The following is a 279,052-nucleotide window of genomic DNA, read 5'->3' on the forward strand; positions in this document are numbered from 1 at the left end:
CACCCTGCAATCTTCTCCTATTTGTTATAATGTAACAACACCAAACTAAGTGCTTTACATTGATTAACTCACTTATTCTTAACAATAAGCCTTTAAGGTGTGCAATATTTTTATCCCTTTATAGATGAAAACACTGAAGCACAGAGAGGCTAAGGGAGTTACCCAAATTTTTACACCTAGCCCAGGAAGACTTGCTCCTGAGTCTATGTTCCTTTTCCTCCCAGCCTTGTTGGGATATAACTGACATATAACAGTGTAATAATTTGATATACTTATATACCACTACAGTGTTGACTAACATCTCCATCATGTCACATAATTACCATTTTTGGGGGTGGAAGTAAGAACATTTAAGATCTACTCTCCTTAGCAACTTTTGAGTATATAATGCAGTATTAACTACAGTCACCATGCTGTACATTAGATCCCCAGAATTTATTCATCTTGTAACTGGAAGTTGGCATTCTTTGACCGGAATCTCTCCATTTCCACCACCCCCTAATCTATTCTACTCTCTGTTTCTATGATTTCTGCTTTTTTCAGATTTGACATATGAGTGATATCATGTAGTATTTGTCTGACTTATTTCACCTAGCATAATGCCCTCAAGGTTCATCCAAATTGTCACAAATGGCAGGATTTTCTTTTTCCTCATAGCTGAATAATATTTCATTGCATATGGTTTTTTTTTTTCCAAGATTTTATTTAAATTCAAGTCAGTTAATGTATAGTATAGTACTGGTTTCAGGAGTAGAATTTAGTGATCCATCACTTACATGAAACACCCAGTGCTTACCCCAACGAGTGCCCTCCTTAATACTCATCACCCATTTAGCACATTCCCCTACCCACCTCCCCTCAAGCAACCCTCAGTTTGTTCTCTGTCCTTACGAGTCTCTTATGGTTTGCCTCCCTCTGTTTTTATCTTAATTTTCCTCCCCTTCCCCCATGTTAATCTTCTTTGCTTCTTAAATTCCACATAGAAGTTAAATTATATATTTGTCTTTCTCTGACTTATTTTGCTTAGCATAATACTCTCTAGTTCCATCCATGTCATTGCAGTTGGCAAGATTTCATTCATTTTGATGGCTGAATAATTTTTCATCGTATATACTGTACAAACACACACAACATTCATCTTTATCCATTTATCAGTTGACCGACATTTGGGTTCTTTCTGTAATTTGGCTATTGTTGATAGTGCTGCTATAAACATTGGGGTGCATTTGCCTCTTTGAATCAGCATTTTTGTATCCTTTGGATAAATACCTAGTTGGACAATTGCTGGGCTATAGGTTAGTTCTATCCTTAAGTTTCTGAGGAAACTCCACACTGTTTTCCAAAGTGGCTGGACCAGTTTGCATTCCCACCAACAGTGTAAGAGGGTTTTGCTTTTTCTGCATCCTCATCAATGTCTGTTGTTTTCTGACTTGTTCATTTTTTTTTAATTAAAAATTTTTTTGTTTGTTTTTGAGAGAGAGAGAGAACGTGAGTGGGGGAAGAGCAGAGAGCTAGGGAGACACAGAAATGGAAACAGGCTCCAGGCTCTAAGCTGTCCGCACAGAGCCTAATGCAGGGCTTGAACTCACCAACTGAGAGATGATGACCTGAGCCAAAGTTGGATGCTTAACCAACTGAGCCACCCAGGTACCCCTACTGAGTTGTTCATTTTAGATATTATGACAGGTATGCAGTGGTGTCTCATTGTGGTCTTGATTTGTATTTCTCTGACGATGAGTGATGTTGAGGATTATTTCATGTGTCTGTTAGCCCTTTGTATGTCTTCTTTGGAGAAGTGTCTCTTCATGTCTTCTACCTATTTCTTAACTGGATTATTTATTTTCTGGGTGTTAAGTTTGATAAGTTCTTTATAGATTTTGGATAAGAGCCCTATATCTAATATGTTATTTGCAAATACCTTCTCCCATTATGTAGGTTGCTTTTACTTTTGTTATTTCCTTCACTGTGCAAAAAGCTTTTTATCTTGATGAAGTCCCAATAGTTCATGTTTGCTTTTGTTTCCCTTGCCTCCGGAGACATGTCTAGTAAGAAGTTGCTGAGGCTGAGGTCAAAGAGGTTTCTGCCTGTGTTCTCTAGGATTTTATGGTTTCTTATCTTACATTTAGGTCTTTCATCCATTTTGAGTTTATTTTTGTGAATGATGTAAGAAAGTGGTCCAATTTCATTCTTCTGCATGTCACTGTCCAGTTTTCCCAACACCATTTGTTGAAGAGACTTTTTTCTTTTTTTATTTTATTTTATTTTATTTTATTTTATTTATTTTAACATGAAATTTATTGTCAAATTGGTTTCCATACAACACCCAGTGCTCATCCCAACAGGTGCCCTCCTCAGTACCCCTCACCCACCCTCCCCGCCCTCCCACCCCCCATCAACCCTCAGTTCTCAGTATTTAAGAGTCTCTTATGGTTTGCCTCCCTTCCTCTCTGTAACTCTTTTCCCCCCTTCCCCTCCCCCATGGTCTTCTGTTCAGTTTCTCAGGATCCACATAGGAGTGAAAACATATGGTATCTGTCTTTCTCTGTATGACTTATTTCACTTAACATAACACTCTCCAGTTTCTATTGGATATTGTTTCCTGCTTTGTTGAAGATGAGTTAACCATATAGTTGTGGGTCCATTTCTGGGTTCTCAGTTCTGTTCCATTCATCTATGTGTCTGTTTTTGTGCCACCACCATACTGTCTTGATGATTACAGAAGAGCAATGTGTAATACAGCTTGAAGTCTGGAATTGTGATGCTTCTTGCTTTGCTTTGCTTTTTCAATATTACTTTGGTTATTCGGGGTCTTTTCTGGTTCCATACAAATTTTAGAATTGTTTGTTTTAGCACTGTGAAAAATACTGGTGTTATATTAATAGGGGCTGTATTGAATGTGTAGATTGCTTTGGGTATTACAGAAATTTTAACAATATTTTTTCTTCCCATCCACGAGCACAGAATGTTTCTCCACTTCTTTGTGTCTTCTTCAGCTTCTTTCGTAAATGTTCTATAGTTTCAAGAGTATAGATCTTTTACCTTTTTGGCCAGGTTTATTCCTCTGGGTACCTTATGGGTTTTGGTGCAATTGTAAATGGGATTGATTACTTGATTTCTCTTTGTGTTTGCTTCATTATTGGTGTATAGAAATGCAACAGATTTCTGTACGTTGATTTCATGTCCTGTGACTTTGCTGAATTCATGTATTAGTTCCAGCAAAATTTTGGTGATCTTTTGGGTTTTCCATGTAGAGTATCATGTCATCTGCAAAGAGGAAAGTTTGACTTCATCCGTGGCAATTTGGATGCCTTTTATTTCTTTTTGTTGTCTGATTGCTGAGGCTAAGACTTCTAGTACTATGTTGAATAACAGTGGTGAAAGCGGACATCCCTGTCGTGTTCTTGACCTTGGAGGAAAAGCCTCAGTTTTTTCTCATTGAGGATGAGATTAGCTGTGAGTCTTTTGAATATGGCCCTTGTGATGTTGAGGTATGTTCCTCCTATTCCCTACTTTCTTGCAGGTTTTTATCAAGAAATGGTGCTGTATTTTGCCAAATGCTTTTCCTGTGCCTATTGAGAGAATCATGTGATTCTTATCCTCTCTTTTATTAATGTGGTGTATCACTTTGGTTGATTTGTGGATATTGAACCACCCCTGCAGCCCAGGAATAAATCCCACTTGATTGTGGTGAATAATTCTTTAGTGTACTGTTGGATTTGATTTGCTAGCATCTGGTTGAGAATTTTTGCATCCATGCTTATCAAGGATATCTATAATTCTTTTTAGCGGGGTCTTTGTCCGGTTTTGGAATCAAAGTAATCCGGGCCTCATAGAAGGAGTTTGGAAGTTTCCCTTCCATTTCTATTTTTTGGGATAATTTCAAAAGAATAGGTATTAATTTTTTTTTTTTTTTAATTTTTGGTAGAACTCCCCTGGGAAGCCATCTGGCCTTGAACTTTTGTTTGGGATTTTTGATTTTTTATTACTGATTCAATTTTTTTTTTAATTTTTTTTTCAACGTTTTTTATTTATTTTTGGGACAGAGAGAGACAGAGCATGAACGGGGGAGGGGCAGAGAGAGAGGGAGACACAGAATCGGAAACAGGCTCCGAGCCATCAGCCCAGAGCCTGACGTGGGGCTCGAACTCACGGACCACGAGATCGTGACCTGGCTGAAGTCCGACGCTTAACCGACTGCGCCACCCAGGCGCCCCTCAATTTCTTTACTGGTTATGGGTCTGTGCAAATTTTCTATTTCTTCTTGTTTCAGTTTTGGTAATTTGTATGTTTCTAGGAATTTATCCATTTCTTCCAGATTGCCCAATTTGTTGGCATGTAATTATTCATAATATTCTCTTAAAGTTGTTTGTATTTTTGTAGTGTTAGTTGTGATCTCTCCTCTTTCATCTGTGATTTTATTTATTTGGGTCCCCTCTCTCTTATTTTTGGTAAGTCCAGCTAAGAGTTTATCAATTTTGTTAATTCTTTCATAGAATCAGCTCTTAGCTTATTGATCTTTTCTACTGTTTTTTTTTTTAAATTTCTATATCACTTATTTCTGCTGTAATCTTTATTGTTTCCCTTCTTCTGCTGCTTTGGGCTTTGTTTGCTGTTCTCTTTCCAGCTCCTTCAGGTGTAAGGTGAGGTTGTGTATTTGAGACTTTTCTTCCTTGAGGAGTGCCTGAACTGCTATACACTTCCCTCTTAGGTCCACCTTTGCTGCATCCCAAAGGTTTCAAACTGTTGTGTTTTCATTTTCATTGGCTTCCACGTATTTTTTAATTTCTTCTTTAATTTCCTGGTTAACCCATTTATTATTTAATATGATGTTCTTTAGCCTCCATGTAATGGTGGCCTTTCCAATTTTTTTTTCTTGTGGTTGCCTTCAAGTTTCACAGCGTTGTGATCTGAAAATGCACATAGTATGATCTCAATCTTTTTGTACTTGTTGAGGCCTGCCTGGTTTGTGACCCAGTATGTGATCTATTCTGGAGAATGTTCCATGTGCACTCGAAAAGAATGTGTATTCTGCTTTAGGGTGAAATGTTCTGAATATATCTGTTAAGTCCATGTGGTCCAGTGTATCATTCAAAGTCATCGTTTCCTTGTTGACCTTCTGCTTAGATGATCTGTGCATTGTTACAAGTGGGGTGTTAAATTCTCCTACTATTGCTGTACTATTATCAATGAGTTTTTTTAAAGCTTTTTATTAGCAGATTTATATATTTGGGTACTTCAAGTTGGGGTCATAAATATTCACAATTGTTAGATCTTGTTGGATAAACCCCTTCATTATGATATAGTGTTCTTCTTCTTATTACAGTCTTGGGTTTAAAATCTAGTTTGTCTGATATAAGAATTGCTACTCTGGCTTTCTTTTGAGGTCCATTAATGTGATAAATTGTTCTTCATTCCCTTGCTTTCAATCTAGAGGTGTCTGTGGTTCTAAAATGAGTTTCTTGTGAGCACCGTATTGTGGGGTTAGTTTTTTTTAATCCATTCTGACACCCTATAACTTTTGAGTGGAGCATTTAGTTCATTTACATCAGAGTAATTTTTTTAACTTTATTTATTTATTTTGAGAGAGAGAAAGAGAGAGCATGTGCAAACAGTGGAGGGGCAGAGAGAGGAAGAGAGAGAATCCCAAGTGGCTCCACACCGTCAGCATAGAGCCTGATGTGGGGCTTGAACTCACAAACTGTGAGATCATGACGTGAGCCAAAACCAAGAATCCAATACTTAACCAACTGAGCCACCCAGGTGCCCCCAGAATAATTATTGATAGATATGAAGTTGGTGTCATTGTATTACCTGTAAAGTTACTGTTCCTGTAGATTGTTCTTTTCTGGTCTTTGTTGCTTTTAGTCCATTACACATATATACCACGTCTTCTTTACCCATTCATCCATTGACTAGCACTTAGATTGTTTCCATATCTTGATTATTGTGAATAATGTGCTGCAATAAATATAAGAATACAGTATCTCTTTAAGATTTTTACAGCATTTCCTTTTGGATATATATTGATAAAGTTGTGTTTGTGGATAATAAGGTGGTTCTGTTTTTAATTTTTTTGAAGAAGAGTCATACTGTTTTCAATAATTGCTGTACCAGTTTACATTGCCCCCAACAGTTAGCAAGGCTTCCTTCTTTTTCTCATCCTTGCCAGCACTTATCTCTTGAATTTTTGATGACAGCCATCTAACAAGTGATTTTGATTTGTATTTCCTTGAAAACTTGTGATTTCTATTTGTATTTCCTTAATTATTGGTTGTGTTAAGCACCTTTTCATGTACCTATTGGCCATCTGTATGTCTTTGTTGGAAAAATTATTAGGTCCATTGCTCATTTAAAAACTAGATGATTTGGTTTTTGATCATTGAGCTGTTATGAGTTCTTTATAAATTTTGGATATTAATCTCTTATCAGATATATAATTTGCAAATATATTTCTCCCATTCTATAGGTTGCTTTTTCATTTTGTTGATTTTTTCTTTTGATATATTTCCACTTATTAATATTTGCTTCTGTTGTTTATGCTTTTTTTATTAAAAAAATTTTTAATATGAAATTTGTTGTCAAATTGGTTTCCATACAACACCCAGTGCTCATCCCAAAAGGTGCCCTCCTCAATGCCCATCTCTTTAAAATTTTTTAATGTTTATTTTTGAGAGAGAGAGAGAGAGAATAAATCTGAAGCAGGCTCCAGGCTCTGAGCTGTCAGTACAGAGCGTGATGTGGGGCTTGAACCCATGAACCATGGAGATCATGACCTGAGTGGAAGTTGGACACTCAACTGACAGCCACCCAGGCATTCCTGTTGCTTATGCTTTTGATGTCATATCCAAAAAAATCATTGCCAATACCAAAGTTAAGGAGTTTTACCCTATGTTTTCTTCTAGGAGTTTTATGGTTTCAGATATTATGTTTAAATCTTTAATTCATTTTGAGTTAATTTTTGTAAGTGGGTTAAGATGGGGGTCCAATTTCTTCCTTCTGCATATGTTTATCCAGTTTCCCAACACTAGTTATTCAAGAGACTGTATTTCCCCATTGAGTGTTCTTGGCTCCCCTGTCAAATGTTAGTTGATCATTTTGGTTGTGTGTGTGGTGGGGGGGGGGACTTATTTCTGTTTTCTTGATTCTGTTCTAATTCTTCATGTGTCTCTTTTTATGCCAGTGCAACACTATTTTGATAATTAAAGATTTGTATTATAATTTGAATATAGTATGATACCTCCAGCTTTTTGTATTTTTCTCAGGATTGCTTTGGCTATTAACGGTCTTTTGTGATTTCATATAAATTTATGACTTTTTTTCTATTTCTATGAAAAGTGACATTAGAATTTTGGTAGGGATTATACTGAATCAGTGGCTGGTTTTGTTTGGTATGGAACCAGAGTCTATGCTTTTAATGATTAAGTTCTCATACTTCTTCATAATAAATATCAGAGCTGAAAGGGAACTTAGAAACTACTTCAAACCCCTCATTTTATGGGTTCAACAAAAGGATGCTTAAATTATTGCTGTTCAGTATATATCCTATCCTGCACAAAATTTAGACATCCTAACTTTCATCCTGTTTACTTTATATCATCACTGAAAAACTGCAGAATATAAATGAGATTCCCAACTCTACTGGGTATCTGCCAGTTTCTCCAGATTCACAATTCACCCTGCTTTCTGCTCCAGGAAGATGACTTATGTATCTTGCATCACTGGGCTCCTTTGCTCTTGGATTCCAGATGGGTTGGATCAGTGGGGGCACCAACAGAAAATTGAGGAAGAAGAGTGGGCTAGGATAGTATTCTAACAAGGTGTATAGTTATTTATTGCTGCCTAACTAACTATCCCAAATTTAGTTGTATAAAATAACCAGTTTATTAGGCTCACAAATTTTGTGGGTCAGGAATTTAAACAAAGAATGTTTGGATGGCTTGCCTCTGCTCTGCTACATTTAGTGTTTTATCTTGGACTTAAAGACTAAAGGTGGCATCACAGCTGGAGTCTATTACCTTAAGACCAGTTCTTTTGTGTCTAGCAACTGATGCTAATTATTGACTATGACCTCAACTGAATATTTGGGCAAATATCTCCATATAGCCTCTATACCTGGGTGAGTTTGGGCTTCTTCACAGTATAAAATTTGGGTTCCAATAGTGATTGTCCCCTGAAAAGCAGATGGTAGTGCATGTCTTTTTTATTTTTTAGTGTTGGGAGTTGTATAGTGTCACTTCCATCATCCTTTATTGGTCAAGACAGTCACAAAGCTCTGCCCAGATCCCAGGGAAGTAATCTTCAGAAAGCATTTAAGAAAAGCATGTAGAATGGGAAAGATTTTGAAGTCATCTTTGGAAAATATAATAGGTCACGAGGTTTGAGGACTAAGTTTATAGGAGTATAGCTCAATTGGAAAGGGATGTCTAAAAAGGAAAGAAATGTATTGCAGAATTTATGAAAATGTGGGGAAAAAAGGAGTATGTCATACAACTGACATTCAGAGTACCCCCAGGGCTTAAAAAATAATTAATTGGATCCAGAACAGAGTCCCTAAAACACCTCCACTTCCTCTTATGTAAATGTATGTTCTTGACCACAGTTGTGTGTGTGTGTGTCCTCTGAAAGTACTTTTTTCCTCCTTGTTGTTCTCTTTCTCTCAAAGGGGATATTGTGAGGCCAATATGGGTGGGGAGATCTTTTTAGGCAGGAAAGAAAATGCTCAGCATTTCTCCTTTTGTACTTAAGTAATGTTGCTGCAGTATGCAAAGCAGTTTCTAGAAAGGTAGAAAGGCAGGATCTACTTCTTCTGGAGTAAAGCTAGAAAGGCAGTTAGTGCTATTTCCATAAACATTTTCACAGGGACATTGATAAATATGATAATGCTGAAATCATGGTTCTACAAAATGTGTACAGCTCACTCTAGTCATGGAATTAGAATCATTAGAAGCATAGAACCAAAAAGAAACCTTAGAACCTATATTTAGCCCAACCCCATTATTTTGCAGGCATGAGAACTTTTGTAGGAGATGACAAGTGGCACACCTGAGGTTTATACTACTTGGACTTTTGTCATTTATGAAAAATTTAAAATAGACCCAAACTCAAACTCTCCACTATTCTCAGATATATATTTTTTAAATTGATTTTTTTGAGATAATTATAGACTCACATGGAGCTGTATGGGTAATAGAGACATGTTTTCAGTTTCCCTCAATGATAAATCTTGCAAAACTATAGCGCAATACTATAACCAGGATACTGACATAGATACAGTCAATATACAGAACATTTTCATCAGTACAAGGATCCCTTACACTTCCCTTTTATAGCCACACGCACTTTATCCTATGCCACTCCTTCCTCAGGCCCTGGTAACCACTAATTTGCTCTCCTTTTTTTAAATCTTGTCATTCAAGAATGTTACATAAGTGGAATCATAAAGCATGTAAGCTTTAGATTGGCTTTTTTCACATATTATTCTCTGGAGACTTATTAGGTTGTTGGGTGTTTAGTGTATCAATAATTTGTTTGTTTGTTTGTCTGTTTTGGAGAGAGAGTGTACAGCATGAGCAGGGGAGAGGCAGAGGGAGAAGGTGAGAGAGAATTCCAAGCAGGTGGCTCTATGCCCAGTGTGGAGCCCGACACAGGGTTCCATCTCACGACCGTGAGATCATGACCTGAGCTGAAATCAAGAGTTGGAAGTTTAACTGACTGAGCAACCCAGGTGCCCCCAAAATTTGTTCTTCATATCACTGGCTCGTACTCCATGGTATGGATATATCTCTATTTAACCATTCACCTGTTGCAGAACAGCTGGGTTGTTTCCACTTTTGTGCTATTATAAATAAAGCTTTTATAAACACCATATTCAGGTTTTGCATGTAAATATTTGTCTGGGATAAACGCCTAGGAGTGTAACTTCTGGGTTGTATGTAGATATATATATTTAGTTTTTAAAAAACCTACCAAACTGTTTCACATTGGCTGTATCATTTTATATTCCTACCATTAATGTATGAGTCATCCAGTCTTTCCATATCTTCACTAGCACTTGGAGTCATTGCTATTTTTTTTATTTTAGCTGAACTAATAGGTGTGCAGTGCTAAATCTTTGTGGTTTTGTATTTCCCCGTTGATTAATGATGTTGGGCATCTTTTTATATGCTTGCTATCTGTATATCTTCTTTGGCAAAACATGTTAGAGGTATATTTCCAAGTGTTTAATATGAACAAAGTCTATCTACCCACTCTCCCGTTCACTCTTAGTGGACTTTTTTGGCAAAATTCCAGTCCCTGATGTTCACAAAAGGAAACCAACTTGCCCACCATGCTCCAGCTACCCTGGCCTTCTATCAGCATGAGAGACTTTTCTTGTTTGGCTAGCAAACTCAATGCCTCTGTGACCAATCTGCTTTATTTTTTATGTGGCTGGCCCTTCTCAACTTTGAATTTCTGCTTAAAGGTAACTTCTTTGGGAAAGTCTCTGATGAATTCCATAGTTGGTTCTTTCTGTTAATCTCTCTTGTAGCTCTGGTTCTCCCCTCTTATGTTTACCCCAGTTTGCAATTTTACTTATCTGTTTGCTTGTCAATGTCTTCACTTACATGTCACGTAAACTCAATTTGGCCAGGGATCTTATATCTTTTCTCACTTGAAGTCTTGGCACCTGGGCTAAATGCCAAGTATGTAATAAATCCTGATTTGGTGAATGAATACAAACATTTCCATGTCATTTTACCCAGGTTTCAAGTTACCACAGACTTTTATGCCTTGGATGTATTTTTGTATTCTTTCCTTTTTAAATTTATTATCATCATTATTACCATCCTTAGGATTAAGTTAAGACAGGCATCATAATTTAGCATGTAAAGTGCTTAATAGTATGAACCTCCATTTTAGACTGAGTTGGCATTCAGCCACTAAACATATTAGGTATAAATTTAATACAGAAAAAAATATTTAGTGTATTACTGTATATTATCAGATGCACAATCCAATTTCATATAGTAAAAATGTTTATGATTAAGGCATGTAGGAACATACATTAAAGTAGTGTTATGGGTTGAATTGTGTCTCCCCTCCCACCATTTATATGTTGAAGTCCCAACCCCAAGGACCTCAGAATGTGACTATATTTGAAGATAAGTTCTTTAGAGAGGTATTTAAGGTTAAATGAAGTCATTAGGATGAGCCCTAATCTGACTGATGTCCTTATAAGACGAGAAAATTGGGACACAGATACACATAGAGGGAAGAGCATGCAAAAACTCAGGAACAAGATGATCATTTACAAACCAAAGAGAGAGGCTCAGAAGAAACCAACCCTGCCAACACCTTGATCTTGGACTTCTTGCCTCCAGAACTGTGAGAAAATAAATTTCTGTTTTTTCAGCCCTAGCGAATTAATAAAAATAGTAGCAGCAGCAATATGTGATGGTAGAATTATAGGAATTAACTGTTTGATTCTATGCATTTTCTAATTTCTATAAATGGTCTACAAATTTTGTCACTAAAATTACTTTAATGCTACCCTGCCCTGAGCTGCAGATGAAACTGGTTTGAGATAAAACTAATGAGAAAATAATAAATGAAGAAAGAACAAGCTGGCTAATTATTCCCCTTCTTGACATTGAAGAATCTGAAAAAAAATATTCACAGATGAAGTTGATTGAACTTTTAAAGTCTTGGTCTAAGAAAAGTATACTGAATGTTTGGTCCTCTGAATATATTGTGATCAGCCAGTCAAGAAAGACTACATCTCTTACCTGGAAGAGGATCTTCAATGTGCTCTATGACACAATGCTCCAGGGACTATACATGGGGCTTCCAAACCCTTAATTTGAGGCTCACAGAGCAAATAAACCACATACATTCCTTAGTAGTTACTTGAAAACAAATTCTAGACCAGGACTGCCCCATGCCAAGAATGATGAACAACAGTTCTGGATGTTAACCAGGTAATAGGTTGACACAATCAACCTCTCACATCATTAGCACAATCAATTTGGTCAAACGTCTTCTTTCACTCCCTTGAATAAGTGTAATAGACCAAGAATAGCCAGAGATGATTAGATAAAATCTGTTGGACCTGAGAACCTTAATAGACTGGGCCAATCCTCAGAAGGGAGACAACTGGGATCCCCAAAATGCTTAGAGTAGTGTATATGCACATATGTACATATGGAATATTTATAGCACTCTACCTCAGTCTGAAGTTAGAGATAAAAAATCCTTAGAGATATACCGAGCCTAAAATTTCTCATGCTACAAGCAGCACTTTGGATTCCCTTGATAGGCCTTGTCTTATATCTCAGAGGGAAATACATTTAAGGGATGTTCCAAAATTAATTGCTTATCTTACAATGTTGGGCTAGAAGTTAAAATCCTATCAGCGCTACATCTGGAAAATATAAAGAGATTGATTAACAGTTGGAAAAAGTGGTACTATAAATGAAAAGTAACTCAATCTCACCAGTGAATATTGTTTAATAATTACCCTTTTGATAAATTATTTCCTCTATTCATCATGAACACAGGTACTTGTTTTATAGTGCTTTGGAGTTGATAAAATAGGGAACTGATTTATTTAAGATCCAGATGTAAAGGATTAGATATATACTAAAGTATAATATATTTCTATGATATATATTTTAACTCTCAGACCTTAATCATATGTCTGTATGCTAAGAACTTTTTAAGAAACAAAATTGGATAAGACAGTCCTTGGCCTTAAGGAGAGCTCAGTATGAGAGAAGAATGAGTCACATGTGACACTGAGTTGAATAAGGGGTCTCAAGGCTGTGATAAGAGAATATTATTATGCTCTCCCCACTACCTGTTCTGACTTTCTCTGTAGAACAATTCTTCCTATCCTCTTGGAAGAAATCTGGGACATCTCTCATGACTTCTCTAATGACTGTATTATCCCCAAATAAAGTCCTCAGGTCACTTCTAGAGAAATAAAAGCTTGTTTCAGTATTTTTACCCTATCAAAACTCCAAATTTCCTTTAAATTTAAAGATTCCCCTTCCTCCAGCATGAGCCTATTCCAGGGTCATGGGAAACTTCTGCATCTCCCTCTCTAGGTCCCTGCCCCTTCTCTCCCACTCACTATCCTGCCTCAGGCTCCCATAAGGCTAGAGCCTAAGGTGAAGATGGGGCCTGGCATGTGCTTAGACTCAAGAATGGACTTCAGGTAATTTCACTTGTGTTTCCTCAGACCAGGGCAGATGTTTTGACAGTGTCTTCTGTGGGTTGTTTGGAGACCACCCCTGGGAATTGCAAAAGAATCTCCTCTGACATAGGTGATGTGTTTTCTTCTGGGTGTCTGCTTGTATCTCTTCACTCAAACCTCGGGAATTGGATGTTCCATTTCTCAGTTGGAGAAACCACCCTTCCAGGGCAGTCCTTTTGGGAGGAATTTGAAATAGCCCTTAAACTATTTTTCCCAGTCATGGACCACAAAGGGACACTGACCTGTGAAGAGAAGTGCAGGTGGATCCCAATACTTGGTTGACTCTTTTTGCCTCAGGATAATTACCACAGATTCTTGCCTCTGGATCCTTCAGAAATGTTTCATTCTGTCGCCCAAACCATAGGGAATATATATCAAATGTTGATTAAAACCTGATCACTAAGTTTGAGGAAAGGGAAGAAAGCTTTGATGCCACTTCCATGAGGTAGGGAAGATAAGTAACACACTAATAACCATTTCCAAAGAAATCCTTTTTTAGGTTCCATTTTTTTTTACTGAATTTTTAACTCTCACTTATATGACCTGGATATTGCCATGGGATAAAACTTGTCTCTAACCAACTCCTTTGCAAGTTCTGCATAGGCATACAGCACCTCAATGTGGATTTCAGGGTTTGTTGTTTTTTTGTCTCTCAGCAAAAAGTAAGTAACAATCTCATTATGTAATATTAGCAAATATATCATTAGCATAAGTGAATGCTATGATAGAAACATGCAAAAGTTTTATAGCATACAATACCAGTCCATACAAATAAAGTGGGGGATGGTGTAGTAAGTTGCAAGAGAGGAGATTCTAGCAAAGGGAAAGGGGACATACCAGTTTTTCAACCACAGGGTCTATTGGGATCAATTGGGAGGTATTTGCTACAATACTGGGATTACTCTAATACTTTACATTTTTAATGTAAAGCCACTTAATGCTATAAAGTATTCTTTCCAGGAAAAGTTGAGCCTGAATATAGAGTCTCTACTTCAAGTTTTTATTTATAGGAAGTATAGGAATAGAGGAACAAGTTAAGTGACACCAACACAAAGAAGCAAACAGGTGAATCTGGAATGGGGAAAATTTGGTGGGACTGACTGATTTTCTGCAACAAGACAATGAGAAAAGGTGGGAGAAGGGACAACTGTATAGGCAAGAGACACAACAATCAAGTGTAACATGTGGACCTTGTAGACAATGCCAAACAATTATTTATTATGTATAACCTAGTAGTGTGGTTAAGCAAGAACACATTCTTTTTCAATTTTTACTTATTTTTTTAAGTTTATTTATTTTGAGAGGGTGAGTGCATGCACCTGTGAGCAGGGGAGGGGCAGAGAGAGAGGGAGAGGGAGAATCCCAAACAGGCTCCGTGCTGTCAGCATGGAACCCAACACAGGGCTCAATCCCATGAACTGTGAGATCATGACCTGAGCCAAAATCAAGAGTCAGTCATTAACCAACTAAGCCACCCAGGCACCCCAATAACATACTCTTTTTATAAAGAATGAAGACTGAAGTACACAAGGGTAACAACACAATGGCTTAGTTTCATTTTGAGATATTTTAGCAAAGAAAGATATAAAGGATGGCTGAGCTAATATGGAAAATCTTGATTATTGATATTGAATGTGGCTTATGGGTAAATGTGATTCATTATTTTCTCTAATGTTTACAGTGTGTTTTAAAAATGTATTTAAGGGGCGCCTGGGTGGCGCAGTCGGTTGGGTGTCCGACTTCAGCCAGGTCACGATCTCGCGGTCCGGGAGTTCGAGCCCCGCGTCAGGCTCTGGGCTGATGGCTCAGAGCCTGGAGCCTGTTTCCGATTCTGTGTCTCCCTCTCTCTCTGCCCCTCCCCCGTTCATGCTCTGTCTCTCTCTGTCCCAAAAATAAATAAACGTTGAAAAAAAATTAAAAAAAAATTTATTTAAGAAGTTTTTTTAATGTTTATTTCTGAGAGAGGGAGAGAGCATGAGTGGCAGAGGGGCAGAGAGAGAAGGAGACACAGAATCTGAAGCAGGCTCCAGGCTGTGAGCTGCCAGCACAGAACCCAACATGGGGCTCAAACTCATGAACAGTGAGATCATGACCTGAGCCGAAGCTGGATGCTTAACTGACTGAGCCACTAGATGCCCATAAAATTTATTTTTTAAATTCAAGTATAACTTACAATGTTACATTAGTTTTACGCGTACAATATCATGATTCAACAATTCTATATATTACTCAGTGTTCATCATGTTAAGTGTGCTCTTAATCCCCTTCACCTATTTCACCCATCCTCTCTCTCACCTCCCCTTTGGTAACCACCAGTTCTCTATATTTGAATCTTTCTGTTTGTCTCTTTTATTCCTTGCTCATTTGTTTTGTTTCTTACATTCAACATGGCATACTCCATTCTAATATGTATATATATACCACTTCTGCTTTATCTATTCATCTGTCAATGGATCCTTCAGTTTCTTCCCTATTTTGGCTATTTTTGCATAAATGCTGCAACAGAAATAGGAGTGCATAGATCTTTTGGAATTAGTGTTTTTTGTATTCTTTGGTCAAATACCCCATGGTGGGATTACTACAACATATGGTAATTCTATTTTTACTTTTTTGAAGAACCTCCTACTGTTTTTCACAGTGGCTGCACCAATTTGCACTCCCAGCAACAGTGCATGAAGTGTTCCTTTTTATTCACATCTTCTCCAATACTTGTGTCTTGTGTTTTGATTTCAGCCATTCTGACAGGTGTAAGCTGATATTTCATTGTGGTTTTGATTTACATTTCCCTGATGATGAGTGATGTTGAGCATCTTTGTGTCTGTTAGCCACCTATATGTCTTCTTTGGAGAAATGTCTGTTCATTTTTCTGCCCATTTTAAAATTGGATTGTTTATTTTTTTCATATTGAGTTGTAGATGTTGTTTATATATTTTGGGTATTAACCCCTTGTTGGATATATCATTTGCAAATATCTTCTACCATTCAGTAGGCCATCTTTCATTTTTGTTGATGGTTTTCTTTGAACTGAATTTATTTATCAGTTCTAGTATTGTGTGTGGGGGGGCTTCTTTAGAGTGTTCTGTATATACTATCGTGTCATCTGGAAATAGTGAAATCTTTACTTCTTTCTTACCAATTTGGATGCCTTTTATTTCTTTTTGTTGTCTGGTTGCTTTGGCTAGTACTTCCAGTACTATGTTGATGTGAGAGTGGAATCCTTGTCTTGTTCTTGATCTTAGAAGAAAAACTCTCAGTTTTTCTCCATTGAGTATGGGATGTTAGCTGTTGGTTTGTCAAATGGCTTTTATTATGTTGAAGTATGTTCCCTCTACACTTACTTTGTTGAGGGTTTTTTATCAAGAATGGATTTTATTCTTTGTCATATGCTTTTTTGGCATCTTTTGAAATAATTATGTGGTTTTTATCCTTTCTCTTGTTGACATGATGTATCATGTTGATTTATTTGTGAATATTGAATCACCCTTGCATCCAGGAATAAATCTCACTTGATGTGGTGAATGATTTTTTTAAATGTGTTATTGAATTTGGTTTGCTAGCATTTTGTTGAGGGTTTTGACATCAATGTTCATCAGAGATATTGCCCTGTAGATCTCTTTTTTTTAGTGGTATCTTTATCTGGTTTGGTGTCAGGGTAATGCTGGATTCATAGGATGAATTTAGAAGTTTTCCTTTTCTATTTTTCAGAATAGTTGGAGAAGAATAGGGTATTAAATCTTCTTTACATGTTAGGTAGAATTCACCTGTGAAGCCATGTGGTCCTGGACTTTGGTTTGTTGGGAGTTTTTTGATTACTGGTTCAATTTCATTGCTGGTAATCAGTCTGTTCAAGATTTCTATTTCTTTCTGTTTCTGTTTTGGTAGATTATATGGTAGATTCTAGGAATTTATCTATTTCTTCTAGGTTGTCTAATTCATTGGTATATAATTTTTCATAATAGTATTTAATAATCCTTTTTATTTTTGTGGTGTTGGTTGTCATATCTCACTAGCATATCTGATTTTGGTTTCTTCCCCCACCCCACCCCTTTTTTTTTTGATGAGTCTGGCTAAAGTTTTATCAATTTTGTTGATCTTTCAAAGTACCACTTACTCATTTCGTTGATCTGTCTATTGGGTTTTTTTTAAAGTTTTTATTTCATTTATTTCTGTTCTAATCTTTATTATTTCCTTCCTTCTACTGCTTTTGGGTTTGTTCTTTTTCTAGCTCCTTTATGTTTAAGGTTAGGTTGTTTGAGATTTTTCTCGCTTCTTGATATAGCACACATCTATGTGTGTTGCTATAGACTTAACTCCCAGAACAGCCTTTGCTGCCTCCCAAAGATTTTGGACCATTGTGTTTTCATTTTCTTTTGTCTCTGTGTACTTTTTTATTTCCTCTTTGATTGATTCGTTGACCCATTCATTGTTAAGTAGCATGTATCTGTATTATTTCCAAAATTTTTCTTGTGATTGATTTCTAGTTTTATGGCACTGAGGTCAGAAAAGATACATGGTATGACTTCAATCTTTTTGGAATTGTTGAGATTTCTTTTATGGCCTAACATGTGAGCTATACTGGAGAATGTTCCATGTGCACTTGAAAGGAATGTGTATTCTGCTGTTTAAGATATATTGAGTGTTCTCAAAAATCTGTTAAACCCATCTGGTCCATTCAAAGCCACTGTTTTGTTGTTGATTTTCTGTCTGGATGATGTATCCACTGATGTAAGTGGGGTGTTAAAGTTCCCTACTGTTTTTTTATTACTATTGATTAATTCCTTTATGTTTATTAATAGGTGCTTTATGTATTTGAGTCCTTCCATTGTGGGTGCATAAATATTTACAATTGTTATATCTTCTAATTAGAGTATTTCCTTTATGATTGTATAGTGTCCTTCGTCTCTTGTTTCAGCCTTTACTTTAAAGTCTATTTTGTGTGATATACATTTATTGCTACCTAAGCTTTTTTTTTTACTTCCATGTGCATGATATTTTTCCATCCCTTCACTTTGATTTTGCATGTGTCTTTAGGTCTGAAATGAATTACTTGTAGTCAGCATTTAGATGGGTCTTGCTTTTTTATCCATTTCATCACTATGTTTTTTGATTGGAGTGTATAGTCAGTCCATTTACATTCAAAGTAATTACTGATAGGTATGTAGTTATTGCCATTTTGTCACTTATTTAATGGTTGTTTTCTGTAATTCTTCTCGGTTCCTTTCTTCTCTTTCTCTCTTCTCTCATAGTTTTCTGGATTTCTTAATGATAGCCAGGATTCCTCTCTCTCTCTTTTTTTTTCATATCTCTTACTGGTTTCTGATTTGTGGTTACCATTAGGTTTATTTATATATAACATTTTATATACATAGCAATCTATATTAACTTCATGGTGGCTTAAATTTGCACCCATTCAAAACACACTAAATTTTTACTTCTTCCCCTCCACCCTCTCATTTTAGGTGTATAGTGTCATACTTTACAGCCTTTTATTTGGTGAATCCCATAACTGATTTTTATAGATATACTTAATTTTAGTGCTTTGTGCTTCCTGTTTTTCTTACTCCTGTTATAGTCCATCTTTCCACTCATAGAATCCACTTTAATATTTCTTGTAAGCCCAGTTTAGTGGTAAGGAATTCCTTTAACTTTTTTTTTTTTTTTTTGGTCTGGGAAACTCTTTATCTCTCCTTCTATTCTGAATGATAGCCTTCCTGGATAGAGTATTCTTGGTTGCAGGTTTTTTTCCTTGCAGCACACTGAACATATCATGCCACTCCCTTCTGGTCTGCCAAGTTTCTGCTGAAAAATCAGCTGATAGCCTTGTGGGGTTTCCTTTGAATGTAACTGTTTCCTCTTGCTTCTTATAAAATTCTCTCTTTACCACCACTTTTTGCCATTTTTATTATGTGTCTTGTGTAGACCTCTTTGGATTAATTTTTGTGGGGGACTCTCTGTGCCTCCTGGATCTAGATATCTGTTTCTTTTCCCAGATTAGGGAGTTTTCAACTATTATATCTTGATTTTCTGCCCTCTATTCTCTCTCTCCTTCTGAGATCCCTGTAATGTGATGGTTATTACACTTGATAGTGTCACAGAGTTCCCCTTAATCTAGTCTCATTTTTAATTATTATCTTTTCTTTCTTCTGTTCACCTTGATTGCTTTCCATTACTCTCTCCTCCAGGTCATTGATCCATTCTTGTGTTTCTTCTAGTCTATTATTTATTGCCTCTAGTATATTTTTCACTTTAGTAATTGAGTTCTTCATCTCTAATTCACTCTTTTTCTATGTTCTCTTTCTTTGTTGAAGTCCTTAGTGAGATCTTCCATTCTTTTCTCAAGTCCAGTGAGTATTTTATGACCATTACTTTAGATTCTCTATCAGGCATATTGCTTATCTCCATTTCCTTTATCATCTTGCTGTGATTTTTGTCCTGTTCTTTCATTTGGGGCATATTTCTCTGTCTCCTCATTTTTTTCTAATTCTCTGTGTCTGTTTCTCTATTAGGAAAGCCAGCTACAGCTATATCTTCTCTTGAAAGTAGTGGTCTTATAAAGAAGTCTTGTAGTGCCTTGCAGTGCAATGTCCCCTGTTCATTAGAACCTGGTGCTTCAGGGGTATCCCTTATGCGTTTTGCATATACCCTATTGTGATTGGGCCATGTTTGCCTTCAGGTAGTTGTCTGCAATCATTCTCTTTACCTGTTGTCAGCAGGAGTTGCTCCTTGTGTTAATGGGCCCATCTGGGGCCATCTTGGGCTTGAGTTGGATCAGACCAGGTGTTTGTCAGAGCTGTGGTCTCACTAAAATGCAGGTTGTTATCCCTGTTTTGTCCCCTGACAGGCTTTTGTTGGTGGGTAGGGCCTGCAGTCAGACTAGATGCCTGCCCCTAGCCCAGTGCTGGGGCCTCAATGGAAGTGATTTTCTGTCGTTTCTTACCCTCTCCCCAGGGCAAGAGTCACTGTGAAGTGGTTATGGCCACTGTTGGGGCTTCTTGCACATGCCATGCTTGTGACACAGCTTTGGATGTTCTCCTGGTAAGGGTGGGTTGGATTGGGTGGATCTACAGAAGGGCATGGGTGTGGGGTACACTGTTAGCAAGCTAGGTGGAGAGTTTGTACTTTGGTTCCCAAAGGTGTCCATGTATCTAGGCTGTGGGGTGGGAGAGAAATGGTGCCTGCTAGCTCTTTTGTTCCTGGAGCAGTCTCCTAAAGATCCCTGCCACTCCTGCAGACATTCTGAGATCAGAAAATAAATCTCTTTTCCGTTTACTCCAGGCATTTTTCAAAATGTTGCTTCTGTGCTCTATCTCCATAGAGCTGTTTGTTATGCACTCTCTTGAAGGGAGGGGATGCAGTTTCTTATTGCTCTCCAGTTCTTCCAGTGCCGAGTCACTTAATTTTAAATTTCCAGGTGTTAAGCCCCACTAATTATAAAAACTCATAATGTTAAGCCCCTTTAGTTTTCAAAGCCAAATGTTATGGAGATTTGTTTTCTCAGTACAAGTCCTTTATGCTTCAGGTGCCTAGTGTGCAATCTGCTCCTCTTCCTTCTCTATGTTTGTGGTGTCCCTCACCCCTGTGGACAGTCTCATGGATCATTTTGGTTCTCCACTGTGTCTCTGCCCTTTCTACATGTTTGATGTGGACTCTTCTTTATAATTAACTGGAGAGTCTGTTCTGCCAGTCTTCAGGTTGTTTTCTGGGCTATTTACATTGATGTAGCTGTTATCTCGGTGTATCCATGAAATGAGTTGAGCTTAGAATCCACCTACTCTGTCATCTTCCCCAGAAGTCCTCTAAAATGTTTTATAACTTTTTTCAAAGTTTATTTCCTGTGATTCTCTACTCAGTAGGGTGATTTCCTCCTCATGATACTCCAGGAACCCTGACTCTTCATTTTGTGGTTCTGTGCTATCAGGCTTCTGAGTTCTCTGGGTAAAGGTGGGCGGGGGAAAGAGACAGTGAAATTTACATATTTCCACTAATATCCCCATAGCAAAAACTTGTCATATGGCTTCATTAGGATACTAAGTAGTCCCCAGATGAACAGCTACTTCCAACCTCTACTCTATACTATGAAAATGGAGCAAAGATTCTCAGTGGATGCCTTATTATCTCTGATTCATGCTGATTCCTGGTCTCCAATAACAAAGCTTCTGATTTAGCATGTGCAGTAAGCCTCAATAATCTGCTTCAAGTCCTACAGGTGCTTCTGATACAAGGTACATGGTATCTTCCATTTATTCTCCCAACACATGCTCTGCCCTTCCCCACCCTGTGCCATGCATGGCTGGCCAACATAAATGGCATCAAGAGGCTCCCTTGCCCTATGGCTTCCAGTGGGGTTCAGCCAAAGGTGAGCACTCATGGAGACTGAAAGGAAGGAGAGAAGGAGACTTAGGAGAAGAAATTTTGTTTCTAACCCCCTCTGTGGAATTGCCATCCTGTGGTTATTGCTTCCCTCATCCAAGAGTCATAGCTCATTCAGCCTGCTCTCTCTATAGCCTTCTGTCTTCAGGTCCTAAGAGTTCCCTCCCCTCACACCTTCCAGCCTAGGGACAATACCAGTGGCCCACCAGAATACTACTCTATGTGTGTGGCTTCTCTACAACTTCCCACACCCTAAGAAGTAGTACTTTTACTGAATTCTCCTCAAATTCCCATATGCTTCCCCTGGAATCGTGGCTAATACATGGAGGGCCCATGGACAACATTGAGAAACATCAGGTTAATGCAGGACATGTCACAACCCCTGGGGAACCTAAATGAAACATTTGAACTACAAGATGTTTAATGCAGCTAAAGCAAATGTGAGGACTGAAAGTTGAGAATAATGGAGTGGGTAGGATCCACACTATGAAGGGCATTTCTTCCATGCTAGAACTTCTGATAATAGCAGTAAAGTTAATCAGGAGGTTTTGTAGTAACTGAGGTAAGAAATTAGTTTCAACTAAAAGACAGTACATAATAAGAACAGAGAAGATAATCAAGTTTGTTATTAGAACATATCCACAGTGTTACTAAAGCTGTACTTGTGGACAAATTAATCCATAAACATAGAAAAAAAATGCCTCTGGAGAGAAAAACAGAAGAGGTAGATAAAGGAAGATTCTGGTTTTAGGGAAAGGATAAGAATAAATGAACTGCCAGGACCATAATGTCCCTTTTACCATATATCTAACCTCTACATTAATTCACTTACCACCAACAAGTTTTGCTCAAACTTTGAAGGTCCTTTTCGTCCCTCATGGGAAGAAGATTGTCCATTATAGGGCTATTTGTTATAGCAAAGAAAATGGAATTTTCTGTACAGTCAGCTTTGCCAGCCACATTTGTTATGTGAAATGAGAAATATCCAAAACTAAAAAGACTAAATAAAAATTATAATGAGAAGAAGTATGAACTAAGCAGTATTAATGATTTAATATTGCAGAGGCCCAATGCTATAGAGACCTCTTATAGTGTATTCCTAAAGATAATATATATGCAAAACTGGAAAAGATTCAAGGCAGAAATTTTATGTCTCTCCTTTCTCTCATTCTCAGCCTAGGAGCTGATATTACTGCCTCAAAGTAAAAAAACTTTTTTTTTACACATTTGCATATTATTTTTAACCATTTGCTTTAGGTTATTTTTTGCTCTTTCCTACTTTCTGCCTGGAGTATCTTATAATTTTTTAAACAGAATTCAAGGAGCTGATATATGAATTTTAGGTAATATTTTACCATCAATTTTGACCCTACTTATAGAGTACTAGGGAATATTCTAACTTCTTTCATTAATGTACTTTGGGTTGTTTTGTGGTAGGGGAAGCAAAAGCCTGTTCACCTTCTTCTCTTTGTGTTATGAGTATTATGAGTTCAGTAACCTTTCCTAGTTTCTTTGACTCTAAACATTAAAGAAGTTCTTGTCTCCTTCCCCTAAGTTATTTCAGCTTGAACTGGGGAGAGAGATCATGTTACCAGCATCATTTTTCATTGGAACAATGCTTAGTATAGTTAAAAATATGTTGCACTTTTTATTTGAACAGATCTTCCAAATCTTTAATTTGGCCATGGTATGTGGCCAAATGAAAGTATGCTTTCAAAATTCAGCCCATGTTCCAAGATGAAACTTAATTGGAGTTAGAATAAAAATTCAAATCATGTACCAGGTATGTCCCCTGCTATTGGACATGTCAGTCAGTGCCTGCTCTACTTACAGCCCACACTGGATAGGCAGCTCTTGGTGATCATGCTTGGTATCACATGACCAGCTGACTACAAAAAAGATGAACATCCAATGGAAGGGTCATTAACACAAAACCTGGTTATTGATACAGCTCATCTTTTCATTCCAGGCCATGTTATAGGCCAAGTTCTCTCTTGGGAATTTGAGCTAGGAATTATTACCAAAATAAGGGGATAAACTGAAGTTACAGCAGCTGAAAGACCATGAGGTAGAATTTACTCTTATCTATCTTACAAACCTATCACCTGAGATAATTATAGCAGCCAGAAAAGCCAAAGGAAAACACCATTCTTAAAAGCAAAAGTTTTTAGAAGATGCCTTCTACTCCAGCCTTGCCCACTAACAAAAATCACAAAGTGAAATTAGCTTCAGTTAATTACTTTATATCGCCTCATCCGACCACCTGCCACCCAAAAGTGCCCTGTAATTTAAGGATTCCTTCTATTGTATACTCATCCTGCATTTCGAGTGCAGATTTGGAAATATGTGTATAAAACCACATTTAAATGGAAAATTAATGAGAAAATATATAATTACTAAACATGGCTTCTGGTCAACTCAAGAGAATCACTGTTCTCAAAGCATTCCCATCATTCCAGACAAAAGCAAATAAATATTTGAGATCACTTAGGAAAAAAACTGCAAATGCTAATAAATTCACATACTCTTTTTTTCAAAGCCTAGATCACGTATCACTGTGCAGTTTGAGTTCCCTGGGATGCAGACTCTAAAGTGAGTTAACATCCAGGATGTTAGGAAGCACCTTTGTGATCTAGAAGTATGGAAGGGGGTAGGGAGCAAAATTGAGAGGAAGAAGAAGTCTAACTGTGATACAGGCTCAGCAACAGCTTCAGCTGGACCCACAGGGAAGTTCTGGAGCAATAATATACTTTAGTGATGTTCTGAGTTGGTCTCAGATAGTTAGGCCTGTATACTCCCTCACAGATCAATCATTGGATGTGAGCCATGCTGGGAAAGGACATGACCTTATGCTAGATGGCTCTCTGCAGCTGAGATAATCGCTGAAGTTCCCAGTAGCTAAAGACTGCCTCATAAGGTAACCAATTATATCCCTGAGTTCCTAGAACTGTCCTGATTTTAGCACTGAAAAGTCCCAAGCAAGCCATGATAGTTGGTCACCCTTTTGTCTTCCAACAACACTTCAGCCCCTGAGACAACAAATTTTTTATTGAACAGGTGTGTGTCCACCTCAACACCTTCACCAATTCCCTAGGATTCTAGGGACCTCAAGCTGGAGTCCAGTACCTGTAAAAGTTCTTAAAAGATGGAAAAGTAACTGCTGTGTTTGGATGATTATACCAACTGGACTTGCTTAGAACCAGGGAATGACCATAATATCTTCTCTTCTACCTCCCAAAGAATGGTGGACACATAAATCCAGATAATTTTGGAAAGGACTCACTGAACCAAGGAAATGACACAATGCCAAAGTCTGTCAAGTTACTCTGCATGTACCTTCCCCATGATGAAGTCTCCTCTACAGTATAATTCTTGTTCTTTGCTGAGCACAGCATATCCCTTTAAAACCAGGCAGCCTGACAAATAGCAAATATGCCTGGAAACAATTAATCTATGTCAAAATCTAGAATAAACAGAGAGGACAAGCTTTCTAGTTAAAACTTGCCACATGCCACAGGATGGTGATATTTCAGTGACTAGTGACGTCCCTCACCAAATTTAAGTTTACACTATTTTTTTTAGTTTATTTACTTATTTTGAGAGAGAGAGAAAGAGAGAGCATGAGCAGGGGAGGGGTAGAAAGAGAGGGAGAGAGAATCCCAAGCAGGCTCTGTGCTGCCAGTGAGAAGCCTGATGCAGGGCTTGATCCTAGGAACAGTGAGATCATGACCTGAGCTGAAATCAAAAGTCAAACACTTTGGGTGCCTGGGTGGCTCAGTTGGTTAAGTGTCTGACTTTGGCCCAGGTCAAGATCTTGTGGTTCACGAATTCAAGCCCAGCATAGGGCTCTGTTCAGACAGCTCAGAGCCTGGAGCCTTATTTGGATTCTGTGTCTCCCTCTCTCTCTGCCCCTCCCCCACTGTTCTCGTTCTCTCTCTCTCTCTCTTTCTCTCTCTTTCTCTCTCTCTCAAAAATAAATAAAACACTTTTTTAAAAGTCAAACACTCAACTGACTGAGCCACACAGGCACCCCAAGTTTACACTATTAATGTTGAAGTTGTAACAGTGACCAGTAGAAAAGAACATGAAACAAAAACTAAAGGAACCATTTGATTGAGTGAAATGTCAGGATAACAGCCTTGGCCATGGAGTTGGAAATAAAGGACAGTGTCACTTCCCTTCCCATTTGAGCTTCCTGGTCTGACCCTTGCACTTCAGCCTCCATCCAGATCTTCATACCTCAACCAAAAAAAAAAAAAAAACAAAAAAAAAAACCCTCTGCTTTATTCAGTGTATCCTTCTAGTAGATTGTCTACAAGACCAGATCTTAGAAACTGAAGGAAGCAATGTTCATTTACTGGTAAATAGCTAAGTGGCATCTGTGGCAGAGTTTAAAATAAAAGTAATGCACCTCCAGGTAAACTAGCAAACCCAGTTGCTCAAAGTAAACACTTCATTGATGGTACTTTAGGTTCAAACTAAGGTACCAGTAAAAGAAATCTTGTATAACCATGAGAGGAAGCCATTTTCAATAAGCTTTTGGGAAATGAACACTTAAAGAACATTTATGTTATCTATTTTGGGAACTAAGTGCAAAAACTGAGCACATTTGCCACATTTGTCTTCTCAATTTTAAGATGATACATATCCAAATAAAATCCTGTTGATATACTGTGAGTACAACTCAAAAGCATACTTACACCTGCAAGGATGAATTTGCAACTTTCATTAGGTTGGCATGTTTTCATTGTTATTTTTATTTTTGTCCATAGCCTTTCTTTTTCAAATATGTGGCTTAAATGTCTACTTTAATTCTAGGACATAAATCCTTTTTAATGAATGTTACCCTACTGCTCATTCTAACTATATAAATAACTTATTAAAATCACTGCAGTGAAAAATGAGGCTTCCCATAACTTGAATCATTTTTCCATTTCCAGGTGGAAAATGTGTCATAATTCAATGAATTTGTGTAGCAATCATTGCTTTTAAAAAAGAAAACTAAGCTTTGACATTACAGTTACACAGAAAAAAATAGAATTGAAAATCTTTCAAATTTGCATTTGGTCATATTATGAGAAAAACTGAAAGACTATTGAAAACCTATTTTCTGACAAGGAAAGTAGAGAACAATCTTGTCTGATGGCAGAACTTTTATTCATTGAGTTTAAGAGTGGGTAAAAATTGAATTTTCTAAAAAGTGAATTTTACTGATTGATATCAGATGATTATATATTAGAATTTTTTTTCTTTTTTATATGGTAAAATACACATAACATAAAATTTGCCATCGTAACCATTTATAAGCATGCAGTTCAGTGGTATTAAATATGTTCACATTGTTTGTCAGTGATCACCACCATCTATCCCATAACTCTTTTGATTTTGTAAAACTGAAACTCTACCTATTAAATAACCCCTCATTATCCCCTGCCAAGCCCTGGCAACCACTATTTTACTATCTGCCTTTATGATTTTGATTGTTCTAAGTACCTCATATAAATGGATATAAGTGGAATGTATAGTATTTGGTTTCTTGTGATGAGCAAACTTCACTTAACATAAAGTCCTCAAGGTTCATCAGTGTTGTAGCATATTGCAAAATTTCCTTGACTTTTTTTTGTGGCAGTGTATTTAATTTACATATATTATATATAATACACAAATACTGTTTATCACAGAACTGATGACTACTAGTATTACATGTCTTTTTCACTTCAGTCTTTAGTTTTCCTGAAGTTTCCAGTTTCCCTATTTTCTTCTTTTTTGTAACTTATTTTATTTTTTTAAATTTATATCCATATTAGCATATAGTGCAACAATGATTTTAGGAGTAGATTCCTTAGCGCCCCTTACCCATTTAGCCCATCCCCCCTCCTACAACCCCTCCAGTAACCCTCAGTTTGTTCTCCATATTTATGAGAATCTTATGTTTCGTCCCCCTCCCTGTTTTGATATTATTTTTGTTTCCCTTCCTTTATGTTCATCTGTTTTGTCTCTTAAGTCCTCATATGAGTGAAGTCATGTGATATTTGTCTTTCTCTGACTAATTTCACTTAGCATAATACCCTCCAGTTCCATCCACGTAGTTGCAAATGGCAAGATTTCATTCTTTTTGGTTGCCTAGCAATACTCCATTGTATATGTATACCACATCTTCTTTATTCATTCATCCATCAATGAACATTTGGGCTCTTTCCATACTTTGGCAATTGTTGATAATGCTGCTATAAACATGGGGTTGCACGTGCCCCTTGAAAACAGCACAACTGTATCCCTTGGGTAAATACCTAGTAGTGCAATTGCTGGGTTGTAGGGTAGTTCTATTTTTAGTTTTTAAGGAACCTCCATGCTGTTTTCCAGAGTGGCTGCACCAGCTTGCATTCCCACCAACAATGCAAAAGAGATCCTCTTTCTCTGCATCCTTGCCAGCATCTGTTGTTGCCTGAGTTGTTAATGTTAGCCATTCTGATAGGTGTGAGGTGATCTCATTGTGCTTTTGATTTGTATTTCCCTGATGATGAGTGATGTTGGGCTTTTTTTCATGTGTCGGTTGGCTATCTGGATGTCTTCTTTGGAGAAGTGTCTATTCATATCCTTTTCCCATTTATTCACTGGATTATTTGTTTTTTGGGTGTTGAGTTTAATAAGTTCTTTATAGATTTTTGGTACTAACCCTTTATCTGATATGTCACTTGCAAATATCTTCTCCCATTCTGTTGGTTGCCTTTTAGTTTTGCTGATTGTTTCCTTCACTGTGCAGAAGTTTTTTAAGGCTTAATAATATTTCATTTAATGTATATACCACATTTTGCTTATCTATTTACCTATCAATGAACACTTGGGTTATTTCATGCTTTAGCTGTGGTGAATAATGCTGCTATGAACATGGGAATACAAATATCTCTGTGAGATACTGCTTTTTTTTGTTTGTTTATTTATTTAGTTTTGAGAAAGGAGAGAGAGAGAGCACACAGAGGGGCAGAGAGAGAGAAAGAATCCCAAGCAGGGTTCATGCTGTCGGTACAGAGCCCAATGTGGGGCTCAATCCCACAAACTGTGAGATAATGACCTGAGCTGAAATCAAGAGTCAGATGCTCAACTGACAGAGCCACCCAGGAGCCCCTGAGATGCTACTTTCAATTGTTTGCAGTATATATGCCCAGAAGCAGAATTACTAAATTATATGACAATTCTACTTTTAATGTTTTGAGGAACTGCCATATGATTTTCTATAGTGACAGTGCCATTTTATATTCTTAGCAGAGTGTACAAGTGTTCCAATTTCTCCACATCCTCAGCAGTATTGTTTATTTTTAAACTTTTATTATTATTTTGAAAGATGTTACTTTTAAGTAATCTCTACTCCTAACATGGGGCTTGAACTCATGACCTCAAGATCAAGAGTCACACGCTGTACTAATTGAGCCAACAATGCTCTTCAGTACTATTTCTATCTTAAATAGTAGCCATACTAATGAATGAATATAATTCTTAAATGTAGGGATTCATTTAAAAGAAAACATAGAAAACAAAAATAATGAAAAAAAAATCAATACCACGTTTGGACAATATAGATGAGAAAATGTAATCATAAAAATTATTCAGTCAAAAATCCTCAGATCAGTATTATTGCACAGTTGTCAAAGTGATTTGTGAAATCAATGAAGAAATATTTATAGCATACAGACAGTTGTTTCTGTTTCTTTAAAACAAAACAAAACAAAAAAAGCTGGAGGCATCACAATTCTGGACTTCAAGCTATATTAGAAAGCTGATGGATGATTGATGATTACATCAATACAGTATGGTATTGGCACAAAAACAGACACATAGATCAATAGAATAGAAGAGAACCAAGAAATGAACTCACAACTATATGGTTAACTCATCTTCAACAAAGTAGGAAAAAATATCCAATGGAAAAAAAACCATCTCTTCAGCAAATGGTGTTAGGAAACCTAGGCAGTGACATGCAGAAGAATAACCCAGGACCACTTTTTTTTTACACCGTACTCAAAATAGATGAAAGACCTACAGGTAAGACAGGAAACCATTAAAATCCTAGAGGACAACACAGGCAGCAACCTCTTTGACCTCAGCGTTAGCAACTTCTTACTAGATGTGTCTCCAGAGGCAAGGGAGACAAAAACAAAAATGAACTACTGAGACCTCATCAAGATAAAAAAAACTTCTGCACAACAAAAGAAACCATCAACAAAGCTAAAAGGAAAATGACAGAATGGGAGAAGGTATTTGCAAGTGACATATCAGATAAAGGGCTAGTATCCAAAATCTATAAAGAACTATTCAAACTCAACACCCAAAAAACAAATAATCCAGTGAAGAAATGGGCAAAAGACATGAATAGACACTTTTCCAAAGAAAATATCCAGATAGCTAACAGACACATGAAAAGATGCGCAACATCGCTCATCATGAGGCAAATACAAATAAAAACCACAATGAGATATCACCTCACACTTCTCAGAATGGCTAAAATGAACAACTCAGAGAACAACTGATGTTGATGAGGATGCGGAGAAAGGGAAATGCTTTTACACTGTTGGTGGGATGCAAACTGGTGTAGCCACTCTGTAAAAACAGTTTGGAGGTTCCTCAAAAAACTAAAAACAGAGCTACCTATGAGTCTGCAATTGCACTACTAGGTCTTTATCCAAAGGATACAAAAATGCTGATTTGAAGGGGCACATGCACCCCAATGTTTATAGCAACACTATCAATAATAGCTAAATTATGGAAAGAGCCCAAATGTCTATCAATATTTTAATAATACTCAGCGATCAAAAAGAATGAAATCTTGCCATTTGCAACAACGTGGATGGAACTACAATGTATCATGCTAAGCAAAACCAGTCAGTTGGAGAAAGATAAATATCATATGATTTCACAAAAAAACAAATAATCTAGTTAAAAGAAGGGGACAAGACATGAATAGACATTTTTTCAAAGAAAATATACAGATGGCTAACAGACACATGGAAAGATGCTCGAGTCATGTGTTTTGTTTTTTAAATTGTCATCCAAGTTAGTTGGCGTATAGTGCAACAATGATTTCAGGAGTAGATTCCTTAATGTCCCTTACCCATTTAACCCATTCCACCTCCCACAACCCCTCCAGTAACCCTCTGTTTGTTCTCCATATTTAAGAGTCTCTTATGTTTTGTCCCCTTCCCTGTTTTATGTTATTTTTGCTTCCCTTCCCTTGTGTTCATCTGTTCTGTGTTTTAAAGTCCTCATATGAATGAAGTTATATGATATTTATCTTTCTCTGATTAATTTCACTTAGCATAATACCCTCTAGTTCCATCCACGTAGTTGCAAATGGCAAGATTTCATTCTTTTTGATTGTCAAGTAATACCCCATTGTGTGTGTGTGTGTGTGTGTGTGTGTGTGTGTGTGTGTGTACCTCACATCTTCTTTATCAATTCATCCATTGATGGACATTTGGGCTCTTTCCATACTTTTGCTATTGTTGATAGTGTCAAGTCATATGTTTTTATCCATTCACCATTCCCTGTCTTCTGATTAGAAAGTTTAATCCATTTACATTTAAAGTGATTATATAGAAGGAGTAATTTTATCTGCACCTCTGTGATCAGAAGCAGCAATCAGAAGTCAGAGCACAGCTTCCTAATATTTGAAAGACAAGATCCCCTTTGCTTATCCTAGCTCCTACAAGCTGTGTACTAGACAAAATCTCCTTTGCTTATCTTGGCTCCTACATAGCTGTCTACCATGTGGCTGACGGTGGGGGGTGGGCAGCTGCTACTGTACTAAGAGCTGAAATTGAACATAATTAATCACAATTTACTTTTCAAGTCTTCCCCTGGAAGTTGCAAACTTTCAACAGACTCCAGAGTTCCAAAAATAGTTACATCAAACAGATTCTGTCAGTGCATTTGTTGTCTAGGTAGGGAGACAGATTCCTGATGCTTCCTACTCTGCTATGTTCTTAGAATCCTTTCTCCTGGGTAAAGTTATTTTTAATTAAAATATTTTCCCTTTCCGTTCATATAGAAGTAATTCTTCACTTGGCACTAAGCGAAAATAATGTAAAACTTGTCAGACATGCAACAGAGTCTAAGCAAGTTGAGCAGCCCAATGGATACACACGAAGTAAACATAGCTCACTATAATCGTATCAAGTCACAATCCATTTCTTGTTACCAATAAGATTGCTGTTAAGTTACAAAGCACAGAGAAAGCTGAGTGGACCTCTGATTTAAAGCAGCATGGACAGCCAAACAACTCACTTGGCTGGAATCAATTACCTAGATTGTCATTCCAAGAAAAGACAATGGAGAAAATAAAAGTGGGAGTAATCTGAGCATGCAATTGTTTTCTCTCTGCCATTTAAATTTTGTTGCTTAATAGGTATTTGATAATGAAATCTGAACAACTTATAGAAACAAATGTTTATGCAATGTAAGTTGTTTATATCTCCTTAATTAGCAAATAAGAACATCTATCTGTGTGGTAGACATTGGGGATACAGAAAAAAATAAGACCGTTTCAGACCTCAAAGAACTAATAGGGGAAGTAAACATATGAGCAGAACCCAAAAGAAGGGGTATCTAGAAGTGAGGTTGGGGTTATAGAGACGATCTTATCAGGAAAGTATTGTTTTCTAAAACCAATAACACTTTATTAGTGTAAAAATACGTCAAATATTCCTAAATTAAGGGACTGGAAAAGGAGTAGGTTTTTAGTCAGAGGAAATGCATATTAGGGAAAAGAGAAGGTCCTTTGGTGTAGCAGGAGCAAATAATACGAATGGAGGTATGACTAGAAGTGATGTTGGAGAAATTGCTGAGCTCAGACCCCAAAGGCCTTGTAGGGATACTATTGAGCTTGGACAAGATCCTATAGACATGGATGAGATAGGCTGTGGTTCATGGGCAACTAAAGGCAGGCTAGGTATTTTTTACCGTCTCTCTCCTATCTAAGAATGATCCTCAAATAGAGGAGGGCGGAATCTTGTTCAAAATTATTGTTAAAGTTATTAAGCAAGAATAAATGGCTGGAGGTTTTAATTATTTATCTTATTACTTATAACATCATATAGTTGCTTACTATAAACTGTGTGTGTATTTGAAGTGAGACTTTTGTAGTTGGTGGAAAGCATTAAAGGGATTTCGTGGGGGGAAAGAAGTGGTAAAATTGGAGTAGTTCTGTATTACCTTCCATGCTCGGTCTTATAAATCATCCCAGGATAATTCTGAGCAAGGTGGTCAGGCGTCTCTCCTTCTAACTCCAAACAGGGGTGACAACTCTGAGCAACCTTATCCTACTTCCCACTCTAGCAGGGCTGACTTTCCTTGCTCTCAATTTTCTCTTTCCCTGTCTCTCCCAGGAGCATTTAGGTTTTTCATCTACTTGCACTTTGACAAGAGAATGAAAGATTCCATTCTTAATAAACCCACTAGGCAATCGTAGTAGCCTCCACTTTGAAAAGGACAACCCCTTACCTCAAACAACACATCTCTGATTTTAGGAATCAGTCACCAAGGCTACCTACTCAGGGAATAGTATGCTGTAGAAGTGGGGTTGGCATAGTGGGGACAGGGTGTCTTTCCTTGGGACCTCAAAAATCATCAGAGATAATCCTTGCTAGTGTAAGCCTCCAGACTTGGAGCTGTTGAATGTTCATGTGTTTGGATAGTTTCTCTTCCTCTTGTAGATTCAGGGCCTGTTGGCCATCTCTGTGCATGAGTAGCAGGCTTTGTGCCAATAAAATGCTGAAGAGTGCTATTTAGGCATTTACACATGCCAGATGATGTGCTTTTATGCATGGTGAACAATTGATCTGATAAAATGTCTTCTTGAAGCATGGGGGGGGGCATGATTGGATTAAGCAGTGCGTGGACAGGAAATGTGGAGGCAGTGGCTGTATAGAATGAGATAAATGACACACACTAAAAGCTCTGATAAAAATATCCTCATGGGAATGGGCATTTGATCATACATTTCTCTTCTTTGCTATTCAAAACTGTAGGGTGACAGATGGTGGGGCTAAACTATATTTAGAATCCAGATCTTTAAAGATGATATGCACTAAAGTGAAATGGAATGGCAGATGATTGACATTTTTTAAAAACTTCTAATTTTCATGTCACTGAATTTTAAAGAACAAACTTTTCCCCCCAAGTTTTATCTATTTACAGTGAGGATAACACACAGCTACCTGGGATCCCAGATCCATAAAAAGTTCACTGCTTTATGTGCCATATTTTGGACTCTAGATGGAAAAAGCCTTGAAATTCTGATGTGTTATGACATTTGGGGATTTTTGAACTCCATTTCTAAGTTACACAATGTAACACTATTAAGAATCATCTATCAAACTAAAGGTACCCTAGGGACCACCAACTAAGGAGTGAATTATCTCTTAACCACTTTTTTTTTAACCGAACATTTTAATTTTTTTAACCCAACAATGTTCCAAATAGTACCAGTTATCACAGGACTCAAAAAAAATAAACTAGAGGAAACTGATGACAAGCTTTTCTCTTATTTGGCAACAAACAGGCTTCAGATCATTTATAAGCAAGGTTGTCTTCTAATGGATTAAGTACAGCAGTTTTGAAGAGAGATGCAAAGATGATTATATTGGCTAGGTTACCACTTCATCCTGGTCTGCCTGTTCCTGTGTGATTCTAATTCCTCTGGAATTCTAATTCCAGATATGTACATGAAATCTCCTTTGTGTGTGTGCCAGACTCAGTTTATGCATCTTTCCAGATTTGCTCAGCTTCACTCTCAACCTTGTTCAATGGCCACTGCCATGATAGCCTCAACTCCAAATACCACCACTTGTCTCATCCTCTCCTGGACACATCCTCTTCCATGGAGCTATCATAGCCACAGCTATAGCAGCTCCACTGCAAGGTTTGATTTAAGCAGGCCCCATGGAATATCTGGGTTATGCAGCAAGTTCCTGGTGTGGCCAAGTAACATAACCCACATGTGGATGTGGGTGTTATTGTTCCATAGGAAAATTTTTACTGGAGAGAGAGAGAGAGAGAGAGAGAGAGAGAGAGAGAGAGAGAGGAAAACCAAGAAACAAGACTCTTAACTATAGAGCAAACTGATGCTTACCAGAGGGGAAGTGAGTGGGGAGATGTGTTAAATAGGTGATGGGAATTAAGGAGGGCACTTGTGGTGAGCACCGGGTGTTACATGTAAGTGTTGAATCACTAAATTCTACACCTGAAATTAATATTACACTGTTAACTAACTTGTTTTTGAATAAAAATTTAATTTAAAAAATATAGAAGGTGAAAGGGAGCTAACAAATTCAACATCCTTTCTCCTGATCACCTACCAGAGGTTTCCAAGACCCATTAGCACCCTTCATATGGACTTTTCAGAGATGTCCCTTGTGTCCAGGCAAAACCCTGTGTGTTTTTATGAAGTTATAGTTTGCTTGGTAATGTACCGCCTTGTGTTTCTTTTACTATTTCCCTGCTTCACTTCCCTTTCTTTCTTACTGCCCTAGGATTGCACACTCTAACCACATGTTTGTATGTAAGCTTTGCCTCAGATTCTGTTTTCTAGGGCATTTATACTTTCTGTTTAAGTTTGAACTAAATACAAGTTATTTATTAATTTATTTTGGCCATCAACTTTTTAACACTGGATTTCTTCAAGATGGGAATGGAGAGAATACCCAGTGCATGGTATTAGGGAAGGGATAGTTCAAGTCCTTTGGGTACTTAGACCTTGGTTAAAGCCATTGCACCACCAAAAGTACTACTTTTCAAATCCTAATTGTGGTAGCTTGAGAGAAAACAATCATAGTGTTCTTTTTCAGTATGTAATAGGGTCCTTCTCTTTGAGATATAGTCGCTATTGGTTTCCTCCTGCAAACTAAGAATAGAAGCCTCAATTAGGGAAGCCCTTTGGGAGTTTGATAAATTTGAATGGAAGAAAGTATAACCTTCTCTGCCCTTCTTTCACAAATGTTTGCACTTAATCAACAGATACAGTTTCAATTTCAATACAGGAAATACCAGTAGATACAATCCACATAAAAAAAAAGTTATTTGGAGTCCTCAATAATTTGTATGAATGTAAGGGAATCCTGAGACCAACAAGGTAATAGATATCTTCAGAGCCCAGCATAAACCGGAACAACAAAAAAAAATCCAGTAGCAGAGACTTATGGTGCCTGTGTCATAAACCCTTAGTGCATCCTAGTTAACCACTGTTTTATGGTGCTTTGCAATTTGCAAATAGTTGGTAAAGAGGCATATATGTAGAGTTGCTATACATCGCTATACTTGCATATAATTGTTTTTCTTATAAAATTAAAGAAATTGTTACATTGGGAGCTTAGCACTTTGACATTTGTATTTCTAACCTCCTCTACTGTAAGACTTTAGTGTTTTTGATGCTGTTTTCTTTTCATAAATATGCCACACTTGAGCTCCATGGCACACTGAGCTGAAAGAGCATATGTCCTATATGTATCTATAGTGAAAATTTTGGCGTTTAGAGAGCAACGAGGAGAATGATTACTCAGACTGGAATTTGAGACTCCAGTTCCACTTATGGCTATAATTTTTTTTAAGATTTTATTTTTTGGGGCACCTGGGTGGCGCAGTCGGTTGAGCATCCGACTTCAGCCAGGTGACGATCTCGTGGTCCGTGAGTTCGAGCCCGCGTCAGGCTCTGGGCTGATGGCTCGGAGCCTGGAGCCTGTTTCCGATTCTGTGTCTCCCTCTCTCTGCCCCTCCCCCATTCATGCTCTGTCTCTCTCTGTCCCAAAAATAAATAAACGTTGAAAAAAAAATTTAAAAAAAAAAAAAGATTTTATTTTTTAGCGAGGGAGCATGTGTGAGCAGGGAAAAGGGGGCAGAGAGAGAGAGAGAATCTTCAGCAGACTCCAGACTCGGCATGGAGCCTGACACAGGGCTCAGTCCCATGACCTTGGGATCATGACCTGAGCTGAAATCAAGAGTTAGATACCCAACCCACTCAGCCACCCAGGTGCCCCTGGCTATAATATAATTTTAAACAGTTAGATATTATCCCTACACAAATATTTTCCCCATACAATTAGGCAAAAAGAATGGTGCGTCAATATTTTATATGAATAATAACTAATTCTTATTTTCTCCTTTTTTAAACTTTTTATCCAACACATTAGTATAAGTGAAGTCAAATAGCACTAAAAGTATACAACAATAAAGTATATCAAATGCTGAAATCATTGCTATATAAATCTGCCTAAGATGTGGGACTCTAAGAATATGTGGTATTAATTTTATTTAGCTTAATATTTTATAGAAATTGTCACTAAAATGTGATACTTTCATTCAATTCAAACTTTTATATTAGAAACATTCATGTTTGTTAACATTTAAAATTGTAATGAGTTTATGATAAAGCCTAATTACCAACTGGAAAATTGTATCACACCTGAAAAACCAGTTTCATTCAGGAGAAAATAGTCAGAGGGTTGGTCTGTCCCTCCCTCTGTCCCCTCTCTCCCTTTCTTTCTCTTTCTCTTTCTGCCTCTCTGCCTCTCTCCCTCTCTTTCTCTTCCATACACATACACACACTCAATCACTCATACACATACCTTCCTTAAAGAGGTTTAATCTAGAATATTGATTTTCTTATTTCAACACAATTGTATATCTTCCCTTACCCAAAATAAGTTATAAAGTTGAAGGTCCTTCTAAAGTTCTTGCATGCTTATACACACAGGCACACCGAGTTGACTTTTCATTTTCTTCCAACTTTTCTTCAGTTTTATTAAGCATCTGCCATATTCTTGGTGCCACAGTAAGCTTTATGGATAAAACAACAACAACAACAACAAAACAGACACACACTCTGTCCTTTTAGAATTGAACAGTCTAGTTCACCACTAGTCTATCAAATACAATGTACTTTTACTTTGCATGACTACCTCCTCACTAAAGTAAACTTCTCAAGGACAAGGACTCTTACTTTTCCTTTATTTCCTAATAAGCTTCTTGGTGTCCTAGTAGTGTGTCAAGTTGCTTTCAGCCACAAGTATCAGAGACACTGATCTAAAAGTGACAAATATTTGCAGCGTACTTTTCCCAAGTAACACAAAATCCTGAAGTAGCTGGTTGCAGACTTTGTTTGGTAGCTTAAGAATGTCATTGAAGGGCACCTTGGTAGATCAGTTGGTTAAGCATTCAACTTCAGCTCAGGTCATGATCTTGCAGTTCATGGGTTCAAGCCCAGCATGGGACTCAGTGCTGACAGCTCAGAGTCTGGAGAACTGATTCAGATTCTGTGTCTCCCTCTCTCTCTGCCTCTCCCCACCCCCTGACTCTGTTTCTCTCTCAAAAATAAATAATAAACATTAAAACAAACAAACCAAATGTCATTGAGAACTACAGGGTTTTTGGTATTTTCTACCATCCTCCAGTGTCAGTCAGAGCTATTTGTCAGAGCTATGAGATGACTTCAGTCATCTTCACATGACAAAGTCCAAAAGCAGAAAAGTATGTTCAAGGTCCCTCCACTGGTGTTTCTTCTTTTATCAGTTAAGAAAGCATTTACCAAAATTTTTCTTATGTCTCCTTGGTCGTAACTAGGTCCCTTAGCCACCAATAGCTAGTTGCCAAGGATACTGCATAACTGAGTATCTGATATATTCACTTAATTGAGAAAAGAAGCAATAAGGGAACTGAGTGCCCACTGGGCACACAACCAACAATATTTTCCACAAAGTGGTATTAAAGGCCTTGGGAATGGTCAAAAACAGACTAAAATAGAGGATGGAACATTGACATGGATGACGAATATACTTAAGATTATAGGAGTCAATGGGGCGCCTGGGTGGCTCAGTCGGTTAAGCGTCCGACTTCGGCTCAGGTCACGATCTCGCGGTCTGTGAGTTCGAGCCCCACGTCGGGCTCTGGACTGATGGCTCAGAGCCTGGAGCCTGTTTCCAATTCTGTGTCTCCCTCTCTCCCTGCCTCTCCCCCGTTCATGCTCTGTCTGTCTCTCTGTCTCAAAAATAAATAAATGTTAAAAAAAAAGTTAAAAAAAAAAAAAGATTATAGGAGTCAAGTCAAAGAGTATGACCATATCCAGGTTCCCAAATCCTCAATGAATATGTATACATTTGAAAATTTGGAGGAGGTTTCATAAGATCATAGCAATAATTACAGACATAACAAGAACCTGAATAAGTCTATCAGAATGGCTGAAGATCCTGTCTGTGGATGGGGTAGAACCAGGACATTGCCAGTGAGTTCCATGACAAATTTGAAGGTCTTCTAGGATAATGGGCAGATTCTTCTCAAGTGAGTGACCAAGAAATTAGTTATTTCCAGATTTCAGTTAGAGGAAGAAACTATAGAGGTAGTCTATTTTGCTGTGAAATATATAGGAAAGTTTATACCAAAAAATGGGAGTTACAGTTGGCACTGGAGGTGGTTGAAAAAATAATGTCAAAAAGAAGATGTGGCTTGCAGGGTAAAAGAAGAGGCAGGAAGGAAACTGGGATAAACACATGGGCAAAAATCAATTTCCTGTAAGGTTTCTACTCCAGATCCTGGCAGAAATTCAAGAGAATGAGAAATCAAGATAAAGAGGAAGCCAATGGTTAAATGTAACCAGCTTTGTAAGTTATGACTTTCTAATGTAAGTAAACCAATTTTGACTACTTTTTTTGAAAGGTGGGGGATATTGAACAGACTCTAAGGGTAAAAAGTCAGCTGGGCCTCAGAAAATGACAAGAATCTAAGTCTGGTAAACTGCCAGAACTGTCCCATCTCTGTTTCTATGTATTCAGATAATTTTTCTCTGCTCTCCAAGGCTATTGATGGAATACAGCCATTCCACACTTCTTAGGCTTACAAGTTACATTTCCATCCACTCACTAACATGCTGACTTAATTCCATGTCCTTGGAGAGCATCTGATTGATGCTTTTTGGATCAAATGGGGTTCACACAGCCTCAACTAATGCTGCGGAGATACAATTATCTAACATAAGTATGGCTTCCAGGAGCTCACCCCTAAAATGGAAAAAGAGACAGTTTCAGGAAAAAAAGGGATTATTATGTGCTATGAAGATATCCCAGGTATCTATTATAGTGTGAAGCCAGAGATATTTGGTCTGGTATGACTTACTTGGTATGGTTCTGGTCTCCAGGTGCAACTTTAGTCCTATCCTCACATTAGATTTCATGTTTCATTCAACTTGTATAAGTGAGTGAACCTAGAAGGAGAAATAGAAGGGGCACCTGGGTGGCTCAGTTGGTTAAGCGTCCAACTTTGGCTCAGGTCATGATCTCACGGTTCGTGGGTTCAGGCCCCGCATCGGGCTCTGTGCAGACGCGCTCAATGTTTGGAGCCTGCTTCCGATTCTGTGTCTTCCTCTCTCTCTGCCCTCCCCCGTTCACACTCTGTCTCTGTCTCTCTAAAAAAATAAAATAAAACATTTTTTTTAAAAAAAGAAGGAGAAATAGAACATAGAAAGCCAAATCCAACTCCCAAGAGTTTGCCATCTATGTTATATAGAAGAGATGTTTGGGTGAAAGAGGCAAAGGAGAGGTTGGAAAGAAGGAAAGAACAACACAAACATCAAGAGCAGAGATGATACGGTTTCCACCACCAACAAAGATCTATAACTGGGAAGTCCTGTTACCACAGAAAAAGAATATGTATATCTTACCTCAAGGATCACAAAATATGCTAAAGGCAGAAAATGGTGTTTTGGAAGTGGTCACAAGCTGACTCCATAATTTTGAAGGTATTTTTTTTAATTTTTTTAATATGAAATCTATTGTCAAATTGGTTTCCATACAACACCCAGTGCTCATCCTAACAGGTGCCCTCCTCAATACCCATCACCCACCCTCCCCTCCCTCCCACCCCCCATCAACCCTCAGTTTGTTCTCAGTTTTTAAGAGTCTCTTATGCTTTGGCTCTCTCCCTCTCTAACCTGTTTTTCTTTTCTTCCCTTCCCCCATGGACTTCTGTTAAGTTTCTCAGGATCCACATAAGAGTGAAAACATATTTCTGTCTTTCTCTGTATGACTTATTTCACTTAGCATAACACTCTCCAATTCCATTCACGTTGCTACAAAAGGCCATATTTCATTCTTTCTCATTGCCACGTAGTATTCCATCGTGTATATAAACCACAATTTCTTTATCCATTCGTCAGTTGATGGACATTTAGGCTCTTTCCATAATTTGGCTATTGTTGAGAGTGCTGCTATAAACATTGGGGTACAAGTGCCCCTATGCATCAGCACTCTTGTATCTTGAAGGTATTTTTAATAAATACCATAGGGAAAAAATCTTTTAATTTTAAATTAAAAACAAAAAAAATAAACACCTTGGAAGCGGTCCTCTAGATCTGGTAAGATAGCATAAAACAGTTGAAAGAACCCTGAATTTGAAATGTAATATGCCAGACTTGGAATTCTAGCTACACAATTTGTTATGTTGAACAAGCACTTTTTTTCTTTGCAAAAATTTTATTTTATTTTTAATTTTATTTAAGTCCAAGGTAGTTAACATATAGTGTAGTAATGGTTTCAGGAGTAGAATTTAGTGATTCATCACTTACATATAACACCCAGTGCTCATCCCAAGTGCCCTCCTTAATGTCCATCACCCATTTAGCCCATCCCCCAACACTTATGTTTTTTAATAAAGAAACTAATGGCAGAGATATTAAGATCTTTTTGACTTATAATTTCACATGGTTGTGAGGATCAATTTAATTAGCATAATAGTTGGTGGGAAACAGATGAACTCAATGCAAATTGTCAGTATTGACCCAGAGATTGGAGGAGAAATGTTCATATAATGGATGAGAGGGGAAGTCTTTTCCCTTAGCTAATAGTCACTCCTATAGCAACTAAATGCCTTGGGTGCTGGGAAAATGTAAATGGATGGTGAGTACTAAAAGTTCAGGGCCAGTCTCATTCAGGATAGATATCAGCTCTGAAACTTTCCTGTATAAGAAGCATATTCCTTAATCATCAGGCAGACCTCTTTGCAGGATTTATGGAAGCACAAAACCTTGGTCAAAAGTCTAAAGACCTCACAGAGCAGCCTGTTACTTTGGGTATAGAGAATTCTGCCCCAAAGACTGGACTTTGGGGGTGGAGAAAAGGAGTAGAAAAGCCCTTACTCAATGTGCCTGAACCCACTATGCTCGGAAGGCTGTTTTGGGAGGGTGATGTCCTAGAAATAAGTACTCAGGGACTTTTTGTTTGGGTGTACATCTGTTTGATCTAGAGGTCAGCAGGGCCACTACAGGAACATCCAAACACAAACAGGCTTGCAATCTGCAAGAAAGAACCTTGCAGGAAATCTGCTTGCAAGTTTGAGCTCTGCTAGGAGATAATTGGGTTTCATCAAGCAAGCCCCTTGAGCCCCCTCAGGATAAAGCCACCCCCATTTCTTACGTTAAATTTATAGTCAAGAATACAGGGTCTTTGCTTAAATGATGCGACAGTTTGGGAAGACAGAGCTTGAACTATTGAACAGTCCAGGCCAACAGAACATTCTGCAATTCTCTGACTAGTCTACTAGCCAGAAATATGGTCCTCTCTGAGAGTATTCAGTTCAAACAAGTGCTATAGGGCCACGTAGAAAAACTGCTCAGGATGCTCTTATCTTATCCCCTGCCATCTTAGCTCCCTTGTAGCACCTGAAGCAGTGGGGACATGGATGATAGACACTGTACACACCAAGATGGTTAGTGAATGATCTAATCACTGGACAGGGATGGGCCCATGCAATCATGCCTTATTTTAAAAGAGGAAAGAGGCAGGAAGGATTAAAGCAGCAGAATTGGAGAAGAATGAATATTATGTTTAGAATAAAGGTCTTAAAATCCACTGTGAGCCAAAAGGGGAATCCCACTCTTTTTGCATGAACCTAGTTCCTCTTTTACATATTTGGGAGGACGGTATAATTAGCTGAGGACACTGAGCAACTTCAAGGAAGGCATTTGGAAGTCCCCTCTGGCCCCCATTTCAAAAGGAGACTCTTAATTTGGTTCAAAGTTCTTACAAATGTGCTGAATCAGGCCCTGGATGCCTTCTGTCTGCCAGCAGGAATGGGACTCTTGGAGGTACCCGTTAGCAGGAAGCCTAATTCACTTTCTGGTAAGAAAAATAAAGGAAATGACCTTAAATTTTGGATTATACAAGCATGCCCAATTGATGGTCCGTGAAATGCAAGTTGTACAGTTGAACTTCTGCCTCAATCATTGCCACCTCTTTGACAACCAAGGGGGTATATCCTCATCAAAAAAAAAATGTGATAAGCATCAAAAAGGAGATGCAATGAGTCAGATCAAATATTTCTAAAAGAAATCTTGTTTAAATCACTAAACATTGAAAATTACATTAACAGAACCTTTGTTTCTACTGCATATCACTCTGAGTATTGTCTATCTGCCCCAAAACTTATGGGAGAACAGCAAGGAAATAAATATGCTTCCAAACTAGTGGGAGATTAGAATTAGTTTCACAGATTTGGAAAGTCTGTGAAGAAAAGTTGATTGGTAATACCCAGGCAACCAGAAAAAGACTTTAGTGGATTTATGTAAATATGGTGGTAGGTATGTGGACACATCCAAAGATGAAAGCATTCTTCTGGGAGCAAGTGTATATCCCTGACATAAGGGATGAAACCACTGTCCTACTTGGAAGAAAAAGTATTATTTGGGGTAACAAACTTAACTACTAAACCAGGGTATAAGTGGTCCCAGAATATTAAATCATGAAAATGATAGCAAGAGATCAAAATTTCCCACTGGGGCAACTGATATCATACTTTTTGCTCATGTTTTTCATTCTTGATCACTTTATGTTATCTGTATTATGAATTATACTCGTAGGCTGTTCTAGGAATGACATTTTATATGAACCACTTCCGTAAATGACTGTGGGTCAGGCCTCCCTGGTGATCATCCAACCTTTTTGCCCATTATCATCATTATGCCCACCTTGTTCAGAGAGTTAAATGCAACCCTTTAGCTTCTGCTCTTCTGGGATACCATCATCCCCATTGCTTCCAGGGAGCCCAGTTCCACAACAGCTTCCCTTACTAGCAGTTCCAGCTCAAAGAGGATAGCTTTTCAACAATGCTAGTGCCCTCTCACCAGAACTTTCTTTAACACCTTGTTAAACAGTGTCCGAGGACCATGATTAGCTCTCATAAAGTAGACAGTGGTCAAGTCTTAACACAGTACATCCATTTTAGCACGATTCCCTCCTCAATAGTCTGTCTGGGCAGTTCTGACATCTCTGCTTCATTTTATGTGGACCATCACTATTACTAAGCTTCTAAAAGCCACCCCAGAACTGTCACTCAGGGTCCTTCCCAGGGACTTAACTCCTGTCTCAAAGGAATGTGCCCTCTTTATGACAAACTCCCTCTTATCTGGATTCATATTTCTCCCCCAGCAGGCCCAGCACCCTCAGGGTCCATTCCCAGGCATGCTTTCCTGGTTCCTGACTGCTTGTTAGCCAGGTCCTGCAACCCCTTTGACATATCTCACCTACCCTAGCAGATGTAGCACTTAGGAAGTTTCTGCTAAGTTTTGACACTAATTACAGGCTACTGGATAGGAGACTGAGGTACAGATGCTGAGGAAGGCACATGTCTTAACAGGCATGAGTCTCATTTGAAGCTTCTGCATAGTCTTCAAGGAAGAGAAGGAGCTCTTCCAACAAAAAGTGCAAACAACTTCTGCAAACTCAGAGAACTCAGAAGATCAGGAGATTTCAAGTTTCTTAAGTCCATCTCCCCAGATATCACTATTCCAAATCTCAAGGGATTACTCCTTCCAATAGGGCCAGAACTTTGGTGTGGGATTTTTGACCAGACTGGAAATCCAGTCTTCTCTGAAGTTATGCCTCTGTTAAAGTTAACTCCTTTACCTGGTCTTCAGGTGTAGGTTCAACACTAGAGTGAGGCAAATGAAACAGCTAGGGCACAAAATTTAAGGAGGTGCTTGTTCTCAGGATCTTACAAGCATTGACCTTGTACTAACAGAACCACAAGTTAAAGTGTCTCCTAAAATTTGGTGCCCTAGCTGCTTCATTTGCTTCACCCTAGCCCTGACCCTGTTCCGCTGTTTCTGCCTTTCATGTGCAGAAGATATAGGTCTTTTATTTTCACTTTTTAAAATTGAAGTGTAATTGACCTACAATATTATATTAGTTTCAGGTGTTCAACATAGTGATTTGACATGACAAAATGCTTACCATGGTAAGGGTAACCGCCATCTGTCACCATGAAAAATGGTATTATTGACTAAACTCCCTATGCAATGTATTACATTCCTGTGATATTTTTTATTTTGTAACTGGAAATTTGTACCTCTTAATTCCCTTCACCTATTTGGCCCCTCTTTCTTACCCCCTCCTCTCTGGAAACCACCGGGTTGTTCTCTGCATTTATGAGTCTCCTTATGTTTTATATCGTTTGTTTTTTTTTTTTTAGATACTACCTAGAAGTGGAATCATACAGTATTTCTCTTACTCTGACTTATTTCATTCAGAATAATATCTTCTATGTCCATATATGTTGTTGCAATTGGCAAGATTTCATACTTTTTTATGGTTGAATAATATTCTATTGTACATATATATGCTGTGATTCTTTTTTATAATTTTTAATATTTATTTATATTTGAGAAAGAGAGAGAGAGAGTGCAGGGAGGGGAGGGGCAGAGAGAGATGGAGACAGAATCTGAAGCAGGCTCTAGCCTCTGAGCTCCCAGCACAGAGTCAGACACAGAGCTTAAACTCAAGAGCCACAAGATCATGACCTGAGCCAAAGTCAGACACTCAACCAACTGAGCCACCCAGGTGCCCCTACATACCGCAATTCTTTATTCATTCATATACCAATGGACACTTAGGTTGCTTCCATATTTTAGCTATTGTAAATAATGCTTCAATAAACATAAAGGTGAATCTATTTTTTCAAGTTAGTTTTTTTTTTATTTTCTTTAGGTAAATACCCAGAAGTGGAATTGCTGGATTGTTGGTAGTTCTATTAATTTTTTGAGGAACTCCACACTGTTTTCCACAGTGGCTTCACCAATTTAAATTCCCACCAATAGTGTACAAGGGTTTCCTTTATACCAGATCCTTGACAACAGTTGTTAATTCTTGTCTTCTTTTTCTTGTCTTTTTATTTTATTTTATTTTTAAATGTTTTTAACGTTTATTTATTTTTGAGACAGAGAGAAACAGAGCATGAACGGGGGAGGGGCAGAGAGAGAGGGAGACACAGAATTGGAAGCAGGCTCCAGGCTCTGAGCCATCAGCCCAGAGCCCAACGCGGGGCTCAAACTCACGGACCGCGAGATCGTGACCTGAGTTGAAGTCGGACGCTTAACCGACTGAGCCACCCAGGCGCCCCTCTTGTCTTTTTAATACTAGCCATTCTGACATATGTGAGATGATATCTCACTGTAGTTGTGGATTGCATTTACCTGGTGATTAGTGAAGTTGAGTATCTTTTCATGTGTCCGATTGCCATCTGTATGTCTTCTTTGGAAAAATGTCTATTCAGGTTCTCTGCTCATTTTTTTAATTTTAATTTTTAATTTTTATTATTTATTTATTTATTCATTCATTCATTAATTTAAATCCAAGTTAGTTAACATATAGTGTAATAATGATTGCAGGAATAGAATTTAGTGATTTATCACTTATATAAAACACCTAGTGCTCATCCCAACAAGTGCGCTTCTTAATGCTCATTACCCACTTAGCCCATCCCCCTATCCAACACCCCACCAGCAACCCTCAGTTTGTTCTCTGTAGTTAAGAGTCTCTTATGGTTTGTTTCCCTCTCTTTTTTTATCTTATTTTTATTTCCCTTCCCGTTTATATGTTTTGTTTCTTAAATTCCACATGAGTAAAATCATATGATATTTGCCTTTCTCTGACTTATATTGCTTAGCATAATACACTCTAGTTCCATCCACATTGTTGCAAATGTCAAGATTTTATTCTTTTTGATCACTGAGTAATAGTCCATTGTGTATATGTGTGTATGTGTGTGTGTGTGTATATATATATATATATATATGTATATACACACACATATGTGTATATGTATATATATACGTATATATATACACAAATATATATGTATATATACACACACGTATATATACGTATATATACACACACGTATATATACGTATATATACGTATATATGTGTACGTATATATAATACATATATACATATACATATACACATATATATAATACATATATATATACATATATACACATATATATGCGTATATATATATACACACACATATATATACGTATATATACGTATATATATACACACACACACAAATATATATGTATATATACACACACATATATACACACACACACACACACACACATATATATACACACATATATGTACACACACACACACACCACATCTTCTTTATCCATTCATCAGTCAATGGACATTTGGGCTCTTTCCATACTTTGGCTATTGTCTATAGTGGTGCTATAAACATTGGGGTGCATGTGCCCTTTCAAATCAGCATTTTTGTATCCTTTGGCTGATACCTAAAAGTGCAATTGCTTGGTCATAGGGTAGTTCTATTTTAATTTTTTGGGGAACCTCCATACTGTTTTCCAGAGTGGCTACAGCAGTTTGCATTCCCAACAGCAGTGCAAAAGTGTTCCTCTTTCTCCGCATCCTCACCAACATCTGTTGTTGCCTGAGTTGTTCATTTTAGCCATTCTGACAGGTATGATGTGGAATTTCATTGTGGTTTTGATTTGTATTTTCCTGATGATGAGTGATGTTGAGCAATTTTTTCATGTGTCCGCCATCTGGATGTTTTCTTTGGAAATGTGTCTATTCATGTCTTTTGCCCATTTCTTCACTGGATTATTTGTTTCTTGAGTGTTGAGTTTGATAAGTTCTTCATAGATTTTGGATACTACCCTTTATCTGATATGTCATTTGCAAATATTTTCTCCCATTCCATCATTTGCCTTTTAGCTTTGTTGATTGTTTCCTTTGTTGTGCAGAAGATTTGTAGCTTGAAAAAGTCCTAATAGTTTATTTTTGCTTTTGTTTTCCTCACTTCCAGAGACATGTCAAGTAAGAAGTTGCTGAGGCTGAGGTCAAAGAAGTCCTTGCCTGTTTTCTCCTCTACGAATTTGATGACTTCCTGTCTTACATGTAGGTCTTATCCATTTTGAGTTTGTTTTTATGTATAGTATAAGAAAGTGGTCCAGTTTTTTCCAACACCATTTGCTGAAGAGATTATCTTTTTTCCATTGGATATTCTTTCCTGCTTTGTCAAGGATTAGTTGGCCATATGTCTGTGGGTCCATTTCTGGGTTCTCTCTTCTGTTCCATTGATCTATGTGTTTGTTTTTGTGCCAGTACTATACTGTCTTGATGATTATAGCTTTGTAATACAGCCTAAAGTCCAGAATTATAATGCCTCCAGTTTTGGTTTTCTTTTTCAACATTACTTTGGCTATTCAGAGTCTTTTCTGGTTCCATACAAATTTTAGAATTGTTTGTTTTAGCTTTGTGAAAAATGCTGACGTTATTTTTACAGGAATTGCTCTGTTCATTTATTTTAATGTTTATTTATTTTGAAAGAGATAGAAAGCGCAAGTGGTTGAGGGGCAGAGATAGAAAGAGTGAGAGAATCGCAAGCAGGCTCCATGCCACAGGGCTCAATCCTACAATTGGAAGATCATGAACTAAACTGATATCAAGAGTCAGACGTTCAACTGACTGAGACACCCAGGTGTCCCAGGTTCTCTGCTCACTTTAAATCATATTGTTGTGGGGCACCTGGGTGGCTCAGTCAGTTAAGCATCCAACTTCAGCTCAGGTCATGATCTCACAGTTTGAGTTCAAGTCCTGCATTGGGCTCTGTGCTGACAGCTCAGAGCCTGGAGCTTGCTTCAGATTCTGTGTCTCCCTCTCTCTCTTCCCCTTCCCTTGCTCACACTTTGTCTCTCGCTCTCTCAGAAATAAATAAATGTTGAAAATATCAATCTATCAATCATATTGTTGAGGGTTTTTTGGTGTTAAGTGGTATGAGTTCTTATATGCCTTGGTCCTATCATTTGCAAATATCTTCTCTCATTCAGTAGGTTGCCTTTCATTTTGTAAATGGTTTCCTTCAATGTGCAAAAGCTATGATGTGGTCTTAATTGTTCATTTTTCTTTTGTTGCCCTTGCCTGAAAAGAGATATCCAAAAATTATTGCCAAGACTCATGTCCAGGATTATATTTTCTTTTAGGAGTTTTATGGTTTCAGGTCTTATGTTCAGGTATTTAATCCATATTGAGTTTATTTTTGTATGTGGTATAAAAAAGCTGTCTAGTTTCATTCTATTTCAGGTAACTGTCCAGTTTTCCCAACACCATTTGTTGAAGAGACTCTTTTCTCCATTATATATTCTTACCTCCTTTTTCATAGATTAGTTGATAATATAAGTGTGAGTTTAATTCTGGGCTCTCTATTCTGTTTGATTGATCTGTGTCTATTTTTGTTCTAATATCAGACTGTTTTGATTACTATAGCTTTGTAGTAAAGTTTGAAACCTGGAATCGTGATACCTCCAGCTTGGTTCTTCTTTCTCGAGATTGCTTTGGCTATTCAAGGTCTTTTGTGATTCCATACAAATTTTAGGATTATTTGTTCTAGCTCTGTGAAAAATGCCATTGGTATTTTGGTAGAGACTGGATTGAATATGTAAATTGCCTTGGGTAGGATGGTAATTTTAACAATATTAATTTTTCCAATCCATGAGGGTGATATATCATTCCATTCATTTGTATCATCTTCAATTTCTTTCATTAATGTCTTGTAGTTTTCAGAGTACTGGTCTTTCACCTCTTTGGTTAAATTTATTCTTAGGTGTTTTCTTCTTTTTGATGCAATTGTAGATGGGATTGTTTTCTTAGTTTCTCTTTGTGGTACTTTGTTATTCTATAGAAATGCAACATATTTCTGTATATTTTGTATCCTGCAACTTTACTGAATTCATTTATCATTTCTAATAGTTTTTTGCTGGAATCTTTAGGGTTTCCTATATAGTATCATTTAATCTGCAAATCATGACAGTTTTACAATTTCCTTAAAAATTTGGCTACTTTATATCTATTTCTTGTCTGATTGATGTGACTAGAACTTCCAGTATGTTGTTGAATAAGAGTGTTGAGAATGGGTATCCTTTTCTTGTTTCTGATCTTAGAGGTAAAGCTTTTAGCTTTTTACCATTGAGTATGATGTTAGTTGTGAGTTTGTCATATATGGCCTTTATTATGTTAAGGTATGTTCCATCTATACCCACTTTGCTGAGAGTTTCTATTATGAATGAGGGTTGTATTGTGTCAAATGCTTTTTCTGCACCTGATGAGATGATTATATAATGATTATTTTTGTTAATATAGTATAATCACACTGATAGATTTGTACATACTGAACTATTACTGCATCCCTGGAATAAATCCCATTTGATCATGGTAAATAATCCATTTTATACATTGTTGAATTCAATATGCTAATATTTTGCTGAGGAGTTTTGCATCTCTGTTCATCAGTGACATTGGCTTGCATTATTTTCTTTTGCAGTGTCTTTATCTGGTTTTGATATCAAGGTCATGCTGACCTTGTAAAATGAATTTGGAAGCTTTCCTTACTCTTCAATTTTTTGGTACAGTTGAGAATGATAGGTATTAACTTTTCTTTAAATGTTTGGTAGGATTCATCTGTGAAGCTATCCAGTCCTGAAATTTGGTTTATTGGGAGTATTTTAAATTATTTATTCAATTTTATTACTACTAATCAGTCTTTTCACATTTTACATTTCTTCCTGATTTAGTCTTAGAAGCTGTATATTCTTTTTTTTAATTTTAGTTTTCATGGTTATCATTTTAATACCTGCATAATATTTCATCAATATAACATAACACTTTGTTCAATCATGTCTCTCTGTCTGACATTTTGGCCTTTCCCAACCCTCCAATTATTCTGTGCACAAAATTCAGGAGTTTCTTTTTTTCTCTCTTTTTTTAAAAACATTTTATTTTTTTTAATTTATTCTTTAATTTACATCCAAGTTAGTTGGCATAATGCAACAATGATTTCAGGAGTAGATTCCTTAATGCCCCTTACCCATTTAGCCCATCCCCACTCCCACATCCCCTCCAGTAATCCTCTGTTTGTTCTCCATATTTAAGAGTCTCATGTTTTGTCCCCCTCCTTGTTTTTATATATATTTTTTGCTTTCCTTCCCTTGTGTTCATCTGTTCTGTGTCTTAGAGTCCTCATGTGAGTGAAGTCACATGATATTTGTCTTTCTCTGACTAATTTCACTTGGCATAATACCCTCTATTGGGTAATTACAAATGGCAAGATTTCATTCTTTTTGATTGCCAATACTCCATTGTATATATATACTACATCTTCTTTATTCATCCATCGATGGACATTTGGGCTCTTTCCATATTTTGGCTATTGTTGATAGTGCTACCATATATATTGGGGTGCATTGCCCAGAAGCTGTATATTCTTAGGAATTTATTATTTTTTCTAGGTTGTCCAATTTGTTGCCATATATATATATATATATATATATATATATATATTTGTAGTTGTCTCTTGTAAACCTTTGTATTTCTGTGGTGTTGGTTGTAACTTCCCTTCTTTAATTGCTGATTTTATTCTTTTAAATCCTCACTCTTTTTTTTTTTCAATGAGTCTGGTTAAAAGTTTATCAATTTTATTTATCTTTTCAAAGAACAGCTCTTAGTGTATAGATTTTTTTTTTCTTTCTTCTGTCTTTCTGTCTGTCTCTATTTCACTTATTTCCACTCTGATCTTTATTGTTTCCTTACTTCATTCTTTGGGCTTTGTTTGTTCTTCTTTTTATAGTTCCTTTGGTTGTAAGGTTAGACTGAGATTTACCTACTTCTTGAGGTAAGCCTGTATCATTATAAACTTTCCTCTTAGAAAGAGGGGCACCTAGAGTCAGAGTCTGTCTGACTCTGGATTTTGGTTCAGGTCATGATCTCCTGGCTTGTGAGTTCAAGCCCCATGTCTGGCTCTGTGCTAACAGCATGGAGCCTGCCTGAGATTCTGTCTCCCTCTCTGTCCCTCTCTTGCTTGTGCTGTCTCTCTCATTCATAAATAATAATAATAATAATAATAATAATAATAATAATAATAATAATAATAAAAGTTTTTGCTGCATCCCCCAAATTTTGGATCATTGTGTTTCCATTTTCATTTGTCTCAAGGTATTTTTAAATTTCCTCTTTGATTTCTTCATTGACCCGTTGTTTAGTAGCATGTTATTTATCTTCCATTTGTTTGTGTTTTTTCCACTTTTCTTGTTGTGATTGATTTCTGGTTTTATACTGTTGTGGTCAAAAGAGTTTCTTGATATGATTTCAATCTTCTTAAGTTTATTATGAAATGTGATATAACCTGGAGAATGTTCAATTTGTACTTGAATATTTTGTTATTTTTGGATATAATGTTCTATACATATCTGTTAAGACCACCTAGTCTAGTGTGTTCAAAGTCACTGTTTCTTTATTGATCTATTCATTGATGTAAATAGGGTGTTAAAGTCCCAACTATTGTATTACTGCAAATTTCTTCCTTTATATTTATTAATATATGCTTTATATATTTAGGTCCTCCTATGTTTGGTGCATATATATTTTCAATTGTTATATCTCCTTGTGGAATTGGCCCCTTTATCATTATATATGCCCTTCTTTGTCTCTCATTACAGTCTTTTCTAAGTCTATTTTGTCTGATATAAGTATTGCTACTCCAGCTTTATGTTTGTTTCCATTTGCATAGGATATCTTTTTCCATCCTTTCACTTTCAGTCTGTCTTTAAATCTGAAGTGTTTTGTAGGCATCATATAAATGGGTCTTATTTTTTTATCCATTCAATCACCTATGCCTTTTTATTGGAATGTAGTCTTTTTACATTTACAGTAATTATTGGTAGTTATGTACTTATTGCCATTTTGTTTGTTTTCTAGCTGTTTCTTGCACTTCTCTGTGCCCTCCTTCTTTTGCTTTCTTTCCTTGAGATTTGACAGTTTTCTTTATTGTTATGTTTGGATTCCTTTGTCATTTTTTGTGCAGCTGTAACAGGTTTTTGGTTTGTGGTTACCGTGAGGTTTATATATATCCCCTAAGTATACACCAATCTACTTTAAGTTAAGGGTTTCTTAAGTTCAAACACATTTTAAAAGCACTACATTTTACTCCCCTGCACCCACATTTTATGTATTTAATGTCATATTTTACATCTTTTTATTTTTTTGTCCCTAAATATTTATTGTTGATATAGTTGATTTTACTACTTGTTTTTTTAACCTTTATACTAGGCATAAGTGATTAATTTACTACCTTTAGGTTTGCTTTACCTGTAGTTATGACCTTTTCTGCTTGAAGAAGTCCCTTAAACATTTCTTGTAATGCCAGTTTAGTGGTGATGAATTCCTTTAATTTTTGCTTGTCGAGGGAATTAATCTCTCCTTCATTCAGAATAACATTTCTGGGTACAGTATTCTCAGCTGTAGGTTTGTTTTTTTTCCTTTCGGCACTTTAAATATATTATGCCACTCTCTTTTGATCTGACGTGAAAAATTCTGAAAAATCAGCTGATAGTTTTATGGGTGTATCTTGTAGGTAACTAGTGTCTTTTCTCTTGCTGCTTTTAAGATTATCTTTAATTTTTGACATTTTAATTATGTGTCTTTGTGTAGATCCCTTTGGGTTCATCTTGTTTGTGGATCTCTCACTTTCTGGACTAGGATGTATGTTTCCTTCCCCAAGTTTGGAAAGTTTTCAGCTATTTGTTCAAATAAGTTTTCTGCTCTTTCTCTCTTCATCTTCTGGGGCCCTTATAATGCAAATGTTAGTATCACTTATGTCTTAGAGGCCCTTAACGTCTCCTCATTTTTTTCTTTTTGCTTATCAGTGGATGCTTTCCAGTGCCCTTCTTTCAGATCATTGATCCATCTTTTTACATCCTCTAATCTTCTGTTGATTCCCTCTCGTGTATTTTTCATGGTAGTCCTTGTATTCTTTAACTCTTTTGGGTTCTTTTTGTATTTTCTATCTCATTGTTGAAGTTCTCACTTCATTTACTCTTTCCAAAATTTGATGAACATCTTTATGACCATTACTTTGAACTCTTTAGCAGGTAGATTGCTTATCTCTGTTTCATTTCATTCTTTTTTTGAGTTTTTCTCATATTCTTTTGTTTGGAATTCCTCTGTCTCCTTATGTTGTCTGACTGCCTGTTTTTTTCTAAATATTAGGTAGGTCAGCTCCATCTCTTGGTCTTAGAGGTTATGATCTTATGTAGATGGCATTCTGTGGGCCCAGAAATGCAATATTCCTTATTACCAGAACTAGGTGCCCTAGGGGTTTGCCTTGTGTGAGCTGTTTGTGGCCTCCTGTTGTGATTGAGCTGCAACTGCTGTGGGTGTGATGGTGGGTGGGACAGGCCTTTGGGCTGGCTGGATGAATGGTCAGCTGCAACTACTACAGGTGCACTGGTGGGTAAGTATGAGCCCCAGAATGGCAAGCTGAGAGGCCCAGTTGCAACTGCTGCTGGTATAATGGTCAGTGGGGTTAGCCCCAGGTGTGGCTGGCTGTGAAGCCCAGTAGCTGCTGTGGGTGTGCTGGTAGGCTAGGCTGGCCTACCCTTTCCAGGACAAGAGTCACTTGAGGGGCACCAGTCCCAGCTGAGGTTGCCCACCAGATGTGGCAGGTGGTAGCCTCTTTGGAGGGGTGCCTATAGGGGTCAGCAGATTGGGTGGAACAAATCTACATGGGAATACTGGGTCAGGGCAAGCAGTGTTAGCAAGGTAGATAATGTCAGAACTGAATGACCTAGGCTGAAAGAAGGCAAGCCCACCTGTGCTTACATTCCCAGAGAAAGTTCCTCCAGATCCCTGCCCCTCTGGCACACACCCTAAAATTAATCAATAAATCTCTTTCATCTATGGCCCAGGTGCATTTTTTTTTTAAAGACACATTTATCCACCATCATGATCAGACTATTACATTTAGCAATCAACAGCATGGGTGCAAAAAAAAAAAAACTACATTAAAACCCTTTGTTGGAATGCTTTACAGTTTCCACAGAACAGACATGAAAATAACCTGTTATACAATTAGTCACAAATACAGTCCTCAAGGTTTTTGCCCATACACATGAGTATTGTCTAAAACATGTCTTCTTTGTAGCAGCTAGGCCCTGCCACCACTGTGCTTGGCTGAGTTCACAAACCTGTTGTAACCTATAGGTTTCCTGTCACTTCTCTGGCTCTCCTTTCCTGCTAGGCTTTGTTTCCTGGCAGTAATTAAAACCTTCTGCCACTGCCATAGCTACTGCTGCTGTTGGAACTGCCATAGCCACCTTAGTTTCGTGGTTTGGCAAAATATTGGTGTCTGCCACCATAGGGGCCAGAGCTTCTGCCTCCAAAATTTCCTCTTTTCATGGGTCCAAAATTTGAAGATTGATTTTTGTAATTGCCAAAATCATTATAGCTTCCACCACCTCCAAAGTTGCTTCCATTGTTACCAAATCCATCATAGCCATCCCCACTGCCACCATATCCACCACCACCTTGACTGCCACCAACAGTGGCACTGAAGTTTCCTCCACAGCCAAAGTTGTCATTCCCACCAAAACCACCTCCACGGCCACTACCGAAGTTTGACCTCTTTGGCTGGAGGAAGTACTAGCCATCTCTTGCTTAGATAAAGCTTTCCTTACTTCACAGTTGTGGCCATTCACAGTATGGTATTTTTGAATGACAATCTTGTCTACAGAGTCATGGTTGTCAAATGTTACAAAAGCAAAGCCTCTCTTTTTGCCACTACCTCAGTCAGTCATGATTTCAATCACTTCAATTTTCCCATACTATTCAAAAAATTCTCTTAGATGGCATTCTTCAGTGTCTTCTTTAATGCCACCGACAAAAATCTTTTTCACGGTTAAGTGGGCACCAGGTCTTTGAGAATCTTCTCTTGAGACAGCACTCTTTGGTTCTACAACTCTTCCATCCACCTTGTGTGGCCTGGCATTCATGGCTACATCCACCTCTTCCACAGTGGCATAGGTGACAAATCCAAAGCCTCTGGAGCGCTTGGTGTTCAAATCTCTCATTACCACACAGTCCTTAAGCATTCCCCATTGTTCAAAATGGCTCCTCAGACTCTCATCAGTTGTTTCAAAGCTCAAACCTCCGATGAAAAGCTTCCACAACTGTTCAGGCTCTTTGGGAGACTCCGACTTAGACGTGGTGGGAGGGGAGGCTTTAATGACGCTTACTCAGTGGTGTCCACAGGCAGAAAGCCCCAGGTCCTTTTTTAAATTGCTGCCTCTTCTAAATTTCAGAGAGTGTGAGATTATGGGTAGGCCCTTTAAGAGTGGAGTCTTTATTTCCTATAGGCCTCAGGCCCTCCCAGAATTAAGCTCTGTTAATTTTGAAAAACAGACAATATGGAGGCTTGTCTTCCCAGAGCATGGATTATCTCATATCGGGTTTGAAACCTTCCTTTTTCAGGGAAGACCTTTGTAAATGTGATATCCCTCCCACTTGTGGGTTTTCACACTGAGGGTTTGCTTCCTGATGAGAGGACATTCTGCCCTTCCTACACTTCTCAGTGTGTATTTTTCTTTAAATCTTTAGCTATGGAAATCTGCTAGCCTTCACGTCATTATCTAGGGACAGTTGTTCTACATGGAGTTACAGCCTTGGTACATTCATGGGAGGAGGTGAACTCAGGATCTTCCTACTTCACCATATTTCCCACCACTATACCAGATGTGGGTCTTTAAAAATATTGTCAAAGAAGACATCTGTCTCTTAAACCTTGATTTAAATCATTGGTTAATATACCTAAGTGTAATTTTCTCTCTTTAATACATCACCAGCATGTTAGTAACTATAAGAATTGTGGAATGGATATTTCTTGTTCCCTCTACCATACTTCTCAAGTGTCCAAGGCACTGTACCAATGAGACCTTTATCTTCTACCTGTACTTCATTTCAGTTAGTTTTAGCAATCACATAGTTCCAGCATGCCAGGGGCTATCATTACTTTACATAATCATGGCCACACAGCTGGTGAGAAATCTAACTTCAGAATCCATCCTTAGAGACTTCTTTTACCAGCTGTCTTATTTGGAGTTCCCTAGAAATCTAAGATGGATATTCTTAAGTGATTAATTGGGTGAATATTCTTAGGAAAAAGAGAATGAGGGAGGCAGGATAGAACAGATGAAAAGGCTAAACAAAAATGTACTCACTTTAGTCTGATTACATGATAATTCTGAAACATAAATTGTACAATAAAAGTTGTACCTCAAAGTAAGGGGCCTGGCCCCTTATGCCTTGAGCCACTTATTGGCCAAGGTCTGGCCCAGGTGAGCAGGTGAGAGGAAAGAGGTGAGGTGTAGTGCATCCTCCCACAGGTTGTTTCCTTCTTCCTCCTCCTCCTCCTCCTCCTCCTCCTCCTCCTCCTCCTCCTCCTCCTCCTCCTCCTCCTCTTCCTTTGGCCAAGAGTTACCTCTCTGGAGAAGGAGCAGCATGAGTTGTTACTGGATAACATTCAGAACATCTGGGGCATGAGTGCACCAGCTGGTAGAAGAGATCTGAGTGGAGCACCACGAGCAACAAGAATACCACTTAGAAATACTTTCAAGAAATGATCTGTATGACAAAAATGGGAAATTTTATATTCTACTTGGACTGCCAGAAGGACTGCTAGAGTAAGTCAAAGGACTTACTTTAGGCTAAGCTCTGCTACTAACTACCTGGAGGATTACTTTGATCACTTTGTGCCTCAGGTTCTAAACCTATAAAATTAAAAGTAAAGTACAGATTTAGATAGTTTTGCCTTTGATTTTTAACCTCATTCCTTATCTTAAATGGGATGAGTGTGCTTAGCATTACTAAGGCTCTTATCTGTGGTGAGTTGGGCTGGGATAGAAGTAGAAGGGAATGCACCAGCTTATGCAATTTACAGAGATATAAGGACAATTATAAGTTTAGGAACCATGGAGCTGGTTGGTTACTAAGCGCCAATGATGCTCTTAAGGAAGAAAATGACAGGTTCAGGTCAGCTAACTACCAATTCAGTCACAATATAAAAGCTTGAGAGCCTCCCAGCAGCATTGAAATAGCTAATTTCCTGCAGCTTAAGGGCAGACTATGCTGAAAATCAATCTCAGTACTTGGTTTTATAATAGCAGAATTATAAATAAGGCTGAATTCTCATTCTCAGTAAATCTATGTTAAAGTTTGGCCCTATGAATAAAGGCCTGTGTTAGAAACACATAAAGGAACACACTTAAGAAGTCTAAATGCCCACATTCCCTTGAACACTCTGGAGATTACAGAAATGCCCCATAACTCCTTGCTAATGCCACCTCCTACTACTTGGAAACATGCAAAGGTCTCACCTGAGGCCAATGCCTTGAAAGATGTTGTTTTCCCTTCTAAGTATATGACCTCATCTTTCCTCATGGCTTCTAGACCAATAGTGAGGATCAAGAGCCACCATGACCCAATTAAGGAAGTACCATCCATGCTTTCATAGAAAAAAAAAAAATCACCAAAAAAGTTTTGGAACCTGGTTAATATGTACTGACAGGAATGGAGAGAATATGGCTGGGAGTGAACCTGGGGGATGCTGGAATTGGACTCTCCAGGGAAAAGACAGGAAGACTGAAGTATGAGTGGATAAGAGAAAACTTGTTGATAGTAATATGTGGAGGATACTCCCCAATGACTCAGGACCAGTTCTACATATCCTTTCCTAAACTCTAAATTTGAATTCACTGCTTCAATGGCTTATGGAAGCTTGAAAATAGTGATGGCCAAAGTAATTGAAGTAGAGACAACAGACTACCTCTAGGAAGGAGTCAAAAGTCTTAGATGAGCATGCTAGTAAAGAACTATCATAGAAGATCAGAAAACCCATCAGATTGATGACCATGTTCCATGAGGGGGAAAATAAGGCATCTTACAAAAATAAGGCATCTCAGTGAGGGGTCCTCTGGCATCATAGAGACACAAACAGTGGTAAACATCCTCTGTAGGTGACAGCTAGGTGACAGCTGATGGTAGGGAAAGTTACTCTAGAATTGGGCTCCATAGGGTCAATAAAGATAAATGGCTTCTGGAAATATCAGAGGCCAAATGATGTTATTTAGTCATGAGATGCAAGGTGGAAGTAATTGCTATAAAGAACAGAATGGCTCAAAAATGGCAACTTGAAGCTCTTACCTGCAAGGACAAATGGCAATAATGTTCTTTTGGAAAAATAGATAGGCAGCCAACATGAATATTACTTGACGTATATAAACACTACCTGTCTCAAAGAAAATACCAAGAGCAGGCAAAAAGAAATCTGGTGTCAGTTGTCACAGTGAAAAATCACAATTCCTTATCAGTGTTCCAGACCCCAGTCATTTCTCAGACACAAGTTCAATCACTGAAGAAAAGGCCAAGTATCCTGGAGCAAAGAACTTGAAACACCACAGCAAGTAGATATAGTAATGATTCTTCCAGTTCTTCCCCAAAGTTTCCTATGGCTATTTATCAAAGTAACTATACACTGGTCAAAAAGGAATACCCAGATACTTTGAAAGTCACTGAATGCAGGGTTTTAGTACAGTGACATCAGGGGACTCAAAATGTCACATCTATTTCATGGTTGGTCCAGTTAGTCCATAAAACTATCTTGTGGTCAGTTCCCTGGCCCCTGAGTGCATAATTGAGATGGATATATTTAACAGTTGGCAGAAAATTCATATTAGTCTATAAACTAAAACATAGAAATCCTTGTCTTAGAGTCTGCTTTCAGGAGAATCCCATTTAAGTCTAAGTTCATTGTGGCTACAATTCAGTGAAGGAGGGGAAATAAAATGAGACAAAGTGGAGAAGTAGGTAGGAGCTGGATGGCGTGGGGTTTTGTAATACCTAAAAAGCTTGCATTTAATTCTAAGGGCAATGGGAAGTCAAGATATGTTTTAAATAGAGGGATAGCATAAATAAATCTAAATGTCTAAAAAAATTATGCTGGCTGCTTTGAATAAAATTATATGAAAGGAACAATAATGGATGCACGGAGCCCATTTACAAAGAGATGAAAATAAAAAAGGTGGTAATGAAGAGGTAGGAATGGGTTGATTCCAGAGTTTAGAGTTAAATTCCACAGGGCTTGCTGATGGATCCAGGTACTTTTGGACAGGTTGAGGTAGGTGGGATGTTAGAGCTCACTGGACATCGGCAGAATTCTGTTCACAAGTTGGGGAGGTAAATAAGCTGGGGAGTCATGTACTGATGTTTTTATTTGTCATACTCCTAGGCATAGTGACAAGACACTACTGTCTTCACTAGATTCATTTTGTTATGTAATTACAATCTCTTAAGGACAAAAATAGTGGCAAATTGTAATTATCTTGACTCCTAGCCAAATTACATCACACAGACTACTGGAAGTGTATAGTCCAAAAAGGAAGAAGTAATTACAAATTGAGCCATGTTCTTTTCATGAAGGAGGAGGAAGAGTCAGCTTCCTACACAGCACAGGCTATCTGAGGGAGAGAACAGATGGTTTGTACATTAACCCTTCAGGACAGAGGAACACTGGAGAATAGTCCAGACGCCATTGCTTTCTGGACAAAACACAGAAGTACTTCTAGCAATCTGCTTTCTCCCAGCCAACTCTTTAAGTCTCCCTCTTCACTGGACCCATGGCATCCTGATTGCACCCAAGAGGGGAATAGCTCCCTTGTAAACACTAGGGAAAACAACAGTCTTTCTGGCATCAGCTTTAGGACAGCAATTACTAGATTCATATTAAATGAGGGTAGAAATTCTAGAGTCTTAGACTTAGGAGTGGCAGACCATACAAGTAGCTCACTTCTAGAAATCTGTTTTTAGGGATTCATTTGTGTAGATTTCTGTAGATCATACCAGACGTGGGGAGGTTGGAGGTGGGCTTCAGCAGGACAACCCCCAGTAAACTAGGGCACTGCAAGTGCCCTTGTACTTTTCAAGATTTCCCCACTGTGTGTGGTGCAGAATGGTTAATATTGAAATACTGGATGACTAGAAAGAGGCTCAAACACCTCCCACTGCCAAACATTGCCAGCCTATTTACAAAGTAGGCTCTATATCCCTACTGAGAGTCAAAGATTATTCTAAATGCAACCTGAATTACACCAGTTCCTGCCTCGATGGGTTAATGTCTCACATTGCTTATAGCCCTACAGTCATCATCCATACTCTATTCTTTCTCTGTTCCCAGAGAGAAGACTGAAGCTCACATTTTCTAGAACTAGACCAATCACAGAATTATTTACCTGCTGGTCACAATCTAAAAGTGCAGCAGAAACTCAGAATTGCTACTTACTTTACCTTTAAACAGATGACATTCCTAGGCAAATTCAGGGGTGTGGCAGATGCTATTGATCCCACTCTACACATCCCTGGTCATTTCTGAACTGGTCTGCAGCTGCAATGGACAACCTTCCACCTCAAGCATCTATCTGAGCTTCTCTGCCTAAGGATTTTCTTTGGTGCTAAAGGCATTTGCCTGGTGGTGCTTGGCATTAAATGCTGCTAGGAGTACCCCCCAACCAATGGCAGGTAGAGATTACTGGATAAATACTTCAGCCTCCCCATCCCTTAATAGGACAGTCTTGAGGCATATTCTCAGTGGATTCTCAGAGATTCCCCAAGAAAACTGAGACTTACTTTCCCACAGAAGTATCCTGCTCAACATTCTGTATTGGCTTTCTTCCTGTAGTAGACAGAAGATGTACTATCCCCACTCAGAGAATGTGCCCAGAAGCTCCAGATGTCAGCTCCTTCAGGGTCTACCTTAATTTTAGAGTGATCTCACCTGAGGTCAGGTTTTTGGACAGCCCACATATGGTGACTATGTAAGATTAAGATTCAATGGTTTGGCTATCTGTGTCCCTTGTAGGATGATGCTGATGAGCAATATTTGCTCCAGAGGCCCCTGCCAGCCTGGTTGAGGATTTTCCAGTCTGCATCATAGTACAGGATACCCAATCCCGATTCCTCCTTCCTCCTTTCACAGGTGTTGATTCCTAAAAAACATCTGTACCCCAAACTCTGCCTAGAATCTGTTTCTAGAAAGAGTAATCTTCTTTCCCATGTTGCTCTCCCAGCTCCTTCAGTTTTTCCTACTGAGACCACAAATGAACCTCTTGCACTCAAGTCTTCAACTGTATGGAGAGGACTCAAGCTAGAACCAGAAGGAAAGAGGAAAAGGGTGTTGTATGCAATGAATCATGGGAATCTACACCCAAAACTAAGAGCACACTGTATACACTGTATGTTAGCCAACTTGACAATAAATTATATTTAAAAAATTTAGTTAAAAAAAAGAAAAATGATTCTTCCTCATTTCTAGTGTTTCCTTTTAGATAACTCTTGGCTTTCCTCTCATCAATCCTTTCCTCCTCCCTGAAAGGGTAAACTGGGTATGTGTAGTGCAGCTCGTTCCTCTTTCCTTTTGGGAGTGAGGCTTCACAAAGGAAACATGCTTTCTCCCCATTCCTACATGCTGTAAGTTTTCCAGAGACAGATAATGATGTAGAGTCCTCTAGAGGTCAGTGTGGAGGGACTGGCTAAGTGTTTAATCCTGGGGCTTGGTTTTGAGAAGGCCACTGGCCTGCAGATATTTATCAGTAGGAAACACAGTATTTTATCTACCATTTACTGATTTTCATCTTGTGTCTATATTGTTTAAGAACTCAGGCAGGAAAGAAAAGAATCCGTTAGTTTCTACCAAAACCCTTCACTCACCTAGAGTAAGCTCTAGCTCTGTTGTGAGGTCTCCTGTGTTGTATCTAAGCAAGGAGAGGGTGGTGGATATGGAGATGTCCCGCTCAGATGTTCCACTAAGAAACCAGCTGCAGGGAGCATAGTTGACTGGCAACCCCAGCTTCTGCCTTCTGGCCCCACTGTGGCATTCAGTCAGAGGCTGGTGGGACTGGGGCTCTCCCAGCCGATGATTGACCACATTAGTTCTAGCTAAAGCAGTCCTGCCAGATGCAGGTTTCATCTAACAGGCAACTTTGTCTCACGGATTCCCAGATGCCTAGTCACATCTTTCTCAGAATTGCACTGCATGAAGGGTGAGTCTCTTCCTAATCAGCCCTTCCTTCCCATTCTCCTTTCACAAATGTCAGATCTGCACTGTGGTCAGAAGTCTTCCTCTGCCTTCTCCTGCTCCTTTCTCCCTTACATAGGCATCTCCCCACATCTTGAATATCTAATCCATCCTGGTATCTGATTCTTGGAGGACCTGAACTGACACAGGGAGTAACTGCCCAAAGCAGAAAAATTAAGGATGGTTCTTACTCTCATGTTCGAATCCTGCTTTGGGTGGCCCATTTGTAAACCAGTACCAGAATCTGGCCACCTTTGTCTTAATGCAGGATTTATTCAATTATTGCACATTTAGTGAAAACAATTTTTAAAAATGTTTAATGTTTAAAATGTTTTAAATCCCCCACCACATCCCTAAGAACCTCCTTTTCCTAGAAATTCTCCACTCCCTCCACATGGAAGCCCTTAAAGCTTCTCTTCACTAGTATTTCTTTAAGCCATTTCTAACTGGAGTAGCACTGACTGCTCCTAAAAAAACAGGTCTTTTGTAAAATCATTGTCAAAATTTCAGTATATTATTTTTAGCTCAAGTACTTCATACTCCCATTAGAAGGGAAGAAGGGTGGGTGCCTGAGTGGCTCAGTCAGTTGAACATCAACTCTTAATGTCAGCTCAGGTCATGATCTCACAGTTCATGAGTTGGAGCCCCACATTGGGCCCCGCACTGATGGTGCAAAGCCTCCTTGGGCATCTATCTCCCTTCCTCTCTCTCTGCCCTTGTCTCTCTCTCTCTCTCTCTCTCTTAAAATAAATAAATAAACTTTAAAAAATGGGGGGGAAGAAGAACATTGTGTGATTGAAAGTACAAGGACTCATTTACAGAGGAAAGCAGGTCTGAGATTTAGCTGTATCATCCACAACTGAGTGATGATGATGAGACCACGCTTCAGAGTCATTTCCTCCTCTGGAAAATGAAAAGACCTCCAGGGCTTTTGGGGAAAATTGGAGAAGAATGTGAATGTACTTTATAGACAACAGAACAGAGGTCCACAATAATGGTCAGTGGGACAGGTCTGGTCTACAGATGTGCTGGTTTATCCCATGCAGGATTATTATTATTTTATCTGAAGTTTTTACAGAAACTCTGACTTCTTTTGAGAAGTCCCACCTGGCAACAATGCAATAAAAGGGAATAGCAGTTGCTTCCTTACACAGGATATGTTTTCACCATGTCATTCCTGCCCCCCAAACTCCTCAGTCTTACTGAGACATCACTCATTTATGTTAACTCCTAGGCCCCCAGGGAGGTCTGAGTTTGGGACCCCTAAAGTAGAACATGAAAAAGGTGTTCATCATATATGAGGGGGTTGTCAAGCACTAATAGGGAAGGTCCATGAGAGAAGAGAGTTTGTCAACACTCAGGATGTGGCCTGGAAGATTGGCTTCCCACCATACCCAAAATCATTTCAATGGACAACTTCCCAGACATCCTATGACTTCCCACTTGGTGCTATTATACTCACAGAGTATTATACTCACAGATTTTTGTGTCCATAAAGCTTCTGCTAGTGGAAACAACTAGTTCCTTCTGCTCCTCTCTTTTCCCTCACACAGCCTACAGAGTTCTGGTTGGAACTTCCATGCTAACACCAGGGCCTGCTCCAGGCAGTGAGTTTCAACTGCCTCCTTCTTCATTCATCAGGGAAGAAATTTCAGGGTCAAAGCCAAAGGCATTTGTGTTGTTTCATGGGACAAAGGAGTTGAAGGCCTGCACCATGTAGGTACAGTCTCTGTGGATTCTCACTCCCCATGACTTGTAAGCAGGTGATCCTGCCCCAACCTGAGATCTGGGATCGTTGGCCTAGACTCCAGCTGGGCCCTAAGCCTTGGACATATGTGGCTTCTTCTCAGTGGAGGGGCAGTTTTTCTTTAAATGGGCTTTTCTTTGACATTAAGACAGTAAAATCATGAGTCATTTTTATAATCTTAGAATAGTGCCTTTTATATAGAGAGGGCTAAGCACAGGCATTAGCTCATTGAATCTTTACAATGTCACACAGAAATAGAAAGTTATTATTATTTCTACTTACAGGCAAATAAATTAATGAGAATTTAAGTCATTTGCATAAGGTCACACAATAGGAAAGGTTGATGCTAGGATTTGAATTCCTGCGATCTAAATGCAGAGCTCTTGCTTTTACCCGCCTCTATACAATACTGTCTTTCAAGAGATTTAAGCATGTATTTAAAGATAAAGGAAGTTGCTTAGATCTAGCCACAGGCAAAACTTATTCTGCATAGTTTAAAGCACATTGGATGCAGAAAATGTTAATTTGCCTCCATCCACAAGAATAAATTACGGTGGGCAGTCAGTTTTGAGAGTGATATGCAAACCATAAAATCCTCCAACAACATTCTTTACCAGCTGCATTAATATGATCCTGCATCTCCTATTCCTGAAAGTTTAAGTATCCTGAACCAGTTAGATACAGGGCACCAGAAAGTAACTAGGTGGCTTGAGGTTCTCCTTATATACACCCATATCCTGACTGGAAAGAGAGCAACTTGGTCTACCATGGAGTTCTCTTAATTCCTCCTTTGTGCAAGGTACCAGAGAGCTCAGAATTCATTTTTTGGATTTAGTAAAGGGAGGCACCACTACACAGCAGAGGAGAATTGAGCACTAGCTTCCCTATTCCCCCAAATATCCCCCAGACACAGGCCTGCAGCTCTGGGCAAGAATGGTCTTGGACAGTGATCTCCATGACCTCTGTCCTACAGGAGAATGACAGAATATCATTCCGGGCAAAGGTAATCATCCCTGAAGACATGGTTCAAATCCTGCTTTTGCTGTTTTTCAACTTCCTCAGGGGAGACTTATCCCTTCTGTAATACAAAGATAGATTTAAGAGATGCTGGTGCGGCAGAGTATAAGCTCATTTACTGAAATGGGAAACTGGAGAGTAGTGGTCCATAAAATGAATAACTAACCCATTCCTGTAACAAACTTGGTTACAGCAGCATCCTGTGAGTATGACTGCTTCCTTGCTGTCTTCCATTCTAACACTGTCAACCTTATTCCTGTCTGAATGGTGTCCCAGAGCCTCAATATTTTCACAGTATTTCCCTTAATTTATCTGGCTTCATTAAAATTTTATCACCACTCAGTCCCTGCTTCAGAGGGTTGCAGAGGAGCTTGTCTCTCCCCACCTTGGCCATGCAGTGCACAAAAAGTGATAAAGAATAAACCTTGCTCCAAGCTAGCTACTACTTTCCCCATCTTATGGGCAGAAAGATTCTTGGCTATGGATCCCTTCTTGTTAATGGCCTCTGTCAACTTCAATTGCCTTGAGTTTGAATCTCCTATGTTCCTCTGTACCATCAGTGGAATGATCTATGGGCAGGTAAGATCATCAAGCATCACTTGAATGACATCTTATTTTGACTATTGCACATTAATATTCCAAAGAAGAACCATTTGTAAATAACAGTGACTAGGGGATTCTTGTTTCAGGGTTCATATAGTATAGATTTATTAGATTTGTTTAGGTTTAAAATGATTTTAGTCAAACAGAATATTAGGAGCAAGAATTAGTATATCTTATGTTCCCTAGACCTGTGCCTTAGTTTGGGTTCCCTCAAAAGCAGACCAAGAGGTATGAATGCAAATAGTTGATTTGAGAGTTAGAAGGAACCCTGATAGAAGAGTGGGGAAACAAAGTAGCCACTAATGTGCATATTATCAAGCCAGCTACTGCCGTGGGTAACTGGAGAGTAATTCCAAGGAGAAATTTCATCCCCTGGTGGCGACCATAGTTAATAGTTTATAGTTCATTGGGATCCTTTGTGTCACCAGGCAAGAATGTTTCTTCTTTGAAGACCAGGACTTCTAATACTATAGAGCCCATCTTTGTGGGAATGTTCCCCTAGTGAGATATTGGGAATGATGGTGAGCAAAGCCATTCCAGCTTCTCAACCTGGTTCCTGGTCCAAAGGTGCTCCCTACTGGAGTCACTCTGCCATCTAGAAATTTCTCAATAGTACACACAATGCATTCTGTAAGTTTGTACCCTGTCTGAATGCAAGCTTCAGCTTTGCCTTCAGCAAGCCTTTCCAAAACCATCTGAGACCAGATGATTCTGGGTAGTGCAGTATGTGATATCACCAGGAAATCCTATGGTCATGGCTTACTTTCATAACTCCTTGACCACAATGAGAGGCTTTGGTCAGATGCTGTGTTGTGTGGATTAGAAGCTTTGTAATCCTCTAGATAGTGATACTGAATAAGGTTCTGAGGGCATCTTATAAAGAAGGTAAATCCATACCAGAAGTTCCTAATCCTGTGAGTTTGATTCACTAGTCTTTCTGGGATGGAAGGGTCTCAATGTAACTAATGTCCACATAGCTGGTTGGTCTCCTTGAAAAGGGCACAGAGTCAAGGGCTCAGTGTTGGTCTCTGTTATGCGCATGTTGGACATTCAGAAGCAGCAATAGCTAGATTGGCCTTGTTGAATGCGAATCCACGTTGTTGGGCCCAAACCTAGCCTCCATCTCTGCCACTGTGGACCCTCTGCCTGTGTGTCCATCATGCCATTCCTGGGCAAGATGATAAAGGCTGACAAATAACAACTGGCAGAGTAATTTTGGCTCAGTCTGGTGACAGAGCAAGAAATGATGACTTTTTATTAAAATAACTACTCCTAGGCTTCTCAGCCATTTGTTCATTCTTCTCATCATAAGTATTAATCAGTACCCTTAACTGATTTTCTCATGTAGTTTGCTTCTTCAGATGTGTGTTCTATTACACATCTTTATAACCTCTGGAGGTCATTCCCTGCTGGCTACCATTCTAGCCTGGCCTGGCATTATAATAATCATAACATGCTGGCTTTTAGTAGTTGAAGTCTACCACTTGGACTCTTTTGCTTCAGGAACCCTATCATCCCATCGTTAGAAAAAAGCTAACACCCTTAACTGCACCTCCTACTGTCTACTTCTTATGATGACTACTTCTTACTAATGCTGGTGCCCTCTTGCCAGTGCATTCCTAATGGATTTGGTGAATGGGTGCGTTTTGGGCTGCCCTATGGAACATAATTCATAAGATACATTTAATCCAGCATGTCTATATCCTTAGACTTTTATTTCCTTCCTCTTTTATCATTGAAATGAAATTATTTCAACTTGGCTCAGCATGCGCCCTTGCAATTTCTGGATTTCTGGGAGTCTCCCTAGCAGTAAATTTGCCCCAACCCCTGAAGCCTTTGCCAGGATGTTAAATCTAATATCCAAAGGTAATGACTCAAGTCAATAATCTGTCCATTATCTAGTCTAATGGTCTGGTCCCCTTGATCAAGTACACTCAAAATCCAAATCCAGAGATGCTATCCTGGCCTCTGCCAACTCATGATGGCTAATCTTTACAGGTCCTTGGAGGTAAGGTTCCTTTCTCTTATCAGGCCCAGTAATCTCCATGACTGGTTATGCTTACCCCCAGCTAGCAGACTAGATGCCAGAGAAAATCAGGGTCAGATGTTATGTGGAACCCCTGTTGCCTTGTAGGGAAGGGGCTACTATAGTGAGGTGTTGGAGGTGGGACAAGAGGTGACCATCTCTTCATAGGAAAAGAAGGGTGTGCTTGCCCTGTCTGCAGTCTAACAATTCAGAGGAGTATGGGAAGTAACATAATTACATACCATACTAAGAATCCCAGGTTTGTCCAACCAGGCCCTGACCTTGGTGTAAGAGACTTGTCTCGGTTGTGCATTCAATCAATTTTGCATCACAGCAACTATTAATCTGGAGTTTGGTCTTCTATTTCTTTTGCTCTTCAGGGAACAAGAGCTTTTTGGAAGCTTCTTAAAGAAGCTTTCTGGAATTCACACTTACTCTTCAAAGGTTTGTTAACTGCCTCAGCTTTTCATTATCTCTCTGTAATGGATCAATGCAATTTAATACCAGCTAGCCAATTCTATTGTCCTTGTCTACATGTTCTTCCACATTCACTCATACTTCTGAAGAGATTGAATGATTGCTTTGGCCGAGGAGTTCTCCTTCACTGGAATATTCTCTCAATTGGAGAAAATTTTGGTGATTGGGCTGCCACCTTGTTCCATAGACCAGGGCTCAACAAATTTCCTGTAAATGGCCAGATAATAAATATTTTTTGGTTTTGTGGACCAAACAGTCTTTGTAGCAACTACTCAACCCCTTTGTTGTAGTGCAAATTAGGAGAAATAGACAATATTTTGTCTATTATTAGGTAGTAGTAGCAACTACTCAACTCCCATACTCCAAAAATACACAATATATAAATGAATGCATATGGCTGTGATCCAATAAAACTTTTAAAAAAGCAGGTGCTTGTATGATTCCAACTATATGACTCTGGAAATGCAAAACTATGGAGACAGTAAAAGTATCAGTGGTTTCAAGGGACTCAGGAATGAATAGGTGGAGCTTGAATTTTTAGGGCAGTGAATTGATTTTGTATGACACTATAATATAGATACATGTCATTGTACATTTGTCAAAAGCCATTTGTGTACAGAAGCCATTGTGTATAAAAGCCATTTGTATACAACACAAAAGGTGATCCATAATGTAAACTACTGCCTTTAGTTAAAAATATTGTACTCATCAATTGTAACAAATGTACTACACTAATGCAAGGTGTTAATAATAGGGAACCTTGGAGGAAGGTGGACAAGAGTTTTTCTGCTTATTTTTTCTGTAAATCAATGACTTCTTTAAAAAGTCTAATATTTTTTAATATTCTTAAAAACTGAAGGTAAAATAAACACTTTTCCATACAAATTAAAACAACAGCAACAAAATCAGGTGGCAGGTAGTACTTGGACCTTGGGCTTTGTTGGTCCCTCCACTCTCCCCACATACACACAAATCCATAGGTTATTCATGCCTCATATAATATCCTGGATGGGGTCTTCTTTGCCACCTGTAAATGAATGGCCCAGTCCCCAAACCCTATCTTGCTGTCCCAGACCACTCTTGCAACCAATTGTATTAGTTTGAGTCCTCCAGGAAACAGATGCTGACATCAAATTAGGAGTGTAAGAGACTTAAGGGGAGAGAAGCACCTATAAAAAATAAAAGGGAAAGATGCAGGATTGGGCAGGAAAAGGTTTTGGCCCCAGTTACATAACTGACAATATCTTGAATAACTCAAAGAGGCTCTGGAGCAAAGATTACCCACCAGAGAGGTTTCTGGTTGGTCAGCAATGGCCAGACAGGCCCTAGTACCGTCATTGTGTTAACTCATTGGCTGGGAGCTACTCTGATACTGGATTGGATCCCAAAGGCACTGCAGAGAGAGGGTGTCAGCAACTGCTCTCCTCAGAGGTCCATAGTAAATTCTTTCTCAAAAGGAGATCTGAATGGAGTATCTCCATGGCAGCCCAGGGTGCCAGTTTCTTTTTTTTCTTTTTTTTTTTTTCCAGTTCTGTTGAGAGATATAGTTGACTTATAGCCTTATATTTGTTTAAGGTGTACAACAATAATTTGGTGTATATATATGTAGTGCAAAATGACTACCACAATAAGTTTAACACCCACCATCTCATAGTTACAAGTTTTTTCTTGTGATGAGAACTTTTAAGATCTACTTTCTTGGCAAGTTTCAAACATGCAGTACAGTACTGTTAATTGTAGTCACCATATTATATGTTACATCCCTAGGGCAAATTTGTCTTATAACTGAAAGTTTGTACTTTGGACCAACTTTCACCCATTTTTTTACCCTATCCATGCCCACCCCCCCAACTCTGGTAACCACCAATCTGTTCTCTGTTCCTATATGTGTTTTGGGATTCCACGTATAAATGAGATCATATAGTATTTGTCTTTATCTGACTTATTTCACCTAGAATAATGCCTTCAGGTCCATCCATGTTTTTACAAAAGGCAGAATTTCCGTCTTGTATGGCTTAATAATATTCCTCGGGGGGTGTGTGTGTTCCACATCACCTTTATCCATTCATCCTTTCATGGACACTTAGATTGTTTCCATGTCTTGGTTATTGTGAATAATGCTGCAATGAATATGAGAGTGAAGATGTCTCTTTGATACAGTGATATCATTTTCTTTACATATATACCTAGAAGTGGAATTGATGAATCATATTGTAATTCTATTTATAAATTTTAGCAGTCTCCATTCAGTTTTCCTGACTCTATCAATTTACATTCTCACCTAAACTGCACAAGGGTTCCCTTTTTTTTTTTTTTACATATTTGCCAACACTTATTTCTCTTGTCTTTTTGATGATAGGCATTCTAATAGATGTAAGGTGATACCTGCATTTCCCTGATAGTAACATTGACCACTTTTCCACATACCCATTGGTTATTTTGAAGTCTTCTTTGGACAATGTCTATCCAGTTCCTCCGTCCATTTTTAAATCATATTGTTTTTTCCATTCAATCTTATGGCTCTTTATATATTTTGGATATTATCCCTTAATAGCTATATGACTTGCAAATATTCTCTCCCATTCTGCAGATTGTATTTCCATTTTGCCAATGGTTCCCTTTGCTCTGCAGGAGCGTTTTCCATTTCATGTCCTACTTGTTTATTTTTTCTTTTGTTGCCTGTACTTTTGGTGTCATATGTAAGAAGAATCATTGCCTAGATCAATGTTAAGGAGCTTACCTCCTATGTTTTCTTCTATGAGTTTTATAGTTTTAGGTCTTATGTTCAAGTCATTGATCTGTTTGAGTTGATTTTCCTGTATGTAAGATAGAGGTCTAATGTCATTCTTTTTCATGTGGTTGTCCAGTTTTGCCAGCACTATTATATTCTTGATTTCTTTGTCATAAATTAATTGACCATTTTAAATGGATTTTAGGGTTCTCTATTTTGTTTCTTTGATCTACATATCTACTTTTATCCTAACACCACACTGTTTGAATTATTATAATTTTGTGATATAATTTTAAGTTAGGAAGTGTGATTCTACTAGTTCTGTCCTTCTTCTCAAGACTGCTTTGGCTATTCAAGGTCTTTTATGGTTGTATACAAATTTTAGGATTGTTTTTTCTATTTCTGTGAAAAATGCCAATGGAATTTTGATAAAAGTTGTAATGAATCTATAAATGGCTTTGGATAGTATGGGCATTTTAACAGTATTCTTCCAATCTACGAGTATGGAATATATTTTCATTTATTTGTGTCGTCTTTAGTTTCTTTCATCACTGTCTTATAAGTATTCAGTAAACAGATCTTTCACCTCCTTGATGAAATTTATTCTAAGTATTTTATTCTTTTTGATGAAATTGTAAATGGGGCTGTTTTCTTAATTTCTCTCTCTGATAGTTTGTTGTCAGTGTATAGAAATGCAACTTATTTTTATATATTAATTTTTTATTCTAAAATTTTATTAATTTCAACAGTTTTCTTGGTGGAGTCTTTAGGGTTTTATATACAAAATATGTCTTCTGCAAATACAGACAGTTTTACCTCTTTCTTTCCAATTTTGGATGTCTTTTATTTTATAATTTTATTATCTTTTTCTTGCCTAATTGTTATAACTAGGATTTCCAATGCTATGTTGAATAAAAGTGTCAAGAGTGGGCATCCTTGCATTGTTCTTGATCTTACAGGAAACTCAAATTTTTACTACTGAGTATGATGTTAACTGTGGGCTTATCATAGATGATCTGTTTTATCTTGAGGCACATTCCCTTTGTACCCAGTTTTTTGAGAATTTTTTTTTAATTTTTTTAATGTTTATTCATTTTTTGAGAGATAGAGTGTGAGCGGGGGAGGGGCAGAGACAGAGGGAGACACAGAATCTGAAGCAAGCTCCAGGCTCTGAACTGACAGCACAAAGCCCAATGTGGGGCTCGAACTCATGGACCCTGAGATCATGACCTGAGCCGAAGTCAGACACTTAACCGACTGAGCCACTCAGGTGCCCCAGTTTTTTGAGAATTTTTAACATGAATGGAGGTTGAATTTTAAAAATTCTTTTTCTGCATCTATTGAAATGACCATATAATTTTTAACCTTTACTTTGTAATGTGGTGTGTCACATTGATTGATTTGAGGATGTTTAACCATCCTTGCATCCCTGAAATAAATCCCACTTGATTATGGAGCATGATCCTTTTAATGTGCTATTGCAGTTGGCTTGCTAACATTTTGTGAACATGTTTGAGTCTACATTTATGCATTTATTGCATTTCTATTATCTATGTGGGCTTATAATTTTCTTTTTGAGCAGTGCCCTTGTCTGGTTTTGACATCAGGGTAGTGCTGACCTTATAAAATGAGCTTGGAAATGTTTGGTGTATGTTTTGGAATAATTTAGAATAGTTTGATCTATGTTTTGGAATAGTTTGAGAAGAATTGATATTAAGTTTTCTTTGACTATTTTATAGAATTTATAGTGAATTCATCTGTTCCTGGGCTTTTCTATTGTTGGAATACTTTTTATTATGGATTTGATCTCTTTACTAGTTATTGGTCTGTTCAGATTTTTTTATTAATGATTTGGCCTTGGTAGGTTTATGTTTCAAGGAATGCATCCATTTTTCTAAGTTGTCCAATTTGTTGGCATGTAATTGTTTGTAGTATTCTCTTATGATCTTTTGTATTTCTGTGGTATTAGTTGTAACATCTCCTCTTTCATTTATAATTTTATTTGAATACTCTTTTTTTTTCTTGGTAAAAATTTGTCTATCTGCTTAGCTTTTCAAAACAAATGGCTTTAGTTTCATTGATCTTTTCTATTGTCTTTTCAATCGCTATTTTATTTATTTCTTCTCTCATCTTTGTTATTGCCTTCCTTTTATTAACTTCAGGCTTAGTTTGTACTTTTTCTAGTCATTGAGGTGTAAAGTTAGGTTGGTCATTAGAGATCTCTCTTGTTTCTTAACCAAGTGATTTATCACTATGAACGTTCCTGTTACAATAGCTTTTACTGCATACCTTAAGTTTTGAAATGTTGTATTTCCATTTTCATTTGTCTGAAGATATTTTTTTGTCTCTTCTTGACCATTGGTTGTTAAGTAGCATGTAGTTTAATTTCCACATTTTTATGAATTGTTCAGTTTTCTTTTTGTAATTGATTTCTAGTTCATCTCACTATGGTCAGAAAATATGCTTGATATGATTTCAGTCTTCTTAAATTTATTAAGACTTGTTTTGTGGAGTAACATGATCTATCCTGAAGAATATTCCATGTGTGCTTCAGAAGAATGTATATTCTACTTTGGATATAATATTCCATAAAAGTCTGTTAAGGACATCTAGGTAACATGTTTAAATCCAATGTTTCCTTCTTGATTTTTCGTCTGGGTAACTTATGCATTGTTGTGAGTGGGACATTGAAGTCTCCTGCTATTATACTATTGCTGTCTATTTTTCCCTCTAGGCTCATTAATGTCTTTATATATGTAAGTGTTCCTATGTTGTATGCATAAATATTATAAATTTTATATCCTCTTGTTAGATTGACTCCTTTATCATTATATAATGACCTTTTTTTATAATATCTATTTTGTCTGACATAATATAGCTACCCCTGCTTTCTTTGGGTTTCCATTAGCATGGAATACCTTTTTCTGTTACTTAACTTTCAGTCTTTGTGTGTTCTTAAATTTGAAGCGAGTGTTTTGTAGGCAGCATAGTTGTATCTTTCTTGTCTCTTCAGCTACTTTGTGTCTTTTGATTGGAAAATTCATTCCATTTACATTTAAAATACTTATGGATACTATGTGGCAGTAAGAAAGAATGAAATATGGCCTTTTGTAGCAACATGGTTGGAACTGGATAGTGTTATGCTAAGTGAAATAAGTCATACAGAGAAAGACAGATACCATATGTTTTCACTCCTATGTGGATCCTGAGAAATTTAACTGAAGACCATGGCGGGGGGGGGGGGGGAGGAAAAGAAAAAGGTTAGAGAGGGAGGGAGCCAAAACATAAGAGACTCTTAAAAACTGAGAACAAACTGAGGGTTGATGGCGGGTGGGAGGGGTATTGAGGAGGGCACTTGTTGGGATGAGCACTGGGTGTTGTATGGAAACCAATTTGACAATAAATTTCATATTTAAAAAAATAAAATAAAATACTTACGGGATAGATATGGACTTATTATTGTCATTTTATTAATTGTTTCTCGTTATTTATAATGCTTTTGTTTCTTCTTTTTGTCTCTTCCTATGTAATTTGATGATTTTCCGTCGTGGTATACTTAGATTCCTTTCTCTTTATCATTTGTGTATTTACTATAGGTTTTTGCTTATGGTTACCAAAGGTTTATATAAAGGATCTTACATCTATAACAGTCAATTTTAATCTGACAACAACTTAAGTTCAAATGCATACTAAAGTAAAATACATACTCTCTATTTTTACTTTCCTTCCCGTCACATTTTATGTTTTTGATGACACAATTTACATATTTTTTCCTTAAGTATCTGCTAACAAATTATTGTGGTTATAGTTATTTTTACTATTGTGTTTTAATCTTTATGCTAGATCTATAGGTGATTTACTCCCACCATTACAACATTAGAGTATTCTGAATTTAACTATATATTTACCTTTACCAGTGAGATTTATACTTTCATATGTTTTCCTGTTACTAATAGTGCCCTTTCATTTCAATTCAAAGAAGTCCTTTAATATTTCTCATAAGTCTGGTTTAGTGGTGCTAAACTTTTTCAGCTTTTGTTTGTGTGTAAAACTGTCTCTCCTTCAATTCTGAAGGACAGTTTCATCAGGTAAAGTGTGGACAGCTTTTTTTCCTTTCAGCACTTTTTTTTTTAATATGAAATTTATTGTCAAATTGGTTTCCATACAACACCCAGTGCTCATCCCAACAAGTGCCCTCCTCAATACCCATCACCCACCCTCCCTCCCTCCCACCTGCCATCAACCCTCAGTTTGTTCTCAGTTTTTAAGAGTCTCTTATGTTTTGGCTCCCTCCCTCTCTAACCTTTTTTTTTTTTTTCCCTTCCCCTCCCCCATGGTCTTCTGTTAAGTTTCTCAGAGGTAACTTATTCTTGAGGCTCCTGGGTGGCTCATTCAATTAAGTGTCTGACTCTTCATTTCAGCTCAGGTCATGATCTCATGGTCATAAGATGAAGCCCCACATCAGGTTCCATGCTGGGCGTGAAGCCTGCTTAAGATTCTCTCTCTCCTTCTGCCCTTCCCTCCTCCCTCCCTCCCTCTCCCTTTCTCTCTCTCTCTCTCTCTCTCTCTCAAAAAACAAAACAAAAAGCAAAAAACTGATTCTTTATTGACTCCAGTCCTATGAGACCTGCAGATATAAGCCCTGCTGGCTACCAGAGCTATGTGGGTCAAGGGGTGCATTCTTTGTGCAGCAGCCACAAAAGCCAGTTTCCAGACATGCGCACAAGCTCCTTTCAGGGAGATACAAGTGACTGGTAGCAAGATGGGGAGAATGTGGAGTTGGCTCCTGAGAGAGCCTCCCTGGTCTCTTGGAGGAATAGTAGTCTCTTCTAGTTGCATGCTAAATTAAGAGCCTGATTCTCAGGCTTCAGCTTTTAAGGTATGCAAAGAGGACTCTTTTCAGTGAAAGGATTGTGAGATGGGCATTTGTTTTTTTTTTTTTAATATATGAAATTTATTGTCAAATTGGTTTCCATACAACACCCAGTGCTCATTCCAAAAGGTGCCCTCCTCAATACCCATCACCCACCCTCTCCTCCCTCCCACCCCCATCAACCCTCAGTTTGTTCTCAGTTTTTAACAGTCTCTTATGCTTTGGCTCTCTCCCACTCTAACCTCTTTTTTTTTTCCTTCCCCTCCCCCATGGGTTTCTGTTAAGTTTCTCAGGATCCACATAAGAGTGAAACCATATGGTATCTGTCTTTCTCTGTATGGCTTATTTCACTTAGCATCACACTCTCTAGTTCCATCCACGTTGCTACAAAAGGCCATATTTCATTTTTTCTCATTGCCACGTAGTATTCCATTGTGTATATAAACCACAATTTCTTTATCCATTCATCAGTTGATGGACATTTAGGCTCTTTCCATAATTTGGCTATTGTTGAGAGTGCTGCTATAAACATTGGGGTACAAGTGCCCCTATGCAGTGAGATGGGCATTTGACTTCTGCCTCTGTGCTGAACACTGGAGGGATAGCCATGAAGAGTCCTCAGGAGCCTGTTAAGAACCATTTCTTTGTTTTTTATAGTTTGGTGGGTCTTGTGGATACAAGTCTCATTGGCCTTCAGAACTAGGTGTTTGGGGGGGCCCATCCCTCAGGTGGAAATTTTAAAAGTTCGGGCACTAGGTGATGGGCCCAAATTCTTCACTCCTCAGGGAGAAGCTGGGAGTTGGGAGTTACTGTCCCATTTTATGGCACCATGCCAGGATAGGATATATGGTGAAAGTATGTCTCAGCCTGTCCTACCCATTTGGTTTTTTTTTTTTTTTTTTCCTCATCTGGATTTCTTTTAAGGGGAATTCTTCTCTGTGTGGCTATAGATTCAGTGTGTCCATGGGAAGAGGTGAGTTCAGGAGCTTCCTATGTCACCATCTTGAACTGGAACCTTCTGCGCACGGTGCCAGTTCCTTAAGTAGTCTCCCTCTCAGTCTCTTAATCAGAATCAACAGATAATCTTAAATCTCCCTTACAATTGAGGCAAAAGTTGCCTTTTTAAAGAATGAGAAAGACTACTTCTAGAGAGCACCAAAGACAGAATAGGCAACAAGATTCATTGGCTCCTACAAGATTAAAAAGAAAGATTAGAAAAAGACTACCAACTGAGGGATCCCAGCAAGGCTCAAATAGCATAAAGTGTGGAAATCATGTTAGAGCTGAGTTTTTCTATTTCTTCTCTAATGGAGGAAACTTAAAACATGAACTGTATATTCTGTCAAGAATTATCTTCACTTCTAGTCTCTTCTTTCACCGTTGAATGGTACCTTACTGTGGTTTTATAGCTTATGATGTATTTTTCCCTCACTCAGTTGTTTGAATTATAGGTTTTTTTATTCTGAGTGACCCAAATCTTCCAAACCTAGGGCCTGTATCTTAGTTTGGGTTTTCCTAAAAGCAGAGCCTGAGATAAGTTCGTAGAATCATCTCCTAAATAAACTGCCCATACCCAGGAAACAGGGAGAGGGAAAGGGGAAACTTGAGATAGGGGAGGATAAGAGGTAGGTGAAAAAGCTAAGGTGAGATGCAGTATTTAAGTCTGCACTTCAGCTTTCCACTTTTGTGGAAGGATCTGTATACCTCTTAGACTTGCCTCCAGGACTAACACCTCAGCTCTTCCAGGCTGCACAAACAAAAAGCCTTGGATTAGCAAATGCCAAGCTCATCAGTAGAGGTCCAATGAGAACCTGGAGAACACGCTAATAGGAACGAGATATAAATATTCCCTACAGATATGAATGAAACCATAGGTGGCTGAAAGGATACACCATAGGTATTTGGAGAATGTTATGGCCCATTTGACCCAAAGACAAAATAAGTCATTCCTTTGGATTATAGCCATTCTATTTAAACAAAGCACAATGGTGCATGCACACAAGGGTTGCCACTAAATTTAAGACTCTTGATAGCATGTTTTACCCAGATTTGGCCCCACCATAGGGCTTTCTGGGGTTACCACCAAAGACCCCTCTCATCATTTATTCCATGATAACTGAAGTGTCTTATGGCCTTGGGGGCTGATTATTTTGTCCCATAGTCTGGCTCCCTGCCTGGTGCTGGCTTCTCCACCAGGGGTTTTTCTGTTTCTCTGTTATCCATCTGGCTCTAAAACACAAATATCTAAGAAAGCTAACATTGGCCTTGCTTCTTAGGAGAAAACAGTGCCCACAAAGGGCATCACAATATTTTGGACAGACTTTTAAAATGATTCATATTCAGGGGCACCTGGGTGGCTCAGTTGGTTGAGTGTCAGACTCTTGGTTTCTGCCCAGGTCATGATCTCATGGCTTTGTGGGTTTGAGCCCTGTGTCAGGCTCTGCACCGTCAGTGCAGAGCCTTCTTGGGATTCTCTGTCTCCTCTCTCTAGCCCTCCCCCATGCTCATCCTGTCACTGTCTTTCTCAGAATAAATAAACTTTAAAAAATATGATTTATATTCTGCAGTTGGATGTCTGGAAGGATTCTTGTTTCAGAACCAAGATGATGGGGGGCAGGGAGCACCAATTTCTCTGTCCCCACCCCCTGATCAAGGTTGTATATGGAAGTGACAGAGCAGGTCTCTTTACCTTGGTTCCCTGATCACCATCAGGTATCTTATGATGAATGCTCCAGAGGATTTACTAATGTTCAAAACTTGTACACCTAAATATGTGAAACTATGGGGCCTAGAAGAGTATATAGGTGCAATTTCTGCTTACATAAACTAGATTTTATCATGAACAAAGTTCACTGGACTAAAGTAGGAGCCCTGGGATTCAGGACCAGATTATCTTAGGCAATTAATTTACTCATATGCTCCCTATGAAGTCATCAATAATAGAATAGGCCCAAGTAAGACACTGATTGCCTTATGAAATTATATAAAAACTTTTTAATAAGTATGAACAACTACATCAAATAAGTATTAGCATCAGCAGCATATTAATATGACCATAGGACAAAATAATTGAAACACAAGGCCATAAAGTATTAGTTTTTAATAAGTAAAAGTATATTTAATAAGTATTTAAGACCACTGTTTTATAAGTATAAATCACAATTCTATTAAGTTATTTTCTTAGATATTTTAGCTCCTAGGCATCACTGAAGTTCACTGGCTTTATATTTTAGAGCCAAAGTTGCTATGGTAATACTTACAGTTTATTTTCTTTCTGTGGCACATAGTATCTCATCTCCTAAAAGCCTTATCCCTATCACCATCACGTGCATTCTAGTAGACTCCAAAGCAGTGCATATAAACCAAGAACCATCATTCTTTTGGCAAGAGAGCAGCCTCCAAAGAGGAGGGACCAACATAAGTGGGATCGTGAACCACTGTGAGGAACACTGCTCCCAAGATAGGTGGAAGATGTCAGGTGCCTTAACCAGAAAACAGAGATCAAAGATAGCAGGTACCATCTGTCTTGCTCACCTGCTGCCTGCTTTGCTAGCTCAGTACATGTTGGAAGTATTATTTGTATGGTGAAGGAGAATGGGTCAAGAGAGCCATGAGCACTAGAACAATAGTGCTTTGAAATGCAGTCTCCACAATTCTTCTGCTGATAGAACTAGTCTTTTTCCTCTGGCCCCTCTGGGATTGGCTCTCTTCTGAGATCTACACCTGTTGGTCCAACTCTTGCTCTTCACTAGTTTTGTCTTTGCTCTGCTTTAGACTTTCAGCATCTCCTCCCCTTCTTGGGGTTCTCTTTCTGCTAATCAGCCCTGACTAGGTCAGTTAGCTTAGCCATTCTCCTCCCAAGAACTATCTTTACCCACAGTTGTGGAACCCAGATGTCCTTCTAATACCGCTTGAGTCAGTCACTGCTGATAATTTCTTCCCAGAAAGGCCTCTCAGAAGCTATTCAGTAATAGCTCCATCTAGCCAAGATGCCTCAGGGTTCAGTGAGCTCTGCTGTGTGATTAGACACTGCCATCTCCTGGTCAAAGCACTGAACTTGGTCCCAGCTGATCTGCCCCAGCAGTTCACCCTTGGGCTTAATTGTGTCTGATACCCATCTACACTGCTAGTCAGTATTGGAGAGGTACTCCTGACTGCCCCCCTGTCCTTCCCCCACAGCTTATACAGCATAGAACTTAGAGAATTAATTGCTAGCACTTCCCTGTGAACTCATCTAAAGACTACACCTCCCTCAGAGTATAAATGCATCTTCTCCACAGAAGAAAATCAACTCTAGATCCTGGACTTCATTATTTTGTCTTCAACCTAGCTGGTCAAGTGAGTCATCTAAAAGAGATCTTAAAAAGTTATGTCTTAATTTGGGGTGCATACTTGTCTTCACATGGACTTCTAAGCAGTTACCTAGTAACCAAGTTAAGCGGGGTTTCTATACAGTAGCTTTTGGAGTTAGATTTTTTCTTTCATTCTTAAAGATTCTTTTATTGAAATATAATTAACATATATTAGTTTCAGGTGTACAACATAATGATTTGATATTGTATACATTGTGAAGTGATTATCATAATAAGTCTAGCTACCATTAGTCCTCACACAAAGTTGCAAAAAGTTTTTTTCTTGTGTATAAGAAATTTCAAGATATACTCCCTTAGGTTTCTTTTTTATTTCTGCATATTTTAATGCTTATTTCTAATTTTTTATTAATAATTTATTTTTTAATTTACATCCGAGCTAGTTAGCATATGGTGCAAAAATGATTTCAGGAGTAGATTCCTTAATGCCCCTTACCCATTTAGCCCATCTCCCTTCTCACAACCCTTCCAGCAACCCTGTTTGTCCTCCATATTTAAGAGTCTCTTATGTTTCATCCCCTCCCTGTTTTTATATTATCTTTGCTTCCCTTCCCTTATGTTCATCTGTTTTGTATCTTAAAATCCTCATATGAGTGAAGTCATATGATATTTGTCTTTCTCTGACTAATTTCACTTAGAATAATAGCCTCTAGTTCCACCCATGTAGTTGCAAATGGCAAAATTTCATTCTTTTTGATTGCTGAGTAATACTCCATTGTATGTATATACCACATCTTCTTTATCCATTCAACCATCGATGGACATTTGGGCTCTTTCCAGACTTTGGCTATTGTTTTTTTTAGGATAATTGTCCATTTTTATGGTGAAATATTCCCATCATGGCTGATTCCAGTTTCCAAAATGTCACTGAATTCAGAGTTTAGAAGACGTTCACAAAATTGGTTCTTACAAGTCAGTTGGAGCCAGTTCAAGATGAAAAAAATAAAACCTCCAGAGACCACTCAGCCTCAATAATGTCATAGTCCTAACAAATGGAATATCTTTTATTTTTTTTTAATTTTAATTTAATTTTTAAAATTTACATCCAAGTTAGTTAGCATATAGTGCAACAATGGTTTCAGGAGTAGATTCCATAATGCCCCTTACCCATTTAGCCCATCCCCCTCCCACAACCTCTCTAGTAACCCTCTATTTGTTCTCCATATTTAAGAGTCTCTTACGTTGTGTCCCCTTCCGTTTTTATATTATTTTTGCTTTCCTTGACTTATGTTCATCTGTTTTGTATCTTAAGTCCCCATATGAGTGAAGTCATATGATTTTTGTCTTTCTCTGACTAATTTCACTTAGCATAATACCCTCTAGTTCCATCCATGTAGTTGCAAATGGAAAGATTTCGTTCTTTTTGATTGCCGAGTAATACTCCATTGTACATATATACCACATCTTCTAAAAAACCAACTCTTGGTTTCGTTGATCTGCTCTACCGTTTTTTTAGATTCTATATTGTTTATTTCTGCTCTGATCTTTATTATTTCTCTTCTTCTGCTGGGTTTAGGCTGCCTTTGCTGTTCTGCTTCTATTTCCTTTAGGTGTGCTGTTAGATTTTGTATTTGGGATTTTTCTTGTTTCTTGAGATAGGCCTGGATTGCAATGTATTTTCCTCTCAGGATTGCCTTCGCTGAGTCCCAAAGCGTTTGGATTGTTGTATTTTCATTTTCGTTTGTTTCCATATATTTTAACATTTCTTCTCTAATTGCCTGGTTGACCCACTCATTCGTTAGTAGGGTGTTCTTTAACCTCCATGCTTTTGGAGGTTTTCCAGACTTTTTCCTGTGGTTGATTTCAAGCTTCATAGCATTGTGGTCTGAAAGTATGCATGGTATAATTTCAATTCTTGTAAACTTATGAAGGGCTGTTTTGTGACCCAGTATATGATCTATCTTGGAGAATGTTCCATGTGCACTCGAGAAGAAAGTATATTCTGTTGCTTTGGGATGCAGAGTTCTAAATATATCTGTCAAGTCCATTTGATCCAATGTATCATTCAGGGCCCTTGTTTCTTTATTGACCATGTGTCTAGATGATCTATCCATTTCTGTAAGTGGGGTGTTAAAGTCCCCTGCAATTACCACATTCTTATCAATAAGGTTGCTTATGTTTATGAGTAATTGTTTTATATATTTGGGGGCTCCGGTATTCGGCGCATAGACATTTATAATTGTTAGCTCTTCCTGATGGATAGACCCTGTAATTATTATATAATGTGCTTCTTCATCTCTTGTTACAGCCTTTAATTTAAAGTCTAGTTTGTCTGATATAAGTATGGCTACTCCAGCTTTCTTTTGGCTTCCAGTAGCATGATAAATAGTTCTCCATCCCCTCACTCTCAATCTAAAGGTGTCCTCAGATCTAAAATGAGTCTCTCGTAGACAGCAAATAGATGGGTCTTGTTTTTTTATCCATTCTCATACCCTATGTCTTTTGGTTGGTGCATTTAATCCATTTACATTCAGTGTTATTATAGAAAGATACGGGTTTAGAGTCATTGTGATGTCTGTATGTTTTATGCTTGTAGTGATGTCTCTTGTACTTTGTATCATAGGATCCCCCTTAGGATCTCTTGTAGGGCTGGTTTAGTGGTGACAAATTCCTTCAGCTTTTGTTTGTTTGGGAAGATCTTTATCTCTCCTTCTATTCTAAATGACAGACTTGCTGGATAAAGGATTCTCGGCTGCATATTTTTCCTGTTTAGCACACTGAAAATATCGTGCCAATCCTTTCTGGCCTGCCAAGTTTCAAAAGAGAGATCAGTCACGAGTCTTATAGGTCTCCCTTTATATGTGAGGGCACGTTTATCCCTTGCTGCGTTCAGAATTTTCTCTTTATCCTTGTATTTTGCCATTTTCACTATGATATGTCATGCAGAAGATCGATTCAAGTTACGTCTGAAGGGAGTTCTCTGTGCCTCTTGGATTTCAATGTCTTTTTCCTTCCCCAGTTCAGGGAAGTTCTCAGCTATAATTTCTTCAAGTACCCCTTCAGCACCTTTCCCTCTCTCTTCCTCCTCTGGGATACCAGTTATGCGTATATTATTTCTTTTTAGTGTATCACTTAGTTCTCTAATTTTCCCCTCATACTCCTGGATTTTTTTTTATCTCTCTTTCTCTCAGCTTCCTCTTTTTCCATAACTTTATCTTCTAGTTCACCTATTCTCTCCTCTGCCTCTTCAATCCGAGCTGTCGTCGTTTACATTTTGTTTTGCATTTCATTTAAAGCGCTTTTCAGCTCCTCGTGACTGTTCCTTAGTCCCTTGATCTCTGTAGCAAGAGATTCTCTGCTGTCCTCTATACTGTTTTCAAGCCCGGCGATTAATTTTATGACTATTATTCTAAATTCACTTTCTGTTATATTATTTAAATCCTTTTTGATCAGTTCATTAGCTGTTGTTATTTCCTGGAGATTCTTCTGAGGGGAATTCTTCCGTTTGGTCATTTTGGATAGTCCCTGGAGTGGTGAGGACCTGCAGGGCACTTCCCCAGTGCTGTGGTGTATAACTGGAGTTGGTGGGCGGGGCCGCAGTCAGTCCAGATGTCTGCCCCCAGCCCACCGCTGGGGCCACAGTCAGACTGGTGTGTGCCTTCTCTTCCCCTCTCCTAGGGGCGGGATTCACTGTGGGGTGGCGTGGCCCGTCTGGGCTACTTGCACACTGCCAGGCTTGTGGTGCTGGGGATCTGGCGTATTAGCTGGGGTGGGTAGGCAAGGTGCACGGGGGCAGGAGGAGCAGGCTTAGCTCGCTTCTCCTTAGGTGATCCACTTCAGGAGGGGCCCCGTGGCAGCGGGAGGGAGTCAGATCCGTTGCCGGAGGTTTGGCTCCGCAGAAGCACAGAGTTGGGTGTTTGCGCAGAGCGAGCAAGTTCCCTGGCAGGAACTGGTTCCCTTTGGGATTTTGGCTGGGGGATGGGCGGGGGAGATGGCGCTGGTGAGCGCCTTTGTTCCCCACCAAACTGAGCTCTGTCGTCCGGGAGCTCAGCAGCTCTCCCTCCCTTTGTCCTCCAGCCTTCCCACTTTCCGAGCAGAGCTGTTAACTTATGACCTCCCAGACGCTAAGTCGCGCTTGCTGTCGGAACACACTCCAACCGGCCCCTCCGCTTTTGCCAGCCAGACTCGGGGGCTCTGCTTGGCCGGCGAGCCGCCCCTCCGCCCCGGCTCCCTCCCGCCAGTCCGTGGAGCGCGCACCGCCTCGCCGCCCTTCCTACCCTCTTCTGTGGGCCTCTCGTCTGTGCTTGGCTCCGGAGACTGCGTTCTGCTAATCCTCTGGCGGTTTTCTGGGTTATTTAGGCAGGTGTAGGTGGAATCTAAGTGATCAGCAGGACGCGCGGTGAGCCCAGCGTCCTCCTACGCCGCCATCTTCTTCCCCTCATACCACATCTTCTTTATCCATTCCTCCATTGATGGACATTTGGGCTCTTTACATACTTTGGCTATTGTTTTTTTTTTATATGAAATTTATTGTCAAATTAGTTTCCATACAACACCCAGTGCTCATCCCAAAAGATGCCCTCTTTAATGGCCATCACCTACCCTACCCTCCCTCCCACCCCCCATCAACCCTCAGTTTGTTCTAAGTTTTTAAGAGTCTCTTATGCTTTGGCTCTCTCTCCCACTCTAACCTCTTTTTTTTCTTTTTTTCCTTTTTTTCCTTCCCCTCCCCCATGGGTTTCTGTTAAGTTTCTCAGGATCCACATAAGAGTGAAAATATATGGTATCTGTCTTTCTCTGTATGGCTTATTTTACTTAGTATAACACTCTCCAGTTCCAACCACGTTGCTACAAAGGGCCATATTTCATTCTTTCTCATTGCCACGTAGTACTCCATTGTGTATATAAACCACAATTTCTTTATCCATTCATCAGTTGATGGACATTTAGGCTTTTTCCACAATTTGGCTATTGTTGATAGTGCTGCTATAAACATAGGGGTACATGTGTCCCTTCAAAACAGCACACCTGTATCCCTTGGGTAAATACCTAGTAGTGCAATTGCTGGGTCGTAGGGTAGTTCTATTTTTAATTTTTTGAGGAAACTCCATACTGTTTTCCAGAGTGGCTGCACCAGTTTGTATTCCCACTGGCAATGCAAAAGACATTCTCTTTCTCTGCATCCTTGCCAGCATCTGTTGTTGCCTGAGTTGTTAATGTTAGCCATTCTGACAGGGGTAAGGTGGTATCTCATTGTGGTTTTGATTTGTATTTCCTTGATGAGTGATATTGAGCATTTTTTCATGTGTCTGTTGGCCATCTGGATGTCTTCTTTGGAAAAGTGTCTATTCATGTCTTTTGCCCATTTCTTCACTGGATTATTTGTTTTTTGGGTGTTGAGTTCAAAAAGTTCTTTATAGATTTTTGATGCCCTTTATCTGATATGTCGTTTGCAAATATCTTCTCCCATTCCATCGGTTGCCTATTTAATTTTGCCTATTGTTTCCTTCACTGGGCAGAAGCTTTTATTTTGAAGAGGCCCCAATAGTTCATTTTTGCTTTTGTTTCCCTTGCCTCCAGAGCCATGTTGAGTAAGAAGTTGCTGCGGCCAAGATCAAAGAGGTTTTTGCCTGCTTTCTCCTGGAGGATTTTGATGGCTTCCTGTCTTACATTGAACTCTTTCATCCATTTTGAGTTTATTTTTGTGTATGGTGTAAGAAAGTAGTCCAGGTTCACTTTTCTGCATGTTGCTGTCCAGTTTTCCCAACCATTTGCTGAAGAGACTATCTTTATTCCATTGGATATTCTTTCCTGCTTTGTCAAAGATTAGTTGGCTATATATTTACGAGTCCATTTCTGGGTTCTCTACTTTGTTCCATTGATCTGAGTGTCTGTTTTTGTGCCAGTACCATACTGTCTTGATGATTACAGCTTTGTAATACAGCTTGAAGTCCCGAACTGTGATGCCTGTTTTGGTTTCTTTTTCAAGATTGCTTTGGCTATTTGGAGTCTTTTCTGGGTCCATACAAATTTTAGGATTGTTTGTTCTAGCTCTGTGAAGAATGCTGGTGTTATTTTGGTAGGGATTGCATTGAATATGTAGGTTGTTTTGGGTAGTACTGACATTTTAACAATATTTTTCTTCCTATCAAGGAGCATTGAATATCTTTCCCTTTTTTGTGTGTGTCTTCTTCAATTTCTTTCATAAGCTTTCTATAGTTTCAGCGTATAGGTTTTTCACCTACTTGGTTAGATTTATTCCTAGGTATTTTATGGGTTTTGGTGCAACTATAAATGGGATCGATTCCTTGATTTCTCTTTCTGTCGCTTCATTATTGGTGTATAGGAATGCAACCAATTTTTGTGCATTGATTTTACATCCAATTTTGCTGAATTAATGAGTCAGTTCTAGCAGTTTTTTGGTGGAAACTTTTGTGTTTTCCATATAGAGTATCATGTCATCTGCCAAGAGTGAAGTTTGACCTCCTCCTGCGATTTGGATGCATTTTATTTCTTTGTGTTGCCTGATTGCTGAGGCTAAGACTTCCAATACTATGTTCAATAACAGTGGTGAGTGTGGAGATCCGTATCTTATTCCTGACCTTAGGGGGAAAGCTCTTAGTTTTTCCCCATTGAAGATGATATTAGTGGTGGGTCTTTCATATATGGCTTTTGTGATCTTGAGGTATGATCCTCCTATCCCTACAGATTTCTGTTTTTTTTTTTAATTTTTTAAATGTTTGTTCATTTTTGAGAAATGGAGAGAGAGAATGAGTAGGGGAGGGTCAGAGAGAGAGAGAGACACAGAATTTGAAGTAGGCTACAGGCTCTGAGCTATCAGCACAGAGCCCAATGAAGGGCTTAAACTCACATGCCATGAGATTATGACCTAAGCTGAAGTAGGACACTTAACTGACTGAGCCACCCTGGCACCCCTGGAGTTATATTCCGATGGATTGCTCCCTATAAATATAAAAATGTCCTGTTGAGTTACTAATCTGTTTGGTAGATGAACTCCAGCAGGCATAAAGAGCCTATTTTCCCAAATGATGTATTCAACATTTCTATCAAAGCTAAGGAGTTACCCATTCTAGTCTAAGTTCTAAACCAGCTGACCTTGTAGATAGTATCCCCTTCCATTCCTCATCCCCAGATCCTAATGGCACACAAGATCCTCTTGGGTGGAGCTAGCTCTTACCTGCAAAATTTGCCGGGGCCTATGAAATAACCAGCTTTGCTTTAGGAATTCCTTCAGGATCACAAAAGAGAACAATCTGCTCCTCTGGCCAGATATCAGATACCAGAGTGCAAGTATAGGCCCTGAAACCAACCAGGCCTTCAGGGGCTGAAAGAAACTGCCAGAGGTAGGTTTTTAAAAATGGGTAAAAAGAGCCTGTAGCCTAACATCTAAGTGTGTAGGAACTAGGCTTCAGCTTATAACTGGGTATTCAGTAGACTTGGGACATTAAAAACATCTAGTTTTGCCTTTGTGAACTTTCAAGGTTACCCCCAAACAAAAGAGAGATGGAAATTCATCTGGATCAAAAGCCTTGGTTAAGCTGCTTCATTACTGTAATGTTGTATATTAACTTTAGTCCACATAGTCATTTAATTTTTTTAAAGTATTGTGTTAAGTTTGGACAAGCAAAACAATTTTCTAAACCCTTAATAGAGATTAATTTCAAATCATCTGCTGCCTCTTTCCAAAGACTAATTCATGTTTGAGAAGAACTGATTTGAGGTCATACAACACATACAATTCTTGTTATTCCACATTTCACACTCAGATTGAATAGGACCCTCAATTATTTGGACAATATTTTCTTGGACTCACACACAATCACATTTGCTGTGCTATGTTTTGGTGTTATGCTTTCAGCTTTCATCAGGGATGCTATAAAAAACAAACAAACAAACAGGTTAATGAAATCCACTATTCACTTTGTTCTAGGAACATGGAAGACATTGGCCACTACATCCTTCAGCTTTTGCTCTAGAAAGCCCCTCATGAAAATTTTCTGACAAAGTTGGCTGCTAGGAAAGGCTTTATATCCCTTGAGCAACAGCCTGATTTTTTCTTAGTTGATAAGAGTATAGTAACTGTCTTTTCTGGTACTTTGCCTATCAGGTACTTAGAATCATATTCAAAGGTCAGAGATTCAGGCTCCACTGGGAGGACATAGCTCATCTAGAGCTGATGGAATTGTTTCCTAGGTGGGGGTGGAGATCCCAGACCCAGAAGAGGCAGTCCCAGGCTACCCAGAATGAAATCTCAGTCGATGTGTTTCTAAATTTTTTAAATTTATTATTTATTTTGAGAGAGAGAGAGAATGCGTGAAAGAGGGGCAGAGAGAAAGATAAAGAATCCCAAGCAGGCTCCGTACTGTCAGTGTGAAGCCTGATGCAGGGCTCAAACTCACAAACCATGAGATCATAACCTGAGCCAAAGCCAAGTCGGGTGCTTAACAGACTGAGCCACCCAGGTAGGGAGCTTCTGAACTAAGTGGCCAGCATTTACTTTTTTGGATGAAGCTTTATCTGCCAGCTTCTGACTTTGCTAAACTTAGAGCTTCTACAGGGTAATCCACTGAGGTCCCTAACTTGTAGCTATTGTTACACTTCCTTTAAAGGCCAAATTAAACCTCACAGGGTTGTTTTGTTCAAATCAGGTAGGAAGGGGACATTGATTTCTAGATATTTGCAAAGGTACAATTTTACATGTACCCTGGAATGACTGTCTCAGATTTTCCTACTACAACTTTCTTTCCTGGCCATTATAAGCTGCTTCTCTCTGTTACTCATCCTGATGAGCTCACACAGCTCTTTCTAGTAGTGACCCTCATTGATGTCCCCCTCTCAAATTCAGGAAGACAAGACTTATAACTACACCTCCAAAATGTCAGCCTTGCCACTAAATAGCAGGACTGGAATGTAGACCTGCCCCCTTGAGTTTGGAGGCTTGCCCTAGAAGCTGCCATCCTGAATCCCAACTTCTCAGAAAGGGGTGGTTCTACAGTGACGTGGTTGAACAAAGAGGAGATTGGGTGCTCCTTTTCACTCCTGTCTGTCTCCACATGGAATTAACCCCATGAACAAAACTATGCTGAGCCTCCTCACTCTCCCTAGTCCCAAAATGCCTATTATTTCTTACTCTAGAATTAATGTGGAGGTGTCTTTTCCCAGTTTCCAGGATTCATGGTGTAGATTACTATAGTGTGGTCTTGTGATATTAGTGGTACTTTGGTATATTTCTCCAAATCTAGGTCATTCCATGTTGGCTAAGGTCAGGTTGTCATCCTATAAAAGGGTCAGGGTCCTAACAGAATGGAACCCATAGTATGTAAGCATGTTCATATGTAAATCTATGTTAATACTTCTTACAGTCAATATATCATAGTATCCAAATACTGTGTGATTTCAGAATGATGACTATACTATGATTTGTAACTTTGATTTAATTCATAATTATTAAATTTGTTACATTGACATAGTAAATAAATTCTAACACAAGAATGAACATTATCAGTCTCCTTCATAGTCTTGACCACCATGACCTGCCCCTCACCAGAGGGTATCATCATTCCACGTGTCTATACAATTTGATTAATGAGTTTTTATTAAAATCCTATACATTTGTGATGATATTTATGAATTTTCTGCAGTAAAGCCTAACTTTAGTATCTTGGAATGAGATATTTCCTTAGCAAGGGTAACTAACATAATTATTGGCGGCCAGCCTATAAAATCATACATATATTATTTATGAACTGGTCAGTTGTGTTAGCACCATCATTTAGATATCCTTTGTGTTTTATAGCAATCTTCCCAATGTCAAGCTTTGGCATACATTTCCCAGAAAATTAAAATCTTAAACGTACCCTTAGGGCTTAATAATCAAATAAACAATAATTATAAAATACATCTGATTCATAGAGCTCATTCAAAAGAATACTTCTCAACTTTAGTTTATCTCAAATCACTCTAATATCTCAAGTTTAACATAAAACAACAACTTGGGATGTAATTTTTGTCAAAAATTTTTTATCGCCTGATTAAATCCTAAACAAGCCGCTAGATTTAAAGGTATGCCAGATGATGATTAAAAGCAATCCCCCACCATCTAATGAATTGGCAACCAAGTTAATGCGCTCTCAAAATATACATAGGTATGGAACTGGAATTCCTCCAAAGCCAAATCCATAGTGGAACTATCATCTTGTTCTTACTATCTGGGACACATAACCCTTGGTCTTCCTCACACTGGGCACTCTAGCAGGACAAGCAAGGAAGTGAAGTAGCTCAAGGACTCTAGTGATTTTGCCAGACTTTTATCAGAATTGCACTTAGTCTAAGAAGTTTCCTACAACCTTACTTTTTTCCATCAGAGGTTAGACATGCACTACAGTAGACATGAATCACCTGGCTTCCTCTCCATGTCATAGGTATTTTCTCTAATATATTTTCTACATTTTTAATCCTGTCTATCTTGGCATCTGCTTCTCATGTGATACCATGAGTCATCTGAGGAAAAATATGATAATGGGGGGGATTTGGAATGTGCTCATCCATTGCCTAATAGGTAAAGAGGATCCCATACTTGGTAGACTGAGCATGAATAGAATCTGTCACAAGATACTGGATTAATTGATAAAGATTTCACCAAAGGAAACTTGAAAAATGCCCTGCGGAAAGGGAATGCTACAAGTGCAATGATGCAGGCTTTGAAAATACAGAGGGAGAAAACCTAGAAAGACAGCAGAGTTGATGATTTCAGAGTTGCACTGATGCCCTGCAGCAGATAAAGGAGAGGCTGGGTTGTTAACAAGCAGTTTCTGGGTAAATGTGATTCACAGGGCCTCTGTGGTCACTTACAAAGAGGCCTGAGCTTCTGCAGTGGAAGGGCAAGCATAACTAAACAACAATCTCAAACCTAAGTTATTACTATCACAGAGCTCTAGAGACACTGGAATGCTTAGCCAAGGTATTTTTGTTAAGCAAAGATCAAGGCCCTGGTGGGTAAAACCTGGAACTTGAAAACATGGTAACTGGATATATGGATGGATACCCCTGAAGATCTTGGCTCTATAAAACCCTCTGAGTTTGCAGAGGTAGCCCAACTTCCCTAGGGAGAGCTAGAACTTTCCCTGGGCTGGAAGATGCTGCAGGAGTCTCTCCTCCGCAAGACAACAGCTTCTCCCCTGGAGCTAAACCCATTTCCTTTCCTGCCTTGTAGGGTGGTAATTAGAGTTAAATCTCAGCATAACCCAACTGGGGGTGTGTTAGGCCTGATAAGAGAGGAGAAAACTATTCATCCGTTGCAAGAAGTAGCTAGCACATACCATCCGGGGTCAGGAGAATACACTTAGGTTTGGATTTCAAGGGTGCCTAATCAAGAGTGGGGCTATAATATAAGCCTGGGAAACCAAGAATTCATTGATTTCAGGGTACGCTCTCAAGACACTGGCAAGGACCCCAGGGGATGGAGCGCACACTCTGCTGAGATAGTAATTAGAAGCCTAGAAAAGGTGGTTGGCTTTCCCAATGAAGTGAGAAAAGCCCAAGTTGCTTTTAGGTAGAGGAAGGAATATAGAAGCTAAGGGAAGTGGACATGCTGGAATATCCAATAGCACTAAAACCCTAAAATTTTTATTGATGCAGTAAACCTTTGACTTTTCAGAATTTACCTCTTACCCTCATCCATATGCATGTGCCTTACGCAGGCCTGCAAAATATTAGCCACTTTTTGCTCATCTAGTCAGATTACCATGATGTCATTGATATAATGGACCCTTGTCACCTCATGGTTCAGATCTCTTTCAACAAGATTGCCACCCTCTGGCTGCCATTCTGATCTCACTGCTGATTATAATGGTTGTGTCCACTTGGCTTCTAATGGTTATCCACTGTCACTTGCCTCTACAGTTTCAGAATCTGACCATTCCCTTTGCTCTCAGTGGCTCCAGTTCTGCAGTGTCAGTCCCTACTGTCAGCTCTGGCACAGAGAAGACAGACACCACTGAACTGCTTCATGATGATAATGCTTCTCTCATTAGCACATTACTCACTCTATGCTAGACAATGTCTCCTCCAAGCCTTCCTATGGAGCAGTTTAGGTCAGCTGGAACCCTTCACAAGTTCCATTTCATTATCCAGTTAGGAGGTACCCTGAGGAAAGACACAAGTGCAACAGTGATAAATGACCTGGAGGTCTGGGCTATATGCTTTGTTGTTTTGTCCTCCAGCCTTGCTCATGCTTGACTCTGGTTGTAACATTACATCTAATGAAGAATTATTACTGAGACCACCCAATCTAAAGATTCGTGGTTTCTGATTTAACCCAATTTATGAAGGCTTCAAAGTCACTTGGCATACCATGTTCAGATGTTTCATCTGCAGCAAGGCCCAAACAGCAGGTCAGAAGCCGTTTTGCAAACAGTGTATAATTCTCTGCTGCAAATGACCTTGCTTTAGAACCCTGGCAGTCTGCATTGTGATTCTCCCATTGAGGCTTGCATGAACTCCACATGTCATCTTTCCCACCCCAAAACCTCCTTAGCTCCCTTGGGGTAGAGTCCCTTTCCTCCCTAATCAGCCTAGCACATCCCTAGTTGGGTTATGTTGTGACTAAAATCTAGTTATTGACTGAGTGTACATATGGTGGCAGGGGTGGGGGGTCTACATTGTCATGAACAAGGAGACCACTAATCTTTAATAGGGAAGACTGGATCAGTTCTGTTGGTGCCTGGGTTCTGGGGGATCTGGGGATTTGAAAGTGACCCCATTCTGTCCCAAACAGATGTTGACATGCAATATTTGCCTTATTGAGAATTAAACCTCATTGAGAATTAAACCTTCATTGCAGCTTTGCTACTCCTTTTTTTTTTTTTTTTAACATTTATTTGTTTATGGGAGACAGAGAGAAACAGAGCACAAGCAGGGAAGAGGCAGAAAGAGAGGAAGACACAGAATCCAAAGCAGGCTCCAGGCTCTGAGCTGTCAGCACAGAGCCTGACATGGGGCTCAAACCCATTAACCGTAGTATCATGACCTGAGCCAAAGTCAGATGATTAACCGACTGAGACACCTAGGTGTCACAATAGCTCTGCTATTCTTATGATTGAATCCAGGGTCTGGTCCTCTGCCCTCTGGCTGTAGGAGATAAGAGCCTCTTTAAATGCTATCAAGAAGGTCTTGGGCTTTCACACTTAGCTTTTAATTACTGATTAAACACTCTTAACTTTTATTTTTCCAAGGTGCCGATTGTCCTTAGCAACAGTAACCTCATTCCACTGTAGTTATGTGGTATTTCTCATGTTTCAGAAATGCTTGGTATAATGTACCTGCTGGTTCATTTCCTTCTAGTTCACCACCAGTGAACATTTTAACAATTTTAGTCCGTTAATAATTTAGCCTTGTGCCAGGAGTTATCAGTACACTGCCTACCATCATTGATGGGGTCTGTACTAGTTTCCTAGGGTGTCACAACAAATTACCACAGACTGAGGGGCCTAATATTACAGAAATGTATTCTTTCACAATTATGGAAGCCAAAAGTTGAAAATCAAGTGTGTCAGCAGGTCTGTACTCCTTCTGAAGGTTCTATAAAAGAATCCTTCCTTGCCTCTTCCAACTTCTTGTAGCTCCTGAAGTTCCTTGGATTGTGGCAGCATCACTCCAATCTCTGCCTCCACCTTCACATGGCCTTTTCCTCTGTGCATCTGTCTCCTCTTCTTATAAAGACACCAGTTATTGAATTTAGGGCTCACCCTACTCGAGTATAATCTCATTTTGATGCTGAAGTAATTACATATACAAAAACACTATTTCCAAATAGGATCGCATCTTGAGGTTTTGGGTAGGCATGAATTTTAGGGGGTATTATTGATTCACTACAGGGTCCTCATTACCAGCTAATTGGTGACAATCCAGTTTCAGAGTCCCATCTTAGTGCCAGGAATGATCCAAGAAGGCCAATGCTGTCAAAGGAGTCACATGTTCTACTGACTGAGCCAGCAAGGTACCCCTGCTCTTAAATTGAACACATATGGAAAGGATGGATAGAAAGCAGGATGCGGCATAAGAGGAAGTTGGACTATATTATAAACTTTAAACAGACCTTGCCAGCTCCCACAGGAATCTCTGAAGCTGAGAGGATCCCTTACCATTGTTCTGAGTTGGGTCAAGAAAGCAGAGGCTTCAATGAGGTTAATCAGCCCTCAACCATTGAATGTGGACTGTCTTGGGAAGGGGCTGTGCTCTCAAGCAAGGTGCGCCTCTTAGGCAAGATGTGAAGACTTATAGATAAGCACTCAGCAGTGGAGAAACAACATTTCACTCCTGAAGAAATATCTGGGTGGTACAGGACACCATCCACTATGCCTATCATTGATCAGGGCTGAAAATCAATTTATTTTATAAAACTGAAATAGTTTAGACAAGTCACTGTTTTTGTTCCCAGAAAAATAATTCAGAGGACAAAAGTGTAAGAAGCCTTGAAAAGCAGTTTAGTTGGTTGAGATGACTAAGGTAAGTTATGAGATGTACAGTTTGGAAAGTAGAGGGAACACTTACCCCAAAAGTGGAAGCTCCTCCACCTGGCTGGAGGGGTGGGGATTCCATCCTGTGATTGATGAGTTTTGGGGAAGGATGTGGCAGACACTTCAGCTCCTCTCTCTCTGATCTTCCCATGTATAAGGAGAAGACATGTTCTTATCTGTTCCATTCTGCCATGGCATAAACTGTTCAGGGTCTTGATGATTAGTGATGATGAACATCTTTTCATGTGTGTGTTGGACATTTTAATATCTCCTTTAGAGTAAAGGCTTTCAGATCTTCTGCCCATTTTTTAATTGGATTGTTTGGTGTTTTGATACTGAGTTGTATGAGATTTTTATATATTTTGGATATGAACCCTTTATAAATTATATTGTTTGCCAATATCTTCTCCCATTCAGTAGGCTCCATTTCCATTTTGTTGGTGTTTTCCTTTGCTGTGCAAGCGCCTTCTAGTTTGATGTTGTCTGATTTGTCAGTTTTTTTGCTTTGGTTGCCCTTGCCTGAATAGAGATTCAAAAAGTATTGCTCAGACAGATGTCCATACTTCCTATGTTTTATTCCAGGGGGTTTATGGCTTCAGGTCTTACATTTGAGTCTTTAATCCATTTTGAATGTATTTTTGTATATGGTGTAAGAAAAATTTCCAGTTTTATTCTACTGCACACAGCTATCCAATTTTCCCAGCACTATTTTTTTTCAATATATGAAATTTATGTCAAATTGGTTTCCATACAACACCCAGTGCTCATCTCAAAAGGTGCCCTCCTCAATACCCATCACCCACCCTCCCCTCCTTCCCACCTCCCATCAACCCTCAGTTTGTTCTCAGTTTTTAAGAGTCTCTTATGTTTTGGCTCTCTCCCACTCTAACCTCTTTTTTTCCTTCCCCTCCCCCATGGGTTTCTGTTAAGTTTCTCAGGATCCACGTAAGAGTGAAAACATATGGTATCTGTCTTTCTCTGTATGGATTATTTCACTTAGCATAACACTCTCCAGTTCCATCCACGTTTCTACAAAGGGCCATATTTCATTCTTTCTCATTGCCACGTAGTACTCCATTGTATATAAACCACAATTTCTTTATCCATTTATCAGTTGATGGACATTTAGGCTCTTTCCATAACTTGGCTATTGTTGAGAGTGCTGCTATAAACATTGGGGTACAAGTGCCCCTATGCATCAGTACTCCTGTATCCCTTGGGTAAGTTCCTAGCAGTGCTATTGCTGGGTCACAGGGTAGATCTATTTTTAATTTTTTGAGGAGCCTCCACACTGTTTTCCAGAGTGGCTGCACCAATTTGCATTCCCACCAACAATACAAGAGGGTTCACGTTTCTCCACATCCTCTCCAGTATCTATAATCTCCTGATTTGTTCATTTTGGCCACTCTGACTGGCGTGAGGTGATATCTGAGTGTGGTTTTGATTTGTATTTCCCTGATGAGGAGCGACGTTGAGCATCTTTTCATGTGCCTGTTGGCCATCCAGATGTCTTCTTTAGAGAAGTGTCTATTCATGTTTTCTGCCCATTTCTTCACTGGGTTATTTGTTTTTCAGGTGTGGAGTTTGGTGACCTCTTTATAGATTTTGGATACTAGCCCTTTGTCCGATATGTCATTTGCAAATATCTTTTCTCATTCCGTTGGTTGCCTTTTAGTTTTGTTGGTTGTTTCCTTTGCTGTGCAGAAGCTTTTTATCTTCATAAGGTCCCAGTAATTCACTTTTGCTTTTAATTCCCTTGCCTTTGGGGATGTGTCGAGTAAGAGATTGCTACGGCTGAGGTCAGAGAGGTCTTTTCCTGCTTTCTCCTCTAAGGTTTTGACGGTTTCCTATCTCACATTCAGGTCTTTTATCCATTTTGAGTTTATTTTTGTGAATGGCGTGAGAAAGTGGTCTAGTTTCAACCTTTTGCATGTTGCTGTCCAGTTCTCCCAGCACCATTTGTTAAAGAGACTGTCTTTTTTCCATTGGATGTTCTTTCCTGCTTTGTCAAAGATTAGTTGGCCATACGTTTGTGGGTCTAATTCTGGGGTTTCTATTCTATTCCATTAGTCTATGTGTCTGTTTTTGTGCCAGTATCATGCTGTCTTGATGATGACAGCTTTGTAGTAGAGGCTAAAGTCTGGGATGGTGATGCCTCCTGCTTTGGTCTTCTTCTTCAAAATTACTTTGGCTATTCGGGGCCTTTTGTGGTTCCATATGAATTTTAGGATTGCTTGTTCTAGTTTCGAGAAGAATCCTGGTGCAATTTTGATTGGGATTCCAGCACTATTTATTAAAGAGATTATCTTCTCCCCTTGTATGCTCTCGCCTCCTTTGTCAGAGATTAACTGGCCACATAAGTATGGATTTAATGCTGGGCTTTCTATTCTGTTCCATCCATCTGTATGTCTATTATTCTGGTATGCCAGTATCATACTGTTTCTATTAATATGTATATATATTTATAGTATATATCTTGCAATATGGGATTGTGATACCTTCAGGTTTGTTTTTCCTTATCAAGACTGCCGTAGCTATTTGGGGTCGTTTGTGATTCCATACAAATTTTAGAATTATTCCAGTTATGTGACAAATACTACAGGTATTTTGATAGGGGTTACATTGAATGTGTAGATTGCTTTGGGTAGTATGGAGATTTTAACAATATGAATTCTTCCAATCCATGAGCATGGACTATTTTTCCATTTATTTGTGTCTTCAATTTCTTTCACTAGTGTCTTACAGTTTTAATGTACAGGTTTTTCACTCCTTGGTTAAATTTATTCCTAGATACTTTATTCATTTCAATGCAATTGCAAATGAGATTATTTTCTTAATTTTTATTTCTGCTACTTCATTTTAGTGTATAGAAATGCAACAGATTCTGTATATTAATTTTGTATCCTGTAACTTTACTGAAGTCATTTATCAGTTCTAATAGTTTTTGAGTGGAGTCTCTAAGGGTTTCTATATATAGTATCATGTCATCTGCAAATAGTGACAGTTTTACTTTTTCCTCACAAATTTGGATACCTTTTATTTTTTTTTTCTTGTCTGATTTCTGTGCTTAGGACTTCCAGTACTATGTTGAATAAAAGTGGAAATAATGGGAATCTTTGTTTTCCTGATATTGGAGATGTAGCTTTCAGCTTTTAACTGAGTATGATATTAGCTATGGATTTGTCATATATGGTCTTTATTATGTTGTGGTATGTTTCATCTATTTCCACTTTGTTGAGAATTCTTACCATGAATGAATATTGTATTGTGTCAAATGGTTTTTCTGCATCTATTAAAAAAAAAGATTATTGTATGATTTTTCTTCTTCTTTTTGTTAATGTGGCACATCACATTGATAATTTGTGAATTTTGAACCATCCTTGCTTCCCTGAAATTAACCCCACTTGATCATGGTGTATAGTCCTTATAATGTATTGTTGAATTTGGTTTGCTTTTGATCCCTTATAATCCATTGTATTTCTGTGGTATCTGCTGTAATTTTTCCTCTTACATTTCTGATTTTATTTATTGGGCTCTTTCTTTTTTTCTTCTTCAAGAGCCTGGCTAAAAGTTTATCAAGTTTGTTTGTCTTTTCAAATAACCAGCTCTTAATTGCATTGATCTTTTCTATTGTTTTTCTTTTTTAGTTTCTATTTCATTTATTTTCACTCCAATCTTTATTATTTCCTTCCTTGTACTAACTTAGGGCTTTCTTTGTTCTTCTTTTTCTAGTTCCTTTAGGTGTAAAATTAGATTGAGATTTTTTCTTATGTCTTGAGGTGGTCCTGTATCACTTGAACTTACATTTTAGAACTGTTTTTGCTGCATCCATAGAATTTAGAATGTTATGTTTCCATTTTCATTTGTCTCATGGTACTTTTTGATTTCCTCTTTGATTTAATCATTGATCCATTGATTGTTGAATAGCATGTTAGCTTCCATGTGTTTGTGTATTTTCCACTTTTCTTCTTGCTGTTGATTTCTGACTTCATACTGTTATGGTCAGAAAAGATGCTTGCTATGATTTCAATCTTCTTAAATTTATTGATGCTTGTTTTGTGTCCTAACACATGAGCCATCCTGGAGAATATTCCATGTGCATTTGAAAACAATGTGTATTCTGTTGTTTTTGAGTGGGATGTTCTAAATATATCTGTTAGGTCCATTTGGTCTAATGTGTCATTCAAAGTCATTATTTCTTTGTTGATTTTTCTGTCTGGATGATCTATCCATTTATGCAAATAGGACATTAAAGTCCTCCTACTATTATTGCATTACTATCAGTTTCTCTGTGCGCAGGCATGCTGGTGTGTGTGGGGGGTTGACCTCTGACTGACTGACTGCAAGGTCTGGCTGAGAGTATTAAACATATTATACTGTGGCTGCCCACCCCACCCCCAGTGGAAGAACTTGGAAGGGGCTCTGTCCGGCACTGGCTGAGTGTACTATCCAGGTGTGGTGGGGTGGGGAGCTACTTGGGAGGGATTCTGAGGCAGGGTGGGTGAGTTGGGAGGGGTGAGCCTTAGTGGAATGCTTGAGCCAGACTAACAGTACTGGCACAATAGATGGAGAGTGTCAGAAATGGTACATGCCAGTTCTGGGCCACCCAGGTAGAAGAGAAGTTTTTTAAAATGCTACCCAACAGGGGCACGTAGGTGGCTCAGTTAAGCGTCAGACTTCAGCTCAGATCATGATCTCACAGCTTGTGGGTTAGAGCCCCACGTCGGGCTCTGTGCTGACAGCTCAGAGCCTGGAGCCTGCTTGGCTTCTGTGTGTTCCTCTCTCTTTCTCTGACCCTCCCCCGCTCACATTCTGTCTCTCTTTCTCAAAAAAAATATATATAAACATTAAAAAAAATTTTTTTTAAGTGCTGTCCACAAGTGCTTTTGTCCCTACAGAATGTTCCAGTAGAAACCTGCCCATCGGGCACATGCCCTAAAATTAGTCAGTATATCTCCTTCATGTGTAACTCAGGCACTTTTTTAATGTTTATTTATTTTTGAGAGAGACTGAGACAGAATGCAAGTGGGTTAGGGGCAGAAAGAGAGGGATACACAGAATCTGAAGCAGGCTCCAAGCTGTCAGCACAGAGACAGACACAGGGCTCGAACCCACAAACTCAAGATCATGACCTGAGCTGAAGTCAGATGCTCAACTGACTGAGCCACCCAGGTGCCCCAGTCTCAGGCATTTTTCAAACTGCTGTCCCTGCCCTGGGACTTGGAGCAAGTGAGAAAGTGCACATGCCTTTTATGAGCAGAGTGTTGGTGGGACACCTGGATGGTTCAGCTGGTTAAGCATCTGGCTCTTGATTTCAACTCAGGTCATAATCTTGTAGTTTGCAAGTTTGAGCCCTGTGTCCGGTTCCCCACTGCTGATGGTACAGAGCCCATTTGGGATTCTCTTTCTCTCCCTCTCTCTCTGCCCCTCCCCCACTCTCTCTCTCTAAAAATAAATAAAACTTAAAAAAAATAACAGAGTATTGGTTTTGTGCTGACCTTCAACTCTCCTGGACATAATAAGCCCCACTGTTTTTTTTTTTTTTTAATGTTTATTTTTGAGAAAGAGTGCAAGTGGGGGAGGGACAGAGAGAGAGAGGGAGGCACAGAATCTGAAGCAGACTACAGGCTCTGAGCTGTCAGCACAGAGCCTGATGCAGGGCTCTAACTCACAAACCATGAGCTCATGACCTGAGCCAAAGTCAGATGCTTAACTGACTTGAGCCATCCAGGTGCCCCAAGCCCCATTAGTTTTAAAAGTCAGCATGGGTGCTGGTCTTTCTGGTGCAAGTCCTCCAGGCTGTGGAGCCTGATGTTGGGCTTGGATACCTTATTCCTCAGGAAAGGCCTCTATGGTTGTGATATCCCTCCCACTTGTGTGTCCCAGGGCTGGGGATGTGGGTCCTAACTAAACTGCATCTTTACCCTTCTACCTGTCTGGATGTGGCTTTTTCTTTATTTCCTTAATTGTGTATGAACTGGTCTTCAGTTCATTCTCAATACTCATTCATTCTTAACAATATAGACATATTATTGTATACTAGATTTTGGTTTATCTGTGGGGAAAAGTGAGCTCAGCATCTTCCTACTCTACCATCTTGATCCTACCTCCCCTCTGTTTTTATTTATGTGTTTTTTTCCAGTCTTTGTTTCCTAGGAGCTGATTGTGTTTCCAGCATTCAACGAAAAACAAAACAAGGCAAAACTCCTATAAAGTAATAAGAAAAAGACCAATGACCCACTGGAAAAATTGGCAAAGTATATAAATGAGAGTAATCTAGTAGAACCTGGGCAAAGTATATGAATTATGAACAGACAATTCACAAAAAACAATGGCCCTTAATCATATGAGAAGATGATCACCTCACTTATAAGATAAATGTAAATTAAAACTACACTGAGCTCTTTTCCTTTCTTTCCCTAGAGGTGGCAAATAGGTGGCTGAAGAGGTGATGAAAACAAGAAAGTTGGGCTGGGGACCTGGCAAGAAGGTGCCCAGCCTAGTCAGGAGTTGGGTTGTATATAGAGAGACTGAGCAATAATGACAGCCAGAGAAGGGATTTATAAATATGGAAAAATTGAAGGCTAGAAAGAACCTTTAGAAGTTGGGGTTGTAGACAACAGTATGAACTTGTGCTTTTAGCATGAAGAAATAGATACAGGTGTATGTGTGTGCATGTATGCACACATATATTTCCTAGTTCTGTTTCTTACACAAACCTAAGAGATATCCCAATAACAATGAGCATTCTAATTACTCTGTGATCAAAAAGAATGAAATCTTGACATTTGCAACAATGTAGATGAAACTAGAGTATATTTATGCTAGGCAAAATAAGTCAGAGAAGGACAAATATACGATTTCACTCATATGCGTAATTTAAGAAACAAAACAGATGAACATATGGGAAGGTAAGCAAAAATAAGATAAAAACAGAGAGGGAAACAAACCATAAGAGACTCTTAACTACAGAGAACAAACTGAGGGGTTGCTGGCAGATGTTATGGGTGGGGGGATGGGCTAAATGGGTGATGGGCATTAAGTATGGCACTTGTTGGGATGTTGTATGTAAGTCATGAATCACTAAATTCTACTCCTGAAATCATTTTTACACTGTATGTTAACCAAGTTTGATTTAAATTTTGAAAAATGAGGTACTGATATGCTAAGATATGGGTGAACCTTGAAAACACGTTACGTGAAAAAAGACCTAAAAGGCCAGATTTTGTGTGATTCCATTCTATGAAACATTCAGAAAAGGCAAATCTGTAGAGACAGTGTTGTTTAGTGATTGCCTGGGGTGGGGGGGGGGTGGCATGACTGCTAATAGGTACTAGGTTTCTTCTTGAAGGTAATGAAAATGTTCTAAACTTAGAAGGTGGTGATGGCTGCACAAATCTGTGAATATACTTACATCATTGAATTGTGTGCTTTAAATGTGTGAATTTTAAGTACGTGAGTTATATCTCAATAAAGGTAATTTTAAAGAAAACAATGAGCATTCTAAATGTACAGATGTTTGTTTCTAAGTACTTCAAAAGGTACAAATTTCCATTTATAAGATAAATAAGTCCTGTGAATGTAATGTACAGAATGGTAACTATAGTTAACAGTACTGTATTGTATACCAGAAAGTTGCTAAGAGAGTAAATCTTGAAAGTTCTCATCACAAGAAAATTTATAATTGTGTGAGGTGATGAATGTTAATTCGACTTATCGTAGTGATTATTTTACAATATACACATATATAAATAATTATGCTGTACACCTAAAACTAACACAATGTCAAATGTCAATTATATCCCAATTTAAAAAAATTAAATACCATCCTTCTCTAAAAAGAGCGGCCAGGAACTTATGGCTTCTAGGCCAAATCTAGTTTACTGTCTGGTTTTATAAATAAAGTTTTATTGGAACACAGCCATGCCCATTCATTATCTATGGCTGTTTTTGCACTATAACAGCAAAGTTAAGTAATTGTGACAGAGCCCCATGCCTCACAAAGCCTAAGATATTTACTATTCAGCCCTCTCCAGAAAATATTGAACTCTGACTTAAAGAAACCAACCCCCCTTAGAGAAACGGATGATTCCAAGGATAGGTCAGGGAAAGTTCAAAATGAGCTTGAGATATCTTGTGCCAGAAAGTAAGGAAATGCTCAAAGGACTTGGAGTCAGCTTTCAGGGGCTCCCACTGACCAAATCTGGGACAATTTGAGCATCAAAATAAAGGACAGTGATGGATTATAATGGAATAAAATTGTGTAAGTACATACTGATAAACATATGAGAAAGAATTAACTCTTTTTCCTTACAACAGAATGTCAACTGATGTAGAAAAAAATGGGGGAGGGGCACCGGGATGGCTCAGTCAGTTAAGCATCCGACTTCAGCTCAGGTCATGATCTCACAGTTCATGGGTTCAAGCCCCGCATTGGACTCTATACTGACACAGATTCTACCTCTCCCTCTATCTCTGACCTTCCCCTGCTTGCAGTCTGCCTCTCTCTCTCTCAAAAATAAATTAAAAAAAATTTTTTAAAAGAAAAAATGGGGGAAACCCCAACTATTTGGCAACCATTACAATGCTGATTGGTTCTAGTGGGATCCATCAATGGATGCTAAGTCTGGTAAGTGGAAATTTGAGATAGTCCAATATTCCATTTCTCATCAGAGATCTTCTCATAAAATACTTCTCAATTACAAAGGGAGAAATGGCAGGCTTCTCCACCTGTACATCCACCAGACACCAACTAAAGCAGGTAATCAAGGTTACCATAAACTGTGTCAAGGTGAGTCACTGTCCTGTGCCTGAGTACTGATGTACTGAGAAGAGCATAGTATCATTTGTACACAGTAATGTTCCATTTCCTTCGATATTGATAACCTGAATAGGATGGTTATATTGTGGCTTTATAAGTAAGAGAGGATCTTTGTGTTCCAGAAATACACACTGGAGTATTTAGGAGTGAAGGGGCATCATGTTAGCAACTTGCTGTCAAGTGTTTCAGAAGACAAATAGTGACAATGGCTATTTACATAGGAGGAGGGTTACAGAGCAGACAGGCTAAATTATTAATAACTGAAGAATTTTGGTGAAGGAGACATGGTAGTACTTTACTGTTCTTGCAACTTTATTAAAAAATTTCAAACTTTAAAAATCCACTGAGATACCTTGTAAAAACATATTTATAATATAAAATGGTTTCATGATTGGCTTTTTGGCAAGGGGTTGCAAAAACATGTGATTACAAATCTTTCATTGTGAGAAGGCATAAATAAGGTTTCTTATGAAAGATGGTTTGTCACTATTAAATTTTAAAATGTATATACTCTTTGACCCAGTAATTCTACTTTTAGGAATTGACTCTACAGATATACAAACCTATGAATATGGGATAATCTTCAAGTTACATGAAGTGTAAATAATTAAGTGCAGAATTTTGAAATATGCAACCATTTGTGTAAAAAAGGAAATGTGCATACATATTTACCTATAATTACTGATAATATCTAAGCGAGAAGAAACCAGATGGCTAGGTATAAGGGTAGACAAGAGACTTTGTTCCTTATTCTAAAAGTAAAAAGAGTATTGATACAAGAGATGTGTTTATTTTTGGAATCAGTGTTAGATTCCACCTATTCATGGGAGAAACCATAATTTCTCATTGCTTGAATCTGGACTTCGGCCAATTAAATGTGGTAGAACTGACGGTGTGCCATTTCCAAGACTAGGTACTAGACACATGTAATTGCCATGAGAACATGCCCAGGAAATTTGGCTGGAAGATGAAATACATAGACAAGAGCCAAAAACCCCAGCTGAGATCATCCTAGACTAGCTAACAGCTAGCTAACCACCAGAGTGAGCCCAGCCAAGACCAGATGAACTGCCCAGCTAAAACCAGAAGAATCACCCAGTGGACGGGGGGATGATTTTTAATATAGCATTAGTGTGATAATAGATATCATATACTCAGCATGAACTCCTCCTTATTGGGTCCTATGCGAGTCTTGGTGCATAACAGAGCTTGCCTACAGCTATGAACCTAGAAGTCCAAAAGTATATTCAACTTTCCCTTGTCCTCTTGGCAACTGGCCATGGGCACATGACCAGGACTCAGTTAATCAAATGCTTGCATATGGGACTTTGAGTACTGTTCATCCACTAATGAAAGTGTCAAAACTCCAGCATCCTAGTTTCTTGGTGTTGCTTGCTCCAGATTAATTTATGGAGGCATTACCAGGTGTATGAGGTCCTAGCAGTTATGCCTGTGTCTTCAGCCCCTTCTTGTGTTGAACTGTTGTCTTGAAAACTGATTTTCCTGCTCCTGAGAATTCCATAGGCTGCCCAATATCTCTCATTAACTTTATTTTCTGTTTACAGAGGATGGCAGGCCATTTTGTTTCTAAGTTGAATGTCATTCATTTAGACATTTTTTTTTGAAATGGATTATCCTGGGATCTTCTGGCATGGACAGTCCAAACTGTAACATTGGTGAAGTTGCAGGGAAAGAAAGTAGTGGAGAATTTTAGGAGTGGGGATAGTATTAATGTGCCTCTACAGTATTTGCCTTTGAAGCATAAAAAGATGAGTTCAATAAATCCCTATTATTATGATATAGCACAATCAAAAAAGAATTTATTGTATGCCTTTTCATTGGAAATGAATTGTACCAAGATTTAAGCCCTAACAACTTTTTACATTAGGAATGACCAACATTCAAGCTTTTGAACTCTATTCTTAATCCACTACTTCCTTAGGTTTGTAGTTTGTAAATTTTGACTGCTTTCATCTTGTCTTGAAAAGAAATTTAGAATCACAAATAATAGCAGTGTGTTTAAATGCCTTCTTTTGTCCCTAAAAAAGTATCTTGGGTATGGATCTCAAATAATTGAGGAAAATTTGAATCAGACAAGGAATTGGACAACTACCAATTTTCCCATCCCTTGGCTGCCAGTTGTCTCCCAATTAGTTTGAGGTTCAACAGAACTAAGACCCTGGATAAGTTTCAGCTGGCATCTGTTCAATATTTAAATCTCTCAAATATATCATCTCTCATTCCATAGTTTAGACTCTCATCTCTCAACTAGACAATTAGAGCAACTTGACGCAAGATTGGAAGCAGAAACTGTTATTCAACATAGTATTGGAGGTCTTAGCCTCTGCAATCAGACAACACAAAGAAATAAAAGGCATCCAAATCAGCCAGGAGGAGGTCAAACTTTCACTCTTTGCAGATGACATGATACTCTACATGGAAACCCTAAAGATTCCACCAAAAAACTGCTAGAATTGATTCATGAATTCAGCAAAGTCGCAGGATATAAAATCAATGCACAGAAATCAGTTGCATTCCTATACACCAACAATGAAGCGACAGAAAGAGAAATCAAGGAATCCATCCCATTTACAGTTGCACAAAAAACATAAAATACCTAGGAATAAACCTAGCCAAAGAGGTGAAAAGTCTATACACTGAAAAGTATATAAAGCTTATGAAAGAAATTGAAGAAGACACACACAAAAAAAAATGGAAAAAGATACCATGCTCCTGGATAGAAAGAACAAATATTGTTAAAATGTTGATACTACCCAAAGCAATCTATATATTCAATGCAATCCCTATCAAAATAACACCAGCATTCTTCACAGAGCTAGAACAAATAATCCTAAAACTTGTATGGAACCAGAAAAGACACTGAATAGGCAAAGCAATCTTAAAAAAGAAAACTAAAGCAGGAGGCATCACAATCCCAGACTTCAAGCTATACTACAAAGCTGTAATCAGCAAGACAGTATGGTACTGGCACAACAACAAGACACTCAGGTCAATGAAACAGAATAGAGAACCCAGAAATGGACCCACAAACATATGGCCAACTAATCTTTGACAGAGCAGGAAAGAATATCCAATGGAATAAAGATAGTCTCTTCAGCAAGTGGTGCTGGGAAAACTGGACAGCGACATGCAGAAGAATGAACCTGGACCATTTTCTTACACCATACACAAAAATAAACTCAAAATGGATGAAAGACCTCAATGTAAGACCGGAAGCCATCAAAATCCTTAAGGAGAAAGCAAGCAAAAACCTCTTTGATCTTGCCCACAGCAACTTCTTACTCAACACGTCTCTGGAGGCAAGGGAAACAAAAGCAAAAGTGAACTACTGGGACCTCATCAAAATAAAAAACTTCTGCACAGCAAAGGAAACAATCAGCAAAACTAAAAGGCAACCGACAGAATGGGAGAAGATATTTGCAAACAACATATCAGAGAAAGGGTTAGTATCCAAAATCTATAAAGAACTTTTTTAACTCAACACCCAAAAAAACAAATAATCCAGTGAAGAAATGGGCAAAAGACATGAATAGACACTTCTCCAAGGAAGACATCCAGATGGCCAACCAACACATGAAAAAATGCTCAACATCACTCATCATCAGGGAAATACAAATCGAAACCACAATGAGATACCACCTTGCACCTGTCAGAATGGCTAACATTAACAACTCAGGCAGCAACAGATGTTGGCGAGGATGCAGAGAAAGAGGATCTATTTTGCATTGTTGGTGGCAATGCAAGCTGGTGCAGCCACTCTGGAAAACAGGATGGAGGTTCCTCAAAAAGCTAAAAATAGAACTACCCTATGACCCAGCAATTGCACTACTAGGCATTTATCCAAGGGATACAGGTGTGCTGTTTCGAAGGGACACATGTCCCCCCATGTTTATAGCAGCACTATCAATAATAGCCAAAGTATGTAAAGAGCCCAAATGTCCATCGATGGATGAATGGATAAAGAAGAGGTGGTATACATATACAATGGAGTATTACTTGGCAATCAAAAAGAATGAAATCTTGCCATTTGCAACTATGTGGATGGAACTGGAGAGTATTATGCTAAGCGAAATTAGTCATACAAAGACAAATATCATATGACTTCACTCATAGGAGGACTTTAAGACACAAAACAGATGAACATAAGGGAAGGGAAACAAAAATAATATAAAAACAGGGAGGGAGACAAAATAGAAGAGACTCACAAATATGGAGAACAAGCTGAGGGTTGCTGGAGGGGTTGTGGGAGGGGGAATGGGCTAAATGAGTAAGGGGCATAAGGAATCTACCCCTGAAATCATTGTTTCACTATAAGGTAACTAATTCAGATGTAAATTTTTAAAAATAAGAAATAAAATTTAAAAGATTGGAGGCAGAAAGACCAAGTTTATAACAGGGGATAGGCCTTCTGTGATTTGGTTTCTGTTTACTTCCCACTGCAACTTCTGCCAATCCCAGGGTAGAAAGTACCTGATTAAACCCTTTTTTTTCTTTCAGAGCACCGAGTCCTTCACATACTGTTCCCTATGTTATAATGTACTTCCCACTTAATAAATATCTACTCATCCTCCAAATCTCAACTCATGCATCACCCATTATGTAAATCTCCCGGTAGAGTTGACCATTCACTTTCTTTTGCAGCCCTGCTGTATATTTAACTCTATTTCTACTATAAAGTATTGATTTCCTTGTTTTGTCTCCCATCGTTCAGAGTTCCTTTATATCCTCATGTCATAGGCTATTATACTAGAGCACTGAAATCATATCAGTGGATAGTCTTGGAGGAATAAAAAATCTTAAATCACAAAGGTTCAATTTTCTATTCTACAAAAAAAAAATTTTAAGTGTTCATCCTGCCAATGAAAATGTCCCTGACATTTAAGAACCATACTTAGAAAAAGAGTTACTAGATGAAAATGCATGACAATTACTGACTAGGCTTTCAAACATTATTCTCAAGAAATCTATCAATCACATTAATTAAAGGAAGAGTCCTTTCTTCCTTCTTAACTAATATGAAAGGCTGGCAGGGTATCATGGAAGTTTTACAATCACTGGAGTCAGCCATGGTTTGAATCTGACCTTAGATAAATTTCTTGCCCTCTGGATCTCAGTTCCTTGGATTAAAAGTCTTGCAATGCACTGCTAGGTATCTTTCTTTAGAAATACTTATATAGTTTTGTAACTTTTCTTTTTTTAATGTTTAATTATTTTTGAAAGAGAGAGAGGGTGTGAGCAGGGGAGGGGCAGAGAGGGAAGGAGACACAGAATCAGAAGCAGGCTCCAGGCTCCCGGCTATCAGCACAGAGCCTGACGTGGGGCTTGAACCCATGAACCATGAGATCATGACCTGAGCTGAAGTTGGATGCTTAACCAACTAAGCCACCCAGGCACCCCCAGTTTTGTAACTTTTCTAATGAACATGCTTCATAAGAGCCACCCACTTTTCTACATTTAAAAAATACTGACCATAATTATATGTACTAGTTTGGAAACATGTCCATGTCCTGTTTGGTGGGGGGGAAATGTGGAACAAGTGCACTTATGATCCTATTGAGCATTTTAAAATTCTATACATAAATATGTACATATTTGTGCATTAAAATGGTTACAGGAGAAATCACCAAAACTGAAGTATGTAATAAATGAAATAGGGTGGGGGGAAAGCATTAAAAAGAAAAAAACCATTAGTAGTTCTATTTTGATTGAAATATTATGTTAAGGACACCGTCTCAGTCCATTTGGGCTGCTATAACAAAATACTACAAACTGGGTAGCTTATAAAAAAAATTTATTTCTTACAGTTTTAGAAGCTGGGAAGTGCAAGACTAAGGTGCCAGCATGGTCACATAGAAACTGCTAACCAAGAATACCTTACCCAGCAAAGTTTTCCTTTAGAAATAAAGGTGACATAAAGCTTTACCTAACAAAAGCTGAGGGAGTTTGTCACCACTATGCATGCCTTATAAAAAAGGCTGATGGACATCCTGCCATTCATGACAATATGGATGAATCTTGAGGACATTACATTGAGATAAGTAAAAAAAAAAAAAAAAGTCAAATACTATAGTACAAATTACATGTGGAATCTATAAAAGCTGAATTTATAATAACAGAGTAGAATGGTGGTTTCTAGGGGTGGAAGTAAGTTCTGGAAATCTAACAAACAGCATTGTGATTATAATAAAAACAAATAGTGTATAATGAACTTCAAAGTCCCTAAGAGACAAGATCTTGATTGTTCTCACAATAAAAAAGAAATATATGTGACCTGACAGGTGTTTGCTAACGTGGTAATCATATTGCAATATACAAATGTATCAAATCAGCTTTTTTTTTTTGAGATATAATTGTGAGAGCAAAATGCTCCTTGATAGCTTTTATAAAGAGGCCTAAATCTACAGTGAGAGTGAGAGACTAGAAACAGCAAAACAACAAATGGACGTTACAGAAGCAGATCTCTAGTGACATTTTTTATATCAATATTTTTTATTAAGGTTTTCATTTGAATTCCAGTATTGTTAATATACAGTGTTATATTTCTCTATTTCGGGTGTATGATACAGTGATTCAACAATTTTATACATTACATAGTGCTCATAAGTGTCCTCTGAATCCCCACCACCTATTCCACCCATTCCCCCCCACCCCACCTCACCTCTGGTAACCACCAAGTTTGTTCTCTCTAATTCAGTCTGTATCTTGTTTCTCTCTCCCTCTCTTTTCTCCTGTGTGGATTTGCTTTGTTTCTTAAATTCCACATAGGAATGAAACCATATTGCATTTGTCTTTCTCTTATTGCCTTATTTCACTTAGCATTATACTCTCTAGCTCCATCCATATTGCTGCAAATGGTAAGATTTCTTTTTTTTTTTATGGCTGAATAAAGTGTTATGAACACTGGGCTGCTTCCATAATTTGGCTATTGTAAGTAATAAACTGAAATAATCATAGGGGTGCATGTATCCTATCCCTTTGAATTAGTGTTTTGGTATTTGGGGGGTAAATACCCAGTAGTGCGATTGCTGGATCATAGGATAGTTCTATTTTTAATTTTTGAGGAACCTCCATACTGTTTTCCACAGTGGCTGCGCCAGTTTACATTCCCACCAACAGTGTAAGAGGGTTGGTTCCTCATCCTCACCAGCACCTGTTGTTTCTGGTGTTGTTGATTTTAGCTATTCTGAAAGGTGTGAGTTAATATCTCATTGTAGTTTTGATTTGTATTTCCCTGATGAGGAGGAACGTTGAGCAACTTCTCATATGTCTGTTGGCCACCTGGATGTCTTCTTTGGAAAATGTTCATACCTTCTGTCTTTTTTTAAAATGGATTGCTTATTTGCGGTGTTGAGTTTTGTAGGTTTTAGATACTAACCCTTTATCAGATATGCCATTTTCAAATGCTTCTCCCATTCAGTAGGCTGCCTTTTAGTTTTGTTGTTTCCTTTGCTGTGTACAAGATTTTTATTTTTATTTTTATTTTTATGGCAATAATTCATTTTTGCCTTTTATTTCCCTTGCCTTAAGAGATATGTCTAGAAAAATGGTGTATGGTCAATGTCAGATAAATTGCAAACTGTGCTGTCTTCTATAATTTATATGGTTTCGTATCTCACCTTTAGGGCTTTAATCCATTTTGAATTTATTATTATGTACGGTGTAAGAAAGTGATCCAGTTTCATTCTTTGGCGTGGAGCTGTCCAGTTTTCCCAACACCATTTGTTGAAGACATGGTCTTTTTCCCATTGGATATTCTTTCTTGATTTGTCAAAGATCAATTGACCATATAGTTGTGGGTTCATTTCTGGGGTTTCTGTTCTGTTCCTTTGACCTATTCATCCACTTTTGTGCCAGTACTATGCTATTATTACTACAGCTTTGCAATATAACATGAGGACCAAAATTGTGATGCCTCCAGCTTTGCTCTTCTGTTTCAAGGTTGCTTTGGCTGCTTCATTATTGGCGTATAGAAATGCAACAGATTTCTCTACACTGATTTTGTATACTGTGAATTTAATGAATTCATTTATCAGTTCTAGCAGTTTTTTGGTGGATTTCAGGTTTTCTACATAGTGAAAGTTTTACTTCTTCCTTACTGATTTGGATAACTTTTATTTATTTTTGTTGTCTGATTGCTCTAAGACTTCCAGTACTATGTTGAATAAAAGTGAGAGTGGACCTTGTTGTCTTGTTCCTGATCTTTGGGGAAAAGCTCTCCATTTTTCCAAACCATCGTGGATGATGTTACCTGTGGGATTTTCATAGATGACCTTTTTTATGTTGAGGTATGTTTCCTCTAAACCTAGTTTGTTGAGGGTTTTTATCATGAATGGATGTTGTACTTTGTCATATGCTTTTTTTCCCATCTATTGAAATGATATGGTTCTTTTCATTTTTTAATGTTTATTTACTTTTGAGGGAGAGAGACAGAGTGTGAGCTGGGGAGGAGCAGAGAGAGAGGGAGACACAGAATTGAAGCAGGCTCCAGACTCTGAGCTGTCAGCACAGAGCCCAGCACAGAACTCAAACTCACGGACTGCAAGATCATGACCTGAGCCAAAGTCAGGTGCTTAACCGACTGAGCCACCCAGGCACCCTCTTATTGATGTGCCGTATAATGTTGATTTGTGAATATTGAACCATTCTTGCAATCAAGGAGTAAATCCCACTTGATGGTGGTGAATGATTTTTTTTTTCTAATGTATTATTGGATTTGGTCTGCTAGCATTTTGTTGAGGATTTTGGCATCTATGTTCATCACAGATATTGGCCTGTAGTTCTCTTTTTTAGTGGTATCTTTATCTGGTTTTGGTATCAGGGTAATGCTGGATTCATAGAATGAATTTGGTTTTCCTTCCTTTTCCATTTTTTTGGAATAGTTTGAGAAGAATAGGTATTGACTCTTCTTCAAATGTTTAGAATTCACCTGTGGAGTCATGTGGTCCTGGACATTTGTTTGTTGAGAGATTTTTGATTACTGATTCATTCTTTGCTGGTTATTAGTCTGTTCAAATTTTATATTTCTTCCTGTTTCAATTTTGGGAATTTATGTTCCTAGGAATTTATTCATTTCTTCTAGGTTGTCCGATTTGTTGGCATATAATTTTTTGTAATATTCTAATTTTTTGTATTTTTGTGGTGTCTGTTATTATTTCTCCTCTCTCATTTGTGATTTAAGTCCTTTTACTTTTTTTCTTATAAGTCTGGGTAGTGATTTATTAATTTTATTGATTTCTTTTTTCAAAGGAACCAGCTCCTGATTTCACTGAACTGTGCTATTGGTTTTTTGGTGTCATTGTTTTTGTTTTTAGTTTCTATATTATTTCTGCTTTAATCTTTATTATGTCCTTCTTTCTTTCATTTTTGTTTTGTTTGTTCTTTTTCTAGCTCCTCGAGCTATAAAGGTAAGGTTGAGATTTTTCTTGCCTCTTGAGGTAAGACTGTATTGTTATAAACTTCCCTCTTAGAACCACTTTTGCTGGATCCCAAAGGTTTTTGGACCACTATGATTTTATTTTCATTTTTTCCGTGTTTTAAAAAATATGTCTTAATGTTAACCATTTTAATTATTATGTGTCTTGATATGAACCTTCTTGGGTTCAGATGAATTCTGTGCTTCCTGAGTCTAGATGTCTGCTTTCTTTTCTAGGTTAGGTAAGTCTTCACTTTTATTTCTTCAAACAAATTTTCTGCCCATTTATCTTTCTCATCTCTTGGGACCCCTATAATGTGAATATTTGTTCCCTTGATGTTGACCAAGAGATCCCTTAACTCCTTATTTTTTAAAAATTCTTTTTTCTGTTTGCTGTTCAGTTAGAGTTCTTTCCATTACCCTGTCCTCCAGGTCACTGATCCATTCTTCCACATCTGCTAATCTACTGTTGATTTCCTCAAGTATATTTTTCATTTCAGTTATTGTATTGATGGATTTTAACTTTTTATTCAAATTCCAGTTAACCTACAGTGTAATATTAGTTTCAGGTGTACAATATAGTGATTCAACACTTCCATACAACACCTGGTGCTCATCACAAGTGCCCTCCTTAATCCCCTTCACCTATTTTATCCACCCACCCCAACCTCCATTGGGGTAACCATCAGTTTGTTCTCTATAGTTAAGAGCCTGTTTGTGGGTTTGCCTCTCTCTCTTTTCCCCTTTGCTCCTTTGTATTGTTTCTTAAATTCCACATGAGTGAAATCCTATGCTATTCGTCTTTCTCTGACTTATTTTGCTTAGCATAATACTCTCTAGCTCTATCCATATCATTGCAAATGGACTGATGTTATTTTCTTTTATGGGTAATATTCCATTGTAGGTGTGTTTGTACCCACCTTTTTTTTTTTTTACACACACCTTCTTTATCGATTTGTCAGTCAATGGACTAGGGCTGTTTCATAATTTGGCCACTGTAAATAACGCTGCTATAAACATTGGGATGCATGTATTCCTTTGAATTAGTATTTTTGTATTATTTGGGTAAATACCTACTAGTGGGGAGGGCGGTTTCTACCTCTTTATTAAAGTTCTCACAGAGTTCTTCCATTCTTCTCTCTTCTCTGGTTAGCATATTTATGATCATTAAACTCTTTATTAGACATATTGCTTACTTCCTTTTCAATTAGTTCTTTTCTGAGACTTTATCTTGTTCTTTCCTTTGGAGCATATTCTTCTGACTCCCCATTTTGCTTGACTTTTGTGTTTGTGTCTATTAACTCTGTGGAACAGCTACTTCTAAGCTTGAAGGAATATCTGGTGTATAATCATCTCCTGTGTATATTGTGTGTGCCTGATAACTCTGGCCCCCTGGAGTTGTAGCTAGTGTGGTCTGGGGATCCCAGGGAATTCCATGAGGTATCTGCAGTGGTGGGATGTCCAGAGCTGAGGTGGACATATACTGGGGGTATAGGGGGCTCTCTGCACAGAGGCACCCCACCAGGAGAGCGAAACTGAAATGGGCACAAGCCAGAGTGTCCCTGGGGTCTCCCTGCAAAAGGCACCCTGCTGGGGTGGTTGAAGCCAAGGTAGGGAGTAGGCCAGAGGGCCCAGCACACTTCATACACATGGCAAGGCATTTGGAGCTGAGGTAGGGTGTGGGCTAAGAGGACTTGGGGCACTCCACATAGGGGGTATCAAGGCAGGATGGCTGTAGTTGAAGTGGGTACAAGTCAGAGTGACACAGGGCTCTCTGTGCAGAAGGCACTCTGGCATAGAGTGCCTGACAGCTAAAGCTGAAACAGGTACAAGCTGGGATATTACAAGGTGCTTCACACAGGGAGTGCCCTGGAGAGGCAGCCAGAACTGAAGCAGGCATGAGCTGGGCATTCCTGGGGTACTCTGAGCAGGGGGCACTTTTATGGCTTAACTGGAGCTGAAGCAGGTAGGACACCAGGAGAACGTAGAGCACTCTGTGTCAGGGGTGCCCTAGCAAGCCATCTGGAGCTTAGAGTATTCGAGGGAGCTTTGTATTTGTGTCACCTTGATGCAATGGCTAAAGCTGTAAGTGCTGACCAGGGGTTTTTGGGTGAGTGCCATGCTTAGGCCACCATGGTGGGATGGCTAGGGCTGGTGTGGAATAGGGACCTAGGGCTCACTGAGGTGGTAGGCCAGCTATGACACCCATACTCTGTCTTGGTCAGAGGGTCTGGTGAACACCATTGTTTATACTCTTCCCCCACCTTGATAGCCTGGATGGGAGCAGAGTTCCAGCAGCTTCACCACCATTTGGTGGAGTTCTAGGGCTGGATCTTTGATATACTGTTTGCTTTTGTAAATCACAGCTTTTGTTTTGTGTCCCAGGGCAGACAACTCTGCTCATGGTGGTCTCCACTGCAGATCGCTATCCCTGGATACTATTCCTCTCCACTACAGATCACAACATTGAGGGTAGAGGTACCCTCTATGACAACTTCCTATTGTTGCTATAACAACCACAAACCTAATGGCTTAAGACAAGGTATTGTCTTATTTTGGACTTTAACCCTCAGAACTATAAGTTTCACTGACCTAAAAGTCAACATTTCAGCAGATTGTATTTCTTCTGAATTTTCCAAGGAAACATCCCTTTCCTTAATTTATCCAGTTTCTAAAAGACTTCCCACATTCCTTTGTGGCCTTGCATCACTCTAACCTGTATTTCTTCTCCTTCTGACCAATTTTCCTTCTTGCCAAGAACCCATGTGATTATCTTGGATTACCGGGGTAGACCCAATGTAATATCCCCATCTCATCATCTTCAACTTAGTCATATCTGCAAATCCTCTTTGCCATGTAAGGTAACATTCATAGGTTCATGAAGAATGTGGACCTCTTTGAAGGAAAGTTTTCAGGTGGCTATGCAGATATGGCTTGTGTGCAAGGAAAGACGGGAGAGGATTGGTCTGGGAGAGCCCTCATGGTGATGCAAAGTTTCAGCCAACCCAAGAGGGTACTCCCTCTTAAACATTGCTATTATCAAGGTCACAATTTGGGCAGGAATAGGTCATAGTTTTAACGGCCATGCTTAGTAATCAGCCAGTGGCTGCCCAAAAAAAACTATGCTTGCTCCAAAACTAAAATGGATCCTCAAGGACCACAGCTAGAGATTGTCTACCATTTGTACTCTTACCAGGTGAATGGAAAGTTATTTCTTGAAGGGAGATTCATGCAGAATACTTCCATGGCCACACTTTTCTTTGATGACTATACCATCTGAGTGGTAGACCAGTATATGAGAAAACAGAAGGACTGTCCTAGGCTAGGTTTGTTATCTCTGGCATTAGATAAGTTACTTGGCACCAGTATTGAATAGGGGTTGTCACCATTCTAATAATCTACCCCACAGAAATACTGGCACATAGCAAGGCTAGAGTTGTAAGTTCAGTGTGTTATTTTTTAATTGTCAAGAAGCTGCTCAAGCCTATATGTCTACCAATAAGGAGAAAATTAAATCATGGTTCATTCACAGTATTTATGCCAGACTACTGGGCATGCATTAAGGAATAAGCAGAGATTTACTGAAAAGTGACCAAGATTTTTGAGCATAAAAGGAAAATTATGTACATGTTTTTATGCAAATTTTTACAATAATCCATGTGCTTCTACAAGAAGATGTGCCTTCTGAAAGCATGACTTTAGGACCTTTTGACAACGGATACCAGTTGAGTGGGATGGGGACCTAGGTAGTGAGAAAGGAAGAAATTTGAACCTCAAATATATAAAGCTTTCCTTTAGAGAAGGTATTTCTTTTCTAATTATAAACTTTAAAATGTAAACATTTGTGACAACAGAATAAATTTTTTTTTAAGTATGTTTTCAGCTGCAAGGCTAACGTTACATGCTTAGGTACTCAATCAACTTGAATTATTGCAGAAGTAGGTTTAGATTACAACCAGGTGAATTGCATTCCTTGAGCAGGCATGATTGTAAACTTCTAAGTATCATCACAAGATGGCAGAAGAGGATCAATCATGGGACAGCTGACACTAAAGGCTCAGATCTGTATGATCATAGAAGTCATTCTCTCCCTCTGTGGTTAATCAAATACTTAAAGAAAATGTGTCAGAGTTCATCCAGAGAAACAGAACCAGTAAGAGATATAAATTAATACATTGATTTCAAGGAATTAGGTAGTTCAATGGTGGGGGTTGGCAAGGTGAATCCAAAATCTATAGGGCAGCCTGTCAGGAAGGGTAGGTTGGAACTATTAGGTATGGCTAAAACTTATCCACAGGCATAGTTTTATCTTAAGTTGAGTCTCAGCACTGCTTTTAGTCCTTTAACTTGATTTTGGGGGGGGGGGTATTTATTTTGAGGGGGAGAATGGGAATCCCAAGCAGGCTCCACATTGTCAGCATAGAGTGCAATGTGGGGCTCGAACTCAAACCATGAGATCATGACCTGAGCCAAAACCAAGAGTCAAACACTTAACTGAGCCACCCAGGCATCCCTAACCTGATTATTTTAGGTATCTTTACATGCTTCTGTGAAGGTATTTTGTAGGTGTAATGTTTGAGTAAACAACTGAGGCCTATAGCCTGGCCACATTGACACATCAAAAGACCATAGTTTATCCCTTTTCAACTTCTATATCACTTTAAACCATACTTAATCTCCAGTGAGATCACCCTAGCAATATAGGAGACGCCAGTCTCCATCTCCCAGCAAAGATCAACATTGGGCAGCTATCCATTAACAAAAACAGCTCTTAGAGAGTTCTCGGGGATGTAAAAAAATGGCTAGGAACAAAGAAGAAAATTTAGTCTGCTCTACAGACTAAATCCTTCCCTACTCCCTCTGCTTCTCCACCGAAGTCCAGGACCCATAACTGCAGCCATCCAATATCTCTGTGGCCAAAGTGTAAAATGCTAGCCACCTAAGAAGTTTTTCCCTGTAGTTGCTGGAGCCCAGCAGATTTGCTTACAGCCAGCTCAGACTTCTAGAGTTGTATGAGCCCAACAAGCTGACTTAAGTTCCACAGGCTGACTACCACTATGGTGCCTGTACACAGGGATAGTCCCTCCAGCTCTGTACCTGAATGTCACCAGCCTGACTACTGTCATCAGCTTCCACCGTTGTGTGCATCCCCTGGGGGGGCGGGGTGCGGGGTAGGGGGAAGTGCAGCCACAGGTGAGTACTCTGACAGCCAAATCCCCTGCAGCTGCTTATGAGACTGAATCAAGCCCTGCCTTCTATCACTGGCCAGCACCACCACACCCAGCTATGGCTAGCCTCTCTACCCAGGTGTAGCTACCTGCACCCCTATCACTGGTGTCCACTTAAATGTCCAGCCACAAGAGAGAATGCCCATAGCTAGGGTCCCTACAGCTGTTAGCAAGCCCTTGCTACCTGCCCTGCTCCCCATCACCGAGTGTCTGCAACTGGCCTCTGCCACTACACAGACACCTACAGCTGGCTCTCACAATTAAGAATGTGTAACCATTGGCTCTGGTCACCACCATTGCCTGCCCTGGTCCCTAGATACCAGATCAGGAGGTGATGCTTAGAACACCAACCACTCTTGCAGCCACCGCAGTCCCCTCCCCCCCATAGTACTTAGCAAGAGCTGCAAAGTTGTTGATACTCTGGGCCCCAGCAATCTGAGCTAAAGAGATATCATGCCCCCACTCCAGACCCAGGGACACTAGATGCCCCCTCACTTGATGCCATGCACCACTGGACCTTGGGTCACAGCACAATCAAGGATGCCCCACCAGCAGATGAAAGGCTTCCCTTACCAAAGTCAAAGTCTGGCAGCTACAGAGATCGCAAAGAATCAAGGACGTGTGTCTTCAACAAAGGAATACAGTAAACTCGGAGTAAAGACCCCAAAGAAATGGACAGCCAGGAAGTAGTAGGCAAATAATTCAGAATAATTTTTATGCAGATGTTTAGAGAACTACAAAAGAACACAATTCAATGAGATCAGGAAAACAATACAAGGGCAAATTAGTACTTTCTAACTTCTCAAATTTTGAAGCTAAAAATAGTGACTGAAAAATTCAGTAGGGAGGTTCAAGGCAGATTTGAGAAAGCTAGAGAGAATTAGTAAGCTAAAACTCAGACCAATTAAAATTACCACTCAGATGAATAAAGATGTGAGATAGATTATATATATAATATATATGTTATACACACAGTTAAGTGTTAGTCATAAAGAATGAAATCTTTCCATTTGCAACATGGATGGATCTAGAGGATATGTTAAGCAAAAGGGCGGATGGGTAAAAAAAGTGAAGGGGATTAAGAGCACATTTATCATGATGAGCACCAAGGAACGAATACAATTTTTGAATACTATTGTACATATGAAACTAATATAACACTGTATGTGAATTATACTTGAATCTAAAAAATAAGTTTTTTAAATTACCAGAGGAACAAAAAGAATGAAAAGGAATGAAGAAATAATATACATATCATTGGAATCCCAGAGAGGGAAAAGAGTAGAAATATTAAACAATGGCTGAGAACTTCCCAAGTCTAGGGAAAAATCTGAATATCCAAGTTCATGAACCTAATAGGTTCACCTTGAAATTTTAATTTAAATGATCTTCTCCAAGACAAATACTAAAACTAAAGCCAAACACAAAGAATTTGAGAACCCACACAGGGCTATCAGTGGATTTCTGAGCAGAGACCTTGCTGGCCAGGAGAAAATGAGATAATAGATTTAAAATGTTAAAAGAATGGGGTGCCTGGGTGTCTCGGTTAAGCATCCAACTCTTGATTTCAGCTCAGGTCATGACCTCACAGTCATGAGAAAGAACCTGACTGGAGAAACAGGCAGAGGACCTGAATAAACATTTTGCCAAAAAAGACATACAGATACATGAAAAGATTCTCAACATCACTAATCATAGGGAAATATAAATCAAAACCACAATGAGGTATCATCTCACATCCTGTGGCTAGTATCAAAAGGACAAGAAATAACAAGTGTTGATAAAGATATGGAGAAAAGGGAACCCTCATGCACTGTTGGTGGGAATGTAAATCGATGCAACCTCTGTGGAAAGCAGTATGGAGTTTCCTCAAAAAATTAAAAATAGAATTACCATATGATCCAATAATTCCACCAGTGGGCATTTACCCAAAGAAAAAACACTAATTTCAAAAGATATATGAACTCCTATGTTTATTGCAAGCATTACTTATAATAGCCAAGAGATGGAAGCAACCCATGTCCAGTAATAGATGAATGGATAAAGATGTAGTATCTACACACACACACACACACACACACACACACATACAGTGGAATTTCTCAACCATAAAAAAGGAGATCTAACCATTTAACAGTATGGATGGACCTAGAGGTTATAATGCTAAGATATCATAGAATTTCACTTAATGTGAATGTGGAATTTAAAAAACCAATGAAAAATAAAAAAAAAAAAACGGACTTTTAAATACAGAGAACAAATTGGTGGTTGCCAGAGGAGAGGTAGGTGGGAGGGACAGGTGAAATAGATAAAGGAGATGAACAGCACACTTATCTTGTTGAGCAATGAGAAATGTATAGAACTGTTGAATCATTATTTTGTAGACCTGAAACTAATGTAACACTATGTTAATTACACTTCAAAAAAATTAAAACTTCCAAAAAAAAAAAAAAGTTGTGATAAAGACCCACTACATGTTGCCTTAAAAAACTCAACTCAAATGTAAGGACATACACAAGTTGAAAGTAAAGGGATAGAAAAGATATTTTATGCAAATGGAAACCAAAAGAAAGTTGGAGTAGCTATACTTAGAAAATAGAAAATTATCATTATGTAATGCTCATCTTTGTCTGTCAAACAAATACTGTAATAAAATGGTCAAACAAAAAGGTATAACATTGGTAAATATTTACTTACCCAACATAGAATCACCTCACTATATAAAGTAAGTATTAACAGACCTAAAGGAGAAATTAACTGAATACAATAATAGTAGGGGACCTTAATACCTCCCCTTAAATCAACGAATAGATCGTCCAGACAGAAAATCAGTAATAAAACATCAGTCTTAAGTGACACATTAGGCCGGATAGACTAAGCATACACAGAAAATTCCATCCAAAGGCAGCAAAATATATATTCTTTTCAAGTACACCTGAAATAGTCTCTAGGATAGATCACATGCTAGGCCGCAAAGTAAGTCTCAGTAACTTCAAGAATCAAATCATATCAAGAATTTTTTTACCAACCACAATTGTATTTAGCTAGAAGTCAATTACAAAGAGACAACTGGAAAATCACAAATATGTGGAAATTAAACAACAAGGTACTTAACCAGTGGGTCAATGAAGAAATCAAATGAGAAATTTAAAAATACTTTGAGACAAATAAATATGGCAATACAGCATACCAAAACCTATGGAATGCAGCATAACAATACTGAGAAGAATTGTAATGATACAGGTCTGCCTCAAGAAAAAGGAAAAATCTCAAACTTTATAACTGAAGGAACCAGAAAAGAAATGAAGCCCAAAGCTAGAAAGAAATAATAAAGATCAAAGCAGAAACAAAATGGTGGTGGAATGGTCAATTTCACTAAAGGTTTGCTAATTTTATCTTTTCAAAGAACTAATTCTTAGTTTCATGGATTTTTTTTTCTATTGTCACTTTAGGCTCTAAGAAAGAGATGACTCAAAATTAGAAGTGAAGAGAAATTATAACTGGTAACAAAGAAATACAAAGGACATATAATTGTGTAGTCTCTTATGATCAATAAATTGGACAACATGGAAAAAATGGATAAATTCCTAGAAACAAAATCTTCCAAGAATGAATCATGAAGAAATAAAAAAAAATCTAGACTGGTAGAATGCACCCATGGAACCATCTGGTCTTGGGGTTTTATTTTTTGGAGTTTTACAATTACTGATCAATCTCTTTACTACTATTCAAACATACAGAGAAGATTCAAAACCTATGTATATTAAATAACTAAAATATAAAAAAAGAATACAAGTAATGTGGAATTGTTGAATCACTAATATAAGATACCTAAAACACTATAGAACACTGTATATTAACTATACTGGAATTAAAATCAAAACTTAAAAAAACCACCTATCCTCCTCAAATTCTTCCAAAAAATTAAAGAGTAAGGAACACTCCCAAACTCATTTTTATAAGAACAGCATTATCCTGATACCAAAACCAGACAAGGACACCATGAAAAAAAAAAAATCACAAGCCAGTATGCCTGATATACATATTGTGTTGAGGATTTTTGCACCAATTTGCCCACTGAATTCAACAACACATAAAGGGATCATATGCCATTATTCAGTGGGATTTACTCCAGGGATACAAGTATGGGTCAAGATCCACAAATCAATCATGATACAAAATGAAAGATAAAACCATATAACCCATAAACAACCCATTAACAAAATGAAAGATAAAAACCATATAATCATTGCAATAGGTACAAAAGAAGGATTTGGTGAAATTCATTCGTTTATGATAAAAACTCTCAACAAAGTAGGTATAGATGGGAGATACTTTAACATAATAAAGATAAGCTCCCAACTAACATTATATTCAAGGGTAAAAAGCCAAAAGCTTTTTATCTAAGATCAAGGACAAGATAAGGATACCTGGTCTTACCACTTTTTTCTTTCTTTTACCTGCCAAAATGCTTTATCTAGGACTTCCAATACTGTATTCAATAAAACTATTTCTTTTCCACTTTGGATGTCTATCACTATTTGCAGATGATATGATTTTATATATAGAAAACCCTAAATACTCCAAAAAACTGGTAGTACTAATTAACAAATTCAGTAAAGTTGCAAAGTACAAAATCAATATACAGATCAGTGGTATTTTTTTACATTAATAAAAAATCATAAGAATAAACTAATAAATCAATCCCATTCACAATTGTACAAAAAATAAAATACCTAATAAATTTATCCAAAGAGTTGAAAGACTTGTATATTGAAAACTATAAGGCATTGATGAAAGAAATTGAAGACACACATAAATGGAAAGCTATTGCATGCTCATGGATGGGAAGAATATTGTAAAAATGTCCATACTACCCAAAGCAATCTACAGATTCAGTGGAAAAACTATAAAACCCCAATGCCATTTTTCACAGAAAAACCTAATATTTGGATAGTCAGGATCTTTTGTGGTTCCATACAAAGTAATCTGGAGAAATAACAAAGCTGGAGTTTTCATGATTTCAAATTTGATTAAAGTAATCAAAGTAGTATGGCACTGGGATAAAAACAGACATAGGTCATGAAACAGAATGCAAAGCCCAGAAGAAAGCTCTAGCATTTATGATCAATTATTTTACAACAAATAAGGCAAGAACATATAATGGAGAAACGAGTCTCTTCAATAGTGTTGAGAAGACTGGACAGCTACATGGAAAAGAATGAAACTGGATCACAATCTTATACAATCACAAGTTAAAATGGATTAAGGACTTGAATAAACCTAAAAGTCCTAAAAGAAAAAATAGTCAATAAACTCCTTGATGTTGTTCTCAACAGCTCTGATTCCAAAGCAATGGCAACTAAAGCACAAATAAACAAGTGGGACTATATCAAACCAAAAATCATCTTTACAGTGAAGGAAGCCATCAGCACAATGAAGTGGACCTACTGGATGGAAGAACATGTTTGCAAACTATGTATCTGATAAGGAATTAATATTTGAACTATATAAAGAACACATACAGATCAATAACAACAAATCTGATTGTGGGGAGAACTGGGGAACATAGTGGAGTAGGAGAATCCTGAGCTCACCTTGTCTCATGGACACACTAAGACAATACTTACCATCTATGCAAACAACTCTAAAAAACACCTCAAGACTGGCACAATAGATTTTCCGCAGGTATTTGTGGAGAGCAGGCCACATCCAAAAGGGTAGGAGGGGTGGAAATGCCACCAGGAACAAAGCCCCATGTTCAACTAACCACAAACAGGAGATCCACACAAGCATGGAGGAGCAAGGGGATCAGACCTCACACCAAGCACCCCCGGCCTTGGGGACCTATGCTAGAAGATAAGCCCTCAGAACATGAAATGAAAATCAATGGTACTTAACTCAGAGAGCTTTAAAAAATAAGCAAGACTTCACTCCAAGAAATTCAGAAAGCAACAGGAAACTGAATCACCACCCCTGAAGAGCTAGTAACTTCAATAACTGAGCCCCAGTTATAGCACAGAAACAGCTGTGTCAAAAGCATCTGGGATATACATGAAGCAGATGAATTGAGTAATCTTAAAACACATGCTGTAGGGGCAACAATCTGTAGATTTGTCCAGGATTCGAGTACAGACAAATGCCACTTTTCTTGCTCTCCCCCAACCTAAATAGCATTATGTGCCCAGCCCTGGCATTCCCCTTCAGATCTGCCCCACCCAATGTACTGGCCTTGCAAACATGGCTCCAAAGCAGCTCCCATCCCAAACACCTGGCAGGTAGCCCAAGCTGGGACCACCACTATTCTAAAATGATTACTGCCCTGGAGATAGGGGGAGATAACCCCACACACCCACATCCCTGTAGTTTCTGCTGCTGAGCCTCTTAGTTGGCTGCACAGGGAGCAAGCTCTGCCATTTGTTGTGCCTGCAGCTATGGTAGAAGCTAACTGCAAATGTATTGGTGAGGATGTGGAAAAATGGGAACACTCTGGTGCACTACTGGTGAGAATGCAAATTGGTGTAGTCACTATGAAAGACAGTATGGAGATCTTCAAAAAATTAAAATTCAAACTACCATATTATCCAGCTTACCTCTGGACATTTCTCCTCCCCAGCAAAGTAAAGGTGCACTGTTTAGGGTTCTGCCCGTTGGATATGAAAAGTGTTCAACATCACTCATCAGAGAAATGCAAGACCACAATGAGATACCACCTCATGCCTGTCAGAATGGTTAAAATGAACAACTCAAGAAATAGATGTTGGTGAGGATGTGGAGAAAGAGGAACACTTCTGTACTGTTGGTGGGAATGTAAACTGGTACTGCCATTCTGGAAAACAGTTTCCTCAAAAAGTTAAAAATAGAACTAAGCTAGACCCAGCAGTTGCACTACCTGGTATTTATCCAAAGGATATAGGAGTGCTATTTTGAAGGGGCACATGCACCCCAATATTTACAACAAGACTATCAACAATAGCCAGATTATGGAAAGAACCCAAATGTCCATCAACTGATGATTGGATAAAGATGTGTGTATGTATGCATACACACACACACACAAACACAATGGAATATTATTTGATCAAAAAGAACAAAACCTTGCTATTTGCAACAACATGGATGGAACTAGAATGTATTATGCTAAGTGAAATAAGTCAGAAAAAGATAAATGTCATACAATTTCACTTCTATGTGGAATGTAAGAAACAAATGAACATAGGAGAAAGGAAGGAAAAAGAAAAACAGAGGGAGGCAAATCATAACAAACACTTAAATACAAAGAACAAACTGAGGGTTGCTGGAGGGGAGGTGGGTGGGGAGATGGGCTAAATGGGTGATGGGCCTTAAGGAGGGCACCTGTTGGGATGAGCACTGGGTATTATATGTAAGTGATGAATTACAGGGTTCTACTCCTGAAACCAATACTATACTGTATGTTAACTTGAATTTAAATAAATTTTTTAAAAAACAAATTTGAGGGGCGCCTGGGTGGCGCAGTCGGTTAAGTGTCCGACTTCAGCCAGGTCACGATCTCGCGGTCCATGAGTTCGAGCCCCGCATCGGGCTCTGGGCTGATGGCTCAGAGACTGGAGCCTGTTTCCGATTCTGTCTCCCTCTCTCTCTCTGCCCCTCCCCCGTTCATGCTCTGTCTCTCTCTGTCCCAAAAATAAATAAACGTTGAAAAAAAAAATTAAAAAAAAAAAAAAAACAAATTTGAAAACAAGATAAAGTTCTGCCCAGTGAGTATTTTCCTTCACTACTATTCCTTTGAAAATGTCCAGAAAGGGGCTATAATGCTGCAGCTGTCCACTTCTGGTGACTGCATCTCACGTAGAACAATCTGTCAACCAGGCCTGAATTTTGTCTTCAGTCAACTGAAATCTACATGAGACTATAGGTATGAGTGGAAGAAGAAAGGTGGTGTAGAAGTGGGAGCTCTGGATATTTAGACCAATTCCTCAGGCTAATTGTTCCTTCAGGGTCTGCTTAAGTCTATCTTGTATGTACCACTTTTGCTTGTTAATGGAGTGTTGCTGTTTATTCCCAATTTCATGGTTTGATGGGTCAGACAACACTAACTTATGAGGGGCAGCTTGGCACGTGGTTATTCATTCAGTCTCTTCTAGGGCCCAGTAGCAGATAAAGAGCTATTTCTCAGAATGATATTAACTATCCACAGATGATGGTAGAGCTCCACTCCAAAATCCTCAGTGTCTGTGCTTTGATTCAACTAAAGGCCTACCAAAGCCTCCAAGTAAGATCTCCATCTGCCAGTGACATTTCAAGCACCATTACATCTGCTGGATATGACAAGTGACAGAAGTTTCCAAAGAACAAGGTTCTCTTGTTCTGAGTACCCCTCAAAGCTAGCACCTTTTTGGGTTACTTGGTAAATGGCTAGAGCATGTGCCACTGAGGAATACATACATTGCCACCAGAATCTAAAAGGCCCATTAACAACTGTACCTCTTTTTTGGTGGTAGGAAGGCCAGGTGCAACAATGTCTTTTACACCTTAAAATACATTCTCACATACCAATATCTCGGGACCCTTAGAAAAATTTCACTTAAGTGGAAGGCTCTTAAATTTTGGTAGCATTTATATCCTACCCTCTAATATGCAAATGCCTTACCAATATATCTGGAGTAATTACTACTTCCTGATCACCAGGTCCAATCAGCATATCATTAGTGTAATGAACCACCAAAAGGTCTAACGAAAAAGATGATCAAAGACCCTCCAGGCTAAGTTATGACATAGGGCTAATACCCTACACAGGTGAGAACTTAAAGCAGAATAGAGAAAGTGTTATCACTGGCCTATCCGAAAGCTAACTGCTTCTGGTGTTTTTTACTAATAGGTACAGAGTAAAATTCATTTGCCAAATCACTAGCTGCATATTAGGTACCAGGAAACATGCTCAAACAGTGAAATCACATCTATAACATTGGCTTAGTTTGGATCACCAACTAAAGTTTGTAACATTTCTGGCCTGCCATTCTCCAAGATCCATCTGTTTTCTTCACAAGTCAAATAGTAAAGTTGAGTAGGGACATGGTAGAAATCACCATCCTGCATCTTTCAAGTCCCTATAGTGGAACTTATCTCCAGAATGTGGTATTGCTTTTGGTTTATTACGTTTTGTAGGTAAAAGCAATACTAGTTGCTTCCACTTGGCCTTTCCTACTATAAAAACCCTCACTCTATAGGTCAAGGAATAAGTGTGGGGATTTTGCCCATTGCTGAGTAGGTCTATTCCTGTTATGCATTCTAGAACTGAGAAAATAACCACAGGATGAGTTTGGGACTCACTGGACCTACTCTGAGATGTACCTTAGCTAAAATACAATTATATTACTTCTATAAGCCCCTACCGTGACTGGTAGACCTATGGCTATTTCCCATGTGCATTGGGGAAAAAAGACTTCTCAGACATTATTAGACACTGGTTCTAAACTGACACACTAGTTCCTACCCAAAATTTCACTGTGGTCTATTTAGGGAATGCTATGGAAAAGATTAAAAGCATTCAATTTTGACAATGTAGCAAGGTGATTTCTCAAAGGGACCGAGACTCCCCTGCATTCATGAAATTCTTGGTCTGTGAAGTGACTCAAGCTTGGAAATTGAGGGCCCATTACTTTTGTGTGTTTGAGATTCAAGTTAGACTTTACCCTTTAGTAGACCATCTACTTTTACAGAGCAAAAATTTACTAGACTGCCTGTTTCTTTTTCTAGAGACATCATGATCAACTAATCAACATCACACATCTCTGCAAGCCAGACTATTCTGATTATTGTTTTGGCTCTACTGTCTATTATGGTAGCTATTCTCACCTTATATTTGGGGATTAAGTGTTGCCACTTAGTTTCTACCATCCCACAATCCCATTATCCCCATTGCATTTCAAGATACCAGTTGTATGGTAGCAGTTCCCACTGTAATTTGGTTTATAGAGCAGATTGACCGCGGAACTCTTCAACGATGCTCTCAAAATTGTGGTGAAATTGTGTCCTCTGGACCCTCTTGGGGTGAGTGAGAAGGTCCTACTTTATAAATCTAATATTCCATTTTCCCTAAGCCTTTGGATATCATCCTCTATAGTACACCAAGGCAATTCTGGCATTTCAACTTCATTTAGTAGAGGCCACCTTTCAGTCTGTGTTTCAGACAAAATGTTAGAACCTTTCTAGTCCCTTAAGCTAAAACACTGAATCCGAATTTAGGCTTAGCTCATATCAATAGATTCAGCCTGATCTAACTTTATATTCTTTCCATCACCATCCCACACTTGAGATCCATTCCTATATACTCCTTAGAGTAGAAACTGGGGGGAAAAATCATGCCGTTATGTTTGAGTGTAGTATACCTCCTCATGGCTCACATTTTTACCTTACTCTTTTGGAGTTTCTAAAACTTGGGTCTAGTTTGTTTCTAGATTTAGAAACCAAGGGAGGTAGCAGGACCAGGCCCTTAGGAGAATCAGCAGTGCCTATCAAGGCAAATATTTTAAGCGAAAAAATATTAACCTCCTCAGGCAAGGCAATTTCTACTGGCAAGAATAATCAGCAAGATTTAGGGGTTTGATGTCCCCAGTTTGTTGGGACCTGCCCAAATGTCTCCATTCCAATGTTCAGGATCTCACTCCTTATCGATGTACTCACTTTAACAGAAGATATCATATAAGGTTGGGAATTCAATTTGTATTGAGATTCAGCCCTTCATAGGATGAGACTCTGGGTTTAGTTTTCAGAAGTTTTGGGCCTGCAGCTTCAGCAGACAAAGGTTTAAGGACAGGTATGAAAGTTTTCAGGGTTTTTATCCAGAGTTTTATCTGGGAATTTGAAGCCCTGAACTCATTGTTTTCACTTTTCCAGGGCAGTCTGGAGCATCTAGCCAACCACAGTAACACTTCCTAATTTGACAAGAATGTGTTACAGTAGCAAATACGTGGTCATCCAGAATCTCACCTTCTATATGTATTTAGTTATTAGTATCCAACTATGCTGGCTTCCCATTGCAGAAGCTGGCCAGGCAAGTTCAAAATCCATAGGAAAGGCTTTCAGGAAGTGCAGAAAGGAACTCAAGTGTAGTTGAAACTTCTGTTGATAAGTAGAATTACTTCAACAGAGAAGACTCATGTCTGATTTTAAGACCTTTTAAGTAACTGAATTAGTATCACTTAACAATGCCGTTAAGGGACATTATCCTAAGAACTTAATATCTATAAATTGCCTTTCCAACAACACCTACATTAGTTTTTGAATAATGAAGACTGTAGCCTAGCTAGGTTAGCATGTAAAAATTATCATCATAGAGGAGTAATAGGAAGGTGTTTTTTTCTTCAAAACCTCATTAATGAAATGCATTCATTTGTGTTTGCGTGAGTTGAAGGTCTATAATTTGTGGTATGATATGGAGTCAGATTGTAGAGGAGGAGAAGTAGAAAGGAAATAGAGAAATCAGTATACCACTTTGGGGGTTGGATCAGAAAGGAGGCAAAGAACAAGGGCTAGAGAACAGCAGGAGATCAAGGGTGGTACTCTAAGATCAGAGAGAGACAGGCTTACTTATGGGTTGAGAAAGAGCCAGTGGGAGTAGAGACCTGAAGAGAATGCATAACTGGTGAAGTCAAGTGTTAGGCGGGAGATGTTAAGAACCCTAGAAAAGTTGGCCTTGATCCCAAGCTATCCTGAGATTAAAGGAAAAAAGAAAAGAATCAGATGTAGTTAAGTGTCATACAGGACAGAATGAAGGAGAAGGGATATGGAAATTGAATAGGAGACATGGCAAGTGGAGTTTTGAAGTTGTTGCAGAGGATGGACAAAGAAATAGATTATAGTCATTTGTAGTCAGTTTACGGAGCTTGTTTGAACTCTGGAGCACAAAATAGGAAATTGTTGCTTTATTCCCTGACCTTAATCGTGCTGTGTTCAATCTCTTTCCATGGATGGTCCCAAAGTATTTGTAATAACTGAAAGTGACTGGAGTCCCATCCTAAACTCATACAATTGGGTCAACTTGAGGTTAGGTTAGGGAAAGAGGTGATATGTAAGGACTCACCTCTGGTAGTGAGGTACTAAGTATATTCATGTTTCTTCCCTCTTCTTGTTTTAGCTCAAGTGGAGAGTCAAGAGAAGAAGTTAAAGATGAAGAACTTAAGTCTTTTTGTTTGATTGGACCCATGGTAGCAATCCTTTGCAAGTATTCCCTCTGCCTTTCCTGGGAGAAGTATAGTCACCTGCCACAAATCAACGGACTCCAGAGCTAGATCCACCAAATTTCCAGTCACGTTCTTGTTCCAAGTCATATTCTACTCTGCTCTTCCTCTAGAGTTAACCTTTCCTGCAAGGAATGGACAAGATATAAACTGGTCGCATTGAACAGTGACAGGAGCTGACAGCTCTATTTGTTCCCCTTGTCCTTCATCTCTCTAAATATCCCCTGGATTCCTCAACCAACCTCACACTTGTTACATTTTCACCAAAGTTTTGTGTAAAGAAAAACAAGCACTGAACAGTATTGCATTACCAACTCAGAACCAAATCTCAAGACAATAACACTGCACATGAATTGGATCAGGGTGATGTGAGGGCATGATGGAGGGAAGAGACAAAAAAAAAATCTTTAACAAGGCTTCGCCTCTTTTTGGGGGAGGACACTTGTTATAGACATAAAAATGTAGGTTCAACTACCACATGAATAAGAATAGAATGTATGACTACCAAAACTAGCAAAAGAAAATTTGACTTACCCAATGGGGAGCAAGAAGGAAATAAAACTACAGTAAATGGAAGTAAATTAGCTAAAATTACTCAACATAATAATATATGTAAATAGTTTGGTCAACCTTACTATAGCATATGCTGTTGGTGCCCCATCCATGTCACCTCCCATTTGCCAATTCTGTATACATCAGTTTGCATGCCTTTACCTAAAGAGCTCTCAGGATCAAAGCAGTTGTGGCAGGCCAAAAACATCAAAATCAGCACCCCCTTCAAACAACCCCCAAACAATGAATGATGGGAAACAGTATATAAGAGATTTCAGATCCCTTGGTTCAAGTTGGGAGGATTCTGAGTCATGTGTGTCTATTCTGGAACCCAGAGCTTCCCCTGCAGAACTAAGCTTCAGTCATTCTCATGACAACAAACTTGATAATGTACTCTATTTTTTTAAGTGAACTATATACCAGTCATGGATGGGAGATTGAGACAGGGAAGAGAAGGTAGCCCACAAACCACTGGTACTTAAAAACTTGCCTCAGGTTCTATTTCTAGGGCTACCCAAACTAAGGCAATTAGTTCCAGAAATGATCTTAGAAAGGAGATATTTAAGAAAGGATTCCAAAATTAAATCACTTGTTAGCCAAATGGCAAAAAGGGCTCTTTTTGGTGGAAATCAGGGTGATAACCCTAGCACATTGTAGCAGCACATTTACTACGAGATGCAATTGTGAATTTGGATGGAACATAGAACAATAGTTTAAGGCTAGGGCAGTATTCCTAGGTTTGGAATGTGGTAACTCTAGAACATGAAGAAGCCTATCAAAGCTTTAGGCTTCTTTCTCCACAGTAGGAGATGCAAGAAACAGCTATTTATGTTGAAAGGATATCCTGGAACACACCTGACTACCAGATCCCAAAAACTTCACTGAAGGAATAGGTCTCTAAATCTTCATAGGGTTTCTCTCTCATCATCTGCTGCACATGTGTTTTACCAAGGCCTCCAGAATCCTAACCACCTCTTGCTTGTCCTAGCTAATTTTCATGAGGTTATTGATGTAATAGATCAGTGTAATATTCTGTAGGATGACCAAGTGGTCCAAATCTCATCAGACCATATTATCAGACACAGTTAACATAGCCCAGAGACAAAACTGTTCCTGAATATGGTTTTATATTGCATATGAATGCCAACTGTCTGATGTTTTTAATCAGAATAGAAAAAAAAATGTATTTGCCAAATCAACAGCTGCATATCACACCCTTAAGTCTATATTAATCTTCTCTAGCAAAGATACTACATCTAGAACAGTGGCTACAGTTGAGATTAGTACTTAACTGAGTTTACAATTGTCCACTATCATCCTGCAGGATTCATGTGAGCTCTGAAGGGGCCAGACTTGTGAATTAAATGGAGTTATGATGGGAACTACCAGCCCCACATCATTTACAATCTTAACAGTGACACTTACCTCACCATCCTTTCTCTGGAAAGAATTCCAAATTCTGTAAGTCGGCCTATAGGTGGAGAAGGCTAATAACTCAACGTGGGGGGTGCTCCAAATGACAACTGAATTCTAGTATATGCAGAGACCAGAGACATGACTACTGGGCTGGTCCAGAGACAAAAATGACCCATAATAAATTCAACTTTGCCCAGGACTATATTCATAACCTGGCACTAATATGTCCCTACTCTAACAGAGGAGACATGATGACACTCTGGATCTCCATTGTCAATGGGTCTTAGCCAAAATAAGAATAAAGACTATTTCCCTGATACATTACATAGTATGTTTGAGAAGTATCAGCTAATGCATTTCCCTCTACCAGTACACCATCTTAATTCACCACCGGAAAAGCCATTTAACAATTGGAGCACTGTCTTGTAGCATGGCTGTCTGTGCTCCATTCTACTAAAAATGGCCAACCTGAATAACCCAGCCTAAATCCAACCTGAGTACACCATATTATTGCCTGCTTTCTTGGACCACCCCTGGTGCCAACTGTCTTATGTTGGGTTCTCCAGACAGATGTTGAGTAAAACTTTTGTGTTTATTAATATGTAAGGGGGAGGTAGATACATTTGGTCAGAGGGAAAAGTCAAACTACAGTGGAGACCTGAAAAAAACTTCACCCAATTCCATAGGGAATTCTGGAGGATGTACAACTCATTAGAGTTGTCCCACAGTGGATGAAAATGGCTGGACTTGTATACTTCTACTCTAATCAATCATTTGATTGGAAGAGCACATCTTTGAGCAAAGTGTCTCGGCAAGTGAGGCAAATTTTGAAAGGGCAAACAGCTGGGGACTATACAGGCAGCACTCCTAGTAGCCAGGGAAAATGATTCCTTAAAGGGGAATGTGGATATCCCATCAGAATCATCCTAACAAGGCATTAAGATTAGTACCACATAAGCATGAAAAACAATTGCCAAAATATTTCTGGTATTCCCACCTTACTTACTGTAGACTGAATACTGAGGAAATAGTCAAAAGGCTCAGATTTGGGTAAGCTAGAATGAATTTATTATATAATACCAGGGAATCCACCATACAATTATGTTCCCCAGGAAGGCCTGAAAGATACACCCTTCACTGAAGAATTGTGGCAGCAAGGGAGGCACAGAAATCTTTGAGAAATATAGTGTTGGCTGTCCTTTGAAGGTCAACATGTTGATGACAAAAGGGAGCACTACAGCATTGGGCTGTCATCAGAGGATAACATAGGGTCCTAGAACAGCAGCAGCCATAAGTCATCATTTAATTGGCAGAAGCAAGGTAAATGTAATCACTATAAGAAGCAGAAGAGCTACAGTGATGATCAAGGCTCTGACCCACAGGATCTCTGGCAATGTTTAGTAAACCACAGTGTTAATAAGGATGAAATAAACAGCCAATGAGAGACTTGCTGGACTTATCAAAAATTATCTAGATCAGGGAAATAAAACACTCATGTCAGCTACTCTTGCCCATTTTCCAGACTCAAGGTAGGTATCAAACCCAGAGCCCATTAGTAATGTTACACCAAGACTTGATAAAAAATTGAAGGAATAGCTATATATTTGGTGTGGTGAGAAGTCCTTCTTAAAGGTACATAAAAACATTAACCAGCAGAAGCAGTAGCACCAGCATCTCCTAAGACTGCTACCTTAGATTCAAACTTTCTTTATTCGTGCCCTTCCCAAAGGGTACTTTTCCCATCACCCTATGCCTTGGCCATGAACTTCTTGCCTGAAGACTGTAAAGATGAACTAGTTTGAAAAATGGAAAGCCAAGAATGAGCATATCATTCTCAAAGTATCAGTCTGTTATTTCAGAGATTTGATAATTATTAGGTTGATGCTGGCAAGAAGTGAGATAGCATAAGAAAGAGAGCTACTGCTTAATGTATGCAGTGAAACTTTCCTCCCAGTTCAGTAGAATACTAAGTTAATTTCTAAAGGAAAATAGGTCAAACTTCAGAAAACAACTTACATGGATCCTACTGGTAAAACGAGAACTTGAGAAACTGAAATGCATAACCAGAAAAGGGTTGTCAGCTAATGGTGTGGCAGTTATACCAGTGCTGCAAAGAATTATGTTTTGAATGTGTTGGTGAATCCCAGTGTAGCAGCTGGGACCACCAATGGGAGGCTACTGCCTCTCCATCTACCTTCCTAGCACTGTATATCCCAGTGTTCCCTTGCAGACCAACCCTACCCAACCTACTGGCCTCAGCAAGCATTCCTCCAAAGTGACTGCTGGGGATAGGAACGGACGGGAGAAAATCCTAAACTATAGTGTATCTGCTATTCCTATAGCCGAGTATCTTAGCCGACTGTGCAGGGAGAAAAACCCGCCCTTCAAGTGGGCCTGAGCTTGTGGCAAAAGATAAATGCAGATAGCTAAGCTGTGTGCAAGCCTCACTCACTGGTGAGCCCATGGTGGCTGCAGCCAAGCCTTTCAACAGTGTGGAGAGCAAACCCAGTCCAGTGTACCCACAACAAGCAAATCAAATCACAAAGCAAGCAAATCAGCCACCAGGGCTGAGGGCCATCCCAAACCGTCAGGATGTCCAAAGCAGTCGCAGCTCAACCACAACAGGAGGGTGCACAGGGACTATAAAGGAGACACCACTGGACCACCTGGTTCTGGGGACCATGGGGAAGAATGTACTATAGACCCCACAGGACCTCTTCTACATAATGTCACTATTTTCAAGACCCAGAGACATAGCTGACCTACTGAATGCATACAAACAAATATATGGGCAAAATGAGGTGACAGAAATAGGTCCCAAATGAAAGTACAAGACAAAATTAAGGAAAAAGCTAAATGAAATGAATATAAGCAAAATGCTTGCAAAGGAGTTCAAAGTAATAGTCCTAAAGATACTCGCTGAACTTAAGAGTGGATGAACACAACCATAAGTTCAACGAAGAAAATATAAAGTAACCAATCAGAGCTGAAGAATTCAATAGGTGAAATGAAAAAAATACACTAAAGGGAATCATCAGATTAATGGGTGCAGAAGAATGGATCAGATATCTGGAAGGCAGGGTTATGGAAGGCAGTAAGTTGAACAATAAAAAGAATGAATAAAAAAGGAGAATAGGTTAAGGGAACTCTGTGTCATCATCAAACATAATAATATTCACACTATAAAGATCCCAGAAGAGAGAGAGGAGGGAAGAAAACTTGTTTGAAGAAATAGCAACTGAAAACTTCCTAATTTGGGGAAGGAAACATCCAGGTCCAGAAAGCAGAGATCACCCCTAACAGGATTAACCCAAAGAAATCCACACCAAGACACATAATTAAAATAGCAAAAAGTAATGATAGAGAACTTTAAAAGTGGCATGAGAAAACAATTACATACAAGGGAAATTCCATGAGGCTATCAGGTGATTTTTCAGAACTTTGCAGGCGAGAAGGGAATGGGGCATGACATATTCAAAGTGCTGAAAGGTAAAAACTTACAACCAAGAATGCTCTACCTGGCAAGGTTATCATTCAGAATTAAAGGTGAAATAAAGAGTTACCCAAAGTTAAAGGAGTTAAACCAGGTTTACAAGAAATTTTAAAGCTAATTCCTTAAGTGGAAAGAAAAGACTATAACATAAAGTAATTACAAAAGGGGAAAAAAAGACTCACGAGTAACAGAAACCCTATGCTAAAAGTAATAAATCACATAAAGCTGATATAGAAGTTAAAACACAATCAGGGCGCCTGGGTGGCGCAGTCGGTTAAGCGTCCGACTTCAGCCAGGTCACGATCTTGTGGTCTGTAAGTTTGAGCCCCGTGTGAGGCTCTGGGCTGATGGCTTGAAGCCTGTTTCCGATTCTGTGTCTCCCTCTCTCTCTGCCCCTCCCCCGTTCATGCTCTGTCTCTCTCTGTCCCAAAAATAAATAAAAAACGTTGAAAAAAAATTTTTTAAAAAAGAAGTTAAAACACAAAAGTAGTAAAAAAAAAAATCAATTCTATCTACAAAAACTAGTCAAAGGATACACAAAATAAAAAAGATGTGAAACATGACATCATATAAATAAAACATGAAGACAGTAAAAATTTATTCCTTTTAGCATAGTTCAAAATTAAACCATCAAGTTAATATAGACTGCTACGCACACGTTATATATGTATGTTATATATAAAGCCAATGGTAACCACAAGTCAAAAACTTTGATACACAAAAAGTAGAGAAAGGAATCCAAGTGTAACACTAAAAGTCATCAAACCACAGGAGAGGAAAAGAAAGGAGCGGAGAAAAGTACAAAAACTGTAAAACAAGTAACAAAATGTCAATAAATACATATCAGTGATTAAGAAGGAGAAACAAAGAAGAGTAGGACCACCCTAAGCTCACTTCATCCCACAAATACAACTAGGTAACTACAATCATCTTAGATACTCCAGAAATTGCCCTGAAGACACACTGAACAAACTACACAGTTAAAGAGAGAGAAGAGGCCACATCCAAGAAGGTAGGAAGTACAAAGACATAGTTTAGGCAAGAAATAGATCCTGGCTGCCAAGGGAAGGGAGCCATGGTTACCAGAGAAGGGTGAGAGAGAGGAGCATATAGGGAAAAGCACAAGTAGAGCATTGCCTCGTGCTGATTGGCTTGGAAAGTGAGAAGGGTTGAATTTCCCAAGTTCTTGCAGCCAGCAGGGCTTAAAGCCTAGAGTTTTAAAGGTCAGAAGGCTTGGCTGAGATAGAGCCTGGAGAGCTCTGTGCTGCTCTTAGAAGAAAGGCAAACAAACCAGGGGCACTCAGCATGGAAACAGTGATCTGAAGAATGCCCAGGGCACAAAGTGGGGAGAGGATTTGCTCTTCTCAGAGTATGTTCCTGAGAGGCAGTGTTCAAGACGACACCTCTCGAGCCAGGGTGGCTCAGTCGGTTAACTGTCCGACTTCAGCTCAGGCCATGAACTCATGATTCATGAGTTTGAGACCCATGTCAGGCTCTGTGCTGCCAGCTTGGAACCTGGAGCCTGCTTCAGATTCTGTGTCTCCTTCTTTCTGTTCCTCCCTTGCTTGCACTCTGACACTCACTATCAAAAATAAAGATTAAAACAATATTAAAAAAAAAAAAAGACACCTCTCTGGGAACAAAGCAGCTTGCCAGCACAATTTCCCTTTCATCCCTCAGCATAAACATTGAGCCACCTGTGGTAAGCAGCACAGTGGGAACCTGGCTGCCTAACTTGTTTACACCAAGCCCCTGCCTGCTGCACTCTGCTGGGACTTCCCTTCTTAGTCATGCTTGCCTCAGTTCCAGCATAGCACACCCCTCCCCTCGAAGCTCAGCATAAACCTCTGACCATACCATGTCTCCCAACCAGAGAGTTCTAAAAGGCCTTAGTTCTGCAGGTCTCATTTCACCAGCAGACCAGAGCACATCTAGTTAAAACTCACCACATTCAGGCCAGCAACCAAACACGGTCCACAACAGGCAAGGAGAGCCTTTGCAGACAACTGGCCTGAAGGATGCCGCAGCCAAAAAAAACAATAGCAGAGCACACCCAGCACACTGGAGGCACTCCCTGAAGTGCCAGGCCCTGGGCACTACATATGCTCTTCTTCATAAGGCCATTACTTTCAGGAGCAAGAGATATAACTAGCTTTTCTAATACAGGAGATAGAGATTTAGCCAAAATTAGGACAGAAGAATTTATCACCAATCAAAGACGAAAACAAGGGCACAGTCACAGAGATCTAAGCAAAACAGATGTAAGTAACATGCTGATAGAGAATTTCAAGTAATGATCATAAGGATACTCACTGGGCATCTGGGAGACCCTTATCACAGAGATAAACGAGTTAAAAAGAAACAGAGACAAAGAGTACAGTAAAAGAAATTAGAGGGGCTCCTGGGTGGCTCAGTTGGTTGAGCATCCGACCTCAGCTCAGGTCATGATCTCACAGCCCGCGAGTTCGAGCCCCGTGTCAGGCTCTGTGCTAACAGCTCAGAGCCTGGAGCCTGTTTCAGATTCTGTGTCTCCCTCTCTCTCTGCCCCTCCCCTACTCACACTCTCTGTCTCAAAAACAAACATTTAAAAAAAATTTTAAAAATAAAGAGATTAGAAACACACAATGCAACGAACAGCAGACTGAAAGAAGCAGAGGAACAAATTAATGACCTAGAAGACAAAGTAATGGAAAGCAATGAAGCTGAATAAAAGAAAGAAGAAGTATGCAACACAAAGACTTAGGGACCTCAGTGACTCCATCAAATGTAGTAACATTCATATTCTAGGATTTCCAGAAGGAGAGAGAAAAGAGGGAAGAAAATATATTGCAGGAAATAATAGCTTGAAACTATCCTAATCTGGGGAAGGAAACAGACATCTAGATCCAGGAGGCATAGAGAACTCCCATCAAAATCATCAAAGCAGGCCAATACCAGGACATATTGTAATTAAATTTGCAAAAATATAGTGATAAAGAAAAAAATCTTTTAAGTGTCTATTTTGAGAGAGAAAGTGCATGTGCATGGGGGAAGGGCAAAGAGAGAGGGAGAGAATCCCAAGCAGGCTCTGCACTGATAATACAGAGCCCTACACCAATCTCAATCTCACAAACCACAAGATCATGACCTAAGCCAAAATCAAGAATCAGACACTTAACTGACTCAGCCACCCAGGCACCCCTAATAAAGAAAACATCTTTAAAAGGGCAAGAAAAAAAAAGAAGTCTTTAATTTACAGGGGAAAACCTATAAGGCTAGCAGGAGTTTTCTCAACAGAATCTTGGCAGGCCAAAAGGGAAGGGCTTGATATATTCAAAGTGCTGAATGGGAAAAATCTGCAGCCAAGAATACTCTATCCAGCAAGGTTATCATTCAGACTAGAAGGAGAGATCAAGAGTTTCTCAAAAAATACAGGAGTTCATGACCACTAAACCAGCCGTGCAAGAAATATTAAAATGGACTCTGAGTTGAAAGGAAAGACCAAAAGTAACAGTATAAACACAGGAACACAAAAGGACTAAAAATGAATATTTCTGTAACAAATCAGTCAAGGAACACATAAAAGATACAAAATATAACAACATACACCTAAAATGTGGGGAGGAAAAAAAGAATGGGTTCAAGCTTAAATGACCATCAACTGAACATAGACTACTATTTGCAGAAGAGGGTATATACAAACATAATGGTAACCATATATCAAAAGCCACTAACATGTAAAGTATAAAGAGAAAGGAATCCAAATTTATCACTAAAGAAAATCAGAAAAACATGAAAGACAAGAAAGACTCAAAGTCTCCAGAAACAGCCACAAAACAGGTAATAAAATGGCAATAAATACATACCAATAATTACTGTGGATGTAAATAGACTAAATGTTCCCATCAATAGACATAGGGTGTTAGAATGGATTTAAAAAACAGGACTCATCTATATGCTGCTTACAAGAGACTCATTTTAGACCTAAAGTCATCTACACATTGATAGTGAGGGGATAAACATTTATCATGCAAATAGATGTCAAAAGAAAGGAGTAACAATACTTACATCAAACAAAATATACTTTAAAACCAAAATTGTAACAAGAGACAAAGAAGGGGACTATATAATAATAAAAGGGATATCTAACAGGAAGATATAACAACTGTAAATATTTATTGCAGCCACCATTGGAGGACCCAAATACATAAAACAATAAGAAATTAATAATACAATAACAGTAGGGGACTTTAACACTCCACTTACATCAATGGACAGATCACCTAAACAGAAAATCAACAAGGAAACAAAGGCTTTCAATGACATACTGCAGCACGTGGACTTACCAGATATATTCAGAACATTCCATCCTAGAACAGAATACCCATTCTTTTCAAGTGCACATGGAACATTCTCCAGAATAAATCATATATTAGGCTACAACAAATTTCAACAGTCTCAACAAATTTAAGAAGAGTGAAGTCATACCATGCATCATTTCTGACCATAACACTATGAAACTGGAAGTCAACCACGAGAAAAAAATCTAAAAAGACCACAAATACATGGAGGTTAAATAACATACTACTAAACAATGAATGAGTCAAGTGGGAAATAAAAGAAGAAATTTAAAAAGTGCATGGAAACAAATGAAAATGAAAACACAATGGTCCAAAACCTCTGGTATGCAGCAACCAACACTAGAGAGAAACAACCAACACCACAGAAATACAAATTGTAAGAGAATATTATGAAAAACTATATGCCAACAATTTGGACAACCTAGAAGAAATGGATAAAGTGCCAGAAACATAACTACCAAAACTGAAACAGAAAGAAATAGAAGAAATTTGAACAGACTGATTGCCAGCAAAGAAATTAAATCAGTAACAAAAAATTCCCAAAAGCCTAGGACCAGATGGCTTCACAGGTGAATTCTACCAAACATTTAAAAAAGAATACCTATTCTTCTCAAACTATTCCAAAAAAATAGAAAAGGAAGGAAAACTGTCAAATCATTTCATGAGGCCAGCATTACCCTGATATCAAAACCAGATAAAGACACCACTAAAAAACAACTGTGGGCCAATATCCCTGATGAACATAGATACAAAAATCCTCAACAAATTACTAACAAACCACATCCAACAATATATTTTTAAAATCATTCACCACAATCAAGTAGGATTTATTCCTGGGTTGCAAGTGTGGTTCAATATTTGCAAATCAATGTGATACATCACATTAACAAGACAAAAGATAAAAATCCTATGACCATCTCAATACAGGAAAAGCATTTGACAAATACAACATCCATTCATGATAAAGAAGAAGAAATGGATATCCATTTCTTCTCTCTACACTGACTTTAGAGGGAAAAAAACCTTAATATGGTAAAGGTCATATACAGGAAACCCACAAGTAACATCATACTCAATAAAGAAAAATCTCAAAGCTTTTCCTCTAAGATCAGGAACGAACCAAGTGTGTCTACCATCACCACTTCTACTTAACACAATACTGGAAGCTCTAGTTGCATCAATCAGACAAGAAAAAGTAAAAGTCATCCAAATTGGTAAGAAAGAAGTAAAATTGTCACTATTTGCAGATGGCACAATACTACATATAGAAAACCCAAAAGATTCCACCAAAAAACTCTTAGAACTAATAAATGACTTTGGTAAAGTCACAGGATACAAATTAATATACAGAAATCTGTTGCCTTTGTTTATACCAGTAACAAATTAGCAGAAAGAGAAATTAAGAAAACAATCTCATGTATACTGTGCCAAAAATACTTAGAAATAAATTTAACCAAGGAAGCAAAAAACCTACAGTCTGAAAACTATAAAACATTGGAAGAAATTGAAGATACAAATGAAAATATTTCATATTCATGGATTAAAGAAATATTTTTCTAGAAATATCTTCTCAGGCAAGAAAAACAAAAGCAAAAATAAACTATTGGGATTCCACCAAAATAAGTCTTCTGCACATTTGAGGATGCCCTCAACAAGATAAAAAGGCAACTTAAAGAGAAGATATGTGCCAATGACATATTTGATAAGAGGTTAATATCCAAAATACATAAAGACTTATACAACTCAACAAAAAAGGCAAACTAATTTAAAAATGAGCAGAGGACCTAAATATACATTCTTCCTCAAAGACATACAGAACATACATAAAAAGGTGTTCAACATCACAAATCAGGGAAATGCAAACCAAAGTCACAATGAGATATCACCTCACACCTGTCAGAATGGTTAGTGTCAACAAGAAAAAGCAAGTATTAGCAAGGATGTGAAGCAAAGGGAACCCTTGTGCATGGTAGACAGAAATGTAAATTAATGCAACCACTGAGGAAAAGAATATAGAGGTTCCTCAAAAAGTTAGAAATACTGTGCAGTCTAATAATTCCACTAGCAAGTATCTACCCAAAGAAAATAAAACATTATTTTGAAAAGGTATATGCATCACTATGTTTATTGAAGCTTTATAACAGCCAAGATATGGAAGCAACTCAAATGTCCATCAATAGATAAACCAGTAAAAATGTGGTATATGTACACAATGGAATATTAGTCATAAAAAATGAAATCTTGCCATTAGTAAAAATGTGAATGGATCTAGAGGCTATTAGACCAAGTAATGTAAGTCAGAGAAAGATAAATAGCATGATTTTACTCAGTGGAATCTAAAAAATAAAATAAATGAACAAACAAACAGGCTTATAAACAGAACAAACTGGCAGCTGCCAGAGGGAAAGTGGGTGAGGGAAGGAGCAAAATAGGGGAGGGGAATTAAAAAATACAAATTTATAGTTATGAAGTCACAGAGATGAAAAATACTGCATAGGGAATATAGTCAATAGTATTGCACTAATGTGACTACATTTATTGTGGTAAGAATTTATAGAATTGTCATATCACTAGGTTGTACACATGAAACTAATATTGTATGTCAACCATACTTCAATAATAAAGTAAAAGAAAAAGATCATGGTAGATGACATAGCAACTTCTTCTGGCCAGTGGATGACTGTCATGATGGCATATCACTTTGAAAATAGGGCTAACCCTTTGACTACACTTGCAAAGACCTAATTGTATTACATCTGTGCTCGAATTACCTGGAGCCTTTTCTGTTTACTTACCATCCTGTAAATCAATCACTCTAGGTTTCATTTTGACAAGATTTAATGCAACAACTAATACATCCTGGCACAAAAAGGTGAGATTGATCAGACCTCTTAGGTATTTATACTGAGAAATACCAAGAGAAGGTAAATACTTGAAAGATCATGAGGTATAGCTATATATAGCAGGGGTTGGCAAATTCATTCCCATGGACTAGATCCAATCTACCTCCAGTTTAAGTTTTATTGGAATATAGCCACACCCATTTGTTTGTGTGTTTTCTATGGCTACTTCCACTAAAACAGCAAAATTGAGTATTTAAGACAAAGATTATATGGCCTGCAAGGCCTTAAGTATTTACCCTTGGCCCCTTCAGAAAAAGATTGCCAACCCCCAGGCCATAGAGTCATGATAGGCTCCTAATTTCCATTCTTAGTTGTTATGGCTATGCCCCTATTCACACATGAAGTCCATAATTTGAAGTTACTCTACTAAGTCTGTGCCTTGCAACATAAAGAGGCCAAAAGCAAGATTCATGAAAGCAGGAGGTTACTCTTATTAGAGAGACCAAAAGCTCTGATTACTCACTAACCTGCACTAGCCTTGCCCAAAATAAAAGCAAAGTGAAATCAAGCTCGGATCAGGCATGTCAAATCACACTGTCAGATTAATTCCAAAGCAAAAGGTCCTCACAATTCAGGGACTCCTTGTATTTATTCACTGTCCTTTTAGACACCAAGTATATATCTGCCATCAACATTTGAACATTACAGTCAGAAAAGACCAACTTTTTATTGCCAAATGGAATTCATGATCAAGAGAATCAGTATTCTCACATCTGTTAAGCAATAACATCCCAATCAAAAGCAGAGAAACTTGGTGTTTGAATTTGTTAACTTGTCAAAAAAGCTATGCAAGAAAATAAGTGCATTTAGCCATTTTGAAATACTAAAAACATAGCTCACAAAAATCAATTACTACCTTTTCCAATTCCCAAAAGTTCAAGAACTTTTGTTGGGAACTAGTGTCTAAAGGTCAAGGACTTCTATAACAGAAATTCTATCCAGACTTCTCAGATCACCACAAACCTAGGGTTGAAAGTAACCCTCTCTTGATTTGAGGATTCCCTAAATTACCACCACTGAACTTAAAGCCAAGAAACATCCATAGAACTCCCCTTTCACAAAGCACAAGGCTTATAAATGCCAAGATTCATTTTTGCACAATTTTCATTTCATTTATGTGAGAAACATTCCCTTTTCCAATGTCAGATCAGTTTCTCATGTTATTCCACCTATGCCACTTTCTCATGTCACCCTTATTTTATAATATATTGCCTATTTCCTTCTGGAAATCACATTTCTCTAAATTCAGGCAGGTTTATGTTAGGGTTTGGAATTCTACCCTAATTACTAAGCTAATAAGGTGGCCTGTTACTATTTCATGAATGCTTATGGGAGACAGAAGACTCCTAGGTGAGAAACCATGGATATTATACTAATGGCAAAACAAGCAACATGAGCATTTTGGTTTCATGTCTCTATGCCTCCCTGAGCCTCATGACAAAGATATGGCAGAGTCTAGGTAGATGTCACAGTCGGTTTGCATTGCAGCCAAGGAACACTTAACTTGGAAAACTCACCATTTTATAGAAGCAGTAAATAAACCTGTTACTTTTCCCTGGAGGGAGAACGTTATCTCATCCTTCAGAGTTGCTAGCTGAAAACACAACCCTGAGAATTGGCCTAGGTCAAGAATGATTCTTAGAATACCCAAGAAACATGTATAGGAACACTCAAGGCCCATAACTGATTGGCAATGAGCTTTGAGAGATAACTGCTTCCCCCAACAGTTTGCATCCAGTTGATCTGTCTGGCATATATAATACAGAATCCACATGGAAAAGTTCATTCCTTATGCATCAAGCTAAGAAGAGATAACTGGAAAACTTCCTAAAGTTTGCTCAACAACAAGGTTTCTGACATTTTTGTGCTGATGAGGAATAATTTAAAACTCTCTTCCCTCCATGTTTTTTGCCCTGGGGTTTTTGGTAGTGATTGTCCACCATTGAACAACAACCTAGCATTCACTGAAATTTGACCCAACTAAAGCAGATTAATTCCTGCAGCCAGTTTTGAGTGTCACAGTGTATTAAGGCAGTTCTTTCAGGGGGGTGGGGGGGAATGATTTTCCAAGTAATCTCTATAGAATTTGTGACCTTAAAGAGCTAACATTAGAGATCTTTATTCTCATACTGCTTTTTCTCACTGCTTATCCTAATTCATTAGACTTTACTATAGTCAATGTGCCTTCTATCCTAGTGACATCTTCAGAGATGGAAAATAAGCAGTCATTTGCCTTGCTATAGTTGTAGTTATTCTCAAATGTTATGCTAATATAATTGTGCCTACTTATAATATTTAATATGAAAGTAAAATGAGTTTTTGTTAGAATGTGCTAACATTGAGAAGACCTTTCAAGTTTGTTTTTGTTTGTAAGAAGTGGCCCAGAACAACAACTGTGGCCACTATTGTACATTTTACCTAAAACTTGCCCCATGAGCTTTCGAGACAGAAGTTACATTTCACAGAGACCAGATTGGTACACTTCCCAAATTTGCTCAGTACTACCTGCCTCTTGGTGCTTGGCTGCATGGTCAATAGAGAGCCCCAACTGTCACCATCATCTCATCTCCAGCTTTATCAGCTGTCTATGATTCCCCTAGGTAGAAGGCTGGACTCTGACCCTGTGGCCAGCACCTGCCTGCCAGGGCAGGAGTCACAGGGACCCAAGCCCAACCTGATAAGACTCTGAGGATACAGCTTCACTTACCACTTGTGGACTTGGCAGAACACCATGCACCATGGAGAAGGGGATCTGGCTTATACAGGCAGCTGCTGGAAAAGCTAAGTGACAACCCAAAAGTGCAGAGGATTTGATGCCAATGGGAAATGAGAGATACTTGGAAGCCAGCAGAGTATCACCCTTCATTCCTCCGGACCAGAAACCGCCATACTTTGGAAACAGACACTGTGGTAGATATGGAGATTCTCCATCCAGACCCCCTTCAAGGAAGGGCTTGATTTGAAGCTGGGGAAGTACTATTAGCAGGCAGCCCCTAAGGGACAGTGGGAGTGAACTGATTTGCCTAAGCCACACCCTCCCAGGGCAGTCTGTCTACTCATTGAGGCCTGATATAGGACACCAATGAGCAACTTTAACTCCAGAGCACCTCCACCCTGTTGGTCAAGGCTTTGGCCTACATCACATTTCCGTTTCTAACTAGCCCTGCTTCGTTTCCCTTTCACAGGTGGACATCCTTTGAACCCCAAAGTCCATCTAAGCAATGACTTCAAGAGAATCCAAGCTATGAGAGAGATCCCGTGTGATCAATGAGAACATGACCAGTTTGGTAACATAGCACCTTTTTGCTTTTTCTGAAACTCAGGGAAACCAGAGTTAGATGAAAGAAGCAGAACAGAAAGCACAAAATGCAATGTTAAGTTGACCCTTGAGATTTCTAAGAATTCTTGTCAGAGAATTAAGAGAACACCAGGCCTGGATTCTTTAAATGCTTGTATTTGATATTCAAATGTGATACTTGATGATTTAAGTATGTCACTTTTAAAGTAAAAAGATGGAAAAATAAATAGCAAGGTATCAACAAGATAGCTAGTATACAGTTAAAAATCAACACAAGATCAATACTTGATCTAAGATCATTACCTAATTTTAAAGAGTTTCAATTCAACAGAAATAAAATTTAAGGTTGTTAGATTCATAGAGGCTTAGGTTTACAACTTAGTTTAATTGAAAAATTAAGGAGAAATTGAGCAGTCCACCATAACAATCAGAATTTTTTAACTCCGTGCTTACCATAAGTGTAGTCACCATCTGTCAAACAACATTATAATTTTATTGACTATATCCTCTATGCTGTACTTTTCATTGGAAATTTTAAATATACTCCAATCCACGAAATGTTTGTGTTTTCATTCAGCCTGCATTACACAAGCAGCTATGTGTATTCTTACAAAGCTATGATCAACTCGAGTCACCTAACACCTTGTATATGGTTCCTTCTTCTCCTTTCTTAATTTAATCCCCTCATTCTTGCTGCCCTCAAGTCACACACATCTTCCCCCAATAAACAATGTGCCTAAATTTTGTCTCAGGATCTATTTTCTAGGGAACATAGGTAAAGAATCTCCGAAAGACAAAAGTTCCTTTTCTAAGCAATGGCAAAAAAGATGTACTAATAATCTGTGTAACAGTTCACCTGCCCAGTGCATCCAGTAATCAATATATCAAGTTCTACTGGGTGTCAGACAAGTGTGATTGTAGGCACTGAGAGATACAGCAATAAACAATAAGTCTCTACCCTCATGGAGTTTGCACTCTAATGAGGGAGACAATCAGGTAGGGATAAGTACTATAAAGGGGGGAAAAACACAGGATATAAAGTGAAGGGTGTGATGGGGAAGGAAGTAGTTTTATGTTTATTTTAATTGCCAATGAAAATGGCATAGTTGTGATTCACTGTAGTCTGGCATTAACTGATATTACTGAATGATTACATTTTGCAATATTTGCTGTCATTTTCCACTTCCCCTTATTTTACTTGGCTCAAAAGTAGCTTTTGTGCACACATCTGGTTGTTTGTATAGTTCGTGTCTGGATTTAGCTTTGAACCAAAAGTTGGTGGCTTTTACCACTATTCTTTCATTATAGAATGCCAGTGACAGAATACACATGCTGTGGTATGAGAAAGTGAGTGGTTTGAGACTATCAGGTGTTTAAGATCTTCCACCATGTAAGAGACCTGCCTCACTTTGGGACCTATTTTGTTCAACCATAGGGTTGAGAGAACTTCCAATTAATTGAAGGAATCTAGCAAGTTTTGGTCTATAAAAGCTGTAATTTTTCCACCATTTTTCCTTTAAAAGTGTGTCCACTTTTGAGAAGTGAACATACAGTCAACCCTTGAGCAATATGGGTTTGAACGGTGCAGGTCCACTTATACGTGAAGTTTTTTAGTCAACACAATACAGTACTTCAAATGTATTTTCTCTATTATTTTCTTAGTAACATTTTCTTTTCTCTAGCTTACTTTAAGCATACAGTATATTATATAACATATAAAATGTGTGTTGAGTGTTGATGTTATTAGTAAGGCTTCCAGTCAATAGTAGGCTATTAGTAGTTAAGTTTTGGGGGAGTTTAACATAGGCAGTGATCATCCATATACCCCCACATGGTTCAAGGGTCAAATGTAGTTCATCAGATTTGAAGTGCTGTCTCATACATTCTTCTGCTCCTTGTAACTATTGTGTAGATTAGGTATAATGCCTGCTTTATTAGGAAAGAAAAATCCCTCAAAGTCAGAACAGTTAAATAAAGGCGAGATCTCAACTCAGATCCATTTACATCCAAATATTCACCACATCCATGGTTCCAAACCGAAATTACAGTTATAAAAAATTTCTGAATTGTTCTACCTTTAGTTTCCCTAGTTTACTTAACTGTTTTTATAAATTTCAAAACTGGTTGCTTATATTACCCTATCTGGGTAATTGACTCAACTAGGTGTATAATCATTTTCATTTCTACCACAAAATTACAAGAGTTAGCAGTTTAAGGCAGATGCCCAAACAAGTCTAACTTCACATATGAGACAACTTGTTTTAACAACATTAGAGCTCCTGATTAACTCTGAAGGGCTAGATCTGGACAGATGGAACCAAGATCTTCTCTTATAGAAGTAGCTGCTCCAGTGAGATACACTTTTCTTGTTTTTAGAGTGTTTGTACAAGAAAGGAAAATCTGTATGAAACCAGAAAAGATCCCAAATAGTCAAAGAGATGCTTAAAAAGAAAACCAAAACTGGAGGCATCACAGTTCCAGACTTCAGGTTGTATTACAAAGCTGTAATCATCAAGACAGTATGGTACTGGAACAAAAACATTTAAATGGAACAGGATAAAGAACCCAAAAATGTACCCACAAATGTATGGCCAATTAATCTTTGACAAAGCAGGAAAGAATATATAATGGGAAGAAAACAGTCTCTTCAGCAAATGGTGTTGGGAAAACTGGACAGCAACATGCAGAAAAATGAACCTGGACCACTTATACCATATACAAAAATAAACTCATAATGGATGAAAGACCTAAAGACAAGACAGGAAACCATCAAAATCCTAGAGGAGGAAACAGGTAACAACCTCTTTGACCTTGGCCTCAGAACTTATTAGACATGTCACTGGAAGCAAGGGAAACAAAAGCAAAAATGAACTAATGGGACCTCATCAAGATAAAATGCTTCTGCACAACAATCAACAAAATGAAAAGGTAACCAGTGGAATGGGAAAACATATTTGCAACTGATGTATCAGATAAAGGGTGAGTTTCCAAAATCCATAAAGAACACCTCAAAAAACAAATAATCCAGTGAAGAAATGGGCAAAAGACATGAACAGACTTTTCCAGAGAAGACATCCAGATGGCTGACAGACACATGAAAAGATGCTCAACATTGCTCATCAAGGAAATACAAATCAAAACCACAATGAGATGCCACCTCACACCTGTCAGAATGGCTAGAATTAACAACATAGGCAATGAGAGATGTTGGCAAAGATGCAGAGAAAGAGGAACCCTTTTGTGCTGTTGGTGGGAATGGCAACTGGTGCAACTACTCTGAAAAACAGAATGAAGGTTCCTCAAAAAAATTAAAAATAGGGGCGCCTGGGTGGCTCAGTCGGTTAAGCGTCCAACTTTGGCTCAGGTCATGATCTCACGGTCCGTGAGTTCGAGCCCCACGTCAGGCTCTATGCTGACAGCTCAGAGCCTGAAGCCTGCTTCGGATTCTGGGTCTCCCTCTCTCTCTGCTCCTCCCCCGTTCATGCTGTCTCAAAAATAAACATTTTAAAAAAATTAAAAATAGAACTACCCTATGACCCAGCAATTGCACTACTAGGCATTTATTCAAAGGATACAGGAGCACTGATTCAAAGGGGCACATGCACCCCAATATTTATAGCAGCACTATCAACAATAGCTAAAATATCAAATGCCCATCAATTGATGAGTGGATAAAGATGTGGTATATATATATACACAATGGGATATTACTCAGTGATCAAAAAGAATGAAATTTTGCCATTTGCAACAATATGGATGGAACTAGAATATATTATGCTAAGCAAAGTAAGTCCAAGAAAGACAAATACCATATGATTTCACTCATATGTGGAATTTAAGAAACACAACAAATGAACATAGGGGAAGAGAAGGAAAAATAAGAAAAACAGAGGGAGGCAGGAACACCTGGGTGGCTCAGCTGGTTAAGCATCCAACTTCAGCTCACAGTTTGTGAGTTCAAGCCCCACATCAGGCTCTGTGCTGACACTTTGGAGCCTAGAGTCTGCTTCAGATTCTTTGTTTCCCTCTCTCTATTCCCCTCCCCACTCATGCACACTCTGTCAAAAATAAACATTTAAAAAAAAAAAAAACCAGAAGGAGGCAAACCCTAAGAGACTCTTAAAGACAGAACAAACAGGGTTGCTGGAGAGGAGTTGGGTGGAGGGATGGGCTAAATGGGTGATGGGCATTAAGGAGGGCACTTGGGATAAGCACTGGGTGTTATATATAAGTGATAAGTGATGAATCACTAAATTCTACTCCTGAAACAAAGAAGTTGAAACTTTCAAGAACAAAAAAGAGACAAAAAAAAAAAGGAAAACTTCAAATTGCACCAGAAATTTTTATACAGATGCGAACCACGTGTGCCAACAGACTAAACAGTAGTTTTGACCAATGAGCTTTACCAAGTACCATACTATTTTCTATCACACATTATCAACTCTATAGAACACACCATGGGAAAGTTACTCAACCCCTGATATCAGGTTCTGTTTTGGGGGAATCCAAAATGAGACACATAAGTTTATATGTACTGATAGAGAAATATCTATACAATATGTTAAAAAGAATTATAAGTTATTTTTTGGTGTGCTAAGGTACGAAACAGTGTATTTTGATTCTGTTTTGTGGTAATACAGCTGATGAGAGACTAAAGAAAAATTACCAGGTGTACCCATAACCACGAAACACAAGAAACCCCCCCCTCCGCTGTTCCCGGAACTAGCCAAGGCATGCCCGGTTGTGGTCTGACCTAAAGGCGGGAACCAATCAAGTTCTGCTGAGTGTTCAAATTTAAATGTCAACCAATGACAGCTCTAACCATGGAAAGCCCCTAACTTCCCCTTTACTTGTTTGTGCCTGTCTATAAAAATGCTGTAAAAAGCTCACTCGGGGCCTCTTAGCGTCACCGGCAACGAGCGCGTGGAGGTCCGGGTTCGAACCTGCAATAAACGACCCTTGCCGCTTGGCTTTGACTCTGGTGGTTTGTTCTCGGGGGTTTCTCGAATTTGGGCAGATCATTGACCCAGCCTCTGCTGCCACCTCTAAAACACAGTTTCTCTAGACAGTCACTATCTGTCCTCAACTCAGTGGCCTAAGAATGTACAATGATTAACTCTCAATATCAATGAATGCTATCTCTTCTGGGCCAAAACCCTCTATCCACTGAAAAGTAGGTGTGCTTAGATTTTGCTGTGCCTTTTAGAACATTTACCAAGGTCCCTAAAAGCTGTAACATTTTAGGAAGCCATGGCGGTTTATCAGCTGATCTTCAGAATGCCTATGGGACAGTTCCCTTAGAAGGACACAAGGAATTGCAGGCCAGAAGTTTCTAAATGAAAATCACAATTACAACTAGCAAGTGGGAGTAGTTGAGACTTGAAGTCTAAATACAACTAATAATTTTTAAATTTCATCTGATTATTTTTATTGTGCCTACAAACTATTTAAAACATGTGGCTCAAATTATCTCTATTGGACAGAGTTGCCCTCCGGGCAAGTAAGAGGTAGTTCCCTGTGCTGAAAACAATTCCCAAGTATCAGGAGGTTACTATCTATAGTGGTATACAAAAGGGTGGCCTTCCAGGCTGTGGATTCTCTAAGAAGGCCCTGACATGAGCTCTGCTCCTAAAAGGCACTCTGTATTATTTCTACTTCCTCCACAATCCCATTTTCAAAAGATAATGCCAAGATTTCTAAGCATATTAAGGCAACCATTCTATTTGGGTTTAAGTAGGCTTTATCTTGTGGGTAGACTACAAGGAGAGTTAGGGAGAGTTACGTTAATTGAACATAAGGAACTGTATGGATAAAAATATGGGCTGGCACTACTCAGGATATGGGCCAGGAACTGTTTTTTCTACACTGCATTAACCCACAGCTTTCCAGCCCTTTACAGTGTCACTATGGATTAAGAGCAGATTTCCATGTCCATGAGGCTGCTACTATTGATAATCATTGGCTTTATCTAGGAGATCCTCCCATAAGAGATCACTGGTACCTATGGCCCAGCCCACATGGCTCCTGTCAGGCCCCATGCTTACAATAGGGCAATTATTACAGACAATAGGAGTCTTTATGGGCCTTTTTCTTCTCTTTTGCTGAAACTTCAGGCTCAAAGTTTAGGACTTAAATTATCATGAGGCAAACAATGCTCTGGCCCCTCACAGGTAGAGCCATTTTGGATTTCTCTTTCCCTTGTGCCTATAAGAAACACTAGAATAAGGCTGATATGGCCTGGATGATACTCCAAACTGAGGACTGGACAGTGGCCTAAAAAGCTCCTGTCCAGGCACTTAGACAAATTCTTGACTTTTCTTTACTGCAAAGGCTCTTCAAAGTGATAAATACAGGGGTAACCATTGCAGATTGCCTTCTCCCAAAGGTCCTAAGACCTTTGAACCAAGTCAGGGATAACAAATTTTGCACTGAGTCCAAATGACCTGGCACTTGAAAAACATGTTGAACTATCCTATTTTGTACAAGTTACAGAAGTCACACTTAAGAGACACACACAGACTATTCCTAGATTTCGTGCTTTAAAATGTTCTGAAGAGTTAATTCCTACAAACTAGATTCTAAGTAGGATGAAAGAAAGTTGAAAGAATAGTTGCCTTCCAAAAAACTTTCACATCCTCCTTAGAATACAACTAATTCTAATCTCCTTGGCTTATGTGTCACTTGCCAAGCATCTCATAATTAAGGTCAGATTCCACTTGGCAGGGGGTTCTATAGGAAAGGCAATGGCCCTCAGGAGGAAACCTGTGCTGAGTGTATCTACCTACCTACCTATAAGGCAAGACACTAGAAGAGATAGTCAAGTTCATGAAGGCACTGGATATGGAGGACTTGGAAAGACACCATTCTTCCCACAAGAAAGGGTTTGTTGCTCCAGCTGCTGGGAGTACTGTCAGGTGTGACTTCCAAAAAGTATGTTTCTGCTGCAAGGCCACACCCTTCCCCTAGGGACCTACATCCAATTACTGACTGCAGAGGTCATACAAAGGCTGCCACTTCAGACCACCATGGAGCAACTCTGATGGGCCATACACTTGTCAATGCTCCTGGGAATGGCCAAACACTGTTGCGTCTGCACTGCAGTTTAACTGCAACTGCTTCTCAGTCCTGCTCCCTTTCCCATTCCTTTTACACGGTTCTTCATAATAAACTCGCACCTCAATATTTAATTCTGAAAAACTGAACCTGTAACACTAGGCAACAGGGGCTAGGAGGAACAGGATTCCCCTCTGTCTTGTCAGAATACCTATGATCATTACAAAATTATTCAACTCTAACCTCTAATTCAAGAGACTGGCACAGACCTGGTATCTTAGGATGTGGTTATGATTTCCCGACTCCTCTGGTTTCTAGTTACATGCCAGTTCTAACAGATATTTATAGCCCTAGATTCCCATGTTATATTCTGGCATTAACTTCATGTTAGCAACTCACCTAGGGATTCTGTGTGTTTCTCATCTATCCAGCCTAAACACACAAATGTCTAAAGAGAGAAAATGGTTCTTTCTCTTAAAGTTAGGGGAGACCACAGCTCACTAAGGGCCATTGATGGTCTGGATAGAATTCAAGAACTGGATTCATATGTTCTGTAATGTCAGGGAGGATCCAAACACAGTACCACTAGCAGAGGGAGGTAAGTTACCAAATATCCACGTTCTCACCACTGAAGTGCTCAGAAATGGACACTCTGTACTGCTACATTTTCCAGGGCTACTTGAAAAAGTGTGAATGCATTCTCTGCTCATGTAAATTTAAGTGTCTATAAAATACACTAGACCAACTGAGAGAACTGGGTTTTACCCCTAGTCCAACACCAAACCAAATTATCTGAAGAGATCTACCTGTAACTTCCAGAGGTGGTCACAAATCATAGTCCCAGTAAAAATCATACAGGACAATATAAAAACTACCTTGACTAATACAGAGTCTTTTAACTAGTATTCCATCTTATAATTCTACAGCTTTTCTGGAAGATCTAAAAATTAAAAAAAATTTTTCAACAAAGCTGAATAGAAATATTCCTGGCAATCTGAATTCACCATTTGTAATTTTTTATTATGATTGGCAAAACGTATCGACCTAGGAGTCACTAGACAAGTTGAAAATGCAGTAAAGAACCTGTGGGTGCACACCAGCAAATCCAACTCACATGGCTGCAGAGGTGGATGATGATGAGTTGCTGTCTTCTCTGCTTCTGCCCCCCCCCCCCACACACAAGGTCAACACCTCATGTTCATGTTGTTTACAGTGCTTTGTCCCTTATCATTCCCACCTGAGGAGGAAAATTAGATGAGCCCTAGTGGCCTAGAAAAGCTCCTATGTTCAGGGAAGAGATGTAGGTGATAAAACATTCTAAAAATGAACCCATAAAAGACACACTTAGCCATAGTTACTGCTTCTGGTGACCCATTTTCTCTATGCACAAGAGAAAAATGTGCAAGTATATTTGTAGAAAAGGAACCATGCTGTTCAAGCACAGGTACTTTTTGTGAATGTAATATCCTCTGCTACTATGACACAATCTATTCATCTAAGTGTGTGTCAATGATACATGGTAAGAGCTAACTCTTATTTCTCAGGGGCAATCTGCTTTGCCTTAGCTTTCTAAGTCTATTTAGGTCTCTTTTCTCTTTCTGAATAGCTTTTGTTTTGCATCATCTGCAGAGATCCCTTTTCCTTTTCATTCATTCTCTATACCAAAAACTGACTTCATCCAGGGCTGTATATGGAGATCTCCCTTATGACCAACTAGTTAATCACTGCTGGCTCCTTCTACACAGAAACCATCTCAGAAATAGCCAAGTCATGGCTCCAAGCTTTCCTGAGAGGATCTCACGGGACATGGAACTCCTCTGTATGATTGCGTGCTGCCATCTCCTGGCCAAAACACTGAATTCAGCCCTGGTACATTACCACAGTTCACCCTTGGGCCTTGTCTGAATTCTGCTTGCATTCCAGCTAGGATGGGAGAAGACCTCAGGAACTCCCACATCTTAGAAGGCATAGATCTTAGAAAACTTAATAACAATGATTTATGGACTCAAATCTCATCATTTCTGGACTTCACAAGCACTATACTCAGAGGAAGACCAGTTTAAATGGCCTATCTTATTTTTTGACTCTTCTAGTCAAATAAGCCAAGTGGGTTCCTGGATAGAGGAACTATCCAGGTATTAAGTGCATATTTGCCTTCACACAGAATTCCAGGGTTGATTCTTGCTGCCAGGAAAGGTAAGGTTGGTTCCAGAGTGACAGTAGGTAGAAAGGAGACTTAAGCAACACTTCATATAAATACAGAGCATACCCTTATCAAGCTGCATGGGTAGATCAACTCTTGCTTCCCCATGCCTCCCCACAAAGACAAATTGACAAATTAAAGGCACCATTTCTGCCAAAGATCCTAGGATCTTCTCCTTAGGATCTGCATCCAAGCCTAAGTCTTCAGCCTGACTCACAATACAACAATTGCTTAGTTTGAATTTTAAGTTAAAAATATGGCTTTACTACAGCCGTAACACTAATGATATGCCACTCTGTAACCTGTAACTTTAGAACTGGCTTGATAGCAGCTCCCCTATGGATGTCCAGGTGCCAAGTGCACTTGAATGGGCCCAAGTTCCTCCATTACTCAGTATCATAGGCCTGCCTCTCTGATCTAGGATTTCCAAAGCACAGAGTTACCAACTCTGGATATGATTTGGCACACTGACTCATGAGGCTAGAAAGGCAGGTACATTTTATGTCCACTAAGTTCAGACATGTTTTCACTGACCTCTGTTTTTTTTAGCCTTGGAATTCTCACATGTTAGGAAATGTGGAAGATAAGCCTTCACAGTTAACTTACAGAAAGTCCTAGAAAATAACATTAGACCTCTGACATTGGTCACTACTGATTTCCATCCTATTTTGAAAGACAAGAACAATGGCAGGTGACTCTCTCCACACTTGTTCACAAATTAACCAGGCTAGATGTCAGGGTGTACCAACTGGACAAGAAATCATCACCACCTACCCTGCCCAAAACTGACAGATGTCACTCAGTCCTCATTCCCTAATCTGCATGGGACATGGGATCTGCCATAAACCCTAACTAGTACTGATCAAGTCCTGCAGTACTCCAGGGGCAACTCGTATCTTGCAACTTTTTCCAGTAAAAAAGAGTAATGATTTTATTTCAGTAACTTCCTCAATATCCAGTAATCAAAAGATCTCACAACCCTTCTCATCATGGCCCAGGTACCAAAGGCAGTGATGTTCTTAAATCACATGTGTAAATTCTTCAGGTATAAGAAAACCATCAGCATTACTAACAGTTGTTTGACAATAGGGAAGAGACATAATTATGTTACAAATGGTAGCTAAACACTAATTTCAATACCAGAGCATCTCAGCTATGCTCTATGATTGTGAGCATATCACATATGCTTGAAATATGCCTTTGGAACTTCCTACTTAGGGACTGACAGCTCCAGCTGTTGCATTGCAAACCAAGTTAAAGTGTAAAGAAAAAGAATATATACGGATTCCTGGATGGAGGACACTAGCCTGGCCATCTAGTCAGGGTCTGGATGGAAAAGGACTGGAAAATTAGACAATGAGATCTAAGAAAGGCAAATCTTGTGTATCCATATGCCCTATTTTCATATCTTCTATTAAACCTACTACAAAACATCCATCACAGAAGAAGCATGGAATGGTCAAACAGACAAAATATCTGACAGATGACAGCAGCCAGACCTCATCAGCCAATAAGCAAATGATTTGCAGTGGGCATGGAGCCTACATAGGTGCCCAACTACATGGAATGCCATATTCCAGAGGCAATCTGCTGTTGCCTCTGAATGCCCCAACTGTTAAAGAGGAGTAATGAATATCTACTTTAGCACTACTTGTAAAGGAGACCACTTGGTAGCAATTATATTGACTATATAAAACACTTTCCATTTTAGAAGAGCCAGAAATTCAATCTCCCAGGAACAGATAACTAATCTTGGTATAGGTTTATCCTTCCTGCTTGCAGAGACTCAAATTGTACCACTACTCTGGGGGCTTCTGCCATGTTCCATCCACAGGAATGGAATCCTAATCAAAGCACCTAACCAATAGAACACTTACAGAAAAGGTGCAGAGTGAGCCCCTGATCATGAGGTCCACTGATCTATACCAAAACATGCAACACCATGCAAAAGCAACTAGCCTTTCTTTCAGCAGCAAGTTTAAAGAGCCTTCAGATAGCATAACAGAAGCACTAACTCAGAGTTGGCATGCTGTATGTTTAGGATGCCTCCCTTCATAATGCAGTCTTTACATTAAAGAGACATCTATGTGGTATTGTATCCCTAGTAAGATTAGATCCAAGAATCAGGAGGTAAAACCTAGGACGATCCCACATTTCATCATTCCAAATGATATATTGAGTCATTCTGTGAGTCGTCATAGTTGCAGGGATAATGGACTTTGGTCAGCAAGAGGAGGTTTGGCTACTTTAACATGGTGGGAGCAAGTAAAAATGTGTATGAAACCCATTTAACTATCTCTTCATACTTTCTTCCTTGTTCCATTTACCTCAGATACATCCAGAAGCCCAAGCATGAAAAGGGTATATTAGGTTCAGACTCCTTAAGATGATGGTTTGGGTCACACCACCAGGTAACTCAAACTTCAGGTGAGGTGATAGCCAAGGATGAAGAGAATTCAGAGTCAAGAGTGGAGAAAGGACAAGAAGTGTATCAATTGTGACCCAAGATAAACTCCAGCAAGGGGAGCTGTACCTCACTTCACTTATAGCCTCTGACTTTTTTCCTCTGGAATAGAGGCCTTTGGAAACCATAGAGTTTCTCTGAAGACCCAGATAGAGGAGTAGATGTGTCAGCACAAAGGGCAGTCTGGCGCCCATTAAAATCCACCCCCTGCATAGATAGATTCCAACCAGTGACTGAATGCAAAAGGAATATTGAGTAAGTCCCATTCTTGGGAGACTTGGACTCTTCTGAAGGTGATTTCTGGTCTATTACTTGCCTTTGACCTTGCTAAGTCACTTAGTATTTCACCACAGTCTAAGGCACTCCCTACCCAATATTTATTCCCCTTCCTTGTAGCCAGTCAGACTTGCATTGCAGTTGATCACTCCCCCAAGAATCTTCTAGTTCCCTCTAGATTTCCTTCACAGAGCTTTCTCCCACCACAAAAAAAAATCTTGAAGATGAACCCCATCTAGGCATCTGCATCTCAGAGGATAGAGAATAATAGTGTAAAACTTTTGGGTCTCAGATAAAAACTTAAGCATCCTAATCCATTCAAATGAAAAAGTAAGCTTGTATGTATCTATAGATACCCCAAAGCTACCTTATTCCAAAGGCAGAAGAGTAGCTAGGTACAGATCCTGAATTACCTCAACACTATGGATATTAACTTTGTACCACATTGATGGGATTCCCAAGATATATGGATACTCCTTTCCAAAATTTAGTCAAGCATAAATGTTAGAAGGCATGGGCACTATAGAAGTTTCCATCTCATATTTGCTTGGGGAAAATTATTTTGAATTCTTCTGTTCTTGTCTTATGTTCTACCATATGCCATTTCATTCTATTATTGACCCAGATGAAATCATCACTATCCCAAATATACCTGTCTACCTTTACCCCACACCCATCATCCTGCTTCAAGAAGCTGAAAATCAAGCATCTGAAATGTATATAGAACTAGATAAACCCAGACTGACCAATGATGCCATGACTCAGATCTGTTCCTTTGAATTACAGGCTCATTGGATCCAGGCTGGTGGGTACCTGGGTGACTCTATATTACCAATGCTAGCATAAGGGCTGATGTTATTAACTAGGACATCACTCAGCCAATCCTTACTTTAAGTTTAGCCATTTCTAAACAGAAGTTCCAGAAGTGGTGGTAGCTTCCTAAATTTTCTAGACTTGCATTATTCATAACATACTGTTTTCAAAGCACTGCTTGGTCTTTATACAAATGACATGGGCAAACTGCTCCCCCTGGATTTGAGAGACAGGTGGATATAAGGGGACCCAGCTTACAGTGCAGAGTCAAGGGACAACCACATGGGAACCAACAGAGGGGAGGAAAAGGAAAACACTACTTGACAATTCCTGGAAGCTGAGTGCAGAGAAGCCTGAAATTTAAAAACTTCAGAGGGAATCAGTCATAGGGAACCCACACATCATGACATTTACTTCCAGGAGCTCAACTGAATTTCCGCAATAAGAATCTGAGAAAAAGGACACCTGGGTGGCTTCGTCGGTTAAGCATCCAACTTGAGATCAGGTCACTATCTCATGGTACGTGAGTTTGAGCCCCACATTGGGCTCTGTGCTGACAGCTCGGAGCCTGGAGCCTCCTTCACATTCTGCATCTCCCTCTCTCTCTCTGCCCCTCCCCGATTTGTGCTCTCCCTCAGAACTAAACATTAAAAAAAAAAAAAAAAAAGAATCAGAAAAAAAATCCCATCTTGTTCTGGCAGTAGGAGAGAAGAACCATTTGAAATTTGCCAGAGCACTCTTGTTTATTTTTTTATGTTTTATTTTATATTTGAGACACACACACACACACACACACACACACCCACCCACACACACAGTGTGAGCAGGGGAGGGGCAGAGAGATGGAGACAGAATCCGAAGCAGGTTCCAGGCTCTAAATGGTCAGTACAGAGCCTGATGCGGGGCTCTAGCTCACAAGCAGTGAGATCATGACCTGAAGTCAGAAGCTTAACCGAGGTACACAGGTGCCCCAGAGTGCTCTTGTTTTTCTTAATAATCCTGAACCTAACCAGCTGGAATATTATCAGAGCCTAACTGGCCTGGAAGAGAAATGCCAACTCCCGCTCACTTAACCATGTCTCCCAACTAAAAGGACAGAAAAACAACTGATAAAACATTTGTGAAATGTATAGTTCCAAGGCATAAGATCACACACACACAAAAAAAGCCTGAGACTTAGTCATATGATCATGGTATACTTATCCTACACCTTCCCACATTATCAAAAGCCTATTTACAGCAGTTCCCTTTACCTAGTAGATCATGTCTGGCGTTCATGACAAAATTACAAGATATAACAAAAGGTAAAATGACAGAAGAAAAAAAACCATTAAATTTTATATTATATTCACATTGTTTCTTTTATCAATCCTCTGCATGGTATGGTTCCCACACTTGGACAGAATCAAGATGACACGGATTCCTCATTTGGACTCAAGAATACCTGAGAAAAATCTACTCATAATGGCCAGTGCATGGGCGCATTGAACTTCAAAGTAAAAGAACAAAATCCTCTAGGCATGTCAGCAATAAGACAAAGTCACTCATAATTTCAGCAGAAATACTAAGCCAGAAGACAGTGTAGAAGCTTTACTATCTAGAAAATATGATCCAAAGATTCATAAAAAACAGAACTGATTTGCAAGAGTCTATAAGATACTGTTAACAAGACTCAGAATATTGCTCCTACAAGACCTTCCTTTGGAATCCAGTGGGGAACAAGTTTGTACAACCAAAATGACTGATGATTGCCAATATTAAGACTAGTGTCCCTGCAGGAAGCAGTGCTAAGATATACAGGGTACAGCAAGAAGTGTTTTTATATTAATTCATTGTGTACCTCTCCTCCATAGTGACCTAGCTCAGCCTCCAGGTGGCTCCCTGACAGTGGCTCATCCGACTATGGTATTCCCTCTAAAAACTTCTCAGCATGCTCCTAGTGGAAATTTTGGAGCATTCCAGAAGATACTGAAAATTAGATCTTGGAGAAACAGAGCAAAGGACATCACAAGTCTACCTCGAAAGAATTTTCTTCTTATGATCAAGCTCAAAGGCAAGTCTGAAGAAAAAAAATGAGGGGTCACATTCCTAGGATAGACATTTAGAAAGGTATTACATGAGGGAGTAAAGGTAATATAATCTATGCTTTGTCCTTTTCCTCCTGTAACCATAAGTCATTAATGAACCATGCTGAAGGCATGCCCACATCCCCTCAAGTTCCTTTTTACCATTTCTCTGTGTCCTCTTGGCTCTGGTTCTCATGTGACCTCCAAGGCCAGTTCCTGCATCTGTTTCAGAGCACCATCCTTGGATTATTGTACCTGTTTTGCTGGTATACTAAAAGATTCCTAAGTGCCTGAGGGCTTATACCTCCTCACTTCCATCAAATAAGGGCAGCTATTAACTAATGATTGTTAGATACACAACTTTGAAAGTCCAACTCACAATGTAACTTACAGTTTAATGCTCTCCTTTGGAGGATGGAGAATACAGTGCACAAGATTTTGCCAGAGATCACTCTTCCTTGGCTTACCTATCAATCTCTATTCTACCTCTCTACGCCTTATTTCTTCTGGAATATTCTCTTAATTACTTCTGTGAATCTCTGTCTTTTGTGAGGATCTCAAATAAAACCCATTACATATTTGGTCTCACTTTAAATTCATGACAGTCATGGTACTTCCAGTTTTACAGATATGCTTCTTGATTTAACAATGTTCAGAATGAAGAGAGTGGGGTAGGCATTTTCTTCTTCTAGCTCCAGGCCTCAGGGAATCCCTGTATCAGAGGCTATCAGTGTTCAGCCCATATCTCCTTAAATCTCTCTCCCATATTTGACATAATAGTTCGGCTATTATGATAGTTTGACATAATGATTCGGCTGCTAACAGTCAGCACTTATGTCTTGACCGGGGTGGGGGGGGGGGCTACCTATAGAGCTCAAAGGACCTGAAATTTATGTCCCCTCCCCCACTAGCAGGCTTCAGGAAATGACATATGTGGTAAGAAATAATTCTTTCATTCTCTTGCTCTACACTGATACAACCGAAGTACCACTTATACTGTCCCCAGAGGTAATCTGCCATATTGACCCATGTTTGCCATTCACTGAACTCTTCTCCATCTCATGCCCTTGTTCTGCCTTCTCTTGCCTATCTTACTTCTTTACTATCCTATGGAATTTTTCTTAGTTGTAAGTCCTAAACACTCACAAATTCTCATCTTAGGGTCTGCTTCTAGAGAACTGAACCTAACCTATACTTCGAACTTCTGGCCAGCCTCTAACCCAGCTGTCTTTCAGATAGAAGCCTGTGCTGACAGGTGGGTGCTATGTATACCAATGTAGTTCCATCCACCCAAGAGGATGCTGCCAATCACCTGGTCACTTCACATTTAGGCACCTTTAACCACCACTACAAAGCTTCTACTTTGACCACAAGGATATGGTCCTAGAAGGAATAAGCCATTTTTTTCTGATCTGGCAGAAAAAAAGTTGAGGCACCAAAGGAATCCCAAAGTTGCTGAGTTCATCTGCTGCACCTTCCCCCCAGAATCCATGGGGGTACATTATGCATGCCACAGAAAAAGATCAGAAACTGACCCTACTGGAGTCACATATCTTAAGCTCTGGAAAGTATGAATATGCCTATTCTTGTGATTTCCTGCAGAACCACTTCCTGAAGGAGGTAAAAAGTCCTTAGAATCAGTGACCTTCTGACCAGACAGTGTGGACAAGATGAGCCCCTGATTAGCTGGTAATTACCTTTCTGAGAGCTCAACCTCAAGTATGACTGGGGCCATCCAAGTTCAACCATCTGAGCCCTCCCATGCTAAGCTGAATATTATCCTTGATCCTAAAGCTTTTGCCACATGCTCATTAGTGATGTTTCAGCTGGTTTCAAATCAACCCTTAAATATATCCAGTATCAAAAAAATCCATCAATTTATTCTAAGTTGATTAAATAGCCATTGTTAGTATTTTGTCCCCAAGATCTACAACACTGTATCCATAACCAAAGGGTAGAAGTAGAATGGTTCCTGACACCATTACACCCTAAGATCCACTTGGTGATGGGTACTTCCTGTCCTTACAACTTTAGGCCCTGCATAATTCGTGGTTCTGATGTCCCTGGTAGAATACTTCCATCAGAAGATATAGCATGGGTTCCATGGGACCTAAAGCTACAACTGGTCACTCTAAAGAATCTCTTGTCTATAGGCCAGCAGGCAAATAAAGAGTTACTGTTATGGCAGGTGTCACTGACCTTTAGCATCATGAAGGAAATAGTCCCTATTTCATAGGAGAAACCTAGGTCTATACGTGTGGGGTTGAATGCCTCTTAGAAACACAGTAGTGACAAGTACACTTTGAAGCATCCATGACCTGAGCCTTAATGGTATAGGTCTGGGTACCCTTACTGAGCCAGCAACTAGATCAGCAGAAATACTGGCAGAGGTTAAAGTTGAAGGCAAAAGATGAATATCAATTACTACCTAGGGGCTTGTTGCAACTATGGGACAGTAGCTTGTCATAATGATCATGTTGTTATAAGTTTATTTGTAAAAATTCAGTTTTCAAGGGCACCTCAGTATCTCGGTTAAACGTCCAACTCTTGATTTCAGCTCAGGTCATGATCTCACAGTTCCTGGGATCAAGCCCCACTTTGGGGTCTAGCACTGACAAGCACAGAGTCTGCTTGGGATACCTTCTCTTTCTCTGCCCCTTTCCCAACTCACGTGCATGCGCACTCTCTCTCAAAGTAAACATTAAAAGAATTGTCAATCAAGATGTTGACCAGCCAAAACAAAACAAGTTAACTCAATATGGGCATAAGTGGGTCCAAATGTGTGAGTGGTAGACTGAGCTCTTATTTGCTCAGGCCACCCAGAGATCATCTACAGGAAGCTCCATAGGCCAATTGATTCCTACCTGTGTTCTCCTACACAGGATCATGTTTACATGTGAGTCCTGAGTATCCCAGAAGAAGCCTCATCCAGGAAAGGGAAGTACTGGTGGCCTGTCTTTTGGGAGTCTATCTACCTAAATCACTTCTCAAAATCTTCCCACCAAAGTTCCTCAGTAGAATTAGCCCAATTTGCCCACAGTCACCTATTCACTAATCTATTTTTGATGGTTTACCTGCTTTCCCTAACTCCCTCCCTATGCTCCCTGAAATCCCTCTCAGTAATTTACTTCTACCCAAATCCTTGTCTCAGGGTAGTTATTTGGAGAACCCAAAATAATCAGGAATTAATCTGAATTGGCTGATTTAACTTGAAAACAAATGTTACTTCATATGGGATTCATGGGGCTTAAGGGTCATTTTAAGATAGAGAAATAGACTGTTACATTTTTCTACTTTTAGAAGAAAAGTATTCCTTTCTGCTTTTTTCTTAAATATGTAAGGGACCAGTCTTGCAACTATATTAATTTAAAAATGGCAATTTGAACACTGAAGCTAAGAAAAATATGATCTATGGAGAAGCCACTTAATCCATGAAGATATAAATGCTGAAGTACACGATGCTAAGGACAGAAATACAGCCATGTGAAGAGGGAGGAATCTGAGTACCTGTCCTTAAGTCCTATTGTTCTGTATTGGACAGATTGTAGAAAGTACTAAACCTAACAGCACCTCAAGCTGCAACCAGGCATTAGAAGAGCAAAACAGCATATGAAAACCCCAAGAAAAGCTCTCGAGTCACAATAAAGGATGATTTGAGGAAAACTTGTCCTTTTCAAAAATAATCAACCTGCTAGCACTCAGATATTTCCCTCCTGTCATTATAGCCAATGAGCACCCACTGTCTTTAGAATTCATCTCCATTATGGTGGGAGTGTCCAACATATATCCCATGGGCTACATCAATATAGTGGACCATATACAGTGACTCCACTCATAAACACCTGCCCTTTTCCAGGTTGTAATTGCTTCCTATTCCCTTCTATAGTATGCACAGTCATGGTCACCAAACAGGTCTACATCCTAATTCCCAGAAACTGAACTAGGGTACATTACAAGGGGGAATTAATATTGCAGATGGAATTAAGGTTGCTAATCAGCTGACATAGAACAAGATTATCCTGAATGATCTTGGTTAGATGGTATTATTATGAGAGTCTTTAAACATGGACAAGAGACAGAAGAGACACTGTCAGAGTACAGGGATATAAAAAGACTAAAATAGCTCTCACTTGTTTTGAAGGGGGCCATGAGCCAAGGAACACAGGCAGCCAAAAATAGCTAGAGAAATGAAGAAAGCAGATTCAGTCTCCCATATAGATTCTCCAGAAAAGAATGCAGCTCTACCAACACCTCCATTTTAGTGAGGACACATTTCAAAATGTAAGTGGTAATGCATAAAATTATATCTAGTGTGATTCTACTTCATGGAAATTTAAGTATACATGTAAAATCCCCAGAAGTAAGGAAAGGTAGTTTCTTCTATAAAGAGGAACTGGGTTGCTTGGGAAAAGTATAGCTAAAGACTAAATTTTTCCAGTGAATAATTTATGCCCACGATGAACATAAGTCCAAAAGACACAAGAAGATATACAACCAAAATTGACATAAAAGCAAGTTTGGTTAGAAAACATGTTACCTACTGAAGTCTGTAACACTAATATTAAAAAACTTACAAATAACACACTTAAGAGGTAAAGGGTCAAAAGACTGGCACAGTTTTTAACAAGTACCTATGAAGCACACAAAAAATGTACACGATTCTCAAGTAGAATTGTGCTCTCATTTCTAATTGAAGAATGGCAAGAATTAGAGAATGCTACTTATTCTGGCTAGGTTGCAGAAATATAGACACTCCCATTGCTAATACAATTATAAGGGAAATTACTAAAAAGCATTGGAAAACATCTACATTTTGAACTTTCCACCCTAATTCCTTAAAATGGTCTCCCAAATACAAGGGAGATGAAATACAGTGTCTCAAACAAACATTTCTCCCAACCTTGCACAGTTATACCCATAATGGTGCTGTGCTGGTGGTGAAATAAAGTCCTTCAACCCCGGACGACTACTCCAGCAAAGAGGACCTAGTGGCATAAAGAAGCTGGGGAGGGGTCCCCAAGGAAGAGAGTCTTAAGTTTATGTCTCATTTGATCAAGGACTATACACAAAGAAGCTCTTACCCTACAGGGGTCGGTCTCCATGTGATTTTACTTTTGGAAAATAGCTGTTTTTGTATACAGATCACCTTCATTATGCTTTCTCATAGTACGCAACACCATCATTCACCAAGATTTCCTACTCAGAAAATCCAGTTCTATCAATGATTTCCCCACACCTGCCATACTTACTACTAATTTCTGTTGATCATGACTTCTTCTCAGTAAGGACTAATGGTCTCCCATCCATGAATGCTGATATTCTGACCATGGTACCTATTTGGTTATTGGAAGCTACCACAGCTAATCCAATCCCTGCTGCCATCTCTAAAACATTCACTCTGAAGAGCTACTATTTTTTCCTCAACCCAGGTGGTATAGTAACCCAAAACTATCACATCTCAGCTAACCTAAAATAAATGCTACCTCTTCTGGGCCAAAGAACCTCTAAGTCACTGAAAACAGGTCCATTTAGAGTCACTGTGCCTTTTAGAACAGTTACCAAGTTCCCACAGAACTAGAAAATTCAAGAAAGGCTGGGTAGTTCATGAGCTCATACTCAAGCCTATGGGGACACTTCTTATATTAATAGGTAGGGAGCTGGTACCTGGGGCAGAAGATTCTAAATGAGGACCACAGTTATAACTAGAAAGTCAGAGCAGCTGAGACTTGAACCTAGGTCAAATCCCAATAATTTCATCCAATTTTGTGTTGTTATTTTATAACTACTAGACTATTTAAACATATGGCTCAAATTCTATTGGACAGCACTGCCCTCAAAGCTAATAGGAGATAGTTCCTTGGACTGAGAACAATTCCCAGCTACCAGGATGATGATCACTATGGTGGTAGAGAGAGTGACCATCCTGGCTGTGGAAGCTTTAGCAAGGCTCTAGCATGCCTGCTATCTTTGTCATTCTGGTCTGCTCCTTTGAAGCCTCTCTTATTACACACACTTCTCCCCTACCTCCATCCCATTTTCAAAATAATACCAAGGGGGACGTGGGTGGCTCAGTCAAGTGTCAGACTGTAGCTCAGGCCATGATCTCACAGTTCAAGCCCTGTGTCAAGCTCTGTGCTGACAGCTCAGAGCCTGGAGCCCGCTTCAGATTCTGTGTCTCCCTCCCTCTCTCTGCCCCTCCCCTGCTTGTGCTCTCTCTCAAAAATAAACAAACATTAAAAAACTAGTAATACCGAGATTCCTAAGTATATTAAAGCAACCATTCTATCTGGTATGAATAGGCTTTATCCTGTTGATGGACTGTAAGGAGAGGTAAGCAATTCATAGTCAAGGGAAACAGTGAAACAGGTGTGGGCTAGCACTACTCAAGTATGGTCCAGGAGTTGGGTTTTTCCATATCACATTAACAGTTTACAAGAATGCCCAGAACTTTACCATGTTGTGATGAACTTAGGAAGTTTCTGTGTCCGTGAGGCTGCTACTGTAATTATTGGCTTTGCCTAAGAGATCCCATTTAAGAAATCATTTGTACCTATATGCAGCCCACACAGTCATGGTCAAGCCCCCATGCTTACACTAGAATTGTTTCAGGCATTAGGAGCCTAAGGTAGGTTCTTCCTCCTCTTCTGCTGAAAGCCCAGGCTCGAAGTTGAAGACTTAGGTTATTGCGAGGCAAGCAAAGGGTTAAACTCATACTCCTACTCCCACCGTGGGTAGGCCACTTTGAATTCTCTACTCCTTGTACCTTAAGGCAATCAGCACAAGACTATGACCTAAAGTACTCCCATCTGAAGATTTGGACAAGTGACCTAAAGAGCTCCTCTCCTGGCACTAAGACAAATTTGTGGCTTTTCTTCACTGGAAAGGCTCTTCAAAGTGGCAAAAACAGAGTAACACTGTAGATTGCCCTCTCCCAAAGGTCCTAGGACCTTGAACCATTTGACCTGAGCAGGGAAAACAAGTCTTCCTGGGATCCAAACCGTGAAAATAGTATGCTGAACTGTTTGTCAGTTTGGACAAGTTACAGAGGTCACACTTAAGAGAAGTTGCTAGATATGATGAAAGAAAGGAAGTGAAAAAAAAAATACTTGCCTTCTGCACACTTTCACATCCTGCTTAGAATAGAACTCTAGTCCCCTGTGGCTTCTGTCTCACTTGCCAAACATCAAGTAATTAACATCAGATTTCACTGTGGAGGCTCCGTAGGAAAGTTGGTGGCCCACAGGAAGAAAGCTATGCTGAGCACAGCCATGTGTAAGAGGAGCTCAGACATTAGAAAGAATGGTCAAGTTCAACAGGTTACCAGATATAGAGAACTTGGAAAGGTAATAGCTTATTCACTTTAAGAAAGGGCCTTTTGCTCTAGTTCCTGGGGGTAGAGTCAGCTGTCCCCTCCTTCAGGGTTTATCTCTGCTACGAGGGCATGCCATTCCCCTGGCAACATACTCGCAGTTACTGATTGCAGAGAACATACAAAGGCCTGCCATCTCAGGCCACCATGGAGCAATTCTGATGGATTGACACACATCAGTGCTTCTGGGGCCCAGTCAAACATTGTTGTGTCTACACTGCAGTTAACTGCAAGCACTTCCCAATCTTGCATGCGTTCCCAACCCCTTGATAGGATTTTATCCAAAGAGAGATCTTCATACCAAACTCCACCTCGATATCTAATTCCCAAAAACCCAACCTGCAACATTAAGCAAAAGGGGCATGAAAGAACATGATTCCACTCCTTCATGCCTGGCCTGCCTTTTCAACATCACAACGTAGCCCTTCAATTCTAAATTCTCTCAAAGAGTTCAGCACAGTTCTGGCACCTCTAGGACATGCCATGACTTCCATACTCTTAGTTTCAGGTTATATGCAAATTATTATTGCTCTTTATGCCACTGGATTCTAATACTTTTTATCCTCTGGTCTGGTTTCCTACCTAGTGTTAGCCCCTCAGCTGGGAATTCTGGGTGTCTGTCATTTATCCAGCCCAAACACAAATGTATAAAACGTTAAATATGTTCTACCTCATAAAGTCAGAGAAAAACACAGCCCACTAAGGCCATTGTTTCAAATCAAGATCAAGAACAAGCTTCACATGTTCTGTAATTCCAGGGAGGATCCCAACACATCCACCATTAGTAGAAGGGGGAGATACCAGACATCCATGTTTCCACCACTGGAACGCTCAGTGAAATTTGAACACTGTAGTGCTACAACTTCCATTACACCTGAAAAATGTGCAGATGCATTCTCTGCACATGTAAATTCAATGTGAAGTATGTTAGGTCAAGTCATAATTGGGTAGTTTATTATTTTTTTTACCTACCTCAATAGCCAAGATGATTTCCTTATGTTAACCTATAACTTATAGTAGTCATAAAATTCAGACCATCCCCAAAGTGGTAAAAATTGGAAATGGTTCTAAGAACTTCCCTGACTAAAATTTTAAGGGGGACTCTCTGAGTGGAGAAAAGAATAAAATATAAATACATACATACCAAAAGCAACAAAGATTAGAAAGAACCAGAGACCACCACCAGAAACTCCAACTCTAGAAGCAACATAATGGCAATAAATTCATATCTTTCAGTACTCACTCTAAATATCAGTGGACTAAATGCTTCAATCAAAAGACATAGGGTAACAGAATGGGTAAGAAAACAAGATCCATCTATATGCTGTTTACGAGACCCACTTTAGACCTAAAGACACCTTCAGATTGAAAGCAAGGGGATGGAGAACCTTCTATCATGCTAATGGTCAACAAAAGAAACCTGGAGTAGCCATACTTACAGCAGACCATCTTGACACCTCACGCCAGTCAGAGTGGCTAAAATGAACAAATCAGGAGACTATAGAAGCTGGCGAGGATGTGGAGAAACGGGAACCCTCTTGCACTGTTGGTGGGAATGCAAACTGGTGCAGCCACTCTGGAAAACAGTGTGGAGGTTCCTCAAAAAATTAAAAATAGATCTACCCTATGACCCAGCAATAGCACTGCTAGGAATTTACCCAAGGAGTGCTGATTCAGAGGGGCACATGTACCCCAATGTTTATAGCAGCACTCTCAACAATAGCCAAATTATGGAAAGAGCCTAAATGTCCATCAACTGATGAATGGATAAAGAAATTGTGGTTTATATACACAACAGAATACTACATGGTAATGAGAAAGAATAAAATATGGCCTTTAGTAGCAACGTGGATGGAACTGGAGAGTGTGATGCTAAGTGAAATAAGTCATACAGAGAAAGACAGATACCATATGTTTTCACTCTTATGTGGATCCTGAGAAACTGAACAGAAGTCCATGGGGGAGGGGAAGGAAAAAAAAAAATGAGGTTAGAGAGGAAGGGAGCCAAAGCATAAGAGACTCTTAAAAACTGAAAATAAACTGAGGACTGATGGGGGGTGGGAGGGAGGGGAGGGGTGGGTGATGGGTATTGAGGAGGGCACCTTTTGGGATAAGCACTGGGTGTTATATGGAAACCAATTTGACAATAAGTTTCATATTTAAAAAAAAAAGGCTGTATCAAGAGATGCAGAAGGGGGGGGCGCCTGGGTGGTTCAGTCGGTTAAGCGTCTGACTTTGGCTCAGGTCATGATCTCACGGCTCGTGAGTTCGAGCCCCGCGTCGGGCTCTGTGCTGACAGCTCAGAGCCTGGAGCCTGTTTCAAATTCTGTGTCTCCCTCTCTCTGACCCTCCCCGTTCATGCTCTGTCTCTGTCTCAAAAGTAAATAAACGTTAAAAAGAAAAAAAAGATGCAGAAGGGAATTATATCATAATCAAGGGGTCTATCCACACAGAAGACCTAACAATTATAAACATTTATGTGCCAAATGTGGATGCACCCAAATATATAAATCAATTAATCACAAAGAAACTCATCAATAGTGATATCCTAATAGGAGACTTCAACACCGCACTCACAGCAATGGACAGATCATCTAATAAAAAAATCAAGGCTTTGAATGACACACTGGACCAGATGGACTTAAAAGATATATCCAGAACATTTCATCCTAAAGCAGAACGTACATTCTTCTCCAATGCACATGGAACGTTCTCCAAAATACCACATACTAGGACACAAATCAGCCCTCAGCAAGTACAAAAAGATCGAGATCATACTGTGCAGATTTTTAGACCACAACACTATGAAATTCAAAATCAACCACAAGAAAAAATTTGGAAAGGTAAAAAATACTTGGAGACTAGGAGAACATCCTACTAAAGAATGAATGGACCAACAAAGAAGTTAAAGAGGAAATTAAAAAGTATATGGAAGCCAATGAAAATAACACCACAACCCAAAACCTCTGGGACACAGCAAAGGCAGTCATAAGAGGAAAATATATAGCAATCCAAGCCTTTCTAAAGAAGGAAGAAAGATCTCAGATACACAGCCTAACCTTACTCCTTAAAGAGCTGGGGGGGAAAAAAAAGCAAATAAAATCCAAAAACAGCAGAAGACTGGAAACAATAAAGATTAGAGCAGAAATTATTGCTATCAAAACCAAAAACAAAACCAAACAAAACAGACCAATGAAACCAGAAGCTGGTTCTTTGAAAGATCAACAGAATTGATAAACCACTCACCAGTTTGATCAAAAAGAAAAGGGAAAGGAACCAAATAAAATCAGGAATGAAAGAGGAGAGATCACAACCAACACAGCAGAAATAAAAACAATAATAAGAATATTATGAGCAATTCAACATTACTCATCATCAGGGAAATACAAATCAAAACCACAATGAGATACCACCTTACACCTGTCAGAATGGCTAACATTAACAACTCAGACAACAACAGATATTGGTAAGGATGCAGAGAAAGAAGATCTCTTTTGCATTGTGGCAATGCAAGCTGGTGCAGCCACTCTGGAAAACAGTATGGAAGTTTCTCAAAAAACTAAAAATAGAACTAGCCTACAACCCAGCAATTGCACTACTAGGCATTTATCCAAGGGACACAGGGGTGCTGTTTTGAAGGGACATATGCACCCCCATGTCTATAGCAGCACTATCAACAATAGGCAAAGTATGGAAAGAGCCCAAATGTCCACTGATGGATGAATGAAGAAAATGTGGTACACACACACACACACACACACACACACACACACACACAGGAGTATTACTCAGCAATCAAAAAGAATGAAATCTTGCCATTTACAACTACGTGGATGGAACTGGAGGGTATTATGCTAAGTGAAATTAGTCAGAGAAAGAAAAATCTTATGACTTCACTCACATGAGGACTTTAAGAGACAAAACAGATGAATATAAGGGAAGGGAACCAAAAATAATAAAAGAACAGGGAGGGGGACAAAACAAAAGAGACTCAAATATGGAGAACAAACTGAGGGTTGCTGGAGGGGTTGTGGGAGGGGGGATGGGCTAAATGGGTAAGGGGCATTAAGGAATCCACTTCTAAAATCATTGTTTCACTATATGCTAACTAACTTGGATTTGAATTTAAAAAAATAAAATTAAAATAACTAGAGCAAAAAAAATCTGCCTTGACTAATACAAGTCTTAGTGTTCTGTCTTCATAACTTTCCAGCATCTCAGGAAAAGCTGAAACTTCAGAATTATTTGAACCAACATTCAGAGATACTTCTTGCAATCTTATTTACCATTTGTACTTTCTTATTATGATTGATACAGTCTTTCTACCCAGGAATCACTATGCAAATTGAAAACGCACTTAAGAACCTGTGAGTGCACACCAACAAATCCAGCTACACACTGGTGCAGGAGTGGATGGTGATAAGCTGTGGTCTTCTCTCCTTCCCCCCCCTGCCCCAAGGTCTACATCTCATGGTCATGTTTAATTTACAGTACTTTGTGCCTTATTCCTACCTGAGGAGGAAAATTAGGTGAACCTCAGTGGCCTAGACAAATTCCTATGTTCAGGTAAGAGATGTAGGTGATAAAAATCCTGAAATGAACTTACAGAAGACACACTGCTTCTGGTGTCCCGTTTTGTCTATGCATAAGAGAGAAAGGTGCAAGTTTATTTGTAGAAAAGGAACCATGCTGCTCAAGCACAGGTGCTTTCAAAGATGTGATATCCTCTACTACTATAACATAATCCACTCATCTAGGTATGGGTCATTGATATACAATGAGAAACTTACTTGCTTCTCTGGGGCACTCTGTTCTGCTTCTGCCTGAAGAATCTGTTTATTCTTCATGTTAAAGAGCTTTTTTTGCATCATCTGCAGAGATCCATTTTCCTTTTCACTTAATTCATTCTCTTTCCCAAAAACTGCCTCCATCTACGGCTGTGTACCCAGGACCTCCCTTAGGACCATCTAGTCAATCACTGCTGGTTCCTTGTACAAAGAAGCCATCTCATAAACAGGCCAGCTGGGGCTCCACCTCACTTGAAGGGTGTCAGGGAACATGGAGCTCCACTATAAGACTGTGTGCTGCCATCTCCTGGCCAAAACACTGAACATAATCCCAGCATGTCTGTCCCACTGTTTACTCTTGGACCTGGTCCGATAACCCCATATGTACTTCTAGCCAAGCTAGAAGTACTCACGAATACCCACATCTTAGAAGTCATAGGTTTTAGAGAACCAGTTGGTAGAAATGTTCTGTGGAGTCAGAAACCTATTTCTAGACTCCAATGCCATTTTGCTTACAGAGGAAACCAGCTCAAATTGCTGATCGTGTTTCTGAGCCATCTAGTCAAATAAGCCAGGTGAGGGGGTCTACAGAAAAACTATTCAGCTACTAAATGCAGACTTGCCTTCACATGGAATTCTGGGCCTGATTCTTTTGCCTTCTGGGATAAGATTGGTCCGTAATGATAGCATGTAGAAGGAAGACTTCATATTAATAAAGAACACCACTTATTGACCTGAATGGGTAAATGAACTCTGCCTCAGAACTGCAACCCTGAGAATTCCAGGCCTAGGTTTGACATTAATGATTGTTCCTTGAGACCTGGCAGTTGGCCATCCTGAATAAGGATAAGGGGACAATAAAAATGTAGCTAATATTTGCTATTGGTTCCTACTCAACACCAAGTTCAGCTGGGAGATATTTCTGAGATGACTTTGGAGGGCGGTATTATACTTGAGCAACAGCTTCTTTGCTAATGAAATTGTAAGTATACCACAATGGTTACTGTGGGTGCTCTCCCTTACACAGTACCAAAGTCTACCAATTAACAAAACGTTTAAAGCCAAACAGTGATTTCATTGCCTTTCTGACAAGCTTCCCATTTAGACATCAAGCATTTGTCTAGTTTTACAAAACTTTAGCTGAAACCTAATACACTGAACTCATATAGGTAATTGCTAAGGTTTCTCAATTCCAAGTGCAGCTAAGATCAGGAATCATTAAACCATTTGGTTAGCTCTACTCCAATGAATAAGGAATTAACTTGACAATTCCAACTTTTCCTCAGATATAAGTGGGTTTTCAACCATCTTTGGGGGATTCAGTGGTCTACAACACAATCCTAGCCTTCTTGCATTTCATGCCCTGTTCTAATATCTGTAGTTCCAAGTCCTCACCAAGACGACCCCAGTAATAGAAAGAAGGGTCAGGACTACATACAAAGGCTGGCAAGAGTAGTACAAGTAAAGGGAATTGCAAAACAGATATAGCTCATACCCAAAGACTCCAATTTTTCTATCCCTCTCACTGGTACCAAGGAATCTCCTCCGAACCCTCTGAGGGCAGAGCATAGTGTTGCACTGAGGCCTCAGACCCTGTTGACACTAGGAACAGAGGAGAACTTCTCCCTGACCATGAGGCAGAATCATGTCCCACCAATTCCCATCATGTGGTGATGTCTGAGATTCTCTAACCTTCTTCCAAAAAAGAGCTCCTGGTCTCACATGACAGTCACAAATTTCACAATGTGGATGTGTCTTCAAAACAGACTTATTGAATTTTTCCACAAAATCTGGTCTTCCTCTCCGGTCCCTCATCAGAACAAACAAGAACATTTAGTTCTATCATGTTCTAGAGCTCTTTCCAGAAAAGTTTGATATGTACAACCAAGTGTTTTAACAGAGATCTATTGTTTTTGTTCTTCACTTTCCTTGTACACCAAAGTTTAATTTCCTCTGAGGTACCTGGATCTGTTTTCCTAATACAGCCTGAGCCAATGGTATTCCAAACAGCAGCCAAAGAGACTTCTGGTTTCTACTACCACCATGTAGGGAGCTTAGAGGTCACCACACTGTACCAACAAATAAAATACCGAACAGACTTTAAAATTCTTCCTGGATGCATAGGAGAAAGGAAGAGACAGGGCAAAGTGCTCCCCATAGATTGGAGACAGGTGAATACAAGATTCCCTGCTTACAATCACAGAGACTCAAGGGGGAACCAGCACAGAGGAGGAAATCCTGAACTGTAAGTGACCAATTTGGAAAGTTCAGTGCAGAAAAGTCTGAGGATTTAAAAAGTCAAGGAAGCCTGTCTAGAATATGAGGTTTACTGCAGGAACTTGACTAGGTTTCCCCAATAAGAATCTAAGAAAATCCACTCTTGTGTTTAGCAGGAACAGAAGAGGAACCGGTAAGAACATGCCAAAGCACACTATTCTCCTAAACATGGCCTCCCTCTCAGGGGCAACTAGTGCACCAAACCTAACCTCTGATGTTTATCACAGCCTAACTGATCTAGAAGGGATATACTCAATTGCACCCCACTCTACTCATTTCTCCTACCTGTTTGGGGAAAAAAAACTATATATAAATACCTGTGAAGTTCATGGTCCCAAGGCTTAAGTCACAGAAAGCCTGAGACTTAATCATATGGTCACAGGCCATTCCTCCCAAACTTCCCCATAATATACAAGGTCTATTTACAGTAATTCCTTTTACCTGGTACAACCTGGTCTGGTTATCACGAGAAGAAGAAAAAGAGAAAGACAGAAAGAAAAAGGGTAAAGAAAAAAAAAACGAGAAAAGAAGAGACAGAAGGCGAGACCGAGGGAGGGCGGGAGAGAGAGAGAGAGAGAGAGAGAGAGAGAGAGAAAGAATGAACGAGGGGGCAGGCACGGGGGTGGTGCAGGAAGAAGGGGGAGGCAGAGAAGGAGAGAGAGAGAGAGAAGAATGAAACAAGACATACCAAAAGCAAAATGGCAGATGAAAAGACATTAATTTTTGTAGGAAGTCCACTACACTTAACTTGGGTCTTCTTTGTGTCTTCTACTGATCCCCTGAATGGATGGTTCCCACTCTTGAGCAGAACCAAGAGGACACGGATTCCTCAATTGACAGCATGATCTCCAAGAAAAATCTACTCATAATGGCTAATGCATTAGCACATTGGACTTCAAAATAGACCAAAAATCTCTGGGCATTTAAGCACACTACCAAGTCACACATAACTTCAACTGCAACACTAAACCAGAAGACAGTGTCGAAAATTTGAATATAATCGAGAAAATATAACCCAAAGACTTTACAAAAAACAAAAAACAGAACTTTTAAAAGTAGACAAGCTGGTAACGTAAGATTCAGAATACTGCTCCAACAATTCCTTACTTTGGAATCCACTAGAAAACAAGCTTCAGAACAAATAACTGGTGAGACACCAATATATAGTATCTGTGCCAGGAACCAGTGCTAGGAAAGTACAGTATGTAACAAGAAATGGAGTGTTCCTATACCCATCTGTCTACTTCTCACCCATGATGACCTAGCTGAGACTCTAGGCAGCTTCCCTGGCAGCAGATGATCCAGTCATGGATGGGGTACCCTCTGGACAATTAACAGCCAGTCATCTGGTCAAAAGAAGAACATTTAGTCCCCTCATATCAGAGCAGACAGCTCTTGGCCCAGTGAAGTTCTAGAATTTCAGAGCCTCCAAGATGGACGGACGTCACACTTGAACAAAGCATCAGGATGTATCTGTACTTATACAACAACCTGTTCTCCTAGTCCTATGAGTTTTTTTAAAGGCCTCATAGGAAACCTGTCATCTGTATCAGGGTCATTCCTCTTAGGTATGGATATGTATTTTGTTTTTATTGCTGTCTAATCTTTAAAGCTAGGTTATAAGCTGTGATGGAGCACCTGTTTCCCCTGTTTCAGGAATCAAGGACTTATTCTCCCAGCCACTGGGAATGCCACGGACAGGTAGCCCTCAACTGACATCTCCTTCAGGCCTTAGATCAGCTGAAGAGAGCCTACTCATGTGAGGTCACACCCCCTTCCATGGTGGCTGGCATCTAATGATTTAGCAATCTGAGAGAATATAAGCCCAGACTTCTCATCCCATGTCAGGTAGCTCTCAAAGATCATCCCAGGCTGACAACTCCCCATAGGGATGGCTCAGGCTTTGGTCTGATCTGCATTGCAATTCAACTTCTCCCTCTGTCCTATCTTGCTTCCCTTTCACAGGTGTTGACCCCAGGAGAATCCCCCAGTAAATTTCCTCTCACCTCCCATCAAAGCTCTGCCCTCTACCCCAACGCTCATCCTGTGACACTTATATGAACATGTGATTTTTTCATTAAGTAAATATGCTGCTCTAACCTACTCCTAAGTGTAATAGAAGCAAAGCTGGAGCCCAGGCACAGAAACCTCCAGCAGTTCAAGTTGGATAACCAAGAAGAAAGGGATAAATTCGTAGAAACATACAAGTATCCAAAACTGAATCAGGAAGAAATAGAAAATCTGAACATACTCATTACTAACAAAATTGAATCAATAATCAAAAAACTCCCCACAAACACAGAGCCCTATCTTCAGAACTTCTATTCCTTGTGTTTCTAGAAGAGGATTTGCTGACTGCTGTCCCAGAGAAACATTCTGAACACATTCTCAGGAGTTTAAAACTAAAGAAAGAGGCACATGAACCCTACATAAATAGGCCCTATTGCCAAAGGCTGCAGATTATAGATGAAGACTATCATGATTTGAAATGCAAAACTCTACAAATACAGGCTGTTTTGGAAGTCTTCCTAACTCTTGCAGATTCCCGTACCTCCACCTTCCAAAATCTTATTTGGGCCTTGGAATAGAGAGCAAGGACTCTACAATACTTGACAGAACTTGGTTCTGGTGATAAAGCCCAAAGGCCAGCCTGTAAGCCACAAGGGGTTACGGCAGACATGTAGCAAAGTGTTAGTCAAAGGAATAGGACTTGCCACCTGTTTTGTCTTTTCCACCCTCTAGCCACAAAATCATTGATGAACCATGTGGGAGGTAATACCTATATCCCATCAAAATCCTTTTTAACTTTTCTCTGTATCCCCTCAACCCTGGATGCCATGTGTCTTCAAAGGTCAGCACCTGCAACTCTTTTGGAACACTGCCCTTGGATTATTAGACTTGTTTTGCCTGAACACCCAAAGAGCCAGAATGCCCAGGAGTTTACATTTCTCCAAACAAGGTCAGCCAGTACTAATCACTGGCAATTACAGGAGTGTGGAAGCCCAGCTCACAACTCACTTGTAGTCTAGTACTCACTTCCCATCTGCCGTGAGATCTAGATGAAGACTACAATGCACAGGATTTTATCAGAGATCACACCTTACTTAGCTGCCTACCAACTCCTGTCTGCCCCCCTATTCCTTCACTTGTTTCCCCTAGGAATACTTCCTTAATTACTTTCACATAAGTCTCCCATGGTCCGTTTCTAGGGAACCAAACTAAACAGACTTGATCTCATGACAACTCATGACACTTCTAGTTTTGTGTATCTGCCTCTTGATTAAACAGTGTTTGGAGGAACAGACTGGGGTGAGGATTCTCCTTCCTAGCTCCAGATTTCAGGATGCCCTCTATCAAGGTCTGTCCCTGTTCAACCCACATGGCCTTAGATCCCACTCCCATGTTTGGCACAGTAACTTCTGGTGATTTGATTACTAACAGCCAATGGCTGTGCCTTTGTTGGGGATGGTGTGTGTGTGTGTGTGTGTGTGTGTGAGAGAGAGAGAGACAAACTCAAAGAGCCTGGGAATTTATTCCCCATTGTGGTATGTTTTAACCAATGGTGAATGGGGTAAAAGGGATTAAATACTCTCCCCTTTATTGAAAGAATTAAGGTACAACATATACTGCCTGCAGAGGTCCTCTGTCATTAAGACCTTTGTTTACCATCCATTGAATTCTGCTTGATATAATGCCCTTGCCTTGCCTCCTCTTGCCCATCCTATTTCTTTAATACCCCATGGAGTTTAACTTGGCTTTAAAAGTCCTGATCACTCACCAATTCTCATCTTACCCAATACACACACTCCACACCCACAGCCCCTTAGCTAATTCTTTCACAGAGAGCACCAGCCTCCTATGTGTTCCCGAGTACTTGCAGCCATACAGATGATGCTGTCAACCACCTGGTCAATTTGCATCTGAGCACCCTCTCCCTACCACCTACAGGGGTTGTATAGTTTGACAAGTATGGGGCCCTAGAGGGAATGAACCACTTTCTCTGGAACCTGGAAGAAAGTTTTGGGAACCCAAGTAATCCAGAAGTTTCTACGTGAGTCCATCAACTACATCCTTCTTCCCAGAATAAATGAGACCACACCCATATATTTGGACAAACATCTGAGCCTGGCCCTACTGGATCCACATCTTTGGACTCTGAAAACCATGAATATGATCATACTTGTAATTTCCTGGAGAACTACTACCTGAAGGTAGTAAAAGACCTGAAAATGAGTGACCTCATGACCCCAAAGGCTGCAAGAGGAAACCCAGACTAGCATGGAGGCACCTTTTGAGAAGCTCAACCTCAAGTATAACTGGAGCCACCTGAGCTTAGCTGACTTGACTATGGTCTTTTCTGTTTGGGGCTGTTATCCAGGATCCTAGGGCTTTTGCCTCATGTTCATTGGTGAAATGTTTCATTTGATTTCAAATCAACCCTTAAATATCCCAAATAGCATATCCTATCCAACCTAAAGTTGAAGGGAGCCAGATTTAGCATTTTGTGTCCCTGAAGAGATACAATACTATAATCATAACCAAGAGAGAAGTAGCATGATTCCTGTCAACATACACCTTACAGTCAGAGCAGAGATGGGATACTTTCTGTTCTCACCACTTTAGGCCTGGCTGGATTAGTGGTCCCCAGAGAAGAAAGACCTCCACTGGGAAATATAGAATATATTCCAGAGAACCTAAAATAATAGTCATGCTAGGCATCTCATACCTTTGGCCAGGAGGCAAATGGGAAGTTTCTGATATGGCAGGGACCATTGAGCCTGAGTGTTGTGAAGAAATAGTATTCCATTTTGTAGGAGAAACCTATGTCTAGACTTGTGAGGTTGGGTATTTCTTAATGACATTGTATGGTGACACTTCAGCAACCATAACCTGACTAGAGTAAGGTAACTACATACTCAGGATATGTAATTGGGTCTCCCTATGAGTAAATCATCTAGATCAGCAGAGGAACTAGCAGAAGATAAAGAGGAATCTAGAACAGGTAAAAAGGGAGATGATTAATACCCACTGCATTCTAGGGACTCATTGCAACTGTGGGCATAATGGTTGTGACAAAAACTTAAAATAGGTGAAGAGTGTAAAAGCTGTTGCTTTTTTTTTAAAACTCAAGTATAACATAAGATTAGTTTCAGATATACAATATGATTCAAGAATTCTATACACTGCTCAGTGCTCATCTAGATAAGTGCACTCTTTATTTCAAGATTTTTTTCAAATTCAAGTTAGGTAACATGTAGTGTAGTATTTGTTTCAGGAGAATTTAGTGATTCATCACTTACATATAATACCCAATGCTCATCCTAACAAGTACCCTCCTTAATATCCATCACCAATTTAGCCTATCCTCCCCCCGCCTCAGCAACCCTGTTTGTTCTCTATAGTTAAGACTCTGTTATGGTTTTGCCTGTTTTTATCTTTCCTTTCCTTCACGTATGTACACCTATTTTGTTTCTTAAATTCCACGTGAGATCATATGGTATTTGTCTTTCTCTGACTTCTTTCACTTAACATAATACACTCTAGCTCCAGCCATGTTGTTGCAAATGGTAGGATTTCATTCTTTTTGATGGCTGAGTAATATTCCTGCATGTATGTGTATGGATAAAGACAATATGGTACATATATAAAGAGTACTCTTAATCTCCTATCCATATCATCCATTCCCCACCCACCTCCCCTCTGACAACCAACATTTTGTTTTTGTATTTCAGAGTGTGTGTCTCTTACCCTTTGTTTTGTTATTTGAATTGCACATTACTGAAGTCATAGGGTCTTTTTCTGACTGATTTATTTCACTCATTATACCCTCTCGGTCCATCCATTTTGTTGCAAATAGCAAAAGTTCATTTGTTGTGGCTGTGTAATATTCCATTGCATATATAGACCACGTCTTTCATCCATTTGTCTATGGATGGACATTTGGGTTGCTTCCATATCTTGACTATTATAAACAGTGCTGCAATAAACATATGTATTTTTTTGAGTTAATGTTTTCATTTTCTTTGGGTAAATACCTAGTAGTGGAATTACTGAATCATATGGTAATTTAAAAAATTTTTTGGATCCTCCATATTCAGTGGCTGCACAAATTTACATTCCCACCTGCAGTGGATAAAGGTTCCTTTTTATCCACATCCTCATCAACACTTATTTTTTTTTTTAATTTTAGCTATTCTGACAGGTGTAAGGTGATATCTCATTGTGGTTTTGATATGCATTTCCATGATAGTGATGTTGAGAGCATCTTTTCACGTGCCTGAATGTCATCTTTACATCTTTGGGAAATGTCTTTTCAGGTCCTCTGCCCTTTAATTGGATTATTTGTGGTGTTGGTTTTTTTTTTTTTTTTTTTGGTGTTGAGTTGTAGAAGATCTTTATATATTTTGGATATTAATCCCTTACCAGCTATTTCATTTGCAAATATCTTCTCCCGCTCAGGGAGGTGGTCTTTGTTTCCTTCACTATGTGAAAGCTTTTTACTTTAGTGCAATCCCAAGTTTAATTTTGCTTCTGTTTCTCTGATCTGAGACATATCTAGGAAAAATGGTTCTATGGCTGATGTCAAAGATTACTGCCTATGTTTTCTTCTACACGTTTTATGGTTTCAGGTCTTAGATTTAGGTTTTTTCATCCATTTTGAGTTTATTTTTGTGCATAAGTGGTCCAGTTTTCGCGGCACAATTTGTTGAAGAGACTACCTTTTCCCCATTGTATATTCTTGTCTCCTATGTCAAAGATTAATTAACAAAAAAAGTATGGGTTTATTCCTGGGCTCTCTTCTGTCCTGATCTATGTGTCTATTTTTGTGCCAATACCATACCATTTTGATTACCACAGATTAGTTTATCTTGCAATCTGGGATTGTCATAGCCCCAGCTTTGTTCTTTCTCAAGATTGCTTTGGCTACTCAGTTTTTGGTTCCTTGTGAGTTCTAGAATTATATGTTCTAGTTCTGTAGGAAGTACTGTCAGCATGTTGATAGGGATTGTATTAAATTTGTAGGTGGTTTTGGGTAGTGTGGACATTCTAATATGAGTTCTTTCAATCCATGAGCATGAAATATCTTTCCCTTTGTGTCATCCACTTCTTTTACTGTCTTATACATTTGGAGTATAGGTATTTTACCTCCTTGGTTAGGTTTATGTCTTAGTATTTTCTTTTTAGTGAAATTGTAAATGAGATGGTTTTCTTAATTTCTCTTTATGCCACTTCATTTATGTATAGCAATGCAACAGATTTCTGTATAATTTTGAATTCACTAGTTGCAGAATACATTTATCAGTTCTTATTTTTTGGTGGAGTCTTTGGAGTTTGGTATATCATATCATGTCATCTGTAAATACTGGCAGTTTTACTTCTTCCTTACCAACTTGGATGCCTTTTATTTTTCTTATCTGATTGCCATGGGTAGGACTTCCAGTACTATGTTGAATAAGAGTTGTAAGAGTGGCCATCTTTGTTTCTGATCTTAGAGGAAAACTCAGTTTTTCAGTTGGGTTAGCTATGGGATTTTCCACATATGGCCTTTTATTACATTTATTTACATTCCCTCTAAACCTGCTTTGTTGGGTTTATGGATACATGTACTTTGTCTAATGCTTTTTCTATATCTATTGAAATTGTCCTATGTTTTTTATCTAGAATGGTTGATTTTTTTTATATGGCAACCAGTCAAGACAATGAAGTCAATTTGGCACAGAAGAGCTTCCAAATGTGTAAGCCGTAAGTAGGCAAGAGGAGTTAGTGTTTGCTCCATTTGTTGAGGTCATCCAGAGGAAACCTACACTGCTTCACATGTCAATGGCTTTCTGTGTGCCCACGTTTTCTCCTGCCACAAGTCCATGCCTATGTGTAGGGCAGGCCAACGGTGACAAGAAGTTGTCCTCCAAGGGACCCTCAGCCACTAAGAAGATGAGAGGGATGGTCCGACCTTTTGAAGTCTGCCTAGATCATTCCTCTCAATTATCTGAGAGGGTCCCTTTGCAAAATTGGTTCAAGTTGCTGTCAATGCTCACTCAATGTATTTAGTGATTTAGGTCTTCACATTTTCACTTCCCTAACTCCCTTATGTTACCTGGAATCCCCTTCCTAATAAAAATTTCATATAAACCCTGGTCTCAGTGGAGCTTTTTGGAGAACTCAAATTAAGCAGTAATGGACCTCAGTTGACTGATTCTCCTCAAAATTAAGTCTTAACCCAGAAATGACTTAATGATTGGCATATTTAGCTGGGGCTCAAGGGTAGAGTTAAATTTGGGTAGAAATCAAAGATATTTTAGCTTTTCCACTCTAGTATGAAAAGCATTTAGGTCTGTCCTGTCTGCACTTAGCCTCTCAAATCTAAGTGACCAGTCTTGTAGCTTCAGTATATAGATATGGAATAATTTGAACACCAAAACTTAAAAAGACAAAATTAATACTGTAATTAGAAACTACTCAGAATCCATAAAGACATCATGTCAAAGTACACAAACCTAAGGAGACACATGGTCAGGCCACAGGGGAATAACCTAAGCACCTGTCCTTTACTCACTGTTCTGCAATTAGACACAAATGCTAGAAAGTACCAAGTCTAATGGCACCTCAAGTTGCAACCAGACGTAAGAGCTCAGTAGTTTATATATACCAAGAAGAACACACAAAGTTAAAGACTAGAGAAACCATAACCTTTTTCTAAAGAGCAAGCACAGACACACTGGTTTTTGGGTCTGTCCCTTTCAGTCTCCACAGCCAATGAGCACTCAGTGTCTTTAGAAGTCATGTCTATTATTGTGGGAGTGCCTCTCATATATCCCATAGTAATATCAATATAGTGGACCACACTCAATGTCTCCTTTCATGAGAACTTGCCCCTTTTCAGGTGGAGATTGCTTCCCATTTCCTTCTGTGGTACACAGATTAAGATTCCCAAAGATGTCCACATCTTAACACCTAGAAACTATGAATAGGTTAGATTACATGGCAGGGGGATTACAATTGCCGATATATTTAAGGCTGCTAATCAGCTAACCATCAAACAGGAAAATTATCCTTGATGATCACAATTGGATAGTGTAATCACGGGGGGGGGGGTCTTTAAATGTGGAAGAGGGAGGCAGAAGAGCTACTGTCAGAGCTGAAATAGATGTAAAGACTCAACTAGCCATCACTGGGCCTAGGCCTGAGCCTGAAAGAGAGCCTTGAGCCAAGGAATACAGGTAGTCAGTATAGCTGGAGAAGAAAACAGGTTGAATTGCATCTATATCCTCCAGAAAAGAATGTAGTCCTGCCAACACTTTTTTAATGAAAGGAGACTCCTTTCAGACTTTTTAAGGGGTTATGCACAAAACCGTGTCAATGGTCTAATTCACTTTGGAAATTTAAGTATATCCATAAATATCTGGAGGAAATAAAGATAGTACCTTCTAAAGAGGGAAAATAAGTTGCTTGGGAGAAAGAATAGAAAGGAGACTCAATTTTTTCAGTGAGTAGTTTATGACCATGATGAACATTAAAAATTTCCAAGTATAAGAAACTATACAAGAACTGATGACTAGATAAAGTTGTGGTTTATATATACAATGGAATACTACATGGCAATGAGAAAGAATGAAACCTGGCCATTCGCAGCAAAATGGGTGAACTGGAGAGTATTATGCTAAGTGAAATAAGCCTGGCAGAGAAAGACAGATACCATATGACTTCACTCATATGTGGATCTTGGGAAACTTAACAGGAGACCATGGAAAGGGGGAGGGGGGGAAGTTAGAGAGGGAGGGAGGCAAACCATAAGAGACTCTTAAGGACTGAGAACAGTAGATGAGGGGTGGGGGAGAGGAGAAAGTAGGTGATGGGCAGGGAGGAGGGCACTTGTTGGGATGAGCACTGGGTGTTGTATGGAAACCAATTTGACAATAAATTATATTTTAAAAAAAGAACAAATAGATCTATGGAAACTAGTTGAACTAAAAGTACATTATACGGATGTCTAATATCCCTAATATCCAAAAAACCTTAAAAGGTTTTTGGTGAAGGTAAGGAGTGAAAGGGATGCCTGGGTGGCTCAGTTGGATAAGCATCTGACTCTTGGTGTCAGCTTAGGTCATGGTCTCACTGTTCATGGGTTTCAGCCCCAAATCAGACTCTGCGCTGACCACCTGAGCCTGCTTGGAATTCTGTCTCCCTCTCTCTCTGCCCCTCCCTTGCTCTGGTTCTCTCTCAAAAATAAACAAAACAAGAACAATACAAAAGGTAAGGAATTAAAGGCCTGAACTAGTAACTTTTAAATAGTACCCATAAAGCATAAAGTTGTACTCAATTCACAAGCAAAATTATGCTCTCATATCAAATTGAAGGAAGGCAAAGATTTCAGAAAGCTACTTTATCCTAGACAAGACATGCAAGAAGACATGCACCCCTATTGCTAATGTCACCACAAGTTATTAAAAACCATTGCAAAGCCTACTTACATTTAGACCCTCTCACTCTAAGTCCTTAAAATGGTCTCCCAGATACACAGGAGATCAGATACATACAGTCTCTCAAACTCAAGGACATCCAAAATCTGTACCATCTTAACAGTCATGTATTGCTATGAGAGTAAAATTAATTCCCTCAACTTCTGAGAACTCTTCTAGCAAAGAGGAACTAGCGACATTAGGAGTTTGGGAACTGGGAACAGGATCACGTATTGACAAATTAACCAATAGACATTAACTTCACATCTCTTTCAATCAAGTACTATAGAGCAAATCTCTCCCCCTATAGGAGTCACCCTCATCAAGTGGTTTCACTTGAAAATAGCTGTCCCTGCACAGAGACCAGATTCCCTTCATTATGCCTTTTCCTAGTATATAATCACCATCATTCACCAAGATTAACCCAGCAGTTCTGTCCATGACTTTTCCCACCTGCCACACCAGCCACCAACTTCCACTGATTACAACTCCTGCTCAGTGGAGACTAATGGCCTCCACATCTATGAATGTAATGGATATCCTCATGTGGTGAGGATACTCGATGCTACCATTATTGAATCCCTGCTGCTACCTCTAAAACATTCTCTCTGAATAGCCACTATTTTTCTTTAACCAAGTGGTATAATAACCAATGGTCAACTCTCAGCCAATCTGAAATGAATGCTACTTTTCTGAGCGAAAAAACATGTAAGCCACTGTAAATGGGTCCATTTAGAGTCACTGTGCATTTTTCAACATTTACCAAGTTCTCTGAAAATTGGAAAGTTTTAGCAAGTCCGGGTAGCTTGTGAGGTATTTAACAAGCCTATGGGGCAATCTCTCTATCAGTAGGCAGAGACTGGTAACTGGGGAACAAGATTCTAAATGAAGATCACAATTACAAGTAAAAAGTTGGGGTAACAGATTTGAATACAAAGCTAACTAAACAAATTTAGTTTCACTTATTTACTATGGACACTGCAGTTTTTATTATGTGGCTCACATTATCACTGTTGGACAACACTGCCCTCGGGCCTAGGGCTGGGGAAAAAAAATCCCAAATATCAGGAGGACAACCTCTATGGTAGTACAGAGGATGTCCAACTCAGGCTTTGGATGCTCTAAGCAAGGACTGGCATGCCTCCTACTTTGTCATTCTGGTCTGCTCCTGGAAGACCATTATTCCTACAATCCCCACAATCCCATTTTCAAAATACAATGCCAAGATTTCTTAGCTGATTAAGGAATCTATTCTATCCAGGTCCAAATAGGCTTTATCCTGCTGATGGATTACAGGGAGAATTAATAGAAATCAGGAAGAACAATGAGAAAAGATATGGGCTGGCACCACTCAAGATATGGCCAACTTGCATTAACACAATTTCCCAGAACACCCCAGTCTTTTAAAGGTCATTCTAAACAGAGGTTTCTGTGTCATGAGGCTGCTACTATAGTGAATCATTAATTCTGTCTAGGAGATCTACCCATAAGAGATCACTGGTACCTACTTATGGCTCACATCACATGTCAAGACCCAATATATACACTAGGCTTTTTCCATATAACAGGAGCCCTTAAAGGCTCTTCCTCCTCTTCCTTCCTCCATCTTTTCTGAAAACACATGATTTAAGTTAAAGACTTTGGTGATCATGAAGCAAGCAAAGAGTTCTAGTCCTGGCCCCTCATGGATAGAGCCATTGTGGATTTCTCTCCCACAAGTGCCTCTAAGGTCACTGGTGTAAAGCTGTTATAGCCTGAAGAATATTCCAACCTGAGGATCTAGACAAGTAGTCTGAAAAACTCCTGTGAAGGTACTAGACCAAATATTTACTCTTTACTGGATAGGCTTTTCCAAGTAGTAAATGTAGGGGATAACCATTGTGGACTGCATTCTGCCAAGGTCTTGGGACCTCAAACCATTTGACTTGGGCAGAGAAAAAGAAGTCTCCCATGTGGTCTAAACCATCTAGGACATAGAAATCGTATTCTGAACTATTTAATTTTGTACAAGTTACAGAGCTCACATGTGAGACATGTAGACCATACCTCTTATGTGTTCTAAAATGGCCCTCAGAGTTAGACTCCTACCAACTGAATTCTCCCACCTTAGTTTCTAGGTATAAAGATGTTGAAGGAATAGCTGCCCTCTGCACACTTTCACATCCTACTTAGGATAGAACTTTCAGCCCACTTATATCTTCTGTTTCACTTGGTAAACATCCAGTAACTGAAGCTCAGATTCCGTTTGGGGGGCTCTTTAGAAAAGACAGAGACCTTCTGGAGGGTAGCTATGCAGACCACATCCACATGTATATAGCAGGCCAGAGACTAGAAAGGACAGTCAAATTCAGAAAGTCACTGGATATGAATGATCTGGTGTTATCTTTCCAAAATTCACTTCAAGGAAGAGCTTTTTGCTCCAGCTGCTGGAACAAGGTTCCAGCAGGATGTGGGAAGAGCCCACATCCTCTTCCTGACTGCAGACAGCCTACACAGGCCAGCCATCTCAGGGTACCATGGAATAATTCTGGTGGGCCATACAAAGGTTGATGCTCTTATGGGCCTGTGTGAGGCACTGTTGTGCCTACAACTTCAGTTAGCTTCAACCACTTCCCAATCCTGCTTCCTCTCCAATCCCTTTTACAGGATTTCATCTCTAATAAGGGATCTTCATGTCAAACTCCACCTCCATATTTAATTCCAAGCAACACAACCTACATAACTAGGCAAAAAAGGCTTAAGATGAAGAAGATTCTATTCTTTCTTGCCCAGGTTGTCTGATCATTATGACAAAATCCTTCAATTCTAAACTCTCTCAAGTGGTCTGTATAGTTCAGGCATCACAAGAACATGCTGTGTTTTCTAGATTCTTCCTCCCAGAGTTAGGGGAGAGCACTACCTACTAAGGGCCATCAACAGTCTGGATAGGGTACATGAACAGGATATACATGCTCTGTAATGCCAGGGTGGTCACCACGAGAAGAGGGAGGCCAGAGAAATTGAAACCCAGTAACTGATACATCTTCCAATGAGGTCTGAACAGGAGGGTGAAAGTAGATGTATTTCCCATGCATGTAGATTTATTGGTATCTAAAATTTGCTCGTCTGGAGCATCTGGGTGACTCAGTTCATTAAGCATCTGACTTTGGCTCAAGTCATGATCTCACGGTGGGTGAGCACAAGCCATGCTTCTCTTGGTCTCCCTCTGCCCCTCATGGGATTCTACCTCTTTCTCTGTCCCTCTCTCACTTGCTCCCTCTCAAAAAAATTTTGCTCAACTAAGTCAGAGAACTAAGTTTTACACCTAACCCAATACTGATTTTAAGCAGATGCTTCTCCATAAATATCCAGATGGGGGAACATGCACACCATAGCCCCAAGATAACAATCATAGGATTATAAAGACTGCCTTGACTGATAAAGAACACTTTTGCTAGTGTTATATCTTAAAAATTTTCAACTTTTCTAGACAAGCCAGAAATTCAAGATTTCTTAAACCAAAGTTCAGTTGTAATCTGAATTCACCATTTGTAGTTTGCTATCATCAGCAAATGTTTCTGCCTAAGAGTCACTATGCAAATTGAAAATGCACCAAAGAACCTGTGGGTGCACACTAGCAAACTCAGCTGCACACAAGTACAGGGGTGGATGGTGATCAGCTACTCTCTTCTGTTTCCCACAAGGTCCACACCTCATGTTTATGTTGCTTAATTTGCAGTGCTTTGTCCTTTATCCCCACTTGAGGAAAGTTAAATGAGTCTTAGGGGGTCTAGAAAATCTCTGTTCAGGGAAGAGTTGTATGCCCTAAAACATCCTGAAAGGTGAAACCATAGAAGGCACACTTAGCCATACACTTATTCCTCCTGAGCAAGTATTTTTCTCTTTGTAAAGAAAATGTGAAAGTGTATTTGTAGAAAAGGAACCATACTATTCAAGCACAGGTACTTTTGAAAACATGGTATCCTCTGCTACTGTGACCAATCCACTCATCTAAGTGTGGTGTGTCATTGATACATGACCAGACCTAACTCTGGCTTCTCTGAGGCACTCTGCTGTGCTTTAGCCTTCAAAGTCCACTTCCTCCCATCTGAGGTCCTCTTTCTGCTAAACAGCACAACTGTTTTAATTTAACCCATTCTTTACCAAAACTGCCTCCATACAGGGCTATTGACTCTAGATATTCACAACTATCAACTCGTCAATCACTGCTGATTCCATTGATGGTTCTCTCTTAGACAGCCCAGCTGAGCCTCCAACTCAGAGCTCTGCTGTATGATTGAGTGCTGCCACCACCTAGGCAAAATGCCCAACTCAGTTTCCAGTATGTCTGCCCCACAGGTCACCCTCATTGTTTTTGAGAGCAACAAGCACTTCACCCACAGAGAAAGACCAGCTTAAGTGTTCTAACCGGTTTTTGGCCCATTTATTCAAAAAGCCAGGTGATGAGGTCTATGTAACTAACCAGCTACTTAATACAGACTTCCTTTCCCATGAAATTCCAGGCTTCTTTCTATCCATTGGGAGAAGATGGATTCCCACCCACAAGGAAGGTGGATCTTCTCATGGAAATTCCTACCGAAATACAGAGCAGACCCTTATTTATCTGCTTGTGTAGATGAACTATTGCCTCAATATGCTTCTCTCAAAGGCAAGAGAAAGGCAACATTTCTACCAAAGATCTAGGATCTTCTACCAAGGATCTGTAACCAAGACCAAGTCTTCAGCCTGACCCACAATACAATTGGTTTTAGCCTAGTTTGAAAATATCTGTGTGTGTGTGTGTGTGTGTGTGTGTATACATACACATACAGCTTTATCATAGCAGTACTTTCAATATGCCATTCCATAACCTGTAACACCAGAACTGGCTTGACAGCAGCGCCCCTGTGCACACACAGGTGCCTAGTGCATTTGAGTGGACCCAGGCCCCTCCATCAATCAGAATCCTAGGTCTGCCTGTGATCTAGGATCCCTCCGGTGACCTAGAAATTTCCAACTCTGGATACAGTTTGGCACACTGACTTGAGAGAGTAGAAATGCAGATATGTGTACCTTACAGTATTCTTAGCTTGGAAAGCTCATCTGCTAGGAAATTGGGAATACCAACCTTCATACTAATCTCAATACAGGAATTCTGTCAAAGAGCGTTATACCTTTGACATCAATTTGTTACTGATTTTTATCCACTTCTGAAAGGCAACAATGACTGGTGCCTCCTAACTTGGTCACAAAATGAACAGGGCATAAAGTCAGGGTCTACCAACTGAGTACCTCCACCATCACCTTTCTTCCCAAAATTGATACACATAACCCATTCTTTGCCAAAAACTGCCTCCATCCAGTACTAATCCTAAGGGATATCCCAAGTATACATCTAGTCCATCACTGCTGGTTATTTCTACACAGAAAGCCATCAAGAGCAGCCCAACTGAAGTTCTAACTCACCTCTGAGGAGTCTCATGGACTCCTCATGGAACACAAAGCTCCAATACATAAACAAGGTCTTCATCTCCTTAGCAAAACACTAACTTCATCCCTACTATATTAACCCCACAGTTCACTCTTGAGCCTTGTCTGATTCTTCACCTGCATTGCCACACAGGAGGAGAGATAACCTCAAGACCACCCATATCTTAGAAGACATAGAACATCTTACAGTACCTTAACAATGTCCTAGAAAGTAACAGACCTGATTCTAGAATCCTAAAACATCTCTCATAAAAGATCTACTCAAATACTCTTGTTTTGATTCTCTGGTCAAAGGAGTCAGGTGAAGGGATCTATAGAAATGCTATCTAGCTTTTAGGTGCAGCCTTGCCTCCATATGGAAGGCAAATTTGTCAGGTAGAATAAGATTGGTCTCTGAGTGACATCACATGAAAAGCAAACCTTTGATGGAAGATTTGTTATAAATACAGAGCATCCCTTATTGATCTAAATGTGTAAATGAAATCTGCTCCCTCTGGAGACAAACTGACAACCCTCCTACCCAGGATTGAAAGATGTGCAACCAAGGCTAGTCTTCAGCAACCCACTATGTAAAAGTTGATAACTTTGATAAGTAAAAAAAAAAAAACAGTCCAGGTCAGTAACATCAGTAATATGCTACTCCATCTGTGACAATAGTAGCTTGATAGCTGCTCCCCTGTGCACACCCAGGAGGTCCATTGAAGCTGTGTGGGCCCAGGTCTCTCCAATCAAATCATAGGCCTGACTGATCCTGCATTTTTCCAGTCACCTGGAAGTTCCCAACTCTAGATACAGTTTGGCACACTGACACAGGAGACTTGAAAGATAGGTAAATCATGTCATTCCAGCTTAGATATATTTGTATATACCTCTTACAGGATTCTTCTTAGACTTGGAAAGCTCATCTGTTAGGAAATGGGAAATATCAGCCTTATTATACTAAATTCAATACAGAGATTCTGTAAGAAGGCATTAGGTTATTTTTATATATATAATTTGTTACTATAGACTTCGATCCCATTCTGAAGGACAGTAACAGGTAACTCAACACACTCGTCTGACTAAAGCCTGGCTTGAAATCAGGACATACCAACTAGGCAAAAAAAAACCTCACTATTATCATCAATATCCCTTCTGCCCCGAACTGACAGATACCACCCAGTCCTCATTTCCTAACCTGCAAGTGCATGGGCTCTGCCAACAGGCCTAGCTAATACTTACCAGGACCTGCAACCCCAAGACAGTTTTTTTGTGTGGTTTTTTTCCCCCACTCTCCACTTTGCCAGTAAGTGAATCACAACTATACTTCAAACGTTTCCTTAGTTTACTATCCAATAATTGAGTATCTCCTATTCCTAATTGGAAGGGAGCAGGCAGCAAAGGCAGTTCTATTCTTCAACTATAACCCAGATTCTTCAAGTGTTTAAGAACTTCTGTCCACACTGACATAGTTTTAGGATTAGGAAAGAAACAAATTTATGTTCCAAATGCTAAAGATTAGGTCCAATTTCAAAGCATCTTGGCTATACTTGGATTGTGACAAACCTTCTATTTAGGGAACAGTAATTGATATTTCCAGCTGCTAAATTACAAATCAACTAAGTGAAATGACAAGTGGCTCAAGATGAGAATATATATTGCTCCCTTGGCCGTGGCCAATTGTCTAGCCATCTAGATGGGTTCCAGATAAAAAGGGACTGGAAAATCAGAAAGGATGAGGTCTAGGAAAAAGCATATTGATATAATATTCAGATTTTCATATCACATGTTAATACCCACAAGTTCTAACCAAAGACACTGAATAAGTGGTCAAAATCGTTCTGCCAGTTTGTACCCAGCATTCTTCAGCCAATGCATAATTGAGTACTGTAGCCATGGTTACAGGGATGAAGAGTACATACATGTCTAACTACATGGAATGCCAATTTTCAGGTAATCTAGCTACTGTTGCCTCAGAATACACAACCTGTTGAGAGAACTGTTGAATCCCCAAATGGCACTATTTGTTAAGTAGACCAACTTGCCACTTGACAGAAGTTGACTATCCTCACTACGTTACACCAGTTCCATTCTAAAAAGTCAAATAAAAAACCCAGAAATTTAGCCTACTAGCAATAGATACCTAATCTTGATATAGGTTTGTCTTTCCTGCCCACAGAGCCTCAAACAGTACTACTCTAGTGACTTCTACCATGTTCCATCCATAGGCCTGGATACCAAAGTGAAGCACCTGACCAATGGACTCACTTCACAGAAGTGTTAGAGAATGGGCCCTCTGATCATGAGTCCACTGTTCCTATCACATCATACAACCATTCAAAACCAGTTAGCCTCTTAGAAAACAAAGCATTCATAAAACACAGGAAAAGTACTAACTCAGAGTTAATATGCTGTAAGTTTGGGATGCCTTCTGTCAGCCTGAAGTCTGTCCATTAAAAAGTCATTATCTATAGGTTATTTTATCCCTACTGAGAAAGATCACATGGGCACAAGAACCAAAGGTAAAGATAAGAGCAGTCCCATCGTCCCTCACTCCCAATCATCCGAGTCATTTCTTGAGTCACAGTTGCAGGGATATTAATTAGCAGAAAGTTGGACTATTCTGACATGATAGAAGCAGATAAGAATGTATGTTAAGGGGTTCCTGGGTATCAGTCAGTTAAGCATCTGACTATCATTTTGGATCAGGTCATGATCTCAGTTTGTGGGATCAAGCTCTGCATCAGGCTCCATGCTGACAGCACAGAGCCTGCTTGGGATTCTCTCTCCCCTCTCTGCTCTTCCCCAGCTCACTCACATACTCTCTCAAAAATAAGTATTTAAAAAATGAATGCATGTTGAAACCATGTGATCCACGTGGTTATCTCCTATTTCCTTCCTGGCCCCATTATAATTGATACTTCAGCAGCCCAAGCTTGAAAAGGTATGAACAGTACAGATTCAGAGTCCTTAGGATGACAGTTCAGGTCACACTACTAAAGTAATCTAAAATCCAGAGGAGGTGAGAGCCAAGGATGAAAAGAATTTACAGTGGAGAATAGAGAAGGGATAAGATGGGTTACTAGTTATAATCCAAGATCAACTCCACCAAGGAGAGCTGTATTTCATCCCACCTATATCCTTTCTCAGTCTCCCCTTTGTAACCTGCAGGAATCATGAAGTTGCTGCTTTGTGGACCTGGGTAGATAAGATCTGTCAGCACAAGAGACAGACTGTGACAGTCATTTAAAAAGCCTTATTTCCCATGGATTATATCCCAGCTAAGCACATCAGGAATATTGAGGAAGTCTCATTTGTTGTGGGAGACTTGGCCTCTGAGGGGACACTTTTTTTGCTGTTACTTGCCCTTGATTTTGCCAAGGCACTTGGTATTGCACCAGTCTAAGCCACTTTCTATACGTTTCTTTCATTCCCTTCAGTCAGACTGGTGTTGTTCTAAATACCCAAGAAATCTATCTGAGGACTGATAGAACAAACTTCACAACTAGAGAGAGAAGAGCCCACATCATGAAAGGCAGGAGGTATGGAGACAGGATTTGTGGGAGAAATTTATTGTGGGTGCTGCAGAGGGGAGGGAGCCCTGGTCACAAGGAAGGGAGGGAGGGGGAGAAAGAGAGAGGGAGCCCTGGAGGGGTGGGGAGGAGACAGACACACAGAGCTAGACAGTCAGCCAGAGAGGAACACAGAAGGGATCATACAAAGAAAACATGTCCCCAAAGCCATTGACTGAGAAACCAGAGGGGCTGATTCTCCAGGGTTTTTGTAGTCAGTGGGGCTCAAAGACTGAGTTTTAGAGGTCCGTGGGTTGACCAATGTGGAGCCTTGTGAGTGCAATGCTCCAGTGGAGAAGGGCAGATAGCCCTGGAGCAGACAGCATAATCTGAGGAGTCCCTGGGATTCATGGGAGAGGTGGTGCCCTCCCCTTCATGGAGCACATTTGGCAGAAGTGGCATTGCCTTTCTAGGGACAAAAGAGTCAGCAGGCATTATTATCCTCTCCCCCCACTCCACCCCCCCACACACACAGGCACAGAGACACCTGCTGAGTGTGGCTAACCTGGGCACTGGCTCTTTGCTATGCTCTACTCCAAACTCCATGCCCTGCACTTTGGTGTGACTTTCTTTCATCAGTCCCAGCTCCGCAAGACCCTTCCATAGAGGACCAGCATGGGTCCATGCCATGCCAGTTCCCTAAAGTTTGAGGTTTTAAAATTCAGCTGGCCAGCCTAGGATAAAACACAGGTGCACTGTGCTTACAAACAGGCAGATGGCCAGAACACAGACAAGGTAAAGGCAGGGAAGGGATCCAAGGAATACCTGAAACACACGAATGGAGGCTGCTCTTCTGAGAGAGCTTCCTGAACATTGGCAGGCATGAATGCCCCTCTCTAGGGAGAAGGGTGGGGGACTGGCACCATTTCCTTCTGCCACCCGTCAGCATAAACTTCAGTAAGCAACATAGCACCAACAGTGGCTGCCAACACTCTGCAAGTGTTGCTTTTCTCCATAAGTATGCCTGAGAACCAGGGCATTGGGCCCCTCCAGAGAAGCCAACACAAACCATGGAATGCTATAAAGCTTTAGCTCTAACAGAAATAGCATCAGGTCTCTTAACAAGCAGTCCAGAGCATACCTAGTTAAGACTCCCCACACTCTAGCCAAGGTCCAAACACTCCCCACTTCAGGCAAGGAGAATATCTGTAGAGGACTGACCTGAAGGAAAGAATGGCTAAAACACAGCAGCAGAGTACACACAGCACATTACAGAAACACTTCCTAAAGCACCAGGACTTAGACTGTAAATGATCTCTTCCTTATAAAGAGATTACTCTCAGAAGCAGGAAACCTAACAGGCTTTCCTAACATACAGAAGACAACAGAGACCTAGACAAGATTCCAAGATGGAGAAATTCATCCCAAAATGAAGAAAAGGTCACAGCCACAGATCTAACCAGAACAGATATAAGTAATCTGCCTGATCCGGACTTTACAACAACAATCATAAGGACACTATCTGGGCTTGAACAAAGCATAGAAGACACTGAGGAGTCCCTTACCACAGAGATAAAAGACCTAAAAACTAGTCATGCCAAAATGAAAAATGCAGGAACTAGGATTTAAAACCAACAGGATGGAATGACCACAAGGATAAAAGCAGGGACCAAGAGATATAGAATATAAAATTATGGAAAATAATGAAGCTGTAAAGAAAAATATTAGATCATGAATATAGACTTAGGGAACTCAGTAACTCCTTAAGTTATAGTAACATTTGCATCATAGCAGTCCCTTTTCCCCAGGGAAAAGGGGTCAGAAGGTTTATTTGAGGAAATTATAGCTGAAAACCTCCCTAAATCTGGGGAAGCACACAGACATTCAAATCCAGGAGGCACAGAGAATTCCCATCAAAATCAACTAAAGCAGGCCAACACCAAGACACATCATAGTTAAAATTTCAAAATATAAAGAAAAAAATCCTAAAAGGAGCAAGATCAAAGTAGTCCCTAACTTACAAGGGAAGACAAAGTTAGCAGCTGATCTCTCTACAGAAACTTGGCAGACCAGAGGGAATGGTAGGATATATTAAACATGCTGAATGGGAAAAATGCAGCCAAGAAAACTCTATCCATCAAGACTACCATTCAGAATAGGAAAGATAAAGAGTTTCCCCAAACAGGGGCACCTGGGTGGCTCAGTGGTTCAAACATCCAAATCATGATCTTGGCTCAGCTCATGATATCAAGGCTTGTGAGTTTGAGCCCTATGTAGGGCTCTGCATGGACAGCACAGAGGCTGATTAGAATTATCTCTTTTCTCTCTGCCCCTACCCCCAACTCATATTTTCTCTCTCAAAATAAAAATTTTTTTTTTTAATTTCCCAAACAGGGGCTTCTGGGTGGCTCAGTTGGTTAAGTGTCTAACTTCGGCTCCGGCCATGATCTCAGTTCATGGGTTCAAGCCCCACATTGGGCTCTGTGCTGACAGCTCAGAGCCTGGAGCCCCCTTCAGATTCTGTGTCTCCCTCTCTCTCTTCCCCACCCCTGCTCATGCTGTCTCTCAAGGAGTATATGACCACTAAACCAGTCCTATAAGAAATATTAGAAGAGACTAAGTGGGAAAGACCAAAAGCAACATAGAAAGGAAGATAAAGTCTCCATAAACAATAAAATGGCACTAAATTCATATCATTACTCTAATTGGAGTAAATGGACTAAATGTTCCCATCAAAAGATACAGTGTCAGAATGGATAAAAACTAGACCTTCCTATATGCTGCCTGTAAGAAACTCATTTTAGACCTAAAGACACCTGCAGACTGAAAGGGGATGAAGAACATTTATACCATACAAATGGATGTCAAAAGGAAAGCCAGAGTAGCCATACTTCGTCACACAAACTAGATTTTCAATGAAAGACTAACAGGAGATGAAGGAGGGCACTATATCATAATCCAACAAGAAGATCTAACTATATTTATTCCAAGTTGAGAGCACCCAAATATAGAAAACAAAGGAATGCACTGATAGAATAATAGGGGACTTTAACACCCTACTTACAACAATGGACTGATCATCTAAGCAGAAAATCAACAGGAAACAATGGCTTTGAAGGACACATTGGACCAAATGGACTTCAGATATATTCAGAACATTTCATCCAAAAGCAGAATACACATTCTTTGAGTGCACATGGAACATCCTGCAGAATAGATCACATACTAGGTCACAAATCAGGCCTCACCAGTACAAAAAGACTGAGATTATACCATGCATATTTTCTAACCACAATGCTATGAAACTTGAAGTCCACCGCAAGAAAAAAAAACTTGGAAAGACTACAAATACATGAGGGATGTTAAAAAATGTCCTACTAAAGAATGGTTGAACCAGGGAATTAAAGAAGAAAGAAAATACCTGGAAACAAAGGATAATGGAAACAATGATCCAAAACATTTGGGATGCAGAAAAAGTGGTCATAAGAGGGAAGTATATAGTAATACAGGCCTAGCTCAATCTGGAAAAATCTAAAATATACAACATAACCTTACACATAAAAGGAGTTAGAACAAATTAAGCCTAAAGCTAGCAGAAGAAGGGAAATGAAGATTAGAGAATAAAGGATATAGAAACAAACCCCACAGTAGAACAGATCAATGACATCAGGAACTGGGTCTTTGAAATAGAATAGAATTGATCAACTCCTAGACAGACTTATCAAAAAGAGAAATGACCCAAATAAAATCATGACTGAAAACAATCACAACACCACAGAAATACAATTATGAGAGATTATAAAAAACTATATGCCAATACATTGGACCATCTGGAAGAAATGGAGAAATTCCTAGAAACAAACTACCAACACTGAAACAGGAATAGAAAACTTAAGCAGACCCATAACCAGCAAAGAAATGGAATCAGTCAAAGAATTTCCCAGCAAACAGAAGTCCAGAGACAAATGGCTTCCTAGGGAAATTCTACCAGACATTTGATGAGGAGCTAACACCTATTCTTCTCAAACTGTTCCCAAGTATAGAAATGGAAAGACGACTTCCAAACTCATTTTAGGAGGCCAGTGTTACCTTCATTCCCAAACCAAAGACCCCACTGAAAAGGAGAATTACAGGCCAATATCCCTGATGAACATCAATGCAAAAATTCCCCACATACTAGCAAATCGTATTCAACAGTACATTAAAAGAATCATTTACCACAATCAAGTGGGATTTATTCCTGGGCTGCAAGAGTGGCTCAATATTCATAAATCAATGTGATATACCACAATAAAAGAACCATATGATCCTGTTAGTAGAGGCAGAAGTACTTGACAAAGTGCAGCATCCATCCTTGATAAAAACCCTCAACAAAGTAGGGATAGAGGGTCAGACCATATATGAAAAATCCTCAGCTAATATCCTCAATGGGGAAAAACAGCTTTTCGTCTACAGTCAGGAACACTACAGGGTTGTCTACTTTCACCACAGATATTTAGCATAGTACTGAAAGTCCTAGCCTCAACAAGCAGACAGGAAATAAAAGGAATCTAATCAGCAAGGAAGAAGTCAAACCTTCACTCTTTGCAGATGACATAATAATCTATTTGGAAAACCTGAAAGACTCCACCAAAAAGTTGCTAGAACTAATACATGAATTCAGCAAAGTCGCAGGATATAAAATCAGTGTATAGAAATCTGTTGCATTTCTATACACCAATAATGAAGCAGCACAAAGAAAATCATGCAATCAATCCCATTTATAATTGCATCAAAACCAATGATACCTAGAGGAATAAACCTAACCAAAGAGGTAGAAGATCTGTACTCTGAAAACTATAGAACACTTATGAAACAAATTTAAGAAGACACAAAAAAATGGAAAAACATTCCATGCTCGTGGATTAGAAGAATAGATATTGTTAATATGTCTATATTACCCAAAGAAATCTACACATTTAAAGCAATCCCTATCAAAATACTGCCAGCATATTTCACAGAACTAGAACAATTCTAAAGATTCGTATAGAACAACAAAAGGCCCTGAATAGCCACAGCAATCTTGGCAAATAGCAAAGGCTGTGGCATCACAATTCTCAACTGTAAGATATTATAAAATTGCAGTCATCAAAACAGTATGGTATTGGCACAAAAACAGATACATAGATCAATGAAATAGAAAACCCACAAATGGACCTACAACTATATGGTCAACTCATCTTCAACAAAGCAGGAAAGAATATCCAATGGAAAAAAGAATCTCTTCAACAAATGGTGTTGGAAAACCTGGACAGCAACATGCAGAATGAATCTGACCTTGGCTGGAGCAACTTCTTACTAGACACATCTACGGAGGCAAGAGAAACAAAAGCAAAAATGAACTATTGGGACTTCATCAAGTTAAAGCTTCTGCACAGCAAAGGAAATGATCGACAAAACTAAAAGGCAACTTTTGGAATGGGAGAAAGTATTTTCAAATGACATATTGGATAAATGGTTAGTATTCAAAATCTAAATATCTTATCAAACTCAACACCCAAAAAACAAATAGTCCAGTTAAAAAATGGGAAAACATGAATTGACACTTTTCCAAAGACAACATTCAGATGGCTGACACATGAAAAGATGCTCAACATCACTCATCAGGGAAACACAAGATTATGATGAAATATCACGTCACACCAGAAAGAATGGCTGAAATTAACACAAGAAACAGTTGGCAAGGATGCAGAGAAAGGGGAACCCTTTTGCACTATTGGTGGAAATGCAAACTGGTGCAGGTACTCTGGACAGCAATATGGAGGTTCCTCAAAAAGTTAATAGAAATACCTTGTGATCCAGCAACTGTACTACTAGGTATTTGCCTAAAGGATACAAAAATACAGATTCAAAGGGAAACATGCATGCACCCTGATGTTTATAGCAGCATTATCAATAGCCAAATTATGAAAAAAGCCCAAATATCCACTGACTAACAGATAAAGATGTGATACCCATACACACATACACACACACTGGAATATTACTCAGACATAAAGAATGAAATCTTGTCATTTGCAAGGATATGGGTGGAGCAGAGTGTATTATGCTAAGTAAATTAAGTCAGAGAAAGACAAATACCATGTGATTTAACTCAAGAGGAATTTAAGAAACAAAATAGAAGGAAAACATGGAGGGGTGGGGAGATGAGGCAAGCCATAAAAGACTCTTTACAATAGAGACAAACTGAGGGTTATTGGACAGAAGGTGAGCAGGGGGATGGGTTAAATGGCTGATGGTATTAAGGAGGATACTTGTTGTGCTGAGCACTGGGGGTCATATGTGAGAACTTAATAAATTCTATTCCTGAAAATATTGTTACTTAAATTCCAGTTAACATATAATGTAACTTCAAACTATAACAAAAAATAGTTTTGGCTCCCAACCAGAGACTGAAGCACTATTACATTTAGCTATGGAAATAAGCCTGTAGGTATCTGCAAGTCTACTCCATTCAGAACAAAGATTTAAGCCATCTAATGTAGATGAGGTGGGTAAATGCAGCTCCTGGGATGGCTGAAGTATGTGGATCCTATTTTAAAAAAACAAAAACAAAAACAAAAACCCAGTCCCTACCACTTACTTCTAAACCAATTTAACACTATTTGCCAGGTTACCATCTCATATTTGCTTATGGGTATTTTGGATTTTTCTCTTCTGGTTTTATGTTCTGCCTTATGCCATTTCTCTGTTGCTAACCCAGATCAACGTATGCCCTTCCTGGGCATAATTATCTAATGTGGGCCCCAATGTCCTCATCCTGCCCCAAGAAGTATCCAAATTAAGTGGCTAGAGGAACCCAGACTGACCAGGAAGTTTCTTTTGGATTGGAAGCTCAGTGGATCCAGGAAATCTTGGGTGACTATTACCAACGCTAGCACTAGGGCTGGTGTTAGCCATTACACTTTGCCAATCCTTTGTTTGGCATGCAGTTTTCATTTCACTTTAAGTTTCTTCCTTCCTTGCAAACTTTAATCACTTCTAGACAAGAGTCCCCAAAGTGGTAGTAGTTTCCTATCTTTTCTCAACTTCCATTACTCATGAAAGCACCACCTTTCCTTTATGAAAGTAGCACTCGTGCTGGTAAAAAGTATATCAGAAAAGCCATATGGATATGGGCTTATTTCCATTTTATACTTGTCTTTGCATAGCCTTTACAACTCTTTAGTAAACTCATTCCCACTCCAACCCCATTTTAAGTTATCTGGAAGCTCTTTTAGTCACCCTTCTAACTCCTCAGATTTAGTAACTACCAAGTTGGCTTTAACATTGCAAATGAAGCAAATCAGTTTACTTTAATTCCCACATTTCAGAGATATTCCATTGGGCTGTAACAGTTAAGATTCTTTTGGTTGTAAATGATGGTAAATCCAAACCATAACTGTTTTAAGATAGAAATACATTGGCAAAACTGACATCTAAATTTGTCTCCAGGTGAAATTGGTTTAAAGAGGCTCTACCTTCTAGGAAATTCCAAAGTCTCCTCTTATGATACCAAGTGCTCCACCTTGTTACCTTTGTCCTATTTCTTCCATATATTTTTCTGGAAACTAAGTTGCTCATTTTCAACAATATCTCCTTGTGTTTTAATGGCTGATAGCATGTCCATCCCTGAACTAGTCACTGTACTCATGGATATGTGGGTAGGCAAATGGAATATCCTGGTGAGCTTAAGTCTGCTCTATGACAGAATGACCAAGGATAGAGGGAAACTGAGAAATGATTCCTTACAAGAAAGTCAGGAGTATGTTTGGCTGAAAATATGAAAATAAATGTTAAACAATATAAGTCTGTAATACTTAAGCCCAGAGTAGAATGACTAGCTTTCAGAGTTCACAACTTCTGAGGAGTTGCCACCATGAAAATCCCAGGTCTAGCTTTCACATTAGTTATTATCCCTCGATATCTGTCAAGATGACCTTCCCAATTAAAAGGAGGCAAAAAATAAATTCTAGCTAGCCATCTGGTATTAGTATGCTTACCCAAAAACAAAGTTTACCTTTAAAGGTTATTTCTGAGGGTTTGGGATATGGGTATTATACTTAAGCAACAGTTCCTTAGATAGCTAATGAAATTGTAGGTATACTCCAAGTTACTATAGTACTCTCCTACTTGAGAGGGTCTCTCCCTAAAGGACTACTAATTAACAGATTCTGCAAAACAACCAGGGCAAAACAGTGATTGTATCACATTTCTATTCTATTCCAGATACATAGAGAAAACCACTTGACTACTTTTCAATGATTTGAGTCTAAATCCAAGGCACATGAAATTCAGGCCTAGAGGTAATTGGTAAAATTTATCGATTCCAAGCGCAGCTGAGATCAAGAACCATTGAACCAGCTGATTACTTCCACCCCCTCGAGATCTAGAGTTAACTGAGGATCCTTATCTAGCCTCCAATATAAGTGAGTTCTAAATCATCTTTTGGGGACACAGATCTCCTTACCCACTTTCTCGGTTTCTTACATTTCATACTCTGTTATTGTTTGTAGATCTACATCCACAAAGAGCTCCCATATTAGAAATGATTAAGAGCCCACTCATATCCTGCGGTGGGCAGTTTAACTGCCCAGCTCATGCCCCCTGACAAGGAGACTAAGGCAAGCCCATTTCTACAAGACACAGGACTGTTTTTTCAAAGAATTTTTAGTACAAGATTTCCTATCAGTCTTCTCAAACCTCTTCTATGATTTCAAGTCTGAGACTTTATACCAACCTTCCTTCCTTCCCTATTTGCAGAATGAAGATTCTCTGCCTCCTGAGGTTCCTTTTCCCTCTTCAGTTTCATCTTCATCAAGTTCCTATACATCTAGTTCCTATACATTTGATTCCACACAAGAAATCACCAGTTTCATCTCAATCTTGGCTCAAGACACTAGTAATCACTAAGTCCCATATACATCCCCCAAACCTACAGCTTCAAGTACCTGGCTCTATTAGAGACTTGCAGTCCTAAATTCTCACCAAGTCTCGGTCTTAGCGCCCAATCCCACCCATGCCAACCTAGCCCAGTAACTCAAATGTTGGGATCAAGAAACCTCAAGATTGTGGGAGTAACTCTAGGAAGAGTTTGAGACCTGAGATCAATGGAGATGCTAACAATTGCATTTCATTTCCCACTCTAATATCTGTAGATCCATGTCCAAACCAAGGGGATCTCAGTAGTAGAAATAAGGGTCACTACTACACACAATGGCTGACAAGCAGCAGCTCAGGCAGAAATAAAAAGGAAATTGGCAAACAGATACAGTTGGTTCATAGCCAAGGACTCCATTCTCCCATCCTTCGCTAGACCAAGAAATCTTGGAAGCATTGAGATCAGAACCTAGAGTTGCACAGGATTCAGACTCTGTTATCACTAGGAACAGGAAGAACTTCTCCTGGACCGCTAGGCAGAATCATGTCCCGTGCCAACACCATTCTGTGAGGAGGATGTCTAGAATTCTCTAACCTACTTCAAGAAGGAGCTGCCTTACTTAACACTCACAAATTTTACACACAATGTGGATGTGACTTCAAAGCTGAACTCCTTTGCTCCCCCCCACACACACACAAACTCTGCTTATCTCAGGTCCATCACCAGAGAGCAAGAATATTTAGTCCCAAGTCATAACAGACAATCCTGTGCCGAGATTAACTTTTGATGCATTATAAAAAAAAAAAATCACATGTTTTAAAGGAAATGTAACTATTGCCTCATTATTCTTTCTGTGCCAGGTTTCACTTCCTCTGAGGACCCAGATCTCAGACTGCTGTGGTTACAGAAGGCAAGCAGGTGGTATTCAAAATGGGTGAAGAGGAGACTTCCTATTTCTATTTCCACATGTATATGCTTGGAAGTCACTCACGCTGCCCTAACAAGTGGAAATTTCAATACAAAGTCAACTCTGTCTGGATCTATAAGAGGGGGAAATACAGGGTAAACCACTGCCCTCTAGATTGAGGAGAGGTAACTAAATACACAGTCCTGGCTTATTAGAGACTTTTTTTTGGAAACTTCAGAGGGAACCAGCAGGAAGGAGGAAAACCTAAACTGTATTTGATCAGTTTCTGCAAGTTCAGAGTAGACAAGTCTAAGATTTTAAAACTCCACAGCCTTCAGGTCATACGGACCACCCCAACCCTAAAATAGAAGATTTGCCTCCAGGAGTTCTAAGTTCCACAGTAATAGAAGACAAATCCCTTTCTGTTTCTGGCAGCAGCAGAGGAGTAAGAACGATTTAAAATGTGCCAGAGGGCTCTGTTCTTAACAAGGTCTACCTTTAAGGGTAAGTAATGCACCACAGCTTAACCTGCTCAGGTATTATCAGAGCCTAACTTAACTGAAAGGAAAATACCCAATTTCAGCCTACTCTAGCCATTTGTCTCACCTACAGGAGGAGGTAAACAACTAATAAAACACCTGTGGAGGTCACAGTCCCACTTCATAGGCTCGTGGAAAGCCGGAGACCTAACCTTATAACTACGCAGTGCTTCTCCCGCGTTTTATCACCACGTTATTCAAGTTCTATTTACAAGAGTTTCCTTCACCTGGTATATCACATCCAGCTACCATTTTAAAAAGTTACAATATACCAAAGTACAAAAAAAATGCACACTACTTTTTTGCACACTACTTTTGAATGTTGTGTCCATCATATTCCCTTGGTTTCTTCTATCAGTCCCTTGCATGGAAGGATGGAAGTTTCCCATATTGAGAAATCCATGACATTTTCATTCTGCCCATTAGCATAACATTTCCAGGGAGAAGTATACTCATCATGGTCAACGCATGGGCAAATTCAACTTCAAAGTCAACAAAATTCTCTGGCCATTTTGGCAAACAGACCAAGTCACTTATAACTTCAATAGTGAGACACTAAGCCAGAGACCATGTAGAAGTGTTTATCAAGGAAAGAAAGTATAACCTGAAAATTTTCTAGAACTGCCATGAGTGAGCCCACAAGATATGGTTAATAGGACTCAGAATTCTGCTCCAGCAGGCCCTTCCTTACAATCCACTAAAGCTATCTCCAGAACAACCAAAATAACTGGTGAAATGCCAATATTGAGATTCTTGTCCCTGCCAGGAGGCAATGCTAGAATATGCAGTATATAGTAAAAACAAGAAGCAATGTTTCTAGTCTGTTGCCTACTTCTCCATAATGACCTACCTCAGCCTCCAGGTGGTGCCCTGCCAGTGGGCTACCCTCTGGTAACTGCTCATCCTGCCACTGGTTCAAATTTTGGAGGAGTATTCCAGAAGATGCTGAATTAAAGAACAAAGTACTTCACAAAGCTTTGAGATCTTTTTCTTACAGTTAAGCCCAAAGGCAAGCATACACACAAAATGAGGGGTCACATTTCCAGGATACCTTTGTACATGCTTTATGAAATAAATCCAATACCTTAGGCCTCATTTCTCCTCTATTCTTTGTCTTTTTCCTCCTCTAACCACACAATCATTAATGAAAGAGGTTAAGGCCATGTGCATAATCCCCTCAAGGTTATTTTACCATTTCTTTGTCTCCTCAACTTGGCTATCATGGGACTTCCAGAGCCAGCTGCTGCCTCTATTCTAAAATTCCATCCTTTGATTATTGGACCTGTTTTGCCTGTACACCCAAAGATCCAGATGTACCTAAAAGTTTACACTTCCCCACCTTACTAAAGGCATTTTAGCTAATGACTGTCAGATATATGAAAGTTCAATTCACCAAGTCTAATTTGTAATTTAGTGCCCCCCTGTGTGATCCATGTGGATAATACAGTACACAGGATTTTGCTAGAGATTCTTCCTTGGCTTACTTACCAACCCCTACAGTCTATCTTCCCACTCGCTCATGGATTTCTCCTGAGAACACTTCCTTATATCTACATGAACTTCATGTTCTTTTGTGGGAAGCCTAAACAAAATCTAGTTCTCATTTGGTCTTACTTTAAATCCACAACAACTCAGTGCACTTCCAGATTTGCTCATCTACCTCTTGATTTAGTAGTGTTTGGAATCAACAAAAAAAACTAAGGGTTCTCTTTCTAGCTCCAAGCTTTAGGAAAATCGTTTATCAGAAGCTGTCAGTGCTCAGCCCACACCTCCTTAAAGCCTCTAATTTTAGGCATTATAGTTCCTGGTTATTTGACTGCCAAAAGCCAGTCTTTTGGAAAAGGGGCCATCTGAAGAGGGCCCAAGCACCTAGAACCGGTCTAGGACAAGCTTTAATCCAAGAGGGATGAGTGAGATGGCAGGAATATTTTTCTCTTTCCCTTGATTGGAACTGAAACATGACCTATACTATCTGCAGAGGTCCTCTGCCATATTGACTTATTTATCATCTGTAAGACTCTACTTGGTCTCACAGCCTTGCTTAGCCTCCTCTTGCCCATCTTATCTACTATCCTATGGAGTTTTACTTGGTAGTGTGCCCTCAAATTCTCATCCTAGCGTCTGCTTCTAGGAAGCCCAACCCAACACACTCCACACTCATGACCAGTCCCTGACCCACCTAGATCCTTATAGATAGCACCTGCCTCTCACCATAAACTTTAATATACTCCAGGGTAGTTCCATCCACGCAGATGATGCTGCCAACCACCTAGTCAGTTGGCATCTGAGCAAACCTCTACTGGGCTATTTTGACCACAAGGATATGGCCTTATTAAGATATGAAACTACTTTCTCTGGGACCAGACAGAATAAAGTGATGAAGGCACCAAAGGTATTCTGAAGTTGCTACTTGAGTATAAACTTTATCCTCTTTCCAGAATGAAAGGTGTCACACCCTGAATACCTGGACAAATATCTGACCCTGGCCCCTGCTGGATCCACATACCCTGAGCTCTACAAACCATGAATATGCTCAGCCCTATGATTTCCTGGGGAACTACTTCCTGAAGAGGAAAAGTCTCAAGGCCCCAATAAGATGGTGCAGACAAGATAAGCCTCAGATTTGATAAGCTAGTCTGAATTTCTCAGGTAGATACTCTAAAACCCCCTCAGGCATGACTGTACTGGAACCATGTGAACTCAAAAGCCTTCACTTCCCATGTTTACTGCCTGTTATCCCATGTCTTACGCTTTTGTGTCTTGAGGTAATTGGTTATGTTTCAGCTCAATTCAAATCGACTCTTAGATATTCCCAGTGTCATATCCATCAAGTTACACTTTAAGATGAAGATATAGTCATGTATTTTGTCCCCAGGAGCTACAATATTTTATCTATAACCAACAGCAAGTAGTAATACCCACTTACAGTTGGATGGCTTATTTCCCTACAAATTCATGTATTGCAGATTAGAGTTTCTGACCCCCAGAAGATATGGAACGGGTTACAGAGGACCTAAACTAACAACTGGTGATGCTAGGCATCCCATGCCAGTAGGCCAATAGGGAAAGAGAAGAGTTACTTATGTCAGGTCAATGACCCCGAGAATCATGACAACACAGGCTTCTATGAAGAGGGAAGCTTATGTCTAGACTTGTGAGATTGGTTGCTTAATGCCACCATGGGTGGGACATATTGTAGCAATATTGTAGTTATTGTAGCAATGACAACCTCATATGAACAAGGTAACCAGATGTCTGGGCAACATACTGGCCAAGTATCCTGATCCAAACTACTGGTAGAAGCAGAAGGGAATCCAGAATAGGTAAGGAATGTATAGAAGAATTTAAGAACTAATTACAGTGTGGGTAGATTGTTACACTTTCTTAAGGTTGACTCAAAATGATAACCAGTCAAGTAAATTCAATATGGGGCAAAATTGGATCCAAATACTTAAGAGGTAGACTGAGTAGATCCCGAACTCTTCCTATTGACTCAGGTCACCCAAAGTCACCTGTCAATAGTTCCATAGGCCAATGGCTTCTTCTGTCTCCCCACCAAGTTCTGCCACAGGACCATGTTTGCCAGGGGTACTGGGAGGGAGTCCCCCAGGAACAACCCTCAGCCAGTGAGGGTCAGGAGTGGGTACCCTCCCCCTGGGAGTCTTCAAAGGTCATTCCTCAGAACTATCCCACAAGAAGGTTCTGAGAACTGGCCCAAGTTGCCACAGTGGTTACCTACTCACTAATGTAGTCGCTGGTGTACCTGCCTTCTCTCTCAGTTCCCTAGTTCACTGTTTCCTGGTAGCACCTCCCCAGTACATTACTTCCTCCCAGATCCTTTTCTCAGGGTCTGCATTTTAGAGAACTCTAACCAGGAATTAAGTCTTAGTTACCTAGATTTTACCTGAAAATAGCCTTAATCATAAAGGGACTCAAATAACAGACATTTAACTGGTGGTGAAGAGATGAGATTACTTTAGGTAGAAAAAGGATATAATATTTTTGTCCACCTTAGGTTTTATGGTAAGCTTTTATGTGTCTTTTGCCTCTTACATGAAAGTGACTACTCTTAGCCATTTTAAAAGCTGTGTTATGGCATTAAATCAAGAGATTGACCGTGTTCCTCTTTCTCCTTTGGGACTTTACAGAAGCTTCTTTGGTAGAAGGCAAAATTTAAAACACTGTTTCATGCACAATGGGTTCAGTTAAGTTATACATTTGGTTTCACACAGAATGCCAGTTTGGCTTCAAGAGCTCAAGGACAGTTTTCCACATACAGCAAGTCCGGAGACAGATTTTTATAAACAGTTCTGTTGCTCAGTGGGGTCTCCACGAACCCAGGCTTTTTCCATCCACTCTATCATCTTTAGAACGTTGACTTGCCAGCAAGCTTTTAATTCAGGCACAAAGTGTAATAAGCTCCAGCTATCACATGGAGATTGCAGGCACAAATATAGAAAAGGCTTTAGTTCCTATTTGATTTTTTAATCAACTAGAAATAGCTCTCCCAGAAGCCCTCCAGTAGACTTATGTTTGTGTCTTAGTAACTCTTTCTCAGCTCTTCTTAAAGCTACACATAGCCATATAGTTTTCATAGTCTCTTTGTTGAAGGCAGACCAAAAAAGGTGTGGGTTAGACAACCAATAATGAATACCATAGAGGTTCTTAACCTAATTAAGAAAAAAATTTAACATTTATTCATTTTTGAGTGTTAGAGAGACAGAGCCTGAGTGGAAGAGAGGCAGAGAGAGTGGGAGACACAGAATCCGAAGCAGGCTCCAGGCTCTGAACTGTCAGCACAGAGCCCGATGCAGGACTCGAGCTCACAGACCATGAGATCATGACCTGAGCTGAAGTTAACCAACTGAGCCATCCAGATGCCCCAGAACCTAATTTTAAAGGCCCAGGCTCAAAGTAGTAGGATCCAACTCTTCTCCTAGGGCAAATATATCCCTGCCCGCCCCTATTGTTTATTAACTATTTCAAGCCAAAACAACACAAAAAACAAAAAGCAAAAACAAAAACAAAACACAAGTACCACAACTACCTAGAGATCAATGATAGTGGACTCTGATGTGCTGGGGACTAGACCAGCACAAGGCACAACATACTCCCCTCCTCTTCCACTCTAAGATCAGCTTTGGAATGCCTTCCTATAAAGCCCTGGATCAGAAGAACCGATTAAGCTGTCAATGCTATCACCCATACTTTGTTTCAGCTGACCCCCGGCACCTAGTCCAACATGAACAGTCAAGCACAGCTGCATTTCCATATAACATATTGCCTAAGAAGCATGCATTCAAGTATAAAACCCACACCACGGACCTATCAGAAGGCCTGTGGTAGAAGGTAAGAAGGATTTCCAGCTACTTCCTCCACTTCTCATCAGGGCTACTTAAATAACCTCATGCCCAAACTTTGTTTACATCTGTACAATGAAAAACAGAATTCAGAGAGTTTTGCTACTATACCTCATCCAAGCCATACAGCCAGGCTACACACTATTGCTTTACCTGAATGCCAGTGAAGTGCCATACATGACATCAGCTCAAGGGCCAGAACTTGTACAAACATTAGTGTGACAGGTGCTCCACAGGCCCATACATTATTTGTGTCCAACAGGAGGTTCCTCAGTGGTAGAACTCCACTTGAACCTGACAGTAGCAAGCGTCTAACACACTGAAAGCCAGACTTTGCTCTAGGCCAGCTAGGTAACCTTAGAGGGGTTAGACATGATCAGCCCACCTTGCTTTGGAAGGGGCAGAGGAAATCTGAGGTGAATTATCTAGTTACAGAACATAGTTCAGTTGGATTCCAAATATGGGAGGCCTTCTTTAAATACAGAGTGGTACTCCTGGTTATCCAATATGTTCTTCCTTTTAGTAACAGAGCCCCTCATATACAGGGGATTGTATAATCCCCCAGCTAAGACTATGTGACCAACCTTTGCTAGTCGTGACCACAAAGCCAGACACTGGACAAGGAGATGTTAAAAATTATGGGCAAATGGTAGCCCATACCTTTAGAAAGCTGTAGGCCTGCCACTTTTGGTTTACTTCCTACTGTCTGGGAAAAAAAAGGATCATGAGAAGCCATCTTTAACAACTCAACAGGGAAACAGACTGGAAAATGTTAAAAAAAAAAAAAAAAAGATGGCTCTCAAATCTAGGATTAACCCTGCAGGAAACAAACACCCTATGGAGTAACTACTAACAAACTTTGAAAAGGAAAGACAAGTTGTATTTTATGTTTTTTTAAATACCTGAGTATGGATATCCTAAGATGAATATACATTATTATTAATGACCTATCTCTCCATGGAAGTCACCCTAACAAGCAGGTCAACAGTACCAGACAATCCTCTCCATAGTTTGTCAGTTCGTCATTCCTCAGTATTAGTGATGCTACACAAGAGGAGTTCTGGGTTAGATGGGAAAGGAAAAAAAATCTTTACTAGCTCACTTGCATTTAGAATCTAAAACGCAAAATGCAGTTTAAAAAAAAACAAAAACAGTTTAACAGTAATTACCAAGGGCTCAGGTGAGGGAAGTGGGGGAATGTTGGTTAGAGAGTTCTAAGCTACAGTTCTGTAGGAGGAGAAATTCTAAAGATACTGTACGTCATAGAAGCTATGTTTTAATACTGTATTGAATACTAGAAGTTTTCTAAGACTGCATTAAGTGTTTTTATCACAAAATAAAGTGTGGTTATGTGAGAAGTTCTATTTAGCATTACTGATCATTTCACTGTATATTAATACGTCTTAAACCTTAAAAATTTTAAGTATTAAAAGAAGGGTGTTCTAGGACCCATAGGGATCACCGAGGCATTTTGGCTTCCCCCTACCAACCCCCACACCATGTTAGTAAAAATGATAAATGAGAGGCTTTGAGGAAAGATTTCCAGTCATTGTTGATCAGCCCTATTGTACCAGTGAATACCCAGGGATTTTAAAGTCAAAGAAAGACAAGTGTCGAGTAGAGAAACCATCCAGAATCCACAAGAACATTAATGCTGAAGAACACAAAGCTGTAGGGAAACAATGGTCAGGCCACAGGGAAGGACTATGAGCACACCTACTACCAAGCCCTGTTGTTTTATCCGAACACAAGTGGTAGAAAATACCAAGTCTCAGCACCTCAGGTTGTTGCCAAATGGTAGAAGAGCTCAGCAGCTTATATAAAGCTCAGAAAGAACCCACAGGTCCAAGTGAAAGCAACAAAAAACATGATCTTTTTCCCAAAAATCACCACAGACCTGGTTCTCTTATTTCCTTCAGTCTCCATATCCAATGATCACTCAGGGCCTTTAGAGTTCTTGCCATGGTGCAAGTGTCCACTATTTATCCCCATACGCTGGGCAGCACCGACATTGTAGACTGTATTCACATGATTCCTTTCATAAAAACATGTCCCTTTCCAGGTAGAGAATGCTTCTCTTACCCTTTTGTCGTAGGTACAACCACCCCCAAAGTCTACTTCCTAACTCCTAGAACCTGTGCATATACTATGGTTTTAAGTCCAGGGGGAAAGACTACAAATGGAAGATTGCTAATCAGTTTGCCGTGTAAATCAGATTATCCCAGGAGGACCAGTAAAACCTCAAGTGTCTTTAAGAATGGAAAAGGGGAGGCAGAAAAGTCAGTACCAGGATGATGCAATGGAAGAAATGCTCAGCTTGGGACACCTGAGTGGCTCAGTTGGTTAAGCTCCCAACTTTGGCTCAGGTCATGACCTCATGGTCCATGGGTTCAAGCCCCCACATGGGGTTCTGTGCTGACAGCTCAGAGCCTGGAGCTCCTTCCGATTTTGTCTCCCTCTTTCTCTGCCCCTCCCTCGCTGTCTCCTTCACTATCTCAAAAATAAACAAAAACGAAAGAAAGGCTCAGCTAGCAATCACTGGTTTTAGAAGGGGACCATGAGCCAAAGTATAAGGGGGGGGGGGCCTATCAAGAAAGTGGATGTAATTTCCAGTCCAGAACCTCTAGTCAAGTCTGTAGCTGTGCCTACACCTCCAGGTTAGTCTAATGAGACTGGTTTCAGATCCAACTTCCCAAGTTTTAAGATATCTGCTATTTTAAGCTACTTTGTGGGTAATTTGCTGCAGCAATAGGAAACTCCTATCTTATTTCTATTAGGACTTAATGATTCATACCAAGAAACTAGCATCTAGGGAGAAGCCTGTTGAGCTTGACTTTTCTAAAGGGAAACTAGCTCCACTGCCTACTTCCCAGGAATACCAAGTTTTCCCCACAAGGATCCAGAAAAAAATTAAGAACTAGCTGGTGGTTTCAGGATCCTATCCAAATGTTCTTCTCTAGTTGAAGAGTGAATAACAGCAAAGATAAAGTGTCCTGAGACAAAGTTAAGCACTGGGTTTTAGGACAAAGTACTAGAGCAAGCTAGTATTTTAAGGAGAATTTCCCACGAAGGCACCCAGAATGGTGTCCTGGCATAGTCTTGGTTTCACTGATATTTCTGTGCCTGTGTCAGCAAAAATATTGATGATCTGTAGCTTCCTGGAGTGGTTTGGTCATGGGTACATTCACCTTAATTTGTACTCTTCTCTGGATGTTTCCCCTATTTTTAATAAGGTTGTGCAGGCCATTTAGTTAAGAGACTGTTCATGTGGCATTTTAGGTGTGGCAAAGGTGTTAAAGACATTTTGCGTGTACTAGGGCAAGTGCTTAAGAGGTGATCTTACCGATCCCTGTTCTTTCAGTCTTTTACACCTTTGATATTGCAAACTATTGACAAATATTCTCTATTCAACTCCCTGGAATGAACTTCACTTTCCTCATGGGATTCTACCGGACAGAATCATGAAACCTGTTCATGGAGCACCATAGCCCATAATGCTAGTGGAGAGCAGCCTCCCCTCAAAGTGGTGAACACTTACTTTGAGTGTGCAGGGAACTTACCACTTCATGATCATGAAGGATTTAAGTACTCTCCCCCACTTAACTCTTGCCATAGCCTAGACATTTGGGAAATGGCACCCTGTCATTCTTGTACTCATCTTAACCCACTCCACTGTGGCATTCCCCCTTGTTGGACAGCTGGATACCTCCAAAACCATGGAGATGACCTTTCCTTCAGCAGTTTCCTAAACTAGGATCTGCTGCACTGTGCTTAGTATAACCTAACTACAACAGGATATGAAGGGCTAACAGTGATCTCAATCTTCCTCCTGTAATAAACCTATCACCAGAGCCATCTCTCTAGCCTGCCAGAGCTTTACAAGTTATTTGGGCAAACCTAGGCCTTGCTCCCTAGAGTTAGAGTTTAGAACTCATTTATTCTGGCAAGAAAGGTCTACTGTACAAAATCAGGTGTCCCATATAACCTGGGAGATCCTCTGCCAGCAAACACAGGGGAAGTGACTATCCAGTTGTGAAAAATCCCAGTTAGCAGAACCAAAAGATTCCAATCCTGACAATGCCTGGTTGGGCTCTAAGGAAGCCTGACCTCACCTTTTGAGGAGAAGCTCAGAAGAGGTCCCCCTATACTATTAAAGCAACCTTTCCCCCTCTGGGAGAGGCTGGAAACAGTCCCACTGAGACATTTCCACTCTACAGCATGTTTCCACAGTGATAGCTGAAAGCATTGACGAGACAGGATGTGGTCTGCTGGGCCTACTATTTGCTCAGAGCTGCCCTGGTGTGGCATTCTTATCAATGTAGAGCAGGGAGAAGCTAGGCAGGTGACAGCCTAGAGAAGCAGTAACAAAGATACTATTGGCTTAGATGTCACAACCAGACTTGAAGTACTCATCTGCTATTTTATCAGAGTCCAGGATGAAATACCAGCACAAAGATGTATGTAGAAAGGAGTTAATGAAACTACCTGGAGGTTCATAGACAAAGATCCAAGAAGGGCAAGTGAGTAGGGCCAGAATGAAGGCCTAAGATCTAGACATCAGAGGTCTAAACACAGGAGTTCAGAGAATGAGGACACCATCTAAAACTGTCACAGTTTAGATAAAAGTACTACAATTTGTGTATTTAAGATCATACATAGTCTTTCCAGACTTGCAATGGGGCAAGGGGTATGGGAGGCAGAAAGATATAGTTTTGCCTCCCAGGGCACATTTGGCAATGCCTACAGATATTTTGGGTGTCATCTGGGGAGACAGGGTGCGACTAATATTTAATGTGTAGAGGTGGCCAGATGTTTAATGTTCTACAATGCACAGGACAGCCCCCACACGTAAAAATATTAGTGTCTAACCTCGAATTTCAGTTTAAGAAACTGATTTAAGCTGGTTGGGTCATCCAAATGAGTATTAAAGTAGTGCAAGATGATGGCAGCACCTTGAGTAAGAGAATTCATTTAGCTACTTAAGCCTTCACTGTATTTCCAGGCCTCTCTACCACAGTAGCTATTAACAAGTTCTAACTGAACACAGACATTTCATTAAGAAAGCTTACAGTGCCCACAAACACTAGCGTGAAGTGTGAACTTCAGAACCATTGTTGGTAAGCTTAAAAAACTACTAAGTCCTTCTCCCAGGTCTATCATAAAGAGCTAAAGAGCAAGCACTCCCTTATAAAATTTCATGAGCTGTGTGCTTAAGTGTCCTGAGGAATCGTAGTTGAAGGGTGGAGCTGGTCAAAAGCTGATGGGAGTTCCTGAAGGCAGACTGAGTGACATAAGGAAGGGAGACAAATGACAGTAAGAATGTAATACAGATGACTGGAGAGAGGTCCATATTTGTTATTGGCCAAGCCTAAACACATATGTGAAACCTGGTCTAGTCAGTTGCCTCAAAGTGCAGGGGAACTCTAGGATCATATTGTACTACTTAGCTGTATTGTGGTATTTAAAAGAACCTCTGAAAGGACTTAAATGCCTAAAAGAGGTTAAATCTTAAATGCCTCTCCCCATGATGGACTTTTGTGCTTTTTCTTAGACATTTTACCAGACACAGCTATGTGTACCTGCTCTAACTTTCAGCCTTACCTCTTTGGCACTCTGGAGCTTTATTCCCCCCCCCCCCAAGGATCTGGATGGTTGACCCCCAAGACCTTCCAACCCCATGTGTAGTCTCTGGTTATCCCTACCACTCCAGGAGTAAACGCCCTGCCACTGGGCATGGGAATTCTCATTTCCTTGGAAGCTGTTAAAGGATTCTATGTGATCAGCAGTTGAACATGGATAGGTCACCCACGAAGAATATGCCAGAGTAAACAACAGAAAGGCAGATCTCCATTGCCTTAAGTCCATTGAAATTGAACCACATTTACATCCCTCAATCTGGTATAGAGGAACCAGGTACCCTGAGGCAAACAATGCTGAAAAGAAACCTCCTCAAGAAATAATGGGACATTAAGAGTTTTCTTTATGAAAGGCAGGGCACCCTACAGTGGGTTCATCCTGAGAAAACTGTCCATGCCTTAAGAAGTGTTATGGTTTTAGAAGCATCCAGTGAGATTGCAGACCCATGGAAAAAATGACATTCAAGCTATAATACAAGTTATCCTGGATCCACCTTGATCTACCAAATCCAGTGGTGCTAGCGGTATTTGGGATGTATAAATATTCTCTGTAAGTCTCTGGAAAACCCTAATAGGCAAATTAGAATGTAGACCCCTAGGGTTTGAGGGTAAGGCCACATCTTTTATGGCTTCATTTCAGACAGATCACAATTTGCTATTGGTCTTGAAAATGAGACACCAAGTAATAGCTCAATTGCAGCTACCTGTCATAAGCTAGTTTTTTTGGATCTATTCAGGAGTGCCCATAGTAGAAACTTGTAAGCTAGTCTTGATGTCTATTACCAACCACTCTTGTAACATATCTTTTAGTTCCAAAAATCAGTTTTTCTACTTGAATGTTGCTATAAAGTTGAAGATTCAAGTCTGAATATGACACTTCCTTGCCTAAAGACCAGATATCTTACCTTTTAGATAGGTGTTAACATCCAGGTCTTAAAAAGTGCTCCCTTCTCCAGCTTGATACTTGCAATCACAAATTTGAGGTTCTCCATAATCTTGCCTTGTCTGCATCAAAGGCACTTGTTTCTCAACCTCTACCTTTTCACAAGGGAAACAATACTTCTAGAAGACTTATTTTAGGGCTCTTTCCCTGGCCCTCTTCCCATGATGGACTTTTGTGCTTTTTCTATAGTATTAATAAGATGCTCTACTGTCATCACACTAAACTCATTCTACTACAGTCCTATCCTTCCCATGAGATTGCTTCATTCAAAGACAGGATCAGGCCTTATTCATATTGGCCATAGTTCCAATGCCCACAGAAGGAGTTCTAGTGCCAGGAACTCTAGAGGTATAGCTAGGGGACCAGACCGGTCAGGGAGGCAAATGTTCTTATAGACATTTATTCATTTTTAACATACATTACAATATGGAGAATGTGAGCACTATTGGATTTAAGATCTGACATTGGTATCTGGAGACCCAAAGGATCATGACCTTATGTTAAAATACAGACATATGGGGATTAATAAATGGAGTTCTGACCAAGATTGGCTGATCAATAATGCAATAGGTCTGGGGACCCATTCAGAAGTTACTACCCCTGAGTATATAATTGAGATTAACACACTTGGCATTTGGATTAACCCCTACATTGGGTCCTTGGCATGTTAAGTAAGGGCTATCACAGGATAACACAAATAGCAAGTTTCTGAAACTGGCCCTACCACAGCCAAAGTGTTAACTCAAAAATATAGTGTTAACTTAGCCACCCTCATGCAATATTTAAGAGTCAAGCAAAAAGGGTTGGTGGTTTTCTGTCTCCATTTAACTACATTCCAGCCCATAAATAAACCAAATACTAGAGACTATCAACACTACTTCAAGTTCAGCCAAGTATTAGCCCCAACTGTGAATGGGTGAGGTTTCAAAGAGTACATTTTGTCCTCTACTTTGTATGAAGGAGAAGGCCCCAAGGGGAAAATATACATGAACACACAGGCAATGGGTGGGCTATGGCCTAGATATCTGGTCATCAGCCTAGAAAGAAGATTGGAAAATCAAACTAGGAGATATTGGTAGAGAAATACAGATGGACCTCTGGTGCTGGGCATGAAGTATCAAGAATTTTATCCCACATTAACCCCCACCAAAAAGGATCCACCCCAGAAGATATACGGAATAACCAAGTACATATGGCTACCACATGACATTAGCCAGTCTTTCAGGCACACAGATACATGAATAAAGTAGCCACAGAGTCAGAGAGAGAGAGAGACTATGTGGACCCAACATCACACACTTGCTCTTACCCGAACCAACTGAGCTACAACTGCCTATGGAGGTCCAATCTGCCTGCAACAGATCAACACTGAGGCCCTAGATAGGCAATATTACGGAGGACCAAGATGCTAGCTTGTGGCAACTGTTGAGCATCTTCCATCCTAGGGCCAGAAGTTGCTTGTCACTGCAAGATACTTATTCCAAGCATGGGTTTTCCTTCTCAGCCTGCAAGACCCAAGTTGCAACACTATCCAAAGGGGTCATGAAATCCACAAAAAATTGTATGTGTCATAGCTTAGGACCAGAGGATTCTATTCAAAGCAAAGACTGAGATGGACCAACGACCATGGGATTCACTGGTCACTTCATACTGTACCACCCAGAAGCTCCTGACCTCAGTCTTCATATATTCTGCTGAAAGCAGAATTACCAGCTCCAAAGCAATACTTTGTATACATGAAGGGGTCATCCTCTATGAGGTAGTATATGCACACAGTAGGAAAGTCCTGTATGGTGCTGCATCCCCAGTAAGATAGCTACAGGAGTCTGAGAACCAAGGGAGTGACCCACACCATCTCCCAGTAACCCACTGGGGGATGGTGTGATTCTCACTCCTGCAACTCTTGGCTTTGCAGGGCTAGAGGTTATTGGCCACAAAAAGACATGAAGTCTTACCAAAGGACCCAGAATGGGTTTCATTGAACTACAAGCTATAATCTGCTACCACTGCACTTTTGATTCTTTGTGCCTAGGAACCAACCCACAAGAAGAGTCACTATTTTAGCAAGAGTAATTGACCTTGATCACCAATGGGTGGTAAGGCTATTCCAGGGAGAAGGAAGAAGGTCTATGGAACTTAGGTGATCTAACTGGATACTTCTCCACATACCTTTTTCCAATTATAACTGAATAAATAGGAGAACCCTGGCTTCATAAAATAATGGTTTCTATGACCATAGATCCTTCAGGCATGAAGGATTCAGTCTGTCCCAATGACCTGTAGAGGTGATAGCTGAGGGTAAGGAAAATTTGGAATGGCAAGTGGAGAAGGGAGATAAGTACCAATACAGCATGGAAAGTAACTACAGCAGTGAGAAATGCAGTTCTTCCCACTTGTCCCTCTTATGAAATGCTTATCAGGAAGAGGGGCCCATAGAAATCACAAAAGAGTTTCTCTCCAAATGAGTTTAGAGAATTGTATCTGTAGAGTGCAAGGGTGGGGCTGTTGTAGTCAAGGGGACATGTAGGTTCTGCCTTAAAGGGAGATTAGAGCAGCTATAAACATTTGAGTCAGCTGACAGCTTCCAGCTGCAATGCTTCAGGATCTACTACAGCATTCAAGTCTAGGGCATGCTCTTCCCAAGGAGCAATTAGCCAAAGACTAAATATAGTGTATTAAGGCTTCACTTTCTACCCAATCCATGACTCCTCTACTGGCTATCTTTGCACTCCATCCTAGGCTGCACTCTTTGAACTCCATCCTAGGCTGGCAGAGACTGGATACAGAGCTGTATTGCAGTCTCGGGCTCTTCCTATTCTCCCTTCCTCGTTCACAGAGATTACAATAAAGCAGGAAGATTTTCTCTGCCTGGTCCTATCTCATCACCCCCCTCCTCCACCCCACCCCTGCCCCCAGGCGTTATGCCCATGAAGTCTCTTGGGTCTTAACTCCAAGACCCAAAGTGACACAGCTGCCTGCTGGTGCATGCATGCCCTCTAGGTCTGCATTCAGTGCTCTCCTAAGAACATACCACGAGATGAATATAATCCAAGGAATACTTTGGCCCTCATAAACAATCCACTTTGGCCACATCCTATACTTAAGCAAATTCACATTACTATTTCCTGTAATCCATCCACAGCCATTATTCTTTTTATAGCATCTTCTATACCCATACAATCTGGGATCTCTTAACCCCTTACCGTGATGGAGACTTTAAAAACCTCTAACCCATAGACCTGACAAAAGTCATGGTATCTAGCAAATTAACTACCTCTGGCAGACTAATTGTCCTGTGAGGCTGCTTTAAACTCTTCCAACCCCACCACCACCTCAGAAGAGGTACTAGCACTCTGGTCAAAAGCCTCTCAAAGCTGGTTCTAGAAGGTTCCTCTTGACCCTCAAACCCTTACCATTTCTTCTGTGATAGAAGAGTCTTCACCAATTAGTTCAAATCTTGGCATTCTAATCTCTTCTGCTAGACTTAGCCATAGAATACTAAGACTTCTGCTCTCAATTTAACCCACCCCATCTAACATTACCTCTTACAACATAAATCCAAGTCTCTAAGACCTTAGAGAGGGTCATTTCTCCGAATTCCTAATATAAACTATTATGAATTTACTGCTGACAGGTTAAGAATTCGATATAGCATGCAAAAGAGCTGTGAACACCATCTTCAACTTGCACTATGGTACATGAAACTGCTGAACACGAAAACTGTCTCATCAGACCAGACCCAAGAAACAACACAGCCTGTTCTCCCAGATTAGACTTAGGTATTTGTCTATCTTGGGAAGCCCAAGCTTTGTACTCAAACCAACCTATCTGCAAAGAAATCCTTATCCAGAATATGGACAATAGAGCACATTGCGAGAACCTGACAGACTCCACTGCCCAAGACCATTAGATTTACTTCCTTATGTAGTAGGACCTGGCCGAGTTCCCGGTCCATCTGACCCAATTTTTACAGCAACTTCCTAGAGTAGTGGTATCCCCAGTTCCACCGGTACCATGGAGGAGAGCCTGGCCCAGATACTGTCACACTGTTGAAAGCTCTTGATAGCCTTGAAATCCCTTACCCTGACCCTCAACTCTTCTGCATACTGGTGTGGAGCCATGGATAGGAGACCAGCAACACTGTAACTGATGTGCCTCTCTAGGCTTGTCAGGCAGGACAGCAATTCAGATCCTGGGTTCGTATCTGAGGTGTCATATTCACCTCACTTTACCCAGGTGGTGCTGCACCTGTTGAGAACTAGACTTGAAATCACAGAATCCAAATACTTTTGTTAGTTGTATCAAATCAGAACCACGTTTGGAAGTCCCACTAAACTTCCAAGCCTTAATGAACCTACTACCATAAGGTAGAGAAATCTTGCTTGGTAGGAAGCTTTTCCACACAGATTGAGGGGGGCAGACTGCTCAAAGCTAAAGAGAAATGTTCAGCTACATGTGCCCCATGAACTGTTTCCAGTCTTAACCCAATTCCTCTTCTTCCTTTGAGTAAAATTGAGTGAGGGGATAGGGAAGGAAGCAGAAACTAGAAAAGTTCCTAATGTTACAATGAGAACAGGAATTCTATTACAGAGACAACAAAATCACCACCTCATGAGCCAGGTTTTTTTTTTTTTGTTTTTGTTTTTTTTGGTGTTGTTTTGTTTTGTTTTTGGGAGTGTGTGAGAGACAGAGACAGCAGAGAGGACACGTGCATGTGAGCAAGGGAGGGTCAGAGAAAGGTAGAGAATCCCAAGGAGACTCCATGCTGTCAGCACAGAGTCCAATGTGGGGCTTGATCTCACGAACCACGATACCACGACTGGAGCCGAAATCAAAAGTTGGACACTTAACTGACTGAGCCACCCAGGCACTGCCAGGATTTTTTTTTGTTTGTAAGATTTTTAAGTAAGCACCATACACAACATGGGGTTCAAACCTACAACCCCAAGATCAAGAATCACATATTCTACCAACTGAGAGAACCAGGCACCTCAAGAATTTAAGCCATCCTCCAACTCTCTTGCCCAACTCTACTTCTGACTCCAAGGAATTGAAGGTACATCCCAATGAATACTGGGGAAGCAAAGCTGACATTACCCACCCACAGAAGACATTATGAATTTAAAGCACCCAGGCTTGTCTAGCAATCTTTAAAACAAGCAAAGTCCTAAGCCTTTTTTCCATATTTGCCAACTCCCTAACAAAGGTTTTGCTCCACTTTAAAAATTAACTACAGATGAAAACTTTATAGATGGGTTATGTGCACCAAGACGGATTTCCTTTCTGTTTTAAATGGACTAAATTATCAACTTGGTAACATTACTGGGTTTTTCCTCCTCGAATTTGTCCTATATTCAAGGAACCAATGGCTGCCTCTTACAAAACATTGCAAACAAAACTTGAATGAATTTTTCATGTGATCAACAGTTACTGGTAAGGTACTCCAATGCTAGAAACCCTGTTAATCACATTGTATACCCCCAACTCCATTTCCTTTAACATAAACATAGTTAACATTATTGAATGTCTTATGCCTACAGAATTTGGTTAGCTCATCACACTTAAAGATGCAACTGTAGCTCTGTCAGCACTGCAAGAAATACACGGCCAAGTACATAAAAACAAGGCTTCTCCTTGCCCTTCCGCTGCCTACTCTTTGATTTTCCATGGTCTCCCAGAACCATTGAAGCCAGTGGCCACTGCCTCAATCCTCCCCAACTCCCATGTCTCTGGGCTTTCACCATTCCTCTTCCCAGTTTAGGAGTCTTATTCCTTTCTTCCCCCCCAAAAGCAGCAAGACAAAAAATTTATTCAGGCAGCCCTCAGTTCCTTGCCTTTCACGAGCTCACTAGAGACAGATCTTTTGTTTTCCAACCCTCTCCAGAATTTCCAGGGTACAACTTGAGATTGTATGTGAAGGGCAACGAAAGACCAAAGAAAGAGGCATGGCATTCCAGTTTGGTAGGTAGCAGTTTTAGTAAGCAATGGGAACTTACATATGAGTCTGGTCTTGGGCAGCAAGAAGACAAATGGATCCCTGCACCCACTCACCAAGTCTTAAAATTTGTTTATAGAGAGGCTTTAACTGAGGACATTCAAGTATACCATGTACTGAAAGAGCGGACCTAGGCTGGCCAACTCCATTTTGTTCTGTGTCCTCCATCTTGAGTGATTATGTCCCGGACATGGCCCCCTTTCTGGGAAAACCGCAGATAGAAATTCCCGCTCAAACCTCAGACCACGCCTACTTCCCTTTCAAATCACGCCGGGCAACCTGCGCAATGGGACTCTGACCCTTCCCCAGCCAATCGGCTAAGGCCACGACCATCACCCCCCCCCCAACTGCCCCTAGACCCCTATAAAACCTTTGTGCTTGTGAAACACACTCTCTCTCCGGTATCTCACTGCTGTGTCGGTGCAGACAAGGGATTGAGCTCGAGCTAGCTTCAATAAAGGCTCTTTGGTTTTGCATCGAACTCGGCTCCCTGGTGGTCTTTGGGGATCACAAATTCTGGGCATAACAGTACCTATTCAATGCCACATTATTATCTCAAGGCTAGGTCCTTGGAACAGCCTCAGAGGAGGAATGTGGAAAATTGGAGTCCACATTCCAAGGGCAAAGGAGGAGGTAAGAATCTAATTGCCCAGGTCCAGTTAATAGGTAAACTGGCAGTCATATCTTTTCCATGAGCTTCCCCAACAGGACTCAGTTCCATGTCCCTTTCCTAGCCCCAGTCTTGAACAACAAGACAAACCTTCACCAGAAGGGCTTAGGGAACTTTGCCCAGGTTTAGTCTCAGGTGTTAATTCTGATGTTGATCATAATTGTGTGCATTTTTTCCAGACTGCAATGCTGAAACCCACCAAGTGACAATTTAGAGAAAACCCAATATAGAAAAGAGATAATCATAGCTGTTGTTACACAGGCAGGCATGGGGAAGGCCCCAGAGTCCATGTCTGGGCATGCCTCCCACTTACAACTCCTACCCACCATTTGATCAAAGACCTCCGAGTATGGTAAAAATCACTAAGACATGATTCTCTGTTATATTGAAGTGGTACATTGTAAGGTCTAGATAGTTCTATTATGTTTCTATTTACCTTCTTTCCCTGACCAATCTCATGAAAAGAAAGCCTATGATCAGTCCTGTTTTCAGTAGTTGAGAATCCCATCCTTATCCTTATTCTGTAGATTATCTAACTGAATCTCAGAAGAAGCAAGCTACTTAGGTCAGAACTGATTCTGGGTAGACTTCATTGGGAGAACAAGCTGTACCAGGGTTAGTCAGGACATGGACACTACACAGGGAGGTTTGCCTCAGGGACAGCTACTGCTCCTTGGTAGATTGCATAGTACATTGCCATGGTCCAGGAAGACTTGAAGATCTAAGTAGAGATTCAATTCTTAGGAGTGGGGTTTAACATGGGAGCTTAGAAAATGGAAAGAAGTAATCAGTCGCTAAAGTTTGTCAAGATTAGCATGGACCAATAACAGAACTGACTTAATACTAAGTGAACACCGCTGGCCTATTATACCATAAATAGAATTGGCTCTAGAACCTGGGTTAGAGAGCTAAGAGGCTTCACCTGTGAAGATGGGACATTCTAGACAAACTCAAGTCTCATCTTTTTTGCCTACCTTTTGCCTGTCTGCTAGCAATGATGTTCAAAAACCACTGACTTCCAAATTTTCCCCAATGTGCAGAATGTAGTTGAAACATTTTTCTAGCAAGGTCTTCAGGGACATTTTCTCCAAATAAACAGTCAGCACCCACAAGCAGAGCTTCCTAGTGAGTCAGAGTGGGTTATATTGATAGTTATAGGACATAAATCTCTCATTCCTCAGGAAAACTAGGACTTTCAGCCATGAGCACCTTCATCCAGCTTACTAAGTACTTTCCAGGAGAGCCATGACTGAAAGTGATTAGAAAGTGTTGTGCTATAACACCCTGCTATGGGACTTAATGCTCCAGTTTTGTAAGCAGCCTGTGAATACCTAATTCCCTCCAGACTCTAGATGTAGCCTTCTGAAAGGCTCCATTCCCTTTACTGACAAAAAAAATCTCATTTTACACAGTTCTGTATCAGGACAAAAAATAACTGCCTCAGCCTTGAGGAATGATGAACCATTTTACTCATCCTATGCAAAACATCTTGTGTACTGATTGGTGAGGGTAGCTAACTTGCCAACAGGTTACACAGCCAGAGGATGGAATATCTAGAACTCCAGCTCAGGCCAGTGTGCCAAATCTGTGTTCTAGAATCTGGATTATGTCACCTTGCTGAAAACCTGACTATTCCATGGGAAAGCAGCATTTCCAGAATTCCTATATAGGATGGGTTTAGGAAATGATAGTCTGGTTTACAGAAGTATATTTATGGCTTGAAACCATGTTTACATATCAAGCAAGAACCAATTGCATTACTAAGAAACAGGGCAGACTGGGGCATCGTGAGAGGATGAAGAAATGGCTAAAGTTCAAGCCCCCACCCCCCACTTGGCACAGTCATTCAAGGGAATTTGTAAGCATGGCATCCTAACTGTAGATCTAGGATTTAGTCATTTTTTACTCTTTCCATGCTGAAATCCTGGAAACTTCAGTTCGCTAGCACTTTTAAGGTTCATATCATAAATTTTAGTTCTTCCTCAGCCACATAAGACCTCAAAAGCTGTGTTTAATAGTTAATGTCATTTATTTGCAACCTACCTTCCCCCAAGGGTGTTTTGAGATCATCTAGTTGACAGAAGAATCAAAGTGGATGAGAAGATAAGAGGCCTAACCACATTCTCCCTGGCCTCCAAACCATACCAACAGCCTCTAAAAGCTCCCAATAAAAATGGGTATGCAGTTCAGGTAAGATAAAGACAAAAGTTAGACTCCTGAAAGAGTCATTAGAGGTTACATAATTTGGCAAATCAATGAAGTAGGTATTCTGGATATTTCAAGTCTGCTAAATGATCAAGCATCTTTTGAATTCGAACACCTTGAATTTTGTTTTCCATCAAGAGATCCAAGTATAGGAAATTCAGATCCAAAATCCCTTTGTCTGGTAGAAAGATATCCATAGCTTTATGGGGTAAATTTGTAAATGGCTAACAATGAAGGATTGAAGGGGCGTTCAAATACAGCATGACTTCATTTATTTTCGCTAAGTTATCTCCTGTGCCTGCTGTGATGGCTTCAAAGACTTCCATTGTGATCAACTCAATTCTTTGAGTTCCCCTACTAAAGTTATTAAAACATGGTAGTTATTTCTTGAGTAGCATTGCTGTGGATCCAACCTAGATTCAATAAGCTAAGAAACAAACCTCCCGTCACACTAAAAACTGAACATTTGGAAGTACTAATACAAGTATTCATTCTGCATAACATTTAGTGCAATTGTATTCCATTTTAACTCAACATTTACATATCTTACAATTCTTTTAGTCACTTTAAAGAATCAATGTAAAATCTATTCCTTCCCCTTTTGTTTGGATTATTGAAAATATAACTCTACATTTTGTCTAATAGAATTTGGATTCTGATAGTTCACTGTATTTACAAAGTGTTAGCCTGTGACAGATTAGAAACCAACTGATTCTACACCTGATAGTTTGAGATGCACAGTCTGGGACATCCCAGGCTTTTAACTCATCTCATTTGATAAGTTATTACTGCCAGAAAATTAACCATTTTACTCCTAACATCCCATCAGGCCCAGATTCAAAAGTTTGTACCAGAAAGTAGGAGGGAATTATTGGGGAGGGAAGTTTTTTCTAAGAACAGAAGCCAGTTTTCAGGATGCCAACCAGCCTAAAATGTCCAGCTCCCCCCTTTCTCAACTATCTTCAACAAACAACTAGCTTTTAGGGGGAGAAATGCAAGGATGATGTTTATAGACACTGATGCCACTTCTAAAAAGCCTTTCTCTGGAATAAAAGACCAAGACCAGGAAACATTCAAACCGTGAAGGCTGTACCAAATACATATCAAAGCAAATGCCACAGGGAGAGAACCAATCGAGACTAACCCCATGCCCTCATGTTTGTGGAGCTTTGGTCCCTTCAAAACACGGGATCTTGTTATTTAAGCATACAGAGCACAACTACCAACTAAAGATTTTAACACATCTTCCAACAGGGGGCACTTAGCAACCATAGAAAAAGGAAAGCTTGACCAAGTTGTGAAATTGGCTGCTTTTGCTAACTTGCCTGAAAAATTGGGGACTATATTTTTAAAGGGGGAATTCTTTTTCAGCTGGCATCTATGTCGCTGTGGCAATGTGTTTCGCCCTATCTGCTATAAGGCACTCGTTCTCAATTTCATATAACCCTCCATGGCTATCTGCTTAGCTAGTTAGAAACAGTCACCCAAGTCAAGCCCTTTTAGGACAAGTCATTCAACATAGTTGTGGAAGTTGGTCATGTTTACAGAAGCCTGATCTCTTGAACCACTTAAGAGTTTCTCACATGAGTCTTGCCACTCCCAAGGGCTCCGTTCTAGAGTCCTTGCTGCTAGGGACAGACCCAAGACTTAGCCTCCAACAGTCACAGATGGCCAGAGACTGCTTCAGAAAGGAGAGTGAAGTCAGTGAGTGGAACCCATCTTAGACTAAGGCAGCTACTTAGGTTGGGGAGTTTAACACACAAGAATTGGTGAAAATAAAGACTACCACACAAGTTTCAATTCTTGTGCTACCTTGATTTGTGGTTATGCCATGTTTTATAAACTTGTTTAGAATATCTGGAGGCAAGGGGAAACTTCTGTTGTAAGAATTAAAATTTACTTTTTTTCTTGGGAGCAGGGAGAGTGCAAAGAGAATTTAAGCTTAAGATTGCCTAACAACTCTCCCTTTTTTCTTCTCCCCCTCCTTTTACTGCAATAATTGGCAATTGGGAGAATCCAAACTCCATTTAAGTTGAGAGGCAAAGATCTACCTTAATCTTTATTAAGTCATCCAAGCTCTACCTTTTCAGTAAAAGGACAAAGTAGGCACTTAGAATCATGCAGGATTAGGTTTATCAGAAAATTAAAAAAAAAAGTTTCCATACCTTTAGAGATCCTGGTGGTAGAACAAAATATTTACTGGGTACTTAATTTTTGTAGAAGCCTTAATTTTTTAGGATGTCTATTACATGATCTTGACAAAAGTTTATACTGCACTGATAGTTTCAATTATGTTGACATTGTTTTATTGTAGTATTCAGCTACAATACAATAATTTTTAAAAACTGCCTATAAAAAAAATAAGAAAGCCATAACAAATAGAGCCTACAAGATTGTTACTTGGGAAAAAGACAAGTTAACAAGGAAATAAAGGCAGCAACTGAAATATGGAGATAAAGTAGAGGGGTCATGAAGGTCTGGAGGTCCCCACGAAGACGTACAACAGTTTTAACAGCACTGAAGTGTGAAGAGTTGAACAGCCCAACCAAAGAGAAGACAAGTTGAGTAAAATCACTAGGTTAGGTATTTGGGAAAACAAAGTGCAAAGTGTTAACCACCCATTCATGAGAGAATAGAAGCAATTGACAGTGAGTGGAGTTGGGGGCTGAGGGAAGCATTTCCACAACCATCTAGCACCTCCACATATAAGAGAACTAGTATCTGGCTTTGGACCACACCTAGAGTTAAAATTACAGTACGTTTTACAAGGGATACTTTGGGCAGTTAGCCTCTGAGCATCACCTATCGAAGTTGATAGCTACCTAGGACTGAGTAGTTGAGTTTCGTTTAACTGGCAATGGGCCAGTTCCTGCATGCATTCTCAGGTAAGTCAGAAGTAGAAATGGACTATCTTAAACACCTCAGAGGAAGATTTCTACATCAGTTCTGGTTTATCAAGGTGACAGGTACTGATTGCCTCACTGAATCAGACAGACTGTCTATTATATCTAGAGTTTACTATTAAGGACAATTAAGTGTATATGTGTACTAAGCAGCAGCCCTTAAATGATTTTAGTTTATTAAAGCAGACCAGAGAGATCTGTTACAGTTAAGCCACAAAAGAGGGAAAAGACAGCAAGGTATATGCCAAGTGATTACGATAGATTTATACCACCTTTTTATGTCTACTTGGTCATTTAGTCTGATGCAAACATGTACATGACTAAGCTCATGATATTTAATCAGTCATGTTACCACAACAAGAGCTTCCATTCACATAATGTTAGATGCCCCACGTTACCCACGGTTGACATTTGAGTCAGTGTACCAGGGAACCAGGTAAGCAGATAGGACTTTGTTCTACAGGAAGTGACTATTCCCTTATGATGCCTAGCTTCCTGCTGAGCAAGGTAAAAATAAATAAGCCTAAACTACACATAATCAGGTGAACGTTTAGAGATTGTTTGCTATTAATAGAGGTACCTAACACTTAACTATGACAAAGCATTGATGAAATGTTTGTTCTATTTGTATATTATAGCAAGTCATATGTAAGTCATATACAACTTAATTGTATAGATAAAAACACTTTAACCCAAAATTAGGTTAAAGATTGAGAGATTGAGTGAGAAAACAACTTAGACTCTGGGTCGCAGATTTGTTTCTCTAGAAATGGAGCCACTGTGCAGTAGTTACTAAGAAATAAGTGAACCAAAATATGTAGAAGCATTCAGAATAGTATTGTCTTGGCTCCTGTTGCTACTGTTTATTCCTTGTCGTATCCACACATGTATTACAGACTTAACACTTATCTGTTCACATAAGGTGACCAGGTTCTACGTATTTTAGCAAAGAACATTTATATTTAAGACTGAAAATTCTTATTAACCTAAGGAAAAGGGAGAACTAAAACCATCAATATCCACTCAAATTTAAAGCCAAGTGGTACAATGGATTAAGGATAGGGAACAGAATGTGAACATAAGAGGTGAGCTGAAAGTGGTATAAAATTAGGCAAGAGTATAATTAGTATGGAGACATGAGAATGGAACCAGGAGAATACTGGAGAACCCAAACAGAAAGGGCCCTATGCCACGGATCCAGGGTGTTTTAAACATCTGTGAATTGACCACAAAGCAGAATAGTTTCCAGTTATGGGTCACAACATAGTATGAAACAAACTACCTGCTGCATTTCAATGAAGAATTCACTATGGAGTACACCGAGTAGAGATAAACCTGGCTTCCTCACTCCAAATTTCAGGTATTCTTCTAAATATCAACATTGCCTAGATTGAGGTGCCCGCGGCATTAAGTCCTGTCTGGTTCATCTATTGATCTGATAGATCTTCCTCACCCTTGACAGAGGTAGAAGAACCTTTCAAATAAGCATTCTAAAATACACCCAATTCCAATGAACAATGAGGATGGGTGGAGACCAGGAAGGTATGCAACAGGTAGCACTCTAGAAAATTCCAAACTCAAAAAAAAAATAAAATAAAAAATAAAATAAATTTAAAACAATTCCAAACTCCCCTTCTACATAGGTGGATCTATTAATTCAAGTTGTTACTGATAGGGACATGCCAAGTATCAAACGAGTTGCAAAGATTCAGGCAATTTATGGAGGATCAGATCATAAATGAAAACAAACCTGTAAAATACAATTCCAAGTTTTCAGTCTTGTAAAACTTTAAAAAACCTGTGAATCACAGTTATAAAGTATCTATTTGAGGGAAGTTTGTTACCAGACAAGGTCCTATCCTGTATATTCTTTGGACAGGGAAAGACATTGACTGGACTTAAATCTGTTAGCATTAGCTACAGTGACAAACTTATTTGACAGCTGGCAATACAGGTTAAGTTCCCTTCAGCTTATTAAGTGTTGAGTCACATCAAATATTGGTCAGTTTCCCCATGCCTAGGTCTTCTAATGTGTTTAGGCATTTTATAGGAAAACTAGTTCAGGGGTACCTGAGTGACTCAGTTGGTTAAGCGTCTGACTCTTCGGCTCAGGTCATGATCTGTCGGGGACATTGAGCCCCACGTCTGGCACCGTGGGTCCTGCTTAAGTTTATTTTGAGAGCAAGAGAATCCCTAAGTAAAAAGACTGGTTCTGTTTCAGTAGTCAAGGGCAGTTACATAACAGTAAATGTGTAAGAATTACCTTCCCCCTAAGACAGGTCTGTCACCAGTCTCTTAGATTTTGTCTTTGAGTAATCATGTTACATTAGCTAAGACCATGATTAGCATTTGAAGACTCATTTTAGACAAATGTTTATTGCTGGATTGGGGGCCAAAACTTAGCTTGGGAAAAATACTGAAGTCTATCTTAAGACTGGGTAGAGGGGACAGGACCACTCTTATTCTAGGAGATCTGAGTAGTAGTTTTCAAAACAAAGTAGTAAGTAGTTTTCAAAACAAAGCAAGTGCTGCCTGTAAAAACAGTAACTGCCAGTAAAAGCAGGTTAAGGTAACTTGACAAGGCGTTTCAGGTTGTAGAAACTTTTCCAGTTACCATGAAGGATTAGTTGTCTCTACAAAGCCTCATTTCTAGTGGCCCACAAGGTGAAGGAAACCACTCTTGCATTATTACTCGCTCCTATTTACAAGTTAGCCTGGCCTATTATATAAGCTAACTGGTTAAGAACTCCTAGAAAATGCTTTAAGTATTATACATAGTTTATTATACATAATTTTAAAACCATAAAAGCCACAGGTAATACTTGAGATTCATTATCCTTACTATCAAGAAACAATCCAGAGAGGCAGCAGTGAGGAGAAAGCACCAGAGCTTCCAGGTCAGCGTTATCAACGTGTGACAAGGTAAATGGGATCCCAGCTCCCTCAGATATATAATGGGTTAACACACACTTCTGGCTTAAAGTCTAATTCTTAAACTAGGTAGGATATTTAAGATATTTAGCAACAAAGCCAGTGATCTAGTGCCAAGTGTTAAGTTATTCAAAAACATCTTAGTAACGGCCAAATCATTCAAAGCGTTTTACAGTATAGCTTCCAGCTGAGTGATGCTCTCCGCCCCCCAGCTATGACTTGCCACAAAAAAAGCTAGTACCTCCAGATGACTTCTCCATTGGCCTCTGGAGATTTATTGCAGCTCAAGGGTGGTTGAATGGTCTGCGCCCAAGATATAATAAGACACATATCTGCATGCTGGCCATCAACAGGAGGTCTAGATCTAGACCTGAAAGTACCACAAGCATCCTCCTCCTTCTCCCCCGACCCCCAACAATGCTGGGAAGTTCCTGAGAATCAGGCAGATGCTTCGCATGCCATTCAATCACCCCATGGATCTCAACGGTGGCCACCTGCATTATTAACTTCCAAACTGACACTGCTCCTAGGCTCCCATTCCTCAACTTTGGGGCTGCTGGGGACTCGCACCACTAAGGGACTTGCCATCTTAGCAAGTACATCACTTTTATCAATTATGAAGTATTTCCTTACTTAGTACAGACAGTAAAGATACTGACTCTGCTTCTATTCTGTAGCCACTCAAATAGCTCACAAAGCTTTGCATTGTGTACTGTTTGAGGTGATATGCCTCCAAAACAGAAACCCCTGATTGCTCATGTTTTAGCCCTTTAGGACTATAAATGAGGGCATGATATCAAAACCCACTTTGTTGGCTTATGCCTACCACCACCCCCACAGTATCATGACCTCCCCCAAATATCCTCCATTATTTTTGGACCTCAGATAGGTTCATGAAAAAGTTGGTTCCAGTTCTGCTTTGGCCTGATTTATGTCAACTGCCCAACCTACCTTCTAAGAGGTGCCAAGGGTATGTGAGAACATGTTTCACCATGTGAGGACCAAACTATATTTCTTAGATGAGACTTCCATATTCCACTGGACACCTTGACCGTACAGCTGCCCAACTTGAACCTGGGGCTCAGCCTCACCACAGCTTTTTAACACAGGTCTGAGGAAGAGACATGCTTCTCTTCACCTTCCTGCTCCCAACACAACTTCCCCTTGGCCAATTTAGATACTGCCAATGAATGCAAACACCTGGTGGGGGCGCAGGGACTAGCCCAATTCTAAATTCCAATCCAGGCTTAATCAGTTTACCTAGGAAGTCTTGAGTAAGGAGTTATTCTAAGGAGGATTCCCTCTCTACTTTGAAGACAATTTAATTCAGTTTGATACCCATTTACACTGGTCCTTATGCAGGCACAACATCTCCAGTCCTGTTAAGTCTATCAGAATCTATACTTCAGTTGGCTCATGAAGGGTTTTGGTAACAGTCCATCACCAGCCTAACTGGAGTGGAATTCAACACTAAGAGGTAGTTTCTCCCACAATGAAGAAACTCTGGTATGCATTTTGGAGGTGGGGAGGTGGGGGGGTGGGGGGTGGGGGCCAGGGGGCAGTGGTGGTAATGAGTGAGGCTCTGGCTAGGTATTAAATGCTTAAGTACTTGTTCTCTTTATGATATCACTAACTCCATTGGAAAACACTCAAAAAGTAAGAGCTACATGTGGTATTTTTCCAGTTTCCTCTACTTAGAACAGCCATGAGTTAGTAAACTAAGCTTTAGACTGTGCTTTTAGAAATGGCCCTGAAGATTCCAGGACAAAGTTTGCCAACAATAATCAAAATGATTGCTAGGGGTGTGGAAGATGGCCATATTGCTGATGTAGGATGGTATTAAACACAAAGGCAATCATTCTGACAAAGTCCAAGTAAATAGTTTAAATGGTTCCAATGTTCTGATTGCTGGGAATTTCCCTCTTGAAAGGTTTGAACTCAACTGGCAGCAATAGTGAAACTACTTTCTACACAAGTCAGCTTGGACCAACATCTAAAACATGGGAAGTGAAGTTTAAGAGGGATAGTAGGCCCCCCAATGTTACCTTTTATCTATTCCCACGGGATAGCCACTAGCCACTGAGTACTTGAAATGAGTCTGAATGGAGATGTGCTGGAAGTTTAAAATGCATAGCAACTACAAGAAGTACCAAAATATAAGCCCTTTAGTTTTCGTATTACATGTGGAAATCGATTGTCTATTGGGTTAAAACGGAGTTTCATTTAATGGGATTATAGTATGTGGTTTGTACTTGTGTTTCACATGTGTCTCGGACAGCACCATTCTAATGTCTTTATAAAGAATTTATAGGAGACTACGTGCAACAACCTTGTCATCTAGAAGCTTTCCACAAATGCTACTTCAGAAGTTGAGGGTTCTCTGGGATGAGAACTTGATTTCAGAGAATTAGACAAGATCACAAGATTGTTCTGTTTATACCACATCCCATCTACCTGGGAATTCCTAAACCTCAGACATGACAACAAAAATGTTACATCAGGTATCTTTAGACAGTGATTGTTTGTCCTTTAGTTGATCACACCTAGTGTAAACATCCCTCAAAGAATTCTCTACTGCTTCTAGAAACTTCACCAGCAGTAGCACAGACCAAAAGCCATCCTGGGCTTTTCCAAGCTTCCCCTTCCACTCAAAACCTGGCCTTGCTTCCACCCAGGCCATCCCACTGGGGAAGTGAGACCCTTCCTGCTACTGCAGTGAAGCTTCATTCCCTTCACTCCATCCTTAGGTTCTTCAAAAGCCCTTTCTATCACGCAGTTGAGGAAGATTGTGCCTGGATTCCATATCAGATTTTAAACAAGCCTTTATGGTTTTTTCTGCAAGGGAAATTTAGGCCAAAAGAAAAGTCTACTCAACACTTTTCAAAGTTACTTCGGAGAGTAACAGCCAGATATGAAATTCATTTCTGACTCCCAGCCAGCCTCCCCCCTCACCCTTTTCTGTGGGGAGTTGTGTGTTGCAGTTAAGCACCTTCGGCCACAGCTGGGTGTTTGTGTTCCTTCCTAAGCTGTGCTGTACGTTCCTAAGAGGGCAAGGCCTCCTTTCAGAGTGTGCTCAGCACAGGGCTGTTGAATCTAGTTGCCTTCAGACCAGCCTCACATTAATACAAGCTTCAGAGAAGAGTTATTTGCTCCCAGCCAGTCACTTGCTGCAGTCACCTGGACCATGGCTCAGGTTTGGGAGGTGGGGGAAGGGAAAACGGACCTGGATCACCTCTGACCACCACAGCTCCCATCCACAGGCTTCTAGAGGATTTTTCCCCTGGAGAAAAAAAAATGTCAGCCTTTGGAGTTAAACAGAATCAGGTCCGTGAAAGGACTATTACGTAAGCAAACTGCTTTATGCCTTAAAGGATTCAGAACCATAGTGAAGGTTGAAGCTTCCCAGTGAGCTTTTTCTCCAATTCCATCTCCATTTCATGCAAGACCTCAGACTTGACAACACTGGAACAGACATCACAGAAGCCAAAGACCCAGAGTGAGTTCATTTCTACTTAAACTTAAGTTTGCCGTAGAGGAAATGAAATGAGGCCTAAAGATATGGAGTTTCCCTAGAAGCACTGGGAGAATTGAGAAGTTAATGCTGTAATCACAGCTGCAAGCTTGAAGTGTCTTCCTGAATAAGGACTTTTTTTCTTTTAAAACGAATGCGTCAGTATTTTTTCCTTCAACAAGCTTAAGTATATTTTAAACACTTCCAAATTATGTTCCCTAGTACCTTGAATATTCTCTGGGGCAGTAGGCTGATAAAAATGTACATTTCTCCCCTGCTGTTCCTAGAGCAGGTTTTTTGTTATGTATCAAGATTGCACACACACAACACAAAGGTCCAAAAGCTACTGGCTTGAGTTAGGATAGCCAAACCACAGGAATCTACCCCAAAAACCGAGAGCACACTTTACACACTGTATGTTAAACAATTTGACAAATTATATTTTTTAAAAAAAGATAGCCAATAATGCATCAGCTACATGTAAGATTTATGGTGAGGTGGGGGCTCTTGATATTCAGAGTGCTGCCTTTAACAAAAACCCTTCTGAGAAACTGCTTCTCTCCGAGGCACACATTTCAGTTTACTTGGTTACAATTTCTATCATTGAATTCTCACCTTTAATAGTTTTCCTACTCTTCTTGCTTAGTTCTAGTCTGAGTGGCTGATTACAATTAGGATAATGATAATGGTCTGACTACAGACACTAAGATTTAGTGCTAAGAAATAAACTAAGCAAACAACCAATTTCCTGGGAAGGTAGCACTGAACTCTGGTGTGAAGCAGCTCTGGGTAACCACTGAATACTAAGCAGAAACCCAAGTAATGAGTTGAACGCAAAATCGTCTTGCCACAGCTGAAGAATTTCTATTAATGCCACCCTAAGGGTTTGTCGGGGTTGGAGTTACAAAGAGCTAAATCCCAGACAAGTTTCAAGAAAAAACTTAAGAGGTTTGGGTTGAACGGAGCCCAGTGGCCAGAAAGCAGACAGAATGCACATCAGGCCACAGCTCAGAGGTAACCACACAGATAAAAAGGTCCTAGAGCATGGCCAAATTCCCCTTGGCAGAGAACCCTGCACTGCTCCAGGTTTTGTTCTAGAAAAAGTTTGACATTTAAGAAGCTTGGTGTTATTGAACCCCTTCTCCCCACTCTTTAATTACGGTCTTACAAGAGTGACTACCAACCCTTCATCATACCCTAGTTTGATATCTAGAGCCAAGTGGCTCCAGAAGCCTATGCAGTAACACCAACATACAGACACCAGTTTTATAGGACTCACCTGCAGTGGAGTCCTTTAAATAGGCAAACAGGTGTTGTTTTGGTCTGCATTTTTAAGGGAGAAAGGCAAAGCTTTTCAGGGTCTCCAGTTAGTTTTCTACTGGGAAGTCAGCATTTGGTCCAGTAGTACACTGAAGTATTTTGTAGATTTGAAGTTGTGTATATGGTTTGCTTTTCATCTTTTCCTTTCACTTTTATATTTAATGAAGTTTACAGAAATGGAAAGGGGGCTGGTAGACAAAATATACCATGCTGTTCATCTTAGAATTCACTTAAGTTTAACTGAATTCTTCATTGCCAGTTAAGTCACCAGTATACCAGTTTCTGGAATTATTGGAAGCAGAGAAACTTTGCCATCAGTAAAGACACGATTACAGGTGAGACCGCTACAGGAGGAGTAATGAGAATATTGGTTTTCCGTGTTAGGCAGCCATGAAGAAGCAAAGCCACTAATTGCGATCCCTGGGCCTCATCCTGCTGGAGCACTCCCTCCCCTTACCCCAGTTCTAGTTATAACCATCAGTTAGCAAGCAGCAGCGTCTTTTGGAAAAGCTGGGACTCAAGACCCCAGATCTCATCGGTCAAGTGATTCGGCGTCAAGCAAATTGCCAACCCCAGAACTATACGTGTCTTGAGCACATTGTCTACAAGGCAAGATCTTTGCTCTTCTTGAGCCCGGCTTCCTTCACAAGTACATTAACAAAATTAATTCCCCACTGATAGGGGTGAGGGTAGACAAAGTTGTGTATCCTACTTTATTTTTCCAGATTTTTCTTAAAGCAGGTAGACCTAGGTATAGTTTAGATATAGTGCGAGTTTTTTTTTTTTTTTAACAAGAGACCACTTTGTTATACAGATGACACACTACGATTTGCTAGGTAGCACTTGGGAAATCATAGTCCGGATTGTCACGTAGGATGCTCTTGATCAGTTTGTTACAAAGATGCCACATTATCGACTTCCTTTGTGACATTTTGTTAATAAGCTCAAGGAAACTTCACAATCCTCATGGTGCTTTGGGTAACCATCTAAGTCAAATTTCTTTACTATTCCAACTGCAAAAGCTCCTATCCGTTCCTCATCAGAAAAGTGATCTCAGGTGAGCAATTCTGACATTAAATGAAGAGTTCAGGGAGAGGTAATACATTTCCCCCCTCCAGCTCCACATACAAGTAGGTAAGTTTCAACCCACAGGTTTTGTATCATTTTCAGGTCAGACAAGGGCTTGCAAAATGAATGTGGTTAAAACTTAACTCCCTGGTAAGAGGGCTCAAAAGCCACATGTGCTAGAAGTTCGCTTTAGTTCTTCACCAACTTATCACTAAAGACACTTCCTTCCCCCAAAGGGATGTAATTCCAAAGTATTCTACATTTTTCTCCCACGGTTTCCACCCAAGCCAATCTAACTTTTAGTCTCTTAACGCAGGGAGGAGGTGGTTTGTCCTCATTTTTTGCCATTAGTCTAGACAGGAGTTTCCAATAGAGACTTTAGGACTCCTACTGAATGCTAGAAAGAAAAAGTATCTAGGAAATTTTTGTGATGAAAGCTAGATTACTGAATGTGCATTGAGCGTAGAAGCTCTAAACTTCTGTCCTTTTAAGGCTTATACAACTGAAGTTAGTTGGAAGAGTGATTTGATAAACCATCTTCTAAGTGGGAGGTTAAACAAGTCAGTTAAAAGCAGGTGACTTCTCAGCGAGGTTTGAGCACGAGAGAAGAAAACTCAAAGTTCAAGGTTCAATGTTGTCAGGTTTTTTTTATATTTTTTAATGTTTAAGGGAGAAAGAGACAGAGTGCAAGGAGGGGAGGGGCAGAGAAAGAGGGAGACAGAATCCGAAGCAGGCTCCAGGCTGTCAGCACAGAGCCCGACGCTGGGCTCGAACCCACAACCTGTGAGATTATGACCTGAGCCGAAGTCGGATGCTTAACTAAGCCACCCAGGAGCCCCAATGTTAAATTTCTTTAAGAACCGCCCTTCCCCCCGGACTCCCATTAACTACAAAAGTTTCTCCTCTATCTGTATTTCGAGGAAGACATGACTGATGAAGTGACTTCAGGAAGTGGCCATAACATCCTACATAACATAACAAAGATATTTTCGGTCTGCAAATGACTGCTTTCGAGTTCCTCGATCTGTTTGCTTAGATACCCGTCTTTTTCTTCATTCTCCTTTCACTTCTAAAGTAAGCTACCCAAAATTTCCCTTGAGATCCAACGAGAAGTTTGGTTCTTTCCACCCACCCCCTCCTTAACCCTCAGAGAACCCCCTCAGCCGCCACTACGCCTGTAAAACCGCGAACTCCTTCACTCAGTGACCTATACACCCCAACCCTGCAGCAGCATGGCAAACAGCGGCTGCTGCCAGCCAGCCTCCTTTTTATACTCAAAGCCCCGCCTTCTTCTTGGGTGCGGACCAATGAGAACACCGAGGAGCCGGTCTACAATTGGTCCGTGATTTCCGGCTGGTGAAAAAAAATAGCCTTCCAAATACCCGGCTGCCAGAGCCTCAAGCTTTAGGCTTCTCACTTTAAAGAGTCAGTGCTCTCCCTCTGCTTTTTTTCCTGCCTGGTAAAGGTCACTGAGTTGTTGAAGACATTGTGAGGGAATATTTTAGAGTCATCTTCCAAAAGTGGCTAGATCAACTACCCCTCTAGCACTTAGTCTTAACGTGAAAGATTTTGTGAGCCTTAAGGAGAATCAAAAGGAGAACCCTGAGGGGCCGACGCATGCGCAGAGCAAAGGCTCAGGTAGGCTACCTTATTTCTTGGCCTGAGGCATCGATTGGGCCCAAGGGTAAGATGCAGGTGCCTCTCTGGCACTCTCCTCCCTCATGTACTTGCTACTCTTCACCAGGATGCAGATGGTAGCCACCAGCTTGTCTGCAGCGAGTAGCTCGCCATTCACGGGGACTGCTGGGCTTTGGCCTTTTTGTCTTCTCTCTGACCGCTTTCAGTAATCTGGAGAATCTTGTCTTTGGCAAAGGATTCCAAGCAAAGATCTTCCATGAGATTCTTCTCTGCCTCCCGTTGGCTCTTTTTGCATCCGGCCTCACCCACCGAGTCTGCCTCACCACCTGATTCACATTCTCCATGGTTGGCCTATGCTACATCAACAAGGCCTCTTCCACTCTGTATCAGGCAGCAGTCCCAGGCCTCACACCAGCCAAAGTCACAGGGAAGGGCAAAAAGAGAAACTGACCCCGAATGTCCAATAAGGTTGATTCTTTGTTTAAAACAAAACAAAGCAAAAGGAAATATGAGTAGCTTTTTGGTCAGACACTGGTGTTAGAGTCAAACATCCTTACCCTCAGACAGTGCTAATGATCTTCATGCTCACCTGTGTGTGTCATTCATTTATTTTTTTCATTCACAGCTATCATTAAAGCCTATGATTCAGAGGAAGCAAGAAGTGACCTAGTGGGAATGGGTTTTGTCTGTGTTTCTCAGAATCCTCAGGATACACATGTTTCTGAAAAGCTCATTCGTTTGTAAATTTGGGGATAAAAAGTACTATGTTTAGACACTAACAATCCAACTGATATAAATAAGTGATTTAATTAATAGAGGAAGAGAGGCAAAACTTCCTTACAGAATAATTTGAAATGATATATGTCCCTGCTCCCCAGTCCAAGAGGTGGAGTTTAATTCCCCTCCCTTTGAGTGTGGGCTGGGCTTAGTGACTCAGGTATCTATAGAACAGAGTAGAGAAAGGGAAAAAATAATAATTTTACATACACCTGAAACTAATATTATACCATATGTTAACTAACTGTAATTTAAACTAAAACTTAAACAATTTTACAGTGAAGAAACCTGGCAAACACGACCTTAACCAAGTGATCCAGGTTAATATCACCAGCGGTAAGTCATGTTGCTATTAAGTACCTTTTGGTATAATGAGAAAAGCACTCCATCCCCATGATATTCCTCTTCAAAACCCATAACTCCAATATAATCATGAGAAAAACATCAGACAAAACCAAATTGAGGGACATCCTATAAAATCCTGATCAGCACTCTTTAAAACAGTCAATCAAGGCCATGAAAAATAAGGAAACACTGAGAAACTGTCACAGACCAGAAGAGACTAAGGGGATATCACATGGAATCCTGAAACAGAAAAATATATTAATAGAAAATTTGATGAAATCCAAAATGTTTGGAGTTTAGTTCATTATATGTGTGTGTGTGTGTGTGTGTGTGTGTGTGTGTGTGTGTATATATGCTGTGCTTTGCCCTCAGCTTGCCTTTGGCTCCCACATCATTCCCCCTGAACCATTTTGACTTTGATGTTGATCTTTTAGTTTTGGCAAATGTACCATGATTATATAAAATGTTAACATTAGGGGAAACTGGGTAAAGGGAATAGGGAGCTTTCTTTACAGTCCCTGCAACTGTTATATAAATCTAAAAGTATTCATAAATAAAACATTTGAGATGTCTAGGAGTGAAGAGCACCCCCTTGGACCGCCCACTTCAGATTTCCCCATGGTGTCCCAGGATGCTATCGGAAATACTGGTTATTTTACCAAGGCTTTAACTGGAATGTCATATTTGAGAGTGACATGCATAGACTCCAATATGACCAGACAGCTTTAAGGAACTAAGGTTGACTTTATGAAGCTTGGAACCAATAAAGGCCCTTGGAAATGTTGGCCTGATACTTTGGTAACAGGGTTCCCAGCAGCCTTACCAGGTGAGTAAAGAATGTCATTTCCTGGCAGGTGCAGGAACCTCAGGATATCTTGGGGACCTCATGAAGAGGAATTCGCCCAAATCTACGGGTATTGTAGACATGTCTGATGGCAAGTATTTGGCTTGACTTCTGGCCTGGAGAGTCTACTAAACGTTAAATCTAGCTTCCTTATGAAAAATTACAGCAAAGCAAATTTAAAAGATCTATATGTTCAATTGCTATTCTTGCTGAGCTTGTATAAATAATTAAGCCGAGCTTGTTAAAACTGGACTTGTTTTACGAGATGAATTAGTCTTGATTTGGCTACCTCTGGAAATGAGGGTAATTATAGAGAAAAATTATGTTTCAATAACTCATCTCTGTAGATGTTAAATTTTAATACTATTTAGATCCTAATTTTTCTGGTTTCCTCAAACATTTGGCTGTGGCTCTCCAAACTAAGGTTTCCAATCTTCTTCCAAAAACCCTTTTCTTCCTGTAAACCTATCAATAGGTAAAGACTATAGTGCTTTACTCATAAATTTCTAAATGGATATGCAAACCACATCTTCCCTAAAGCTGATCTGACAGTTACTGAAACTCATCCCATATAAACCCAGGAAACATGGTTTATTTAAAGAATTGAAATCCTAATACAGCCAAGGATTTAACCCCAAAATGGAAGGGCTCCTACCAGGTCATATTATGTCCCACTGCAGTAAAATTAGAAGGACATTCTCCATGGGCTCCTATATCAGTAATTAAACTGTACCTTCCTCACAAGAATATAGTATGCCAGCTGACAGGCCTTCTTATTCCTGTGAACCTGTGGAAGACCCCAAATTTATCTTCAAATGACAATGAAGGACTTGAGGAAAATTTGATTAACTATCAAAGGCTGTTTTTATTGGGCTTTTTCCAATAATATTAACCATATTTTGTTGTCTTTTCCAGTGTCTCCCTGTATGTAGCCAAGACTCCTTCACTGCCATAATTTCCAGCTGATAGATAATCCTTTCTATTCAAGGAGGTTCAATTTATAGTTATCTACCTTGGGCTGGCTGCCTCTGCTTTTGGTAACTCCTATATATAAATTCCCCAACTGATGAATACTGACCCAAAGGTAGGAACATCTCTATGACCCTACTCAGCAGGAAGAAACTATAGAAGATGAGATACTCTGCCTTCAGCAACTTTAAAGATTTAAGGGTCAAAATGGTTCAGGGGGGAATGATGTGGGAGCCAAAGGCAAGCTGAGGGCAAAGCACAAGCTAACACCCCTGCCCCAGGTGGGATATGTGTGACATTCCACAGGCACTCCTGGCTGCCCAAGAACAAAGGAAAGGAAAAAACCAATGGTTAACTGATAGAGATCACAGTTATGCAGAACATGAGTCTCCATCAGTTTACAAATACCTTAGTAAATTATAAAAAAAAAGGGGGGGGGGCAATCTTATCAGTAACCTATCTCCAGAAACCTATAGACTCAGTTTCCTGGAGCCCCAAGATCACCCTCCCCTCTACAGTGATGTGAGGAACAAAGACAAGAAGGAAATGGTAGGTAAAATTAAATTTCCTTATAACCTGCAGCCCATTGACAAATACTTGAGACTGGCAGAGTATAACATTTCTCTAGGAACTCCCTGCTGTCTTGATGTTAATACCTGGCTAGAGGAAAAAAACAATCTTAGCTTGACAATAGCTAGGCCTCCAGTGTCTCTGGAGTCTTCTTTAGCATATGAAAGTCATGTTGGAAAACTCCCTTTTGCCTTTACCTCCCCCAGCTCCATAGTATATAATCAGTCAGTCCTCACAACCCCAGTGCCGATCTTTCTACCCACAGGTCCTGTCTCTGTGCTTTAACAAAATCACCTTTTTGCACACACACAACAAAAATTAAATAAAATTTAAAAACAAAACATTTATTTGAAGGAAAAAATTAGAAAAAGAAACCCACAGGAATTTTAAAGATAAAATACAAGTCTTCAAAATCTTATGCCTATAGCAAGCTGCTTTAAACTATACCTCCTCTAGACTTGGTATAAGCACTTTTCCATTTTTAGAGGTAATTTAGAGCAAAAGTTTGAAAAGTGGTGTGTTTAGCTAGATGAATCCCAAAGCTGTTTGGAGGATGGAATAAGGCCAGAGGCTAAGAGGCCAGCTGGAATTGAACTAGGGTATAACAAAGCAAGAAGTCTAAGGCAATAAGCCAATGGACAAGTAGGAACAAACTGACTTTTTTATTTCTGTGATTGCTACCAGTGCTTTCTGGGAATTTGCTAATTCCAGTCATCCATTTTCATCTTGAGTGTTCATGTATCTATAGTCAGGAGAGAGAAGATTCTCTTCTGAGGCAGTCAGGTAGCATCAAAATTGCCAAATATGCTTGCAAAGTATGTGGTTTTAAAAAACAACACCTAAAAGCCAAAAACAAAGCACATTACCTACTATGGGAGATACAGTAAGTAGTAAAGAACATGGACTATAAAGGGGGACAGACCTGTGTTTAATTCTCCACTAGATTTAACTCTGCTTACTAGCTCTATGTTCCCACACTAGTTAACCTCTGTAAGCTTCAGCACCTCATCTGTGAAATGAGAATAGAGTGCTTACTCATAAGATTATTGTGAGGGTTGATTAATAACATGTATAAAAAGCATCTAGATAGTTCATGGCATATACACAGCACTTACTATTACCTAGATATGTTCTACATCCAATCCATATTGACTCATTTAATCCTCACAACAATCCTGTCATCCATCTTTATGTTCCAAATGGAGAATCTGAGCCACAAGACAATGAATAATTGGCCCAAGGCAACATAGCATATAAGCGATGGAGCTTGATTCCAACCCAAACAGTCTGGCTCTAGAATCTTTGCTTTTAGCCAGAACACTGCACTGCCTCTTCTGTTATCAGAAAGGAAGCAAGAAGAAAGGGGACATGGCATGCTGAGAGGTCCAAAAACAGGTACCTTGATAGGAGGGAAATGGTCAGCTCTACCATGGTACTACAAATATATAAATAATGCAGGTATAAATTGGGAATGATATCAAACTCATGTCTAAAAGCCAATTGGAGTGGTAGCACTTGCTTCTGCAGGCCCAAAAGTCAGTGAGAACATTCCTTTATAAGTCATGTAATAACACTGTAAAAGTAAAGTTTACCAAATTAGAGACATGCCCTCCCCACATGCTTATCCCAGCATTTTCTCAGTTGATTTCCTGGACAGAAAGCTCAAATACCAGACAGTCCAATTCAAAACTAGACCCGTGACAATCCTCACTGTAGAGGAGCCAGCCAACATTCCACACTTAATCATCTTTCTTCAAGGTGAAAGCCAACCCAAGCCTGAGGCAACATTCTTGAAGGCTTCTACTGCTTCCCAGCCTAAGTACAGGGCAACCACAAAAGTGAAGGCCCAACTTGGACTCCTAATTTGACAACCCCATCTCTAATTTACTGTTCAAATGTTACCATCCTTTGAGTCCTTACTCTGAGCCGGATGGCCTATACTTTGACTCATTTAATTCACCCTTGACACCCATGAGATTAATATTGACATTACCATTTATGAATGAGAAAATTCAGGTTCAGGGGGATTAAACAACTTTCCCTAAGTTACAAAGCTAGTGAGAGTCAGAGCCAGGATTTAAACCTCAGTTGTTCAAATTCCAAGGCCCTGCTCTTCAGCACTAAGATATACAGTTGAGGTTGTCAAGAAAGTGTATTTGAGGGGCAAAGCCAGTAACAACTTGTCATGGCCTTATTATCCCTTTTTCCAATGAAAGATCCCTAACACCCACAAAAAAATAGAGAGAAAAATGGTTCTTTCTGCCACAGGAGCCATCCGTAGGGACAGGCACAGAGAGAAGAGGTGTAGGAAAAGTACTCCAATTTTTTTTTCAACAGCTTTATTTCAATTCTGTTACTTTTGAACCAAGGCAAACTGCTAGACTCCAAATCCTACTCAACCTTTTTGTCTCCTTTGCCTCCACCAAAACCTGAATTGGTGAAAGAGGAAACGGAGGAGAAAAAGGGTTTGTGCAAAGAACAATTCCAGTTTCAGTTTTCCTAACTCATTCTAAACTGGACTAATTCCAATAGGTTGTTCACTAGAACTAATTGCTGCTCTCAGTGCATTCTGATGCCTGCTTGGATCCTGTGCCTATTCTTTGAAGAACAAAAGTAGCCAGGGAACAGGTGGTGGAAGGCGGCCACCATCCCTACAAGCACAGAAGAAAGAATTCTCTGTGTTGGTGGTCTGACCTTTGGAAGCTGGATTTGTTACTCTGTAACTCATTGTATGGAGCTGATGGTGTTACATATACAGATATATCATAGTATTTATTTGATCTTTTACAACATCCATGTGATATTGAACTTCAGAAGCCTAACTTAGAATATAAACAGACCTAGAACTTTCCAGTTCCTTCTCATGCCTATATTTCTATGTCCCCTGTTTGAAATGAGAAAGCAGCTGCCCGTGTAGCAAAAAGCCTACCTATATAGACTTTCTCATGAATCCACCTATGGCAGCATCCATTCGTCTACTACTGTAGCTTAAGCCCTTAGTTCTCACCTATTCCTTTTCTCTACCCTTCCTACTGTGTTCACTATTTGCAAGGTCCCACCTTCTAGACCATTCTCCACACTATATCCAGAGAGGTCTTTCTAGGACAAAACCCTTCTCTGGCTCCACATCATGATTGGGATAAAGACAAATTCTTTCCACAGTAAAAAACAAAAACAAAACAAAAAAGAGGAAGGGAGGGAGAGAAAGAAGGAGGGAGAGAAAGAGAGGGCTCATTTATTGACTGATTCAGTCTTCCATCACTCAAGTGCCATCTCTATTCTGGCCCCCTTTGGTTCTCCTTCTAGCATTTCCCCTCTACTGTTCCATCCTCTAGTACATCTTCTCTCTTTTTATTCTCCCCATCTCCTGGCTAATTCCCATTCATCCTTCAGGGAACAACACAAGTTGTGTCTTTTTCAGAAAGCATTTCTCTATTAGACTCCCCAAAACATAAGTTAAGACCCTCCCTCATGTTCTCTGAAAGTAAAAAAAAAAAAAAAAAAAATCTATAACCTCTTGTTACAACTCTGTTGTCATCATCTGTTCACTTGTCTGTTTCCTTCACCAAAATTGAGATCATGGAAAATATGTCTTCTTATTCACCTTTATGGCCCAGTCCCTAGAATAGTTCCTGACCAGAAATAGTTAATCAGTTATGATTTGTGAGGGAACGAAGGAATGAAGGGATGAGTAAATGGCCAGGTTACTCTATCTAGGAATAAATGACATACTCAAATGGTGTGATTGAGAAGAGTTTAATAAAGACACCATTTATAAAGGTGTAGACAAGGTAAAGGAAAACCATAAGAAAAAACGAAGCATCCTGGGGCCAGCTACAGCAAGAGCTGGGACGATCTCTAGGTCTGAGGATACAAAGAGAGAGAGTACCTTCCAGAATCCAGAAGAGTCACTGAAGGGGAAGAGCAGTGGACAGGAGGTAAGTTCAGTAGTGGCCTTCAGTAGAGGATACATCCAACCTGAAGTGACCTGGTGTGATGGGAGCTGAAAGAGTAAAGTGCCTGAAGGCACTCTCTTCCTATCCTCCAATCTCCTGCTACTGCCTCTAACTGGTCAAACCCACCAGACACCAGAGGGCAAGGGAGCCCATGATGCAATCAACATGGCCAACTTCTCAAGGCACAGAGCAGGCTGGGGAGGAGATCTGAAAGAACTAATGGAAACTAGGCAACAGTTTCTTTCCAAGAACAGAATCATTGGCTGCATCCTAAAGGTTAAGCAGTTTAAGAATAATAACCAAAGAAAAATTGTCTTCTCTGCAGCTGGTAAGAGAATTATTTCTAAAGAGAGAGAAATATTTGATAAGCCAGTTCTTATAAAGAAGAGCAATAGGCTGGCACCCAGGTTTCTTGCAGAAGAAGCCCCTTTTTCTGGATGATAAATGAGAGAAAGGGAAGGAGAATGGGGTTGAAACTTGGGGCTAGTTTAAGAGGAAGAGGAAGACAACAGCCAAGGACTGGGAAGAAAGAGTTAGGAGAAGAAATCAATCTAATGGAGATTTTCCAAATGAAATTGTGGGCACTCTGTGCAATGAACTATCTTTCTGTGGTCATTATAAACTCACAGCAAGAATTTTTACAAAAACATTATATGATCACTGTTCATGGATTTTTTGTGAAAGTTAGTGAAGGGATTTATTTACATCAAGATTGGTACTAGGCTGCCAAACACAAGGGTCCAAGAAGGAAGACACATTTCCTTAGTCAACCAGAGAAGGAACTGGGGTTCAGAGAAGTAAAGTGACTGAATGAAGGCTGAACGAAGAGCAGCATTAGAGGAGACAGAGCAGGACTCAAAACCTGGGCATTTTCCTCTGTCAATCTGCCTCCTTCCATTGTGTCGCTGACACAAGAGGAGAGAAGGGCATGTGAGAAACTTAGGTCTCTGGAATATAGGAACCATGGCTAGGTACTTCTTATCATTTACAGTACATGCTGATAAGGATTAGAATTAATGGAGGACATACTTTGTGCCAAGGACTTTATGTGGGTTATCTTGTGTAATCAAAGTAACCCAGGAGAGCTTCCACTACCACCGCACTTCAGTGATGAGGAAGTACATTGGAAAGATGAAGCAACTTTCCCAAAGTGGATACTTAGAATTCAGCTTTCAAACCCAGCCAGTCTGTATTTGTAGATCATCTCAACAGCTGTGAGTATATTCACTCATTTTCAGCATTTTAAAGGGGAGCTTTTATAGCCTTAAAAAAAAAAAAACCCTACAAATCAGGGTATTTTTGAAGCTGGGTTGACACCAGCTCTAAAATACTATGGATCTGTTATCACGAGGCTCCCTTGATTTTAAGCCCCAATTCCTACTGTCTTGCATACCTCAGTAGCTGACACAGTTGTATTTTTCACATTGTCTCTTTGAAATGAGACTACTGTGTGGCAGCTCTGGAATCCCACGGTACTTCTTCAGGGCCCCACATGTTAGAAGAGGTCCCTACAGTGACCTCTGCAGCAGCTCGTCTCCTCCCTGCAGGTCTGCTTCAGATCCAGGAGCTCAGAACAAGGCAGAAGGGTTCTTTCGAAAAAAGGAAAGGAAGAGGAAGCATTGTTATTCTCTGTGGTTCATATTCCTAACAGTAATGTTCCAAGCACTTAGATTTTGGTAGTACTTATCCCACTGATACTTCATCCCACAGGGATGGTATTCTGCCTTTATCCGGAATGTTTTTGATGAGTACTATGGTCAGAAATGCTGGTTTGACATGTCTTAGGCTTTTCCTTAAAACACTTTGTCTATGGATAGTAAACATTTAACATCATCATTACATTTCATATCAACCATGAGTTTTGAGATGACATTGTTAAACTTTCATTTCATAGACAGTAAGAAAATGTCACATAGAGAAGTAAGTGACCTACCTATGTCATAAGTCAGTGGCAAAACCGGGACCAATATCCAGTGTTCCTGACACCAGAAGAGATTAATTCATCTCCTGAAAATGTTCTGTTTTTCCTTCTTGTATGTACAAAGCCTCTGTTACCTACACAATAAATATCAGCCCTTTAAGAAATACCAGATCCTAATAAGTATTTAATAAGTATCTGATAAGTAGCAGTTCTTTCATGCTACATGTTAAGGGAAGAAGCCAGCACCAACCTTCCCTTACAACTCCATAGCCGCAAAAGCATTTGCTTTGGAGTCAGAAAGCAGAATTAGAATCCCAGCTCCGTCTTTGAATTTAGGGATAAATCCCTTCACATCGGTAGGTTTTAGTTTTCTGTAAGATAGTAGACACTGCTAGTTACCTGCCCAATGTTTACTCCCCTTTGTATTTTCTACTAGAAACCTGGCTTAGTTCAGAGGATCAATGTGCCAGATAGAAACATTGACTTCTCTAGACTGTCTCACAGCTAAGGGTGCCCACTACCCATGTGATAAAGTTCTGGGCAGTGAGTCATAGCTGAGAGTTTCTGGAAAACTTTGCTTCCCTCAGTAAATGCTCACCCACCCCTCACCTCATCTTCCTACTTGGCTCCACTTTTCCTTTTTTTTTTCCCCCCCAACACTTGAATATTCATTTCCATATATTTTTTATTACTTTATTTCATGGATGAAATAACTAATTAGTTGAAATTAGAACTCTTCTTCCCTTTGATACCAGCCAAAGGTACATTTGCAAACACCCTCCTTAGCACCTCCCTGGAGAGCCTGCTGAAACTGATTCCTCCTTAAAAGCCTGAAGTTTTTGTCTATTTGTTTTCAGAATCTCTCAATTTTTGAAGAACAACTCACACCCCTCTACAGAGGGTCCAGACTTGATTTCCTTATCTCTCTCTTCCTTATTTTAGTCCTAAAGATGTTGAGCACCATCTCTACAAGAGGACAGAGGACTTTGTCACTCAGTTCCACTCTCAGTTCTTCTCCATTGTGCTTTCTACCCAGGAAATAAGATGGGCTGTATCACAGGGCTCTCCTTCTCTCTGGCTTCTAGGGGACCCAGCAGGGAACCCTTGCAGAGATCAGAGGGAGGAAGGAATATGAGATCCTGGCTCCTTCCTTTAAATGGGCTGTGTCTCCTCAACTGAGGTCACAGATCCTCTCTCATGTCTTCTCTTCTGCTTCATTTCTTCACTAAAGAAAAACCAACCCAATAGGTTAGAGATTTCAAGCTTTTCATGTTTTAAAATTTGTTACTTACTAGGACATATAACCTTACTTTGTCCTAAGGTCTTAATAAAGGCATTTCCCTTTGCTAAGATTGGGAAGCCCAAAACTAATTTACTCAGTTTTCTCAGTGAGTGTTGATTTCACAAGGACTGACTCACTCTAACCAAAGTAATAAGAAATTGATATGTGAAGCAGAATGCCAACCTACGATTTAAAATAAGATCTATGATATGGGAACTTTACAAATGTTATATAAGTCATGGGAACCAGGCAATGAGTATATCACCTACAAGTAACAGGGGAAAAAAATGAATTAAGCCATAGGAACATTATTTATTGTTTATTCAACAAGAAGAGCAAGCAATCTCATCAGCGTCAGCAAGGAATTATACCATTTCGCATGTTTGCTTATGGCCTCATGGTTACAAGATGGCTGCTACCCTAGACATCAGTACTGCATTCAAAATCAGAAAACAAATAGCTGGTTGGCAGAGAGGGAAAACACTTTGTTTTCATAAGGCTTTGTTTGTCTTTTAGCCCAGTTAGCGTCCCAGAAGTTCCATGGTCAAGAGCTGGGTCTCATGGTCGTTCCAATTGTCAGGGACGTTGGGAAAGCAAGCATCGAACTCTCCAGCCCCTATTCAGTGGTAAGAGTCAGCACTGAAAGAGATTTGGAAATGGCCTTGGATACTGTAGCAGCTGTGGAGGGTGTGCTGCACAGACCTCCCTTCAATAGAGCTGATGGTTCTGCTTTGACAGGGCAGTTGGCTGACAGCTTCTAGCTGCAGTACCTTCAGGATATGCCTCATATTTGAGCCAAGGCCATACTGTTCCTGTGTAGCCTCAGGCAGTACTGTGCAAACTGGGAGTACTAGGGTCTGGCCATGTCCACCCGATGCAAGACTCCTCTCATCTTTGTTCCAGAGATCCCTATTGAGCTGGTAGAGACTTGTTCAGATCCACATCACAGTCTGAAGCTCTCCCTGCACAATTCTGCTTCCTTCCCCATTTCTTTTCACAGATGTCAGATCGGCATTGTGGCCAGAAGACTTTCCCCGCCCAGTCCTGTTTCTTCCCTCTTTATCTCTCATGGTCATTATCCCACAAATACATCTCTATACTCCTTAAATTTTTTTTTTTAATGTTTTTATTTATTTTGAGACAGAGAGAGACAGAGCATGAGCAGGGGAGGGGCAGAGAGAAAGGGAGACACAGAATCCAAAGCAGGCTCCAGGCTCTGAGCTGTCAGCACAGAGCCCGTTGCGGGGATCGAACTCACGGACCATGAGATCATGACCTGAGCTGAAGTCGGATGCTTAACCGACTGAGCCACCCAGGCACCCCACATCTCCGTACTCCTAACTCTATCTCAGCATCTGCTTTCTACAGGAGCTGAACTTAGAGGAAAGGACTATGGCAGCAGAATGTTCCCTATAAAGAAGTCTCCATGGAAATCAAATAATATTTGTGTGCTAAGAGAATACAGGATCAGAACGAACTAGCCTACTCTGAGGAATCCACTTTTACCGTGAGGATATTCCTAATGTAAGCATTCCTCTCTTGTGTTTCAGAAAGGACATCCATGCTTTCAGCCTATACTGGTAAACACTGGCAAAGTTGATCACTGCTTCTCTGACTCCCATTTTTCTTTTTCCATTAAAATCATCTCTGTTCTGTCAGCTTCTGCTTTCTTGGCAATGTTGATTCCAACATGGGATGCTGTAACCAATCCTGTTTTCCCTACCTTTGGACCTGGAAGAGATTCTATTTTCTCTTTTGTTCATTTGTTTGCTTGTTTTGTTATTGCTTTAAGGATAATATGCCAAAAATCTGTTCTCTTCCATTATGTGTTGTTGACTTTATGGTTTCAATTCTCTGGGTTCTGAAGAAGTCTCACTGCCACTCCCTTTTACTTCTTACATGGTTCTGGTGCAGGTCTTTATTTATTTATTTATTTATTTGTTTATTTATGTAATTTATTTAATTTTTTTTCTAAATATAATTTATTGTCGTTAGCTAACATACAGTGTATACAGTGTGTTCTTGGTTTCAAGAGTAGATTCCCATAATTCATTGCTTACATACAACACCCAGTGCTCATCCCAATGAGCCCTCCTCAATGCCCATCACCCATTTTCCCTTCCTCCTGATCCCCCCAACCCCATTCTCTGTATTTAAGAGTCTCTTATGGTTTGCCTCCCTCTCTATTTGAAACTATTTTTTCCCCTTTCCTTCCCCCATGGTCTTCTGTTAAGTTTCTCAACTTCCACATATGAGTGAAAACATGATATCTGTCTTTCTCTGACTAACTTATTTCACTTAGCATAATGCCTTCCAGTTACATCCACATTGTTGGTGCTGGTCTTTAAAATAGCATCAGTTCTAGGGGTGCCTGAGTGGCTCAGTTGGTTAAGTGTCCAGCTCTTGGCTTTGGCTGAGGTCATGATTTCACAGTTTTTGGGTTAGAGCCCCACATTGGGCTCTGTGCTGAAAGCATGGATCCTGCCTGGGATTCTCTCTTTCCCTCTTTTTCCTGTCCCTCTCCTGCTTGTGCATTCCCTCTTTATCTCTCTCTCACTCTCTCTCTCAATAAATAAACTTTAAAATAAAATAAAGTAGCATCAGTTCTAGAGCATAATTTCCTCTGAGGAATCTTCAAGTAGCTTCATTTGTTTACTTGTTCATTCAACCTTCACTTATTAAGCAGCTACTAAGTGATAGACTCTCTAGCAGGTGCTAGGCATACAAGAAAGAAGAAGACACAGGCACTCTCCCAAGAAGCTGTTTTGAAGTTAAACAAAACCAGAAAAAAAGTCAGAAGAGATGAGATGTAAGTCAACAGAAGAGTGAATCACTCATCAGAGCTTTTCTGCCACCTAAATATTTAAAATTTTCCATCCTCTATGAGATACAACTTCAAAGGTTTTCAGGGCAATAAGCCTCTCTACATGCACTGGATATTAAATATGGATATGGCTTATTTTCTACCAATCTATGCTGCTTATCACTGTCTGGTGCCACGTTAAGATTCCCTCTGCTGATAGCTTCCTGCCTGAGATGGCTTCTCTCTCACCAGGGCTTAAAAAATAATGGAGCTCCCCAACTGGTGACTATTTCTGCACAGGCACATTTGCAGCACCCTCCCAAGTATGTACGTGTTAAGGCATTTATCCTTGTCTTGGTTTCAGATTGTATTTGTTCTAAATGTGCTCATTCCCATTTATTAGTGTTTATCATTCCATTTTCCCACCATAATTATTTATATAATCCTTTATCAGTTCTACCCTTCTAAGTACAAATTAAGAAAGCCCAAGACAGACTTGACTGGATCACAGACTGGATATAATCTTAAAAGAGATTACAACTAGAAATAATGATAGCCCTTTAGTCTAGGATTTGAGAAACGCTCTCCCAGAAGACAACAGTCTTGCGTTGCTGTAGTATTTTCTTCTCTAAGTTTTGGAAAAAGAATGGCAAACTACAGTGCACTTCAGAAAGTCACCTAGACCAATATCCTCATTTTACAAAGAGGAACATTAGCTCCCGAGCAATAGATTAACTTGCTTAGGTAAGACGACTTGACGGATAAGGCGCTAAAACCCACTATTCCTTAGTCAGGCACTTTCCAACAGCTGTCCACACTGAATTTGCCTGGCCTCTCTGGCTTCCACAGCTAATTCTGCTCTTTCCATATTTAATCCCCACCACACACCGCCCCCCCCCCCTTTCTTTTATCTTCTGTCATCTGCAGTTTCCTTTCCTTCTCTCTTGCTTCTCCCTCCACAGGATTTTTTGCATTCCTGTCAGTCCTGTGTGTTTCCTATTCCTGAACCTTTTGTTTTTTTCTGTCTTGGTGAGCAGTAAAGGAAGAAAACCAATATGTGTGTCTATCTTTGCATCTTCTATATTTAGTACTTTAAAAAAAAAAAGCTTGATGTATATGGAAATCCTGAACTATCTTTAAAGTAACAATTCCACAAATATACTATAAAGTTTACTGGAAAAATAATGCTTCTGAATTCCCAGGGCTTAATACTAACACACTTCTGAGACAGCAGAGTAGGTTTTGAAATAATTGCATGGGGCCCTCAGGACTTCAAGAAAAGATATAAAGTTCCTGTAGGGGGATTAGTCTTCTGTAATATAATCAGATCAAAATGTAATGGATGATATTAACTCTCCATACAGCAATGGAAAAAATGACTGAGAAGAGTTTCACAAAACACAAAAACCACAAAGTCCCATCACATTAACTAGAGAAAGCTTCTTGGAGACAAGCAGAGGCACCAAATTCCATCCAGTCTGCACGGGATGATGCACAGAACAAAACTATTCTTCTTAGTGTAAGATGTGAACCAAACTGAAACCATTTCAGTGTCCCGCATATTCTGCTAGCAGGAAGGGCATGTTTCTGATGGCAGGCATTAACATTCTAGATCCAAGGGAGGGAAATCTTCTAATATAAATCAATTAGTTGGTACTCTCATTTCCTGTCCTTGCACTCCATGTGTTAGACTCTAGCTCTGGGCCTGCAGAGCTGATATTCTGACCTTGAACTCTGGTGACCCCATCAAAATGCTGTCACCATGAGCACGGCCCTAATGTCCACCCGGCTTCCCTCTTCAGCATTTTGGGGCCCTTCCTAGCTTCTGTAAGTTGATAAATTGACAAATAACTATTGAGCATGATTGCACGGCCTTGATTATGGTAAGTTATTTGCCCTTTGAGAGTAGACAACCTCGATTTAAACAAACCAGTAGTGGGTAAAAATGATTTGAAGAAATGGATGATTAGGCCTGCATCCTTCTGTGCCATTTTTGTTCACATTCTTCTAATAGCATCGAAAAAGGAAGGGAAAGCATTTCTGAGACATGCTGGGACTGGCCATGAGTAAGCAGACACACAGTTCTCTCTGCTCCCCAGGCAAAGGAAAAGTACCTCTTGTAGGACCATTTCACTTCTTGCTTGAGTGGCCCTGGCTGTTCTCAAAATCTCAGAGTCCTGGAAACTGTTTATAGGAGCTATGTCACTGAACCTCAAACGGGACTCCTGCCCTAAGTCCAGGCAACAGCTGTTAAGCAGCTGTGCCATCGTGTCCTAAAGCCGCTTAGTGTAAGATGTGAATGAAAAAGGGACCAGCTCTCTGAACCTCTGTGAAAAATACTAACCCCTGAGACAACAGCTGGCAGGTAACATATATTGTGAAAATATTCATGGCATTAGAATGGATACATGGTGGATGATCTTTAGATTTCTATTTTAAGGTTTTTTTTCCCATAAAAGTTATGCATCCTAATCTTTTCAACTTAAGAAAAATTAATAAGGAAAAAAAAAAAAAGAGGGAAAGGGAAGGACCCTGGCAGCTGGCATAACACGAGCATGGAAACAGGTAAAATGGGACTCCCTGTCATCCTCACCTTCTTCTTCTGCCTGGTGCCCCACCCAAAAATAGCATGAAAGGCTTCCCTGGAGCAAGCAGGATAAATGTCTGCTCCTGGGGCCAGGCCCCAAGTTCAGGCACAGCACCACTTCTGAGAGTTGGCACCTTGTCTAGCCTTTGATCAACTTTCCTTTGTGGGACACGTCAACTTTGTTCCTCTTTCATGTACAAGATGGGACAAGAGCTCGAGCCAGGCAGGTATAGCTGCAGGCAGGGCTTTCTTCAACGCTGGGCAGAAAGGCTTTTGCCTGCCCAGGCCCAAGGAGAGCCCCTACAGTTGTTTGCCTGCCACATCCTACAAAGAGGAGTCCTGGTGTTCTGGTGGCTTGGCTTGTGTGTTGCCCAACAGCAGGCAAGCTGGGACCTGGGACCGAATGGAAAGCAGGCAGCAGGTTATTTTCTAAGCCCAGCTTTCAGGGTCACTGCTTACCTCCCCTCCCTCATCCCTTGCACAGTAGCACCTTCCTCTGAGCCCTTTAGGAATCTAATGATCCCAATCACTTTTTCTGACCCTCTTCCCCCGTCCCCATCAAAATCCTCTGGTGCAGAAGTAAGGAAACGAATTGACATGCTCATTGATGGGAGTATAAATTCTGAAAGTATAACGTTTCAGGAGAACAGTTCAACAATATAAAATTTTAAATGTGTATTCCCTTAGAATAAACCCAGGAATTTCACTTCTAGAAATGTATCCTGAAGAAGGGCACCTGGCTTGCTCAGTGGGAAGAGCATGCAACTCTTGATGTGGGGTAGTGAGTTTGAGCCCCACATCGGGTGTACAGATTACTAAAAATAAAGAAACTTAAAAATTTTTCAATGTATCCTAAAGAAATTATTACATGGATAAACCAAAATGTATGCATATGAATGTTTACTGCTGCTTTGATTACAAATACTGAACAATTGGAAACAAAATAAGCATCCATTAGAAGGGGATCTTAAATAAATTGTCACGTAAGCATACAATGAAACATTCCACCGCCATTAAAATTAAGGAAGGAGATCCATACAATTGACACTGACTTTTGCCCTGGCACAGTGTTAAATGAGAAAAGTGGGTTATAGAAGTGTATAGAGAGTAGAGTCCCAGTTATATTAAAAAAAAAAAAAAGTTTATGGGCACCTGGATGGCTCAGTTAATGGTGTCTGACTCTTGATTTTGGCTCAGGTCATGATCTCATAGTTCATGAGTTCGAGCCCTGCATCAGGCTCTGTGCTGACAGTGAGGAGCCTGCTTGAGATTCTCTCTCCTCTACCCCTCCCCAGCTCATTCTCTCTCCCTCTCTCTCTCTCTCTCTCTCTCTGCCTCAAAATAAATAATAATTAACTTAAAAAACTTTTTAAAAGTTTATATGTTTATACTTGTATAAAAAGAATGAAATGATAAATAGCATTTTGTTAACAGTATCTCTGAGGGGTAGCATTGTAGGTATTATCACTTTCTCTATATTGTTTACATTTTTAGAAAGGAGATTTATTAACAGAAAAAATATTTTTGATGTAATTTTTAAAACTGTCTCTCAGGAAAATATATGCAATGCCTTCACACTGACAACCATTTATATTTGTAAAGAGATTCCCAGTTTACAAAATAACTTCTATTTTCTCACAAACTCATTCAGTCCTCACAACATTGTGATGTAGGAAAATCTTAGCATTGTCAAAGATTAGCAAAACTAGGCATTAGTTAAGGTGGTGAAAAGAGAAACCAGGAGAGAAAGAGCTAAGCAGAGGCTCAATAAAAAATGACAAAGTTGGGGGCGCCTGGGTGGCTCAGTCGGTTGAGCATCTGACTTTGGCTCAGGTTGTGATCTCACGGTCTGTGAGTTCGAGCCCCGTGTTGGGCTCTGTGCTGACAGCTCAGAGCCTGGAGCCTGACTCAGATTCTGTGTCTCCCTGTCTCTCTGCACACCCCCCCCCCCCCACTTGCACTCTGTCTCTCTTTCTCTCAAAAATAAATAAACATTAAAAAAAATTTTTTTTAAGTGACAGAGTTGGTGAGTGTAAATGTGGTTAGGCCAGCTGTGCCCTGTATCCAGCAGCTTTCAAAGTTAGGATGCTAGCTTCCCACAGACACTGGGAGACAGAAGCCCTACTCTTCCTAATGATTACATCGCAGAGGTTTTCAGATACTTGAGAAAGGCACTCCTGAGTATCACACATCAAAGGACTAGAAAAGGTGTTACATGTCAAAGGATTAGAAAAAGGATTCACAACGTTTGGACCTTTTTAGTAAGTGCTGTAGGAAAGGGAAGTCAGGTGTTGGCTAGAATGGACCGTAAGTTCTCTTCCCAGCTGTGGGGGCTGGGGTTGTCCCAGGGACATAACCAAAAGCTAAAGGCCTGCTAAAATTTGCTCAAGTCTCTAGTGCAGGGGTTTGGATGGAGTGATCTTGCTAAGAATTTTTGCAGTTCTCAGTATCTCCCCTTTTCAGATTAAAACACTTGTTCAGAGATGGTAGGTAACACCTTGGAGATGCACCAGTTGCATCTTTCTCTGGAAAGGACCTGCCATCCCCTGTAAGGAGACCAGTAGCCAACAGCCACCAGGGGCAGCCCCTTCAGGAGCCACCTCTGCACCAGGCCACGCTCTTCGAGAACAGACCCCAGCCAGTGACTGAGCACTGGGAGTGCTGAGCCTGGCCATTACCACCCATGGGGCTGTTCTAACTGGCAGCTGGAGTTCCCAGGTTAGGTGAGTCTTTGTCAGACCTGCCTCACAGCCCCAGGCTCTCCCTGTCAACCCACCTTCCTCCCACTTTCTCATTCACAGGCACCACCCCTGAACAAACCTACTGCACTTCTGACTTCTCAGCATCTGCTTTCTAAGGTTCCCAAACTAACACATGTTTCTTGCCCAAAACTATACTCACAGTGAACAGGTACTCAAACCATAGTTTCTGAATCCCATTACAGTATAAACCCTGCTGGAGATATTTGCATTTCCTCAGACTCATAATCTTTAGCTAAAAGAAAGATTTTCCAGAAGTGAGAATGACAGAATGCACTAGAGGGAAACAGGGATGTGAGGGGCACAGGAAAGAGGATGGACCATCAAGGCCTCCCTGAAATTACCAAAATCACACCAAATGATTATCAGAAATCATTTGGTTCTATCCAGAAGATGCTATACTGTGCCTTGAATATATTTCTGTTATTGTACTTCTTACATTGCATAGTAATTGATTGTCTGCCTCTCCCTTTAGAGTATGAGCTTCTCAATGGTAACACCTGGGTTTTGATTCCTTTTTGTATTCTAAGTGCCTAGAGTAAAAGTCACTACATCATAGCAGCTCAACAATAGTTGAATAAATTGAGTCTTATCTTAGCAGGGAAGTAAGAAGATTGGGCAAAAGTAGGGTAATAATTATTATAGCCAATATTTACTGGGAGCATATCAAGCACTGTTTCAAATTCTTTATCTTGTGTCATCATGTCATTCAATACACATAGTAACCCCACCAGTTAGTGTTACTGTGGTGATGTCCAGGAAGCAGACTCTGAGACAAAGTTTATGGTGTAGGATGTTCCTTAGGAAGCACCCTTGGGATCAACATCCATGGCAGAGAGGGAAAGGAAGCATGTTAGGGTGTAGGGAATTGAGCCACAATGTAGGCCCAACAGCAACCTCAGCCAACCCCCATGGGGAGCACTGAGACCAAAATGATCCATCTGGGTTTTCCTGTGTTGGACCAAAGTGACCAAGCCTTTATACCTCCTCTCGCCTTAATCTGGCGTAGATGTGGGCTCTCCTGGGCAGGGTATGACCTTGGGTGGGGCTGTTCTGGGTGCATGACCTCAAAAGGGTTGTTAGCTGAAGGTTTTGTGTCAAAAGCACTCCCAACAGCTGAAACATCTAGGCAGCACATTTCTGTGTCCAAAACAAGTAAGTAATGTTACTTACCCCTTTACACAGAGAAACTGAGGCACAAACACTTTAGTTAACAGCCAATCAGGTCACATACTGAATGGCCAAACCAGGATCAAATCTTGACAGTCTGGTTAGAGAGCCTGTGTTCCTGATCACTACATCTTACTCATGAATAACGTGTATAAATTGTAGCAGTGGGCTATGGCCCCCTGCCTGCCTAGTAATGATGTGAAATCCTAACTTTGGGAAGGGTGAATTCATCTTTGCATACAAGGAAGTTCATCTCTACAAGCTATAAATCACTGCAATCAGGAATGGAAAAGGCACCATCAGGTGAGATACATGTAGAAGATGTTGACACCTGTTTTACCCAGCATTATACTAGGCACCATGAAGGATAAAAAGGAAGCATATCACATGGTCTCTTCTCAAGAGCAGCTTAGAAGTTAGGCAAAGGAATAAACCACAGACACATTGAAATAATTATTGGAAAAATCCCAGAACAGTAAATGAGCAAGTGGGAGATGATGGTTACATTGGATAATAGTAAGACAAGCAAAGGGCAAGCAGACCTTTAACCAAACAGTCCTTTATTGATACAAAGTTCCACCCCCTTTAACACCGAATGACTGCGGGCCTTGGAACCCAAGATAATGATAAAGTATAAACTATAACCTAAGCATAAAAAGGAACCAGGAATTGGGAAGGGCCCACATTGGGAAGGGCTCAGGAGAGCACAAAGAAGTTTCCAGGGCAAATTAAAATCCCAGCTTTTGAGAGACTTCATCTTCTCCACCAATATATGGTCTTGAATTTTTCTATTACCACTTGTAACTCCTGGGCAATTAAAGACATTTTAACTCTAAATCTTAGCCACTTTTTCTTCATATGGGTGTAAGCACTTAGAAGGTGAAGAGAAGAATACTGTGACTTATTTTACTGGTATAATGAGCAGCATTTTCCTTATAAGAACTTTTATGTCACTCATTCAACAACTGTTTAATGAGTGCCATCAACATCTGGGTAGTAGTTTAGCATTGTGGTTAAGAAAGAGCATAGGGTTTGGCAGACGGGCTTGGTTTGGATCTCAGCCCTGCTACTTATCAGATCTATGTCAAAGTACTTGTCTAATCCTTAGCTTCTTTGTAAAATGGGACCAACAGCAGTATTTGTCTAATAGATTATGGCAAAAATGAAATAATTCTTGTAGGGTGCCTGAAACATATCAATTGGTCAGTAAAGTTACTTGTTATGAGTAACAGCCAGAGGAGAAGGAGGGCCAGATACTATGCTGGGTGTTGGGAATGCAACAAGCAGCCCCTGCCTTCCCAGAGCGGACAGGTAAGGTAAGCAAACAAGGGAGACAGACAAGCAGGGTATTGACTGCTAGGGTAAGGAAAATATAGTTTTATGGAAACATGTAGCACTGAGAAAGAGAGGAAAATGAAGGAGCTCCAGAAAGATTTCTTGGAAGAAAATATCATCATAACCTTTAAAAGTCATATTCTTTGCTGTGCGTTGTTTGGTTTCACCACTAAGTTGCATGAGGGCAGGGACATTGTGTGTTGTGTTTGGTTTTATGTGTAAAGCTCTTATTGTAGTGCCTTGCACATTAATAGGCATTCACATATCGGGAGGAAATGGAATGACTCTGAAGGTGGAAGGTAGGAGTTTGCCAGATGAGGATGACAGGAAAGGTGTTCCAGGCAGATGAAAGAGTATGCATGAAGCCACTGAGGTGAACAGAAGCATAGTGAATAGGAGGAGGTAAAAGGCAATCAGGCTGGAGCACCTGGGTGGCTCAGTCAGTTATGCACCCGACTTTGGCTCAGGTCATGATCTCGCGTTTTGTGGGTTTGAGACCCGCATGGGGCTCTGCACCGACAGTGCAGAGCCTGCTTGGGATTCTCTCTCTTCCTCTCTGCCCCTGTCTCACTCATGCTCTCTCTCACAAATAAACTTAAAGGCAATTAGGCTGGAAAGGTGTACATGGCTGCCATGAGGGATGAAGCTGAGAAGGGAGCAGGGATCAAATCAAGCAGGGTCTTGTAAGCCTTGGTAAGCAGTTTGAACTTGATGCAAAGGAACAATGTGAAGCCATTAAGGATTTTAATCAAAGAAAGGATATAATCAGTGTGGGTTTTTTGAAGTTCATTCTTTATTCTGTTAATACCCTAATAACTCAAATCTATTTTAAAAGGAAAAAATGGAAACTAGAGATACGCATTATTAGACAGAAAAACATAATATCAGCACTCAGAAGTAACCATCAGACAATAAATAACAAGCAGCCTCTCTCAATTAACTCTTGCTGTATATAACAAACCACCCCAAAACCTAGTGGCTTAAAAAAATTCATTGTTTTCATGAGTCTGTGGATTGAGTGGGATGAGCTAGGTGGTTCCTTGGCTCTGTGTGTTGTAGCCGAGGACACCTGTGCAAGTTGCATTCAGCCGGAAGCTTAGCTAACACTAGAACATCCAAGATGACCTCTCATCCTCAAGATGCACCTCTCTCCACCTGGCCTCTCCTCTTTCAGTAATCTAACCCAAGCTTCTCTGCAGCATGGTGGCTGGCCTCCAAGAAGGATAAAAGGGAAGCTGCCAGTCTTCTTAAAGCCTTAGGGTTGGACATACACTGAAATTCTTCCACTGCACTTTGGTAAGCAAAACCAGGCACGAGGCCAGCTGAAATTCAAGGGGAACAGACTCCACCTCTTGATGGGAAAGAGCAGCATGTACGCATAGGGATGGAAAGAATCATTAGCTATTAGGAAACTACCACACAACCTGATTTGCTAAACACAAAAACAGTAAGTTGTTGACCAATTTCTGGTACAAATAATTAGAAACACTTGGTTCAAAAGTGACAAATGCAAAGTACATGGTCTTTGTCCATGTAAGAACCTGGTAAAATGGGTTGCCTAAAAAAAATTAAAAAAAAAAAAATGAGTTGCCTAAATAAGCTAGCAATTTGTATGTGCACAGGGGAAGGTGGGAGGCAAGGGGGATCATCATGTTAGAACTTAGTGTTGAAAGAAAAGGAATTGAAGGGAAAAGTCAAATCTTTGACAAAAAAAAAAAACAAACCACTGGTTAAAATTGTCATGAGTTCTACAACCAATGCCTCTATAGTTGACCTGAATATTAACTGTGACAGGTGATTAAAACATGTTATTTGTTCAATCTCTCTTCCTGAGGGCCAAATGGGTGGAGACCAGGGAACCAGGCAATGATACAGCAGCATGAGGCAGCAGAAGCAATGAAGTATGCATGCCACATCCTAGGAGATGACTAAGATCTTGTAGTGATTCTGCTGTACAGGGTTAAGTACAGGGTTCAACCAAGCCAGTGGCAGAAAAGAGGAGACAGAGTAGTACGAAGAGCTATACAGTATAAATGAAATCATATAAATGGAAACCTCCAGTAAAGAGGTAGGAGGAGATGTGGATATCCCTTAAGTTTCCAACTTGAGTAAATGGAATACCTATTCACCAAGATAAACATACAGGAATAGCAGGTTTGGGAGTATTCAAAAACTTGCAAGTGGGGTGGCCAGTTGTGAAAAAACAAGGTGGGAGCTCAGTAAAGACGGCTAGACCAAACGTACTGAAAGCCAGAAAGGGAACAGATGAAACCATGTGTGCAAATTCACAGTAAGAGCATCTAGTAAGAAAAGCAGTGAAATCCTGAACTGAATAAAGAGGGTTTTGAGATTTAGAAAACCACCAATACCTTTTATGTTTCAACAAATCAAAATCTGAAAGCAGAATATATTGTCTATTACCCAAATTACCTAAGGAGAAGGTCATCCTCAAGCCAAGAGTCACCCCTAGGAGGGTTAGGAAAACATGGCCCTATCTTATCTCCAAGGGAGAAGAGGTATTAGTATTAAATGAAAACCACATTAGTAGATCTGATTTTCTAACCAACTAGAGAAAACAAGTCTGCAAAATTAACTAGACGGGTAACATATGCTCCTACACACACACACACACACACATACACATATGCCATGACTTTCAAAACAAGCCTAAGTCTTGGAAAAAGAGGTCCAAAGAGCCAGAGGCTGGCAGGGTCAGTCATAATAACACCCCTCGTGTTTACTTGCCAAGCAACCTTCTGATTAGAATTTGGCGTGTCTGCAGAAAGAAAACTATCGATCTCCCAACCTGAGTATTCCGGTGTACTTGATACCTGTTGCCTTTCGCTATAAATTAATAGGCATTCAGGTCAATACATCACTCTTTTGTTTCATATAAGTCCACCCCAGAGAGCGGTCAATTCTCAAGTGACAGATTTGCTTTCAGTATCTCCAAGGCTGAGGGCCAAACTGTGATGAAGAAATATTACCTAGAGGACTTCTGGTAACCAGATAGACAGCTTACCTTGGAGGCACTCCAGCCTCACTTCAAGCCTTCCCACTGAAATACAGCAAGCACTTTTTCTTTTTGCCAAAAAAATTAAGATAAGATTGCAGACGAAGAGTATAATTCATTAATCTTTTTATTTTGAGTTGTAATCTATCATTACTTCAAAAAGATTCACTTCAGAAAACATCCAATGGATGTTGACTGACCATTTAAAAAGTCATCAATGTATTATTTAGAATAACAGAATACACAATAAATTATATTTACATGCAATGACTAGACTACCACACACACAAGGTAAAAAAATACAGTATTTTTATGTACATTTTTAAAGATTTACATTTTCATATACAATTTATAAAGTTAAAAAAAATTCTCTGTACAAAATCCCAAGTGTACAGAGTTTGTAAATCCCTATTCTCATGGCTGTACCACCACACAGATATGCTTAAAACTAGAATGCTACAAACACTTAACTTTTTTTTTTTTTTTTACTTCATGTTCAGTCTTGGCACCCATACACTAATACCAATATTTTTAAAACGTGAATTATAAAGGGAATAAAACATAATCATGCAGACTTTTTTTAATATGAAAATGAAATAAAATATGCTACAAAGATCAACATTTATCATTCCAGTTACCTATAGTTCTCTTCAACTTCCTGTACTGCTTTCATATAGATGCATGCATAACTAATAGATTATGGATTGTTTTAATAACATTAAAATAATACTATAGTCTGACAATACTTAGGCATTAGAAATGCAACTATCTAACAACCCTAGCCTGCCAATGATTTCTGCTTTAGCAGAAACCTCAATTAACACATTATATACTAAAATTCACGGAAATGTCACTATTATAATTCCTAAGTTTATAGAGTCTGCATCAGAGAGTAAGTGATCATTTAGAAAACAAAGCAACAAAAAAAGTTGTCTGACATTTAAGAGCATATTCTCTGTTCTGAGAATGGAAAGTAGGGGAGATCTATGATAAACCATTAAAGGATTATCCAATGTCCCTGCTGAGGAAGCACTTTTATGCTCCCAATCTGTTTAAAGAAAGACACGTGAAGGCTTTATAAAAAGTTTAAGATAAGCTACACTATTCATCTTTAAAAATCTTCTTGAAAAGTAATAAATTGAAGGTATCAGCACCTTCCCTCCTTCCCCAAGTAGCTAAAGATCAATGAGAAAAATAAAGTGCCAATGTGTAAAACATTGTTAATTGTTTACGAGGCACTAACCCATTGGATGGCTTAGGATTAAATATGAAAATAGGCCAGATCTGATCTGAATAATAAATAGAAGGTAGGTATTCTAGTCTATGCGATTCCTGCCTAGATGGGGGATGGACCAGAAAACTACCTACTCCCCCATTTATTGCTTTGAAACCTGTATACGCACTTTAAATTCTGACACAGAACAATTACATTTCTAAGATGGAAAGCACAATGTCTGTGCCACTTTGAAGTTGAAAAAGAAAGTGCACTCTTGATCGCTGGAAGGGGAGCTGCTGAGACTCTCTTCACAACTCATATCTTCACAAGAGTCCTCACTAAAGGGAGAACAAGACACAAGAAGATTCCATTATTTAGAAAATACTTAAAGGTTTTACAGGCCAAATGAAACTGCTAAATGGGTATCTTTAGTCTCAGGGATTCTGTATCAAAATTTAAACTTTATAGAGACAACATTTAACTTATAAGGACTTCCTAAAATGAATTGTAATCTATTGTAATCTTAGAAAATACAGATTCTAAGAGATTTAGATAAATTACCATCTGCCAAACTATTATTCTTGTACCAATTAATACATATTAGCAACTAACTACAATTCTAACCACTTTAAATCCAATAAATGGAGACTAAGGACAACATATCTTCAATCACATGGTTTTGATATCTTTCTTGCATTAACAATTGTATCCCTATTACTCTCAAATATCAAACCAAGAAACCAGTAAACTGTGAAAATAAAACTCGTTATTTCTAGATGGTAAAACAATCAAATTTAATAAAAGTATTCATTTCATGAACGAAAATGAACTCTGAGCAAGACAATGGCATCTGACAAAACCGTAAAAATATCTACATAAGTCTGCCACATTAGTGGCGGTGGTTCCCTCTCTTTTCTGATCATTTAACCCACAGCACCATATTAGGAATCCATACTAACCCTGAAAAGCTGGTAAAGCCATTTCAGGTTTTGTTTGTTCTTAAACTAGATTTCAGAGAGCAAGGGAGATGTGAAACAACCAGTTTTCAAAAAGGGAGGCAATGAAACAAGTCATACTGAGAAAGACAAATACTGTATGATCTCACTTCAGTGTGGAATCTAAGAATGAAAAAAACAAAAACCAGAACTCATAGATGCAGAGAACATATTGGTGGTTGACAGAGGGAGGGATAAAATAGACGAAAGTGGTCAAAAGGTACAAACTTCCAGTTACAAGTCCTGGAGATGGAATACAGAGCATCATCTTTTGCTTTTTTTAATAACGAAAAAAAAAGGGAGGGGGGAAGTTGGGAGCATATCACTAAATCCTCACCTATTTTAATAAAACTACCTCTAGCTAATTTTCTCAGCTGAAGAGATGATGCTATTGGCTTTCTCTAATACTGTGTAGTATTGCCAGGTTCCATTTTGAGTGTAAAATCAGTGTTACTTACTCTGAGGAGGTCTAATTTGTCAAGGAACCTGCTTACCTTTCACTTTCATCAAAACAACCCCCCTCTGGTATTGTTGGCAGCTCAGGAACACTATAGTAGCTGTTGTGGAGGTTCTGGGCTGTGCGCCTTGAAACAATCCAAACCAATTTCTTAAGATCTGGTTTGCAACATTCAGGAGAAGAATATTCAGCTAAGCATTTAGAAACCAACTCCCTCCAGTAAATGAACTCGGTGTCATTAACCTGGAAAAAAATATTTTAACGAAGAAGTTAAATGCCTCAGAATCACCTGTGATGCTTAAAATATACCGATGCCTGGCTCCCACCACCAGATATTCTTATTTGATATGGGATGTGAGCTGGACATCAAGATTTTTTAAAGCTCCACAAGTGATTCGATGAGCAGTCAAAATTTGGTAACTGCTGATTTAAGGGAGGAGCATCACAGATACAAACAATTTACACAGAACCTAATAAAATGCTTTGCCTATTTTAAGAAAATACACTTACCTAAAAACATTAGGTCTGCTAATCAGCCAATTATTAAGTATATCCTTTAATAGCCTCAATGAAAGGAATGTAACATGATTTAGGTTTCCGTGACATAGCACTGTTTGGATTGCTAAAGACACCAGATATATGCTAATGGGGAAGTTAGCAATATGACAGAAGAGGAATTTCCCCAAAAGGGCATAGCCTCTCCACCACTGGGAAATGCCCCAATTTATTAATGAGTCAATTTTCACTTAAGATATTTCCAGATAACGTTATTATAAAAGGTTTGGATTAAAACTAGTAAGTTCATTATTTAAATGAAAGCTAGAATTCATCTGCTAAAAACAAAACACTTCACAAATACTTTTGCCACAAACAGAAGATAATTTTATATCATCGTGGTCTCCATTTCCACCTAATCCAGCTACATCTTAACCCCTTTGCAATCTGGCTTCTACCACTAGCTTCTCTTTCTACTGACATCTCCACTAGGTACAGAATAGCCTCCTTCAATTCTTTTTATACTGGGCATCTCATCTAAATTCAATATTCCTGACCACCTCCTCGTAGGTAACTTTTTTCCAACCTGACGGCGCACTTACTTGTCTCATGTACCCTCCTTCACTGGACTCTTAAGGGGAAAACCACGAACACTGAAAACCCAGAGTTTCAACTGACCCCTAAACAAAGAACTCCCACAAGTTTCTTCTGGTTTCTATTATTATTTCTTCATGAGAAATTTCATATTTCAATCTCCAACTACAATTTACCTTCTGAGTTTTTATTCCAGGCTGCCAAATATCTGCTAAATATCTACCTACCTGAAAGATATACAAATACCTAAAATCATAATTTGATCACAAATTAGTGTCTCTCAAGCTTCCTTCAATGGGGTCAACATTCTCCCCATCATTAGGTTCAAATCTTGGTCATTCATGACTCCTTGTCTCATTTCCATGCTTGGCTTCCAAAATCACTATTTGAGTTGGATCTCCTTACTCCTGGCTTCTGACTATCACCTAGACATTCCAACTATAAGCCAACCTTAAAATGATTCCCAAACTCTTCTAGTCCACCAACCTTCTAGCCACAAGCCTCTGCTACCCAAACTTTCATTGTCTAAGATTTTTTTGGTCCAATGAGACTCCCAGTCATAGTGCCTCTCACAGTCTGCCCTGCCTCTGTGCTAACAGAACCCTGAGGCACTCCTTTCAGTACTAACACCCTTTACTGAAAACTTATTGAGCTGGCTTAAAGAGGTTTAAAAAGAAAAACATTGTTGAAGTTATTTTGGTAATGCTACTAATGGGATAATGATTCAGCCCTACAGATGTAACGGGCTGCCATTAGTATATTTACTAAGTCTATTTCCTAGTATGTATTTTTGAATAATCTGCATGTTGCACTGCAGAACACTGTTATCAATAAGTGAGAATACCAGAGAAGATACAACATTTGAACATAGAAAGAAGCTAGGGTAAGTGATCAGGTTCCCTTCCAGTTTAATACTGTCTGGGTCAGAGCTGCATTTTGAGAACATCAACACATGAGGTACAAAACAAAAGTGGAAAAGGTAAAAGGCCCATAAGGTTATTATTTAATGTTTAAATCACCACAGGGGTAAAAAACTGATAAATTAGGTAACAAGTCTGCTTTAAAGAATAAGAACTGAAGATCAATTACCTTGGAATGTTTTTTAACAAGCAGAAGAATTTCCAGTAATTCAATGGATTTCAAAGTTTCTACTTCCAAATTGAGAAGGCACAAAGCTAACACAGATGGCTATTAAAAAAAAAAAAATATTTTTTAAAAAAATTAAAAACAGAAACAGCGAGACCTATGTAAGCAAGAAATCAACTTACTTTTGCTTTTGAAAAGGTAAGTCGGCAGTTGCAAGCTTTCAGTTGAGCTTCTAGTTTATCTAGACTCAGTATTTCTTTCCTATACAATGAAAAGGTAGGACAAAATATTTACTTATTAAACTTCCAAAGACTTAAATGATTCTAAAAACTTGCTGTTGAAAATCCAAGTTGAAAGTTTAGAAAAGTAAAAATATAAACTTCACTGGCATTACAACTGTTAGCTACAGGAACGCTAAAGCACAAAATTTTTACTTTTAATCCCACTGACCTTTCTGATGTATGACACAGTACGATAGTATGGTATAAGTGCAAAAAGTTTAAGGCAGTAGTAGCTTCCAATTCATAGTGCAATTTTTCTGAAATAATTTTTTCCATCCGTTTTATGTCAGAAGCAGTACATTTACATTGACTGATCCGGATTACGTCATGAGTGGATGGAATATTGCATTCTTCTTCAACTATTCTAGCAGCCAGCAAAAAACAACAGACTCCAATGCAAGACAAATGTTTAGGTTTCACCTGAAAAGCAAAGAACAAAAAGCTTCTTCTAACAACTGTCACTCTGATTCAGTAAAGCCGACACTTAATATGATGATGTCCCTAACTCTTAAGACAGAACACAATCTGTTACCAATACTTTACCCTTATTCACAATTATAATTAATCATTTTTACATTTTAAACTGACTTAACTTCCTCTTTTTTAAAAGGCATTTTAAGCATTTAAATTAAGTAATTTAAATGCAAATTTAACAGCTAGGTTTCTAACACTGAATTATACCTTGTATTTCAAACATGAAATTCCTAATAGTGCAATCTCCCCCAAAATAAATTAAGCCTTTCAACTCCAAGAAAATATATACTTCTTTGAATATAAAAATAATACGTGTAACTTATTTTTTTATCTTCTTCTCTACTTATCTTTAAATATCATCCTACATTTCAGTGCAAATTTGCCCAAGAGAAATATTGCATCAGTTGTGCAGAACAGAGCATATGTAAAAGCTGCCATGGACAGATGGCTGCCCTTTTCTTTTCAGTGCCCTGAAAACTGACCCAGCAGCTGACAGCAATCCTATTGGCAGAAGAATTGCCACATTTTTCCAACAGTAGCTGGTTAATAAGACTATGGTTCCCCGCTTTGAAAAGACTTCTCACAGGGAAGGCAGTAGGTCACCTTTAACATACTGCTACACTTGAATTTATGTTTCAGTATTAAAAATACCTAAGCTCCAACAGAAAATGTGATGAAAGATGAAAATGTGAAAACCTTATTTTGAGAATTGTATACGTATATAGGGAATACCTAAAAACAGTGTTCTTCATTTTATCACGTCTGCAAAGAGAAGGCATAGAAGAGGTACAGCAAAACCAAACTTAAAATCCAACACAGTTAATTCTGTAATCTCTTAACCTGGCACTAAAGATCACAATTCCAATTAAAAATGTTTATGCACAGTGACATAATTACATTCACTTGTCAAACATTTATCGAACCTCTGTATCCTAGGCACTGTGCTGTGCACCATGTTTAGAAATATAAAGATATAGGGACGCCTGGGTGGCTCAGTCGGTTAAGCGTCCGACTCTTGATTTTGGCTTAGCTCATGATCTCATGGGTTCCTGAGTTCAGAGCCCTGCACTGGGCTCCATGCTGACAGTATGGAGCATGTTTGGGATTCTGTCTCTCTCCCCTCTCTGCTCTTTCCCTGCTCGTTCTCGTTCTCTCTCTCTCTCAAAAACAAAACAAAACACACACACACACACACACTAGTTAAATACCTTCATAAGAGCCAAGAATCTGTCCAAAATATTGACAGCCAGGACAAAAGTTTCAGTGCAAGATCCAAAAAAGTTTGTTAAACTCCTTAAATCTTCTACTTTGGCATTTCTCAATCTTGGACACAAAGTGTTATCATCCTGAAATAAAAACCAAGAGCCAAAGTTATGACTTTCTTAGAACTAGATAAATACACACAATTAGATTCAAATAGAGTAATTTTTTCCCTTAACCTTTAAGAATATAGGGGGAAAGAGTGGAATCATTTAATGCTACAAACCTTTTCAGGTACAAAATATGTATACCTATCACTGCTTTTTTAAAATCTACATTACAGAAGAGCTTCAGAAAACTGTTGTCACTTCCAGGGGTTATAGCAAATATAACTCCCTTGTAATGGAGATAGTTAGATTTTTGTTTTTTCTAATAAAGAAAAGGCCCTACTATGAAGTATTTCACGGGCAAAGGCTATTTCCACAACGGAACTACTCAATTCCGACGTTAAGAGTCTCCCCCCCCACCCCAGAAGCTGCAGGTTGGAGGTACTACATTTGAAGAAACACTTCTCGAGGGTTAGTATCACTCTCGTGCATAAGATTGTAAGATTTATCTTAGTACTCTAGAAAGACAAAATTTTATCTTAAGAAACTTTGCAGCCTTTAATCTTGATTCAACTTAAAAGTTATCCTTTTCCAAGCCCTATCAGCTGCTTGAGCAAGACATCTTTTCTGGGAGCTTACCTCCGGTGTAGCCTCGATCAAGCTCAGCCCTTTTTCTCGAGGTTGGAATCTCTGTTCCTGTTCTAAATAGAGGTTCAACAATCCGAAGAGCTGGACCCCTTCACGACCCGCCAAATACTCTGCCCCTAAATCCTTCATCTGCAGCAAAGACACCACGCACAGTTAGAGTAGGTATCCTGGGGAGGGGGTGGGGAGTGGGCAAAAAAAGAGCTGGGGTCAATACCTCAAGCTAGAGACGCCCCAGCACACCCTAGGTAGGAGCGGATGAGGGGATCAGTCACGTCCTCCAGAACCCCGGCGCAATCCTCCCCCACCGCCAGGGAGGTGTGGCAGGAGGAGGGGCCGCGCTGTCGTCCGCCGGCCAGCGCTGGGTCAGACCGGCCAGCCCCAGCCTCCCCGAGGTTTCACAAACCGGAAACTGCCCTGGGGCGGCAGTGTCCGTCCGCCCTACCTGAAGCCGTGGGGGGGAGTGGCTTCTGCCGGCGGAAAGCACCCGGGGCACCTAAGGCAGCGGGTCTTGAGAGTGGGCGCTTTACACAATAAGGGGGAGGGGAAAGAAAGTCTCGCGACTGAACAAAGAACCGGAGGGAGGAGACTCCCGAGCCCCGCCTCTCCCGGGGAGCCCAGCTCCTGAAGCCCCTCTCGCTGGAGTTCAGCCCCCAAGCCTTCTCATCCGCTTCGGCAGCGCCTGTCCCCGCTCCACCCGAGTGGCAAGATCCCGATCCGAGAGAGCGGTGGGGTGGCGTGGCCCACCCAGTCGGGGGACAGAAGTCCAGCCCACCCCATGCCTGGACATCACCCGTCCATCCACTGATCCCAGGTTCCTCAACCGTGCTGAGCCCTGGGGCTGTCAATCCAGGAAGCACCACCCCAGCGAGCCCCAGTGACAAAATGGGGGTGGGTTGCAACTAAAGAATTGTCTTCAGCCTCCTCGACTCACCACTCCTTCTTCCAACATCTTTCCGTCTCCAGTGCTCACTCCCCCGGAGCAGGGCTGAGGGCAGGACCGGAGTCGCTCCGGGGCCGATTGGGTACTCCCACATCCCCCTACCACGTCCCAACCACAAACAAAGAAACCCCGCGAGCCCGGGCGAGCCCACTCACCGTGCCGGAGAGGAGCCTCCACCGGCCCGCGGAGTCACGGTCCGGTGAGGACTGGGCACGGCGGGGGCGTCCGAACCTGTCTCCGGAGGTCGGGGACCCGCCGCCTCAGCGGTGCCCCCGGACCGGCATCGGACCCTTCCCCCCCCACTGCCACCTCCGCCTCGGCCTCACAGCCGGAGCTTCATCCCGCTCCCCGTGCGCCCACCCTCCGGCTGGGGCGCAGTGCCGACCCTTCTAACCCTGGCCCTTTGCGGGCACCGCCGCCTCCACAGCGGAGGCCGAACCAAACCCCTTGTTTTTGTTTTGAGTTTTCGACGCCCCCAAGGGGGAGGGGCACGTGACTCCCCGCGGAGGGATCCGCGGCTACCGCAAAAGACTTTGAAAAAGAGTCCCACCCCATACTGCTGTCCCCAGCCGGATTTGTGCCCTCTTCAGCTCGGTTTTGCTTTGCCGAGCCATCCCTCCCTCTCGGTCCCTGGGCGGAGGGTTGAATCTGGGCGTCGGCTTTCCGCGATTGATCCGGAGAGGGGAAAGACAGGGAGTGATAGGCTTGAGAGGCGGAAGGAGACGGTTTCTGGTCGCATTGCACCTTTTAAAGGTCCCCATTTGTTTTGTTTTCGCTGTTTTGAAAAGTCCGCCCAAAGCAGCCAGCTCTCCGATTGGATACTGGTACAGAGATCAGAATGCTGAGCATCTGATGCACTCTAGAATCCGGATTGGCTAACTGATTAGCCTTTGAGTCCTCTGATTGGCTTTCGTCTTATCCGGAGCCTCTATCTTCCTTGGGGCCTTAGCAACTCTGGGGTCTGGATTGCGCATGCCTGATGGCTCCGGAGGAATTTATAGACCTTACCCGGGGGTCTAGTCCCTCCCAACCCCACCTCCACTCGTCTTGGGGGTATGCCACTCTACGCTCTTACCTTAGAAGAGCTGTAACAGCTAGAAAACATTTATTTGTTCTGCGGGTCCACTTTACGGTAATAGTCAATCAAGTTATTATAAAATTTTGGGGGTGTTTACTGGAATATTTACAAGTAAAATGCTATCTCGTGTTCGCTTTGAAGTTTTTCCTACCAAGAGGAAAACAATGGAGATGATAAGTGAAACGAAATTGGGAAAACGTTAAGAGGTGATGAAGCTGGGAGATGGGTACAAGAGTGTTGGTTATAAGTATTCTTTTTACTTTGACGTGCCTTCAGATTTTTCCATGTACAAGAGGGGACTTAAAAAAACAACTTAATCTGTGTATGTGGATAAGGGCACATAAACTTTTAATCATTATATATCATGCCTCCAGAGGTTGTCATTGTGCTGTTGTTTTAATGAAGACTCCCAGAGGCTTCTTGGTCTCAGACACCCATAAATTATAACTTATTGTCCATTATAATTAACGTTATTAACAGGCCACACCTCTTATGAAGCAGAGCAAAAAGGCAAAACAAAGGGTGCCTTAGGCCAGAGAAACAAACCTGCACACAGAATGTCTTTGAGAGGTGTAAGAGACTCCCTTCTAACATTTATACTTTCTTCACTTTCTCTGTCAATTCCCAGCCACAGTCAGCCAAATACACAAATCAGTAAATAGTAGGTTCTTGAGTTCTCATCTAAGAAATCAGCCCTGAGGAACAGATTCTCTTTTCTGTTCATCTGCATGTTTTCTGTGAATTGTTTTATTACTTGTAGAATATGAGAAATCATACAACACTGCTTTAGAAGCAGATTTCTCTTCTTTTCAGAGCAGCTAAGGAAGTTTAGAAATAGATCCCTATGCATATTAGAGGGGACTAGACACGAGAGTCTCCAGCACAAGAGCAACTGAGTGGAAGGGAAACTCAAAGAGCAAATCCTATTTTAGAAAAAAAATAAAATTACATTAACAGACTACTTTTAAATGATTTACAGACTGCATAATTTTGTGCAATGCCTGTGATCTTGTAAACACTATTAAAACTATTGTTTTTATTTGACATAAACTTTTTGCTGGAAATCTGTGCTGAAAAACATAAGTGAGGATATGTAACTAATATGGAAAATAAAGCTAAGATTAGAATTAAGTAGATAACAGCTCATTGTGGTATATAAGGAGGCTCCAGAGACAGAAAGCAGCTGGACAGAAAACATACACCTCAAGAGAAAGGAGAGTTTGTGGCCAAAACATGAAAACTTTTTTCAAGTAGGAGGGCAAAGATAGAAAAGGAACATAAAATAAGTGATGTGAAAGAGGAAATGTAAAATTATGTGGTAGAAGATTTTTTAAATAGAGATGGTATAAAGCAAAAGAAAAGAGATCAAGAAATTGTACTTGACTTAGATCACTGTTATAAAGTTATACAAAATGTATACTATATGATATTTCATAATTGGGTTTTTTTTTAATCTTTTATCAGGCAGCCTTTTGAATGATGAGCTGTTCTCTAAGAGTAAGACAAGAAAGCTTGGTAATCTGTGTTCAATTTCCTGCTCTCAGCAGGCTCTATTCAGTAAGGGAGAAAAGACTGATCAACTTGTCCAGTATGGAGCCCTTTACCCACCTCAATCCACTTACCTTTTTAAGATAAAGGAAATAGCAATCATCAAAAAATAGTGGACAAGTAGTTACATCATCCTCTTTTTCAAAACACCTCCTTTTAACAACAATGATATTCTGATAATGCAAGTTTTCTTTTGTTATGCTCATTTTTTTGGTTATTAATATGGCCTTCATTTTTTTATTTTAATTTTTAAATCTTTTTTTTTTTTTCAGAGAGCAAGAGTGAGCATGTGCATGATAGGGGTGGGGGAAAGGGACAGAGGGAGAGAGAGAATCTTAAGCAGGCTCCATGCTTGGTGCAGAGCCTGATGCAGGGCTTGATCCCATCACCCTGGGATCAGGACCTGGGCAGAAACCAGGAGTGAGACGCTCTACCAACTGAGCCATCCAGGCACCCGAAGCCTTTATTTTTTAATCTTTAAAATTTTTAAATAAGTTATTTTTGAGAGAGAGGGAGAGAGAAAGAAGGGATGGGGCAGAGAGAGGGAGAGAATCCAAACAGTATCCCTGCTATAGCACAGAACCCAATGTGGGGCTCAACCCCATCAACCATGAGATCAGGACCTGAGGTGAAATCACGAGTCAGACACTTAACAGACTGAGCCACCCAGGTGTCCCAAATTTTTAACCTTTTTTAATGACAGACCTTCTCCAGGCTCCATTTGTCTGCTCTTATCACTTAAGTTTACTTTCCTGCAGCTGTGGGTCTTATTTATTTATTTAAAAGACATTTTCCTCTAGGTACCTTTCAGCTACCTTTCAGTGTTTCCTAAGCTTTCTTGGGGGTGACTTTCCTGCATTAGGCACGCATACAAAACAGGGAATCAGAAATCTGGCAGTTCCTGGGATGCCTGGGTGGCTCAATCTATTAAGTGTCTGACTTGGGCTCAGGTCATGATCTCATGGTTCATGAGTTCAAGCCCTGTGTTGGGCTCTGTGCTGACAGTTCAGGGGAAAAAAAAAAAAAAGGAATCTGGCAGTCCCCAAAAAGGACTTTGAGGGGATTTATTTCATTACAAGATACTTGGTGTTCTACAGCACAGTGATAGGGGTGCAGTGTGATTGGGTAATAATCTGTCCCCAATAACCCCATGAAGGTCAGACAGGGAACTTGTCCTCAGTGACATCTGAGACTGTGAAACTAGAAAGTGGGCACAGAGCAGGAAATAAACAGCACACCCACAGAAACACAGCCTTCATTCAGCGAATCCTTGACTCTTGAGGAGTGTCCTTCAAACCACTCAGCACTTAAGCTTCTACCTTGGAAATAAAATAGAGTATTTCCACGCAGCTGCTGCACTGCTTCCCTTAGTGCTTTATACTTGGACTTTCCCGGAACTTTGTAAGGCATCAGAATCCCCATACAACTTTTCTGATAACATCTTTCTTCTTACAAATGGTAGTTTTAAACAATGAATCCTAGCTTTTTATTTAACAGACATTTAATGAATATATACTAGATACCAGGCATAGTACTAGGCCTCAGGGATACAAAAATAGGTAAATAAAACACAGTCCCAGAATATGCCCAGAATATGCTGGTACATCTGAGGTGTAGGGCAAAAGCCCTAGCCGAGGGATCTGAATGCCTGACTTTGAGTCCCAGCTTTCTTTTTTAAAAAAATTTTTTAACGTTTATTTATTTTTAAGAGAGAGAGAGACAGAGTGTGAATGGGAGAGGGGCAGAGAGAGAGGGAAACACAGAATCTGAAGCAGGCCTCAGGTTCTGAGCTGTCAGCACAGAGCCTGATGCGGGGCTTGAACCCACGAACTGTGAGCTGGTGACCTGAGCCGAAGTCAGACGCTTAACTGACTGAGCCATCCAGGCACCCCCTTACTTAGTAGAAATAGCACCTGAAATACCTTGAATAATGTGAATTGTACTGAACCTCAACTCTGTAATATGGAAAGAAAAATAGGAATAATCACCAGGGGTAGTTGTTTCCTCTTCATATGTAAAGAAACATTTGTAAAAGCACTTTTACTATATCCACCTATGTATGCTGTCAGGACTTTCACAATGCTGTGACTTCTTGAGGGAAGAGAAGGGACCATCCCTAGCTTTGTCAAAGGAATCTAATAGCAAGCAGCCCTGAAAGGAAACAACCTCAGGATGGGGACTGGTAAAGCTGACATAATGCCACACTCCCTCTTCCACTCATGCACTATTTCTGGCTCTGAGCCTTGGCTAGTTTCTGTCATTTAGGTGTTTTGTAGACCCAAACCTCCTGTTTAGATTAACCTTGCTGGCAGAACCTGGCAAAGGGGACAGGAATGCTTTCTGGAGGGAAAGGAACAGGGAAAGCATAAACTAACCTGGGGTGCCATATTGAAGTAATTCAGGTTTTCAACCAAGTGCTCATTTTTTTTAAATCTGAACTTGAAGGAATGAGATGATTTTATATGCAGACAATTAATTCCTTTCTTCAAGCAATCAATAAATGAGTGAACATCTCATATATTCTGCCTTGTGACTTTTTCTCATAGACAAGCCCCCAAATCTGAAATTAGCGAATTCAACATTTACCATTTATTTACTATATATAGAACTTGTTGTTTTTGTTGTTGTCAATGTTGGAGCATGTTGTATCTTTCAGAGGGAGTGTTTATCCATGAGAGGGTTAGTGATATTCATAATACAGTTAATCCCCCAAAAGTGATGTGCTCAGCCTTGGAATTGTGGGACCTACCACACGGTAGGGACCTTCTGAAGAGACCTTTTGCCAGCCAGCCAGGTTGGGCCCTCCCAGTCCTATCCTGCAAGTGAGTCAGCCTTATAAGAACTATCTCTGAAAAACCCTCGAACTCAATGCACATTTAACCTCAGTGTCCTGACTCATTACTTAGTGTCCAGAACTCTTTCTGTTACGCTAAAGTTAACTGAAATAAATGGAGTAGCTTTGACATGGCATGGAGAGATGGGTAAAGGACCATGCAACCGATAATTTGGCAATTCTTGAAATCAGAGATGATTATCTCAAAATGGTATATCTGTCCCAAAGCAAATATATTTTAAGTGGTCCAGGCTGCATTCTGGGACATTGTACATTATTATTTACATAACACATTCTTCTTTTATGACTTGTTCCAAGAACCATAACCTAAGTCAGATATTTCCTGTCTTTTCTTGCCATCACAGCGCTCTGGGAAGTTGATACTGTCAGTAAAGAATCATTTAGGAGACATCTGTTGAATACATCGTCTTAATGCTAAAGGAAGTTTTCATTTTCTGTGAAAGTAATTATCACTTATTTTAATCTCAGATGAAAGGCAATTGACATTTAAGGTGATATGAATAAGTAATATAAGCTTAAATTTTGCTTTTGTTATTTTAAGGTGTCTTCAAAATGAAGGATTTTTTTTTTAATTTCTAAGAAG

At 39.7% G+C, this 279,052-nt stretch overlaps 1 protein-coding gene and 2 pseudogenes across 3 annotated transcripts; 1 reads left to right on the plus strand and 2 right to left on the minus strand.

Moving 5' to 3' along the window:
• Nucleotides 1–54,709: 54,709 nt before the first annotated feature.
• LOC128314246 (heterogeneous nuclear ribonucleoprotein A1-like) lies at nucleotides 54,710–56,445 on the minus strand (annotated as a pseudogene).
• Nucleotides 56,446–66,133: 9,688 nt separating this feature from the next.
• On the plus strand, nucleotides 66,134–241,587 carry LOC128314280 (keratinocyte-associated protein 2-like; annotated as a pseudogene).
• Nucleotides 241,588–264,605: 23,018 nt separating this feature from the next.
• On the minus strand, nucleotides 264,606–273,471 carry CCNG2 (cyclin G2). Of its 3 annotated transcripts, XM_027058863.2 has the most exons (9): nucleotides 273,145–273,467; nucleotides 272,264–272,290; nucleotides 272,041–272,178; nucleotides 271,303–271,440; nucleotides 269,790–270,040; nucleotides 269,522–269,600; nucleotides 269,343–269,441; nucleotides 267,202–267,407; nucleotides 264,606–266,050 (listed from the first exon to the last, which is right to left on the minus strand). In XM_027058863.2, the coding sequence occupies exons 3-9, from the start codon at nucleotides 272,176–272,178 to the stop codon at nucleotides 265,930–265,932; spliced, it is 1,032 nt and encodes a 343-aa protein (XP_026914664.1). In that variant the 5' UTR covers nucleotides 272,264–272,290; nucleotides 273,145–273,467; the 3' UTR covers nucleotides 264,606–265,929. The 3 variants fall into 3 exon arrangements, with proteins under 3 accessions (XP_026914664.1, XP_026914668.1, XP_026914653.1); XM_027058867.2 differs by lacking the exon at nucleotides 272,264–272,290 and having other exon boundaries at nucleotides 272,041–272,216; nucleotides 273,145–273,471; XM_027058852.2 differs by lacking the exon at nucleotides 272,264–272,290 and having other exon boundaries at nucleotides 273,145–273,461.
• Between the last annotated feature and the right edge of the window lie 5,581 nt (nucleotides 273,472–279,052).

This window comes from Acinonyx jubatus, chromosome B1, assembly GCF_027475565.1.
Source record: "Acinonyx jubatus isolate Ajub_Pintada_27869175 chromosome B1, VMU_Ajub_asm_v1.0, whole genome shotgun sequence".
Lineage (NCBI taxonomy): Eukaryota > Metazoa > Chordata > Mammalia > Carnivora > Felidae > Acinonyx > Acinonyx jubatus.

Coding starts and splice junctions, on each gene's coding strand:
- CCNG2 (XM_027058867.2), bottom strand. CDS start 272,178: ATGAAGGATTTAGGGGCAGAGTATTTGGCGGGTCGTGAAGGGGTCCAG. Junction 269,601..269,789: donor CTGTGTCATACATCAGAAAG/GTCAGTGGGATT, acceptor TTCATTGTATAG/GAAAGAAATACTGAGTCTAG. Junction 266,051..267,201: donor TGTTTTGATGAAAGTGAAAG/GTAAGCAGGTTC, acceptor TTCTCCCTTTAG/TGAGGACTCTTGTGAAGATA.